The sequence below is a fragment of the Petromyzon marinus genome, chromosome 19 (assembly GCF_048934315.1).
Source record: "Petromyzon marinus isolate PM22_M1 ecotype Great Lakes invasive population chromosome 19, UKy_Petmar_22M1.pri1.0, whole genome shotgun sequence".
NCBI lineage: Eukaryota > Metazoa > Chordata > Hyperoartia > Petromyzontiformes > Petromyzontidae > Petromyzon > Petromyzon marinus.
The window spans coordinates 5,915,235-6,190,676 of record NC_133685.1 but is presented as its reverse complement, the minus strand read 5'-3'; the positions used below and the strand labels follow the sequence as shown (position 1 = coordinate 6,190,676).

The window sequence follows — 275,442 nt, the reverse complement described above, 5'->3', positions numbered from 1 at the left end:
TGGAAGAAGTTGGGGGTAGCCACACTTTATCCCACCACGCGCGACGAGCCGATTCGCCCGAACGCGACGTGCGAATGCATCCTGCTGCAAGCGAGGGCTTTACCATTCTGGCGAATTGCCCGATGATGCTGGATGTAATTACCAGCGAAACGTCGTATTCAAACTGTAAATGTTGTGGATTGACTCTTCAACACACCGGTGGGCTAAAGTAGTGAACTAATTGTCTTTTGTCAACGTGACACTTCATTTTGCTGATTGGCCGTGTCGGGTGGTGGAGGGTTACGACGCATTTATAAATAACGCGATCTAACCCAAAAACCTTTATTATGAATGCATCCTGCTGGTCGGGCGGACGCGGAGGGACGGGGATGCGGCGATATCAGAGGCTTGCCCATTGTCTCGACTGCCGCGACGGGAGATCGGACGAGCGACCGCTCTGTATCGCAAGTCCAACGCGCTAACCGCTACACCCCTGTCGGTGCAGCATTCTCGATATGCTCCCCCAGTGAATACGCAAGACCTCACAGAGTGCCCGACACTCATATCTATAGTGCAGCGGTGGCTAGGAGATGTTAACTACCTCGCCTGGTATGCAGGAGGTCGTGGGTTCGATTCCGACCCTGACGATGCCTGCTGCTGCATATTTGGAATTTGCGTTTCTCTCGCTCTCCGTGATCGCGTGGATTTTGCTCCGGGTCCTCCGGTTTTTCACTCCACATTTAGAAACACGCGTTCAGAGCATCTGGCTGCTATACAGTTCCACGCGATAAGCCACTTTCGTTGAGGTGTCATTTGAGGCCAGGTCGCATTTGAAAAAAAAGACCCATATAGCTCAGTGGGCCTTACCTGTTAAAATACAATAGTTTAGTTTAACAAACCAAAAAGTTTAGTTTATTGCTTCTACCATGCACGGCGTCTTGCAAGTGCTGTCGACTGGCCAGTTGTTTGCGACGTTCGAGTATTGTGTCGCTAACGACGATTCGTGGCGTTCGTTGTTCGTTCGTGTGTCAGGGACGTTGCCGTCAGTGGAGTACATAGTTCTCGTCGAGGTTGGCTGAGTTGAGCCAAGTGGACGCGATCAGGGGTACCCCCGTGACTTGTCTTCGAGACGCTGCCAGTGAATGATAGAAAGGGGGCAGTGGCGTTACCGTGTGGTCCATGTGGTTTCAGATATATATACAGGCTCGTATTGTGATTCATAGATATAGTTACCTTGTGGTCCATATGGTTTCAGATATATATACAGACTCGTATTGTGATTCATAGATATAGTTACCTTGTGGTCCATGTGGTTTCAGATATATATATAGACTCATATTGAGCTTCATAGACATAATAGAGACTCGTAGACTTACAAATTCTGTTCTTGAGTGTGGCAATTTGTTGCAATTTGTTCAGGAGCTCGATGCCAATGTCAAGGTCTGCTGGTCACGAGAGGCCTTCTGGAGAGCGTTGGTGTAGCTTTGCTATTCCTATGTCGAAGGAGCACAGGCTGCAATGGTTTACTGGTCCACAGACATTATACATAGAGACCCATAGACTTGAATTGACCAGGCTGCGCGACGAGCTTGGTGAATATCTGCTGTGTGTATGATAGAAGTGGGCTTTGCTGTTACTGTGTGGTCCACGCTGTGATGTGTGTACTCGCATTGAGCCCCGTAGACTCACATAGACGCCCAAAGACTCGCATAGAGACTCATGGACTCACGTACAGTCGTGTATATTATGTGGTCCACGGTTTGAGATCGATGCCCGCAGTTGCATTGTGGCATGTTCTTAATTCGCGGGTCACGTGTGTATGTGTATAGGTTTTACGCGTTGTCAAAACAAGAAGACCCGGGCAAGGATGTCTTGAGTCTCAAGACTCATTTAAAGGAGGCTCCTGCAGCACTTGGGGATGTTCCATTGATAGTGTCGGAGAAATCCAAAAGAGCCTGATGGGGAAAACAACAACAATAACAACAACAATAACCGACAACTCCGTAAAGATGGCTTCAATAATCAATTGTTGCGCTGCAGCAACAGCCTCACTGAGTCTCAAGACTATGTTTAAGGAGGCTCCTGCTACACTTGGGGATGTTATGGTAGCGTTTAAGAACCCGTGACTGGATTCGAGGGGTGACGCTCAGCGCTGCCATCTCCTTGTCCACCTCGCAGCACTGAGCCGACATTCAGTACCCGGTTCACCTCGCGTGCATTCTCACGCCCGGTGGGGAATGCAAAGGCAAAGGCGCAGCCCTGCAATTGCTTGCTCACTCCATAGTTGGCGGAAGAACCATTCTGCGCGCTGGTCGAGGGTGTTTTAGAGAGCGCATCTCGAGGGCATTTGGCCTACTCTTCCACACTGACCAAACACCTCGGGGGAGGTGTGAGTTACACAAGATAAAGGTACCCCCCCCCTGTGTAGCCTTGCGAGACTGTTGGGGCAAGTGCTGTTCGCGAGTGGCATTTATGAAGGCCGGCACGGTACAGGAAGAGGTGGGTTTTCCAGCACCACGCTCGGCCGCCGATGTTTGCGCACCGCACCATGTACCTCATTTTGAGGTTGAGTCGACCTAGGGGAGACTCCGGACCGGTTCAGTTATTCGTCACCGGTGTTGGGACGTGAGCGGGGAATCGAACTCGGCTGGCTGGGTTCGTAGCGCAGCGCGATAATCGCTGCACCACCGCTCTCACCTCACTTTTGCCACACGCAACCTGCCCATCGTAGGAGACGGGGGATTCCGAAGGGAATAAAACCCGGCCGTTGTTTCAACTGCGGCGCCGGGAGAATTGAATAAAACCGCCAATCTTTCTCTCTCTCTCTCTGCCTCTACACTTGCGCCAGCCACCACTTCCCGGCAGCAGCAGCAGCATCAGCAGCAGGATAATTGCGTAGCAATACTAAGTTTGAAACAAATTATTTTATCTTATTGACATTCACGATGTTGTTGATGACGGGGGGGTGGGGGATAGTGTGTATAAGCGGTACGTAGTTCCAGAAGGAGGAGAGTGGAGGGGAGACACCATGCTGACCGACTCGAAGGGATATCGTTCCGTGTGGGGGGGGGGGGGGTTTGTTGTTGTATTTTTGGCGGTCATTTATCAGGCGGTAACGTTGGATCTGTAGAAGGTAAGCGAAACCAGGTGAGCGCTGCAGTTGACGTGCCCTGCTGAGTGAAGTGAGGGCTGCACGCGGTATGCGGCGTGACCTTATTTGGCCAAGGTTCTCGTTGCGTGGAGACTTACGCAGACCGAGCGGGAAGGCGGCTCGATATACCCTTGCGTTGTTAACGTGTCACAGTAAACAACTCGGATGAGCGGACGTATAAATTTTCCCCTCCGCTGTGATTACAATAAAAAAAAGTATTTTCTGTTTAAACATCGCTTCCACCACAAGGCCTTCCGCGAGTGCGTCATTCCAGCAACATTGGTGCGATACAATGAGCGTATGTTGCACTTTTTTTCGCACAGTACGTAGCCAACCGTGCTAATCGGAGGTGCGGGGGGAGCACAACAGACTAAGCACAAAGAGCAGTTCTAAAGAAATGAGTTTTCAATCTCGGCGATGCTTTTAAAAGTGCACAGCTCCCAGTGGTTTCCTAATATCGGAAGGAAAAGCGTTCCAGACGGCCGCGGAAGCAGGGCATCTGGAAAGCGCGCGATGCAGTAACCGTCTTTGTTCAATGGCCAGCAGCCAAAAGCCGCTGTCGCTGCTGCTGCGAGGATGACCCCAGTTCGCGTGATGATGGTTTAAGTTTCTCGAAGAGATCAGCAAATTGTTTTAGTAATACAAGAAATAACTCTGGACCGGTTTTGACGTACAGGGCCTCATCATCAGAAACAGGCATAATTGCCTGTTTCTGATGCTCATGAACTGCTGATGAACAGCCAGATGTCTAGAGGTAAGGATATGTCTTAGTTCGACGCGAAATTATATTACACATAACACCAAACAGAAATTCTCGTCGTTGTCGAGAATATACGGAGCAAAACAAATTCGCAAACAAATACATCCCCATCTTGATCATCATCTTGTACTATTACCGCATTATCTCATCAGCCGGTCTATCCGCTACCGGATGATAGCCGACCCACACCGTCGCCATCCCTGGCAATGCAGCGCTGTGTCCCGACCATTCATCGCTCTCCTGTTGCACATCAGCTCATCCCGTCACGGCAGTGGCCGTGTTCGTGGTGGACGCGTTCCCCATCTCCGTCAGCTGCCATTCCGTCACCAGTCTCGTCCGTAGGCAATCATCAAGCCTATGAGAATTGGTTAATACCCTTGCTGGCAATAAAACAGTTGTGTTAAGATGTTAAAACACCAAACGGATACCTTTTGCAAAGGAATCATGTCTGCATTGATCACATATACTTGAGTTGAACATGCAAAAAAATACACATGCTATGGTCGCATGTGACGCATTGTCTTTGAAACGGATTGGTCCACACCAGAGACAGCTTTCTTTAGAGCCTGGTCTCAAACAGTGTTAGACCAGAGGACAACGCCAAAAGACGAACAGCACAAAGACAATGCCACTATCAGGACATTGAGAGCTCGGGGTGAGCCTGAATGTTCTTTATTAACACGACGCCTGTTTGCTACACAGGACCGTCATATAGCAGCCTGCACTCATTGCTAAACATGGACTTACGCCAGGCACTACGTTACGTTAGCATTGTTAATGTAATGTTAACATTGTTAATCATTTCCACGGCTTTTATATGTAATCCACTCCTAGGTGGAGGCCTCCCTACGCCGTGTTTATCTTGGGCGGGGGGGGGGGGGTGACCATACTTCACCACGCTGGTCAGTGAAGTAGTGGGGGGGGGTGACCATACTTCACCACCCTGGTCAGTAAAGTGGTGGGGGGGGTGACCATACTTCACCACTATGGTCAGTGAAGTGATAGTGGGGGGGGGGGGGGGGTGTACGATTGAGGCCCCAGGACCGGTTCATGAATATGGAATATCGCTCGCCTCTGATGTTGGCTGTGACTTGGAATCGAACTCAGGCAGTGAAGACAATCGGCTACGCCACCGCCCCTTGCCGTGAATATAACCCGACGGAGTTGGGTTACACTTCAGATCGCTGTTGGTGTGTGAGTTTGTTGAACTTCTTTCGCACCGTACGTAGCCAGCCGAGCCAATCGGAGGTGTGTGTGCTGGTTGAAAAAATACAACGGTGGAAACGAGAACACGGATTATTCAATTCCCGTGTTTATGTCCGCACAAAGATAAATATCACCCGTATAGCCTCAAGAGGATGTTGGGGAAAGTGCTAATGGCGAGCACACATGAAGGCCGGAACAGCACGCGAGGGGGTGGGTGGCCAGCACCACGCCTGGCCGCCTTTGTCTCCCTAGTGGCCATGTCAAACACCACACCAGCTACCCATCTGAGTGTAGACGAATGAACAGAGACACACAAACTGATATGCACAGCACGCAGATACACATACACACGTACACACAGATTAACACCTCTCTTAACACCTCTCGCACGGAGACAGAAATTCCCCCGTCTATCCTAAGTAGGCTGTAAGGGGCAAGTGCTGTTAGCAAGAACCTATGAAGGTCGGGACGGCGTACGAGGAGATGGTGTGTCCAGAACCAGGGCCTGGCCGCCTTTGTCACCCCAACGTTGATGCTTACGCACACCGTACCAGCCACTTAATTCAAGGCTGAGTCGACCGAGAGAGGTGATGGGGTGGGAGGCACAGCCCGTTCCGATATTCGCCACTGATGTTGGCTGTGAGCGGGAATCGAACGAACTCGGGTCGCCGGGTTCGAAGCGCAGTGTCCTAACCACCACGCTGCCACTCCCCGCTAACCACTGCACTTCGTGCAGATGCACGCACGCACAGACAGAAAGAGAGAGACACACACAAACACAGACACACCTACGCTATACAAAGCACCGTGCACACACATTCACAAATAGTTGTAAACATGCAAATCCGCAATTCTGAAAACACGTGCTCTATACAGTGTTGGGTTAGTGCCGGATTAAGTTAGTGCGGGGCCTGTAGCATTTGTTATAAAGGGACCCTAAATTAAAAAATAAAACACAAATATTAAAAGACAATTTTTTTACTTGCATAGTAAAGTAAATGTATTTTTTTCATTTTCTATACAGCCAGATAATACGACAAATCGCTAACCTTAAACACCCAGTCGTTCATAAAAGTTGAAGGCAGTATAGTACTATAGTGAATGAGCAAGTGCAGAATCACTGAACCGAAATTGATAGCTTGAAAGCGTTTAGCACGGGGCCCTTGAAAGTGCTGGGTCCGTAGCTACTACATTTGTAGCTACTTTTGCTCCTAGGATATTCCGGCACTGTGTTTGGTATAGCTTCTCGGAAAAAGGACACTTGTGTTTCCATGGTGTGTAAGTTTATTTTAGAACTTAACCGACATTATTTAAAGTCAAATAACGATTTGTAAAAGAAAAGTAACTCTACGATGAGTTATTGTGCACGGGTGAGATGATTTGTGAGTCGTGACAATCCAGGACGAGGGTTAGCGACAGCGGTTGGAGGGGGGAGGTGGGTCATCCAACTTTGGATAGACCATGGCTGATGATAATTTATCTAATTATAACACTTTGTACCTGTGACACCCCACGGGATGGGGAAGAAGAATCACAGTTATAATGAATGGGGGGAATAGGAAAGGAAAGAGAGAAGAGAAAGAATGGGGATTTTTTTTTAATTCAGTTTAACACGTAGCACGCTTTCGCGACCAATATTATTCGTAATAAAGGATTTTGGGTTAGATCGCGTAAGCATAAATGTGTCGTAACCCTTCACCACCCAGTAAGGGATTTGTCACGTAAACAAAACGCCAATTAGTTACTTCTTCAGCCCACCGGTGTGTTTGAGAGTAAATCCACAACATTTACAATTTGAGTAGTACGACTTTTCGCTGCTAATTACACCCAGCTGGATTTTGAGTACGACGTTTCGCAAATGTTGTGGATTTACTCTCCAACACACCGGTGGGCTGAAGTAGTAAACTAATTGCCGCGTTGTGTAAGTGACACACCTTACTGGCTCTGTCGAGTGGTGGAGGGTTACGACACATTTATACTTACGCGATCTAACCCACGATCGAACCCAAAACCCTTTATTATGGAATGAAAGAAAAATTATGGGCAAGGAACGGAGAAACGAGAGCCAAGGGTCAGGAGAGATGAGGATGAGGGAGGAAGAGGCTAAACGTGACGGCTTCGACCCTGCTGCTACTGCTGCATGGAGGAGCGACGTCTGTTTTCACGGGGGCGCGGAGAGATGGGGAGGATTCAGAGTGGGAGTGGCCGCACGGAAGTCACGTGATTTACGGGAGGCTTGAGCTCATTTAGTTGGTTCAGAGGAGTCGATGTAAATGATGCCCCTTCTTTCGCCACCGAAGCCTCAAGAGTCATTATTGTGAAGGTTCGGCTCCATTGAGATGCTTGGCCAATTTCATAAATGAGTGTTTGACTTCGTGGAGGACAAAAACAAACATCAGCGAACCCGGAGAAAACCACCACCGGCAGATACGAGGGGGATAACGTGTGAAAGCGCTGCACAGTTAAGATTCAACGACCCATTGCTCTATTGCCATCTTCTGGCCACTTGCGCACAAATCCAGGCGACCCCCTCTCGCGGCCGAAGTTGGCTGTTGCAATGTCTCGCCAAATATTGGCTACGATGATCTGTCGGTAATGGCTTATCATATTTCAAGCGGTCGTGTGTGTGTGTGTGTACAAGCATTGTGTCGTATGGGTGTGCTTGTGAATTATACGTTTGTGGTCACGTGCGCCATTGTTTCTGGTCGTACATAATTCCGTTTTGTAGCCGTGTGAATTGTCTAAAGGGTACAATTTATTTCATTCATTAATTTTGCACGTGTTCATACATTCCGTGTGAAAAGTCTTAAACACGCATACATATATGATTAGTTTGTGTGTGTGTGTGAAGGTACTGCTGGTTGCCTACCCCGAGGTCATGCGGGTCAAAGCGGTTGTTTGACCATACTTCACCACGCTGGTCAGTGCTGCATGATGAAGTGGAAATGTTTAAAAACCGAAGCAGTTGGAGACGGAAGCAGTTGGAAACCGGAGAAGTTGAAGATAACCAGTTGAAGAAGGAAGACCTGCTAGAGTAGGACTCTGAACCCCTAGCTTCGCCGTCCTTTTAAGGGCCGAAGCTCTGTGAGGTCAGTGTTGGACCTGTACCTTGGCTGGGTCAGGTCAGGTAGTCTCACAGAATATTATAGCCGGAGGACCTGGAGCGTAGTCGGGTTAGGCACGCTACACAGGAGGCGTATAATATACCAAGTGGAAGAGGTCTTCAAGATCAACTGTATAAAGAACTGATGTATAGTGGTTAGGGTACGTGTGGATAATAAAGACGTGCCCCCCCCCTACGAAGTGTCTCCGGAGCGGTTTGGATGACACCGCCGATGTAAACCATCACGCTGCATCGAACTCAGCTCGATAGATTCACAGCCCCAGTGGGGCTACGAGGTGTGGCCAGTGTCACCCCCCCCCGCCCCCCTTCTTATGATGGAGTGTTTTTTTCCGGGTCCTCCACTTTCATCCCAGATACTTATTAATCACATTGGCCAAACAAAACATCCCGACGTAGCATGACCCTCCTTAAATTAGTCTTGAGACTCAGGGAGGCTTCCCTGGGTATTAAATTGGCATTGCACTGTGAGTTGCCTTCGACTCATTCACCCGAAATGCACCCGAAATCATCCGATCTCGGTAAGCTAACCGGGTGTTGAGCCTGGAGAGTGCTTGGATTTGGTGACCGGCACATTCAAAAGACAAGCGCTGAATGTGTTTTGTTGGCTGTTGAGCGCAGTGGAGACAAACAAAATCCATCCGTTCCTGTTCTGCACTCCAGAATGGTGAAGTATGGGGAGGTCTCCCTCCACCCCAATCCAGCAGTGGAATGACACAAACCTGCTGCTGTAGATGTGCACTTGCTCCTTGAAGCGGCCATGTGATGGTAATAACACGAGCCGTATACGCCGCGCAGAGCAGCAATAGTGCCTTTGCGTATCGCGATGTTAACAAGGAGAGACCAGGCCACGCGGTGACCCTACTAATAACATGTGCTATACAAGCAGAGGCTTGGGAAGCAAACGACAAAACCTATAATATCATTGCGTATGCAACGGGGATTCGAGTTGGACTCCTCGGGAGGAACCGGGAGCGTGGAAACGTCTGGACGCGGCATCTCCGTTTAGTCACGGCTGCCCAATAATTTCCCTCCGGTGGCGAAGGCGAGCGAGGCAATGCAGCCTCTTCCAACACCTCCCCCCACCCGCCTCCCCCAATAATTACATCTGCATCATCGGCACAATTATACAGTGGCCAGGGCTGCGTGTCACAGGGCGACTGTGGCCAATTTCAATTCCCTTGATGTTGCTGCTCAGCGGGAGAGCGAGCAGTTCGCAATCGGAAGGATGTGAATTAAAATCGCGGCTGGGAGGGGTGGGGGCAGGTGGGAATTGGGTTGACTCAGCTCATCACCCTCTCCCGGGAGAAGGGATCGCTAAATATGAGTATCGCTTTGTAAGTTTAAAAAAAAACCACAGTGGTTGCCCAATGGAAACGCTCGTCTCTGTCGTATGAATGTGGAATTCCACCACTGGCAGAGTGCTGTAAATAAGTGATCAGTACCGCCTCCTATGCTCGATCGAGCAAAGGGCTTTCACTGTTGATGATTAAATGGGCATTAAGGGATTCTGGGGCAGTGGTTAACGCACCGGCGTCACGAACCGGTGACGTGCGTTCGATGTACGGCGACGGCGCAACATCTCGGATGCGGGTGATGCCTGCATTGCCGCACTTGCACGACGAACCACGGACTCCCTTGAGTTTGATTCCCGGCTATAGTTAACATCATGAAACATCACGAGTGAGTGATACCCTGCTCCACCCCTCTAGGCAACCGTGCAATCGAGGTGCGGTAAAGTATGGCCTAACAACTCTCACCAGGACGACAAGACGTGGTTTTCATCCAGCATTGGTTTAACAAGAGGGATACAATGTGTTATTTGATTTTTCTTAAAATAGTGGCCAAGTCTTGAGGGTCGTACACATCAAGGATACGGACCCAACTGTTTCGTCCCGGGCACACAAAGTGCACGCGAATGGCAGCTTAAGTCATGCCCAGTCTCGTTCTGACAATTGTATTCACTACTGAGCAAGGGGAAACCTATCAGAAAACGAGGAGGATGTCAGTGTTAATCTCGCTGGACAGAACAAGTGATGCCTTAACAAGGCCATTGTAGTAGTATTGCTCATAATTAGGTAACAAAAAAAAACAAAGGTTTAGCCCTGCAAGTGCACGCTCACGCCGCGAGAGCTCCTTCCGCTAGAGGGAGCTCTTGAGAGCCCCTCTTCTACGAGGGATTCATTTCTGTCCGGTTCAATCCTGCTCGGCGACCGGGGAAATTATTTTACTTACCAATCACACCGCATCCAGGACACATTTCCCGGTGGCTTTTATAGTCACGTGCCATCGACTCCGGTCTACCAGCACGACGCGGGCAAATGCTCAGTGAGAATAGAAGCCCCGATTAGGAACTGTGACTGTTCAACAATACGTTACAGTATTGCCACGATGAAAAAAAACCCACCAGCTCCCGAAGAACTGCATTGTGGTCCACTTGTCTTAAGTTAACAGCAATACTTTGAGCAACTTGCGCCTAACCAACTGGGCAGCCTTGAGACAGACAACTTGCAGGCCCGTTTCATCTTCATTAGGACTCATCAGTACGATCACCAATGCTCACTGCTGCCAAGTCTGCCTCGTGGCAAGAATAATAATGAATCACAGTCAAAAAGTTATTTCCTAGGGTATTTGTTTGGATGCTTACTGCCACCTAGCGGTCGAGGGGTTGGTGACAGCTTAAAAGACTCCGTAATTTTGACTTTCAACTTTCGTGACTGCAGGAATTCATATTCTATGGCATCGAATAAGTGATCCGCAGGCCTAAATAGTTTACGAAGCACTGAACTATGAAGGTTATGGATCGAATGAGGTGGCGGGGTTGGGGTAGCATTAGGAAGAAAATAAAAAGAAAAACTCTCCGTTAGCGTGCGACTGTGGTAATCCAGAACAGACCGTTCAACGTGTAACGACGCAATGCCCTCTGATCCACAAATACAAAGGGGACGTCACAGCGATACCACTCCGCTCGCTTCACCTAACGCAGTTAGCTGCTGGCTTGACCACCTGAATGTGAAATTGTAGTTGTTGCTCTGCTATCTACATCATCGGCCATATGATAGAAAAAGAAGTGGAGGGGGGGGGGGTTAAACAAAGAGCCCCCGACTGCCACAGCACCAGGAGGAAAACAATGACCGGATCAGAGTTCGTGATTTTCCTATCAGCTGAGAAACCACTAGGCCAACACTACATTGCAGACAAATCTTGGCATATTGTAACCTCCCCCCCCCCCCCCATATGGGCAATTATGTGTAATACTCTTTGGTTCTATTCGGTAAAGTCACGTAGGTAAAAAAATAAAACAAAAAAAATCACGACGTTTCGGCCACAACACAAGCGGCCTTCATCAGGTGAAGGGACCGTGCTGTCTCGAGGACAGCGCTGGAGTGGAACACAGCCACGCTCAGACCGCGACCTTTAAGCTGTGAGCGAGGAAACAAGGTGCCTTGACAAAGGAATTAGCATTAAAAATAGCATTTGATTGGCCGACTTAGCATGATGAACGGTGTAGCGGTAACTTGTAAAAACGCCGTAGTTCCTACAACAATGGTAGTATCAAGCAAAGTTACTCATTAACTTGCAAGTTGGTAGGAGCAGGGGACCCGAGCGCCGAAGCGTGGTCACCACATCTACGCCTCCATGTAAGGAACGAAACGGGTGGACTTCTCCACAAATCTGGCTGTCGCCTGATGAAGCTGGTTGTAATTACTGGCGAAACGTCGTACTCAGATTGTAAATGTTGAGGCTTGGCTCTCCAACACACCGGTGTGCTGTACTGGCGACGAATTGGCCACGTTATGTTTACGTGACAACCCTTACTAATAACTATAGGGGTTTTCCCACTTTTTTTCTGGCAACAAAACTGAAACCTTTTTACAAGGATTCATGTATGCATTAACCACAATACCTGCAGTCAAAATGCAAACAAAAAACATACTATGATAATATATGCATTATCCTTGAAACTGATTGGTCCACACCAAGGGACGGCTTTCTTTTGACCCTCGACCCAATTGGTGCTCGACCAGATGACGCCAGAAGGCGTCACACAGCTCAAAGACAATGCACTATCAAAGTAATGAGGGCTCGGGGTGAGTATCTACATCATTAGACCTCCTTTTCCAGTACCAAAATGTAAAAATAGGGTTTTTCTTTTTTCTGGCAACAAAACTGAAACCTTTTTACAAGGATTCATGTCTGCATTAACCACAATACCTGCAGTCAACATGCAAGCAAAAACCATACTATGATCATATATGCATTGTCCTTGAAACTGATTGGTCCACACCAAGGGACGGATTTCTTTTGAGCCTCGACCCAATTGGTGCTCGACCAGATGACGACACAAGGCGTCATCAACCCAATTGGTGCTCGACCAGATGACGACACAAGGCGTCACACAGCTCGGTCTGACTGTAGATCTCGTTCAGTGCACGACCCCCTTAGGGCTAGAACTCTCCGTGAATTTTCACGTGTTTTTTTATTTTAATGTATGTATGCATTTTAGTACTAAGTAGTGTCTACATTATTGTATACGACCCCATGAATGTATAATGTGCCATATAAAATATAATTTCTTATACTCTGGAACGGATTATTTCCTTTCCCTTGATTTCTTATGGGAAAAATTCGTTTGTTATATTCGTCATTTTCGGTATAAGTCCTCCTACCTTCTGGAACGATTTAACGATGTATACCGAGGTACCGCTGTATCTCCGAATCTACGAATTCCTAACGAGCTGACATTTTCAAAACAGACTCGTGTGAAAATTAAAGATTTAATCAAAACATTTTTTTAACAATGTTTTTACTAATTAATAATCGTACATTCCACACTTACCCACCCCCATTTTTTTTTGAAACCACAAATGTTCTCGCCCATCCCACGAATGCAAACGTTCTGTGTCCAATCACAGCGCCTGTTGCTTGGCCAGCCTCTGACCAATGGGAGGCGGCGCTTCTATCCCCGCTCGACATGGCGCCGGCTGCCTCTTTGCTTCCTTTAGCGCGAGACCAACAGTACAGCAAATAACTATTACTAGGTGATACAACAAAACACCCACAAGTTTACATCAACGCGCACGCCTTTTATTTGCACTCAACAATCTAGCTCTGAAGTTTTGGTGACTGCAATGATCCATACTCTTTGGTTCTTTCGGTAAAGTCCACGTGGGGTATAAACTAAAAAAAAATTAAAACAAAAATCACGACGTTTTGGGCACAACGCAAGCGTCCGTCATCAGGTGGGGACAACCACAGCAAGGGACACTTGCTGAAGTAGGCAAAAGAGTTGCTAGTAACAAGGGGATTGTATAGAAGTGGGAGGAGCCAGGGATAGAGAGGGTGGGGGTCAGAGGGGGGGGGTCACAACAACGAGCGGAGCGCCGGGTGGCTAAAGCACAGCAGGTTGGCACAGTAGGGGGCACAGGTGGTGCATCAGCCAGCCATCTCAGTCGGTCGACCCGTGGCACCTGCTGGGTCTGCCCCGTGACCTCCTGCCGGCGGGCGTTCGACACTTCACGTGGTGGCCTCAAGGTGCACCTAGCCTGGCACGAGCGTTGTGGTGATGTCACCGCCACTTAGTGGCGAATGGCGATTGTTGTTGTACTGCTAAGGTGCGGTAAATTTAGGAATTGGATCAATTGTTGATGCGTTTAATAAAAGTGAGTGGCCTTCCCCTTGATATGTTTTAATTATCTTTTGTGCAAGCCACCCACTTTTATCCATGATAAGAGGTTTTTGTGTTTTTTTGGTGGGGAGGGTGGGTGGGTTAGATCACATAAATAAAAATGCGTCGTTAAACCCGACACCACCCGATGCAGCCAATTAAGTAAGGTTTCTCACGTAAAACGTGGCCAATTCGTTACTCGTAGAGCACAGCGGTGTGTTGGGGAGTAAACCCCGCAACATTTACGGCGGGTTTAACGACACGTTCATATTTCCGAGATATAACCCCCCCCCCCCCCCCCCAAAAAAAGCTGAATATTGGTCGCGAAAGCTTGTTTAAACCCACTTTCATTGAGCACATCAAATTAGATTAATTGTGGTGTCAAAATAATGTATTTTCTACTTTTGAGTGCAAATAAAAGTGTTTGCATTGAAAAGCTTTGTTTTTACCTCTTTTTAGTTTTACTCTCGTGTGGTCCGTAGTTTGGCTTGCACGACCACAATCGCACTAACGTGGCTCTTCTTTAATGGACAGAGTGATCCTGATGTCCCGTGACTACCCCCCCCCCCCCCGACCGCCACCATTTAGTTATCTTAAAACGTCATTTTTTTAAATACAATACCAATGGATGTGAAAACAAATAAGTATAGGAAAACAAAAATTTAGGGGTCAATTAATTGAGGGCGTCACAAGACATCTCGTCCAGACTGTCTATGTGTCTAATGGATCTATCGATGTGTCTCTATGTATCTATGTGAGTATGTATCTATATGGGTCTCTTATGTATTTATCTGGGTATCTTTTTATCTCATGTCCTCAATGGGATTACTGTATGGTCCATAATTTGTGTTTAATGGCCACAATCGCACTACTGTGGCTTTGTGTCTTTTAAGTTCCCAATTATGAAGGATTTGTGTGGCATGTGGCCTGTTGTTGGTGATGTTCTGTACAGGCATGGTGGCCACGTGGTTAAGCAGGATGCAAACCACCGATCAGAAACACACGGCAGTGTTTATAATTCACGTTTTTTCGATGGGAATGTTATTCATGTGAGTGTTGTTTGGGCAATTGCTTGTAGCCTTTATAGGGATGGATGAACAACAGTGCGTTTAAGTCCTTCCATATAATCTCGTCAAGTTAACGACCAGTGTGAAAAAATAGATAACATCTATAATCATAAATTCACAGGCTGAATCAGAATTCTATTTCTGATTTTAATTTTGTTTAATTGTTTGATTTCTCACAAACATTTCCTGTATTTCATTATCATGGTAATGTCTAGTATTTTGTGTGCTGTGAAGAAGGGCTGTTGCCCAAAACGTCACCTGTTATATATTTGTGTCTTTTTAAGACCACAGAATTATTGACGAAGGTGTTTAGAGTATTTGGCTGCTATAAATATTAATATGATAAGCCACTGCGTCGAGCTATCATTTGTTGCCAGGTCGCTTCTGAAAAAGAGCTATATAGCTCAGTTGGCCTTACCTGATAAAATAAGGACGTTATTAACCAGTTTAGGTCATATTTGGCAGTGATGTTCCCTTCCTACCTGCCTATGTTAGCAGTTTTTAACATCTATTTTGACCACGTAGTTCGTGAAGCCTTCAATAGCTGTACCGGGGGAATCTCCATTCGGTACAGATATAATGGGAGGCTGATTGATGCCCGGGTGCGGTCAAGGGATGGCTCCCCATTGCTCAACCACGTCATGTATGCCAATGATTTGGTAATAGCTGCTCATTCAGAGGAGGAGTTGGAGACGCTGCTGCTGAGACTGGAGCGTGCCACTAAGAGATGGGGCCTTACCATCAGCCCCACCAAAACTAAGCACCTGCCTGGGTATTTTGTACCATCGGAACTCCACCCCCACAACTCCCAATCGGTGATGGGGCAGTTGTGGAGAGAGTGGAGAGTTTCCCATACCTGGGCAGTGTGCTTATGACCGGCTCCAGTTTAACAGCAGAGGTCTCACTCAGAATCAGTCGAGCGGCAATATCTTTTCATCGGTTGCGTAACGTTGTGTGGAAGCTACCTGGCCTGTCGCTCCGCACTAAGCTTTAGGTCTTCTCGGCCACGGTCATTCCCTCCATTCTCTACGCTTGCGAAACGTGGACCCTCCTAATGGAACATCTTCGCCGGTTAGAAACATTTAGGCTAGCCTGCCCACGATCCATCCTGGGTTTAGCCAGGCTGGATTGTGTGAGGAGCTCACAAATCTTTGAAAAATCTGGGAAAGGTCCCATCGGTGAGCTCCTCCGGCAGGCAAGGCTGCGTTGGCTGGGTCATGTAGCTCGCATGCCCAGCCACCGCATGCCGAAACAGCTTTTGTTCAGCCGGATCGAGGGGGCTAAACGGGCGCGGCACGGGCTAGAGAAGAGATGGAGTGATGTGGTACAGGAGGACGTGGAGCTGAGTGGACTTGCCGATGACTGGTACCAGCGGTGTCAAGATCGGCCCCTGTGGAGGAGGCTCGTGAAGGACGCTAATGGGCAGTTGGAGGCAGTCGACCTCCAACAACAACGGAGGGGGAAGGAGCGACGCTCACAACAATGAGCGGAGCGCCGGGTGGCTAAACCACAGCAGGTTGGCACAGTAGGGGGCACAGGTGGTGCATCAGCCAGTCATCTCGGTCAGTCTGCCCCAGGACCTCCTGCCAGCGGGCGTTCGACACTTCACGTGGCCTCAAGGTGCACATGGCCTGGCACAAGCGTCGTGGTGACGTCACCGCCACTTAGTGGCGAATGGCGGTTGTTGTTAGCAGTTATTTGCGACTTAACACAGCCACTGTCGTGCTCCGATGTGGCTGTGGTGCTTTTCGAGCTTTTTCCCATCTTTTACATGCAGTCCTCGATGTGACGGCGTGCTGCGAGCTTACATTGACATGCCAATCACATTTACACAGTACATTTACATGCACATTTCTCACTTTAACATCACTAGCCCCCCCCCCCCCCACTTCGTTTATGACTCTGGGGCTACGGCCATCTCTAACTTTTAAAAGCAGCCTGCATCAGCAGCTTCCCTCATCTTCCGCCTGATGAAGATTGCGTTGCGATCGAAACGTCGTGATCTATTATGTTTTCTACCTACGTGACTTTACCGAAAGAACCAAAGAGTATAAAATAAATGTAGTTTAGTATAGTTTTTAAAAAAATTCTAACGCAATTCGCTCTGAACTGATGTCTGATTCGTGAGGAGCCCGAGTATTGCAACGGAGACCTGCAAACAACAAACAGCTACTTACTAAGGGGTCTGGCAAAAAGGGAAGTAGCGGTGGCTAAGTGCAGCGAGTTGCATCGATGGCGTTCGATTTGCCCCCTCAGCTTCTGTCTGAAAAATAACTTTGAAAAAGTAAAACCGCTCTTCGATCTCCCGAGAAATATTGACCCCCTCTTCCCTTCCGCCTCCCCACCCACGTGTCAGTGTATAAATACTGTTTTTTTGGGTTAGATCGCGTACAGATATAAATGTGTCGTTCAACCCGGCACCACCCGACAGCCAATTAGTAAGGTTTGTCATGTGAACAGAACATGCCAATTCGTTATAAGTACAGCACACCGGTGTGTTGGAGAACAAAGCCACAACATTTACAATGTGTCACTGTCCTGATGCGAAACTCCCTTCCCGTGGGCGTCGAGGAGGTGCCATACCCTGGCTCGCCAGGAGAATGTGGTACAGCGAGTGGACTCATCACCATCTGTATGGGGATAGAGCGTTGCTCCCCATCGCTCTCCTGGCTTTTCTCTGGGTGTGCCGGTTTCCTCCGACTTATATAATAAACACTCGTTGTTTATTGGCTAAAAACATCTTTAAAATAAAAAACCCCAAAGTATCAGGACACTTCCTGAACGAGAGTCATTGAACTCGGTATGGCTCTCCTGGATAAATAAGAAACTATTAAACATTATTACCGAAAATACTACTACTAATGGGACTGCGTTCTGGCACTGTTAATATAATATCATTAACTACCAATACATGATTATGAACTTTTTTTTATATATATAATGTATAGTAATGTAATAAATACAGTCACATTTCGGCATTTTGTAACTACCGAATTGTATTGTACTGTGGGCAGTGTTCACCCATTCCACGTGGGACTGTGCATTCTGGCACTATTAACACGTCCTGTTCTACGTGGCTGTGTTTAACTCGCCACCGAACACGCTCGTTACCGTTATATGAACCACAATGCCTTTGGTTGATCTCGTCAAGGACCATAAACCATCATGCAAACTCCGGTCATCTTCGCAGCAGATTTTGGCTAACCATTCAACAAAGATAGTCACTGCATCGCGTGCTTGCAGATGCGCTTCTGCGGCCATCTGTCAACGCTCATCCGATATGAGGAAGCCACTGCAGCTATGCGGCTTACTTTTTGGTGCGTCTTACTTTCTGGTGCGTCTTACTTTCTGGTGCGTCTTACTTTCTGGTGCGTCTTACTTTCTGGTGCGTCTTACTTTCTGGAGCGTCTTACTTTCTGGAGCGTCTTACTTTCTGGTGCGTCTTACTTTCTGGTGCGTCTTACTTTCTAGTGCGTCTTACTTTCTGGAGCGTCTTACTTTCTGGTGCGTCTTACTTTCTGGTGCGTCTTACTTTCTGGTGCGTCTTACTTTCTGTTGCGTCTTACTTTCTGGTGCGTCTTACTTTCAGGTGCATTTTATTTTCTGGAGCGTCTTGCTTTCTGGTGCGTCTTACTTTCTGGTGCGTCTTTCTTTCTGGTGCGTCTTACTTTCTGGAGCGTCTTACTTTCTGGAGCGTCTTTTATTAAGATTCCTACCGCTGAACCAAAATTCAAATATCTCCTGTACGAACGCGATGCTTCACTCAGAGAGGGACGAATTAAGATTCTGAAGATGTGGATATATATAATCAATGTAATAAATGCAGCCTTTAAATCTCATTGAACTGAAACAATTATTTTCTCTGGGGGGGAGGAGGGGGGGAGGTTGGTGGCTGCGTAACACCAGAGCTCATGTCGGGTTTTTACAAAGCAGTGCAACCACGATTGCAGCAGCCTCTGACCTTGGTGGGCAATTACTGATGGGTCAGGCCAGGAATGATCGTCAGGACGAGAGATGATGCATTCTTGCAAAGGTCAAGGTCCACCTGCGAGGCTGCTGAGCGGTAGAAACTGGCGGCTTGCAATGCTAAGATTTGCGAGCTAAAATCCTGCTTGGGTGGTTGACTCAGCCCATCATTCCACCAGGGCCGCTAAAATAGATACCCGCTTTGGGAGAAAGTGAACAGTGGTTGTCCTAGAAGAGAGCACCAATTTACTTGCCCTGCCATAGTAATGTGGAATTTACAACACTGACTCAGGGGGGGCTGTTAACGGTAGGTGAGAGAACTTCCTCGTCGATGCGCGTTTGAGCAGGAATTCACTCTGGCAAGGTCGACGCACACTTCCTGCCTTTGCCACTAGGTGTCTGTACAACACTTCAGCTGGCACGCTTGATGGACGAGTAATTTTTTTTCTTAACCTGATCCTCTCTCATTCAGAATCTTTATCTAGGCTGGTTGGAATCCGATGAGCTATACAGCTCTTTTTTTAATGATATCCAGTAGGGCTGGGTCAGCAAGTTACAACAACAAACAATACAATAAGAGTGAAAAATAGAGAAAAGGTAAGGAAGTACTATAAATACATACAATTTACAATCGTGCATGTTGAAATTATTTCTCACCGTGCGTAGCCAACCGTGCTAATCGGAGGTGGCCAAGGCAGCAACAACAACAACAGCAGCAACAAATAAACAGTCTCAGATCACACAAAGAAGACGACACGCATTCCCTCAATTAAATCGCAATTTCTTATTTTTAATCGAACTATCGACACGACATGATTTCCCACCATCAAGGTGCAGGAGCTCGCCTCCTCTCAAACGCACACGGGGTGGGGGGGGGTTCCCGTCGCTTGAGCCGGGCACTGCGCTCGATTACAATCGCAGCACCCCAAGCAGGGCCCCCTGCCTGGGCAGTGGCTTGTTGCACTGTCACGCACCCCTCTGAGGCCCCCCAGTCCAGTCCCGGGGGGGGGGGGGGGGCGGGCGGCCGGGATGGGCAACGAATCAAGAGTCCTGCTCTGGCTGCTGGGTAATGGGATTTGTAAATTTGTTTCGCGGAATTGGTCGCGAAAGTGTTCGTCACTCATGTGTTTTGTCGTTTTATAGTCGACTATGACGGTGAGAATAATTACGACGGAGTGGCAGCCGAGGGAGGGAACTCGCCGGGGAGTCCTTCCTGCAAGGAGCTGGAGCGATGAGAGCACTCCCACGTGCAGGTGCCGAGGTGAATTGTTACTTTGCAGGATCGTGAGGCAGTGGCTTGGGGAGGAACTTCATCCAGCAGTGGATCGGCCATGGCTTACGATGACTTTGAGGATGATGATGGCTTTGTGCAAGGCGATGACTGACTACGCACCAGAGACTTGGGGCATGACTGACCATGACTGGACAAAACTAACGAGGCTGGATGAAGACTCCGACTGAGATAATTTCGTTATTGTAGGCTGCGAGTGCACTCAGGAAGACTCGACAAGGTAATTGACTTTTCTTGGATGTGACAAGATTTAACTCGCCAATTGGCTGACCTGACAAGAGTCACGGAGTAGAAACCACAGACCCATCACCCGCCCCCCCCAATATTGCATAACTAAATATAGTTGACTGAATTTTGATTTAAAGCTTTCGTGACTGCAGGGATTCATATTCTTGGTTATTTCGGTAAAGTCACATAGAAGGGAAACAATAAAATAATAAAAATATAAAACAATAAAATTCTCACAACGTTTCGACTGCAACACAAGCAATCATCATCAGGTGTGAAAACCACTTTTTTTAATTTTCTTGCCAAGAATATATAATAGTTGACTGCTTTAAGTCAACGAAACCAACAGAATGAGCGGATGAAATCCAGAGACGGGGACTTGGCTGATATTCCGCAGGTTGTCATCGACCATTCACCGACTGGTTATTCACAACGCCAGCTAAATTGCCACCAGCTGAGTGAGCGGGTGCTGATGGACTTTGCCAGCTCGGCTCTAGGTTCAGCCCTGGGCTGATCTGAGCTGTGATTTGGATTCCCACCTGTCCTGGTCTTTTTTTGTTCAGGCATCGTTCTCTTGTTGAGGAGATGGCTGCTGTCCTGGGTAATCTGTGAGTCTTCCCAGGGCATTAACGGTGCCGTTTTTGTTGTTGTCAGTTGCCTAATGATTGCACCTCTTCCGGTGTTCCGGAGATATTCATCTTCTCATGGTTACGTATCGGTTTATTTGTACATCGTACCTGGCAACAATTGCTTTGTGGCAGAGAAGCCCTGATGCTGTGCAGCTGCGGTGGACTCCCGAGAGGTCTTGGCTGTATGACATGTCACATTTGGGCCAGAGCAATCGGAAATATGGACCTGCCAACACGATAACTGCACGCAGCCTTCACAGGATCTGGAAGAGAGGGGGGTTGAGAGGAGAGAGAGAGACAAATGCCTCAGACTTCAGAAGTTGGTACACAAACAAGACTCATTAAATCTGGCTCTGCACTTAATTTGGCTCAATTCCATCTCTGTGAATTATAATCGTTGATTTGACCGTCACGCTATGGGCACTTACTGCCAGGAGCAGGGTCTGGTTGGAAAAAAGTGCTGCCCCCCCTCTCCCCCCCCCCCACTATTGTGTGGACCAGAGGTCACTTGAAGGGATCTCGGATGTAGCTCCGTGATATCCGCTTATGTGGGGCCGAGAGCCACGCTGGTCTGCTCTGCGAGAGTTTTGAATTGATTAGTCTCCTGATGTTAACGTCGATAGCGCAATCGCGATAAACATTGCGGGGGGGGAGGTAACATACAATATAAGACTGGCCTGCGCGTGCAATTTTGCGCGATGAATCACAGCTGTACAATTTGGTGCACATTGACCGCTATCTTTTGTTGTAAGCAAACTCCCAAATCCCCCCCCTCCGCCGTCCCCCGTCCACAACCTCGCAATGACTTTCACGTTACCCTCGCATTGCACAGCCGCAGAACAGAATTGAAGAATACATTTCTCGGTAATTCATTTTATTGTTCGCATGGTTTTTAGATTGTGCAGGAACGGTGTCTATAAAATGTAGCCGATTTAGGTTGTGTGGGTAAAGGCACTTGCCAAGGAATGTGTGGCGATGAATAGGCTCGAATTCCAGCACGCCACGCTGCCTGTCGCATCACCCATGATTGTCGTGGACTAGAGAATGGAAAGTGGTGAGAGATGACAAGAGGTCAGTTAATGCCACCTGTCCGTACGTGTAATTGTTTTTTGTGTTCCGTATTTTAACGCACAGGTTTTAGTGACGATGCCGTGGTGTGATAGTTCACCGGGACTGGCAATCCAGAGTTTATTGGCTCGATGCGATCTCCTGCCTCTGTTCCCCTCGCGGTATTGATGGGTTGGCCGCAGTTGTTCGAATGATCACGATGATGATGATGATATAGGTCACGGTGCGATCGGACAATGAAATAATCCTGTGTATAGGTGGATTGTGAGAAACAGCTTTTGTTTGGCCGGATTGAGGGGGCTAAGCGGGCGCGGCACGGGCTAGAGAAGAGATGGAGTGATGTGGTACAGGAGGACGTGGAGCTGAGTGGACTTGCCGATGACTGGTACCAGCGGTGTCAAGATCGGCCTCTGTGGAGGAGGCTCGTGAAGGATGCTACTGGGCAGTTGGAGGCAGTCGCCCTCCAACAACAACGGAGGGCGGAGGAGCGACGCTCACAACAGCGAGCGGAGCGCCGGGTGGCTAAAGCACAGCAGGTTGGCACAGTAGGGGGCACAGGTGGTGCATCAGCCAGTCATCTCAGTCAGTCGACCCGTGGCACCTGGGTCTGCCCCGTGACCTCCTGCCAGCGGGCGTTCGACACTTCACGTGGCCTCAGGGTGCACATAGCCTGGCACAAGCGTCGTGGTGACGTCACCGCCACTTAGTGGCGAATGGCGGTTGTTGTTGTTGTTGTTGTGAGAGGTGGAAGTGGCTTGGGGAGGCCTTCATCCAGCAGTGGATTGATAATGATAATAACGAATTCTCCGGGCCCTCCGGTTTTTCCCTCTACATTTAGAGTATTTGGCTACGATACATTTCCACTTGATAGCTCCAACAGAGTTGGAGCTATCAAATTGCGATCTGGTTGCATCTGAAAAAAAGCTCTCCAGGGCTCAGTGGGCCTTACCTGGTAAAATAGAAATAGTTTATCGTTCAGTTTAGAGTTCAAAGTCGAGATCGTGCTCTGGGAGAGGCCTGTGGATCCTGCTACTGCCGCTGAGTGGTACTGGGCTGGGAAGGGGGATATCGTGTCGGATTCCAGGCACTTGATTGTGAACGCCAGCGGTGCAAACAGAGCCATTACCACGGCGGCCGGAGCGCCGTCATCATGATTTTCCTGTCTGCGCTGTGTTTTACGGCCACCCGGCGTCTGTCCATTTGCGTGGGATGCTGGAAATTGAAACTGATCAAATTGGGCAAATTGAAAATCTGCGTCGCGTTTCCCCCCCCCCCCCTTGCATAACGCGCATTGCGCACAGAGCCAGAACCACACGGGCTCTGTTCACGCGTCGTAACGGAGCGCGTTGATGGTTTGTGTTTTCAAAACTGAAATTGTATTTGTGACTCAACAGGACTTTGTAAAAAAAAAAAAATCGCACTTTCATCCAGTTTACCTTCCGTGCATTTGCGTCGCGCGCCACCATTCCCACTGTTTATCGGAATTCACAGCGGATTTCGTTGCCCTAGAAGAGCTGGGGCTCCGTGGCGGTCGCGTTCCGACGACGGCGGTGATGACGCTTCCGGCTCTTTGATGTCGTTGCGCCCGTGCCTCCTGTGGAAAAAAATAAAGCAGATGGAAGAGCGTTGGGCATTTAGCCGAACAACAGGAGAGCGCACATACATATCGACTTTGAAATTGGTTGTTTTAAAAACAAACAAAAACACATCGCCATGTGTTTTTTGTGTGTACGTCTTGCTCAACAGATGTGTAACAAATAAAAATGTCAACAATATTTCGGTCAGGAAAACATAATCTCAACAACAGCTCTCTTAGGAAAACAAGCAAAGTCACCAATTAGACTTGGAAACCCGTCGGCAGCATTCCCGAGTCGTTGCGTTCATCCTCAGCGTTGCAGTTTACAGATGCTGCTCGTTGGCTGCAGGAGTGCCCTGGTGTTTGTGCAGGCCTCGCCCTGTGGGAATGAAAACGAGAACAAACAGGGCTCTCCTGATTGCACGGGAACGTTGTCAGTGCTTCCTAGGGACGCTCAGTCGGGCTGATTCGTCTCTCAGTGGACGAGAGGCTGGGATGGTGTCCGAAACGTTTTGAGCATTTTTATATCCAAACTAAAGTCTTTATTTTACCAGTTAAGGCCCACTGAGCTGTATAGCTCTTTTTGAAAAAAATGACTTTGTCACAACGATAGCTCAACAAAGAGGCTTATCATATGGGGATTTATAGCAGCCAATTACTCGAAACGTGTGTTTCTAAATACGGAGGGGAAAAAAACCAGAGGACCCGGGGAAAAATCCACGCGACCATTTGGAGAACACGCAGACTCCAAATATGCAGCTTTAGGGTTGGAATCGAACCTACACCCTCCTGTATACCAGGCGAGGAAGTTAGCATCTCGCCACCATGGTGCTAAATTGTCAGTTGTCCGCGTGCATCACTGCCAGCCAGCGTGGTATCACACACTCTGTCTTTTGTTTCTTCTCCAAGGGAGACCGAGGATTGAGAGAGCGATATTTCTCCTAAATAAATGTTTTGAAAGCCTCGTCCATTCAGAAAAAAAATCCCATTTGTATGCGTGCACTCATACGTCTTTAGGGTATAATACAGGCAGTATTTAAAAGCCTTCTGGCCTTTGATATCCTGCAAAGTATATCTTCCTGTTAATGGCTGTCTCTTGCTATTTCTGGGCCCCATCGATTCACGCTGCAATTCACTCAGTGAGGCATTAGAATTTTCATTACGTTAGCGGTGCTGTGATGTGACTTGCGAAGTGCACGGGGGCAACGCGACTCGGTGTGCATCCTTCTCACCCTCTCGCTTTCTCTCGTCATGGCGAGCATCTCCCACCGGCCGACACACTCGCACCTACCTACCTCTCCCCTCTCGTCTCACTCCAGTCCCCTCCACACACTCTCCTGCCTCTTCCCTCCACACAATCTCATTATTCCACTCCTCTACACACTCCTGCCTCTCCCCTTTCATCTCACTCCACTCCCACTACACACACTCCTGCCTCTCCCCTTTCATCTCACTCCACTCCCACTACACACACTCCTGCCTCTCCCCTTTCATCTCACTCCACTCCCACTACACACACTCCTGCCTCTCCCCTTTCATCTCACTCCACTCCCACTACACACACACTCCTGCCTCTCCCCTTTCATCTCACTCCACTCCTCTCCACACTCCTGCCTCTCCCCTTTCATCTCACTCCACTCCTCTCCACACTCCTGCCTCTCCCCTTTCATCTCACTCCACTCCTCTCCACACTCCTGCCTCTCCCCTTTCATCTCACTCCACTCCTCTCCACACTCCTGCCTCTCCCCTTTCATTTCACTCCACTCCCACTACACACTCCTGCCTCTCCCCTTTCATTTCACTCCACTCCCACTATACACTCTCCTGCCTCTCTCCTCTAATCTCACTCCACTCCTCTCCACACTCCTGCCTCTCCCCTCTCATCTCACTCCACTCCCCTCCACACACTTTCCTGCCTCTCCCCTTTCATCTCACTCCACTCCCCATACACACTAACACTCTCTACTGCCTCTTCCCTCCCTTCTAGCTGTTGGGTCTGCTCTCCCTGTCAAGAGGCTGGCTCTTCGAATTTGTCCCCTTCTTTGTCGAGTGAGTGAGCGGGCGTGACTGGGGCAGTGGGTCGTGTTAAGTGGCTCATGATACCACTGAGAAGGAATTTTGCTTTTTGATGGAGCAGCCCTCCTCTTTATGCAGTGGTGTCTAGGCGATAAGCGGCTCGCATCTCGTCTAATCTAAACACATTCCAAAGGGTACCCACCAGTGGCAGCTGTCGCTGTGGGGCACAAGGTGACTCAGTATGTATATTTTAAACTTATTTCGCACCGAACGTAACCAACCGTGCTAATCGGAGGTATGGGGCGGGGGAAAGACGACAAACGAAACACAGCAAAAAGTAAACGGACATTCGTCTCAATTCTTGATTTGAAGCTCTCGTGACTGCAGGAATCCATACTCTTTGGTTCTTTCGGTAACGTCACGTAGGTAGGAAATTAATAGATCACGACGTTTCGATCGCAACACAAGCTGTGTCAGCAGTTCTCCTGCTGTGTTCGTCTCACCTGGTGACGGTTGCCTGTGTTGCGATCGAAACGTCATGCTCTATTAATTTTCTATCTACGTGACTTTACCGAAAGAACCAAAGAGTATGGACATTCGTCTGCCAGTTGGGGGGGGGGGGGGCGATGATTTCTGCTCGTGTGTACAGTGGTCCCTCGTTTATCGCGGGGGATACGTTCTAAAAATAACCCGCAATAGGCGAAATCCGCGAAGTAATCAGCTTTATTTTTTTACAATTATTATACATGTATTAAGGCCGTAAAACCCCTAACCACACACTTTTATACACTTTTCTCAGACAGGCATTAACATTTTCTCACATTTCTCTCTTATTTAAACACTCTCAAAGTTCAAACTTTCGCAGATTTAAAAAAATAAGTACAATATTAGTAAATGAAACCAAAAATCGAAGCCTGTTTTCAAGCCCAAGCATTTTTGTAAATCTGGCTAGCCGAACGCATTCTGTACTCCCTTAGCTAATCAGGACGCAGAAAACATGTGCGGTTCTCCCTTAGCCAATCAGGACGCCGAACACAATGCGCGTTCATACTGTACGCAGGAAAAAAAAGCATGCACAATTACACTAACAAAAAATCCGCGAAACAGCGAGGCCGCGAAAGGTGAACCGCGTTATAGTGAGGGACAACTGTAATGCCAATTGAGTAATTCGCAGATGATTATGCACATTCGGACTATGACGGTGGCAACACATTGGCCGACCTATTGGGAATGACGTGGGGGGAACTTGCCACGTCCAGCTGTGTGAGGCAGACGGCGCGCTAAGTGTTTTTACGGTTTACCTCGCCCCGCCGTATTAACCAGGGCGTGCGCCAGGGTTCGAACCACAGCAACAAAAAAAAAACCTCGCTTTCCGTTGGGCCACGAGTTCAGCTGCGCTCGGCTCGATCAGCTGGGTCGCCGCTGCTCTCTGTCCGGCTGTGCCACCCTCAAACTCCACGCTGCTCGCATCTCCACGCAGGCGGTGCCATCGCCGTTATTCCGCGTACGGACGGCAGCCACTGCGTGGTCCCCCGTAGGCTGGACCGCCGTGGGGCGCCGAAATAGTCGAGACGAGATGGGGGGAGGCAAGGCAAATCCTCATCCTTGTGAGAACAGACCCAGACAGAAGCCACCGAAGAAGAGCGTCTCCTTTTTCGCATGCAGGATAATTTAATTCACTCCCTAACGATGTCGTTAATTGCAGCTCTGCGGTGTTCTTCCTCACCTGCGGTTTGCAAGCGCGTGTCCCCTCGGAGGACGACAAGACGGATGCAAGGGTGGCGAAGGTAACATTCTTAATTATTCCACTGCCCCAGCGTACAACGATCCCTATCAATGCGTCGATTTATCAGTGACTCTGAATCGTCATCGTAATCAATCACGGTCAATCCTTTGTTGGATGAAGGCTTCCCCAAGCCATAGCCATCGTCCATAATCCCACAATGCGGCCCAGCACTTGCGCACGAGTCGCGTCCCATTCCATGGCTGCCATTCTGTCACTATCCTTCACCTGGCCATCAACCCTTCTAAGTGACGTGTATACGCAGGGGCTTCATTTGAGACAGGTTTCTCCAGGTCCGGCGATCTAGAAAATATTCCCCGCATCTGACACGCAGTAACCAGTATACGTCTCACTATTGCTTTGTCTACAGCCAGTCACGTGACACCGACTCCAGCCTACCAGCGACCCGCAAAATATTCAATGAGGAATTTGGGCCCCAATTGCACGGAATGTATTTGCGGTTGATACGGAGAGATCGGGTGATTGCAGATGAAGCTATATTGGAGAAAAATAACGGTAATATCAGTTGCAATCCACGTGGCCTTTAGTTAGTAGTTAAGCGATGCATTCGTTTTTTTCCATGCAAATCGCCCCACAGTGTATACCACGTGCATAAAAGCGCTAATGTGCGACGTTAGGACCGTTATTGGGAGTCTTCATTTAGAGATTTTGGCCATCCGCCGTTGATTGTGGTGAGGTGAGTGTGGTGAGGTGAGGGCGATGAGTCATTGAGCGACCGGGGGAGGGGGAGACCTGGGGCGCCTTCTGACTCCAGTCAGAAGCCAAATTCAGAGCAAATTTTTTATTAACATGATGTATGTATGTTGTATGTATGGTGAACTTCGAAATTATTCAAACTAAACTATTATTTGACCAGGTAAGGCCCCACTAAACTATATAGCTCTTACAAATGATAGCTCAACAAAGTGACTTATATTTTGATTTAAAGCTTTCGTGACTGCATGGATTCATATTCTTGGTTCTTTCGGTAAAGTCACGTAGAAGGGAAACAAAATAATTGAACAATACAATTCTCACGACGTTTTGACTGCAACATAAGCAGTCATCATCAGGTGTGAAAACCACAGCAAGAAAATTTGAAAAAGTGGCGGTTATATTTAACGTTAGCACCACGGAGAGCGATTTGACAGTTATGTTAATAGTTATAGCAGCCAAACAGTGTACACGCGTGATGTTGATTCTAAATGTTGAGATATAAACCGGAGGTCCCCGAGAAAAATCCACACGACCACAGGGAGAGAGACATGCAAACTCCAAATATACTGGCGTCAGAGTTGGGATTGAACTCACGACCTGTATACCAGGCGAGGTAGTTAACATCTCACCACCGTGGCGATTACGGTTTGAAAGAACCGTACGTAGCCAACCATCCTGTAGTTTTGTGTGTAGTTAATAGTGACTGGGGGCTGGGATCACCGACTCGCTGTGCTTTAATCACAGGCGGCTGAAACACAAATATTAATTCTGGATCTCAGCCGTTCTGGCTCCAGCGCCCGAGCGTTTAAACCGCTTGGCCACCGATCTGAGTCGTGTATTAAATTCTACCCAAAAGCCGGCAAAAACGAGGGAACACATTGAGTGAACCTCGAGCACGCGTTCCTTCCTGTGTTTCAGTGAGTCACAGAGATCCAGATTGTCTTGCCCAAGCCATACGGTCTCGGACAAATTTTTTTTTATTGCTCACTCCACTTTTCTCATTTGATTAAGGAGTGCACCTCCTTAACAACACGTGTTATTCGGCGGGCGGATGTGGTACTTTTTGCGCCACCACTCTAATTAAATTGACGCGACCAGGCCTGACCTTGGTCCAATTGTGTCCTCTCGTATATAAATATATATTTTCCAATCATTGTCATTTATTCCAGTTGTGCTGTCATGTAGGAATGATTTTGAGATTTCAAAAAAGATTCTGATATTTGTATTGTAAAGGCAACTTTGGGATATTTTTTTCAGATTGTTTGCGTTATGAAAGAATATAACGTATCTTGGTGACGCCAAAAAAAATAACGCAACACGATGCTTCAGAATGCCACGTGTGACAGGCAGCGTTGACTCATACTCTCATCTGAAGCTATATAATGTTTTTTTCTGCTTAATCCGGGTTCTTCATACCTATGCCCGATTCTCAGATTTTTCGGATAGATCCGAAAATAGTAAGCACATTCATTCCTCCTTTCATCTGCACACAATGCAATGAAGAAATATGTCCATTCACAACTCTCGCAGGACAATGGCCCGCTGACTGAGATGTTGCAGAACCACTTCTGAGATCCCTTCAAGTGATAGATTTTCCACATGCAAAAAGGGGGTGATGATGGCTTATGTAGGTTGGGCTTCATTCATCCAGCAGTGGATAACTCATGGCTGGTAAGGATAATAAGAATTTGGGGATAAAGTACCAATCAGTACATATGCCAAACTAATTAGCATACAGTCTCCGTGTAAAATTATTTATTCACATTATTTCACTTGGCCACGTTGGACGAGTGGCAAAATAATAAAAACAGATGAATATAAATAATGAATCCTGAATTGAAAACGGAGAAGGGAAATACTTTGACTGTCAGAGCGAGCAGGCCAGTCATCAATCCTGCTAAAGGCCTGTCGGCCAAATACGCGGCTAAGGTGTCCGTTCTGGATTTTTATATTCCGCCTTTTTATTTTGGGTACGTTTGGTTGTGGCTATGTCGGCACTAACTGAACTATATAGAGACGTCCTTTTGGTACTGAATGACAATGTAACTCAACCTTCCACTTATATATGTTTAACCGCAGACTTGCATTCTTGTGGATTAGTCGCAAGACCTTTTTCTTTAAAGAGGGTCATGCATTGGGATGTTTGGCCAGTTCCTTTTATGAGTGTACGTTTTCCGCTCTTTTGCCGTCATCCATCCGCACCTGACCGGCGTGGTGAAGTATGGTCAAATAACCCCCATGAATGACCCACACGATGGCCTGAAGGACACCCTGATCCAGCAGCGGATTAACAAAAGGCTCTCATCATCATCACTTATTATTTACACCGCGCCTCCCATGCAGTACACCTTGGGGCGCCCTGCGGCGGTCTAGCCTAGGGGGACACTAAGTGGCAGCTGTCCCTACGCAGGCGTAATGGTGAATCCAGTGCACAGGCTCGCATGTCCGGCGATGTCGCTACAGCGCGGGTGAACTGGCGGTCCTTGTGATGACGAAATATGAAAGCCGACGCGGTTGGAAACTCATCGGGCGGCCGATCCGCGTGGAGATGCGAGCAGCGTGGAGTGGGGGTGGCACAATCGCACAGAAATCAGCGCGCCCCCCCGGCGAGTGGTGACCCTGCTGACCGAGCCGAACTCTACCTCGTCGAGTAATCTTCCGGCGTAAAATTGGCGAATGATTTGTTCAAATTTTTGTCGACTTCGAACTGTGACATTGGCGCACGTGGCCCGATGTTTTTGTCGAATGACGTCACGGGATCTTTTAAAATCCGCGGCGGAGCAGACGCCACGTTATGTGCAGTTAATGCACCCACAGTATTAACCAGGGTGGCTACTGGTCTCGAACTGTCGCCACCCTAGGTGTACAAGGCTTTGGAGTGGCTGGTCATTGAGCTATCGCCTCAAAAAATGTATTTTATTGGTACCGCCCATGAAGCGTTTAATGTCTATTTCACAAATTTAAATGAATGCTAGCGAGGTCGTTGTGGTAGGTTCATATATATCGTTAAATGCCGTTAAAATAATTGTACCGGTAGTGTGTTAGATAGAGAATATCGTTTGGGAAAAAGAAGCTATGTGCTATAAAACATCCAATAATATGAGAAAATACATAGGAAGCTGCCCCATGTCCGTGGTGGACCTATGTATGTTATGTTGAACTTCTTTTGCACCGTACGTAGCCGACCGTGCCAATTGGAGGGGCCCATGGTGGGCATTGCCGAATGGTGGACACACGCAGCATTTGCCACCCCCACGTGGTTCCGAGCCTCGGTTTGTGGGGCTAAGGGCTGTCAGTCTGACAACTGCTGCCCGAGCTGCGATAGCTTTGCTTTCACCTGCCAGTGGCACTCCTCTCTCGAGAGAGACTGCAGCTCGTTGGATTTAATTGAATACGCTTGGAACATTCTGGCAACGCTTGGACCAGCGGTGGTTAGCTGGAGGGTAGATGTGGCGGGGGGGGGGGGGGGCTTTCACTTCTAATCGCACGTGCGTCGCCGTTACGTTGCATTACGTCGCTCCGGGGGGAAAGCCGAGCGGACCTCGTGAGCACCCTCTGTCTCTCTTTCTCTCTCTCTCTCGTAAGTTGCTGACCACAATTTACGTTCCCATCTGAGAAGCCGTGAAGGTGATGGATGGGCGTTCCCTGGCAGACAGGCTCTCACCTCGTGCCCTCTCTTCCCGGATGAGATTAAACCAACGGCGTGTTCATTCATCGCATTCACGGGAAACGTTTCGTCTGCTCGAAACGCGCACCAGTTGATGACAATTCCTCGCGCTTTTGCTTTCGCGCGTATTTCAACTCTCTCCACGATTCATTGCTCACCGTTTTATTTATATTGCCTTGATGTCACGTGACGCACACACGCTCGCTCGCTACCTCGCTGCATGTTTTGGGGCAGTAATGTACATATGTATGTTGAACTTCTTCCCTTTGCTTTAAATCACACGGTAGTTTCAGCTTGGCCGATAAACTCCCCCGCTCAGTGCAGTGTGGTGGGCGAGTATGAATGTACAGTACGTTGAACTTCCTTCGCATAGTACGTAGCCAGCCGTCCTAATCAGAGGTGTGTGGGGGGGGGTCGACAAGAAACTAAACAAAAAGCAGAAACGTCGTGAGAACTTTATTGTTTCATATTTTTATTGTTTTATTGTTTCCCTTCTACGTCCCTTTACCGAAAGAACCAAGAATATAAAAAGCAGTTCTAAAGAAATTAGTTTTCTATCAAGACGATTTAAAAGTGCATAGCTCCAGTGGCTTGTTAATATCGTAAGGAAGACCGCTCCAGACGGCCACTTAAAGCGCATCTGAAAGCGCGCGATGCAGTGACTCTCTTTGTTCGATGATTTGCCAATAATCACTGCTGTGAGGATGACCGGAGTTTGCGTGATAGTTTATGCTCCTTGGCAATAGCCAGTGCCGAGGTTTCACCCGGAACAATCAGCTGGAACCCTATTCCGGGAATTATTTTTGTATCTTTTCATATAATTTTAGTAATATAGGGTACAATTAAATATGGATATTATGAATAAAAGGTACGTTTTGCTCGAGTGGCAGTACCTTACGCCGATAATTCCCCCTCCAAGCCAAGCCGAGTAGCGTTTCGGAAAATACCGAGTGAGAAACTAAGCCCTGGCGCTCCCCAATTGGGGGGCCCTGAGCAGATATTGTTCTGTGGGGTGGCCCTACCTCTTGGGTCTATAAAACCCCTTGTGAGATGACGGACGACATGTAGGCAAGATATACATATTCTTGGTTCTTTCGGTAAGGTCATGTAGAAGGGAAATAATAAAATAATAAACATTTATTATTTTTTATTGTTTCCCTTCTACGTGACTTTACCGAAAGAACCAAGAAAATGAATCCCTGCAGTCACAAAAGCTTTAAATCGAAATTCAAGATATACATGTCGCGAGATGAGAAGAATTTAAACCAAAATAGGGAAGTGAGATGACAGAAGAGAGATGCTGACACCGCGCGCCTCCGATTAGCACGGTCGGCGACATACGGTGCCAAATAGCGATGGGAGAGATTTTTTTAAAGTTAATTCTCTTGTCATGTTTATGAGGATTTGGGCTTCAGCCGTTAGTCCATGGACCCTTGTCATAAGTCTAGAGCCCTCTTTGAGATGTGAGTGTGGGCCCATATATTAGAGCACCCCCCTTTAGCTGTTTGGGGCCTCAGCTTTTGCTTGTTTTGCCCATGCCCAGCTACCACCATGGGTTTCGGGACAGCCATGTGCCGCTGCAATATTGTGCTCTCAATAACTATGATGGTTATTTTCTCCAAAGGCCAGGGCATTCGATGTCTGTGTACACAGACGTGTGCAAGCCGTTGGCATAGGTGCTTCATTTGCACATATAAAGGCCTGTCTCATCACACCAGTGACGGATTACATTCTTTTTAACAATAGGTTTTACCCTTCATGGCAATCAAACAGGAGTTGTGTTAAGATGTTCAAACACCACATAGACACCTTTTGCAAGGCATCAAGTCTGCATTAACCAACGCATATGATAGTATATGCATTGTCTTTGAAACTGATTGGCCTACACCCGCGACCGCCTTCTTTATTGCCTTGCCTCACCAGTATTAGACCAGACAATGCCAAGAGGCGAACAGCTCAAAGCTGATGCAAGTATCGGTTAACGCAGACTTGGTGCCTTGCAAACGGTGTCTATGTGGTGTTTTTGAACATCTTAACACCTGTTTTATTTCCAGAAATGGTCAAACCTATTCTTATTTTTCAGAATGTTTGTTACTCGCAAAAAAGGTCCCATAGATATAAATTATCTTTGTACAGGAACTCCTCTACTTGCAACACCAAGCAGCCGGCTGAAGGTTTTGGCATGATTGAGACGGCACTGGCTTGGTTTTGGTTCTAGGGACACAAACACTGAAAGGTTTACTCAGGTGATGGCAGCTGTTCACGATGCTATTGACTGCTACAAGTTGATTTATGAAGAGAAGAAGAGAGCAACTGTGCAGACATTTCTTGTTAAGTTTTTCAAGAGAGTTGAGAGGAAACATGAACACCAGAGGGTTAGCATCTACATCTGCAGAACATGAAGAACCAGTGACATCTACATCTGCAGAACATGAAGAATCAGTGGCATCTACATCTACAGGAGATTAAACAACTTTTAAAGCCATTCCCCGTGTTTAGTGTACATGCCGTACAACATGTTTGGAGTCGACAGGAGTAAAGTTGGACTTACGAACAAATCGACTTACAAACAGACCTCTGGAACCTAACTCGTTAGTATGTGGAGGAGTCCCCGTATTGGGAGAGGGATGCTGCCACAGCGGTGTAACGGGCAGCACACCGGGCCTGCAGTCCGGAGGTCGCCGGTTCAATTCCATCTCCCCGGCGTGGCAAGTTGACACGATAACGCAAGTTTATTCTTCAATCCGACCTCCTCAGTCTCTGCCCAGCGAGCGGTGTAAACGGGTGCTCAGTCCATGGTTGGTCTACGACCGGCAGGTCTGCGTGTGGAGGGGTAATGCGTGGGATGCTTCTGCTTTTTGCCCAGGACGGCTGGCCAGCGTGGAGAAGAATAGGCCAGAACAGACCCTTTGATTGGGGCCCAGAAAAGACCCGATGAGCACGGTTGGCCTCATATGGTGCGAAAGAAGTTCAACATACGTGTACGTACATAGTGGAGGCCTTTCCGACAGTTTGCAGCGCTGCACTTTTACCGACATTAGAAAATCAAGTCAGCATGGCTCTCAATCTTTTTATTTTTTCCTCCAAGTGACCTGTGGGTGGTGGGGGGGGGGTTGGTGGGGGTTAATGTAAACCGCACGGCAGATGATCGATCTTTCAATTCTGCGTATCAGAGCCACACCACCACGGGTGAGCGGTGGCCTAAGACCGCCCACTGCAGCTCGTTTTGCCAATCAAAGCTCTGTTTAATTGTCGCTGCGGGGTGCCAGCGACTCGAGGTGCTGCCACATGACCAGCCCCCTCCCCCCGCCAAGCCCCCCACGGCCAGTGACTCGTGGTGGTGACACCGACCCCCTCCACCCCCCCCCCCGCCGAGCCCCCCCACGGTCGCGAAATTCCCACAGAGGGCTTCCGCGAGGGTCAAATTGTGCCTCTGTATTTCAAGATATATATAGGAGACTTCTCTACTTATGAACATTCGACTTACGAACTTTCAGAGATACGAACAAATATGTCCAGTTACCTGTTCGGATCGAGAGTCATAAGTTCAACCACCGCGCAATAGATGGCGGGGGTGGCATCTACATCTGCAGAACGTGAATTACCAGTGGCGTCTGCATCTACGGGCGATATTACAACTTTTAAAGCCATTTCCCGTGTTCAGTGTACATGCCCGACAACTTGGTTGGAATCGACAGGAGTGAAGTTTGACTTTCGGACAAATCGAATTACAAGCAGACCTCTGGAACGTAACTCATTCGTAAGTAGAGGAGTCCCTGCACTACATTAACCCCTCCTCTGGTCTTCACACCTGATAGGCTCACGGTGACGACATCGCATTTACCCCCTCTATTTAAGAGCGAAACAGGAGGAATGCTCCACAATTCTGGCTGTCGCCTGATGAAGCTGGTTGTAATTACCGGCGACATGTCGCACTCGAATTGTAAATTTGGTGGGTTTACTCTCCAACACACCGGAGTGCTGAACTAGTAACAAATTGACATTTTGTTACTAATTGGCATTCGTGTTACTAACCCTCGCTGCTGCCTCCACGGCACTGGATTACAGGCAGCCACGTGCGTAGCCACCACCACCACCACCACCGCGTCCGGGCAATATAGCATCATTGTCAGCCACGGTCAATCCACTGCTGGATCAAGACCTCTCCAAGTCGTTGCCACCGCTCGCTGTCCCATGGTGTGAGGATTCACCGAGCACCTGCACACACGTGGATTTTCACCGCTCCGTCTCTCTGGAGGACGCCTTCAACATGGCTGTGCACACGGCAATACAAGTTAACCGATGAGGCCACCCAATGAGTGTGGCGTTGAATGGATGCGGAATGCCTCTTTTAAGGCAAAAGTAAGTCGCGTCTGGCCGGTTTTTAGTTTGACGGCATTGACGGCGGGCACAAGTTCGGGAGTGCGCCCATACTCTTCCGGAGCATCTTGTGTCCCGGAGGATACAGCACACGTGCAGACCTTTTGTCAATCCGCTGCTGGATGCAATCCCTCGCCCGTGCTGTGCAGGTCGTGGTGCAGGAGTTAGTTAACGACACTTCAGCGCGGTGGTCAGCATGGGTCGAAGAAGGCGGTGGTGGTGGGGAGCGGGGTGGGGGGAAGTAGATGCCGGAGCATAGAATCGGAAGAATCAGAATCTGAATCTTTATTTAGACTGGAGGAGGAATCCGATGAGCTATGAAGCTGTTTGTTCACAGTTGTCCAGTATAGGCAGGTCAGCAATAGAAGTACAGCAGCAGCAGCAGCCTAACAACGCCTGTCATACATGGCGATCACCCATCCAAGCATCGATGCAAACTCAGCACACTGCTTTGGGCTTGCCAAGCTGTATTGGCGGGATTTGGGTGCCTTCTTGACGAGATGGTCACAAGCGTAATGCTCTGCAGAAGCCCTGAACGCTCCGATGCAATCATCAAGTGTCCCCCGCCCCCTCGCGCGCTCCCCTGATCGCCCGAGTACAAAATGAACGGGTGGTTAAGGGTCATAAGAGGCATAATAGCTGCGACGGACCTTTATTGAACGTGCATATTTTACCTGGAGGCAGGTTGCACAAGGGCACCTCGGCTAGTTTAGTTTTATAAACGAATTCATGACGCGGAGTGTTTTTTTTTTAGTCCCGCGTGCCGTGATTGCGTTTGGGATTAGCGGCGGTTCGTGGGGGGGTGGCAAGAGAAAGAACACAAAGGCAGGGGGGGAAGGGCCTTGCGCTGTTATTTATGCCCTTAGCTGCTGTGTGGAAACGATGGAAGCGGTGGGGGGGGGGCCATGGGGCTTGCGCTGCTTAGGGATGAACGCCACGCAGAAACCTCGACACGGAATCTATCCTAGTCTTGGTTCTTTCGGTAAAGTCATGGAGATAGAAAATATAAAAAATAATAAAAGCAAAAAAAACACGTTTCGATGAAGACCACTTGTTTTGATGAAGACGGCTTGTTTTGATGAAGACGGCTTGTTTTGATGAAGACGGCTTGTTTTGCGATAGAAACGTCGTCGGGTTTTTGCTTTTATTTAAAATTATTACAATTTTTATTTTATTCTTTTTTTTTCTATCTACGTGACTTTACCGAAAGAACCAAGAATATGAATTCCTGCAGTCACTAAAGTTTTAACTCGGAATCTATCCTGGCTCTCTGGGAAGATGGAATCTTTGGTTGTGGGCAGATTTGTACTCCGATTTGCTGTGTTTGACTGGACGCACGAAAGAAGTTCAACACACGTACACACAGACGGTGCTTCAGGTGTATTTTGTTCAACCAGGTGAGCACTGACGAGACCAGCGGAGAGTCTGATTTGCCAAGATGGACGTGGGCCACCAACTGGCAAAGCAATCAAATTCTTTTTTCAAATTTTCTTGCTGTGGTTTTCACACCTGATGATGATTGCTTGTGTTGCAGTCGAAACGTCGTGATAATTTTATTGTTTTATAATTTTATTATTTTATTGTTTCCCTTCTACGTGACTTTACCGAAAGAACCAATAATATGAATCCCTGCAGTCACGGAAGCTTTAAATCAAAATTCAATCAAATTCTATTAACGTATGGCAATATGTGCAGGAGCTAAATGCCAATGTCGAGGTCTGCTAGTCGCGACGAGAGGGCTCCAGCAGAGAGAGAGAGTTCACGTCATTTTTCTGTTCCTCCACGTCCTCCTCTTCCGTAGAAGGAGCGCAGAACACAGTGGGTTTACTTATAGGGTCCATAGTTTGGGTCGCATGGCCACAATCGCACGACTGTGGATTTTCTTTAATATTTCATTCATGAAGGAGATGCGCGCATCGGCCTGTTGAAGTTGTTCTGATGCATATGAAGGTTACACCTGTGTCTGCGAGGAGGAGGAGGAAAGTCACAGCCGGGAGGTGCGATGTTTGGATCTCGAATGAGGTGTTTATTCTGCGTCACAATAGAATGACATCACAGTACGACGATGAAGCAAATTGAAATCAGGGCATAAACGGCCGATGCAAATCTTATAAATAGCAACTGATTAGAAATCGGAGCGGAGACAACCAAATAGAATCGGAGCAAGCAAAAACAACAAACGCCTTCATAAGGGAAATTGAAAATTCTGCAGAAATATAACTCAATATTAAGTTTAAAGAAATTCCCCGCAATCAAATTCGCTTCGGACAAATTACTTTCAAACCTTGATTTAAAGCTTTCGTGACTGCAGTAATTCATATTCTTAGCTCTTTCGGTAAAGTCACGTTGAAGGGAAACAATAAAATAATAAAATATATAAAACAATAAAAATTCTCACGACGTTTCGACCATTACACAAACGGTCATCATCAGGTGTGAAAAACCAACGGCAAGAAACATTTGCTTTATATATTTTATTATTTTATTGTTTCCCTTCAACGTGACTTTACCGAAAGAGCTAAGAATATGAATATACTTTAAAACCGTTCAGAGTACAATTTAAACTTCGAGATGCAGACCGTGGGTGATGATTGTACTGTGTGAATGGACATGGATATCTGTCGAATACAATAGCGGCCTTCAAATTCGGTGGTACGCATACCCTGGGGGGGGGGGGGGGGTTGGGGGGGTATGAGGGGTGGGTGTGGGGGGGTGTGGGGGGGTACAAACGACGAACATAGTGGTGGTGTTGGTCACTTCGTCGGGTATGCGTATCATTGAGATTCCACCTTGGCAGACCCGCGGTTAAATTCTAAATAGCAATTGCAATTACGTTAAGTGAAATTCAGTCCTCGGTGTTAATGATGTGTGAATAGAGGTTTTATTCTCATAACTATTATTATACGGTCGTCTTGCCGAGTCAGGCAACGGAAACTTCATCAGCAGCGTGGGGGAGGGAGGAAAGGCCCCGAGTCCACCTGAGTTCACATGAGTCCTGAGTCCTCCTGAGTCCACTTGAGCCTACACGCTGACAATAACTGACCCGGTAGTGAGTCTGGTCTATCACCTGTCATCCCTTCTAGGCCATGATGTGCCCTGCCTAAGCCACTTACATTTCTAAACAGTCAACATGACAACTTCTGATTTGCATGTTTTCTGATACATGCATCTCTCTTTTACTCTCCCCCGTGTAGTTTTAAGGGTCATCACTTCATGCGCTCTTCAGTTTGTATTCAGTTTTGTTTGTCCACGTTTGTCCACGTTTGCGATTCGTGTGTCACAGCTGTCATTTGTGGCCAGATCGCTTCTGGAAGAAAAAAAAAACGATAATAGCTGAGTGGGCTTTACCTGGAAATATAAATGTTTTAAGTTTTATTTGTATATTTTAAAGTGATTTGCTTATCTTTCCTATACTTTTCACTCCTATCGTGTTTTTTTGTATTGTTGTCACGTTATGAACTGCCCCTATTGGACATTCATGAAAAAGAGCTTCATAGCTCATCGGATTCCTCTCGTCTAAATATTCTGATTCTGAATAGGCACTTGTGTAAAATATTACAATGCGGCCACAATGGTATGCTACTTTTCCATGATCAAATTAAAATCCATATTTTTCACAGCATACGTACAATTCTTGTGTACATATTCACACTCTCAGCAGCAGCCTTGATCAAGCCGCTGCTGGATGAAGGCCTCCCCAAGTCACCGCGATCTCTCGCAGTTCTTTAATTTAATATCAAGTGGGCACATGGAGCTGTCTAATCCCAGAGAATGAGATACTATTAAGGGCGCGTTGACCTAAATATCACATTTATTTTCAATATGAACTGATATGTATTATTCATATCCTGGAAATAAGTGAATTCATGATATGAGTAATGTATTTGAAAAACTGTAAGACTATAATAATGAGTTTTAATATCTTGTTTCTTAACCATTTTGACTGCCACTTTTGTGTATGTAGTAAATTGCCCTTCAATCGCAGCACTTCCTGATTAAAATGCCCCTTGAATTAAACTGCTGATTGCCTTGCTGGTTACACTGCGCCTAATCATGAATTTAAAGGGCTGAAGTGGTGGCGCAGCGGTTAGCATACTACCCGGTGACCCGAGTGCAATCCCCGGCCACGACTAACATCAGTGGCGAGCGTTAATATCTTTCCTGGTTATGGGTCCCCTCTCCCTCACCTCCCCCCCTTCACTAACCCACGTGGCATGGAGAGGCCTCTGTTTAGCAGCGACCGACAAAGGGCTTGACATCTTCAGAAAGCTAAAGGCGTAGCACTGCAATTGCTGCCCGCGCCACTGCTGACTAAAGGGCCTCCACGAGAAGCAGCTCTGGAGAGCTCGAGAGAGCTGCTTCTGACGATAGTTGACAAACTCTTCCACGCTGACCCAGATGTCTTGGAAGAGGTGGGAGCACCCTCAGTTTACCCCAACCAACGCGTGACCTGCCGAGTATTTACATGCGCTATAAATATGTTCCCCTTCAAAAGGCTCGCGTCCTCTGTTACGCCAGGTGGTGCCGTGCTCTACTCTCCGCTCACCAGGGGATTCACAGCAGCACAGCTTCAAAGCGTCCCTACCGCTGGCCATTACGAGTCAAGAGACAGAGCGAGACCTGAGCGAGACCTAAGCGACCTATGTCAAACGGGGATAACCGACTGCCCTTGGGCAGACCATCGCCTATTTGCCCTGCTTGGAGATTCAGGGGATAGGACGTGGGATTATTTCTCATTCATGTCCTATCTCTCAACCTCCGCCACCACTATTCGATGAATTGTCAAGATTCAGGATTGCTGCTCGATGCAACCCAACACCACACGTGACCTGCTGATCACAGACGAACTCTGATTGTTCCATACCCATTTACGCTGCTTGATGCACTGCTGGGTGCAAGGAGGTGGTGGTGATGGGGGGGGTGGTTAAGAAACTTCCACCGTTTCAACCGTCACGCTGGTAGATGGAATCAATCCGATGACCTCTGGATTCTGGATTGCGAGCACACTGGGCTCGCCGTCACACCACAGTGGCAGCATCCCATGTACATTATTAATACGTTCAGCTGCACGAGGAGTGATACGAACGTGGCACGTTACAGGGTTGAAGGTTAACCTTGCCTGGTTGCGCTTCTCCGTATCCCCCGCTAGACTTTTGCACGAACGCGTGCGCTTTATTTTTAGCTGCGCGTTGGCTCGACGTTTTCCCTCCCTCGCTCCTGTTCTCTCCCACCCCCTTCACCTCTGTACCCCGCGCCCCTCCTCTCCACCCCCATCATCTCGTTCACCTCTCTTCGTCGCACACTCAATAAATTGTTTTTGGTTCATTCTCTCCCGCTCTCTTTCGCTGTCCTTTGCTCTCTCACGCTCTCTCTCTCGCTCTCTCTGCCGACTTATTGCTCCGGTACTGCCCTGCTTTTCACCCTCCTGTAAATTCTATCATCACCGCCATCAGCTACGACCAATCCACTGCTGCACGAAGGCCCTCCCCAAGCTGCCACCATCCCTCGTGGTTCTGCGATGCGACAGTCCATCGGAGCACTTGAGCACGAGCCGAGTTGTATTATTTTATTCAAGGGTCCCCTGTCCCACGCAGCTTCACGGGAGCGACCTCATGGGGTCTCGAACCGCGGTCAACCGTGGGATGCAAAACTAACGCCGCGTACAGAACGTAGTTGAATTTTTTTAACAACTCCGAAATTGCCTCTAACATGGCAACCTTTAGAAAATGCCACTCTTCAGATGGTTATTTGCGGATGCAGATGTTCAAATAACCGTCTGAAAACATGCCTCTTCCTGCCGTTGCTACGATACGGGGACGATTTGTGAAATGCACCTCGCAAGGCTCACGAGCCCGTCTACCACGAGGTGTTTGCACTTTTGACATAATTTCATCCGCGCACGAGCGAGAAATTTTAAATCGGAGTGAGAGGGAGCGTCGGTGGCGGGCTTTGGGTTGCGGGCAAAGGAACAAACGAGACAGTTGCTCTCCCCGCAAGACGACTTGCCTACATACGTTGCGAAAGACGTTCAACACCCATACACACGACCATATACAGGGTGCTTCAATACAAATGTTAACACTTACATGGGACTATCATGTAACATGATAACAAATGTAATGTTAATAGCTTCAGAAAGTCAAAGAGTCTCCCACTTGTTCGCCATCGTTGTCAACACGTGGCCTGGAATCTTCTCCAGGTGGTCTCCTGAGCCCGGGGGCAGCAGAACATGTCACGTGGCGTTGTTGCAAATTCTCGGAAGTGTTAACATTTTTTTGAAGCACCCTGTATATATTTTGTCACATTGTCAAAGTAATCGCCCGGCACGGAGCCGGGGACGCGCACGGCGTCCGTGTGCCTGGCAGAAACGTGCGAAAGGGAAGAGCGGGGGGAAGCGACTGGGTTCCGATCAGAAACGAGTCGACGACAAGCGGAGCGGTTCCTGCGACACAGTACGACGAGGGGGGGGGGGGGGGGCAGCCGCCGCAAGCGTCCGGTTGAGAAAGTGAGCGGAGCGGGTCGTTCACGTGCCTCCCCTACCTGTGCCTCGACTCGGGATGGGGTGGGGGGGCACCGAAGACAATTCTCGGCAGGGCATCGTGTGAGGCGGTGGGGGTGGGTGGCGGCGAATGTCCGATAGACACGCGTGGATAGAGGGGGAGCTCGTCGCTCGACCCCCTATGCAATCGTTGGTGATCATCGACGTATTGATTTTTCACGTTGCGTTCATTTTGTGTATCGGGAGTAGGATTCCGTGGGGTATGTTCGCGTTATCAGATTGGCAACGTCCCCACCCCCCGCATCGCCGGAGATGAGAGGAAAGCACCGGCCTGGCGCTGTTGATGTACCCTGTGCCGTCAAGCTCTTCGTAAATGAACACGCTGCTGCAGATTAAAAACAAATTATTTCATGATGATGCTGATGTCAGCGTTCGGCACTCGCGGGTGGGATTGACGAACCCTCAGCGCGCGGTTTGGCGGGCGCCTTAAGTGTCCGGAACGTTTTGTAATCCGGAGAACGCTGTAATTCCAGGACGCTGCACATTTTCCCTTGCCAGCCCCACGGCCATGAGGCACCGATGTTGCCCCCCCCCGCAGAGTTGCCCAGAGGGGGTGGCCGTGTCCGTGGGCCCAATTTGCCGGGGAGCATCGCACGGAAGAAGGCTGCACAACCAAGGGACCTTTCCCTCCCCGCCTCCCTCCCCCCCAATGTAAGTAACTAGGCCAAAAGAAGAATACTCCACTCATATTCTTTGGGTCTTTTGGTAAAGCCACGTAGATAGAACAAAAATAATAAAAATAGTAACAATATCACCACGTTTCGATCGCAACACAAGCAAGCTTTAATACTCCACTCATGCATTTCAGGAACAAAACCTATAGAAGCATATTTAAAACAAAATATAAACTAAGTGGCCTTTTGCCTAAAACGAACCTGGGATGTAGGTGTGAGTATAGCGGACGATGAAACCCCTCGTGACTTTCTGCCCCGGGCCTCCGGGCAACCTGCGGTGCCCCTCCGAGTCACTGGCCGCCGTCACGGACCCACAGCCGCCCTGACGGCCGCCCCGCGGTGCGGCCCGGGTGGACTTTTTTTTTTTGCGGAATGAGCCCCGAGGCCCTGAGCCTCTCCGCAGCCGCCTGGACCCGGCGGCTATGGCAACCGTCTCCGTGGCGACGTGACACGCTCCACGAAGCCCACGCCGGCTGCTCGGCACGAGAAGAGGAGGAGGAGACGAAGGGGCAATTATTTTTACGGGTTGAAGAGGCGCGGCGTGCCGGGAACGCCGCTGGCCGACTTGAACCGCGGTGGAGTCGACGGTGGCAGGGCCGCGTTTTGAGGACGCGTTTTGAGTGCCGTTGTCACCCCTCTGCTGTCGCTAATCGCGATGTTTTGAGATCCCCGCACCTCCGATTGCGGTGGCGAGATACGGTGAGATGTTATAACTACCTCGCCGGGTGTACAGGATGTCGTGGGTTCGATCCGGACCCTGATGCCTGTTGTATATTTGGAGTTTGCATGTTCATTTTTGGCCACGTCACTTCTGAAAAACAGCTATATCGCTCAATGGGCCTTACCTGGTCAAATAAAAATAGTTTAGTTATATATTTTTATTAGCACAGTTGGCTATGTACGGTGCGAAAGAAGTTCAACGTACATACGTTTGCGTGGAATTTTTTTTTTTTTTAGCGTGGCGCCGCTTGCGCAATGCCGGACAGGTGTGTTTATTCCGGGTTTGGTCGTGATTTGAAGAAGCCTGTTGGCCAATTGGCTCAGCTGTCGAGCAAGCGGCTCACAAACGGAAGCTCCAGAATTCATTCACTGCCCCTCCAGCGGCGATGAAATGAACACCGCTTTGCAAAGAAGTCCAGTGGCTGTTCAATGGAGACACTCGACTCTGCCATAGGAACGCTGCATTTCCACCACTGGCCGTGCACGGCTGTGAAACAAGAGATTAGCAACGCCTCACATGCTTATTTGAGCAGAAGATCGCTTTGACTTTGTTTTGTCAAGATTATGTGCGTCTCTCAGCTGGTCACACTCGAGAATTAAGGAGTTTTGTTTCCCCGAGCAAAGCCTCATTGACCTATGCGGCTCTCTGTCTCAAGGGCCACTTGGCCAGCAGACAACGACGGCATTGCAAGTTGTTATACACGCTTTAACAAATATTAATTACAACGCTCACTTAATCAGAAACATTTCCACAATCGTCTAGTTCACGCTTGACACTTACGTGTGCGGAAGTGGCACGTTCAGGACTTGGCCGTGCAATGAAAGGTACAGACGAAATGGGCAATTATCTGACGTTGCCAGCTCAGGGTTTATTGAGCAAGGATTTTTTTTTAATCGCATTTCAGTTTCAGTTGCTCCCTCGGCTACGTTCTCGACAAATGAGCGCTGTTTGAATTTAAATCGCCAAGCTGCGCCACCATACTTGCCAAGATGCTCTTCCTGAGTGCTTTAAATTGAAGATATTAACTCCGTAAATTGGATGCAATTAATGGGAAGAACTGAAAGAAAACTTTATTTGTCATCATCATCATCATTGCCAATCAAGCATGCGACGATTTAAAATAATCTATGGCCTCGAGTGTCCTGGCTGGGTTTATATCCACCCCAACGATAGCTCTGCCGCTGTCGGTGCCTGCTGCGGGGCCGTTGCAACTGAAGCTAGCTGGGTAACTGGCTACATTTTTATCTTTCTCGCTGTAACATATAAACATTGCGTAAAATTGAAACGATGGAAGACGTTCGAAAGACGGGGAATGGACAGTGACACTGAAGCGGTGGCCATAATGAATTCACAGAGTTCGCTTGAAATTGATGTAAATGTTCAACTTGTTCTATTTATGTTTTTTTGTTTTCCGCCAGAATAGTTCTTGAATCCTGGAGAATAGAAAAAGAAGGTCGTCACATTGCGTATTATCTTGGAGTTTTATGACGTAAAAAATCTGATTACTTTTAGTTTTTTGAGTAGACGATTGTGAAGATCATGAAAATGATAGCTTTCTCTTATTTACCACTGAAGAGCAATGGGATCTCAACTCATCATAATTATTATTACCATCATCAATCCATCGATCTCATAACCATCATCCATTTCCTTCTCCATAAATATGTCAATTTTGTCGTGCCAGACCATCAGCATCATCCATTGTCTTTATCGTCATCATTCCATCATCCCTATTCTTCGTCGTAATATTTTCTTGATCAAATTAGCATCACCATCGTCATGTATTGTCGTTATCGTCATCATCATCATCAATATCTCCATCATTGATCAATCATCATCCAAGGTGGCCTTGCAAGGGAATATTGCAAGAGCTTTAACACTGCAGCTTGTGGACATCACGTTGTGTAATCGATGACGAGAGACGCGAGCCGTACACAGCTGGCGATATCCCCACTCGCAAGTTGATGGTTAAGTGGGATGGGGGGGGGGGCACGGTGGTGAGATTTTAACTCCCCCCTCACCTGGTATATAAGAGGACGTGGGTTCGATCCCGACCATGACGCCTGTATATTTGGAGTTTGCGTGTCTCTCTCCCCGTGGCTGTTTGGATTTTTCTCGGGGTCCTCCGGTTTTTCTCTCCACATTTAGAATCAACATGTGTTTTAGAATATCTGGCTGCTATAAATGTCCACGTGATAAGCCACTTCGTTGAGCCATCATTTGTAGCCCCGTCGCTTCTGAAAAATAACTGCATATAGCTCAGTGGGCCTTCTCTGGACTTATGATAAGCAACTTCACATTTCAGAAAGTTATACTGACACATTCTGCTTATCATGTGTATACAATGTTACTATCAGTATAACACTATGTTGCAATTGTGATCATTCCTATCAGTTGTCATTTTTCGATTTAAAGCTTTCGTGACTGCAGGGATTCATCTTCTTGGTTCTTTCGGTAAAGTCACGTAGAATGGAAATAAAATAATAAAAATAAAACATAATAAAATAAAATTCTCACGACGTTTCGGCCACAACACAAGTAACCTTCTTCAGGTGAAGGAACAGAACTGTCGGGATGACAGCGCTTCAATGAACACTGCTAAGCTTAGAACACTGCTAAGCTTAGCAGTGTTCATTGAAGCGCTGTCGTCCCGACAGTTGTGTTCCTTCACCTGAAGAAGGCTACTTGTGTTGTGGCCGAAACGTGAGAATTTCATTTTATTGTTTTATTTTTATAATTTTATTTCCATTCTACGTGACTTTACCGAAAGAACCAAGAAGAAGTTGTCATTTTGTTTTATTACATTGAGTCTCGAGACTCATTTTCATGAGGTTGCTTCTCGGAGCGTATTGATGATAGTTGTATTATGGACATGGGAGAGCCCCTTTCTCAATCTACCGCTGGATGAAATCCACCCCCACACACCACCTCAGTCTTATTTTATCCATACTTCACCACGCTGGTCAGTGCGAGTTGGTGATGGGATGGAGGTAGCGTTTAGAACGATATTGGATTCTTGCAGCAACAGCAGAAATCATTCCGCGGGGTGGGGTGGGAAACTGAACGATGTCATTCAGTCGCCGAGGAAGCTCCCGGCATGCGGAGCGAAACGTCGGACATCATTGCCGAACAGCGACGTGTGGCGCAACCCCAACGAATGCAGCGGCCAGCAATTGCGAACGGAGCAAGCAGAGTTGGGCCCCCTGCTTCTCGATGGCAATGCAAGAAAGCACAATGACAATGTGCAGATGGACGTTACGTGAACACAAAGGTGGGTAGGGTGGGGTTGGAACCATCACTCATCACGAAGCGTAAAAGCGGGGCCGCGGTCTGCAGAAGCCGGCCGAGAGGATATTTTAAAGCGTGGCCCAATTTCACGGTGGTGGAATTAATCGATACGTGCATTAAAATCGCAAGCACGCACTCCATCCTCCAATAAGCCCTCTCTGGTAGACAGACGCAGCCCCTTCTTCCTATATTGGCCACCGATGGCAGTGTAGCCTTTAACCGGCTGTTGGGACGAGTGCCGTGAGCGAGCACCGATGAAGGCCGACACGGGCCACGGGCAGTGCTGACGTTGACACTCCGCAGCAGGTAAACAATCACCTGAAGCCAAGCTAACCTGTGGGAGGGTCCGAAAACCGGTTCAGATATTGGTCGCTGATGTTGGTCGTGGAGGGGAATCGAACTCACCGTTTGTAGCGCCACTACCCTACCACTCGCCCACCGAAGGCGCGTAACAAAGTTGTGATAAACAGCAAAAACAAATGTTTTTTCCCTTTCTGAGAAACATGCAAAGTGCGCATTACTTTTCGTTGACCGGAGCCTTGTCCGATGAACCACATTCGGCCGAGATCGCGCGGGTTCTCCCACCACCCACCCATCCAACCACCCACGTACGTCTCTGGCTGTCCCTTTGAAAGAAAAAGCAGACAAATTATTTACTTGGCTGCTTGGCTCGCTCGCTCGCCGCTTTGAGCCGGCGGGGTTAACGGAGGGACACAGACGGCGGCGGTGGCTAACGCCCGCGCTCTCTCCGGACGTCCCACGCGCCCATCGGCGGTGATGGACAACAATTCGTGCTTAACCCTTTGCGTGCGCGCAGCTCTTCTTCGCCACCCCACCGCCCGCCGTTCATCCTCCCGCACGCACGTGGAGACGCGTCGCGAACGCGCCTCTGGTGTTCGCCGTGGCATCCCCCCTGTTTTGCGTGGGGGGGGGGGGCGGCTGGTGAGGGTTAGAGCCAGCTGAGGCCCCCCCCCTCCAATTGATGGAATACTGAAAGCTCAGTGCCCCCCCCCTCCCTCCCCCAAACATAAAACTCCTCTTATCCGTGGTGATGCGGTGCGGACTAATGTCGCGGATATTATTCGAGAATTGCTCACATATCCGCGATGGGGGTGGAGGGGGGGGGTATTGGGGTGGAGGGGGAGGGGCAACAGCAGAAAATTGGATCAATCTGATGGACGATTCCTCCTTTCGGTGAAAAATTTTGGGCATGAAAGAAATCACCTCCGTGATGGAAAGAGAGAGAGTGCCGATGATGGAAGGGGAGGCCCGCTTAACAGGACGTTTCTGCGACGGCATCCACGGACAACGGGAGTTTCCACGGGTAATAGTGGGTCACGGATAACACGAGTTTTCTTGCAGTCCATGAAGCGACGGGGGTCCCCAGGCCTCTTCTTCTACGCAGAGGGCGTGAGAGACAATAGCGGGATGGCACCGTTACTCATTCTGTTCTCGCGTTTAACATTTGTTTAAAGTCTGTTGTAACATTTACTGTCGTGCGCCCCATCCACCCCTTTGCATGCCCCTCCCCCACCCACTTTGAAAGACCTCACATTGCAGGATCTTTTCTCTGTCTTCCTGCCGCTGCTCATGTGTTTCTTGTGATTTGGGCTCACGTATATACACCCACCCACCCACATAAAGTGTGATGTTTGAGAAACGTGGCCTAGTTTTATATATATTTAAATGGACAAGGGAGCAAGGTTAACCCATGAGCTCCATAGTTGCCAAAATTTTTACCACATCGTTTATACTCTGCCGACTTTTAAACCCTTTTTTGCCACATGGCTATTTTCAAAGATAACTATCGTATCGCTTGTTAATAATTAAAAATTTGGATGGAATTTTTCGTTTCAATAATTTGCACCCAAAACGTTGAAATGAGTAGGTTTGGAAAATATTTAACTCATAACACCTGAGTTTGTCCCTTGACCTCCGGTCAGCGAGCCTTCAGTGACACCCCCACGTGACTGCCTCGAAGTGCAAGCAGCCCCGGCACCAAACGCTGTAAGTGACGTCGCTGTCACCTCGTGGTGAAGAAAAGAAAACAAAGTAACACATTTCACTGTCTGTTGGTCTTTGTTGCTGTGAAATCGTAAAACTGTCAAATAATGTATTCAATTAAAAACCGGTGGTGCAGTGGTTAGCGCACTGCACTGTGCTTCTAGCGTTTGTGGCCATGGCGAATATCAGTGGCGACTGAATTCGGTACCACTTCTGTCCAAACCTCCCCCAGCCTTCACCAACCCGCATTGACCATTGTGGTGAAGTATGACCTTAGCGTGCAGACGCCTTCATCCTGTAGTTTTTTTGTAACTTTCTTACAAAAACATACGTCATATAATTGTTACTCGAGCATTGCCTTGCGTGACATTGTAAATTATTCTACCTTTGGGTTAAAATGTAAACCTGTAAAGAATATCAAATACTCCAAAAGCGTATTCAAGCGGGACCATGTTATTCGATTTCAGGCCTTGTCAGTGATATTTCACTTTCTGAACGAGTGAGAGCTATATTGGAGAATATTAAACTTGGGCTAGCTTAACCGTTAATATAATTCAAAAGCTGCCCGAGTTGTAGTGTCTTGCACGGCTTGTGTGTGGCGGGTGCTCGTGAAGGCTCAGAGACGGGATCACAAATGTAATGAAATGCAACCGCGTGCCATATTAAATGGATATTTCATTTGCATAAGTCACCAGCATTGCATCCACGTTCGTGTTGCCCGCCGCCCGCACGCTTTACAAGCGGCCGCCTCCCTCCCGGTCTTTGTGCCACGGCCTCTCTTAAAAAAGTGGTTGGCCGATCACGGCCTTCCGTCGAGCTCTGTCCGTGAGATTACTCGAGCATTCTGCTTTCCATACTCCTCCCAGTTGCAGCCCACTTGTTCAAATTACCAATGCACTTAATTCGCTGTCTTCACCCCGGCTTCACGTACCTATAATTGTCCCAGTCAAAAACACATTCATATTCAGTCTCTTAATTTCTCATTAACATGTGCAAGAAATCAAACTAGCCTTTCTCGAATTAAAACTCATACATTTTCTTGTCGACTACCTGCTATCCGTATACAATTTTTAACATCCTTCTTGAATACAATCATTTATGTCGCTTCCAATTGTCCAGCTTTCACATTCATACAGAACACCATTTGCAATTCAAATTTGGCTCATGCATAGAGCAAGCAATTAAATTCATTGTCTGGCTATTTAATTTAAATACTTGCTCGATATAACTTTGCATTCCTCCACACAACAATAATAATACTACACAGCAGGACAATATTATTCATTTAGAGTCCCCTTATAAACCCCACTGCTGGATGAACCCCTTCCAATGGCAAGTCGGTCATGGGCTTTGTTTGACCATATTTCACCCAACTGGTCAAGGTGGGATTAGGGACCCGGAATTGTTTCAGGCGTCATGTTAGTGTCCGTAGCCGAGTTCATATTGCGGTGCGCTGACCGCTATGCCGGGCGGTCGTAGCTATCCACGTTTCCTGTAATCCAGCACCGTGGAGGGGGTTTGGTGGACTGCACAAATGTTGCACAACTCCCGTCCCGTGGGCGTCGATGGGGGTGCCATACCCTGGCTCGCCAGGAGAAGGCGGTACAGCGAGTGGACTAATCGCCATCTGTATGGGGATAGAGCGTTGCTCCCCCCCCCGCTCCCCATCGTGTGCTTGGCTTTTCTGGTCCGGTTTCCTCCACGAAAGCTTCAAATCAAGAGTCCTCCCACTTGTATGAACACATCGTAAAATAAAAACCCAATAGAGTGGGATCCTCCTGCAAAAGTCATTTAACTCCTGGATAAATACATTATATATACACGTAAAAATACATTATTGTTAATAATTATTATATTGTGCACCACTCTACTCAATAAAAAATTGCACAAATACAATTCAGGTTGATATCGCATCTAAATACAACTGCATCTCAATACTGTAAATGTATTACAGTCTTAACAGCCAATGAAGTATGTTGTCTTATTATATCCAATATAATCTTCATGAATGCTCATGAGCCCAGGATTTGGTGTGTGTGTATATATATGTAGCAACAACAAAAAATCCCTTCGAAGATGCGAGCAGGTGAGGTTTGAGATTAAAATCATCGGCGTAATCCTTTGCGGCTGACTGACTGACGGTCGTCCTGCGCTGTCGCTTTTTTGTGCAAAATTGCGATGGGAATTCTGGGTCAGGTGGCGTGGCGCAGCACGCAAACATTTTTAGGCAGCTGTCTCCAAAACAATATATTATAAGTGCTGTGCTCTTCTTATTCGGTTCCGCCGCTAACAAAATGCTGCTGCTGTTGACTTCGGTGGGAGCCGCCGTTGTGGAATTTTTACAAAACCGACTGGAAATACTGCGGAACATCACTGTGGCTTTTATCTGCATTGCATTTTGGGTTTCGCCCCCACGTTAAATCGGAAGTGCCTAGACGTGTTTTAGTTACAGCTTCGGTTGTCTTGTGTTGTTGCCCTGTGTGAAAACATCATCGCCGTGCCGTGCGTGGGCAGGAGACCTTGGTTTCATCTGTTCAGGTGCTCACTGGCGTGCGCCCAAAACCCGCAAGACAATTTTTGCATGAAGTTTTTTTTTTTAAATGTTTACGGACATCTAAGCCCCTCAACGTAATGGTATGCTATTTAAATATTTTATGAAAAAGACATTTCACTCAAAATGTACGCATGTTGAACTTATTTCGCAACCGTGCTTAGCAAACCGCGGTAATCAAGCTGTGATGCTGTGACCCCTGGTGTAACGGCGAGGTCGCTGAGACTTGAGACAATCCAGAGGCCGCCGCTTTGATCTACTTGCGCGGCGGTTGGCACAGCAGTGGAGGTTTTTAAAAATCCCACTTCCTGTCCATCCAGCGGTGTGAATGGTACACCACAGCTAGTTGATTGGCAGGTCATTTGTGGAATTGTAGTGCCAAATAAGTAATATTTAAAAATACTTTTTTTTTTAAACACGCTAATTGAAATGTACAGTACAAGTAATGGCAGAACTCCACGACTCCAGGAAGTGGCCCCGAAGCTTGCTATAACGTAAGGGGAACCGTGGTGATTTACAGCCAACGTTAGTTGAGCGTGGACAATTAGACCCAAGCCGAAACATAACATATAAAAAAAATTGTTTAAAAATATATATTTTTAATGATAGAAGATAGTATTGTCATCAGTATGACATACGTATACCGAGTTTGCAGTCGATACGACATTGGGAAGTGGGTTAAAATTGAGTTACAAGATTTGAGGATACAACAGACAGAGTTGAGGATACAACAGAGTGAGTTAAATAAAAGCGTGTAATAAAAAAGCGTGTAATTAAAAAAGCGTGTAAATACTCTCTCGAGATGCTCTCCAGAGCTCGCGGGAGTGAAGGCGCGTCTGGCAACAGCGGCATGTGTAAGCAATTGCAGGGCAGCGCCTTTTACCGATTTTAACACCAGTTTATCAACACGTTCGCAATTATGCGATGCTCTCAAACGTTTCCTTTTTGCAGATAATGAACGGCAAGCGAAAAGGTATCGTGGGGTTTCGTCGGACAGAGCCACAAGCCCAGCACCAGCATCAGAAGGTACATCGTTAATGCTCGCTCACAACCAACCGCAACTCACGCCATGCACAGAAAATTAATAGAGCCTAAAAATAGCAACCCTTTTAACGAGTTTCCTCTTCCCGGAAATAATTTAGAAGCCGTGCCCGCAGAGTAGAACTATTGTCGGCAGGCATTAGCAAAGAATGGATTACGACGCTGACCCTTCGCTTGTCTGGGCTGTGAATCTTAAGAGGGCATTCCAAGTTTTGACTGTTTCAGAATTCATTCAGTGACATAGTGGCAAAATGGTCCATACATGCTGTGCTGTCAATAGGGTTTGTATAGTTTTGTTTAACACCTTTTCAAGATTGCTCCTGGCTCTTGCAGTATCAACAAATTGCCTGACATTTTCTTCGTGAGTACCCACAAATGTATAATATATTTTTGTTTTTTTCGCAAATGTTGTCTTTGGGGTTTTTGTTGTTGCTACAATTATATTGTGAGCAGTTTGATGTTCTAATTTAAAGAAAATAGCAATGAGTTGCGAAGATCAAATTTTCCATGACGAAATGATTAATTAAAAACTTGGTAAAACATTAATTCGTTATTGAGGCTAATTGACACTGTAGGTATACAGACAATGTTTAAGATGAAAATTATATTTCAAATTGATAAAAACGAAATGAGGAATTATGTTTTGCCAACACAACACAAGCCGTTTTTCATTCTGAGCTTTCAAAATATAATATTTTCCATATTTTATGTTGTGTTCCAGAGATGTAGCATAATTTTGTTTTATCAACAATAAAGCAGAAAAAAGGCAGAAAAAAGTATGACCAATTTTGGCCAAAAATGCAATCTTTATATTTTCATTTTATTTCTTTCATATTGAAGATGCATTCATTATAAAAGTTTATACCTAAACAAATGCATATATTTTTGTGACCAAAACAAGCGGAGTCTCGTTTCTCATTTAAACTAAATATAAATTTATATTTACGTACCAACTGCTCAACGTTAAAAAGTACTACAGTACTTAATATATCAAAATTTGCACCTGCAAGTTGTCATTCTCCTTTATTTTAATTGTATTAAAACATGTAAACACGTGACTTGCTACCAAAGTAACATTCCTTATATCTTTAATTTATACTGTACTAGCTTTACTACCCGGCTTCGCCCGAGACTTGGAGTCTTGTCTTAGATTAATGCACGGCCTACGCGGAGGGTGGGGGGGAGGCGCTACGTCAGCAGGCACACTGCGTGACGTTGCCGCATGCGGGTGACGTCACAGATGTGACGTCACCGCGCTCACTTGCCATGCAAAATATATCCAAAATAAAAAAGTATATTTTTATACTTTTTGCATTGTGTACAGTCTTGAAGCTACCCACATGCCAAACTTCAAGTTTGTTGCATGTTGGGAAGTATGCGAACCATTTCGAACAAACACATTCACAAATTTCCCTTTTATATATAGATTCATCATATAGCCATCATCCAACAGTAAACTGAGAAACGGCTCTACATTGTTATTATTATCAATACAATGTTCCCTACCCATTTTTTTAAGTCACTTGCAAGATGGAAATATATCACAGGATTGCAATAGATGGTGGCAGCTTTAGGGTGCCTTCATCCAAGGATTGCAGAATACACTCTTTAAAGTTGTACTTAATTTTGGTTTTCCCGCGCCTCCGATTAGCACGCTGTCGTAACTGTTAAACAAGGCTCTCGTGTCAAACTTGCGACGAATTTCAATACTGCAACAAAAACTCCCAACGCTTTTGTCAATAACACTGTGGCCTTAAATAGAAAATATATACGCGACCTTCTGGGCAATGGCCATTCTTCACAGCACACCTCTCTGGCCTGTGCTGTGAAGGGCCAATGCCTGAAACGTCACATTCTACATTTTAAATTGTTTAAGGCCACAGCGTTATTGACGAATGTGATTTTTGTTGTGCTTTTGCACCACTGCCAGTGCAGTGTCACCAAATAATGTTCAATATTGGAATCATTGCCTAGATTGCAATTCCACTCAGGGCTGTAAACATTCTACACCGCGCACTGCATTGTCGGTATGCATACCTCCCAAATGTTTGTCTCATCCGACCTTACCATACCAAGACTGTGTGTGTGCAAAGACTACGTCTCAACAAATATATTTCACGTATGTTTTGACAGCGTATAATTTTTAACTTCCTTTCGTATTGGATGGGTTACAATTGCTGAACTATTTGGTTATGCTGCTGCGGACCGAAAGGCATATGAAAAAATACACGGATTGCATGAAAACTGTTTGGTGCTATTTATCGCTCGCCGTTTCCTTACAGCCATCGTTCAATATAAGGACGCGAGTCCACTCTCTGTAATTTAACATGGCAGATTAATGATTACCCTTACACTGGGAGGGAGTACGTGTACATTTCAAGGCAGAAGAACTATTGATCTATAAGAGGCACTGCACTGTAAATCTAAATCAACAAAGGCACACAGAGAGAGGGAAAAAAATCAGGCAGCAAGGTCACGCCGTACAATTACACAAAGTCAGGTGCTCTGCAAACAGATAGGATTTATAATGCTGTAAAATGCATGGGCTTTTGTTCGTATTATTTAGCATTATGGGATGGCGGTCTAGGTGGGGGGGGGGGTCTGTGGAGACCTTTAGCCGTCCCTATAGAGGTGACCCTTTGTGACCCCAGGGTCCATGGAGATGTATGCTGCTGCTGCTTTCCCCAGCTACCCCCGGCACTTCATCCATAACCTTCAAGCAAAATAAATTATTTCGCATATATTGACATTTTGTTGTCTGGTAAAGAGCTCTGTAACAAACGGCAGAAACAGGGCCAGTATTGAACTCTGGGGGTGCAATTGTTCTTTTGCACAAACACAGGGGCGCTCAGGAATGAATTAATAATGCTGATACGAGTGGCAGTGAAGTCTTTGCTTGAGTACAACCGAGTTGTGCGTGTTTCCAATATCGTCCCAGTCCGCCGTACTTTACTATGCCTAATCTTTCGATTTAAAGCTTTCGTGACTGCAAGGATTCATCTTCTTTGGTTCTTTCGGTAAAGTCACGTAGAATGAGAATAAAATAATAAATTGATAAAATACAATAACAATACAATTCTCACGACGTTTCGGCCACAACACAAGCGGCCTTCATCAGGTGAAGGGACACAGCCAAGTTTGATAAATTTATTATTTTATTCTCATCCTACGTGACTTTACTGAAAAAACCAAAGAAGGTGTGCCTAATCTTTTTAAATTTGTGAACCATCCGCTCGTGTTTGAGAATTATTCTTTAGCATTTAATACCAGAGAGTGCTGTGAATGTAGCTGGCAATGAAAGTGAGAATGTAAGCGGAGTGACTGTCAAAGTGGTGCTCAACGCGACCGATGCTCTGTGCTGTTATTTCTGTCCAGTCGCGCTTGAGCTGGACCCTTCTCTTGATGCCTCCTCGCACCGAGTTCCGCTGATGTCCTGGAAGATGACCATCATGGAATGGGGGGAGGGGGGGGGCATGATGAGCTTCTTCCCTTGAAATGGCGACGTGGAGAACACAAGCTTTCTTGGATGCCCGGCTTTGTTTTGCGTGGTCGTGAATGCACGTTAGGAAATCAGGCCAACTTTAAAATAAAATACGCATCTAGTGAAGTTCAAATGGCCTAAGTCAATTTTGGAAGTATATGACATTTCCCGTGCCATAATTCTAAAATGTTTTCTTATGCCTGCGATTTTAGTTGACCCTTACAGTTTGTATTGTATTCGAATAATCCTAACGATACTGCTGAATACAAGCCAATACTTGTTTTGATGTTTAATTTTAAAGGTACATGTTAGCTACATATTTTAAAAGTAATCACTGTTCAATATTGTTATCTTTTAACATGAATTCAATAAAAACTGAATTTGAAATATATATTTGTTGACCAGTGTTGGATTTGAACCCTGGACCTCTTGCACTTGTGAGATTAAAAAACATGGCTGGCTCCCAGATTTACCCCTGCACTACATAGGTAGGGATGCACCAGCCTGTTCCGTGAACTTGTATTTAAAGATATGTGAACAAGTGACATCTGAAAATAAAAAAACAAAAAAAACAGGGCTGCGCCCCACCAACAAAATCCCCGCGGCCGTGGCAACCATTTTACCTCCCAACTCTGCAGTTGTTTGGTAAAATGGCCACCAAGCCACGAAGTTCTGCCACTGCCAACCTCGGCAAACAGATGTGTGCTATTATAAACTATACTCATGGCTTGCTTTGGGTAGCAGACCCATGTGCTGTCTTTGGCCATAATTCTCCACAACCTGCAAAGGACAGAAAGGTAGTAATAGCAATTATTAATTATTACATAAGCAGAATTCTGTTATGACTCCATACAGATATACAAATATGTTTTAGTCCTTCAGCCTAATTTACTTTTCAGGCTAATATCATCAAGCAGCATTTGTTTAAGCATCCTTGCCAGAGTTAGATGTTATTGGCAAGATCACTCGATTGAAATTTAGAGGGCCCTGTTCAACACAAAGCTATATCAATTTGAGTCGTGCAATCATTAGGTCTTCTCAACAGTGCAGCACAATGAAAGCAGCAAGAGAAAAAAACACAACACTGCTATACATCATAGGACCTTCTTTGCCAGTACCAAAATATGAGAATAGGTTTTCTCCTTTTTTCTGGCAACAAAACAGGTGTTAAGATGTTAAAACACCAAACTGAAACCTTTTACAAGGAATCATGTCTGCATTAACCACAATACTTGTGGTCAGAATGCAAACAAAAAACATACATTATGAGACCTCCTTTGCCAGTAACAAGATATAGTAATAGGTTTTACCCTTTTAACTGGCACAAAAACTGACACCTTTATTCAAGGCATCATGTTTGCAATAACCACAACACAAGCAGTCAAAATGCAAACAAAAGAGACAACTCTGATAATAATATGCACTGTCCTTGAATTTGATTGGTCCACACTCGAGACAGCTTTTCTTAGAGCCTAGTCTCCACTGGTGTTGGACCAGAAGACGCCAAAAGGCGTACAACTCAAAAACAGCGCACTATCAGAGTATTGAGGGCTCGGGGTGAGCATTTACATTATGAGACCTCCTTTGCCAGTAACAAGATATAGTAATAGGTTTTACCCTTTTAACTGGCACAAAACTGATACCTTTATACAAGGGATCATGTTTGCAATAACCACAACACAAGTAGTCAAAATGCAAACAAAAAAGACAACTCTGATAATATGCACTGTCCTTGAATTTGATTGGTCCACACCCGAGACGGCTTTTCTTAGAGCCTAGTCTCCACTGGTGTTGGACCAGAAGACGCCAAAAGGCGTACAACGCCTTTTGGTACAACGCCTTTTGGCGTCTTCTGGTCCAACACCAGTGGAGACTCAGTGGAGACTGGGCTCTAAGAAAAGCCGTCTCGGGTGTGGACCAATCAAATTCAAGGACAGTGCATATTATCAGAGTTGTCTTTTTTGTTTGCATTTTGACTACTTGTGGTTATTATAACGTCAACAATCTTCTACTAAATTAAGTCTTGAAATAATTTTTTTTTAAATGACATGAAAAAAATTGCAGAGTAAAATTAAGTAAACAATACTGTAGCTTACAATAATGCAAAAAACAGTTGTTATTTGTATGTATGTTGAACTTCTTTCGCACCATGTGTAGCCAGCCATGCTAATCCGAGAAGCTTACTTGGTTCATGAAGGTTCAACGTCTTCCAGCTGGCGAAAGCGCTTCTGCAGGGCAGCCCAACCAAGTAGCGTATAGCATTTTCTCCCTAAGAAACCACATGAAAACAAGTTAGGAATAATCATGCGTTACTCGCGAATTATGTAACATTATTTGGTTAAAATTCTTTGGCAGTGTTGCACAAGCACAAATAATAAACTCAACACATTTGTCAATAACACTGCTTTAAAAAGAAGAGTTTCTTTTTGAGTTTTCGTGAAATATCCAGTGCATTCCAATGCACTGATCAATTTGGCCTGGTTTAAATGGGGTACGTCCTTCATGGCAACACAACTTTATATAACAGTTGAGATCATTGTGAACAGTGTTATTACCCCACCCCTTCCCCCGTTACGGATGAACAGGGCTAAGCATAAATTACGTTTTCTTTGCTTGTAAAACGTGAACAAAACATCCATATGCACACAAAGGGCACATCACAACTTCAAAACAGTCACAAGTGATGGCAAATCTGATCGGAAGTATGCTCAGTTGTCTTCTATTGCAGCTTTCTATGTGACCGTAACTGCCACCACTGTCGACAGTCTTGGACTGTGGCTGTGCTTGTAAAAGAGCTGCTTAGCTCAATGGGACATACAGTGAGGGAAAAAAGTATTTGATCCCCTGCTGATTTTGTACGTTTGCCCACTGACAAAGACATGTTCAGTCGATAATTATATTGGTAGGTTGATTTGAACAGTGAGAGAGAATAACAACAAAAATCCAGAAAAACGCATGTCAAAAATATTATAAATTGATTTGCATTTTAATGAGGGAAATAAGTATTTGACCCCCTCTCAATCAGAAAGATTTCTGGCTTCCAGGTTTCTTTTATACAGGTAACGAGCTGAGATTAGGAGCACACTCTTAAAGGGAGTGCTCCTAATCTCAGCTTGTTACCTGTGTTGAGGAGTAGAGGGGTGACGGAATGTCACACTCGCCTCGGGAGGAGTGACGTCATGTCCCCTCGGGGTATTTGAGGGAGGACCCGTGACGTGTTGGGGGTCTTCGCAAGGAGCCGGGGTCGTGAGCGGTAGGGAAGTGGGAACCGAGGGTAGGGGGGCTACTTGACCCGGCTGGCCGAGTTGGTCAGCGCTGTGGGGAGAGCCCGTTAGCCTGGGGGGGTGTAGGGGTTCCCAGTACCTATCCCCTGGGGAGATTTAACTTAACCACAAAGTCCTGTGTTAGCCTTTCCCCAAAAGCTAGGCGACAGCCCTTAATAAACTGTTGGCATCAGCCCCGACAACGTCTGCCCTCCGTGTCGTCATTTACACCATAACAACTGGTGTCAGAAGTGGCTTCCATGCTCGCAACCATGTCCAAATCTGGCGCGAGACGGAAGACCGCGCCTGGTGTACCGGCACACGAAGAGGAAGACGGTGACGCGGCCCTGGCGAAAATCCCGGAGGTCGGGGCCCCGGATACGTGCCCCGTGGAGGTGGCCCGGCTGGAGCCGGGGGAGGCGGCAGCTGGGGGAGCTGCGGCGCCGCCAGCCGACGTGTGGCGCGGCGTAGCTGCCCAGCTGGAGCTGCTCCAGCAGTCGGTGGCACAGCTCACCACCGCGCTGCTCGAGGTGGGGGTGCGCACACACGCGGGGGGCGATGGGGGGCACGGCCGTCACGACGTTGCCGAGGCCGCGCTTCCCGCCGAACTCCCGGTTGGCGCCAATTCACCAACCGCCGCACCGGGACAGGGCGCCGCCATTTTTTCTGCGACGCCGCCGGCGGGCGCCATTTTGCCTGCGACGCCGCCGGCGGCCGCCATTGATTACGCGACGCCACAGGTGTCATGGCGGCGCCCATACACGCTGCCGCTCCGCACGTCACCGCCGATGGCGCTGCGGACTCGCTGCGAGCCGGGGCGGCGGGGGAAGCGGCGGGGGAGGCGGCAGTGGCGGGGCGGGGGGCGATATGCCTGCAGCCTGCCGAGGCCCCGGGTCCGGGCGAGGCAGCTGCGGCCGACGCGACACCAGCGATCGCTGCTGTGGGTGAGTATGGGCCGGGGGATGGGTCGGCTCACCTTCGGCTGAGACGGCTGCCCCCTGTGGCGCCGTTCGTGTCCACGAAGGGGGGACTGGCTGGATTTCCAGGCCAGGTTTGATGCGGCCTGTCGGTCCGTGCGCTGGCCGGAAGAGGAGGCACTGCTCGCACTGCCCACATGCTTGGACGCTAGGGCACTGCACACCTTTTTGAACATCCCACCGGCAGCGAAGGCGACGCTACAGTCGGCCTACCAGCAGATGGCTGAGGTGTTCGAGCCACCAGACGAAGCACGCCTCAAGTTCACCGCGCACCGCAGGGAGGAGGGGGAATCGCCTCTTGCGTTCCGCTGCTCCCTCCTTGCATTGGCTCGGGCTGCATATCCCGACGTGGGAGGGACTGCGCTGGACTCCCTGGTCCTGGAGAGGCTGCTGGTCCTCGCAGGGGAGCTGGGGATTGTGATGTCCATCGGGGCAGGGGCCAAGGCCACTTCACTGACCGTCGCGCAAAATATTCAAGCCCATCTTGCACTGCGTCGGCCTCCAGCGATGGTGGCGTGCGTGGGTGCCCCAGCGCCGCCAGCGGTGGCGCCGCCCAGCGGGGAGGACGCCCTAGTGGCCGCGGCGGCCTATGACCACCGCGGGGATGGTAGGTATGCTCGCCGGCCAAGGGGGCCGGGGCGGGCAGGACCTCACCGTTCGCAGGCCCGGGGGCGGGCCACCTGCTTTCGTTGTGGCCAGGTGGGCCACTTTGAGAGGGGGTGCAACAACGAGCCCGGGGCCTTCTCCAAGGCCTCTCCTCCTGCGGGCGTCCCTCCAGCAGCGGAGCCTCCCGGGCAACAGGGAAGTCGCGACGCATCCATCGCACGGCCGCTCTCTCCACCTCAGGCATCTCGTAGGGTTATGGTCCATCTTCATGGGCCCATCTCTGGGGGGTCCGGTTCGGGGCACACGGGGGTGCGCTCGACGATCGGGTGGCCCAGAGGGACTCGCCAGTGGCGGGCCCTCACGCGTCGCGAGGTGGCCGCCGCTGTCGGGTCCTCGGCCGTGGTGGGGCGTGTGCAGGGGGTAGACGTGAGGATCCTGGTGGATACGGGGGCGTCCGCCACCATTGTGTCCGAGGCCGTTTTCCGGTCGCTGCCGCACAGTGTGGGGCCGTTGCGGCCGGTTCGCGGGGCGTGCGTGGCTGCCAACGGGAGTAGCCTCGGTATTTTGGGTCATGTCGTCGCGTCTGTGGCGATCGGGGAGATCGTGTTGCGGGGACCTGTGTTGGTCTCTAGGACTCTGGCCGTACCGTGCCTATTAGGCATCGATTTTTTGGCCAGAATGCCCGTTCGGATCCTGGTCGACCAGGGGTGTGTGGAGATGCCGTTGGGAGACCGGCTACATTTCCTGCAGTCCCCCTCAGTCGTAGCTCCCCTGGCCGCCAGTGTACGGGCTATGACCACAAAATCCGTGACGGTTCCCCCTGGGTCGCAGATCCTGCTTCCCCTCAGGCTGCGCAGGCCGTTGACGTTGCAGTCCCCGGAGGCAGGCATCCTCCTGTCGCCTTCCAATTATTTTGCGAGATTCAACGGGCTGGTGGGCGCTTTCACAGCCGTGGCTGCGGGCCAGGAACTTTTTTTGCAGGTCCTAAATTCGGGGCCCGCGCCGATCGCCGTCCCTGTTGGTGCTGTGTTGGCGCATGTCACCCCAGGCCCTCCTCCTGGCATCCTTGAGCCGCCGGGAGGGGTGGTGGCGGGAGTACTGCCCGTGGGGGGGGGGGCCGACGCATCATGGATTGATGCGTTGTGCATTGAGAACGCCTCGTTGTCCTCCCAGGAGCGCCAGCGGCTCCGCAATCTCATCGTCAGATTCGCCAATGTGTTCAGCCAGAGCAAATTCGATTTGGGCCGTATCACTCTCCTGGAACATCATATCGACACGGGCGACTCGGCTCCTATTAGACTGAATTCACACCGTTTTAGCCCAGCAGAAAAGGATAATGTCCACTCCGCAGTTAATGACATGTTGGCGGCAGACATTATCTCCCTTCCACTAGCCCTTGGGGAGCCCCCATCGTGCTAGTCAAGAAACGGGACGGGAGTCTCCGCTTCTGCGTCGACTTCCGTAAATTAAACAAGATTTCAGTGGCCGATGCATATCCCTTGCCTCGCATGGACGATTCCTCGGCGCCCTCTCGGGTGCGCGGTTCTTCTCGACCCTCGATTTGCTTTCGGGCTTTTGGCAGTTACCATTGGATGAGGCCTCCAGGCCAAAGACCGCGTTCCGCACACCCCAGGGGCTGTTCCAATTCAATCGGCTCCCTATGGGTCTTCATTCGGCCCCGGCCACCTTTCAGCGCCTCATGGAATTGGTCTTGGCGGGGCTGCAGTGGGAGTCGTGTTTGATTTACTTGGACGACGTTATCGTTTTTGGACGTACGTTTGACGAACACTTGCAGCGGTTGGAGGCGGTGTTCGCCAAAGTGCGCACTGCGGGCTTAAAATTCAAACCTCAGAAGTGCCACCTGCTGCAACCATCGGTGAAGTATTTGGGCCACATTGTTAGCGCGTCAGGTGTGGCCACGGATCCGGAAAAGACTGCTTGTGTCCGGACGTGGCCGACTCCTACATCTGTCGCTGAGGTGCATAGCTTTGTGGGCTTCGCATCGTACTATCGCCGGTTCGTCCACGATTTTGCGACTATTGTGAAGCCACTACATGCACTCTCCGTCAAGGGACAGAAATTTCACTGGGGGAAGGAGGAGGAGGCCGCTTTTGCGGCGCTTCGCACGGCCTTAGCAGATGCGCCGCCCTTGGGGTACCCGGATTTCTCCCGGCCGTTCCTCCTCAACACCGACGCCAGTGACACGGGCATTGGGGCCGTCCTGGCTCAGGTTGTCGATGGGGTAGAGCGGGTGGTGGCCTACGGTAGCCGTGTTTTGTCCCCCACTGAGCAGCGGTACTGTGTGACCAGGAGGGAGCTGCTGGCCATTGTTTTCTTCGTCCAATTGTACAGGCCATATCTGTATGGTCGCTGGTTTACCATCCGGACCGATCATGCAGCCCTGCAATATTCCCTCCGAATTGACCAGCCCTCGGGTCAGCTGTCATGCTGGCTCGAGGTTCTCCAGGAGTACCCCTTCGATGTCATCCACAGTAAGGGGACTCTGCATGGGAATGCGGACGGCCTTTCCAGGCGGCCCCCGGTGGGCGAGTGCGCCTGCGCCCTGGGTTCCAGCCGCTGTAAGGCCCCAGTGGATATCGCGCCCCCGTTGGTTGCATCGGCCGACGCGGCGCCCTCTCCGGGTGGGGCGTTGCCTGGAGATTTTGGTCTGGGACTCCCCCGGGAGGTATAGTCCCAGATGCAGATGGAGGATTCCTCTCTGCTGCGGCTGCGACGCTGGGTTGGGTCTAAGGCCCGGAGCTCGGCTCCGTCGGCCGGCCCGGTGGTCGCCATGCATGACGGACTCCTCGTGCGTTGGGATGCTCAATTGGAACGATATTGTGTGGTGGTGCCCATTGGCTTACGAGGTAAACTGACCCAAGCCATTCATGAGAAGCTTATGCACCTCGGCTACCACAAGACCCTCTTGAGCCTTAAACGGGACTACTATTGGCTGGGCGTGGAAGATGATGTGGCGCTGATTTTGAAGGGTTGCCATGACTGTGCACGGAGGAAGGCCCCAGTGGTCAGGATCGGGCCCCGCTGCAGTCCATCCGGGTTTCTCGTGTAAATGAGCTCATGGCACTTGATATTTTGGGACCATTCCCTACATCCCAACGGGGACACAAATATCTCTTGGTGGGGGTGGAATACCTCACACGTTGGCCCATGGCGTGGCCCCTGGTGGACCAATCGGCCTCGTCCATCACGGAGGCATTCGTTAAGGGGTATGTTCTCGATAAGGGGGCACCAGAACAGCTCTTAACTGATCAGGGCCGGAATTTTTCTTCCCGTTTCGTCCCAAGGAGGTCTGTGACCTCCTTGGGACGAAGAAAGTCCGCACCTCGCCCTATCATCCCCAGTCCGACGGGATGGTAGAACGATTGAACCGCACGCTCACGTCCATGTTGTGTCATCACGTGAGCTCGTCCCAATCGGACTGGGACCTGTTCATCCCGGGGGTGCTGGCCACGTACAGGCTGGCTCCTCATGCCTCGACGGGGTTCTCCCCCTTTTTCCTTATGTACGGAAGGGAGCCCGAGCCCCTGGTGCTCGTTCAATTGGACCTTGGCACAGTCAAGAAGGGGTCATCCGTTCCCCTTCCGATGAAAATCGTGCTGCATCGGCTGTGCGAAGCACGGCAGACAGCTTTAGAAAATTCGGCCAGTCGGCAGGCGGCCACGGAGCGCTTGCCTAAACATCAGGCCTTTGGGCTGCCATGGAAAAAGGGCCAGTTGGCGTGGCTGCACTGCCCTCAGGTGCCAGTAGGCACGTCCCCTAAACTACATCGGCCATGGCAGGGCCCTGTCGAGGTAGTGGGGGTCCGACGGCCTCAGTGTGTCCGCATCCGGTTGGGCCGGCGTCACTGGACCGTGCACCCATCGCGGCTCAAGCGAGTGGTGCCGCCCGCCTTCCCTGATTCATCCCCAATTCTGGGACGGCCGGGTCCTGGGGGCGGGGGGGATGTTACTGTCGCCTTGCCCTCCTGTGTGTCCACAGAGCTACCGCCGTTGATCCCGCCGGTTGCGGAAACGGCCGCTGCGGGGGGCAGTGGCCCGACGGTGGAGGCGCTGGCTGCACCGCCCCGGCGGTGTCACCTACGGCGCCTTGTCCTGGCCAGGGTCCATCTGGGCCGCAGCGGGACGGTGCAACGCCGGCTCCGGCGGCTGACACCGCGCGAGGGAGTAGACCGGCAGCGGGCATTCGCTCGCGGGGCAGGCGCATACGCTGAAGGACGGCGATGCCGTCCTCTTCCATCCCGCCCTTATCGCCACTTGCCGTTCCGGGTGGCGTCTATGCCCGGACTTTGGCTTGTACCGGCATGCCCTAATGTTATGTTTCTAGCAGCCGGTCAAGCTTGTACGTTCGGGGGGTTGCATTTGTTGCGTAACGTTTGTTGTGTATCGTCAGTTCCCGAAAAGGGGGGGGGCACCGCTCACGGAGTAGTTGCAGCCGGGTCGGCTGAGTTTTTTTTACGGGGGGGGGTGATGTTGAGGAGTAGAGGGGTGACGGAATGTCACACTCGCCTCGGAAGGAGTGACGTCATGTCCCCTCGGGGTATTTGAGGGAGGACCCGTGACGTGTTCGGGGTCTTCGCGAGGAGCCGGGGTCGTGAGCGGTAGGGAAGTGGGGACCGAGGGTAGGGGGGCTACTTGACCCGGCTGGCCGAGTTGGTCAGCGCTGTGGGGAGAGCCCGTTAGCCTGGGGGGGCGTAGGGGTTCCCAGTACCTTTCCCCTGGGGAGATTTAGCTTAACCACCAAGTCCTGTGTTAGCTCTTCCCAAAAAGCTAGGCGACAGCCCTTAATAAACTGTTGGCGTCAGCCCCGACAATGTCTGCCCTCCGTGTCCTCATTTACACCATAACACCTGTATAAAAGACACCTGTCCACAGAAGCAATCAATCAAACAATCAGATTCCAAACTCTCCACCATGGCCAAGACCAAAGAGCTCTCCAAGGATGTCAGGGACATGATTGTAGACCTACACTATGCTGGAATGGGCTACAAGACCATTGCCAAGAAGCTTGGTGAGAAGGTGACAACAGTTGGTGCGATTATTCGCAAATGGAAGAAACACAAAAGAACTGTCAATCCTCTTTGGTTCTATTCGGTAAAGTCACGTAGGTAAAAAAATAAAACAAGAAAAATCACGACGTTTCGGCCACAACACAAGTGGCCTTCATCAGGTGAAGTGGACCGTACTGTCACGAGAACAGCGTTGGAGTGAAGACAGTCCAGCCCAAGTCGCGTCCTTTTAAGCTGTGTGGGAGGAAACAAAACGCTTTGACAAAGGAATTAGCATAAAATGACCGAAAAGCACAAGAGAACCGGCACGGAGGGGGGGGGGAGGGGGTGTGAAGTGGAACGTAGAGGACCGGCACGGGGGGGAGTTTACAAATGTAGGTGTGAAGTGAAATAAGCTTCTATGAAAGTTTGGTATATCACTATTTGGATAAATACTATTGAAAATTAGTTTAATGTTTGGTATGATTTAGAACATCTTTACAATGGTTGCTTAATTTGAAACCATCTTCTCGGTTGAAATTGTGTCTGTGTTTGTAAATCTGAATTGCCTCGTGGATAAATCTCTGTCAATCTCCCTTGGCCTGGGGCTCCATACAAAATCTCACCTCGTGGAGTTGCAATGATCATGAGAACGGTGAGGAATCAGCCCAGAACTACACGGGATGATCTTGTCAATGATCTCAAGGCAGCTGGGACCATAGTCACCAAGAAAACAATTGGTAACACACTACGCCGTGAAGGACTGAAATCCTGCAGCGCCCGCAAGGTCCCCCTGCTCAAGAAAGCACATATACATGCCAGTTTGAAGTTTGCCAATGAACATCTGAATGATTCAGAGGACAACTGGGTGAAAGTGTTGTGGTCAGATGAGACCAAAATGGAGCTCTTTGGCATCAACTCAACTCGCCATGTTTGGAGGAGGAGGAGGAATGCTGCCTATGACCCCAAGAACACCATCCCCACCGTCAAACATGGAAGTGGAAACATTATGCTTTGGGGGTGTTTTTCTGCTAAGGGGACAGGACAACTTCACCGCATCACAGGGACGATGGACGGGGCCATGTACCATCAAATCATGGGTGAGAACCTCCTTCCCTCAACCAGGGCATTGAAAATGGGTCGTGGATGGGTATTCCAGCATGACAATGACCCAAAACACATGGCCAAGGCAACAAAGGAGTGGCTCAAGAAGAAGCACATTAAGGTCCTGGAGTGGCATAGCCAGTCTCCAGACCTTAATCCCGTAGAAAATCTGTGGAGAAGATCTGCAAAGAGGAGTGGGACAAAATCCCTCCTGAGATGTGTGCAAACCTGGTGGCCAACTACAAGAAACGTCTGACCTCTGTGATTGCCAACAAGGGTTTTGCCACCAAGTACTAAGTCATGTTTTGCAGAGGGGTTAAATACTTATTTCCCTCATTAAAATGCAAATCAATTTATAACATTTTTGACATGCGTTTTTCTGAATTTTGTTGTTGTTATTCTGTCTCACACTGTTCAAATAAACCTACCATGAAAATTATAGACTGATCATTTATTTGTCAGTGGGCAAATGTACAAAATCAGCAGGGGATCAAATACTTTTTTCCCTCACTGTAGCAGTTGAAATAAAGTCTGAGTCTGGAGTTTCCTGGAAGCCAATGCACTTTTCAGAAAACAATCACAGTTGGCTACGCTGGCCTTTGGCTTTGTCCGTGAGGTCCTATTCGGCCCACTTGTTCTTCGTTGTGACTTGAACAGCCACCCCCATTGCAGATGCACCCAAATCATTATAAACGTGATTATTGCACGCAGCACGGATTTGAAGTGTTCAAGGTGGCACGGCACCAGACAGCGGGGCTGCTACGGAAGCTTGTTTAGTGTCAACTCGTAATGGTTAGCAGATGGCGGAGCATTCTTGTTCGTGATTAGTTAGCCAGAATCAGGCGAAGAAATGTAATGTATTAAAATTACGATTATTAAATAATTTATTAGTAACCGTTTTTGAGGTTGTTTATTAGTTGGCATGGTCTATCCACTGTGGGATGATGACCTCTCTGTGCCATCATTATCCCTCAGTCTTACGATGCCACAACCCATTGCAATCCTGTAAATGAGCTCAGAATTCGCTCACTCTTTAAGTGTGAGAACGACTCAGCGGCACGAGGAACCACAGACACAACCCATTGCAATCCTGTAAATGAGCTCAGAATTCGCTCACTCTTTAAGTGTGAGAACGACTCAGCGGCACGAGGAACCACAGACAAGCATTAAGGCAGCCAGGCGGTGAGCCGGCATCAAATTCATCCACAAGCTCTGCGGTAAAATTTTCGATTTAAAGCTTTCGTAACTGCAGGGATTCATCTTCTTGGTTCTTTCGGTAAAGTCGCGTAGAATGGAAATGAAAGAATAAAAATAAAATAATAACATTCTCACGACGTTTTGGCCACAACACAAGTGGCCTTCTTCAGGTGAAGAAACAGGTCTTTCCAGAAGACAGAGCTTGAATGAATGCTGTCAAGCAAGGACCGCGTCTTTTAAGCTTTTAAGCTTCTGGACAGACCTGTTTCTTCACCTGAAGAAGGCCACTTGTGTTGTGGCCGAAACTTCGTGAGAATTTTATTTTATTTTTATTATTTTATTTCCATTCTACGTGACTTTACCGAAAGAACCAAGAAGAAGCTCTGCGGTCTCTATATATTAAGGTGTTATTGGTCAAGTAGCGTGTTTACATGTGGGAGGAAACCGAAGCACCTGGAGAAAACCCACTTTTGCGAGGGGGCAACACCAACCTATACAGCTGGATACAGGTGGAATAATCCACATTTAACGTACCGCATTATCCTGGCAAGCCAGGGTTATGGCACCTCGACACCCACAGAAAAAGAGTTTCACAATTTGTTCCATCCACCAACCCTCGCCTCTACAGCGCTGGATCACCAGCGTGTGCCTGCACCGCCCGGTTACCACTTTAAAACGACCCACAAATGTAGGTATCCATTGCTGTAAGAATGTTAGCTGCACTATTTTCCACGTGGCAACACTGTGTTTATAATTTTAGTGTGATCACTCACTTCTATCACTACGACAAAAGTGTGCCCTCATATTTTTCCGTCATTGAATAACGCTAACGTTGGTGTTAATGCGTGGCACAGCCAAAGGTTTTTGAGAATCCTATTCGGCCTTCAGTAAGGAAATGGTTCGCCACCCTGCTCCAAAGGGAATCATGTGAGAGGTCAAGAGGCCACGACTATTGAACGTCACAAATCCAAGCAAAAGCAGGGGGCCAACTCGGGACTGTCGTGAAATTAAAAATGACAGGATGGAAATGAAGGAAGCGTTTGAGGATTTAGTGTCAACAAGTACAGAAAACAAACACTTTCTAAAATAGGCTTAGCATCACAGTGTGCTTGGTTCTTGAAACGTTCTAATCCCTCATTAACTAGCAAACAAAAAATAGCAAGCAAATACAAAATAAAAAAAGGAATAATAAGTCGTGCAATTTGCAACGCGCACAATATTTCATGGGCATAAATGACCATGACTTCCCAAAAGAGGCAAGAATTTTCCCACGGCTATTTTAATGTCATGAAGTTTTTTTCCTCTTCCAGCATTTCTCAAAAACGAATGCTGACGTACTGCCAACCAGTGCAGCTTTCTCGCCGACCATAAAAAAAGCCAATGCATGTCACCTACATAACATCAGAGAAGAGATGAGTACTGCACGATGTACTTAATCAACAAGCACAATGCTGGACGGCAGTGGAAACAATTAGTAAATACTTTGCCTGGTCCCGTTACCGTTCAACACACATGATACAACTGCGTAGGTTTTGACGGTTGTGCTGTATACCTCTCCGATGTGCATACCTGTCAACAAACCCTTAGCAATGCCTACCTTATTACAGATGAATTCAGACCTTATTGGTCACCCTGTGCCCTTATAAATCTCAATGTTCATCCTACGAAGTCCCATCACAATGGAGAAACACAAATAGACAAATATGATGTTTTGTTGTTGCCCATATTAAAACGTCTGTATGCCATATGACCCTTAAAACTAAATTTCCCTCGACAAGAATACAGGGTAAACCGTATGGGTTGACAGGTATGTATGTGCTTTTGAGTCGCGCAACTTTTTCGTGCGGCGAGATGTGTGAACGTTTCACTTCGCGGGCTGTGAGCGCTTTTTAATTCGGTACCTGTAGAAGCTCCCCCCCGCCCCCCCAGCACGTGGAAGAAAACGTCAGACAGTGCGGAACAATCTGTGGCACAAACCTGAAAGCACATCGGATAGCACCGTTTCACTTTGTGACTGGCCAGTAACGTTTTTTCAGCATTGGAGTCGAGACACAGCAGTGAGTGTGGCTGAGCAACCCACCTAGTCACTCACTTGTCACACTCGCTGGCTGCTTTGTTGCTACTTTATTGCCCGCAAGCTAATGTCCACGCTGACCACTGACTGCAAGCCTGCGATCGGAATTCCAAGGAAGAATGGCAAATCAAAATAAATGTCAAAATCGCGAACGAGCAACTCGGCCTACATTTGAAAGTTGCGAACGGAGTCAGCACTTTAAAAACCACACACACACACACAAAAAATACATTCAGGTGTCGAGCCCATTCGATTCCTTGAGCAACTTTATAAGTGACTGAACTTGAGAGGCCAGTTCTCTCTATTTAAAACATCAAGAGGCGATGCAGGGCCGGTCATGGCATTGTCACGCAAAACCACGGCAATCGTCGAGTGTGGTACGATTAGAACTCGGATCAATGGATTGCTTGTCCAGATTTCTTTTGCAAAGAATACCATTGTTTTATTGGAAGCTCGCCCATGCTAAAATGTTTTCATCATGATGCTCATGTGGGGCTTTAAATGTTGTTTATCAAAAAAAGTATGCGACTTTGTTAAGTTGAGGTGTTTATAATATACATGCCAATGATTATGCATGCACAGGATGAGGACCTCCTGTAGCCATGCAGGAAACGAGGGTTATTTGGCCATACTTCACCACGCCGGTCAGTTGTAGCTGGAGAAGCATAGACATTGGGCATAGTACTGAAATAGTAAAATGTACTTCCCTGCAATCTCCGCTGGTAAAGTATCCTGCAACAGCCTTAGAACACCTGATATGCATGACAGTCGCCCAAGTACTCTAGATGTTACCTTATATTCCGAGATCTGGTGCATTGCGGGTGATGTGGTCATATGCACGAATATAATATTGCCATTGATACACACACACAGTAATACCTCGATATACAGTGAGGGAAAAAAGTATTTGATCCCCTGCTGATTGTGTACGTTTGCCCACTGACAAAGAAATGATCAGTCTATCATTTTAATGGTAGGTTTATTTGAACAGTGAGAGAGAGAATAACACCAAAAAAATCCAGAAAAACGCATGTCAAAAATGTTATGAATTGATTTGCATTTTAATGAGGGAAATAAGTATTTGACCCCTCTGCAAAACATGACTTAGTACTTGGTGGCAAAACCCTTGTTGGCAATCACAGAGGTCAGACGTTTCTTGTAGTTGGCCACCAGGTTTGCACACATCTCAGGAGGGATTTTGTCCCACTCTTCTTTGCAGATCTTCTCCAAGTCATTAAAGTTTCGAGGCTGACGTTTGGCAACTCGAACCTTCAGCTCCCTCCACATATTTTCTATGGGATTAAGGTCTGGAGACTGGATAGGCCACTCCAGGACCTTAATGTGCTTCTTCTTGAGCCACTCCTTTGTTGCCTTGGCCGTGTGTTTTGGGTCATTGTCATGCTGGAATACCCATCCATGAACCATTTTCAACGCCCTGGCCGAGGGAAGGAGGTTCTCACCCAAGATTTGACGGTACATGGCCCCGTTCATCGTCCCTTTGATGCGGTGAAGTTGTCCTGTCCCCTTAGCAGAAAAACACCCCCAAAGCATGTTTCCACCTCCATGTTTGACGGTGGGGATGGTGTTCTTGGGGTCATAGGCAGCATTCCTCCTCCTCCTCCTCCAAACACGGCGAGTTGAGTCTATGTCAAAGAGCTCCATTTTGGTCTCATCTGACTACAACACTTTCACCCAGTTGTCCTCTGAATCATTCAGATGTTCATTGGCAAACTTCAGACGGGCATGTATATGTGCTTTCTTGAGCAGGGGGACCTTGCAGGCGCTGCAGAATTTCAGTTCTTCACAGCGTAGTTTGTTACCAATTGTTTTCTTGGTGACTATGGTCCCAGCTGCCTTGAGATCATTGACAAGATCCTCCCGTGTAGTTCTAGGCTGGTTCCTCACCGTTCTCATGATCATTGCAACTCCACGAGGTGAGATCTTGCATGGAGCCCCTGGCCGAGGGAGATTGACATTTCTTTTGTGTTTCTTCCATTTGCGAATAATCACACCAACTGTTGTCACCTTCTCACCAAGCTGCCTGGCAATGGTCTTGTAGCCCATTCCAGCCTTGTGTAGGTCTACAATCTTGTCCCTGACATCCTTGGAGAGCTCTTTGGTCTTGGCCATGGTGGAGAGTTTGGAATCTGATTGATTGCTTCTGTGGACAGGTGTCTTTTATACAGGTAACAAGCTGAGATTAGGAGCACTCCCTTTAAGAGTGTGCCCCTAATCTCAGCTCGTTACCTGTATAAAAGATACCTGGGAACCAGAAATCTTTCTGATTGAGAGGGGGTCAAATACTTATTTCGCTTATTAAAATGCAAATCAATTTATAACATTTTTGACATGCGTTTTTCTGGATTTTTGTTGTTGTTATTCTGTCTCTCACTGTTCAAATAAACCTACCATTAAAATTATAGACTGATCATTTCTTTGTCAGTGGGCAAACGTACAAAATCAGCAGGGGATCAAATACTTTTTTCCCTCACTGTACCAAGTACTGTAGAAGCAGCCTTGAAGCTTCGTTTACTGAAACTTCGTGTCCTGAAACACTTATAACAGCACTATGAGGAACGCGTTCCCAGCCTCTTTAACTTACCATTTCCTACTATAGACACTTCATAACATCCCACTCATATTGTAAACGAAGACAATTTATATTGAAAATAGTCTCATTCTATACTGTACAGCATTAAAAACTGACTAATTGAATAGTGTATTGTTCTATAAATATATAATACTGTAGATGGATACATTGTATTATTGATTCATTTCAGTGCATTTATATATTTTTTGTTATTAATAAGATGGTAATAAATCCACACAGTTCGCTATACTGAAACATCCAATATTTGCGTATGGAGGTGTTCCCTGTACTGCATGGTGAAACTTTTTTGCTAACCCAGCACCAATATTGACATAAACAACTGTTGGCACCGTCCGCCTGATGAAGCTCCGTGGCGAAACGTCGTACTCGGAATTGTAAAACGTCGTCGTCCTTGGTGTACGGTGCTATTTCAGGAATATTTTGATGTTTTTTTCCCCCCCCCGGATTTTGTGTTAGTCACTTTAAGATTCAAGAGCCCGAATGGCTCACAGGGGCTACACCAAAATAAATGGAATCTATGAAACTACGTGACAGACCTCACTTACTTTGACGACGCGTTTACATTTACGCGATCTCAGCTCAAGAAAACACACACACTTCTTATTAAGGACACTCGTCTAAACTATCCGTTGTTTAAGCTTAATTCGTGTGGATAAAGAGCACCAACGCGGGCAATATGATCACCGTCATCCTCCAGTTTCACTTGTAATCGATAATTCATTAGACGTAACACGTCGGCTGATGATTCTTGATTGATTTTTTCTTTCTTTCTTTAGGCCAGATAAGACAATTGTGCTTAGGCGATCTGATATACACAAAAAACCCCCAAAAATCAATTGCGAATTACAATTCGGTATTGCACCATTACGAGGGAGACGGTAATCGATGGCAGCTCGTGGGAAGGAGGACAAAGTTTTGTCTACGAGAGTGAATATTGTGAAGTTACTGATGGAATTAAGTTAGCAGTGGCGCAAGCGGTTAAAGTATCACATTGATGAGCCGTGCACTGTGAAACTTTTAAGTTCGACTCCAGGCTACGGGGAACGCGTCGGTGGCGAGTGATAACTGAAGCAGTTCTTTTATCAAACACGCATTGACCAGCGTGGTGAAGTATGGTCAAATAAAACAACCCCCCACGACTTAACACAGCTGCTTGGGAAGGCCTTAATCCAACAATTATTGATTGACAATTAAAATCGGTTATAGTTGTGGCACCGCAACACCTACCCCGCGGAGCTGGCGAACTCTGCCGGCAGACGTGACTCAATGCCCGCAGGGAGATCAGGCAAGGGCGGTGCGGCCTCCGGGGGGGGGGCATAGGCCTCGCTCCGAGTTTTCCCGTAGAACAATGTTGCACGCATGATGTACACATACTTTAACACGTAATCATTATAATATAACATGCAGTACTAGACTGCAAAAGTGCAATTTTAAGAGCCGCAAGTGAGCACTGTCGCATTAAACGAGCGGACTCGATCATACAGAGAGGCAACCCAAAACGGTCACGTCTGAGCTTGGGAGAATTGAACAGAAATTAAGTGTCTGAACGAGTTTGTGGGACTCAATTAAAGTTTAACTTAAGAGAATAAAGAAGAACGAATGTGGGAAGGATTATTACGTCGTGAGAGATGACGGCGGAGGTTTGGGGCTGTCGGGCTTCATCCAGCAGTGAATAGACCACGGCTGATGCTGAACTTCGTGACATTTTTCTTTTTTTACATTCAGGCGATGCAACTCTTGTATGAACATTTCCAACCGATTCATCAATATCATCAGCATCATCATCCTCATCATCCAATGACCGCGACACTGCCATTTCATTTGCGCGCGTAAAACAACGCTTTGGTAATATTATCTCCGCGATCAAATCGGCTCGGACTTTTTTTTTGTTTAAAATATATTTTGGCTCCATTAAAATGTTCACGCCCGCGGTATCTGAAACCCGAGATGCCCTGCAATGTAGCAGCGGAACGAGCGTGTCGGAGAGCGACCCGTGGTAGATTGTTATACCGATTTGGGTCAGCAGCGCGTATAGGCGGTCCCATGGTGTAATGGTTAGCACTCTGGACTTTGAATCCAGCGATCCGAGTTCAAATCTCGGTGGGACCTCAATTTTTTTTACTTTTTATATATATTTTTTTAAAATATATATAAAAAAAGACAAAGAGAAAATAAGAACGCTCCCCATCATGGAGCGACGAATAATTCGCCCGTGTCTCATTTAAAGCTACCGGGGTAGATTTTACCCATTTACATCGCGGGCCTTTTTGTGTGTGTGTGTGCAGAGATTTGGCGTCCGATGGGCTTGCCGCTGCTTCGGAGGGCCCCAGGAGGCCCTTTTCCCTCTCGCAAAACCGAACTGACGATGACGAAGTGCATCTTGCATCTTCACTTTGCCTAAGTTGTACCATCCTCGCTCGGCTTTAGAATATGTTGTCGGTGTCTTCGACGCAAGTCTCTTGGCTCCGCCACGCGTTGTAAATAAACCGCACAAAGAGGCTTGGAGCGAGTTGCCCGTTCGGCTGGTGCGGCTTTGTCGTTTGTTATTTCCCTACTTGATGTTTTGTTTGAATAATGACTTGTGGGTTTAAACTCCCCGACAGAGTTGTTGCCAGTCACATCGGCAGGGGGCGACCTCTCGTACTTACGGCTGCCTTTGCATACAGAGTTTCACCGCCAGACTCCCACGGCGTACAATAGAAGGCAAATGACAATAATTACTTTGGGTCACCGATGTATGCTGGGCTAAACCCTTACCCATTTAAGTCACTTTGCAACCGCGTTAATGCAAGCATGCGACCTTCTCGTGAATAATGCCGCTTTGTAAAACGTTGCTTTGAAAATCAAGGTGGCAAGCGGTAAGGTTGGCAAGTCTACTGACGGCAAAAATATAAATATGCAGTTTTTTCTTCACAATAAAGGTTTTTGGGTTATATCGCGTAAGTATAAATGTGTCGTAACCCGCCACCACCCGACACAGCCAATTAGTAATGGATTTGTCACGTAAACAAAACGCCAATTAGTTACTACTTCAGCCCATCGGTGTGTTGGAGAGTAAATCCACAACACTACGTGTTATATAGTGCATTTCTTATGTACATTTTCCCAAATTTTATCCCAATTGTGCTTTCAGCGTCATGTCATAAGAATAAGCGTCAATTAGAATTTCTCGGAGAGGAGTGCAACTCTTCGTGTCAAAGGTACCACGGAATCGGATTACACAGAGCTACTTCTGACTTCTGGTCCGGCTGGTAGAGGGCAGACTTTCCGATCTGATCCCCATAATGAGTGTAAAACGTTCGTTGCATGATTGTCAAGCCAATAATTACTTCTCAAGAGGTGGAATTTTTTAAAAAATATATATATAAAGTCAGCACTTTGACCACTGAGCAACCCGGCCACCTCTGGATGGAATATTTTTAAGTGTTTAATACGGGACTTTAATCAACTTCTAATTTTGGACTGACCCTGCCCCATGAGTGAAACCAATAAACCTCCAGGCATTGTTTGGCAGCCCCAATTGGAAAATCATGTGGTTAGGATTTTTCTAGTTATAACCACATTCTCCACTTGTTTTTGCCAAATTTCACCTTTCCAGATCTTATAGGATAGCATAAAATCGAATCTGCACGGCAGATCAGCCCCACTACACCTATGCAAGTGACCATTAAAAGGAAGCCCGGTATGCAATTTCAGAAATACCGACCACATTCATGTGAACTCTAAAACATTCTACAAGGGCATCCAAAGCAATCCACCGCACATCAACTGAAGACATTTCCTCGCTCAATAATCTTACAAGTTACTATCCATGCAGCCACAAGCAAGAGTATTGAAATTTACAACAGATCACCTTTAAGTATAAGATGAACAGAGTGAACAACAATCGTAATCAACAATACCAGTCTGGCAGGAGTAGACGTGATGTAGGAGGAATGAGTTTCGGATTTATACATTTAGGATTTTTAAGAATGTAAAAGTTTTTTTTTCCAGATCGTTTACATTCTGTAATAATAACTTAATGTGTCTCTGCGATGATACAAATGACATCACCCGATGCAACTCGTCGCCACTTTTAGCGAGGAGCGTACAGATGTGACGTCATGCTTTGTGACATGTTTTGTGACATCACATTTTCGGATCATCCGAAATTTTGTATCTGGTTCCGATTTTCAAATAGTTGAACGTATATCCCCTTGATTTAGTGTATATATTTACAAATATTTGAGGCCAAATTTCCAACTTCCAGCCTCAACAATCCATCAGACAAAATTGTCGTACATTCAGCATCTTTAATGGGCACACATTATAATTTACACTTCTTGGATACAGGGACATATACTGTATTGAAAATACAAAAATATATACTGTACTTTACACACACAATGCCTACCCTCCCAGCTGGCATAGAATATACCACATACCAAATGCAATGCAATCTCTGTACAATTTTTCTAGCCCGTTTCTGATTATATATATTTTTACATGGCTGTTTGCATTTAAAGAAGTGAAAATGTTTCGCACACACACAACCACTATATATTATATACCGTACTGTATTAGTAGTAGTACAGAACTATACGTATATAGTACAGCTGGTTATAGCCTATCCTTTGTGAGCATACCTACGTACAGTACTCATATTACATTAAAGATAAACTGTGCTTGTCAAATGCAGCGTCCTTGAAAGTGATCCATCATTGACGTGAATCAACAGACACGCACGCCAGAGAATGGAACACACGTGTTATGAAGTACCATTTAAACGCGAATGCATTGGTACAGGAGCGTAAATTAGCACGGTGTCGTCACGACATCTAAGTCTATAGTAAGATCGACTTATGGCTTCTGCTGTTTACAATGGTATACGTTGTGCTGTACACGTCTGACGATTAGCAATGCTTGCGTCCTTCAAAGTGCCTAAAATACAGTAACTGGTGCCCATGGTCACCAAAACTTGACCTCAACGAAAATCATTTAAGTCATTGCCAAGATATAAAAAGTCAAAGCCAATTCCATCAACAATTAAAGCCGTCCAAATATTGTTGTGTTGTTGCTATACCACTGAACCACATCCTCTAATATTACGCTATTTTTGAGTTCTTAAACGTTTGCCAAAAACAACATTTTCAATTCCCCTGAATTATTCATCTAGAAATAATTTAAAGTACTTATGTGCTGAATTGTGGAATGAAACAATATCAATTTACATCGGGCCAAGATATTTTTAATACCTTCGTGATTAGCAGGGCCCCCGTATTTGTTTTTGTGACCTGTCATAATATATCTTTCTTGGTTGAAGCAAAAAAATAATACACCAGTGAAAATCACTGAAAAGCCAGGGCACTCATAAATCTAATGATTATACATTGACAAGCCCCAAATTACCGAGGATATGGATAGGGCGTAAAGGTGAGTAGAATTAACCAGCCTACCTATCCCCTTTGAGTAAGGTGATATTTTGTTGTATTAAGTGGCGGGACTTCATGGCGTTCTCTCACCCCATTCACATTCACTTCGCAGATGATGTTGATAGTAACTTTAGAACTGGCACCAACCCACCAAGTGTTGCAACCCGCTCTCATTCTCGTACAAACGCATTGTCCAAGAACAATTTATTTTACCACGTTTCCGCTACAGTATTTGTACACACGTCCTCATATACGAGACAATCAGTCAGCCAGCTCAGAGAGAATTCTGTTTCGCACGCACAGGGGCCCTCTTGCAAAAACATACGTCCAAAGCTTGGCTTTGTTGTACAAAGAACATTATTATTTAAGCTGGGGGAAAATGAGGACAACCTTTTCAACAGGTCTAATTTTAGTTGTGAGAGGGGGGAGGCAGAGGATGGGGCACAAATTTCACAATGTTGTGCACTGTACCCAAAATTCCCAGTGGGGGAATTGAGTCGAGAGTTGAGTGGGGGTGGAGGGGGGGCAGCCAAGGGGACATTTTTTCCAGGGCAGTCAGCTGCCTGTGTTGCCCTCCCTGTACACGTGCCCCTGTTGGTCAATGCGGAGAGAGTGGAGATTTTGCAGGGGATCTCTTTAAGGGTTTCGCGTGCGTCTCGATGGCCCGAGGGACCGGGGGAGCCAAGCTTGATCTATGAGAAACGTAAGGCGTGCTGCTGCTGCGGCGGCGGGGAGAGAGAGAGAGAGGACGCGGGTGAGACTACCCATGCAGGAAACATCTCACTTTCAGGAAACAGAAGATATTGCCAAGGTGGTCGAGCGGTGGGAAAACGACGAGCTCTCAGCGCCAAGACCAAAGGCAACTGAGCGTTATCCTTTTGGCCGAATGAAGGCGAGCGAAGGAGCTTTGTTCTCGTTCAGCGATCGCACACACACGGGCAGGGGACCGATGTTGGTCTGCGTCGCATGCGAGCGTGTCGTTTCCGTGAAAGGGCCCCCCCCCCTCCGCACCGTTCCACGAGAGGACATGGTGTCACGGTTCAACGGAAGGACATCAACGCAGCACAAGGCAGCTTGACAGGGCCCAGGACGTTTCGAGAGCTGTCAAGAGCCGTCGTTTGATAATTACCAATGTAAACATTTGAGAATATTTAAAGAAAATGCAGGCAGCCATGTTACTTTAGGATTTTTTTCTCTCCCCAAGCGTGTGTTAAAATTGTTTCAATGCAGAACCGTGAGAGATGACCACGATTTGGAGAGGCCTCCATCCACTGGCTTCATCCAGAAACGGGTTGATCGTGGCTGATATTGATGATGATGATGTATATTATATGTAATCATTAAAAACAAAGTTTTCCTCGTTTAATATTTCTACATTGAGTTGTGTTCAAATGAATGTTTCTACATTGTCTTGTTTACTACGTTGAGTTAATTGAACAGTTTTATGTACGTATTTTAATCCAAGTCTCCTTTTCCAAAGAGGCTACAAGTCTCAGGGGCCCTTCCTTCATTCTGAAGGTCCTTTCTATCCAAGAGCAGCTACTGTGGCACATGGAGCCTTTATCTCTTAACATTACAATGTAAATCGTATTTACATAGGACAAAGGTGCATCCCTGCAGTTGCTTGCTCACACGACTGTGCTGGTGGAAGAGCCTCCATTAGAAGGGTCTCTACAGAATCCCCTCCAAAGGGATATTTGGCCTACTCTTCCACGCTGACCCAGATGTCTTGGAAGAGGTGGGAGCACCCTCAATATACCCCAACCAACGCGTGACCTGCCGAGTATTTACATGCGCTATAAATATGTTCCCCTTCAAAAGGCTCGCGTCCTCTGTTACGCCAGGTGGTGCCGTGCTCTACTCTCCGCTCACCAGGGGATTCACAGCAGCACAGCTTCAAAGCGTCCCTACCGCTGGCCATTATGAGTCAAGAGACAGAGCGAGACCTGAGCGAGACCTAAGCGACCTATGTCAAACGGGGATAACCGACTGCCCTTGGGCAGACCATCGCCTATTTGCCCTGCTTGGAGATTCAGGGGATAGGACATGGAATTATTTCTTATTCATGTCCTATCTCTCAACCTCCGCCACCACTATTCGATTAATTGTCAAGATTCAGGATCGCTCCTCGATGTAACAATCAATTAAAATGTTTCCCATTTTTGACTTGTTTCATTGTTTTTTTTGTATCTCAGTACAGTTTTGTTCAGTCGTTTAGCAAAATGTAACATGAACACATCGCTTACATATCATTTGCATAAATCGTAAATAATAAATGTCTCACACGCGCGCTTCGATGCGTGTTATCGTGAGTATAAGGATCGATTTCAATAGATTGTTGTAAATTGATTTGTGACGACAGGTAAATAAAACTATCGTACTATTTTTTTTTATTTTACCAGGTAAGACCCACTGAGCTATATTAGCTCTTTTTCAGAAGTGACCTGGCCACAAATGATAGCTCAACGAAGTGGCTTTTCATCACGTGGAAATTTATAGCAGCCAAATACTCTAAACGCATTTCGATTTAAAATGTGGAGGCAAAAAACGGAGGACCCGGAGAAAAATCCACACGACCTCGAGGAGAGAGACACGCAAACTCCATTTGTACAGGCGTCAGGGCTGGGATCAAACCCACGACCTCCTGTATACCAGGCGAGGTAGTTCACATCTCGCCACCACGACGTGTCTGTAACGTCGGGCACGTGGACGGAATTGAATATGCGATCCAGATTTATGGCCAAGGACGACCTGGATCCAGACTATGGCATCGGTGACGCACAGCAAACTGTTTCAGAGAACGATTGCCGTGCCGAACGTGTCACGTTAGCAATTTGTCAACAGATGTTTGCTTTAATTGACCCATTAAAAGACGTGGAGCACATCTCAGACGTATGGAACACGACCGCAGTAGATTGCTGTGCATCTCAGGGATGAGAAAGCGAATGGCTACACAATCAGCCTCTGTTTGACAGTCACATTACTTACATCACGGCTACTTAACTCTGGAATTAACCCTACGCACAGCCCGACATTCAGTGTCAAGCATCGTCCATCCTATTTGCTTTTATATTAATGATCATCATCATCATGTTGTCACTGTGTTAACAAACAACTTACACAAACAGTTAAATTACGGGCAATGACGAAACTATATTTAAAAATTACACGATTTTGTGACTATAAATACATGTTTGTACTGCAGTTACACACAACGCGTACACATAAACTGTCTTAAATAAGTATTTTTTTTAACTCCATTTAGGAAATAAATACAAGGATCTTAATATTTTCCGTGAAAAAAAACAACCACCTTCGACACAGAACGTAATCCTGTTTTTTTTCCCTCCCACCTCACCAATCACTGTTCACATCCATCACGGACGGCATCTATGCTGTACCCTGTTCTCATGGCGAAACATTTCGCTGTTCCATTGTAATTAACCCAATTTGCATTTTCGACACAAGCAGCTTTCAACACCACTGAACAAGCCGTGCATTTGCTCGGGAATCCTCCGTGTAAGATTTTAACATTTTTCGCTGAGAGTTCCAATTTCTTCCGCCTTAGCTTCTTTGCAACATTTTTCGCTTCTCCCCGTGACCACCACTTGCCGTCGACAAAACTGCTTCGAAAGATTGTTTCGCAAGAATAAAAAAACAACGTGAACGAACACCGTCACGGCACATGCTGCCCTCCGCCACTTCGTCCATTCGATCAATCTTGCCGCTGCGGGATCACGGATTCCATATATTTTGAAATGTCAATGATAGATGACTTATCGCTAAATGATTTCAGAGGGGGTACGTCACAGAAAAATTAAAACGTTACATTTAACCGTGAGTGAATTAAGCCATTTATGTAACGCGACTTTAGCACAAGGCTGGCTTGTTGTCATCATCTGACGGAGCGCACTGTGTTCTTGCGGCGGTGTTGATTTGCAAACGAGCCAAACCATAACTGGACACCAACCCTTTCACTCTAATTATTTAGATGTGCTTGGAATATTCCCCACCCCACACCCCCCCCCTCCACAAACACGGCATCTCAGTGCGAGCAACACTCTTTCCATTGACGTCGCAGTCAAATAGTCACACGTTCTGACCGCTGTGCTCAATGCGAGACAAAAAACAAATAGCGGAGTTCCAAACCTGAATGACTTAGGCACAGGCTGTTGGTAGTGATAGTTAGGCTCACCCTTGCAGCAGCCAAAACCATCGCAGAGCTGGCGCCCGGGGGCCTGCTGTCCAAGTGGAACTGAATGTTAAAAGGCCCTTGTGTCCCAAGCGGGCAGAAACATCATGGGTGCAAACGTGGGGCGGTCGGGAGGGGTTGGTTTTTTTTTAACGAACGAAAAGGAGTCCTGCCTTCGATTTGAAATGTCTACATGTTTATTTATTTCAAAAGCTTGCGTATGCAGGTCTTCTCACCGTCCTTCTTAAGCAGAAACCGAAGTTCGCCAGCTCTTTATTACCCAAGACGGGGTCGGCTGGGTGACGGGGGGGGGGGGCCTCGCGAGGGGTTAATTAATTTACTGCATTACAACCGCTGCCCTTGTTGGTGGCAGTCCTAAGCAGCGAGTTAGTAGCACTGACTGTATATATATAGAAAACCAAATGACACTGGTGCAATTCGTTGCACTTAAATACCAAAAGAACGCAGGTGTGCACGATGCGCGATCGTCTTGCGACGCTCGGTTCAGGACAGGGCGGTGCGACGCAAACGCCACGACATCGCCACAAGGCTACGCTTTGGTCTCGTTGAGCTTGAGCGTAAGCCGTTCGCTGTTGCCGGTTCTCTTGCCGCCACCACTAACGCCGCCGCCGCCGCCGCCGCCGCCACCTCCTCCTCCGCCAACCCCACCGACGCCACCGCTGCCGCCGGCACCGCTGGCACCACCGGCGCCAGCCACCGCTCCATTGCAGCTGCGCGCCTGGCCGTTGCCGGCCTTGACGAAGGCATAGGAGGCGGGGAGGGGGGCGTCCCCCACGGAGCCCGTGGTGCTGTACGAGGTGGAGCGCACGGAGCAGTGCTCCACGCGCCGACGGTGCCCAAAGCGCAGGCGGTACTGCATCCAGTGGCGCCGCAGCACCGTCTGCACCTGTGCAGGGAAGGGGGGGGGCACACGGCGGGAACACGGCCCCCCGCAGGTTAGCGTAGTGGAACCACGACGGTCGAAGCCAGGAGGTGTCGGCGGTTTGGTCGCGCCGAACGGCTCTCCGGGGGGGGGGGCGGGGTGGGGTTTGTGCCACCCGCGAAAAGCCGCTCGGTGCGATGTCCGACGGTTCGCTCCGCGTGCCGGGGAGCTCCGTCGCGAAGTCAATGCGGCTCGTCGCGCGGTTACGCGTGGGAACATTTCCGAGGCGACAGGAGGCAGAATGAAGAAGCGGTCGACGACCCTCGGCGGGGGTTGCTACTGGTCGCGAGAGACCTCCGAAGGGTTTGGGGGGCGCATTGAGGAGACCGAGGGGCGCGTCGTTTGGCACGGCAGCCGACGTGCTGCGTGGAGCTGAACAGTTTCCCGGAGAAGAGAAGGCCCTGGCCTCGTTGGAGCCAACCGTGAGGCGTCGTGCCGGACAACGCGCGGCGACCGAAGTGATTTTATTTTTGTCATCCGAGACTGTTGATTTTCACGGCAAATATTAAGCGCATTAGTTTTGTAACCACCACAACTTCATTCGACGCCGGCTTGCACAAGGGCGTAATAATTACCGCTCGTCACTGCACAGCCCAGCGCTTTGTGTCAAAATATTGCCAAATTAGAACGACGTTAGCACATTACATTGAGCAAGTCTAAGTGCATCGTTTAAGCTAACTGCTTCGATAGAGAACAGCTTTGAATGCACGTTTGCAGTTAATCAAAAGCACTTAACGGTGAGTTACAAAATCAATTTGACAAAAAAGAAAATAATAGCTCTATTTTTTTTTTTACAAACCCACAGAATTGTGCCACGCGCTGTAAGGGACAAATCGAATAAGCGTAATTACGTTTCATTACTGGACGTAAACAAAGTGCAGAGACACTAATGCTGCTTTTAATCTGGCAGGAAATTATTTCCGATCTTAAATTATTATCGAAACTGCAGCAAAGTAGAGAACCCAGGTGATTAAAATATAGTCCGAATTTTTTTCCCGTTCCCTCGAAAACTATTAACCGAAATAACTGTGAATCGAATGAACTTGAAGGTTAAAAATAAGTTGAAAAATAAGTCTGCAAGAGAGCCGTTTCCACTGCCAAACAGAAATTATAATATAAACAAAGCCATATTTTTTGGTTCTTATGGTAAAGTCATGTAGATAGAAAAATAATAAAATGAATACAAATGAAAATAATAAAATAACATTTTTACATTTTAATAAAAACCACGACGTTTTGATCGCAACACAAGCGGTCGTCATCAGGAAAAAAAAACCGTCGTGGTTTTTATTTTTTAGAACTAAAGAATATGAATTCCTGTAGTCACGAAAGATTTAAGTCAAAAAATAAACCAAGCCAGCCGAGGTCGGAACGCTCATAAATCTACGTCGCTGATTGGCTGAGGTCATGGCTCAGCCCCACTTATACGAGCGCTCGGATTGGCCGAAATTTGCACTCGCGTGCATCACGCAAACGTACCGTTAATCAAAATTTCGACGTTGGTCAAAGCCATGGGGTTCCTATGGGTAGGCGAAACGTTAACCGAAAAACCGTTAACCGATGCCACTGTTAACCGAGGGACGACTTCGCTTAATGCTCTCTTTCTAACTCCGCCTCGGGGAATCCACAACCCAGTGTACACCTGAAGCAGTCCCATGCCTGGATAGAAAGGAGGGTCGGGGGAAAGGGTGGCGCCGATACTTTCGGCCGTGGATGAAAAAAAGCCGAAAGGAATCCAATTCACGTGACGACCACAGAAGGCGAATACCAGCTCGGACGTTGCCCGGGTCAACAAAGACCGAGTCTCCTCTTTTTTTTAATTCTAGTTCCAATCGACAGAGGTACAGCAGCCCACAGGGGTAGGACAAAGTCTTAGAGGGCACCTTACACGTGTATACCGCCCCCCCACTGCAAGTGTGTCTAAATGCCATGATACACTAGGCCCAGTGGTTCCAAATCTTTCACTCATTGTGAACCCCCCCCCCCCCCATGAGACCAAACAATCGAATGTCCGCATTCTCGAACGAGCATTAACAGCAAATTATTAAATCATTTATATTTGTACGTTGTGATAGAGAGAGCACCAACAGGGCACGTAGAAGACCAACGTGTTCAGTGCACGCGTTCACCAAATTCCACACAACAGATAAACGCACGCAGATTTAGAATCGCTCGTGTCCACAAGCAAAGCAGTACACGGATCAATACCAATGCGCGCTCGCCATCCACCACCAGGTGATGGTGATGTCGCCATGGCGCTTGTGCCAGGCCAAGTGTACTTTTAAGGCCACGTGAAGTGTCGAAGGCTCACTGACAGGTCACGGGACAGACCCCAGGTGCCATGGGTTTACTGAGATGACTGGCAGATGCACCAGCTGTGCCCCCCTACTGTGCCAACTTGCTGCACATGACCATACCCTATGTGATCCCCCCACCATGATGTGAACTGTCACATATACTCCCCCCCCCCCCCACACACTGGACAGCAACTCGGGCAATTTCAGGGGAAATTGTTGCCATCAGTCGTCACGAGCAATGGTGTTTATTTTGAGCAACGATGGAAACTTGTTAAGGAAATGTCAAATGAGTGATGGGAGTTGTGTCCAGCCCAGGGGTTGGCAACCAAAATAACAAGAAGAGCCATTTATTTTGTCTTAGAATTCCGTAATAAAACTCAATATTTCAGGAGGCACAATGAACGTGGTGAATGCGACATGGTGCCCCTTAATAAATAACGTCACAAATCAGTCTTTAAAGAGCTGCGGGTTTTGCCGACGACCCCCGATGGTCTAGCCGATGAAGTGAGACTAGAAAAATCCCTGCGGATGTGCTGCAACGGCTCTCCAACGCGTTTTCGGGTGGCAATGCGTGCTGTCGGGCACGATGTCCAACGTTTCGCTCCATGGGTTTGGGAGCTTCTTCAGCAACACGTGGTGCAATAAAAATATATATAAACGTTCGAGAGGAATGAAAACTGATTGTTTAAAACTGCATTCGATGAACAGTGATTGGTCTACAGAGCACACAACCTCGGGTAATCAGCCGTGTGACCTTCGTCTCTGATGTGACTAGAAGTGGCCATCCCCGGTTATCCACTCTGGGTAGAATTGCAAATTAAATTTGTCCAGATATGGGCAACAACAATTTTTAAACAAAAACTATCGCTCGTGACCATTGCTGGTAACAATCGCGATACACCCCCCCCCCCCATCCCAAATGCATCAATGGCATTAAGGTAGATGACCCAATTGCTTAATTGGGATTTCACGTAGCAATAATTTCTCCCCGACTGACAAGGCTAATGCCTAAATCGCAGGCCGGTGCTGAAATCGCTTTGTGCTGCACAGAGACAAGCTCCCTAGAAAGGTGTCCCCCCACCCCCCGCCAGGCCAACAAATAAACTGCGCTCCGAGACGTTTCGCCATGGTATGGGCCAAATATAAATTCAAGTATTATGATATTGTTGTAGACAGCCGAGTAGGAGGCTACCATGGTGTAATATTTAGCACATTTGTGGCAATACTGTACAGAGGTTGCCAGTCACGGCAGTTGAAATAAACGTTGCCAGCTTCTCAAATGCCCTCCGCCTCTGTCCACCCAGCAGAATAAATAGGTAACACCGCAAACTAGTCGTTCGGAAGGTCGCGTTATGCGGCGGGATAAAACGAGGGCTACTCCCTCGGGTCAGCGCGGAAGAGCAGGCCAAATACCCTCCAGAGCTGCCCCTGGAGTATATGCGTGTGGAACGTCTTTCGCACCGTAAGTAGCCAACCATGCTCATCGGAGTGGAGTCCCTTCCACCAGCAGCGGCGTTCGCGACCCATCACATTGTGAGGAGGGGGCGGGTGGGGGGTGGGGTTCGCACCTTTCCGTGCTTTTAGGATGACAGAATGAACGACGATTCACCTCGGCTGCACTTGCCGTTGAGGAATGTGAAACACAAAAAAAGGGGGTGACGTTCGCGGGCAAGTGGCCCGGGGGGCGTGGGAGAGAGACGAGAGCTGTCCACACGGGTCCCGTGAAAGTGGTGCAACGCTCGGGTTTCACAAATGTACCGTACGTTCAGCCACCCACACAAAGGCAAACATCCCTGCCCCCCCCCCCCATCCTCCTATTTATAAACTATTGAGGCAAGTGTGGTCGGCGAGCACCTATTAAGGCCAGCGCCGCACGCCAGAAAGGTGGCTTGGTCAGCACCCACACTTTGGCCACCTTTGTCCGATTCTGATTCTTTCTCTGATTCTTCGTTTGATTCTGATTTTGTCTCCCCCCCCCGCCCCCCAGTCGTACCAGCTGCCCCATTGGTCGGGCGAGTAAAGAATCCGTTGCCGTGTGAGGGCCTCCCCACGCCCCCCGCGCGTGCACCGCGGTGGTTAATTCATCAAACTTCACCATGTGGGTCGGCGCAGGTGAGGAGCATAGGTTTGGGAGTATAGTACGGTACAATTTAATTCTGCACTGCCCTTTGCTGCCCACAACTGTCTTTTTTTACGCAGAGAAGGTCACCTAATCAAGCACTGTCCAGGTTAAAGGCTGCTTTAATTCCTATATCTAACGAGATCGGGCGAAAATCCAGGTGATTTTGATCATAGGCATTTTCAGGTGGCAATCTAAATTCCTCAACGATAATGTCAGTGTTCAGCAATCAACAAGGCGGGTCTCTGGGAACGTAGCACATTGCGCAGGTCACTGCACAACCCTCACACGCGGACACATAGATGCACACATCCGTGGTAAAAGTTAGGATATCACTGGAGAATAAAAATGAAATATTGGCGAGCGAATAATTGTATGTAATAAGGGTGAGGGGGGGATAAGAAGCTAGTTTGATGGTTCAGTGATTCTAATACCCCATCATTTTTATAGCGTAATTTTTTTTGCAACTTGACCTCATTATGAGAAGAGCCAGGCCACGTAAATGGATGTCGTTGAGGATAACAGGCAGCAGCAGCATCCCACATTCACCCTGGCGTGCTGCAGGAAGGGCTGGCTGTATTGTTCATGCGATGGGGCACTTGGCTCTACAGCGAAGCATCACTGATTAAAGAAAAATAATATCTCCACTCTCAACTGATTTGTTAATTTAAACATATCATCGTGACTGCATAGGTTTTTCGCGATTGTGCCGTACAGCCCCTGCGACGTGTTTTCGCGGTTGCACCACAACGTGTTGGTCCGGCGAGGTTGACCGACGTTTTTGTCGCGAGCCCTATTCAGGAACTGAATGATGCAGCTCCTAAAACGTGTGGTGAAACGTCGGGTGTGCAGCCGAACAACACGCGGTACAACCAGAAAGCACGTTGGAGACAAACAATGTTTGGGAGGGGGCAACAACCAGAAAAACAATATAACACAGGGCGTGTTTCAAAAAAATGTTAACACTTCGGAGAATTCGCAACAATACCACGATAATTGTGCCTCCGGGCTCTGGAGACCACCTGGAGAAGATTCCAGGCACGTGTTGACAATGATGGCGAACAAGTGGGAGACTCTTTGAGTTGTTGAAGCTATTAACATTACATTTGTTATCATGTTACAGTGTATTATCCGTTTTTTTCCCATAAAAACGATAGTCTCATATAAGTGTTAACATTTTTTTTAAACACCCGATATTAGTATTGAAGGCAGATCTAAATAAATAATTTTAGGACAAATGTCTCATAAGAAGAAGAAGACAAGCTTTCAATCAGTGCATATTGCCAGCCATGACATAGGGATCAGAAACATGGGGTTACCAGCAAGGACAATGGAAGAAAAGTCTCCAAAGAATTGTGAAGAGATGCAATTACAATGAGAGGCACAAAGAGGAACCCATGGGTCAGGAAGTAAACACATCAGAGACAATGCATTGAGTGGGCTTGCATCTCCTGAAAGGATGACGGCTGATTGACTAGTCTGGTGAGAGAATGGCTGTAAAAGGAAAAAAATGAGAACATTTCCAAGCAGACATTTAAAATCTCGATTTACAAGTGGACAGCTCCAGTGGCTTACTAATATCGGAAGCAAGAACGTTCCAGACGGCCGCAGAAGCGCATCTGAAAGTGCGTGATGCAGTGACCGTCTTTGTTCAATGGCGAGCCAAAAATCACTGCAAAGATGACCGCAGATCACGTGATCGTTCATGCTCCTTGACGAGATCAGTGAGATATCGTGGTTAATTCGTGGCAAGCACTTCGTGTGTAATGAGTGCGACCTTACAATGTATCCATTCGGCAACCGGAAGCCAAGGCAAATCGGCGAGCACTGCATGGACATGGTTGGATCTCGCAGCACCCCGTGACGAGACGTGCAAGAGAATGTTGCACACGCTGGAATGAGCTACGTTCATGCGTAGGAGTGAGATAAACTGCGGCAATGCTGGGCCGAGGGATGGCGGCAGAAAGGGGAGGGCTTCACCGACAGGGGATAGACCATAACTCCATGATGACGATGATTACCGTGATATCATAAATTTTACCTAACAATTTGGTCCTTTTTTTTATTTGGGCAAAGTTAGCAGCTGTCCGTCTAAGTAATGCTGCAGTTTTGTTTTGCCTCAATGGGTTTCAACCTCTCGCCTGTGCAGAGCGGTGGCACAGTAGTTTAGCGGCCTGTTTTACGAACCCAGCAACCTGGGATAGTCATTGTTTTTTTCGATAAAGTCACGTATGTAGGAATACCATAAAATTATGTTAAAACAAATCAATCACGACGTTTTAATATAATTTTATGGTATTCCTACATACGTGACTTTACCGAAAAAAACAATGAGTAATTTATGCAGTCACGAAAGCTTTAATTCTTTATTAACCTGGGATAGATTTCGGCCTCGGCTAACATCAGTGGCGAGTAGTGTCAGAACCGGTCCTGGGCCTAGCCGAGGTCAGTGTTGGCCACACCGCATCCTCGTGCGGTATGTCGGCCTTAATAGGCGTTCACAAACGGCACTTACGACCCCAACAGTCTGGCAGAGGCCACACAGGGGAATCTTTCATCTGCCGGTTAAATAAACCAACCTTTTGCTAAATTGTACAACGCTGGACTTAAACGCATGCCAAATCAGCCTGAAACATTAAATCTTCTCGAAAAAATAAAATAGGCGATCTTCAGTAAAAAAAAATATTTGATTCTGAAGACAGATGTATAGAGACGTATGGAAATAACAAACCCACTCAGGCGTATGCACACGAATAGAGAAATAATGAGCAGCTTTGAAATATTTTATAAAGCTACAGACGAACACATTTTAAACAAAATTCCGACGAGGTGAAACCTAGCCCATTATCGTACGCAAGGGGCAGCTCTGATATCCACACTTTCTCCCCCAGGATCACCGTAAGAGTAGGTGCTACACTGTTATAATTCAAGCTGTGAATGTAATCCCAAAAGCGTGTGTGTTCTCCATTCTCAACAAATCTGTTAACATAAAAGGGCACCTCAAGGCCATTTGCGAAACACGTTGTGCACGAGGATATTGGAAATTATTAGTTTTATCTCACAGTAGATCAAATGCACTCAAAAGGACACTTCAAAAAGAGAAAGCATTACCTCTCCGTTGAAGAAGCAAAATATAGTAGCCACCAGAAGACCCTAGAAGGGGGAAGGGGGTGGGAGGGTAAATGTTTTAACAGCGCTCCAAGTCATTGATCCAACACCATGCCAACTTTTTTCATCACGTGGACATGTTCGCAACTTAACTTGGAAGATAAGGACACACTGTGATGATCCTTCCCATACCAAATCCCTCTTAGCCGCTCATCTCCTCTGGATCTGTGCTCTAAACAATATTGTGCAAAAACATCATTGGCTTTTAAAACAGGTTGTGTTCATGCAATGATATATTACATAGTCACTCACAGCCCTGTTTGTCGATCAATTGCCGAATTAAAATCTCCCCAGGCCATGTAATTCCTGGGGGTTTGTTTAACTATACTTCACCACGCTGGTCAATGGAGATCTGTGAAGGCAGAGAGTTGCCCAGAAATCACTCACCCCTGGTGTTATAGCCGTGGCCAAGAATTCATGCTCAGGTTGCCTAGCTCATAGTATAGCGTTCTGACCACTGCGGCACCGCTACCCACCGCAGAGTGTTTGTTATTTGAAATGAAATAAATTATAGATTATAAAGTGGACATTTAAAGGGCACTCTCGAAGCAATTTCTTGTAACTCTGAATAATGTAGGAATGGCAAGTGCATCCTAATATTAAGCAGTGAAAAGGACGCTAATAGTGAGGCATACATTATTTAGCACACGGAGAGAGTGCTGACATTTTCCCTCGTGCAACTCTATTTCTTTTCTTCAAAACCAGATGAAGCAAAACCCTAATAGATGGGGAGAGTGGGGCACAGCGGTTTGGAGCACTGCACTACGAAGCCGGGTAACCTGCATTCAGTTCACAGACATTGGCTGACATCAGTGGCGAGTGATATCTGAATCAGTTTAACGCGTAGGCTTTCGCAACGAATATCATCCATAATACTTGTTTTTTTTGGGTTAGATCACGTAAATAGAAAACGTGTTGTTAAACCGGCCACCACCCGACACAGCCAATTAGTAAGGTTTGTCACGTAAACAGAACATGCCAATTCGTCACTCATACAGCACACCGGTGTGTTGGAGAGCCAAGCCACAACTTTTACAATCTGAGTACGACGTTTTGCCAGTAATTACAACTAGCTTCATCAGGCGACAGCCAGATTTGTGGTGAAAACTTACTGTTTCGTTCCTTATATCTGAATCAGTGCTGGGTCCCCTCTTCATGAGCTCTATAAAACTATAAACTAAGCAATTTTTTTTAACCAGGCAAGGCCGATTGAGCTATATAGCTCTTTTTTAGATGCGACCTGGCCACAAATGATAGCTCAAGGAAGGGGCTTATCGCGTGGAAATTTATCGCAGCCAGATACTCGGACCGAATGTTGATTCTAAATGTGGAGGGAAAAACCGAAGGACACGGGGAAAAATCCACGTGACCACGGGGAGAGAGAACACGCAAACACCAAATATACAAGCATCAGGGTCAGGATCGAACTCACGAACCTTTCTGCATACTAGGCGAGGGAGTTAACATCTCGCCCACTGCGGCGCCCTGGTACAACGTCACTGCACTGCGCTAAACGCGATCCACGATGCTCACGATGGGCCATCGCCTATAACGGCGGGGCAGGCAGGCAGACTTGTGGTACACATGCGAGAAGAGTTTCGTGGGGTTACGCACACAGGCGTAATCGTCCCTTCGGCTCGTGACGTATCAACCCGACCGAGCACAAAAGGCTCAACGGTGCTGTCTTATTTGGCCAGAGAGGAAAAAAAACAATGACAAACGAGAGCACACCCACGAGGTGATAAGGCAGAGCAATAAGGCGCCGCCACCACCACCATCATCCTCGCCGGCTCCACCTGTTGCACAGTTCACAAACGCGTTCGCTCTATCTCTTTGAAAATGCCAATTAAAATTCTTATCGGGAGCAACTATAAATGTGACCTACAATGGTTTTGTTGGAGAATACTGCATAGCTTCTTTATAACTCAGTGGGGTGGAGAGGGGTTGTCAAGAGTGGTTTGCGCACTGCACTGTGAACCCGGCGACCTGGTGCCTGGAACCGGTCCCAGGCACCACCTGCCTGCCAACCCTTCACCCGCACTGACCAGTGTGGTGAAGGATAGTTAAGCAACAGGCATGACCGATGCAGTATATGGGAAGCCTTCGTCCAGCATTGTATTGACAAGGGGATGTAAATTACAATTATTGGAAGATGATATTTAAAAGTGTGATCATCTCTTTGCTAAAGTGAGTACGTGGCACTGTTCATTTCCATTGATTGCGCTGAGACGGTGGTGGGAATTCCTAATTCTCATGGCAGAGCTAATTTTCTGAAAAGTACCACTAAAAATATTGATCCCACCTCTGGGGCTTTAAACTTACAAGCTACCACAATGCAAATATAACACACTGCACTGCACACAGTGTGCCTGGACGAGATCAATAAGTCGTTAAAACTATCCTCACGCCGAGGAAATGCACTACAATTCGTTGAGACTTATCGGCCCGTCATTAACACCTATGAGCGATGTCTTTAACACCTCGTACAAAGAGCGTTCGCCACACGTCACCAGCAGCCGATACCATCACCAGACAACCCGACAGCACCCACCACACTCTGCTGATTGGTGCCGCATTGGCAGCATCAAGCCAACCACGCTCATCCTTTTACAGTGTTATATCATCAGCCATGGTCAATCCACTGCTGGATGAAGGCACTTCCCCCCCCCCGCCCCAAGCTGCCACCATCTTTAATTTATTTTATAAATTGAAAAGCTATTTCTCCAGAACTGCTTTTTGTGTTTTAGTTCGTTGTCCTTCCCCTCGCACCTCCACTTAGCACGGTTTGCTACGCACCGTGCGAAAGAAGTCCAACAAAGACAAAGATCCCCCGTATAGCCTGAACAGACTGTAGGGGCAAGTGCTGTTAGCGAGTACCTATGAAGGCCGGAACGGTACACGAGGGGGTGGGTGGCCAGCACCACGCCCGACCGCCTTTGTCTCCCTAGTGGCAACATGCACACACACACACACACATCCTGCGATGCAAGGGTCCAGCCAGCGCACAGCGCACGAGCTGATTTTCGTCGCTCCACCTCCTCGATGGACGTGACCCGAGGAGGCGTTTCAATGCCTGGATGCCACTCCGTCATGATTATTGACTATCGGCCATCGTCACGTCCCAGGGATGTGTTTTTTTTTCCCTTCTCGCTTGTCCCCAGGGGACAAACAAATATCTACATCTGAAACTGTCGGGGCTCTCGATGATGGATGCGGGGTACTGCTAGTGTCCCCACCTCTAAGGCACAAAACCGGGATACATCATGGGTAAGAAGAAATACCTGACAGTACCGGAAGGCAGGGGAGAACTACACGTGAATTAATGATCTCGAGTGGCGTATTGTTGTTATTATTACGCAAATAACAAAACCATCACTTATCGTGTCCCGAGAAGGCTATAGGTTTCCCTCTGTGCATCAGGTTACCTGGTAGTGCACGACGAGGTGCATCAGGTTACCTGGTAGTGCACGACGAGGTGCATCAGGTTACCTGGTAGTGCACGACGAGGTGCATCAGGTTACCTGGTAGTGCATGACGAGGTGCATCAGGTTACCTGGTAGTGCATGACGAGGTGCATCAGGTTACCTGGTAGTGCACGACGAGGTGCATCAGGTTACCTGGTAGTGCATGACGAGGTGCATCAGGTTACCTGGTAGTGCATGACGAGGTGCATCAGGTAGTCGTAGACCTCTCCGGCGAGGCGGCCCTCGGGCCTCCAGGGTACGAGCACGAACTGGATGCCGAGCAGCGGCACGAGGATGAGGGTGGCGCGCACCGCCTTCATGTACATGTTCGACTCGGCGCGGTGCGTGTCCTTCAGCTTGGTCACCAGCACGCGCACGATGTTCAGCAGGAAGAACAAGTTCACCTGCGAGCGGCCGGGGAGGAGGAGGGGGGGGGCAGGTGCGTTGGAGAGGCGAGCGTTGTTGAAATGGCGGGGGGGGGGGGTGAAGGGAATTTCAAACCCTGTGGCGTGACCTTGTTTAAAAGGGCAGGATAGGATATGTTGAACGCGTTGGCACAACGCGGTTCATGTTGAACAAACGGTAAACAAACGTTGAACTGAACGGGTAATGATGACGACGGGGCGATCTGTGCTTTAGTCCGCCGTGCCCTCTGCGTCTGCTCCCCCACCCCGTAATTGAGGAACGGCTGCTGCGACTCCCATCGCTTAATTGTGCTGCAGTTTAACGCGACCAATATCATCCATGATACAGGTTTTTTTTTAATTAGATCGCGCAAATATATGAATCTGCGTTTCTGCGGCCGTCTGGAACACTCTTCCTTCTGATAATTAAAAAGCCACTGGAGCTGTGCACTTTTAAGTCATCCAGATTGAAAACGCAGTTCTCTAGAACTGCTTATTGTGTTTTGTTTGTTGTCCTTCCCCCACACCTCCGATTAGCTTGGTTGGCTACGTACGATGTGAAAGAAGTTTAACATACACACATACATACAGAAGTTCAGTGAATCGGTACACACTTAAGGCTCGTCCATAATACAGGTTTTTGGGTTAGATCGCGTAAATATATCCCTGTAAATGTGTCGTTAAACCCGCCACTACCCGACACAACCAATTAGTAAGGGTTGTCACGCAAACAGAACATGCCAATTCGTTACTAGTACAGCACACCGGAGTGTTGGAGAGCCAAGATTGTAAATGTTGTGACTTGGGAGGGCTCTAACCCCTGAAGCCCCCACCATCCCCTGATACTACGGGCCTTTTGGACCATCATGGGTGTCCGTAGATTTCGTATCACCATCCGATCATCCTCATTGTCATAGTTATCATCATCATCATCATCAAATCTTTAAGCCAATTACTTAGTGATGCTGCTGCATTGGCAGTGGCGCACGAGCACAAAAAACACCAGCAACACAATTTCAGTACATTTGTCAATGACCCCGCCTTAAAAAGACAAATATCGTGTATAATGAGTGACGTTTTGGGCAACGGCCCTCCTTTGTAGCACGTACCTAAGCCAGGTGACAGACCGCCGAGATGACGGTCCCCCCTTTGTCCAAGGGAGACTCGCGGGGGAAATTAAATTATCGATAAAAAATAAAATGTAACAGCTAACGAGTCAACGTTCGACTTGTCGATGTGAAACGCAGCGTTGTCTACAAACGCCGGTGTGACGGAAGCGGGTGTTTCAAGTGTGTGTGAACATTGATGGTCTGCATTGTACCATTTTGGTAATTAATTCGACAGATAATTCACTGGATATGCGCAGAGCAATCCGCTGGACGGACCAAAGTCTTGTGGGTTATGTAAAATTACCCTTGACGGATACTAAGTTGAAGTTCTAAATGTGTTTTGTTTCCCTAGGAGAGAACTTGAGAGAGCATGATGCGTCCCATTTCAACTCCTTTCGCACCGTACATAGTCAACCGTGCTAATTGGAGGTGCAGGGGAAGGACAACAAACTAAACACAAAACACATTTCTTAAGAAATGAGTTTCAATCTAGATTTTAAAGTCCATAGCCCCAGTGGCTTCCTAATGCCCTGTTCTTTGCAGTGGAGTTTAGTAATAATAATAACACTAATAAAAATGGCTGTCTTTTACTGATGGGCCTGCTGTGTTTTGCAAAATGTACGTGTGGATGGTAACACGCATGTATACCTGGGGAACGCTGGTGGCGCAGGTTAGCACAGTAGGACAGGACGTTTGGCCACTTCCATTATCGCGTGCTCTGCATCGTAGGCTAGACACTCTTTATTGTGTCATCCAAAGCGGACATGAAGGCTTAACTTTGTGTCCGACTGCTGATAGCACTTTTGTGATATAACCGGTGAAAAAAAACGCACATGTATATTTAAAAAATACAATACGAATACAAGGATTGACAGGTAATATCCTCTCCGGCAAACACTTCTCGCCAGTCAATTATCCACAACCGTGCGACGCATCGTGGCATTTGGAAACGCGTGCCCACCACGCACATCCATGTCATATTCTCGTACATGTGGCGCAGGCTAATGCGGTTTACGTCCCGCGGTCCTGAAATACATTTCGAGGAGCACCCCCACCACCCACTGCCCTTGCGAATTCAACAGAGACGGCGCGTCTACGGTATGACGCCCCCCCCCCCCCCCATGGCGCCTGGTCATATGTGTCGTCCATGTCTCTGCCGTAACCCGACACTGCAGCCCATGAGGCAAGGTGGATCTGCCGGATCGGTACCACCTGGGGTGGCACGTAAATGCTGCACGAGGGGGTCCACCATGGGCAGTGTCCACTATGGGCCATGTCCACCAAAGGCAGAATACACCATTTGTTTTATGGCCACAATAAATATTGAATTTTTAGATTCCATGAAAGTTTCATATCACGTGAAATGATATTCATGTAGACACAAGAATACCTTTTTGTTGTTGACTTTTTCTCTCGTAAAAAGCTACCGTATTGACCATGCTGTCATACTTATTTGTTATCTGGAGATTATGTTGCTACCCTAAGTGTTCACAATAAGCCAATTTTGGCCCAACAGCTCAAAGGGCTTGCTTGGGTTCACATAATTTGACGTCTCTGCTGCCGACGGTACCAAATTTCAGGATGCGACAATTGCCGTGATATCAGGTTTTCCACACCTCTGTAATTGTATTCACGATGTTTATTGCATCGTTGGTTGTGCTTCTCAGTACTTCATTGCACGAATAAAAATCACTTGAAAGTTGCCCCAACTGCAGTTCCCTTCTAATGATGACAAAACGCATAACGCTCGTATCGCACGCGCTCGGCAGTTGCATTGAAATAATTAAATAATGGTGGCACCCACGATAAACGGCGGCGTCAATTTACTCTGTTGTATATAGGCCCTTTTCCATTTTTTTAATATTAATAATGACTTTGCCGATATTTTTTTTAATCACTCGCGGGGTCGCTGGGACCACAAACAAACGAACCCGCCCCCCCTTTTCGAGCAGCTGTCTTGTCACTCTCGCAAGGATAATGACACCCTCCCACCAACGGAAAGGGCCAGTCATAAAGTAAAAAAAAGACACACACATGCCTCCCCCCGCGAAGGAAGGGGCCAGGCCTTGAGGAGACATCTCATCACCACAAACAATAGAACAAACACACATCAGACGAAAACCGGGCAGACAAGTTTTAATTAGCAGAAGGACAAAAAAAACCACACTACAATCCACATAGCGGGTCACGCATAATATTAATGCTAACGTTATTCACCTTAAATTATATTACATCTTGCCGTTACATGACCTTACAAAAACCAAGGAATATGAATTCCAACAGTCAAGAAACTTACCTTTAAAACTCAAGACAAAAAAAAATTAAAGTAAATAATAACTCAAGCATAACAGCACCGATCCCCGGATACAGACGGGGGGACGAAAATTAATAAACCCTAGGAAATGTGTCGTGATGACAATGAATCGCAGGTCTTAGGAAACATAGACCAAATGATATTTATGCAGTATTGAACCGAGGGTTGTCCAGAGGAAATGAGGCGAAATAGGTCAAGCTTACACAGCCACGATATACTGTGTTCCATAGGAAAGGAGCCTCCCGGCCGTCTTTGTCTTCCCGCAGCACGGGAATGCAAAGAATGTAACACTCAGAGCGAAGGGAATGACTATGTCATTGCCGTGAAAGCATGTGTCCCACGACGGTGATCAGGCCAGGGAAAGACACAGATGGCTTGAGGAAGGCGACAGGGAACCATGCCTTGATGAAACTCATATTACCTCAATAAATAACACACGGACACACAACAATCCATCCCCCACAACACAGAGCGAGATCAAAGAAAGATCCCGTCCTTTGTGAAGAGGCGAGCCAGAGGGAGAAATTTTGGCATAAAAAGAGAGACACGACAGCATTTAAGCAGCATCCAGCGGCAGAAGACGGCGACCATCATCTCGACAAGGGACAGCTCGGCGAGCGACAGAAGAGGGCGGAAAGCGGCAGGCTCCGAGGATGGCGAGGCCTGCAGAGTAGCGATGTGTCACCGAGTGTGAGTTCAGAGCTGAAAGACGAAGTATCGCCTAAATAGTTTTATTCTACATCGAGTGCCAGCTCCCAGCAGCAGCTGCAGCCCGAGAGAAAGAGTGACGAGCGACGAAAGCAATCGTCCACTGCGGGAGAGCACGCAGCAGGAGAGAGCGTGCAACCAGCGCAACCAGCGCAACCAGCGCAACCAGCGCAACCAGCGCAACCAGCGCAACCAGCGCAACCAGCGCAAACAAGCAAGGGTGCCAGCTGCCAGCGGACAGGCGTGGTGCCGACTCGGCTCATCCAGCAGGGGAAAGAGCCTGACCAGCCGCCCATGAACAAGAGTGTCAGCGGACCAGCGGCGAGCGCGATCGAGCATCTTCAAGGACAAGCAACGTGCCGATGCAGCTACTCCAGCGGTGGAAGGAGCCTGCTGCTGTCAGCGGACCAGCGGCGAGCGTGATCGAGCATCTTCAAGGACAAGCAACGTGCCGATGCAGCTACTCCAGCGGTGGAAGGAGCCTGCATCTGCCAGCGGAAGGGCAGCTAAGCCGACGCCCCGAGCAAGAAAAAGCAACGAAGCCGTTTGTATGACCATCCCCCACACCCTCACAACGCATCGCCCGACGTCTGCTTTACGCAAAGAATTGAACAAGTGGCAAAGAAGACACACAGCATGCATATCGGGACAAATAAGATTGTTCCAAAAAGTATCTTTGTGTTTCAAGAAGGGTTGCCATTCCAAGGTGGTGCATTAAATATCAACTGATCGTGAAGAACATTGCTGCCCGTCGAGTTACGTGGATACGGTCATTTAGAAGCATTTTAGTTCGTTTTTTTTCTTTCTTTTTAATTGCATAATCTTACAAACGAATTAATTGATAACTATTCTTGCCTTCGGGACATGTTTCTTTATTGCCCTTCGTATGACTATGGTTGCATGAATTTTTAATGACTTTTCCTCTCGCCGTGTATGCTCACGTAATCTGAGGGATAATCGATTGTTCTGTTACCCAGTTAACAAACGACCATTGAGGGTTAAACGTATGGATCAATGAGGAGAACATCTCCTGGAGTACTGTGTTGACAATTTCAAGCACGGGAATCGCATATAAGAGTGTTAAGGTTTTGTTTATAAATTAAAATTGCTTAACAAAGAAGTGTTTGAGTGTTTCTTTCCTGAGTTCATGCATAATCATCTTATTTATAAGAACTGTATCCTGCGTTGAGATTTGAATTTGGAAAACCTGACATAAACACACTAATACATAATGAGTAAATGTTAAAGCGAGAATAATTGTATTATACCAATCGATAATACGAACCTAGGCAACGAAGCCGAGTTTAACCTGGCGTACTTACAGCACACCTGCATAACTTCATACGACTAATTGTCTTATCCGATTGATGATAGGACCCTCGTCAGCGAGGCAGGGCCTAATTATCATAACGGCTGCATTAGCATAATCGCATACACCCGCATAAATTAATACGATTATCTCTTGAATTAGCATAATTTGTGCACATAATTACATAATTACCATCATTTCGTATAATTACGCATTTTTCCAAATTTCATTTAAATTTTATTATTGTCATCAAATTTTCAAACCCCGGCATATACAACAACTCCTAGAACAACAATTTGCAAAAGCACAAATTCAATGCACAAAAGCTCGACCTGTTTACAATTCTGACCACAGCGAGGCATTTGTCATTTGATAAAAAAAAAATGGGGACATATACCGAGCTTTGATTTAAACGGCGGGGAGTTCTCAACTTACGAACAAAATTGGTTGCAGAGGTGCGTCAGTGAGTCTGACCGTCCTCGACCTACGAACAAAATTTGTGACAGAGGCCCCTCCGTAAGTCGGACCGTCCTCGACTTACGAACACGATTCTTTCCTGGAGCCCGTTCGTAAGTCCAACGGTTCGGAAGTCGGTACACAGCCATCGAATGTATATTTAAATGTCCACACAAATACTCACTCCCAGCACGAGGCTGAATCATTCAATCTCGCGGAGGATCGCTCAGCTCAACAAAATAGTGGCGCGTTCAATTTGTAAGTGTGAGTCAATGTTCTAAAATCCAGGTAGTCCCCGACTTACGATGGAGATGCGTTACGATGACCCCATCGTAAGCCGAAAATATCGTAAGTCGAAAATGGCCTAGCCTTCCCAGGAGTCTTAAAGAATGGTGATAATTTAGCAAAACAGAGCAATTTACAGTACCGTACTGTATAAACTGTATACTGTATGTATTTAATAATTACAATACTGTACTGTACAGTAAAATTTAAAGTAAAAAACAAGGTAAATTCTTAGCCTACCTATATGAACTGCAATTTCATAGAAAGTTTTATCAGGAAGCAATCCTATCTGCTATGAAAACTTTTAACATGCATTGAACGTATGTATCGTATCGTGGTAACCCTAAAATAAAATGGCTAAAGCTATGTATCATACATGCATTGAACGTATCGTAACGTATCATATTCTATTGTACTCACCAAGATTCTGTCCATCGTCTGCATACTTGAACGATGTTAGGTTGTTGATGGCCACATTAACTTAGTTGTTGGAAGAGGAGGATGGCGATGATAAAGTTACAGTATCGTACCTCGTACGCTGCTGCGTTTGCCTGCCGCGCAAAATTAAAAAATATTTAACAATTTTTTCATATCGCTATCGCCATCGTAAAGTCGGACCATCGTAAGTCGGGGACTACCTGTATATATTTCATGGAAGCTGGTTGGTAAGTGTGGGTGTTCCTAAGTCGGGTGTAAGCAGTCGAGGACTATCAGTATTGATTTTTTTTTACCACTGAGCTATGTAGCTCTTTTGCAGAAATCACCTGGCCAAAAATGATAGCTCAATAAAGTGGCTTATCATTTGGAAATTTATAGCAGCCAAATACTCTGAAGTCATGTTTCTGTGTGTATGTATGTTTAACTGCGATTCGCACCGCATGTAGGCAACCGCGCGGATCGTAGGTGTGGAATTTCCTCCGGGTCCTCCCGTTCTTTCCCTCCACATTTAAAATTTGGCCACTATAAATTTCCACACGATAAGCCACTTTGTTGAGCTATCATTTGTGCTAGCCAGGTCGCTGGAGAAAAAGAGCTATATAGCCCAGTGGGGGCCTGACCTGCTGAAAAAAATAAAATAGTTTTTAGTTTTAACATAAATGTGAGCACGATTTTTTCGGCTCTCCCGATACGTCGAAGTATCGCCATATCGTCGCAACACTACCCCCGACAACTTTGCCTCTGCTCTGAGGAGGCCCACCCTCTGCACCGCTTTTACTTGGCAGCTGCACCCCCCCGACCACCTCCCACAACCACCACCAAACCACCATGTGTGTGTGAGTGTGCCTGCCTACCTGAGTGCGTCTATGCGGGAAGGGTAGCGTTAGTGGGTAGCACGCTGCGCTGTGAACCCGGCGACGCGCGAGTTTGATTCCCTCTCTCGATCAATATCAGCGACGAATATCTGAACCGGTTCTGGGCTTTCTATAGGTCCACTCAGCCGTAAATGAGTACCGAGCGCGGTGTGCAAACATCAGCGGTGACGAGACAAAGCAGCCCGGTATGGTGCTGGCCATCTGCCGTCTCCCCCTGTGTACCATGCCGGCCTTAATAGGCGCTCGCTGACAGCACTTGCCCCGACGGTCTCTCAAAAGCTATATGGGGGATATTTGTCTTTGTGTGTCACTGACAACTCTCCCCGCGGCTTCTCCTTCCACAGTGGAGCACCGCCAGCCTCTCGGCCTGGCCACTAACGGGGTCAGACGGGAGGAGGAGAGCAGGTTCAACATAGCCCCCAGAGTCTCAGTCGGCAGCCGACAAGAGACGCGGTGCTTTGTCATAACAGCAGCCGTGGCCAATTTTGACAAAGTGCCGTGGCGTCAAGGCTTCCGCGATTTAGAAAAATTGCCACGGAAAATGCTCCTTCTTGTCCTATGCGAGCAGCCAGTATTCGACTCTCTTTTTTTCTCTTTCCCTCTCTCCCCATCTCCGGACTCTGATTTGTATTCAGCAAATGTTTTGGCTAGGTACAGAATGGAAAACTTGAAGTTAAATTATCTATGCCCATGACGGGCCGAAGGCCGAGGCCTGGGGAGTTGGGGGGGAAGGCTGCCATGGGGATACACGGCAAGAGCAATGCCAGCGTCTCAAATGTCTCACTGCGTCCAGTTCTAGGGTATTCTAGAGCTTGATTCCACGTTGGCTGGGAGATGTTAACTATCTCGCCTGGTATACAGGAGGTCCTGGGTTCGATCCCGACTTTGGCAAGGCCTGTATATTTGCATGTCTCTCTCCCCGTGGTTATGCGGATTTTTATCCGGGTTTTCCCTCCACATTTAGAAACATGCGATTAGATTATTTGGCTGTTAGAAATTTCGACATGATAAGCCACTTCATTGGGCGATCAATTGTGCCCAGGTTGCTTCTGAAAAAAGATATATAGTTCAGTGGGCCTTACCTTGTAAAATAAAAATAGTTTATTAGTTTAAAATAGTTTAGTTTAATCATAGAGACAGTCGGTAGCGCCAATGCAGTTTTTCAAGTGCTGCTATCGTGAGGTCATCGACATTATCAGCCATGAGTAATCCACCGCTGGATGAAGAATTCCCCAAGTCGTCCCCATGTATGAATGTTGAACTTCTTTCGCACCGTACGTAGCCAACCGTGTGCTCATCGGAGGTGCGGGGGAAGGACAACAAACTAAACACAAAAAAGCAGCTCTGAGGAAAGATTTAGAAGCACGTGGCTTCCTCACAATTAATTTTCTCTCGCGGTTCTGCGATGCAACAAGCCCAATATGATGGGAGCAGAAAACAATTTAATTGCTCCATCCCTTTCGGTAGAACGCCCCTCTCGGACGCGTTCCATTTCTTGGCTGCCGCTCCATCATTAATCTTGTCCGCCACCCACTATCCCTACGGGCGACGCGTCCTGCCCCAAAGCTCACTTTGAATAATGCCTTTAGTCCACGTGTCCCTCTTTCTGCCTGTCAATGTAATGCCATTGTGTGCATCGTGGGGTATTGATTTTTTCATATTTATTTATTTTTGTTAGGATTTTATGACACAACAACACAGGCCCGTGACATCGCTTTTAGGTGACGTTAAAAACCGCACGGGGACAAACTCGGGGGTCTCAGACCCGTGTTGCACCAGTCTGTATAAGACTGGTCAGAAGGGGGGGGGTGGGGGGTATCATCGTGGGGTATTTAAAATCACCCAGAGCGGATCGCTCAGCTCGGCAACGCCTGAGATCCGAGTGAGCCACCGCCATCGCCGCCGAACAGCTGCCGGGAATTTTTTATTTTATTCCGGGGCGAAATATTCGGCGGCAGGGAACGGGAGCCGGGCACAGTAAATGGAGTGAAGGCTGTCGGAGAGAGCGGCGATGAGCGGTGCATTACTCACCAGCAGCGCGATGATGTAGGGCGCGTGTATAATGTACAGCAAGTAGGTTTCGGAGCTGATCCAACATCTGTAAAACATAGCGACACACGCGTACATGAAAGTTAAAGTTACGTGCAGGCAAAGGTCACACCCTCACCCCGTGCAGCCTACACAGGTTGATGGGACTGCTATAACCAAGCACCTATGAAGGGCGGCGCGGTGCACGATGGGGTGGGGTTGCCAGCACGACACCCGACAACCTTTGTCGCCCGAGTGCTTTTGTTTACACACTGCACCAAGAAACTCATTTAAGGCTGAGGTGACCAAGAGGAGACCCAGGGCCGGTTCAGACAATCGCCACCAATTTTAGCTCCCCGCCTAGCATCGAACTCACTGTCACTCGGTTCGAAGCGTAGTGCGCTAACCACTGTGCCACCTCTCTTCTCAATTGTTTGGTTTTAGTTTATTACGATTTTGGATAAAAAAAAAAGTAATGAGGTAGTAATTAGGAGTAAATTACCACTTCGCTCACGACTACACATGCACGAACACACACACAACAACAACAACAACAGCCACTGTTCGCCACTAAGTGATGATGATGTCACCACAGTACTTGTTCAGGACTAGGTGTTATGGGTTAAATGACTGAGATGACTGGGGATGTTTACACACCGCACCAAGTACTCATGTGAGGCTGAGTCGACATAGAGAGGAGGCCCAGGACATGTTCAGATAATCTTCACTGGCGTTGGCCGTGAGTGGGAATCAAACTCGGGACACCGGGTTTCGTAGTGCAGCGCGACTAACTGCTACACTACTGCTCCCGGTAACAATCAGACACAAATGACAACAGCCGCAATCTTTCAAAATAACCGCAGCACAATTGTCAAAATTGCATCACACATAGTACTATACATTAGGCGCAATTGGGTGGCTTGTAGCTCGGCGAATCTGGGAGGGTTTGGGGGTTCCCCAACGTCACGAGGAATAAGGTGGCACCTGGCGGGTGGCGGGCAGCGGAGTGCCGTGGGGAGCCAGCACTCGTACTTGCTGTTATAACAGACGGATCTCTTGTCGTTATAACAGATGGATCTCTTGTCGTTATAACAGACGGATCTCTTGTCGTTATAACAGACGGATCTGATGTCGTTATAACAGACGGATCTCATGTCGTTATAACAGACGGATCTGATGCCGTTATAACGGACGGATCTGATGTCGTTATAACAGACGGATCTGATGTCGTTATAACAGACGGATCTCTTGTCGTTATGACAGACGAATTTGATGTCGTTATAACAGACGGATGTGATGTCGTTATAACAGACGGGCCTGATGTCGTTATAACAGACGGATCTGATGTCGTTATAACAGACGGATCTGATGTCGTTATAACAGACGGATCTGATGACGTTATAACAGACGGATCTCATGTCGTTATAACAGACGGATCTGATGTCGTTATAACAGACGGACCTGATGCCATTATAACAGATGGACCTCATGTCGTTATAACAGACGGACCTCATGTCGTCATAACAGATGGATCTCTTGTCGTTATAACAGACAGATATCTTAATTGTCGTTGCGAAGGACATATCTCTTTCTTATCCTTATAACTGACGGATCTCTTACTTGTCATTGTAACAGACGGATCTCTTACTTGTCATTATAACAGACATATCTCTTACTTGTCATTGTAACAGACGGATCTCTTACTTGTCATTATAACAGACGCATCTCTTACTTGTCATTGTAACAGACGGATCTCTTACTTGTCGTTATAACAGACCCATCTCTTACTTGTCATTATAACAGACATATCTCTTTCTTATCTTTATAACTGACGGATCTCTTACTTGTCATTGTAACAGACGGATCTCTTACTTGTCATTATAACAGACATATCTCTTTCTTATCCTTATAACTGACGGATCTCTTACTTGTCATTGTAACAGACGGATCTCTTACTTGTCATTATAACAGACGCATCTCTTACTTGTCATTGTAACAGACGGATCTCTTACTTGTCATTATAACAGACGGATCTCTTACTTGTCATTATAACAGACGGATCTCTTACCTGTCGTTATAACAGACGGATCTCTTACTTGTCATTATAACAGACGGATCTCTTACCTGTCGTTATAACAGACGGATCTCTTACTTGTCATTGTAACAGACGGATCTCTTACTTGTCATTATAACAGACGGATCTCTTACTTGTCGTTATATCAGACGGATCTCTTACTTGTCATTGTAACAGACGGATCTCTTACATGTCGTTATAACAGACGCATCTCTTACTTGTCATTATAACAGACGGATCTCTTACATGTCGTTATAACAGACGGATCTCTTACTTGTCATTGTAACAGACGGATCTCTTACTTGTCATTATAACAGACGCATCTCTTACTTGTCATTGTAACAGACGGATCTCTTACTTGTCATTATAACAGACGGATCTCTTACTTGTCATTATAACAGACGGATCTCTTACCTGTCGTTATAACAGACGCATCTCTTACTTGTCATTATAACAGACGGATCTCTTACCTGTCGTTATAACAGACGGATCTCTTACTTGTCATTATAACAGACGGATCTCTTACCTGTCGTTATAACAGACGGATCTCTTACTTGTCATTGTAACAGACGGATCTCTTACTTGTCGTTATATCAGACGGATCTCTTACATGTCGTTATAACAGACGGATCTCTTACTTGTCGTTATAACAGACGGATCTCTTACTTGTCGTTATAACAGACATATCTCTTACTTGTCGTTATAACAGACGCATCTCTTACTTGTCATTGTAACAGACGGATCTCTTACTTGTCATTGTAACAGACGGATCTCTTACTTGTCGTTGTAATAGACGGATCTCTTATTGTCGTTATAACAGACGGATCTCTTACCTGTCGTTATAACAGACGGATCTCTTACTTGTCATAATAACAGACATATCTCTTACTTGTCATTATAACAGACGGATCTCTTACTTGTCGTTGTAACAGACGGATCTCTTACTTGTCGTTATAACAGACGCATCTCTTACTTGTCATTATAACAGACGGATCTCTTATTGTCGTTATAACAGACGGATCTCTTACTTGTCATTATAACAGACGCATCTCTTACTTGTCATTGTAACAGACGGATCTCTTACTTGTCATTATAACAGACGGATCTCTTACTTGTCATTATAACAGACGGATCTCTTACCTGTCGTTATAACAGACGCATCTCTTACTTGTCATTATAACAGACGGATCTCTTACCTGTCGTTATAACAGACGGATCTCTTACTTGTCATTATAACAGACGGATCTCTTACCTGTCGTTATAACAGACGGATCTCTTACTTGTCATTGTAACAGACGGATCTCTTACTTGTCGTTATATCAGACGGATCTCTTACATGTCGTTATAACAGACGGATCTCTTACTTGTCGTTATAACAGACGGATCTCTTACTTGTCGTTATAACAGACATATCTCTTACTTGTCGTTATAACAGATGCATCTCTTACTTGTCATTGTAACAGACGGATCTCTTACTTGTCATTGTAACAGACGGATCTCTTACTTGTCGTTGTAATAGACGGATCTCTTATTGTCGTTATAACAGACGGATCTCTTACCTGTCGTTATAACAGACGGATCTCTTACTTGTCATAATAACAGACATATCTCTTACTTGTCATTATAACAGACGGATCTCTTACTTGTCGTTGTAACAGACGGATCTCTTACTTGTCGTTATAACAGACGCATCTCTTACTTGTCATTATAACAGACGGATCTCTTATTGTCGTTATAACAGACGGATCTCTTACTTGTCATTGTAACAGACTGATCTCTTACTTGTCATTATAACAGACGGATCTCTTACTTGTCATTATAACAGACGGATCTCTTGCTTGTCATTGTAACAGACGGATCTCTTACTTGTCATTATAACAGACGGATCTCTTACTTGTCGTTATAACAGACAGATATCTTACATGTCGTTATAACAGACAGATCTCTTACTTGTCATTATAACAGACGGATCTCTTACCTGTCGTTATAACAGACGCATCTCTTACTTGTCATTATAACAGACGCATCTCTTACTTGTCATTATAACAGACGGATCTCTTACTTGTCATTGTAACAGACGGATCTCTTACTTGTCATTGTAACAGACGGATCTCTTACTTGTCGTTATAACAGACGGACCTCTTACTTGTCGTTATAACAGACGGATCTCTTACTTGTCATTATAACAGACGGATCTCTTATTGTCGTTATAACAGACGGACCTCTTACTTGTCGTTATAACAGACGTATCTCTTACTTGTCGTTATAACAGACGGATCTCTTACTTGTCATTATAACAGACGGATCTCTTACTTGTCATTGTAACAGACGGATCTCTTACTTGTCGTTATAACAGACGGACCTCTTACTTGTCGTTATAACAGACGGATCTCTTACTTGTCATTATAACAGACGGATCTCTTATTGTCGTTATAACAGACGGACCTCTTACTTGTCGTTATAACAGACGTATCTCTTACTTGTCGTTATAACAGACGGATCTCTTACTTGTCATTATAACAGACGGATCTCTTACTTGTTATTATAACAGACGGATCTCTTACTTGTCATTATAACAGACGCATCTCTTACTTGTCATTATAACAGACGGATCTCTTACTTGTCGTTATAACAGACGGATCTCTTACTTGTCGTTATAACAGACGGATCTCTTACTTGTCGTTATAACAGACGGATCTCTTACTTGTTATAACAGACGGATCTCTTACTTGTCATTATAACAGACGGATCTCTTACTTGTCATTATAACAGACGGCTCTCTTACTTGTCGTTATAACAGACGCATCTCTTATTGTCGTTATAACAGACGGATCTCTTTCTTGTCATTATAACAGACGGATCTCTTACTTGTCATTATAACAGACGGATCTCTTACTTGTCATTATAACAGACGCATCTCTTACTTGTCGTTATAACAGACGGATCTCTTACTTGTCATTATAACAGACGGATCTCTTATTGTCGTTATAACAGACGGATCTCTTATTGTCATTATAACAGACGGATCTCTTACTTGTCGTTATAACTGACGGATCTCTTATTGTCGTTATAACAGACGGATCTCTTATTGTCGTTATAACAGACGGATCTCGTATTGTCATTATAACAGACGGATCTCTTACTTGTCATTATAACAGACGGATCTCTTACTTGTCGTTATAACAGACGCATCTCTTACTTGTCGTTGTAATAGACGGATCTCGCCACGGCGTGTATGACGGCAGGGACCAATGGGAAAACTGCAGACACAGTGGGCAAGAGAAACAGACAATCACCCTGCAACGGATCGTGCGGTTATGAACGCAAGTCGGCCGTATGTATCTAAAGTAAGGTCTCAGAGTATGCGGGGGGGTTAGGTTCCGTATACCCCCGCGCAAGCATGAATTAGCTTAAATTGGGGGTTCGCCGAAACGAGTGTAGCGTACAAAATGTAAGAGTGTATATTTAATGTATATAAATGTACATAAATGTTTAATAAAGTACAGCACTGTACAGTAAATTATTCACTAATCATCGCTAGCATCCAGGTCAGATAGATCACTGGATTATTATCATTAACACTCTATTATTAACACTAGATTACCAGACTAGATAATTTTTTTTGGGACTCGTTTACTTGCGCGGGCGATACGGTTACACGGCATCAAGATACACGTTCACGTCACGGCGGCGGGCGATTTGAATCCTCGCTTCCCGCCCGTGCGTGTAGCGAAAGTACGAGTTTACAAATCGGGGTCGTTCGCAGATGAGCGGGGACCGCGTGCTCCGAACCGGCGTACTCCTGGAGACCTTCCTGTACGCTGAACTCCTTTCGCACCACACGCAGCCAACCGTGCTAATCGGGGGTGCCGGGGAAGGACAAATAACTGAACACAAAAAGCATACATACACGCATACAGTACACAGCGGTCAAAAATAAAGGAGGGGAAAATCACCCTGCAATACGTCGCGCGGATATATTAACACGATTTGATGAAATAAGAATAGGTTTTACCCAATCTGGAAATAAAACAGGAGTTCTTAAGATGTTCAAACACCAAAGAGAAACCTTTTGCGAGGAATCAAGTCTGCATTAAGCGCGTGTACTTGTGGTGAATATGCAAACATGCCCTTATAATATATGCATTGTCTTTGAAACTGCTTGGTCTACACCAGAGACAGCCGTCTTGAGGGCCTTGTCTCACCAGTGTCAGACTAGAGAACCCCAAAAGATGAATATTACAAAGACAATGCATTAATAGCACGGAGTGAGCAGCTACAAAACTGGATCTATTTATATTTTTTCATACTTTTGATGCTGGCAAAAAGTCCCATGTTGACACAAGTCAGCTCACGCATTTGAACGGCTCGGGACCCGGGACCCCCCCCGTCCCACACCTTTAGATGTATGGATACTGCCACCCCCCCGTCCCACACCTTTAGATGTATGGATGCTGCCACCCCCCCCCGTCCCACACCACACCTTTAGATGTATGGATGCTGCCACCTCCCCCCGTCCCACACCACACCTTTAGATGTATGGATACTGCCACCCCCCCGTCCCACACCTTTAGATGTATGGATACTGCCACCCCCCCTGTCCCACACCTTTAGATGTATGGATGCTGCCACCCCTGTCCCACACCTTTAGATGTATGGATACTGCCACCCCCCCCGTCCCACACCTTTAGATGTATGGATACTGCCACCCCTATCCCACACCTTTAGATGTATGGATACTGCCACCCCTGTCCCACACCACACCTTTAGATGTATGGATACTGCCACCCCTGTCCCACACCTTTAGATGTATGGATACTGCCACCCCTGTCCCACACCTTTAGATGTATGGATACTGCCACCCCTGTCCCACACCACACCTTTAGATGTATGGATACAGCCACCCCTGTCCCACACCACACCTTTAGATGTATGGATACTGCCACCCCTGTCCCACACCACACCTTTAGATGTATGGATACTGCCACCCCTGTCCCACACCACACCTTTAGATGTATGGATACTGCCACCCCTGTCCCACACCTTTAGATGTATGGATACTGCCACCCCTGTTCCACACCACACCTTTAGATGTATGGATACTGCCACCCCTGTCCCACACCACACCTTTAGATGTATGGATACTGCCACCCCTGTCCCACACCACACCTTTAGATGTATGGATCCTGCCACCCCTGTCCCACACCTTTAGATGTATGGATACTGCCACCCCTGTCCCACACCACACCTTTAGATGTATGGATACTGCCACCCCTGTCACACACCACACCTTTAGATGTATGGATACTGCCACCCCTGTCCCACACCACACCTTTAGATGTATGGATACTGCCACCCCTGTCCCACACCTTTAGATGTATGGATACTGCCACCCCTGTCCCACACCACACCTTTAGATGTATGGATACTGCCACCCCTGTCCCACACCACACCTTTAGATGTATGGATACTGCCACCCCTGTCCCACACCACACCTTTAGATGTATGGATACTGCCACCCCTGTCCCACACCACACCTTTAGATGTATGGATACTGCCACCCCTGTCCCACACCACACCTTTAGATGTATGGATACTGCCACCCCTGTCCCACACCACACCTTTAGATGTATGGATACTGCCACCCCTGTCCCACACCACACCTTTAGATGTATGGATACTGCCACCCCCCCGTCCCACACCTTTAGATGTATGGATACTGCCACCCCCCCGTCCCACACCTTTAGATGTATGGATACTGCCACCCCTGTCCCACACCACACCTTTAGATGTATGGATACTGCCACCCCTGTCCCACACCTTTAGATGTATGGATACTGCCACCCCCCCCGTCCCACACCTTTAGATGTATGGATACTGCCACCCCTGTCCCACACCACACCTTTAGATGTATGGATACTGCCACCCCTGTCCCACACCACACCTTTAGATGTATGGATACTGCCACCCCTGTCCCACACCACACCTTTAGATGTATGGATACTGCCACCCCTGTCCCACACCACACCTTTAGATGTATGGATACTGCCACCCCCCCGTCCCACACCTTTAGATGTATGGATACTGCCACCCCCCCGTCCCACACCTTTAGATGTATGGATACTGCCACCCCTGTCCCACACCACACCTTTAGATGTATGGATACTGCCACCCCTGTCCCACACCTTTAGATGTATGGATACTGCCACCCCCCCCGTCCCACACCTTTAGATGTATGGATACTGCCACCCCTGTCCCACACCTTTAGATGTATGGATACTGCCACCCCTGTCCCACACCACACCTTTAGATGTATGGATACTGCCACTCCCCCTGTCCCACACCTTTAGATGTATGGATACTGCCACCCCTGTCCCACACCTTTAGATGTATGGATACTGCCACTCCCCCTGTCCCACACCTTTAGATGTATGGATACTGCCACCCCTGTCCCACACCTTTAGATGTATGGATACTGCCACCCCCCCGTCCCACACCTTTAGATGTATGGATACTGCCACCCCTGTCCCACACCACACCTTTAGATGTATGGATACTGCCACCCCTGTCCCACACCTTTAGATGTATGGATACTGCCACTCCCCCTGTCCCACACCTTTAGATGTATGGATACTGACGACAGCGACTGCTCCGCGTGCCCGCTACCGGCGTGCGTGGCCCGCAATTGCCGTCAAGTGACGCGATGGCCAGAAATGAATATTTCACGTGCAATGAAACTGTTGCCGCACATTAAACGTGACGCACGCGTGTGTGTGTGTGTGTAATAAAATAAAGAAGAGAGTTGTCCACCATTTGTTCAGAAACATATACACGGTGTGCAGTGCCGGATTATCCTAGTAGCAAAAGTAGCTACATATGTTGCTACAGGCCCCGCACTTTCAAGGGCCCCGCGCTAAATGCTTTGAAGCTATCAATTCCGGTTCAGTGATTCTGCACTTGCTCTATTACTGTAGTACTATACTGCCTTCAACTTTTATTAACGACTGGGTGTTTAATGTTAGTGATTTGTCATATTATCTGGCTGTATAACAAATGAAAAAATACAATTAAATCTTGACTTAAAGCTTTCGCGATTGGAGGAATTAATATTCTTTGGATCTTTCGGTAAAGTCAAGTAAAACAAAAAAAAAATCGTCGACGATTGCTTGCGTTGCGATCGAAACGTCGTAGTTTTCGGTAAATTTTTTTTGTGACTTTACCGAAAGACCCAAAGAATAAAAAAAAACAATCACTCTACTTTCAAATTCAAAATTTTTGTTATAATATTCATGTTTGTTTTAATTTAGGGCCCCTTTACAACATATGCTACAGGACCCGCACGAGCTTAATCCAGCACTGACGGTGTGTATTACACGCGGAGCTCCTCGGGATGCATTTGAATTTAACACGATATGAACAGACATGTACTGTAGGTGTTTATAGCTATACATACACAGTGTAGACATACATACACAGTGTAGATATGCATACACAGTGTAGACATACAATGCAATTGCTTTGTATCGGATAAATAAGTGCAATAAGCGCCAACAATAACAATAATCATGAACACAAAGAGTATTTTGGAAGTAAGTTGAAAAGATTGGTGAGAGAATAAATAAATAAATAAACATATTAAGTTGAACTGGGCAGGAAAGGTGGATTTCCCACAGGAGTTTTTTTACCTGTACCTGTGTTCGTGGCATTACACAAGAGGCGCACATCATGGGGACAGCTGACGAGAGGTGAGAGACAAAAAAAACAACGATGGAGCGGAGACCCAGAGAGAGAGAGAGAAAAGGGCAGGGAAGCGGAGGGGAGACAGCGGAGGTGATAGCAAAGCGGCAGCAGAGAGACGGAATGGCAGTGTTCGGAGGCCGCTGCTGGACAAGAGCAGCTGGGAAAAGGAAGAAATGGGGAGACTGGGGGAGGCCTCTGCCCTGAACTTGGAAGTTACCGACTGACAAAAATAACATATATATAGAAAAAAGATAAAGACCCTCTCCCGTGTAGCCTTAACAGACTGTAGGGGCAAGTGCTGTTAGCGAGCACCTATGAAGGCCGCCACGGTACACGAGGGAGTGGGTGGCCAACACCACGCCAGGCCGCCTTTGTCTCCCCCAGTGGCGATGTTAACACACCGCACCAGGTTCTCATTCGAAGCTGAGACAACCTAGGAGAGGCCCAGGACCGGTTCAGATAATCATCACTGGCGTCGGCCGTGAGCGGGAATCGAACCCGGGTTGCTGGGATCGCAGCGTAACGCGTTAACCACTGTGCCACCACTCCCCACTATATACACACACACACATACACGCAAACACACATAGCGCAGAAATAACATGTGTTTGTGTATATAAATCGTTTTTTCACCAGCTTTGGTCTACTATGGTTTTTATAAAATGGTTGAAATAAATCAAATAAGTCAGCCTTGACAATGGCTGATAAATCAGCCGGCGGCAAAAAGGCCAGTCAATAAAAAAAAACTATTTACAAAAAAATCATTTCAGAGACCGTTAAAAATATGAATGTGCATGCATGTATGCGGTTACTGTACCCGAAATACGTGTGTGCGTGTGCTAGTGTGTGTGCCAGAATGCAAAGTTTCCCTAAGATGTCAAACACGATGCGTAAGTATAGTAAGGTGTAACAGAATATGACGGTGGTGTAAAATTAGACCGAACGCATTCCTGTGAGGTGAGTTATCTTCGGTAGTCTGACAAACCACAACACGTCTAACATTAGCCCAATAAGGCTCGAAATACGACAGAATTTCACATGTGTACGCTTTCCCTTCGTATCAGAATCAGAATCTTTATTTAGACTGGAGGAATCCGATGAGCCATGAAGCTCTTTTTCACAGATATCCAGTATCCCAGCTCTGGTGCTCCCGCGACACCGTCCCGTCAACACGAGCGAAGCCCGTTAATTAAACGCGGTATTAAAATTTATACTTCCATCTTCTACAATTTTTACATTTAATGCTGCACGTGTTGTCCGCTTCATTACGTGACCCATTAAGTTTTAATTGCGAGTGAAAAAGCTTGGCATTTCCATTGCCGTGCCTTTGAAGTTTAATTAATCATAGTTTATGCTGTGATAACAGCGACATTGCCCCTTCCATCTGGACCCCTCCGGTTTGCGGAGGATGCCAATGCCACACAGGGCACGTCGGTCAGAGCTGCTTCACCAAGAGACCTTCGCCGATCCAATGTAACCATTTCATTGGACAACACAATGGCAGTTTAAAAGGCCGGCCTGCAATTGCTAGCAGAAGGGTCTCCCGCGAGAGCAAGCTATAAAGAGGTGCATTGGTCTACTCTTCCACACTGGCCCGTACGTCTTTTGCTGAGGTAGGAGTACTCACACTTGACCCTACCGCACGTGACCTGACGCTCGACTAATTGCGGTGTACTGTTGGGTGGACGAGAGGCCGTGTGTGGGGTGGGAGGAAGAGGGTGATTCAACTTGCACCACTGTTTCAGTTGCCGCGTCTGGAAATGGAATCAAACCGGCAACCTCTGTTTTGCAGGCCCACTGTGTGCGAAACGTATCGCCGCAGCAGCCTCCACAACAGAAGTTGGGGGGGGGGTACATATTTGCATTCACAAACGCCGATGGTTTGAATTATAATATTGATAATTAGGAAACATGCATCGTAATTATGAAGTGTTTCATCTCCGTGTTCTCTTTGGGTGATAATTACAGAACATATATATAAAAACAAGTGCATACAGAACTATTAAGCTATACACAAATTCAGTGGCGAAAAAAGGTTAATGAGAAATAGTAATTACGTCTAATTTTGCGGGTCATCGCAAATATGGGGATTTCCTGACCCTAAAGACAAGGAGAGGCTTCAACACTTGATATTTTCCGGAACACTACTAGGCTGGCTTAGGATTATTATCCGTAATAACAGTAATAACCCCACGTTATTGTGCCCTATATTATTATCATCCTACGAATAGGTTTATGAGCAAATTTTTTAAAACTTTTTTTTTAAATATAAAATAATTCCTCAGACGGCATTCCGGACTGTTCCGAGTTAAAATCTGCGCGTCAGCCGAAACGATGGCGAAAGTTTCTAGAGTTCGTCGATCGGCAGTCGCGTGCGATGGGGTAAAAGTGTGGCTACACACATCTCTTCCAACACCGTCTCATCAACGTGGAAGAGCAGCCCGAAATACCCTCTGGGGTTTTCTCTCTCGCCAGTCAGTGGCTCGCGCGAGCAATTTCGGGCCTGCGCCTATACCTTTTCTAACAGCCCAAGCCCTCACATTATCTTTGCACTAATCCAACATCTATCTTTGTGTCTCCCTCACTCACCCCCGACGTCTCCCCCACCCTTCCTTCCCCCCTCCCCCATCCCCCCAAACCCCAGCTCCTCCTCTGTGATGGCAAGTGCTGCCCGTGTGTGGTATTAGTATTTGCGACAAGGTGCCAGGGGCTAAGTAAATACCACCGCAGGGGCAACAGCAGGGACCAAAGCCACGTGTCTATTCTGGGGGGGGGGGGGGACAGCATGTAGGTACCGGCGGTGGGGGGCAGGGGGGGGGGGAGAAGAGAGGAGATGAGGGGAGGTAGGGATGGTGGGTGGGTGGCTGGTGGGTGCAGGCATGTCACTCAAAACCACAGCGAGCCGAAAGCGAACACGAAAAAAAAATGGAACGCGCCCTCGCGCGCGTTGCTATTGTGAGCGTCGGGCCGACGAACACCCGACGCCCGTAGCTGGCGGCGGCGTCCCAAAAATAAACGAGAGAGAGACGTCCTCACCCCAGCCGAGGAGGTAGTACCAGACGAGGTGCTGCTTCTCCGAGAACACGGCGACCACGATGAGCGTGTGTAGGTAAATCCCCTCGCACAGCATCCAGAAGTAATTGCAGCCGTTCAGGTACTGCTGGAGAAACTGGAGGACTTTGCACTCGATCTAGAAAGAGAGAATTTCACAGACTCAGAACAATTTCGCCACGCTTTTGTTTCCACCACCACCATCCCACCCACCCACCTATCTCCCTTTCTCTCCACAATATCCTCTCGCCGCGTCTAATTCGTTCGCAACGCCCAAAGATGACGTCAAACAACAACTTCGGTTTGGAAGGACTTCTCCGTCTCGTCATTTTACCTCGTAAAAGTTGCCTCGCAGCAAAAGAGGTGATACGTTCTGAGCCTTGACCGCTCTGCATGCACGGGCAGGTTTTTATGCAAGGCAATGTTTGGCGAACGTGTGATGCTACCGTGTAAAGCGGCAATAACACTTACAATGATGTATATTTAGCTCAATGGACATGACATTAATTGGAGGTATGAAGATTCACCCCCTTTTCCGCCCCTTCCCCCCCCTGTTGGGCCAACGTTGCCATATGGTTGGAACCGTTGGCCAAATGTTCCATAGTTACACCGGGCCACCACCGGTGATTCAATTAAATGCTACGATTAAGCAGGGTCGTGATTTGACTCAAGAATCAATTATTATTTGTTTTTCGCACTCCGGTGAATGGTGGCGCCTCCAGAGGCTGCAGACTGAAGACACTTTCCCATAGTTTCCACCGTAGCGTCGGCAAATCGAAACGAGCAACCTCTGGGTATCACCCCCGGTGCGCTAACCATCAAACTGCGGCAGCATCCCTATTACTGTGCACATATTGTGTCACGTAATAATCAACGGCGGTGTTCGGGTGAAGCGCTGCATACTGGAAAATGCCAAAGCAAATTTGAATCTACATTAACTTTCAATATCCCCATTCTCAAGCCGTCCTTTTCGCCCCCCCCCCCATCCACCCACCGCCCCCCTCTCATGAATACGTATGTATTATTTATAAATAGTGCGTGCGGGCGAAGCCACACGCGTGTACGTTGCACGGCGCACGGTCCCAAGCCACATAAATCACATTTTGTCCCACAGCAGCCAATCCCGGGAATAATGCACGACAGAGCACGCTCCGTCGTGCCATACACACGCGCGGAGATTATATTTAACCCTTCGCCGACAACCATGGCTTCGCTTTTTTGGCCTCCGGTTCAACAACGCGAACTTGATCCGGGCTGCAGAATTCAGCGCGTAAAAAAGTGGCAGAAAATACTGGGGGGGGGGGGGGGCTTCACTGGACATGAACAGGATCGCTTTGAGGCTGTAATTATTTTGTGGTCTTCCCTCGAGCCAAAATACACTCCCCGTATGCAAACATCGCTGTGACGCTCCACTGTATTGCGGTTGGGTTCCTACCCGCCAAGGCCCAGCATTTTACGCATTTGTGTTCAATTACATGCGGCAACGTTGTTGTTGTTGTTGTTGTTTGAGGATCCCGCTGTGTTATTTGGCGCTGCCAGCGATGCGTTCCGCTTACAGCCGTATGAGAAGTCAGAATAGAGGGATTTCTCACTCAAAATGAGCACCACCAAGGCGTTGGTGGTGCTCATCGCTAATGTTGCAGCCCTGTGTGTGCGGTGGAAATCCAACATCGCCTGTGGCAGGTTGAGTCTTTCCACGGGACAATTGCTGTTTACTGGGTCCGCACAATGTGCTACGCATTTTATCGAACCCAGAGGGACGACGGGCCAAGTCCAGCCCCCAACCAGGCTTTGAACTGTCAACCGTGCCGATTGTTATACCCACTGAGCCACAAGGCTCACGACGTCTTCGCATGTGGTAGTTATGCTTTGAATTAGAGTGGACTGGGTGTCTTTTCGGTTCAACCGAACAGGAACGAAACCCAACATTTCTATCATTTACAGTGCGCCGAATTTACCGACCGTCGCATATCCCAAAACCGCCCGTCCAGCATTAGAACTCGCGACCTTTCCGAGTTCTCTTGCTCCACCGCTGGGAGAGACTCACTGCACGTCCCCCCGTTTCAGCGCCCCGCGTGCAATTGAGCACGATGCGTATCGCGCACAGCTGTACAGTGGCTGACAATACGGGTGCATTTAAATTCTCCGTGAATGCAAACCGTGTTGTGGCGAAATGTTATGCAGATGACGGGAATTGGTGTTATGCATTCTCCCCCCCCCCCCCCCCGTCGCAGGCGGTCCGCATGAATGCACGCGCGTGGATAATACCGCCTTGTTTGATTAATGCAAGGCCACACGCGCGTGGCTATTAATTTAGTTAATGAGGTTGATCATTATGCTATTTTGCTCTTGCGCCTATATGCCAATGTTTAGCCTTTGGTCAGACATTAAAACAACCAAAGTGTGTAGCTCGTGGATGTGCAAGCTATTAACGTTGCCCCTGCTTGTTGCCAGCCGCTCCTCCTGGGCGGCAAAGCGGCCTAGCGGCGATGAGTCCGCCTCTTGTTGCACACGCTCGCGGTTCGAGTCCAGCGGCCGCCCTGGTTAATTTAGAGTTATTTGGCTGCTATAAATTTCCACGTGGTAAGCCACTTCGTTTGTGCTTCATTTGTGGCCAGGTCGCTTCTGAAAAAGAGCTACATAGCTCAGCGGGGGCCTTGCCTGGTAAAATAAAACAGCGCACCCCCTTAACGTAATGCGCAACAGTAAATCCACTTTTGTGCCGACGTCAAGAGCTCCGATTCGAAAATTACCCCGTAAATTACTCAATTGGGGATAATGCAAGAGAAATATTCACGCCCTACAGGCAGATTAATGCCGCAGGTTACTTTCTGCGAATGAGACTCATCCTGGTCTCTTGAGTTCTCAGCTGGTTAAACAAGATAAACGTAACACCTCCGTTTAAGTAAAGGTGGAGCCCTGAAATCGCTTGCTAACACCACTGCTCTGTGGAAAGTCGTCCACGAGAGAGTCCTCTAGAGGAAATATTTGGGCCGAGGTCAAAGTACCCACACTTTACCCCACCACACGTGACCTGCCGATCGATCGACTGCGGAGTACCCACTTGACTGTTTCGCATCATCCACGCTGACACCCGCCCATGCTGCACGTCTGTGAAAAAGAGCTTCAAAGCTCATCAGATTCCTCCAGTCTCAATCAAGATTCTGAATCTGCGGTCACAACGCTTCTCTTTCTGCTTCTTCCCTCGCACTGCTCCACTGATCTCTTCCCCCCCCCCCCCCGCCCGCCCAAGTGCAGCTCTTAAAACCTTGCTCACCTCAAGAATTTTTTTAAAAAGTATTTTCTGCTACAACCGTTATAGTGCCGTTTGTTACTGGCCATTTGACGTCTTGGGACCTTTGGGACTCAGCAACTTAAAAAAAACCACATTTCTATATATACCAGAGACCGATGAAGGCTATTTTTCAGCTATCTATAGAGATCATAGATCCATGAAGTGCCCTTGAAATAGCAGGCTAAAGACAAGTCAGCGTTACTCTCTGCGTGGTGTGCAGTTTTGGGAGCGCACGTTTTTATTATTTATTTCAATGTTATGGCAGCCAAATTCTTTCCACCATGCGTTCGTCTACGAATTCATTTAATTTGCAGTACAGAAGCTCAAGGGATAGCACTCAGGGCAGGATGGTTTTTCTTTGCTCTGATTAGTGTCTCCAAGTTCTGGGAAATCCCTTGGATCGATATGGCCACTTTTTAATGGGGTAAGTCTGTAATGGCGACCCAACTTTATACCACAGGTTCGTTCAAATTGGATCATCTTTAAGAGAATTGTCATGCTCCCCCGTTACCGACAGAGATAAAACAGCATTAGTGTCCTCAACCTTTGTTGTAAAGCATACAAAAAAACAATGCCTCTTTTCCATTGGCACACCCGAGCCGAGCGAGCGCGGGGCCGCCATGGTACAGGCAGCTTTTCCACTGGCTACTTGCTGTGCCAAGCCTGAACAAAACCGTGCTACACTGGCCTCACAGGACATCTAAATCAGGCTGGGGAGCCAAGCAGGGCCAGGGGCGGAGCTAACAACTCGCTAAATTGTCAGTGAGATCAATTGTCTGCGCACGTCTCCAACAAAATGTGCATGGCTTTGACAGTGGAAAAACAACTCGGCACCTGCTTAGCCGTGGCCGGGTCTGACACGGCACGGCCCAGTTGTACAGTGGAAAAGAGATTGTGGTCTATACCAATGTTCTTCATAGTAAGGCCCGCGGGCCATTGGCGGCCCCTGCTGACCTTTAGTGGGGCCCCTGACAATACACAAATGGTGAAAACACCCCCCCACCCCCCCCCCCCCATCATCATCGTGCTGCTGCCAAACCCCCAATGGTTTCAAATGGTGTGGCGGCCCCCACACGGACGATGTCTTATCGGCGGAAGTTGCCCCCCTCTAAACATTAGTGAAGAACCCTGGTCTATTCTAGATTTGAAGTTTTCGTGACGGCAAGGATCCATATTCTTTGGTTCTTTCGGTAAAGTCACGTAGGTGGGAAAAAATAATAATAATAATAAGAATGTTATTTAAAAAAATATATTATATCCACTTACGTGACTTTACCGAAAGAACCAAAGAATATGAACCCTGGTCTATACCCATAGGCTTAAGACCCTGTGCACAAGGAAAGGACCCAAAGGCATCTTACAGGGTTGCTGGCTACGAGCTGCCTGTTGTTAGCCACCACGGTGAGCGAGATGATGGTGATGACGGAGTTGAGGATGTAGGAGCTGAAGAGGTTTTTGTGGAGCGTTATCCTTTGGCAGCTCAGGCTCCTGGAGACACACACACATCCACACCCACACGTGCACACAACACAAGCACGTGTGTAAGCACTCGGCATGTAATGATTCACCCACCAACGATCCAATGAATTCTGGGTAGCAATTCTGTCTCAACTGTGTAGCTTCTTCTTGGTTCTTTCGGTAAAGTCACGTAGAATGAGAATAGAATAAAATAAAACAATAAAATTGTCACGACGTTTCGGCCACAACACAAGTGGCCTTCCGACAGAGCTACATTCATTGTAGCTCTGTCGTCCCGACAGGTTTGTTCCTTTCACCTGAAGAAGGCCACTTGTGTTGTGGCCGAAACGTCGTGAGAATGTTATTTTTTATTTTATTATTTTATTCTCATTCTACATGACTTTACCGAAAGAACCAAAGAAGATGAATCCTTGCAGTCACGAAAGCTTGAAATCGAGATCTGTGCAGTTTTATTCACTCACCCAGCCCGCCCCTCCCCCATCACGTCAAGCACAAATGTCGCGTAATTTATTGCATAATTTGCATTAATAATCGGACCTTAAGAGGCACAAATTGATACAAGTATCACAAGGGTACGAATGGATTCAACGCGTCATTACTTGCCGAGAGAGCTCATTGTGCGATGCGGAATTGAATCGTTAGCTTCTCCGGGGGGGGGGGGACCGCGTTCTGACGAGAGGCGCGACGCCTAACGCTGAATCCCATGATAAACGCAATGCATGCCGCGTATAAATCAAAAGCAATTGAGAGCACGTGCGTTGAAACTTCTTTCGCACCGTGCGTAGCCAATCATGCTAATCGGGGCTGTGGGTGAAGGACAACAAGCTAAACAGAGTGCCGGAAACGATGAAGTGGTTTATTCGAACAAACATTGCAATCGATTATTTGTGTGTGGATATTTACACGGACGGCTTTAAACGTGGCAGCCACCTTGAAATCCCGCCTCCTGAAGGCGGGAAACCCCCTTCCCACCCCCCCTCAACATACAAGCCACACCCAGCATGACGAGGCCCACGATGACACCAATGATGTCACCAAGCTCCGCCCATCACCTCTGGTCCAGCGGCACATGTGGAGACGTTGGGCGAGGCATTTTCTTTTTTGTGCAAACTTTTTTTACGTGTTAGGCGTTAAGGTTTCCGACCCCTGTGCTAGACTACTGGGAGGGTCCGAAGCTTCAATTATATTGCCGATCCCCCCCACCGCGCAACCTCTGCTTTCAATTTATAAACTCCGAGTGAGATGACAGAAGGGATATAAGCAAGGGATAAGAGATGTAGTGAGACGAGCAAACTGAGATATCGATGAGACAGAGATGCAGTGAAAGGAGAGTACATAGACATGGGGGGGGGGGGGGGACGCAGATAGATTTAGATCAGAGCATACACACAGATAATTCAAACAGTACACGCGAGAGATGAATTGGCTTTAATTCACTTGCTATGCTCACCGGTGTTTGAATTTGAGCGGATATATTTGATGCACACCTAGAGGGGTTGTTTTTTGTTCATCCCTTTTAAGCTTCTTGGGCCTCTTAAGCCTTTTTGTTGGCTCGCTTGTGCCCAGTGGTGCCGCACGAGAGTGGACGGCGTTACGGACCCGCGTGGGCCGCTGTCGATTGCCGACGAGCGGCGCGCATCCCAGCGACCGTATCAATCACGAGCAGCCATGCCGGAGCGAATGTCCTGCGTCAATAAAGGGCTTTCGTTGCCTTCCTTTATACCACGAAGGCACATCTGACTTGCATTAGACTGCTCGAGTGCATTCTCTTTATTGTTATTTACGAGCAAGATGACGCTGCTGGCTTCCGAGTTCAAAAGGGTCAAAGGAAAACACAGCACTGATCACTGTATGCATGGTGGCGCTGATGTGTAATATTTGATGCGCAGGCAGGTTTTAACGCGAATTGGCCTTTGTCGGTCAATTTCTATTCACTGCTGGATGCATCATACTCGAGCACATGACCGCCTAATAACACTGTTGTTGTTGCCGTGTTCGATATTAAGAAAGCACGTGTGTGCGCATATACACGGGTTTACGAGTACCTGGTACGGTGTGTAAACATCAGGACAGGGGAGATAGATGTGGCCGAGCGTGGTGCTGTCCACCAACCCATCTCGTATGCTGTGTTGGACCTTCATATGTGCTACTCACTAACAGCAGTTTTCCGAAGAGCCTGTTAAGGCTATCGGGGGGATCTTTGTCTGTGTGCATGCACATGATCGCACACAAATTAACTAGGGTTTCCACATGTCCAGGTTTTACCCAGACATGACACGGACAGTCCGGCAATTGGAAACTGTTCGGGTTTGCAGGGATTGATTTGTACCGATACCTGGTGGCAATGTGTTGAACTTTATTACAATATAACACAAGTTTTGATAGACCTCGGGCTGACTGAGATGTATGTTCGGGTTTGGGTCTGTGGAAGAGATGACGCTGGTGTGTAAGTCTTCTTGAAAAATAAACTGTTAACAACTGCGAACATCGCGTGAGGATGGTTGCTGGCTGGATGTAGGCAAGTTATAAATAGATATCTCAGCCGCTGTTACATGTGCAGTAATCATCAGCATTATCATCACCATCATCGTCATACTTTTTTTTAAATGTATCCAAATGTAAATCGAGCGGTGGCGCAGAGAGAAGTGATTGCACCGGGCTATGGACCCCATGGCCTGAGTTTTATTCTTGGCCACGGCTAACGTCAGGGGCGAGTGAAATTTGAAACAATCCCGGCCACCGAAGTTCACCGGGTGGTGAGGTGATGGTCAAACGGCCTCGATGGCCGACATGGCGTGGCCACCCTTTCACCCAGCAGTGGACGGACACGCGGTAGAAATATTTACTTATTAAAACGTTCATTCGTTGAACGATGTTTCGCTCGTTATTCCGCTTATAACACGGGAAACAAACGTAGTACAGCCGTTCTCTCTCAATCGCGCGTTATAACAACGGCAACATCTGCCCAAAAAACTATTTCCGCTTTCCGAAACGCGCCGTTGTTTTCGTGACGCACGAGTTCCAAGCCTTTTTTATGTTGCCAATTCAAGATAATCCGGATCGCGCGTCAATCTGCGTCCTGTGCACACGGTCGCAACTTCCTGTGTACGCAGGTGCGGGCGGTGGCGACATTGGGGTGCCCTCATCTCGTGCATCGTCGCGTCCTCGGCGCTCGACCGCTATTATTTCTCGACACGTTTTTGGCCGCGGTGACGCAGAGCGTTGGAACAAAAACTTTGTTTTGCCGCGCGCAATCCACCACCTCTCTCGCGCGGAGGGCGGTCGTCGATTCAGGCGCTGGAGGACAATGGGGCGACTGCTAGGGTGGAATAATTTGGCAAGGCAGGGCTCTGAGGCAAAGCATTCGCGGTGGCTGGTGGGATGAAGCCCAGTGGACCGCTTGTAATGAACGTCGTTAGAATTTCTGTGACTATATTATGTGAAATAAACCCAAACATATTTGAGGAGGGGGCGTGGGGGATTCATTTGGCTAAAATCGTTCAAAGAAAAACAAATGTTGTTTAGATTTTTAAGAATTCGTGCATGAGACGGACAATAATAACAATGCCAGTGTGTGGATTTCAAGTAGTGTGCGCGGTTGGGGAACCTGATGCTCCACTACCATCCACGTCGAAATGTGTGTGTTTTTTTTAATTAAGAACAACAACAACGGCGACAACGACACCAACGAGAAGCCACTCACCTAAAATAAAAGAAAATGAAGAGCGACGTCGACAACGAAACAATGGAGAGCGTGTGTCCGATCACGGCGAGGTAATAGAGATTCATGGCCATCTGCAAAACAAAACAGACAACGCCAGGAAGCGCGCACCGCCCCACCGCCGTGTCAATTATCGCCGGCCCGGCACTTAGCGAGCGGTCGTGGCAGCACGGCCGGGCTTACTGCGTTAGGGCGCGCCGGAACATCGACGCACGCACGCACGCGGACATCAAAACACGAGCGAGTTGCCTTTGATATCTTTGAGACACCGCGACCTCTGACGCCGCTCACCTTCGGCCATCGCAGCCTCAGATGTTTGCACACACATACACGCGCGCGCAGCCTCAGCTGAGCCATCAACGCACACGCAAATAACGATTGTGTTTGCGGGGTTGGGGGGGGGAGCTCTTTTTCTTCACACCCCCCCCAACCCACCCCTGTTATTCTCAATCGCCTGCTGAAAACGAATAATGAGTGGAATTAGCAACCGGACAATGAGCTGCCGCTGCACAAGCATCTTCTCTCAGCACTCCTCATCACTCCGAGCCTCCTCCATAGCAACACGCTCGGCAGCGAGCAGTGATTTAGGAAATGACTTACTCTCTGAGCAGGCTGGCCTGCAGTAACAACGCTATGAGGATGACTCAGAGGGTGCATTATTAAGCACTCGTGTGCGAGCGAGCGTGCATGCGTGCGATAGGGCAGTGGTTAGCGCGCTGCGCTACGAACCCAATAACCTTCACTCGATTCTGGCCCATGGCTAACATCAGCGGCGAGCGACATCTGAACCTGTCCTGGGCCTTCTCCCATAGGTCCACAGCCTTAAACGAGTGCGCCGCGGGGCCCCGCGGTGGTCAGATGTTAACTGCCTCGCCTGGTATACAGGAGGTCGTGGGTACGATCCCAACCCTGACGCCTGCATATTTGGAGTTTGCATGGTCTCCCCGTGGTCGCGTAGATTTTTCTCCGGGTCCTCCAGTTTTCCCATACGCATTTACAATCAATGTGCGTTTCGAGTATTTTTGGCTGAAGCTACTTCGTGGCGCTATTGATTGTGGTAGCCAGATCGTTTCTGAAAAAAGAGAAAATAGTTCAGCGGTCGTCACCTGGTAAAATGGAGCTAGCTATGCCACTCCCTCGTGCGACATGCTGGCCTTCGAAGGTGCAAGGAAATTGCCGTCATTAGGCTAAACAAGGGAACCTTTGTCTTTCGTGTGTACGTAGTGGGGGAGTGGTTGTGCAGTGGCCTTGCACACTGCACTACAAAGACCTGCGCTACAAACTTGGTTATGCGACTTTCATCAAGCACAGCGAACGCATTTTAGGCAATTGCCGTCCGCACTTATCCTGGGCTTTACCTAGGTCAACTTCTGATTTAAAGCTTTCTTGACTGCAGCGATTCATATTCTTGGTTCTTTGTTTCCCTTCTACGTGACTTTACCGAAAGAACCAAGTATATCGGTCAACTTCAGCTTAAATGAGTACAGTACCTGATGTATATTTAAATATCAGATTTGGGAAGACAAAGGCGGTCAAGTATGGTGCTGGCTTTGCTGGTGGCTGCACAGATTTCAGAACCCAGGATCTCAGCGTTTGCAACTCAATGCTCTGTGTGTCTGCTGGAAATTAAGAATGAGTTAAATTAGCAACCGTGGGGTGGATTTTTGTCGTTGTGTGTGGACAAACGCAGTTTGTATTTTTCACATTAGATGGATCTGGAGCATGAGTCATATTTGATTGAATTTTGGTGAATGTCGAAAGTGTTGACAACGGATCTGTCAGATATTAAACAAAAAACGATCAATTTAGTTTTCAAACACAATATTTTAAGAATTTCATCCTAGCCGTGTGGTCGGAGAGGAGGCAATTGAAGTGGTTATCTTACATCACGTGCTTAGACACAGCGGCAGGATGCCACATGACAATTGTTCAGTTATATAAATTGTTCCCATAAATTATAAATCGCTCAGTTCATCAGGAACTGCGTGAAGCGGGCGGAGCAATGGTTCTTCGTGTGCGTGTTCCCCTCCTTTACGAGCAATTTGTTAAAAAGGAAAATTAAGCTTTAATTACAGTTAATCAGCGGGAAATTGCCCCCATTAATTTCCCCGGAGTCGATGCAACCAGACGGCCCACTTCGTTTTCGCACTTGCAGCCCGCAAAAGGCTTCGTCCGAGGCTGAAAACGAGCAAAGAGCGGAAGCTCCTCTAATCGCTCTCCGCGAAAAAGGGACAAAGAAACCTCGTGCGCTGTCGCAGTCCGAAATGTAAAGGCGACAATTGATACTTTTTGCTATTGTCAAATAAAGTTTATAAGCGGCAGGGGAAAGAAGTCGCCTGCATCTGAGCAACGGTGTCTGATGGATTGCTAAGAATGTTGTTGCGAGAAGGGTACACACGATGTAGAAGTCCAGAGGACACTACGGAAGGTCAAACACAAAGGTTGCACCGGCTGGGACACGTGTGTACGTATATTTAACTTCTTTTGCACCGTACGTAGCCGACCGTGGCTGGTCGGAAGTGCGGAACATGTGCAGCATGGAGGAGAACCGAGACAGACTTTGGAATTGGTCTCCACGAGTCTGACGACCCAAGACCTAAGACCAGATGGTGGGATACAGGGAGGGCAGAGCTTGGAGGTCAAGTGTTCACTGTGCAGCAGCTGCGGGATCTGGAAAGGTCGGGTGGCATTGGCCACGATGACGTCTTGACCTTTGAGAAGGTGGTCTCGAACCAAGACTGTGTGTGCTATACGTGCAGTATGGTGTGATTGTGACATGACTTGCAAGGCATGACAGGAAGAGTGATCTCAGGGTCACAAATGGGCCTCTTGTTGTCCAGTATTCACCTTGTGCGTGCATGTTTACTCTTAAAGTGGACCTCAAATCTGGGCCATTTGTGTTCGTGTGTGTTTGTCCAGTTCCCAAATGTTGTAATGTAACTGAATCAGAAAAAAAATATACAGTGGGGGAGATGGTGATTGGGTGGCTCAGAGGTTAAAGCACTGATATTTTGGGTTTGATTTAATTAGGGATGGGGAGCCACCCGTGATTAAACTGTGTCCTCAAGAGGTCTTGAGAGTTGATAATCTCAGTCCGATCACCAATCACTGCACAACTAAACCACGCGCCGCATTAAATTCAGACTTTCATTTTAATTTGCCCGATTCTATAGCTCTGAGACTCCCAGATTAACGTCCGTTTTTTGTGTAAAAAAAGCAATCGTTGCAGGGCATTTAAAAAAAATCGTATGACACCAGCGTGGGTTTAGAGGTCTATCGAGGCGATTTATGAAGGGTAGTTCTCTGATGTCATCTTCCAGGGGCTGTTCCCTGACACACGGGTAATGGATGCACTGGCTGGCTGCAGAGTTCCAGATGGGAAAAATTGTGCACACCTTTGTTAGATGATGCCGACAGCAAAAATTGGAATAAAATATGGGGAGAGGAAAAAAAATATGCCTAAAATGTAATGTGCACCCTGCTAGCCCGGTCACTACGCAACGTGGAGCAAAATGACCGCGCACTTTGAGACGAGGTCAACAAGGAATGCGCAACACAACTGTTATCGGCGACGATGACACGACGCTGACAAGCACAACTGGATTTAAATTTGGAGGAACAAAATTTTTTCATTCGAATAGATGTACTGCCGGCCGGACACCAGGGCCGGAATAAGTTTGACGGGGGGCTCGAAGCTGTTATGGTTTGTGAGTCCCCCCCCCCCTCTTTGTATAATGCAATGCCTTCCCTTGATTGTTTTACCATCATCCATACCCCATGACAAACTTTCCACTGTTGCTCACCTTGGTGATTTCAGCTCCAGTGTTTTTAGAAAAGAAAAATGCGATGTGAGACTTGCAAGGCTACATTAAAGTAAAAATGAACAAATCTATTTTAATGTTGGCACATAAACTGGGAGTGATACACCTAGTGATGCTATGGCTTTTAACGACCAAATTACTTTGCGAGATTTAACCATCGTGTGCTGCAGCATTGCGAATCAACCACTAAAAATCTACGGCCTACGGGATCCAGCCCCTAAACAATGATCTATTTATCCACGAGGACTTTTATTTTAAAATGTTTTTCCGTAAACTTGTGATGAGTGTCTGTAGAAGTGGTGGGGGACTGGAGCATACGGAAAAAATCCACATGCATTAAGAGGGTGAGTGAGGGGGGGGGGGCAACGCTCTATCCCCATACAGATGGAAAAAGAAACGGAGATGAGTCCGCATTTTGCTCTACCACCTTCTGGCAAACCAGCAGACGGGGCTTCACCTCGACGCCCATGGCAACGAGAGTTTCACAAAAAAATTGCGCGGTGACCCAACGACCCCCCTCGCCACCGTCAGCGTGTTGTGTGCGTACCTTCAGTGTGTCACGTGTGTGCGTACCTTCAGTGTGTCACGTGTGTACCTTCAGCGTGTCATGTGTGTGCGCGTTGCACAGCGTGTCACGTGCGTACCTTCAGCGTGTCATGTGTGCGCATTGCACAGTGTGTCAGGTGCGTGCCTTCAGCATGTCATGTGTGTGCGCGTTACACAGTGTGTCACGTGCGTACCTTCAGCATGTCATGTGTGCGCATTACACAGTGTGTCACGTGCGTACCTTTAGCATGTCGTGTGTGTGCGCGTTGCACAGCGTGTCACGTGCGTACCTTCAGCATGTCGTGTGTGTGTGCGTTGCACAGCGTGTAGTTGGACCACGTGCGTACCTTCAGCATGTCGTGTGTGTGCGCATTACACAGCGTGTAGTTGGACCACGTGCGTACCTTCAGCATGTCGTGTGTGTGCGCGTTGCACAGCGTGTAGTTGGACCACGTGCGGTTGCTCTCCGGGTGGCGGAACCAGTTTCCGTCCCTGTTGCAAATCTTGGTGACTTTTTCTGGACGGGAAGTAAGGGAGAATAAAAAAAAAATCATAATAATTTGCGACTTTTCGTGCACGCACGAACCGAAAAAAAAACAAATCACCACGTTTTGTTTGAGAAGTGCATCGCATTTGTGCGAGATATATATTTTTTTGTTCTACACAAAAGTAGCAAAACGAAAAATGTGTGTTTTACTTTCAACACTAACAACAGGAAACCTTTTTTTTTCTCAGGAACTGGAAATTGCTTATTTTAACACAGTGTCCTGGAGACGTTGAATTTGAGAAGCTTGATTATATTATTGTTGTATATAATTATTCTCTGAGTATTGTTGAGTATAATAATCACACCGCGTTGGCCAACGTCCTTTAACTCCTGTTTTCTAACGTTCACTGGCTGCTGTTGTGTATTTCTCCCTTTCTCGGCACCGTCACTAATTAAGGAGCTCAGGGCGATTACACTGAGCAAGGGCTCATGATGATAAATAAGTTACGGTAAAGGAGTCGTCACTAACGACTTTAAGGGCGAACAACAAACACTGCCTGTCGGTAACCATAGTTTCCTTCCCATCGCTCCTTCCTCTTGATTTCCTTGTTAAACCAAAACACAGAGCTTACTTGCACCTGTAACCTAACTTTGTTTCTGGTGCCTATTATTCTCATTATATATTTACACAGACACGGTAGCGTGGCAGAACCACCTGACTGTGAAATGTCAGCAGGTTGCTCTGCATCCACATCAAATACCTCGTTTGTTAGTTGTACAATATCCCCTTAAGGACCCTGCGGGTACTCGTCTGCAATATCGATGTTTCCTTGGCTCTCGTTGTTGTTGCTGCCGCTCTCACCCACAACAGATCTATCTCCCTTCGTTTAAAGAGCCGGGCGAATGGTTAGACGGAGACCGTCGCCCGTGCAACAGATCAAATAAACTCAACAACCGTATATCTCTCTCTCTCTCACGTTGTATATTGCCAAGGTGCCAATTGCCTAAAAGCGTGTGCCCGCTAATCTCTGACCCCTGGTGATGTCACGTGCTCGTGCAAGTTTTCCCACCACATGGCTTAATGTGACCTCTCATTACACCTGCTTGGCCTTTTTTCCCCACTCCAAGAAACACAACTCCTTAAGAAAGTACATTTAGCAATAACGACAATGATGATATAATAATAATAGTCGACATTCTGACCAATGTCATCATCATCGCTGATCTTTTCCTATATATTTTTTTAAAAAAGCTTCTTGCACAGAAAGCGTCGATGTTTGCTCAACGTCGAATAAGCAATTGTCACCAATTGCAATTGTCACCAATTGCTTATTCGGAAAATGAACCGGGGGAAAAAAATATACCCACTTGTGAGTTTCCGAACGTTTGAAATAAAGGGGCACGGAAAATGTACGATCGAGCTTCGTGCTAAGAACTGACGAAGCAAGAAGACCATTTACAGGAAGACGCTTAAAGAAAAAGAGCAAAAGCCGTCTATTTTCAATCGTTTGCTTCGTGTAACCCAGGTGGCGACCCGCAAAGACTTGTTCCACTTCAAAAAGGAGATCTGGCAGCGCAATAAAGGGCCAATGCAAGCCGTGCAGAGTGAGAGAGAGAAAAATAGCGAAAATAAACAAGGAAAAATAAATAAGAGACCATGGAAACAAGCCAAGCTTTGTGTCAGGAAACACAAGGAATGAAAATAAATGACGATGGCTTAGAGGGCGAAAGTCCCACGACGTTAAAGATTGAAAATGTAGGAAGAAAGTGCCTGCAACTATTTCAATATCTAATCCGTGACTGATAAAAGTGTACGGTTATTGGGCTCGCTCGCGTTAGATGCTCCGTGTTCTCGGAGTCTGAGTGGAAGAGGGAAAAAGTTCAACTGCGGCCTCGCTCCAGTCGCGTCGTATGACCGTGAAAGGTGACGGCGGCGCCTTTTGGGGGAAGTCCCTCATCCAGCGGTGGACTGACCATGGTTGATCATGATGATGATGGCGGTGGTGGTGATGTTAAAGCGTCGTTCAATCGTAGCGTGGGATAGTGAAGGCAAAGGTCTCTTGCCTTGTGGAACGTGGCGGGGAAGGGGGGGGGGGGTTTGAGATACGCATCGTAGTGTTTCATCTCACGTGAACCCTCTCCGCAACCTGCCGACCAACCTCGGCAGACTTGTTAGCACGAGGTAAACCGTGGGGCGGGTTACCCAGAAGCTTGGCGTCGGCGGCGAGGCACGCCGCCGACGTCACAAGCAGTGTGGCTAACCTTTAGGCTCGGTCGTGAAAAACCGGAGCCCGCGGTCGGTTTCCTGTAAATGTGCAAATCCCCCACCGGCCGTGAAACAACAGAACCCCAGCGCGCCCGCTGACAGCCTCGCGCTATCGTACGCATATTTCTTTAAGCGCGCTGCAGGCACAGCGCGTTAACACGCCGCCGGTCGTTTTATCCCCCCCCCTCCTCCTCCTTCTCCTTCCCCCTACAACTGGTGCCAGGCTTTGATAGCGGGCACGGTGGGTCCCCGGGATGCATTCTGGGATTCCATCGATCGAGTTCAAAGGTGCCCGCGGGGGGGGGGGTGGTGGGGGGGGGGGGCCGCGCCCGGCTCAGATTACCATCGCTGAGCGTTTAACCCCCCCGGACGAGCAATTCCCCCACCCCAAAAAAAATACAGCGGACGAAACGTAAAGAAATACGACAAGCTCCGTTTTGCGCTTTTGTAGCCCCGGTTTTCCCCTGCTGTGCTGCTGTGGCCCACGGCGGAACTCGCGGTTTGTCGCACGCGGGGGAAGTGCGGTGAACGGGATTTGGGGGTTGCGAATGTATCTGATTGGGGGGGGGGGGGTGGGGGGTTTGATTCAGGACACAGATCGAACAGGTATTAACGCGAGCGCATTGGGGGTTTTTTTTTGTAATGGGATAAACACGACTGAGAAGCTGCAAAATTCGACACTTCACCCCTTCATTAATCAATGACGGTTGCTGAGATTCACGGTTCATGCCCAGCGGTCGCTGCTGGTTAATACTGCGGGTGTAATCACCATAAATACTACACGCTGTCTGCTTCAAAGCTAGCGTTTCAGACCCACACATTTGCTTAATTAGGTAAAACCGCATAGCAGCTCCCACTACTTGCAAACTATGCGCGTCCGTGTAAGTGAATTATGAGAAAAACTGAATGCGCTAAATTATTATTACGGCTACTAATTATTCAACATCATCATTATCCATGGTTAATCCACTGCTGGATGAAGGTGATGCCATTTCTCACAATCCTGCGATGTAATGACACAACCATTTGGGAAACTGCGAGAGCCTCATTATGCAGAGCGCGACGGGCATTTATTCGCAGGAGCAGGTAGACCGAACAGTTTGTTGTTTCTCATGTTACGATCATTGCGTCCTTTGTATCGAACCACCATTCGAGTGCTCTCTCGCTCTCTTTCAGAAGACAAAGACCCCCCTCCCCCCCCATGTAGCCATAACAGATTGTCGGGGCAAGTGAACGGCACACGAGGGGGTGGGTAAGCCAGCACCACGCCCCGGCCGCCTTTGTCTCCCCGGTGGCGATGTTTGCACACGGCACCAAGTACTTATTTGAGGCTGAGTCAACCTAGAGGTGACCGAGGACTGTTTCGAATAATTGTCACTAGTGTTGGCCGTGCACTCCTGCTCCTCTTTCTCGTGCACACACAAACACGAGCAACCCCCGCCGCTTAACTTCCCCAATCTCGAAATAAACACGAACCGAAGCAGATCGCAAATTCACGGCGCAAAACCCCCGGACGCTTTGGCCATCGTCATTTGTCCACGAATTTCGTAGAAAACGCCGGCCCGGGGCGAAAAATGTCAGCTCTGCAAAAAGGGTACACACGCTCGCAGGGGCGAGCCGCCTCCTCCCGCTGGAATGGCTCCCACTCAGCAGGCAGAGCATGCATGCACACGGTGGGGGGGGAGGGAGGGGGAAAGCATGGCTCGAGAGAAGGTGATTTCATTTACACCTCGGCTTCCTTTTCGTGCGGGCGCTCAAAAGCCACGCACGTCACGCGCTACGCTGCGATTTGCTGCGCAAAATTGCAAACAAAGCCCTCCTGCAAAAAGGAGGCTCTTGGGAATATCTGCAAAGGAACGGAGGCGGATTGAAGAAGTTTAGAGGCCTCAAGCTGGGGTTGCTGATATTCTCGAGTCGGTGGCGGAGGCGACACGGGTTTGGACACGTGTTGAGAAGAGACAAAGAAGATGCATTGAGAGGGGGTTATTGAGAATAGACCCGTAGACTCGCAGAGATCCAAAACCTCACATAGAGACCCACAGACTCACATAGAGACCCATAGGCTCAAACAAAAACCCAAAGACTCACATAGAGACCCACAGGCTCACACAGAGACCCGCAGACTCACACAAAAACCCAAAGACTCGCACAGAGACCCAAACCCTCACATAGAGACGCACAGACTCACAGAGACCCAGACTCACATAGATACCCACATACTCACATAGAGACCTATAGGCTCAAACAAAGACTCACATAGAGACCCACAGGCTCACATAGAGACCAAAAACCTCAAATAGAGACCCACAGACTCACACAGAGACCCACAGACTCACACAAAAACCCAAAGACTCGCACAGAGACCCAAAGCCTCACATCGAGACACACAGACTCACAGAGACCCAGACTCGCATAGATACCCACAGACTCACACAGAGGCCTACAGACTCAAAGAAAGACCCACAGACTCACAGAGAGACCCACAGACTCACATAGAGACCCACAGACTCACACGGAAACCCACAGATGAGCAGAGCTATGGGAGATGCCACCGGTGCAGGGCAGAATGACGAGAAGGGGGAGGGGGAAGCCAAGGGGGAGAACAGGAGGATGCGGGAGGATGCAGTGGAATTTGACGGGCAGGGCCTCATTTGAGCCGGGTCTGCCTGAGTGAGCAACCCAGTGAATGGCCACGCACCGAGCGCACCACGTTCCACATACCTCTCGCTGTGGCTGCGTCTACTCGTCGTGCACCCACTCCAGCCTACCAGTGGTGCAGTGAGCAATTACATCCAGGAGATGAGGAGGACCAGTGGACGTGGCTTGAGAAGAGGTACAGTGCAGAGGAGGTGTACGGGGAGAAAGGATATCCCTGCCGCCGACCACATGCAACAATGGGATGTTTGGTTTTGAACGGTGTGTTGTATTTATGTTGAACTTCTTTCGCACCGTACGTAGCCAACCGTGCTAATCGGAGGTATGGAGGAAGGACAACAAACTAAACACAATTTTTTTGGCGTATGTGTCTCGTGGATCACTCTATGGGTCTACCTATCGATTTGCATCTATAGGTATCGAAATTAATCTTTGTAGGCATATGGACATCTATGCTAAGTCTACGGCCTGCGAGTCCATGGATCTCAAAGTAAGGAACGGTGGACATGACAAAAGTAGAAAGAGCAGTGATGACAAGCTGAGTTGACCCCCGTCCGAAATTTGAACTCACGACCTTTCCGACTGTGAGTCAAGTGCTCTAAACAGAGAAGCACCTGTCCAGATGGCATGTCACACACATACACATATTCCCCGTATAGCCTTTAACAGATTGTTAGGGCAAGTGCTGTTAGCGAGCACCTATGAAGGTCGGCACCGCACACGAGGGGGTGGGTGGCCAGCATCACGCCCGGCCGCCTTTGTCTCCCTAGTGGCGATGTTTTCACACACCGCACCAGGTACTCATTTGAGGCAGAGTCGACCTAGAGGAGGCCCAGGACCGGTTCAAATAATCGTCACTGGTGTTGGGCATGAGCGGGAGTCAAACTCTGGTCGCCGGGTTCGTAATGCAGCGCGCTAACCGTTACACTACCACTCACACACACACACAAAGACATAAATAAATGAATGAGTGGGTCTGTGCGTCTTACCAGACGGGTCAAAGTCTTCGAAATAGTCGGGACATTTCTGGGAGACCTCGTTGCCTGCTAGCGTGTCGTCCCAGCAGCGCCAGCCATCCCACGTGCGGTTACAGTAAGGTCCTAAGTATGCACACACAGATACACACATATACAAGCCATCAGCGTCAGAATCAGAAAACTTTATTTAGACTGCAAGAGGAATCCGATTAGCTATGAAGCTCTATTTCACAGACGTCCAGTATGGGAGGGTCAGCAAGTTTACAACATCAAACTTATACAAAAAACCCGATAGGAGTGCAAAGCAGAGAAAATGGTAATCAAGTCGCTAAATAGAAATAAACACCAAACAAATACCTTTTTCAAGGAATCACGTCTTGCATAAAGCACACGTACTTGTGGTTAACATGCAAATAAAACGTGTTCTGAAACTGATTGGCCTGCACGAGACAGCCTTCTTCAGTTTAAAAGACAATGCATACATTAAATTTCGATTTAAAGCTTTCGTGACTGCAGGGATTCATACTCTTGGTTCTTTCGGTAAAGTTACGCAGAAGGGAAACAATAAAATAAAAAAAATATACAACAATACAATTATCACGACGTTTCGACAGCAACACAAGCAATCATCATCACCTGATAATAAAATAATAAAAATATAAAACAATTAAAATCTCATCAGGTGATGATTGCTTGTGTTGCAGTCGAAACGTCGTGAGAATTTTATTTTTTATATTTGTATAATTTTATTGTTTCTCTTCTACGTGACTTTACCGAAAGAACCAAGAATATGAAAGCATGCATTATTAGAGCATGCTTTGTTTGCATGTTCACCACAATAACGTGTGGTTGGTGCAGACTTGATTCCTTGTCCTAAAGGTTTCTGTGTGGTGTTTGGACATCTTAACACCTATATTCTTAGCTCTTTCGGTAAAGTCACGTTGAAGGAAAACAATAAAATAATGAAATATATGTAAAAATATTGTTTATATACATTTTATTATTTTATTGTTTCCCTTCAACGTGACTTTCCCGAAAGAGCTAAGAATATGAATTACTGCAGTCACGAAAGCTTTAAATCAAAATCTTAACACCTGTTTTATTGCCAGAAAGGGGTAAAACCCCATTCTTATTTTTCATACTTTGATACTGGCAAAAAAAAGGTCCCATAGATATAAATAGAAATAAATAATAAATACGTACATTCATTATATAAGTCCAATTTATCAAGATCGGGCAAGGCAGCAACAACAGACCGCACCAAGACAATAACACAAAGTGGTTCCACATTTAATGGAACGCGAGCATTGAATTCCATGATACATGGGGGGGGGGGGGGGCGGGGGTTTGGGTTAGATCGCGCGTACATAATTTTACGCGAACCTGTATCATGGACACTATTGGTCGCAGAAGCCCTACGTGTTAAACTGAGCCATTGAACTTTCGATGCACACACAGGTATAAGGATCAAAGTTACAAATCACATTCGCATCTGCGACCGCTGCATCCAGCACGAAAATCTCCCGCGTCACGGCATTAACACGAGCCGGCGGGCAGCCGTCCGTCTCCTCGCGAACACCAGCGGGTGAGAGAGGCAGAGCAGAACGCACAGAGATGACGCGAAAAGCTGGAGACCCGCGGTGTCGTTCAGCTCGTTCTGTCCAGCGTTTAACGTCGCTTTCAAGCAGGGGTGGGGAGAGTCCGGAACCGCGGGCCATATGAGGCCCGCGAAATAATTTAGTCTCTGGCCCTGCCAAGGCAACCGCAGGCCCGACTCGAAATTCAATAAATCTAGGAGCAAACCTGGAAGGGCAGTTGCGAGTAGCAACATCGTCAATACCAGCTAACATCACCACGCGCCTCACCAAAGAGAAGCAGTTCCAGCCACCGCATTAGGGGCGAGTTAATTAAATGTTTGACCAAATATAACAGGGTAATTTTTAAGTTGATAATTTTGTACGGCCCGCGAATGATGTTATAAATATCCAAATGGCCCTTGGCAGAACAAAGGTTCCCCGTCCCTGCTTTAGAGTGTAACGGTCGCCCGTTGCCCGTGGCCCCATCAGCTGCAGTTCGTTTAACGCCCCTCGCCATCTCAGGTACGAAGTCACATGACTTACCCCCCCCCTTCACACCCTTCCACACCCCCCCCCTCCCGGACAGGTGAGGCGTCTAACAGTGCGTTGATCACCCCACCACTGCACATCCCCCCACCCCCCCATATCAAAATGCCACCACCTCACTACCCGTTTTAACAGCCTCACCTGTCGGGGCAGGGGACCCATAACTCCCTTCGACCCGTCCCTTTAATCCTCAACCCGCCCCCCCCCCATCCTTTCCGGTAGACGGCTCAAGTTGAGTCGCCGCGGCCGCGACGGGAGAACCTCCAGCATGGAACAGCGCGACTGGCTCGTGTGTCTCGGTGGCCCGCGTCTCAGTTGTTGCATTAAAACTTCAGTTAGAAAAAAACAAGCTTAAAAAGAAAGCGGTGTGCGCTGGGATTCCCTCTCACTAACGGATCCGTTCTCGCGCTCATTAAACAGACACTGGAACGCGCTTGTGAAGAAAAAGTCGATTTCGTGACCAGTTCAGTGAATTTTTTTTTTACGTGAATTATATCGCTGATGTAGCGTTTGGGCTAATGGAGTGAACAGAAATGTGAGAGACAACAACGGCACGAAACAGTCCAAGTGAGAAAGTAAAAACGTGTCTGATGGGAATTTAACACATTGTGGCCTTGAATGGAGACAATTCAGACTACTGGTAGGATGAGTAGATACTCAATTCCTGCTGGTCATAACGAATACGATGAACTAATCCTGTAAACTCGGAGGCTGGATGGCGATCGACTCAGGAGCAGTGTTGTTGTTGTTGGTGCCTGTAAAGAAAAAGGGAGCGCAGCAAGTATGTTTTGTAGTAACGCTACCTTTACATTGGGGGGGGGGGGGCGGTGAGTGTCATCCCAGCACGCGCGTGGGTTTTCGTTCGACCCTGTTGCTTCCTGCCCATGTGGAAAAATACTCAACAACAAGAAACTATATAGACACCGGCCAAACGTCCCGGAATCAGATGCCGCCACGAAAAACAGTCAATTCGATTCACGCCCCCCCACCCCCCCCCCCGGGGCCACGGCTAACATCAGCGGTGAGCGAGGTCAGGGCCCAACGTTGTTGGGCAGCTCTCCATTCACCAACCCCGCACGCTACGCGGCGGCGGTGAAGTACGGTCCAACAACGCCGCGCGGGGGGAGGTCTTCGTCCAGCAGCGGGCTCACAAATGGACCGTCAATGCTCTCTCTTGCGACGATTTAAACAAAGCCTCGCCCCAGGTGGTAGCAGTCATCCCTTCTGTGCGCTGATAGGGGGTTCGTGGAAACAATTTTGAGGCTTCCAAGGAAATGGAAAGAAAGTAATAGCGCCTCAACCCCAATCCCCCCTCCAATGGCCTCAAAGTGCACACATGCTCAATGACGTAACTGAAACGTTGCGGCATTAATCGGTGCGGGCGACTCTCGCCAAAGCCCTCGCGATTCCACGATCTGCCTCTGATGCAGTCACTGACGATTGGGTTTGATTTCAACAACAAGAACAGCAACAATTGTAATGGCTTGGAGGGTTAAGCATGCGAACCCATTAGTACGGTCGCGATTCCGGCACGGAGGTCGCGGATGGCCCGAGTTTGAACGACGCTCGTGAAGTCACGTCAAGATCGAGGCACTTTATTTTTTTCTTATTTTCAATTAATGCCGCGCCTGATTTTATTGATTTCCCCCTACCAGGCCGCTACCCCCTCACTCTCAGCTGTGAATTGCACTAAAAGTTACTGACATATGCCGTCGCCATGCCTATTATTACCCACACATACGAATCAACATACAACGATTCTTACACGGGAGGTTTCCGATGCGTTTATCGTTAGCTTAAGGATCAATATTGACCAACGAAATCAATGCATCGTTCAACCGCTAATATTTATCAAGGGTGACAAGTCGAACAATAGAGGTCAAGAGGTCATCAGAGTCAACGCCACTGATACCATGGCACCTCGTCCTCTCTGTCGTCTGTATGTATATACTGTATATATGTTAAACTTATTTAGCATTGTACGTAGCCAACCGTGCTAATCAGAGATACGGGGGAAGGACGACACACTAAAAACAAAAAGCAGTTCTCAAGAAATGAGTTTTCAATCTCGATGATATAAAAGTACGCAGCTCCCAGTGGCCTCCTAATATCGGAAGGAAGAGCGTTCCAGACGGCCGCAGAAGCGCATCTGAAAGCGCGCGATGCAGTGACCGTCTTTGTTCGATGGCTGAGCCCCAAAAAAAATCAATGTCTTTAGATCTTCTCCTTTTTGTTGGTAACTGATCCCTGGGTGCCAGTCCAATGACCGTCTCTGTAAGCTACCCCTCTCTTTCCTCTATCCTACACAAGCATAACAACCCATCCCAACTTCCCATATATTATTTTATCCACGATGCAGTGCATAAAATATCTTGTACTTTGCATTCCTATCGCTGCTTTTTTTTGTATCGGTTATTGTCTGTCATAATTGTCTCATCCCCGTGCCTCCTACTGGACATCTGTGGGGAAAAAAAGAGCGTCATAGCTCACAAGATTTCTCCAGGATCGAGATTCTGATTCTGAATTGTATCATTGAAGGGGAATTTAGAATGACGCTGTGAGGTAGCTCTGCTTCCGAATTAACGTTTCAAAGTGTATTTTGCATATAAATACGTTACTGCAGGAAAGCAAGCAAATAACTAAGTAATGCTTCCCCGAATACGTCTAAATCGATTGCAGATGCATTGTTTTCTGATGTTGTGGAATCCACCTCACTGAGCCCAAGGTGGCGTGACTAAAAAATGTCCTCCCGAAAGTAAGTTTCGCGATGATGTGTTAGCACGTGACAGGCTGTTAACGCGGATGTACAAAAAAAAAACATACTCTAAATGTACCTCCGGCTCTGAATAAATAATAAGAGAATATGCAGTTCCTTTACAAGTGTTCTCGTGACAGGCATAACGTTCTTCTCAACCGCAGGGTGATGAACAACGAACGTTGCTGGACGTATGAAAAGTATTTTTTTATGACTGTTACAAATGGGTGAGTTTTGATTTAAAGCTTTCGTGACTGCAGTAATTCATATTCTTAGTTTTTTCGGTAAAGTCACGTTGAAGAGAAACAACAAAATAACAAAATATATATAAAACAATAAAAAATTCTCACGACGTTTCGACCATAACTCAAACGGTCATCATCAGGTGTGTCGGTTTGCATAAATGTATTTTGAAAACGGCATATTTATTTATTTATATATAAAAATAACGTTTGCGTCACGCGCAACGATTGGCTGTTTGCCAGGACTAGTCCATCTATTTTTTGAAAAGAGGAGGGGGGAGACGAAATTTGTTTTTATGTATGCTGTCATTTCAGTTCTTGATTGATTGTTCACGCTTACAGTGGCTTTCAGACAGCATACATAAAAACAAATTTCGTCTCCCCCCTCCTCTTTTAAAAAAATAGATGGACTAGTCCTGGCAAACAGCCAATCGTTGCGCGTGACGCAAACGTTATTTTTATATATAAATAAATAAATATGCCGTTTTCAAAATAAATTTATGCAAACCGACACACCTGATGATGACCGTTTGAGTTATGGTCGAAACGTCGTGAGAATTTTTTATTGTTTTATATATATTTTGTTATTTTGTTGTTTCTCTTCAAATGGGTGAGTGTTTGCTTTCCTTGCTGTTCGTGTGGGGGGTTTGGCCTAGGGCTGCCACCTCAGAGATACTGAAAACAGGGACATATCACAGCAGAATGATCTCACAGATCCGGAATAGGAAAGAGCTACATGTTAATGCATCGTCTTGGTGTATTAATGTTATTATTATTATGATTATTACGTGTATTACGCAAGTGACAATTATCCGGAATTTTAATGTCTCGGAAAGATATATGGATTTCCCGGGACAGCAGCTTCCTCAACAAGAGGACAATTCCGTGAAAGTCCAAGATGGTTGGCAACCCTAGCTTCACCATGTAAACTAAACTAAATATAAACTATATTAATGTTACCAGGTAAGGCCCACTAAGCTATATAGCTCTTTGTCAGAAGCGACCTGGCCACAAATGATAAGCTCATCGACATGCTAATTTCTATGCCCCCCTCTCTCTATATATAATGCCTCGTCACAGAGTCGTTGTTTCTCTGTGTCTCTGTCTCTCTCTGTGTGTCTCTCTGTGTGTCTCTCTCTGCTTGTGTGTTTCTGTGTGTGCCTCTCTCTGCTTGTGTGTCTCTCTATGTGTCTCTCCACCATGTGTGTCTCTCTCTCTCTGTGTCTCTTTCTCTCTGTGTGTTTGTCTCTCTCTGTGTGTGTCTCTCTCTCTCTCTCGTGTCTGTGTTTGTCTCTCTCTCACACTTAACTTCAAATTTAGCAATCTTTGAAATCAACGTTCCTTTTGTTTCACCGACCTCCCGTAATGCAAATCCAACGAGTCTCCGCTATCCCATTACAACCGAGGCAGCATTCATCAAGATAACAGCGTTTCCCTTCGTTATTCGCGAGGGACACGTTCTGGAGATGCTCGTGAATATCAAATTTCGCGGAGAATGATATTGGCCTACGAAAACCTATCTGAATGAATTACCTTAAAAATAATATGTAAATACGCTTTCTCGCTCATCACTTTGTCTCTCTCTCTCGATGCAGTCGTGTAGAGTTCCAGATGCGATTCGCGGATGGCTAAAAATCCCCCATATAGCCTTAACAGACTGTTGGGGCAAGCGCTCTTTGCGAGCACCTATGAAGGCCGGCAAGGCACGCGAGGGGGTGGGTGGCCAGCATCACGCCCGGCCGCCTTTGTCTCCCCAGTGGCGATGTTTTTATGCACAGCACCAGGCGCTCATTTGAGGCTGAGTCGACCTAGGGGAGGCCCAGGGCCGGTTCAGAAAATCCGTCAACCGATGTTGGCCGTGAGCGGGAGTCGAACTCGGCTCGCCAGGTTCTTAGCGCAGCAGCGTAGCGCTGACCGCTGCATCACCACCACGCACACACACGCACCTCCAAAAAAAGTTCGACGAGAAACCCCCCTCCCCCGCCACCGTCGCTCACCGCTGCCGTTATAGGGAGGATCACGCAGGATCTTCATGTAGCACTCGTACTGCGCCTTCACGATGTACTGCTCCTCGCCCACGGGCACCATCGCCATCGCCGCCTCCGTCTCCTCCTCCGGCACGGCCGCCACCGCCGCCCGCGGTGTTGCCAGCCGGCTCCCGTTCAGGGCCTCCGAGCCCGGTGGCCACTGGGTCGGTTCGCGAGAAATCCGGGCAGGTAGCGCAGCAACAAAGCACGGGTGAGGATGGGGCGGGGTAGATGTGGTGGTGGTGGTGATGGTGGTGGGGGGAGCGGTAGCGTAGCGGTTAGCGCGCTGTGTAAGTATGTTGGTTCAGGACCGATTCAGATGTATGTACGTTGAACTTCTTTAGCACGGTACGTAGCCAACCGTGCTAATCGGAGGTGTGGGGGAAGAACAACAAACGTGTTTGCATTCTGACCGCAGGTATTGTGGTTAATGTAAACATGATTCCTTGTAAAAAGGTTTCAGTTTTGATGCCAAAAAAAAGTGGAAAAATCATTTTATTAAATATCCGAGTTTGATTCCCACTCACAGCCAAAACCAGCGGTTGACTGGTGCTGCGTGTAAAAACATCGCCACTTGGGAGACAAAGACGGCCGGCCGTGGTGCTGGCCACCCACCCCGCTCGTGTGCCGTGCCGGCCTTCTTCGGTGCAACTCGCTAGCAGCGCTTGCCCCAACAGTTTATTAAGGCTACACGAGGGGATTTCTTTTGTCTTTGGTGATGGTGGCAGCAGTGGTGGCGGTACGTACAGGGTCGGAAAAGGCCCAGAGGGGAGACAGTCGGAGGCACGTGGAGTCATGTCAAGGGGCATCACCGGGACCAAACGGGAGAACATTTTGGTGCCAAATTTTTTGCCGAGGTGAGATGACATCCCGCGCCGACGCTGGGTATAAGAATGGAAGATTGCTGAACAACACAGCTCCTTTGGGTGTACGTGAGAATTTATGAACTTGCCGCCGTATAGTGGAGTTACGCGCGCATTAGAGCTGGCGGATTAATGCACAGGTGTGGGCATGCAAATTGCATTCACAGACATCCTAAGTGTGGGCTTGTGCAGCCGAATAGAGGGCATCTGTCACGCTCGTAAGCACAGCTGATATGAGGATCTGCGGTGTCGCAAGCACTGTGTTTAATGCTAGGTAGTGTCTTGAATTCATTACACCACGGTTGCCGAGCACAGGCCCAGAGGCCCAGAGCACCGAGTGGCCAGCGATAGACAGAACTCTTAAAGGTGTGATAGATAAGAGACAGCGGTGGGAGGCAATTCCAAAGTCGAGTCGTGCGAGGGAAGACGCGGAAAGGGAAGTGATTCACCCGCCGTGGATGAGTGAGTCGGTCGATAAGTGAGTGGGTGGATGAATGAGTCGATTGGTAAGTGAGTGAATTGATGAGTGAGTCGGTCAGCGAGTGAGTGAGTTGGTGGATGAGTGAGTCGGTCGGTGAGTGAGTTGGTAGATGAGTGAGTCGGTCGGTAAGTGAGTGGGTGGATGAATGAGTCGGTTTGTGAGTGAGTGAATTGATGAGTGAGTCGGTCAGCGAGTGAGTGAGTTGGTGGATGAGTGAGTGAGTGGAACGTGGAATTTCCACCAATGGCTCAGGGCCGCCCCGAATGGGAGAGAATCACAATGCCGTGCTCATCGTGAAACCACTTTCACCCCTCCCCCCGCCGTCCCCTGACCCTCCCCTTCCCCCAGCTGTGACACCTGTAAGAGGGCAGCACCGATTGACATAAAGATTCGAATCTGTAAGTGAACAAAAACAAAACCTCCCACGCACACACACGAGTGAACAAAGCTATCACGGCATTTAGACTGTCTCTGTTCACGTCGCCGCCACATTGACGTCTATAAATAATCATTCAAATGTTTCACGCGGCATTCCATCCTAGGATCCCAATGCGTAATGCATGAAAAGCAGGAAACAAAAAAAAACAGAACCACGGGCAACCGGCCAAACTAAAGAGGGAAGGCCACTTTAAAGAGACGGGTTTTCAAAGCAGACTTAAATATATCTACTGACTCCGATTGCCCTGATTTCAAGTGGCAAGGCGTTCCACAGCTTGGGTGCCACGCTAACAAAAGCCCCGAACACCAAAAGACCTGGGAGTGCTGAGCAGTTGGAGATCGGAAGATCTTAAGGACCTTGATGGAATATATAACTTTAATGGAGAGACGGCCCCCCGAAACGATGATTCCCTCTTCGGTTAATTTGGTGTCACGGTGACGAAGAGTGGTACGATTGTGTGTGTGTCTGTTGTAAGATTGTGTCTGTGGTAAGATTGTGTGTGTCTGTGGTAAGATTGTGTGTGTCTGTGGTACGATTGTGTGTGTCTGTGGTAAGAGTGTGTGTGTCTGTGGTAAGATTGTGTGTCTGTTGTAAGATTGTGTGTCTGTGGTAAGATTGTGTGTTTCTGTGGTAAGATTGTGTGTCTGTTGTAAGATTGTGTGTGTCTGTGGTAAGATTGTGTGTGTCTGTGGTAAGATTGTGTGTGTCTGTGATAAGATTGTGTGTGTCTGTGGTAAGAGTGTGTGTGTGGTAAGATTGTGTGTGTCTGTGGTAAGATTGTGTGTGTCTGTGGTAAGATTGTTAGTGTCTGTGATAAGATTGTGTGTCTGTTGTAAGATTGTGTGTGTCTGTGGTAAGTTTGTGTGTGTCTGTGGTAAGATTGTGTGTGTCTGTGATAATATTGTGTGTGTCTGTGGTAAGATTGTGTGTCTGTGGTTAGATTGTGTGTCTGTGGCAAGATTGTGTGTCTGTGGTAAGATTGTGTGTGTCTGTGGTAAGATTGTGTGTGTCTATGGTAAGATTGTGTGTCTGTGGTAAGATTGTGTGTGTCTGTGGTGAGATTGTGTGTGTCTGTGGTAAGATTGTGTGTCTGTGGTAAGATTGTGTGTGTCTGTGGTAAGATTGTGTGTCTGTGGTAAGATTGTGTGTGTCTGTGGTAAGATTGTGTGTCTGTTGTAAGATTGTGTGTGTCTGTGGTAAGATTGTGTGTGTCTGTTGTAAGATTGTGTGTCTGTGGTAAGATTGTGTGTCTGTGATAAGATTGTGTGTCTCTGTGTTAAGATTGTGTGCGGTAAGATTGTGTGTGTCTGTGGTAAGATTGTGTGTGTCTGTGGTAAGATTGTGTGTGTCTGTGGTAAGAGTGTGTGTGGTAAGATTGTGTGTGTCTGTGATAAGATTGTGTGTCTGTTGTAAGATTGTGTGTGTCTGTGGTAAGATTGTGTGTGTCTGTGGTAAGATTGTGTGTGTCTGTGATAAGATTGTGTGTGTCTGTGGTAAGATTGTGTGTCTGTGGTTAGATTGTGTGTCTGTGGCAAGATTGTGTGTGTCTGTGGTAAGATTGTGTGTCTGTGGTAAGATTGTGTGTGTCTGTGGTAAGATTGTGTGTCTGTGGTAAGATTGTGTGTGTCTGTGGTAAGATTGTGTGTGTCTGTGATAAGATTGTGTGTGTCTGTGATAAGATTGTGTGTGTCTGTAGTAAGATTGTGTGTCCGTGGTAAGATTGTGTGTGTCTGTTGTAAGATTGTGTGTCTGTGGTAACATTGTGTGTGCCTGTGGTAAGATTGTGTGTGTCTGTGGTAAGAGTGTGTCTGTGGTAAGATTGTGTGTGTCTGTGGTAAGATTGTGTGTCTGTTGTAAGATTGTGTGTGTCTGTGGTAAGATTGTGTGTCTGTGGTAAGATTGTGTGTGTCCGTGGTAAGATTGTGTGTGTCTGTAGTAAGATTGTGTGTCTGTGGTAAGATTGTGTGTCTGTGGTAAGATTGTGTGTGTCTGTGGTAAGATTGTGTGTGTCTGTGGTAAGATTGTGTGTCTGTGGTAAGATTGTGTGTGTCCGTGGTAAGATTGTGTGTGTCTGTAGTAAGATTGTGTGTGTCTGTGGTAAGATTGTGTGTGGTAAAATTATGTGTCTATGGTAAGATTGTGTGTCTCTGTGGTAAGATTGTGTGTCCGTGGTAAGATTACGTGTCTGGAGTAAGATTATTTGTATCCGTGGTAAGACTACATGTATCCGTGGTAAGATTACGTATGTCTGCTTGGTAAGGCGGCATGCGTACACGTATGGGGCTAGTGGCAAAACTCCAATGCAAAATTATCTTACGGGGGGCAGCATGGGTGGGTGGAGGCGGCTTTAAGTAATTTAAACTTGCGATATGCTTATAAGGTGGACAGAAGTTTTATTAAAGACACATGCAAGCAGAACTCTTGTTTATCCAGACCCACATTGTCCAGCAGCATTTGTGAAGGCGATAACAACTCTGGGCTGGTTTTGACCTTCTGGGTCTCATCAGCAGCAGTCAGGATTTGTTCAACAAATGCTGTTGTTGGCGAGAATATTCCACTTTAAAATACAACGCAAGAAGCAATATTGTGTACATCTAAATATATATTTTAAATTACTTCAACACATTGGTCATTAAAACCGCCTGAAAAGAAAAAAAGTGCACAAATATAAAATCGAAATTGTATATAAACTCATCATTAGACCTCCTTTGCCAGGACCAAAATGTAGTAATAGGCCTGCTCTAGGCCAATTCTTCGACCATATCGATTCTATACACCCAGCCATCACATATACCATGGAAGTCGAAAAAGATGGCAAGCTACCTTTTTTGGATGTCCTAATAAAAAAGAGACCTGATGGTTCAATGAGCCACTATGTCTACAGGAAAGCTATCCATACGGATGCTTATCTGAAACCGGATTCCCACCACCATCCATCACAGAAGAATTCTCTCATCAAGACTCTGTATCATAGAGCCCAATGCATATCCGACCAGGAACACATAGGCAGTGAACTCAAGCACGTACACCAAGCTCTTAAGGCTAATGGTTACTCCGACTATACAACCCGCAAAGCTATCACTCAAACCATGATGAAGGACCCTCTTGAGGAGCCTTTCAAAACCATCACTTTACCCTACAATGCGGGGATCACAAAAAAGATCTCCAAAATCTTGAATAAACACAAGATCCAGGTCCGTTTCAACACATTACATAAAATCCGTGATCTGGTTCCGTCTGTAAAAGATGTGATTCCGGACATACAGTACCTTGGCGTCTACAAACTAAGTTGCCTCTGTGGTAGTAGTTACATTGGAGAAACCAAACGACATGTCTCGGACCGCATTCGTGAACACAAAGCAGACCTTAAACACGGTAGGACCAACACCTCGGCCGTGGCAGATCACTGTTATAATTCAGTAGGCTCACATGACATTGACTTCTCCAAGACAGAGATTCTTTGCAAGCCATCTGGCTACCATGAGAGATTCGTTCATGAGGCTATCCACATATACAAACACAGAAACAATTTCAACCGAGAAGATGGATTCTGGCTTAGCAATCATTGGAAGGATTTGATAAACCATATCGGGTCTTAATTGATTGTTCACGCTTACGGTGGCTTTCAGACAGTATACATACATTTTTCGTCTCCCCCCTCCTCTTTTCCGAACATAGATGGACTCGTCCATCTAAACAAACTGTCAAATCCCTATCCGTGGCGCTAACGTTTAAAAATAAATAAATACAAATCGCCACTTCTTTCAAATATTTCTTGCCATTGGTTTTCACACCTGATGATGACTGCTTGTGTTGCAGTCGAAACGTCGTGAGAATTTAATTGTTTTATATATATTGTATTATTTTATTGTTTCCCTTCAACGTGACTTTACCGAAAGAACCAAGAATAGGGTTTTTCCCCTTTTTCTGGCAACAAAACTGGAACCTTTTTACAAGGATTCGTGTCTGTATTAACCACAATACCTGCAGTTAAAATGCAAACAAAACACATACTATGATAATATATGCATTGTGTGGACCAATCAGTTTCAAGGACAATGCATATATTATCATAGTATGTATTTTGTTTGCATTTTGACTGCAGGTATTGTGGTTAATGCAGACATGAATCCTTGTAAGAAGGTTTCAGCTTTGTTGCCAGAAAAAAGGGGAAAAACCCTATTATTATTTTATTGTATATAAACTCATCACACGTTACTGCGGAGCATCATGGCTAAACGCATATCTTAGCAGAACTCGGTTCTGGGTTTCCTATATTCATGGTCAAACTTTTATTTTGATCGTTTACAATTCCACTTAGAATTACGTTTGTCGGCTGCGCTACCCCTTGCCCCTTGTAGACTCAGGAACACAGGGCATCGCTCGTCAAATGATCAACAAACCGTAACAACAAAAACAACAGCAACAACGACAACAATGGCAACAGCAAGGACAACAAGCACAGAGTTGACAACAATGACAACAACAACAACGACAAAGTCGACAAAATAATAACGGCCACACGTCGGAGCGCGGCGATGCCGAGTGGCGTTGGGGGTTCCTAACAAAAGCCAAACGTGCAACTTGCGCCCAACTTAGCACCTTCCCCTGTATTAATGAGATTCATTTTCAATAATTTAAAAGACCCTTAACACGCGCGCACACACACACATGTATCCCTGCGTTCATTAAAAAAAAACGACGCATGACGATACAGACGTGAGAAACTGTCGCACCTCCACTCCCCAAAGGAGTACCCGTTAGTCGCTCTTATTTGTGGGTTTTAATAAACGCGGTTGGACAGCGGTGTGGGATTCATCGCAACCGAGGAATCACAAGCTGGAAATTAACGATCCATGGTCCAAAGTTGAAGCCGACGGCATGGACGCCGTTTTCTTTTTTTTCCGTTACTGTTTTTGCTTTTGTAAATATTCCCGACCGGTATGTGTGTGTGTGTTTGCAAATATCCAGAAGTAATCCATAATATAGGGGTTTTTTGGGGGGTTAGTTCGCGTAATTATATGAATGTGTCGTTAAACCCGCGACCATCCGACACAGCCAATTAGTAAGGTTTGTCACGTAAACAGAACGTTACTAGTACAGCACACCGGTGTGTTGGAGAGCCAAGCCACAACATTTACAATCTGAGTATATTATGGATGATATTGGTCACGAAAGCCTACGTGTTAAACTGATATACGAGTAAATATGACCCTGCTTTGATTTCTTTTTATTTCACTTTAGCGTCATACTCTACGTGAGAAAAAATATATACTGCTTAGTTGATATTGACATATACATCGAAGTGATCAACACGATAATTAAAGCAATATATAACTTTAGACAGAACCCTTCCCTGTTCGTGAAACCAAATCACCTCTGGTGTGGATTCATATTTGAGGGAACCAATTCCTAAAAATGTGGCTTTTAGGATTGTTCTATTCATGATTGTGCCTCGTTTCAACTTTCTTCGCCATTCCGAAACACGATTAGAATTCATATCAGTAGCAGTGTGGCCGGGTCGCTCAGAGTTCTAATAACACCCGAGCCAGTGTCGCTGATATACTGAGTTTGAAGCCAGATTGTTGCAGCCATCTGTGAATAATCTGGGCTCTCCGTTTGCAGTAAGGCGATGGTCTCAGTCCACTAACCAATGTTTAAACGTACAAACAAAAAAGTACGTACATTTGCATCCAACATAATAGTTGGCTCTGATAATTAAAATAATGTGTTTAACACGTAGGCTTTCACGACCAATATTATTCATAATAAAGGTGTTTGGGTTAGATCGCGCAAGTATAGATGTAAGTAAGGTTTGTCACGTAAACAAAACGTGCCAATCTGTTACTTCTTCAGTCCATTGGTGTGTTGGAGAGTAAATCGACACGTACAATTTGAGTACGACGTTTCGCTTTGACTACGATGCAACATTTCTCATATCAGATGAGTTGAACCGAATGCCTCCCATGTGCATGACAACAAGGCCACTTGGCACCTGAGGTGTAGCAAATCTCTGAGGCTTTCCGAATGGATTCTTCTTCTGGCTGTTGAAATGGTGTGTATTTTATCCCAACTCAACGGTTGCCCGGTACACAGCACCGATTACAGAACACGAAGGGGGGGGGGGGGGGGGGGGCGGGAAACATTCCGCAAGCAAAAGCCCTGAGAGATCGACACGGCAAGGCTTGGGCTGTTTTAAGTTTTAAGGTGCCTGCTGCTGCTGCGGTGGATTTTCCTTTTCAAATTGTCCGCCGTGATATTTTCTGGTTTTCAATGTTGCATTCTCCCGAACTTTCCCTTGTATCCCTGTCCACCGCTGCCCCATCCGGGGGAGGCGTCTCCCCTTGAATAAAACAACCCTTTGGCCCAATGGGCACTATACCAGGGGTGAGAAAAAAATAAACTAAACTCGATTCTCATGACACGATGCCGAGAGCGCAGTTGGAAATAAAAAAATATATTTGTTTACTCCAAAAAACTACTTGTGAAAAATGTACGTAGGTCACTCTGGTAAACCACTCAGTCACGCTCGTAAGAAATGCAATGCGGACAATACCTTGCTGATGAGTATGATGAAATTGAGGAAGGCGAGTCTGTGTTCCATGATGCACTCAAACCGCTTTGTCAGGATTTTGCTGGATGCTTACGGGTCTAGATCAGCCTGCACAGACCAGAGGCATAACATTCTTCGTCAGAAAAAAAAAACAATAAAATCAGCCAAATGCAATGCTGACAACGCAAAAATGAACAAACACAAAAGTCAAGTCAACGTGTTATTTCCGAATCACAACATTTTTTAGAAGGAGGGGGGCGGAGGTCAGTGGTTCGTGCCCTGCGCTGTGAACACGTATAGGAGACCTCAGTTCGATTCCCGGCCACGGCTGACATCGTTGGCGAGTGATATCTGAACCGGTACTGATCTCCGCCACCTTCGCCAAACCAACGCTGCCCAGTATGAAGTATGGGTTGACAAACCCCTACAACGGATACAGCGTGGGTAGCCCCTCATTCAGCAACGGATCGATGCAGGGGTGTAAATAATTGATTGCGCGTTCTCCGGATTATAAGAAGTTCCAGAAGGTGATACGCATCCCAAATGTGTGCCAGGTATCACAAAAGTTATAAACATCCGGTCACTTACACAGACGCCTAACAAATGATGCTAGACGCACCTTTGACGCTTTGGCATGAAAAACAGGGAAATTAAACTGCATCTTATAACCTGGAGAATACGGCAATTCCAACGAATTTGTTGTAAAACGCGATGTAGCCTTTTGTTGGCCGCTTTCATAAAACCGAAAATTTACATCTCAAATCGTCACAACCGGACCTGAGTGCCAACAAACACAAAACTCACCCATGACGGCACACACATTCATGTTTCAAAACGTGCAAGTATCATGATCGATAGACACTGTCAGCGGCGTTACATAAGCCTCCCTTTTATTGGTCAGTGGAACGTAAAATTGGACAGAGTTCCATCTGGGGAATAATAGGCGCACCATCATTATAAATAGCAGATGTGATGAAGCAAGGATCTCATGTATGTTGAACTTATTTCGCACCATACATAGCCAACCGTGTTAATCTGAGGTGCAGGAGAAGGACAACAAACTAAAGAAATACGTTGTTAATAGATGATTTAGAGTGCAAAGCTCCAGTGTCTTCCTAATATCGGAAGAAAGAGCGTTCCAGACGGCCACAGAAGCGCATCTGAAAGCACGCGACGCATTGACCGTCTTTGTTCGATGGCTATCTCATGATGGGATCACGTGTCCATTCTGCCAGTGGCTCGGGGGTCATGCCACAGTGGGTCAGAGGTCACGCCACAGTGGGTCAGGGGTCGTCCGGCATGCCAGCCGTGTCACACGACACAAGAAGATTATAAAACGTAGTTTTCTTCCGCCGTCGTGTTGGAAACAACAACATTAACGAGAGTTGGCTGGAGTTTGGAGGGCCGCTCAAGGGCAATCGTCCAACGCGGGATTGAACGTTCCGCCATCCCGCCGGCAGCAAGCAAATGCGAGGGACGACGAGACGTTCCGTCGCACGAGGTTCCAAGTTCCCCCCGCACGGCGTGAGTCGTCTTTAGGCCATGGAGTTTGCGTGTCTCTCTCTCTCTCTCTCGAGGCGGTCGCGTTGATTTTTCTGCCGAGTCCTCCGGTTCCCCCTCCCCCCCACCACCGCATTTGGAATCAACGTGCGTTCAGAGTACTGTATTTGGCCGTTTCAAATTTCCACGCGATAAGCCGCTTTGTTGAGCTATCATTTGTGGCCAGGTCGATTCTGAAAAAAGCCATATACAGTAGTTCAGTGGGCCTTACCTGGTAAAATTTAAAAAAAGCACAGTTTATAGTTTTACTCGTGCATCAGGTGTGATCCACACGGCCTGATGGGCAGGAACAACTCCTGCACCTTAAAATGTTTTGTTTCGTGGTACTGCTTTTGCCAGCGGTGCAGCAGGGGCACTTTTAGCAACTGCTCAACGCATTCATCAGTAACACTATACGCTACAATATACATACATTTAAACGCGGTGATGTTTCGGGAAATGGCCCTTGAAAGGATGTCACGACTGTAATTTTGTTTCGCTCGGTAATTGTTGTTTTTATTTCGAGTGAACTTTTGGTGGGATATTTCATCATGAAATAACAATGTTCATTGACAGACATTTGAAAGCTTCCTCGTGGCATACTTGATCCATTCTGATCAGTGCAGGTTGGTGAAGGGGGGAAAGCCAGAGCCGGTTCGGATGTCGCTCGCCAACTGATGTGAGGCGCGGTCAGTAATTGAATTCGGGTCGCCAGGGTCACAGTTGAATGCCATTAAACCTCACGCCACCGCTATTTTTTTTTACCCAGAGGAAATTCTTCATTAAAATGTGAATTTCAAATGAAAAAAAAACTAACTGGGAGTCAGGGCTGTTTGAAAAAAAAACGATTAATTTACACGAAGAACAAAACCTCTCTTAATATTTATAAATTCTAAATAGAACAGCACTGGCTTGAATTAATACTCATGACTCAGCATTGGTGAGACACCTTCCCCATCTGTTCCTTTGCTGAGACATAATGGGGCAGAAAAAAAGGCACAGTTTTTTATTGGAACAAAATGGCTGCTGATTACCTACTTGCTGTGTAAATATGCAGACAAGGAGTTTACACGTACATTAATTCCGGAAGAAGTTGGTGTGACCCAAATATTTTTTGTACAACGTCTTTAACACGCGATTACATTTACGCGCTCTGCAAATTCAAATTGCTACCGCAAGCCTCGAATCCGCTGATGAAACCCAGAGGGTTGGAACCGGTCCAGAGGTTTCTTGAGCAATGCTGCTCGATAATATTGGTCCGGAATTCCCAACAGACTGATGAGCTACAAAAATAATTTAATTTACATTGGGAGACACAGAACGGAATTCTGCTTGTATTTGCTTCGTTTTGCGATAGCGTTGCGACTCGCATTAATTATCATCCAAATGCAGTTCAACGTTGCGAATCCCGCCCGTGATATCCACCCCAACCAATTAACTGCCCACGCCCAGTGCGGTATTTTAACACGGAGTAAACTGCCGAAGTATATAGATCGTTCACAATTACGGCGTTTTCACACACACAGAGGGAGAGGCATTTTAATTCCACTTTTAACAGCTCACGACGAAATCACAGTCGAGCATCTCCACCGTGATTTAAAAGCAGATTGCCCTTATTCTTGCCAGTAACCTCTTTGTGTACAGTGGTGTAATTGTGATTTTACTCTAAGCTGTTCACATATTTGTCCTTTTCACACGTAAGCCTATACCTTCTGTCCCCACGGCGAGTTGAAAATGCGACGTTGTACAGTACCAAACTGCACATTTAGAATCAACACGCGTTTGGAGTATTCGGCTGCTATACATTTCCACATGATGAGCCACTTCGTTGAGCTATCATCTGAGTCCAGGTCGCATCTGAACAAAAAAAGTGCTCTATAGCTCCGTGGGCCTTAGCTGTTGAAATAAAAAAAAGTAGTTCAGTTCGTAGTTAATTTCATTTTTTTTTGTAACGATCCGTATACGGGGTTAGCAAATATGCAAGCTGTTTGGTTTTGTCCACTCGCGCATCTACAGATTTCCACGAACTCAGCCAGGGGCAAGAGAAACGCGTTTCGTTTTTGGTGTCAGCGTCCAGGGAAACACCACGGTATCAACAACAAGGCGCAAGTGGATGAATGCGCATAACAGCATTCACGATGTTCCTGACGCTTTTTTTTCTTTATCAGTGCGGCCAAGTTGCACCGTCAATGTCAAGGTTCTTCACGAGAAACCCCCCACCACCCCCCCCCAACTCGCACACGATCGCTCGTAAACATCTGTTACTCTCTCCGCTCGCTGAGAACGTCCAAAAAGTGTTAGCAAAAAATGTTTTTTGGTTTTAAATAAAAAAAAAATGCTCTTGCGTAATAAGGTAATGATGTTTCAGATCGGGCCGCCGTTTCCCAATGATTTGGCGAAATAATTTCCGCGGCGCTCGGGCGAGTCGTCCTTCCCCCCCCCCCATTCCCCCCCTTGCTGTTTTGAAAACGAAATTATGGGAACGAAACGAAGTACGGAGTTGGAGGTCGAGAGAAGTCGAGAGAAGCAGAGGGAGACGGCGGAACGAGGAGACGGCGGTAGCTGAAGAGTTCGGAGGACCACCGCTTGACAGGGAGCAGCGTCGGGAATGGAAGACACGATGGGAGATATAATAATAATAATTCTGGCAACAAAACTGGAACCCTTTTTTACAAGGATTCATGTCGCTGCATTAACCACAATACCTGCAGTCAAAATGCAAACAAAAAACCATACTATGATAATATAAGCATTGTCCTTGAAACTGGTTGGTCCACACCAAGGGACGGCTTTCTTTTGAGCCTCGACCCAATTGGTGCTCGACCAGATGACGCCAAAAGGCCAAAAGGCGTCATGACGCCAAAAGGCCAAAAGGCGTCATCTGGTCGAGCACCAATTGGGTCGAGGCTCAAAAGAAAGCCGTCCCTTGGTGTGGACCAATCAGTTTCAAGGACAATGCCACATATATTATCATAGTATGTTTTTTTGTTTGCTTTTTGACTGCAGGTATTGTGGTTAATGCAGACATGAATCCTCGTAAAAAAAGGTTTCAGTTTTGTTGCCAGAAAAAAGGCGAAAAACCCTATTATTACATATTGGTACTGGCAAAGGAGGTCTAATGATGATAGTTGGAGCCAAGGCTGACGACAGAAGCTTGTCTAAAATATTTGTTGGCAAATTCAAACATGCTTCATGTAAAAGAGGTTGAACAATAGTACAAAGGGAAAACAATAAGTATACTTTATATATAAAAAAACATTGTTCAGAAATACGTGCTCTCAACAAACAACGTTATGATGGAGGCAGACAAGGGCCAACGTCATGAGTTTAAAAAGAGCGCTTACATTTATGCATTTATTAAAGAGTATTAATAGGTATTTGTGCTGATTAGCAGTGGAATTTTTTTTTTATTGCACATATTTTACGGGCATGCAAACAAAATAATCAGCGATGGCCGAATTGCTAATTGCCGCTCCAAATTACGGACATAAAACACACGTGAATTAGCACATCTAATGCGCATAGTTGCCTTAGTCCTTTGAAGATAAGTGGAATGTATAACACAAACAAACTCGTCAAAGACAAAAATGGTCTAAAATTACCTCAATCCATCTCCCAGTGGGGTTTTTTTCTTCTTTCTTTTCCAAAGTGACCAAAACGAAATGCAGTCCACCTGGTTCAGTATGCTGTGAGCTGCGGTCCGTGTTGGTCAATTCCACAACGACACTGATTGAGAACGGGGCCCACCCTCCTCCTCTCTCTCCCTCAACAATTTAAACCACATTTTAATTGAGACCAATCCAGCGATACTGTGACGGCTTGCTCCACGTTTTTACGAAACTTGCATTCGTCACTCGCGAGGGAATGCGCTCACACCGCAGACCCCTTTGTCTTCCCGTTAAATAAACTACATTGCCAGCTTCACGTACCCGACACGTTTCACCACCAACGCGCAGCTTTGCAGTATTTTGCGCATGGTGAAACTGACATTTTTCAGTAGGTGTTTCACACACACACACATCACACCGACCATTTCACGCTGCAGCAATGCGCTCTTAATCTCGCGTACCATTCGCCCCACTTCTCGAGATCGGTGAAGCATGTTGCCCAGAACGTGCACAGCGGTTTGTGCTTGGTTTTTTTTTTTGGCCAGTATTGTGATTTGATATATTTGCTTATGCGACCTCTTCACATATCCGCCTACAACTCTGTACCCGAAGAGTCTGATGTGTACTGTATCTAATGATAGTACTGTAAAGGGATGTCAGGGGAAGAATTCCCACCAAACGGAGGGGTACACTGGAAGGGGGAGGAGCAGGCGAGGAGATAGAAGAGGGAGAACTGGCGGGAAAATGGGGAGAACTGGTGGGAAAAGGGGGAGAATTGGCAGGAAAAGGGGGAGAATTGGCAGGAAAAGTGGGAGAATTGGCGGGAAAAGGGGGAGAATTGGTGGGAAAAGGGGGAGAATTGGCAGGAAAAGTGGGAGAATTGGCGGGAAAAGGGGGAGAACTGGCGGGAAAAGGGGGAGAATTGGCAGGAAAAGTGGGAGAATTGGCGGGAAAAGGGGGATAACTGGCGGGAAAAGGGGGAGAATTGGTGGGAAAAGGGGGAGAACTGGCGGGAAAAGGGGGAGAACTGGTGAGAAAAGGGGGAGAATTGGCGGGAAAAGGGGGAGAATTGGCGGGAAAAGGGGGAGAATTGGCGGGAAAAAAGGGCAGAATTGGTGGGAAAAGGGGGACAACTGGCGGGAAAAGAGGTAGAACTGGCGGGGAAACAGACAGAAAAGGCTGGGGGCGAGTGTGGACTGGGGGAAGCAATGGAAGATGAACCCCCTGCAACCTTGTGTCAGCTCTCCTTTACAACACTTTCATTTTATATAGCGCGATTTCTTCCAACAGCATCCCACAACGCTGTACGTTAATTTGGAGGACACCACGGTGGCGAGATATTAACTACCTCGCCTGGTATACAGGAGGTCGTAGGTTTGATCCTGACCCCGACGCCTGCTGCTGTATATTTGGAGTCGCCACGTCTCTCTCCCCGTGGTCGCGTGGATTTTTCTCCGCGTCCTCCGGTTTTTCCCTCCACATTTAGAAACATGCGGAACGAGTATTTGGCTGCTATACATTTCAACAGGATAAGCCACTGATCCTGTTGGGAATGGAACTCGGCTCGCCGGGTTAGTCGCGCGGCTCGCTCCGACCGCTCCACCGGATCACCTTCATCTTGACATGTGGGACTTGTTTATTGGTTCTGGGGCCCTTGACTTGTTGAGCAAGCCCATTTTTTTTATCGAGACTTTATTTGTAAACCAGCAGGAAAAAACGCCCACTGAGATGCAATATTTATTTTGCTAAAGTGGACCTAAACAATGTGACATTAAAATTTTAAAATTCTTGCGTCCGCCGCGGCGCCAAAAGGTGCGCCGCCAACAGAATTCGCTCGGCGGAAATCGATTTTTGTTTTCCGGTTCGTTGTCCTCGCCACCCCGGGCACCTCCGACGAGCACGGCTGGCTACTTACGACGGCGCGGTAAGAAGTTCAACGCAAGAAATCCCAGCTCGTCATGCGATACAAGAACACGCTTCTTTCTTTATGTTAAAACGTTGCGGTGAAATCAAGGTGGCCTTTTGGTGGCTGCAGGGCGCAGGTGTACGTGAACCGGCTTACAACGGTCATCAGCCGGTGGACGTCCTCCCCGGATGCGTCCCATCCCTTGGCTGCCAGTAGTCTCGACTACCGGCTGTCATGCTTTCGAGCGATTCGTGCCGCTGGCCAAGTCCCACTGGCTTTTCTCAAAGGTTTGAATTGCGTCTTTAGCTTGCGTGGGTCCTCTTACTTACCCACTTTTAAAGTCGGCGTTGCAGTTTTTTTTAAACTGTATACGAGCTGAAGCTAACATTGTGTTATAAGGACAGTTTGGTGCACGTATCGTGAGTGTACTACTCGGACTTTACTCGATGAACTGGTGCACGTGTCAAACGCTCGCGAGTGGGATTGGACAAACATCCCGATGGTGCAGGACCCAGCTGCATAAGACTGCCTTGAGACTCGGCGAGTCTCTCCTGGGTAAATAACAAAAAGAGTATGACTGTACCATCATTATTACCCCCGTTCAGTGTATCGAGTTCACAGCACGAATCGAGACCAACGTCACTCGACCGAGGTGCATACACGCAGAGCCGGATTAAGGCACTGGGCTTTAGGGGCTACAGCCCAGGGGCCTCCGCTAGCTGGAGGGCCTCCAGAGATGAAGTGAAAAGTTATTTCGTTTGTGAATGCTGCATTTTATTTGTTGTTAGCCTTGTAAAAATAAATTATATTTTTTCTTTAACTCTGTTTTCCTTTTGAAAATATTACTGGGGGCCTCACAGTCAGTACCTGTAAGCCCAGGAGCCTACAAAATCTGAATCCGGCCCTGCATGCACGGCGCGTTCCTTCTGCCAACTTTGCATTCACCGAGTCGAGAGTCCCCGCGAATGGCAAAGGCATCCAAACGCCCGTGCTCGGGTTTGTGCACGCCGCGCGCAGCTCGGCACGACGTCCGAGAGGGGGAAAGTTTTTGTTGCGCGACATCACGCCAGGGATCGACGCGCTCCGCACAGCACGACTGTGAAGACCTCCACAGTGGCAAGAGTCCCCGTTTACAATCGCGAACGTCAACGTCCGCTGGGAGTTTGCACGGAGAGTGCGCGTGGACACATGCAGTCGCAAATGTTTATAAGCGCTGAGCCTTGCGAGCACACTGACTTTAAAGCAAAGGTAAAACCCTCGCGATCATTCGCTTATGCCACTGCTGGATGAAGGAGGGCCTCCCTACTAGAGGGAGCTCGAGATTGCCCCTCCAGAAGGTATTTGACCTGCTACGTCACGCTGACCAGACGTCCCGCACGTACGTTGAACTTCTTTCGCGCCGTACGTAGCCAACAAGCGACGCGTTGGAAGAGGCGCCACTCTCTTAGCCCACCACAAGCGATCTTGCCGACCGATCGTTGCGTCACCCATTCGCACTGCTGGGCGGACAGAGGCGGGCGACTTAAGAAATATCTGTAGATTGTTTCAACCGCTGTGCCGGGAGATTGAAGCTTCGGATTTGCAAGTCCAGCGTGATAACCATTACACCACGGCAGCAATCCGTTCAGTCGCAATCAGAAGCAAATGTTTATAGCGCGGTCTTGTCCCGACAGCCTCGCAGCGCGAGATCACTTATCGAATCCATTATGCTCGCAAGCAGAGTAATTACATGCCATTTATGTATGTCCGAGCTCTGTAGATGCAGAGATATTAGCATACCGTGGGCTGCAAAATGCAATAATGCTATTTATTTTTTTTAATGTCCAAAATAATTTCAAACCAAAAAAATCCCCCCCCCCCCTTTGCAATGATTTTCTGTCCCATCCGATCCCACGGGTTAATTTTGTTACTTATTTGGAGGTCGGCGGGTTCGCAGGCTCCGAGCCCATGAATTAGAAGGCCACTCCGTGCCTCTCCTGACATGACTATACTTGCCGGTCCATCCATGTCGGCTCTATTAAAAACAGAAAAGCCACTTGGGGGGTGGGGGGGGGGGGATTTCTAGGGTTGTAGTAACATGCCGATACGACGATGCATCACACGATACGAGGTGGATGACAATCGTAACGTCTGTTTTACTGAATATCGTTCCATTTAAATTGGAAATGTGAGATTAATTCATTAATCACGCAGAGTCAGCGAAGGACCGTTACGCCAAACGTGTAACCTCTTTCAGAATTCGCATCAACTGCTTTTGGTTGCCATACACTGGCGTCTCGAGTGATTTGTTTGATCCATGGGTCACGTCGGGGTGGGGTGGGGGGGGCGACCACGGGGGACCCGCACCATTCCTTTGAGGGTCGCAGTTCACTTCGAACGGCGATCAGCAAACTAAAGTGCTCAATATGAAATTAATTCACAGCCATTTTGCCAATCCGCTGCCGGATGAAGGCCTCCGCAAAGCCACCGACCGTCACGGTTGCTGTCTTGACCGTAAGTCACCGTCCTGGTCAGGGTGGGTAGATGAAGAGGGTGAACGGGCCGGAGAGGGCGTTGGAACCGGTTGCAGATATATCACTCGTGACTTGTGTTACCAATGACCGGGAATCGGACTCAGGTGACCAGGAGCGTGGGAAAAGTGTGCTAAACACTACCGCCACCGACTCCACCCCGAAGTTGTGGTTATCATTGCTCATTTAACTTATTGTGAATGAACAAAAAATTGTGAACATTTCTGAACAAATATTCCTGAAGTTATACAATTAACATTCATAATAAGAATAATAATCAAGTATCTATCTAAAAACACACAGTTAACCATTAAGAATAAGCTTGTCGAGATTTTGTTTTCCATATGAGCATAATGGTTCATGTCATCATGACAACATAATTCTCTGACAGCCTGTGAGTTATAAGCATTATTTCGTAAAATTATGATTACATTTTCTTTGGTTCTTTCGGTAAAGTCACGTCGATTTAAAATAAAAATTCGGAAGGAGTAGGGGACAAGAGCCGTGGAGCTGAATGAATGGACGAGTTATTGTCCCCCACTCCTTCTGACACTTGGGCTACGCACATTTTAAACCTTTATAAACAGTTGCATTTAGAGGCTTACCCCCCTTTTCTCTCCGCCTGATGACAACCGCTTGTGTTGCGATCGAAACGTCGTAAGTTTTTGGGGTTTTTTTAATCTATGTGACTTTACCGAAACAACCAAAGAATATGAATTCCTGCAGTCACGAAAGTTTTAAGTCAAAATCTATCATTAGATTATTGGATGGCAGGCTTCGGGAGAATTAACTGCTGTTGCATTACTTTGAAGAAAACTTCAAGTACGTAGAAGCACAAAAGGGAACACGATAACACGTGAAATACAATGAATGAATGAACGGAAACTAATGTCACAATATGTGTCATCATTTTATATCCTATCGTGAAAAAAAATATATTTGGCAGAAACCCAAAAGGTATTACGGCACTCTCGCTTTGGCAGAACTTCATCCGCCAGCCAGCTCGATCACGGCCACCAAGATGTCAGGTTAAGGCAAAGGTGCAGCCCTGCAATGAATTACTCACGATGCTGTTGGCGAAAGAGCCTCCTCCACTCGAGACAGCTCTAGAGGGCGCCTCTATAGGGTAATCAGCCTGTATTCAATAGTGTATGTCTGTATTTATATAAGGTAATTCATTTCGTGAGTGATGTCATCACTCACGGAATGTGATACCACCACTAACGAAATGTGCTATTCACGAGCACCTCTGGAACATGTATATATATTCCCTCGCGGATAACAAAGGAACACTGTGCACCACTGGGTGGACAGAGGCGGACAGGCGGATGGTGGATTTAAGAAACTCGCCCTGTCGTGTCATCGGGAGAGGATGCCACCACGTTGCATCGCGGTGGCGAGATGTTAACTACCTCGCCTGGTATGCAGGATGTCGTGGGTTCGATCCTAGCACTGACGCCTATATTTTGAGTTTACATGTCTCTCTCCCCATGGTTGCGTGGATTTTTCTCCGGGTCCTCCGGTGTTTCTCCCTACCACATTTAGAAACATGCACTCAGGAGTATTTGGTTGCTGTAAATGTGCACACGATAAGCCACTTCATTGGGCTATCATTCGTGGCCAGGTCGCTTCGGAAAAAAAGAGCTATATAGCTCCGTGGGCCTTACCTGGTAAAAGAAAAAATAGTTTAATTAAATGGTTCGCAAATCCAAGAGGTCCTCCTGTTTAGACGTGAGAGAGATGCCCAGAAATGAGCGTGACGCCGACTCAGGCCCGCCTATGCCCTGCGTGTCACAGGGAGAGAGCGATGGGAAATTATCAGCTTACTATTTCGCTTTGATTTTATCTCGACTAGCTTGATTTGTTTTACGTTCTAGCGGATTTGAGATACTTCAATACAGGAAGATGTTTCTTTTTAAAATTACAGGTTGTGATTATTATAGTATTGTTAAATGTGTGCCATCCCATGTTTGACAATCTCTCCATTGACCCCAATCACCCGTTGGGAGTAGCATCTGGGGCTCATCACTATATATCGATTTACCCGAAGTAGGAGCTGTAGTTTTTCTATTTTTTTGTCTATGTTGGTGTGTTAATGAAGGCAACGAAAAGTTTACTTCATTTGTCCTTTTTTTCCCGTGACCCCGCAATTGCACACGTTTTGACAGATATCCTCCTGCTCGGAGACGCGACAGCGGGCGGTAACGGATAGCACACCGGACTTGCATTCCAAAGGTCGCCGGGAGATCGAATCGAATGGACCGGCAAGGCAGAAGAAACAATGACCCAAGTTTATTGAATTCGCCCACACCCCCCTCCCCCCACCTCCTCCTCCAACACCCCAGGCCACCCAAAAAATGGATACAACTACAGTTATTAAATTGGCAGGTCACGTGCAGTGGGGTCAAGTGTAGGAAACTCCATGATGAGGTTGCCACATGTGCACTATCATTGAACAAATGCAGCCAATGTCGTTGCTTGAACATCTCTCATTCAGGTTCAAAGCCGAGCGTAGTAATCGTGGCTTTAGAGCGGTGTTAATTTAGAAACATGCAACCGGATTATTTGGCTGCTGTACATTTCCACACGATAAGTCACTTTGTTGAGCTATCATTTGTGGTCAGGTCGCTTCTGAAAAATAAGTGAATAGCTCAGTGGGCTGTACCTGGTGAGATAAACCGTTGTTTCGTTTTATTTGTACATTTTTTTAAAGTGGTTTGTCTACCTTTCCTATAATTTCCACTCCTGTCGTGTTTTGTACTATTTGTTGTTGTAACGTTCTGACCCGCCCCTACTGAACATCTGTGTAAAAGAGCTTCATAGCTCATCGAATTCCTCTAATATAAATACATATTCTGAATCGTGTGAATGAAATCGGTGAGGGAAATTTTCGTCCACAAAGTGTGTGTGTGTGTGTTTTATCTTAGCTCACGGTAGGGCATGAGCGGATGAGAATCATCAAAGGCGACAGTGACCACAACTACAGAACCGACTGTGACGAGACAACATTTACCAATCAAGTCGCGGACGAAGATAATTTTATAACGTCGTTAGGACTCAGTGAAACAAAGAATTGGAATGAACCAAACACGGACGAGAATTGAACTTCCAAAAGACATCTCAATTCCTATCTTGTCGATATCTCTCTTGTAACGCCACATATGTTATCTACATCTCTCTCTCATCTCAAGTGCAGATCTCTCTCATCTGTCTGTCTCTTCTCTCATCTCGCTCCATTTAAATCACGTCTGTAACTCGTCTGTCATCTCACTTGGGAGTTTATAAATCTATAGGGGGCCCTCCCTCAAAAAAGTGAATTCTGCTCATGCCTTGTGGCAGCACCTGCCCCTATGTTAAATGCCAAGTCGCCACACCACTGGCTTACTTTGCGTTGCAGGAATGCCTCTTGTCCGTTAAACTCTGCTCGTGTTTGCCTGGATCAATGGACCCTTGCCACAGTCAGTGTGCGTGACCTTGATGGCAAGATATCCTTCTGAAGGTGGAGACGGTTGTTAATATTAACTAGGCACGTCTGGAATTCGGAGCAAGGAGGAGGATGCGGGCTATCTGAAATCATCATCATCATCATCACCACCATCAGTCATCATTTCCCCCGCACCTCCGATTAGCACGGTTGGCTACATACGGTGCGAAAGAAGTTCAACATACTGTACACATACATCAGCCAAGAGCAATCCACTGGCTCTGTGGTGTCCCGAAATCGTCGCTACTCGACATCAAACATTAACAGAGCACGTTTACATTGTCATCAGCAGCAGTAGCAGCAGCAACGATTGAACCACTCTGTGTGTTAAATGTTGAGGCGCCGAGTGGCTACAGCCTACCTACAGAGGTTGTTAATGTGAACCAATTATATTAAACTTATTAACAACGGCCATGATCGATCCACTGCTTAATGAAAACCTCAGCCTCCAAAAGTGCGAGCGCAGCATTGCACAAGACAACAAAGCACCGCACGCTGATGCATTTATATTGAACGTGTAATAAGTTAAGAACAAACAAAAAAAACGTAATGCAATTTACGGTTTGACAACACTATTTATTTTATTTTTTATTACTGAAAGAACCAGAATAAGTCTACATTATAGACTGCCAGTGCGCTCACTCAGGTTCAGTTTAATAACCATTGCTACAGTCTACATTATAGACTGCCAATACACTCACTCAGGTTTAGTTTAATAACCATTGCTACAGTCTACATTATAGACTGCCAATACGCTCACTCAGGTTCAGTTTAATTACCATTGCTACAGTCTACATTATAGACTGCCAATACGCTCACTCAGGTTCAGTTTAATTACCATTGCTACAGTCGACATTATAGACTGCCAGTACGCTCACTCAGGTTCAGTTTAATAACCATTGCTACAGTCTACATTATAGACTGCCAGTGCGCTCACTCAGGTTCAGTTTAATAACCATTGCTACAGTCTACATTATAGACTGCCAGTGCGCTCACTCAGGTTCAGTTTAATAACCATTGCTACAGTCTACATTATAGACTGCCAGTGCGCTCACTCAGGTTCAGTGTAATAACCATTGCTACAGTCTACATTATAGACTGTCAATACGCTCACTTTTATTATTTTATTTGTTATATCTACGTGACTTTACCGAAAGAACCAAAGACTATTTGACAACACTACTTAAAAACAAACAAACTAAAACATCACTCCACGTTTCGCACAGTTTTATGGGTCACCATCACCTTGATGCAAGAGGTGGAAAAGATCCCGGGAGGGCTTTTAAAGCAGATAACGTGGGGATGAGTGGGGGGCATTCAAAATCATGGATTCGATTCCATACAACGGACGCGTGCTCGCTGTAACTTCAGCTTTAGAATTAGTAGTACACACTCGCACATCAATCGTACACACGCGGCAGTGCACACTCAAGATTGCAATGGAAAATGAGTATTGTATCACAACTTCCTGGTCTTAATGAAACAAAAATAGCTGCGTTGGCCCTACAATTACTAGTAAATACAAAACTCAACGCGTTCATACATAACGCTGTGGTCTTAAAAGGCGAAAAAGACCGGTCGCCGTTGCAAGAAATCACCCTTTTCGTGTACGTACTCCAAAGAAGGGCCATTGCCCGAAACGTCACCCGATTATGTATTTCTTCTGCTGAGAGGCAGCGTTCGTTGACGAATGTTTCTAGTGTTGATACGCGCGAGTGGAATGCACGTTACACCGTATCTTACGGCACACAACAGCTTTAATGGCACACTGAACACGTGGGTTTTTTTTCGACTCGAGAGTTTCTTTGTGTATTTTAGTATATGAACCAAAAGCCCCCGGCTCTCGCAATAAACATACCATAATGTAAACAAAAACTTTCCTTTTCGATTTAAGGCTTTCGTGACTGCAAGGATTCATCTTCTTTGGTTCTTTAGGTAAAGTCACGTAGCATGAGAATAAAATAATAAAATAAAATTCTCACGACGTTTCGGCCACAACACAAGTGGCCTTCTTCAGGTGAAAGGAACAAACCTGTCGGGACGACAGAGCTACTGACAGAGCTACTGACAGAGCTACTGTCGTCCCGACAGGTTTGTTCCTGTCACCGGAAGAAGGCCACTTGTGTTGTGGCCGAAACGTCGTGAGAATTGTATTGTTTTATTTTATTATTTTATTCTCATTCTACGTGACTTTACCGAAAGAACAAAAGAAGAAAAAAACTTAGCTCTTTTTGACCAAAGGGTTTGAAGGATGGTGGTGGCAAGTGTTGGCTTGTTAAACTATGCCTTTAAAACTCGATACTATTTTTCTGCAGTACCTCTATTTAAATACACTATCGAAAACATTTTTTACACCCCTCTGTAAATCATCGTGTTTCTCAGTGTGGATTTGTGAACACACTTTGTAAACAGCACGTTAAATAGTACGTGTTTTCAATGCGCTGTTCATATTGCAACAAGCGTTTATACCAATGTTACTCTACAGAGTAGTGGGTCGCCGCTCCTCTTATCCGCATTGATACGAGCGGTATGTCGAGACTATGGCTTAACCGCAAAAAAAACCCAATCTGCACAGATGCATACGGACAAGAGAAGTATTATAATCAAACAGGAGGAATTAACGCTGCAACGGCATCTCATCGGTTAAGTATATGCAGGTCATAGAATTGTCATCGATTGATCCTGGCTGCAGACATTGGTAGGATCACAAATAATAATGAAGATAAGAGAGCAGTTTCAATGTATTACGCGTACCGTTATGACGAATAAAGGACTTCAGTCGTGTAGGCATTTTGAGCAGCTTTGGATAAGACTTGTTATGATCCTGCCCATACCCGAGCGTGGAGCGCATTCGCTTGTTCAGCTCTTGTGCGCTTTCGTCCTCGCTGCTGCTGCTGCTGTGCTTGGACATGACGTGACCACAGAACGATCCGTGTCGGTTGGGTTGATGCGTTGATGTGCGCGGTGGGACGGAGTCACCAAAAATAAGTGAATTCATCACGATTTTGAATAAACGGAAGTCAAAATCGTGATCCCGGGGTCCCGCCATAAGGTTCATATATTTATGAATTTACAATTTTTCTAGCTTTTCTGGCTTACCACAAATTCTGGTTTTCCCATGTCCGGCTCTGTGGTTTTACTGTACGATGCAAAATCATTAATCAGCGGGCAATACCGTACTGTATACGAGAGATTCAACAAACTGTGTTTGGAACACATTAAAACACGTTTCAAAACAGTTGCTTTACCATCCTGCCATACGAAAGAATAGCACGTGGTTGGATGAAGATTGTACTTATTATGCAACCTTTAGAGTAAATAAAAAATAACGTCTTAACTGCTGGATGACTCAGTAGTCGGAGCTATGAGCCGGCACGGTTTGAGGTCCTGGCTTCAAATCTGCATTTCAGTTGCTCGTGATTAGAAACTGGGTTCTCAAGTGTATTGAGTTTATAATCTCAGTCTGGTCACCAATTGATGTATACAAAGACACACACACACCTCATGAAACTTGGGGATTTTTCTCCCTCGTTAATTTGTCAAAATTCCAGCTTTGAGAATGAAAGAAATATCCAGTTACTTCAACAGAAGTTCTCAGACAAAGTTCTGTGATATCTCTTTCCACGGGCTGTTCTCTAACACGGGGTGATACACTGCTCTTCGAGGTCTCCAGAGAGGCGTTTCACCCCATGGCGTGACGCGAAGGGCACATTTGGAATATAATTGGGACATATACAATAGATGATGACTATTTAATTTTACATCGGGTCATTAAAGACAATCGCTTCCCACAACGCAGCACATTAATTAAATACGACTATTAAGCAGCCTAACTACGTAACGCCGCTGCACCGTTAAGTGAAACGAACATTTAGAGATTAGGACTTCCGAGACTCTACAAATCTTCATATCTCGACAAAAAACGTCTCTGTTTAAAATGGTTTTCTCTCATTAGCCACTTCCAAATGTTTTTTTTTCACTTCTCCTTTCCTCTGTGGTTGATGTTAAACTATTTCCACCTTTCCATGCATAGCGCCCTGACAACAATTGTTTAAGGGCGCTTTGTAAATTGTAATTATATTGTTATTATAGCTAAATACTTAACGAGCACAATTGATAAAAAAAACATTGCTATTGAATTCATGAAATAATTTACATCGTGATCAAAGTCACTTTTTCCATGCACACAGTTCGTTCCATTGTCAATTTAACACGTAGGCTTTCGCGACCAATATCTATAATATAAATGTGTCGCTAAACCCGCCACCACCCGACACAGCCAATTAGTAAGGTTTGTCACGTAAACAGAACATGCCAATTAGTTACGAGTACAGCACGCCGGTGTGTTGGAAAGCAAATCCACAACATTTACAATCCGAGTACGACGTTTCGTCAGTAATCTTGCCATTGTATTTCAAGTCAGTGGCGTGGTGTGCTTAAATGTCACCATGGGGCCTCGTGCATGGAATTAAAATTGGGTCCCCTCTTATCTACAGTGAGGGAAAACAGTATTTGATCCCCTGCTGATTTTGTACGTTTGCCTACTGACAAAGAAATGATCAGGAGCACTCCCTTTAAGAGTGTGCTCCTAATCTCAGCTCGTTACCTGTATAAAAGACATCTGGGAGCCAGAAATCTTTCTGATTGAGAGGGGGTCAAATACTTATCTCCCTCATTAAAATGCAAATCAATTTATAACATTTTTGACATGCGTTTTTCTGGATTTTCTTCTTGTTATTCTGTCTCTCACTGTTCAAATAAACCTACCATTAAAATCATGGACTGATCATTTCTTTGTCAGTGGGCAAACGTACAAAATCAGCAGGGGATCAAATACTTTTTTTCCCTCATTGTAATTCCCCGCCATCTTCATAGCCTGGCGCCTGGGCCCCCCTTCAGCCAGCGCCAATCCGTTACTTTCGTCGAACTGCTTTGTTTCTTGCCTTCAGTTTGTTGTCCTTAGCCCTGCACCTCCGGTTAGCGCGGTGCGAGAGAAGTTCAACGTGCATATGCGACACCGCATGCACACTTGTTGCGCTTGTGAGACAAAGAGAGCGGTGCTCGCCACAATACGCTCCGTAGCTATGCCACCGCTTTGGGTCGATGTACCAGCAGCTCGCAAGGATTCAGGCGGGACTGCAGTGGAGCGCTGAATAATAAGCAGCCTCGCCCCGCCAGCAGCAGTGAACCTGACCGCGGCTCGGATTGTGCCTCGTCGAGGCGCTTCCGAGAGGTGGCCACGGTGGCTCAGAGGTCGTGGCGCAACTGCTCCGAACCCCGGGTCCTCAATCCAGGCGGCTTGCTTGTGATTAAATTTGGGGTTCTCAAGCGGGGTGAGGTGATGGTCTTGGCCCTCACCATGAACACCCCTCCACCCCCAACGACATTACATTGGCTCTGGCACTTAATTTGGCTAAATGCGAGCTATGCTAAATCGAAGCATCATCAGTCTGGCTGTAATGCGATGGAACATCACTGTCACGTGTAGAGCGGGTGGGAAGGTGCTTCGTTCTACTTTGTGAACCAGAGGTCAACTTTTAAGGAACCGCAGAAGCGGATATCACGGCTACAGTACATGCAATATCCGTTTGTGGGCAGTTCTATAAGTCAAAGGGCCATGCACTGCTCTGTGAGAGGATTCTTCACCTTGTCACATGCTGCTGATAGCACAACTGGCATAATATTGGAATAAAAGGGACATTTTTTTCAAGATCTAGAAAAAACATCTGGATATAATGAAAAAAAATATCTTCAGTATTCCTCAATCATCTCCTATGATCAGGTGGCACAGGGGCTACGGTGCAATGATTGCACACACAAGAACACCACCTCATGAAATGTAGTTTTACACTTAATTTGGTCGAATGACAGCTCCGATAAAATAATGGCCTTGACAATCTCAGAGGGTTGGGGAAATCAAACCGCTCCCGTGCACGTGGGTGCAGCGTTCTTTAAGATTTGTCTGACGGCCTTTGTTCCATCTCGATGCACGATGCCAATAGGACAAGCAGAGCAGCAATCGGGGTGAATTGTTATTATTCATAACCAGTTATTTCGAAGGAAAAACAAAATGATTGGCTTCCACCCTTCTTCGTCGCCTCACTTACTGTAAGCTGGGCGAGTTGGATTGTGAAACGTGTCTTATGGAATGTAAAGATTGCCGCTGTGTTTTTGAATGATTGGATCTGATCTCCCACCCATCGTGGCAGTTGAATCAATGGTGCAAAGTTTCTCAAATCCGCTCCCTGCCTCTGTCCACTCAGCAGTAAAACAAAGGGGGGGGGAGGGGGGGTAAAGTGTGGGTACTCCCATCTCGTCCAACACCAGCGTTGAAGAGTAGGTCGTTAGCTTTTAGAGGGGCTCTAAAGAGTTTCCTCTAGTGAACGTCCTTCCACTAAACTAACACACATTTTTATTTTACCACGTAAGGACCACTGAGCTGCATTGCCCTTTTTCAGAAGTCACCTGGCCACAAATGATAGCTCAACGAAGCGGCTTATCACGTGGAAATGTATAGCAGCCAAATACTCTAAACGAGTGTTATTGATTCGAAACGTGGAGAGAAAACACCAGAGGACCCGGAGAAAAATCCACGTGACCAGGGTGGGGGAGAGAGAGACACGCAAACTCCAAGCATACAGCAGGCGTCATCGTCGGGATCGAATCGACGACCTCCTGCGTACCAAGCGAGGGAGTTAACATCTCGGCGCCGCGGCGTGAGCAATTTCAGCGCCTGCGCCTTTACCTTTACGCCACTTGAACAATTGCTAAGGCCTTGTGACCTTCCACGGTCGGTGTCTGCAGTGCGGAGCATTTCAAAGTGGCCCTTTTAATGCGCACACACCTGTCTCACGCGAGAGCGTGGATTTGTTGAAGATAAAACTGTTGCCCTTTGCCAAGCTTGCTCTTTGCGAACGTGATTATTTCTTTGAAACCACGATGAAAATGAACCACGATGCATCATGAAACTGAATGAATAACGAATGTTTGAACAAAAACATAATGTAAACCCGAATTTGTTTATAACCTGACAATTGATAGTGAAATAGCGCAATGCCGATGCAAAAATTAGAAACTTAGTGTGCGATAATAATAACAAATCATTTTGAAACCACAATAACTGCAGCCCTTTGTCAACCAATTGCAGGTTGTAGGCCATCACACGCCAAGTCAGTCACGTGGGTTGTCTGGTTTTATACATCACCGTGCAGGTCAGCGCAGATTTGTTAAGGGGCGGTCAAAGACCGGTTTAGAAATCACTCACCACTGATGTTAGCCGTGGTCCACGAATCTAACTCGGGTTGATAGGTTCCTACCGCAGTAGGTCCAGGACTGGTTGAGATATCACTCGCCACTGGTGTTATCCTTATCCATGTCGGTTCAGGTGTACGTGTATTGACCTTCTTTCGCACCGTACGTAGCCAACCGTGCTAATCGGAATTTCGGGTGGAAGGACAACAAACTAAACACAAAAATCAGATATCACCCCCCCATAGCATAAAATAAACCATGTATGTTGAACTTCTTTCGCACCGTACGTAGCCAACCGTGCTAATCGGAGGTTCGGGTGGAAGGACAATAAAATAAAACACAAAAAGCTCACTCCCCATGGCAGGAAATCAACCTCAGTATACCGCTCCACCGAGGTCCTACCACAGTGCACAGTGGCTTGCGAGCCAGCGTTGTGGCATTACAAGGAAAAACAAATCCGACGCAGGCATTCCGCGCGCGTGATAATGGATGCTCCACATGGAGCGGTGTGTCTACGTTGCCATGCCCGCGGGATCCCTTAACCGCTTTCAGATGTTGTTGACGGGGTTTTCTCGCGAGTCTTTACAGGTGCGCGGCATTACCTTTGCCACGTCGCGGAGAGAGAGGTGGGGGGGATAGCGGCTATAGCTGTCAACCCATACGGTTTACCCCGTATTCTTGTACAGGGTGTTGTATATGAGCCCCACATATACAACAAGGGGAAATTTCGTTTGCAAGTCCATACGGCGTACAGCCGTTTCAATGCGGGCAAAAAATGTATTTTGTCTATTTGTTTATGTTTCTCCCTTGTTGATGGGACTTTGTAGGATGAACGCTGAAATTTATAAGGGCACGGGGTGACCAATAGGGTCTGTAATAGGGTAGGCACTGATAAGGGGTTTACCGGTACGGGGCAGGGGGAGACGACTCGGCGGTGGACATCTGTGAAAAAAAAGAGCTTTGTAGCTCATCGGATTCCTCTCATATGAATACACATTCTGATTCTCAATCGTGTTCACGAAATCGGTGAGAGAAACCTTCGTCCACAAAGTGTGTTTTTTTCTTTCATATTTTATTTTAGCTCACGATGACCACGAGTGGATGAGAATAATCGAGGACAACAGTGACCACAGCTACAGAACCTACGACAGGCCAAAGCGTTGCCGACTGCGACGAGACAAAATTAACCAACCCAGACGCAGACTAAGCTAATTTAATAACGGTCGCTAGGATTCGGTGGGACAAAGAATTGGAATGAAGCAAACACCGGCTAGAATTGAACTGCCAATAAACATCTAAACTCCTCTCCTCTCTCTCTTCTAACTCCACAAATGTTATCTACATCTCTCTCACATCTCGAGTGTGGAACTCTCTCTCATCTGTCTATCTCTTCTCTCATCTCGTCTGTCTCTCGTCTGTCTATGCCCCCCCCCCAAAAAAGTTAATTCTGCTCAGCCTTCCCCCCCCCTGCAATTGGCCAGCACCCACCCCTATGGTTAACGGGGTGGGTGCTGGGGGTGGGGTAGAAGGCAACGTTAGGGATCCATGACGACGCCTGACCACGTGGTCAGAGCGCCACTTACTCCGAACGCTGAAATTTGCGACTACAAAACGGGCAGCAGTTCCCCCGCTGACACAACACTCGCGGCGGGGAGAGTGGCGTTAATTGCCTGTTTACAAGCCTGTGGGCTATTTGGTGGAAATTCTGCATTCCCACGGCAGGGGTGAACGCGCGGCGCGCGTGACAGCTTCTCGAATGGTTAATTTCCAACCTGCGCAAACAACCGAGTCCGCGTTGAACCGCATCGCAGCAGCGGCGGCATCATCGCACGGCAGACGCTGCTCTGCAATCCTACACCGACGGACGATTATGAAACAGCCCACGGGGGGGGTGACCGCAGTGGCCAATGTGAAACCGTGCAGGACCACTTAAGTACAAATAACAACCACTGCCCCGCTTCAATCGTTTGTCTGTGGGTTTCCAGAGATACTCTATCGGAGTCTCTTGTGTTCAGATGGACAGCGTCGTGAGAGATGGTGGCGGCTAGGTTGAGGGCTTTCGTCCAGCACCAGATAGACCGTGTCTAAAAAAAATAATTACGATGGCAATGCGTGTTTGGCATGGGCTCAATGTATAATGTACGTGTAAAGAGAGAGAGAGGTGAAGGCGCAGGAGCGCTGCCACTGTTGGCAGAAGAGCCTCGACTCGCGAGACGACTTGGAAGAGTACGAACACTTTACGCCACCACTACGCGATCGGCAGGTCGTGCATCACCGGATGGGCAGACGCGGCGTGGGGGATTCAAGAAACTTGCGCCACTGCGTCGACTGTTGCGCCGAGAGATTGAACCTTCGACCGTAATCTACGATTAATATTTCAATGCGGTATGATGATGATGATGTATGACGCACAGCCTCATTGTGAATGTGCCTTGGAGTGGTTCAACACAGACGTGATTTATCGTTGCCATTAAAGCCCCTGACTGGGATTTGAACTCGCAAACCTTTCGATTGCGAACCGCTCGCTCTAACCGCGAGGTGACCCTGGCCTGATTGGAACTAGAATGATACAAAACAAAGCTGAGGATTTGCAGTGCGGTGGAGACGCTAGCCGGTAGGCCTCCAATTATCCGCCACGATGCTCTCGCAGGAATGGCGCGCGTGTGTGAGAGTAACTCGTGTTTTTAGTCGTGTGTACTACGCATGCATGCGGAGCCCAATGACCAAATCACCCCCGGAAAGCGCCCGATCTCATCAGATGCTTAAGCAGGCGTCGAGCCCTTAACAGCGCTTGGATGGGTGACATCCACGGTTTAAGTGCATGTCCCTGTGTTTGACATCACGTTCCTGAAGTCTCAACAAACACAACATCTCATTGACAACAATCATAGTCAACGTTGTCACGTGACGAGCATTACTCTCAAATGCGGAGCGGACGGGAAAGTGCTGCGCCTCTACCGTGTGGACAAGGAGGTCACTCGACAGGATCTCGGAGGTGGCGCTTCGATGTCCGCTTCCGCGGACCGTTTCTCCAACGCGAAGGATCGTACTGCTCCTGCGGGAGATCCGAGTGGATTGTTCATCTCGTGTCGCTCGCGGCACGCCGTCGGGATACAATTGGAGGATGAGACCGCAGCAGGAGGATTTCTCCACAACTCTGGCTGTCGCCTGATGAGGCTGGTTGTAATTTCTGGCGAAACGTCGTACTCAAATGTACATGTTTTGTTTCCGTGACAAACCTTACTAATTGGCTGTGGTGGGTGGTGGCGGGTTTAAAGACACATTTATATTTACGCGATCTAATCCCAAAAAAACTCGATATTATGAATAGGAAGATGCAATTAGGACAGAGAGATGTGTTAGTCAGCAAGGCGATACGGAGTTTTGCAGATAATTTTCGCAAGGCGTCTGGCAGAGATTTGGTCACAATGTCTCGCCCAAAAAACACCACATGGTCAACAGCTGTGGGGTGGTAGCATTAGCAGAGAGGTGGGGGGGGGGGGGTTAGGGGACATAGGGCGTCTCTTCTTGTAAACATTAGACTTTTCCCATCGATCAAATTGAAACTTTACTTGAAACCTGGTGTGGGTGCCCATCGAAACTAACGTCTTCAAGAAAGAATCTGTGTCGTCACCAAACATCACGGAGCAGGGCGCGATTTAAAAGAAAAAAGATCCAAAGAAAACGAGGCAGAAGGTTGAACTATTCGGCAAAGGCGCAGCCCTGCAATTGCTCGATTCCCGCTACTGCTGGCGGAAGGGGGCCTTCACTAAGAGGAGAGCTCTGGAGGGCCAACCTAAGAGGGGATTTTTTGCCAAACTCTCTCACGCTCGTAAGATGTCTTGGAAGAGGTGGGAGCAGAAGCGTAACGAGCTTGGGGGCAGGGGGTGCCTTGCCCTCTCCCCCCATGTAGTGACCAAAGCTACGAGTTGGGGCCCCTTTGAGAACCACCTTGAGATATGTATTCAACAACAGTGTAAAAGAAAAAAAAAGTCATTTGAAACTCAGTTAAACATTTTTTTATGAAAATTACCAATATATTTGGGGCTCGGCACCTGACTGATTTCCGAACCCCCTAGCTGATGTCGTTACTACGCTATTGGGTAGGAGCTACCCACACTTTACCCCATCACGCGCGTATAGTACAAATCCATTCGTACCACTGTGTGGGGTGGACAGAGGCGGTGGTTGGGATTTCAAGATACTCGTGCCGTTGTTTCGTCTGTCTTGCTCCGGTCGATTCAATCTCCTGGCGACCTTTAGATTGCGGTGTGCTCACCACGGCAGCGTCCCTCTAATATTAACCAAGACAGAAGTAAGAAAAATAAATACGGCCAACTTATATTTAACCAATGTATACGCGGTTAACGACAGCTGCCTTTGGAGCTGAGGTTCGGAGCAGTTGTTTTTAGAAGTGTATATATTTCGATTACATCGATATAAGTCTATTGATCTTGAGATTCACAAATCGCACGTAGAATTGTGTGTGTGTGAGAATCGGTATTTTTTAAAATCTATCATTTGTTTCACTTAGGGAATGTGCACAGGTTAAAGGCGGAATTCAAACTGTTGGGAAAAGTTCAGCGGGCTTGGGCAGGACACGTTTTCCAGATGGAATGATGAACGATGATCAATAATAATAATGGAGTATGCATGTGTATGTTGAACTTCGTTCGCACCGTACGTAGCCAACTGTGCGAATCGGACATGCGGGAAGCTCTTGACTTGAATTATCAACCCGGTTAAACAAATCTTGAAACTTATCTGAACCGGTCCTGCACACCCCCCGCTCGCCCCCCACCAGGTCAACTCAGCCTCAAATGAGCACCCGGTCCATTGCGTAACCATCAGCACTGGGGAGACAAAAGCGGCCAGGCGGGCGGTATCCAAGGATCGGAACACTTTCGAGAGGATGTCCACTGAGAAGATGGAGCCATGAAATAATTTCGTTGTGTATGCGGACTGAGTGGACTGACTGTTGCGTCGCAGGAGGTGGCGGCGGCTACTTAGGCAGGCCATCATGCAGCAGTTGATTGAACATGACCGACGATGATGGTTTGTGTACATTGTACGTAACACGGTTCACGTGACCTCTCCAGCCATAAGAGACCGCTACACTCACCATATTACTTTAAAAAAAAAAACACGTGAAAAAATATTTCATTCTCGAATCCCGTCCCCCAAAATTGATGCAATTCATCATATCAAGAAAAGTTGGGGGAGGGGTCGGAGGGAATGTGAATTGGCACGCTCCTATTTTGTTACCACCCCCTCCCCGCCATCATCTGCTCTCACAGCTCGCTTCGCTCGGCTTGCATTGAACCAACAACCACCTCTGTTCTTTTTGCATCAAATCAAAGGCTACCGTTGCACCCACCCACCCCCCCTTCCTACCACCAACTACCCCCCATCCCAACTCCCTCCCTCCCCCCACCTCCAGAGTGCCCCCTCTGCACCTCTCGCAGGAATGCGATGTGCGAGAGCCAGGGAGCGTTACGCGAAATCTCGCTGGCCGCAGTGAAGTAAACGGGGGTCTTCCCAGACCACTCCTAACCCCCCCCCTTCACCCACCACAAATCCACGGAGACCCTGGTATGTACAGCCGCGCGTTTGCTGCTTGTCGCAGGGGTGCTTCGTAGAAGGGGTATCGTGGTTCGATGCCAGGAGCCGCCCTGGGTAATAATAAGAATAATACTGCCGTGGTGGCGAGATGTTAACTACCTCGCCTGGTGTGTAGGAGGTTGTGGTGTTCGATCCCGGCCCCTGACTCCTGCTGTATATTTGGGTGTCTCTCTCACCGTGGTCGCGTGGAATTTTGCTCCTCCACATTTAGAAACAACCGTGCGTTTATAGCATTTTCGGCTGCTATCAATTCCCACGTGATAAGCCACTTCGTTGAGGTATCGTTTTTGGCCACGTCGCTTCTGAAAAGGAGCTATTTAGCTAAGTGGGCATTAGCTGGTAAAATAAATAAATAAATAAATAGTTTAGTTTCAGTATTAACAGTAAATAAGTAACTCCTTCTGCTTCACAACGGACGTTAAAGATCCCGTGACGTTATTTCAAAAAATATATATAGTAGTCAATGTGTACCGGGGTCCCGGTTCAAATGAATCTAATTTGAAAAACCACCCGCAAATTACTTCGGAGGGCCTCCTTATAAGGGCACGAGCGACGCAAATGTTTAAAATCTGGTAAAAAAAACACAATGCGTAGATTTGGTATCTACGTTGCTCTTATCGCACAAGTTCATCACGAAGGGTGCTTCTTTTTTTACAGACGGGTAATAGGTCTGCCAGGAGCGGATGATCTTTTGTGCTTTTGTCCAATTAGGTAATTTGCAGGCAATTGTTTTCTTTATGAGACCTCCTTTGCCAGTAACAAGATATAGGAATAGGTTTTACCCTTTTAACTGGCACAAACACTGACACCTTTATTCAAGGCATCATGTTTGCAATAACCACAACACAAGCAGTCAAAATGCAAACAAAAATACAACTCTGATAATAATATTGGCACTTTCCTTGAATTTGATTGGTCCACACCCGAGACGGCTTTCTTTAGAGCCTAGTCTCCATTGGTGTTGGCAAAGGAGGTCTCATAATGTAAATGCTCACCCCGGGCCCTCAATATCCTGATAGTGTGCTGTTTTTGAGTTGTACGCCTTTTGGCGTCTTCTGGTCCAACACCAATGGAGACTAGGCTCTAAGAAAAGCCGTCTCGGGTGTGGACCAATCAAATTCAAGGAAAGTGCCAATATTATTATCAGAGTTGTCTTTTTGTTTGCATTTTGACTACTTGTATTGCAGTTATTGCAGACATGATGCCTTGAATAAAGGTGTCAGTTTTTTGTGCCAGTTAAAAGGGTAAAACCTATTCCTATAATTGTTTTCTTCTTCAAATTTTCCCCAACCCGGATTGTAACGCCGTTTGCACACGCGTAGCTTGCTGTTTCGAACACCGTCACGGGGTCTCTGCCATTCGCTGCGAATCAGACAGCGGCGTATCGTTTTGTGAATGCAGTACACGCCGCTGAATTAACCAGGGCGACCGCTGGATTTAGAACCGCGAACCCTCTGCCAACACAAGAGGCAACGGAGATAGCTTGCGGTCGTGTGTTCTAAAACAGCTTAATCGATCTTGAGAAAGAGGGGGGGGGGGGGGGAAACGTTTTAATCGCACCTGGGAAATTGGTATAAAACACAAACAAATAAGCTTCGTAATCAACACTTCTTGTCGGTTAATTTTTATTTAATACGGGGAGGGGGGTGAAGTTCGCTCTGTGTAAAAGTCTGCCCTACACATCAGTAAACAGGCAACGGTGACTCATCTATGCTAGAAGTGCCTTTTTAAACAGCCTCATTGAAGAGCTGTCTTAGGAGGTTGACCTGAAATGTTTTGTTGTTTGTTCGAGATCATCACAAAACATTAGCAAAATAATTAAGCAGACGCCTCCGTCACATATCCATCAGTCCGCATGAAAACAAATTATTGGATTTATTACACAACCCCGCCAGCCGCACGGGCCTTCTGAGAAGCGCGTAATTTCAGCAGCGCCGATTCGAGACACGCATTTGCTGAATTAGCTAAACTTTGAATAAACGGCAGTGCGTAGATAATATTTAAGATGAGCTTTAAAATGACCGCAGACTCAGAGATGCCTTGACATATCGTGGGAGACAGCTCCAGAGTCTCGGGTTAAAGGGGAAAATATATCCATGTGGGATATAATGTATCTGTGTACATGATTTATAGCTAACGGTGCGGGGATACTCATTCTATTCAGAAAAAAATGGTGTCCAAGGGATTTCGAGACATCAAAATACTGTTTGAGAGTCGAGAGGTGTGAAATGAATTAAAAACACTTTTTTTTTTTAGCTGATACATCTTTTGAAACAAAACATGGGACAAAAAAGAGACGGTATTACATTCTACACATTTCACGCAATTATCGTACCGTTGAAATTCAACTTAAGCTCATTTGACGCTGACATAAATGCCATTTAACAAGACGAATTTCCCAAAGAATTGTGTTAACATAAAAACGTCACTTTCTGCTACGAACAGTAGACAGTGTTTATAGTGAGAGAATACAATTACATAATGTGTGGATGCCTATTTATTTATTTATTTCAGTTGGACCGATTAAGTTGGGGTTTGTTTTCGTTCGGGAAATGTCTGGGCCACAGTGTCAATTTACAAACTCAATTCCTATCGTTGTGCATACGCATCATAGACTTACTCCAGCTGTACTACTTGAACGCTTGATTTTTCGCAGACTCGTGAAACGGATACTTATCATATTCCCCCGCGTGAAAAGACGCACGCTTTAGTCTGTATTTAAAACAAAAGTTGGTGTTACGTCTTATAATACGCTTACAAAACAGCTTTATTAATGAGCGCTCGGTACAACATCATCCCTATGTGTACCTCACGTTTTTATTTCTGAGGAATGCAGAACAGTTTCACATTCCTTTTGTTCAAGTGGTAATCAGGGCCAGGAATGCGCCGCTAAAGTGGACTGTGCCTTGTGCTCCCAAGAACAAATCTTTCCACAATGCAATGTGCCAGCTACATTCTATAATTCATAATACGGGGGGGGGGGGGGGGGTGAGGGTGGGGTTGGGGGTTAGATCACGTCAATAATAGTAACGAATTGGCAGGTTCTGTTTACGTGACAAACCTTAATAGTTGGCTCTGTCGGGTGGTGGCGGGTTTAACGACACATTTATATTTATGCTATCTAACCCCCCCCCCCAAAAAAAAACCTGTATTGTAGATGTTTTGGTCGCAAAAGCCTGCGAGTTAAACTACATTTGATACATTTACTTTCAATATAAATTAAGCGTGTTTAGGAGTGATACACTTTGATCAATGAAGGGTCTATCTGTCCATCGACTAGTGTAAATATTCAAATGACATTTTATAACTGGTAATCACGTTATTTTTTAATGCAATTCTCATTAGACCCCATGGTGTTAAGTGCCGTCTCCAACTCTTATTATCCACTTTACCTCTCTGGCTTATGTGCAATGACGACGGGTCATTGCCCAAATCGTTACCTATCACTGTATAGACTTGTTTTTTTATATTAAGGCAGGGGCATCTTACTTTGCAGCGCGTCTTATAAACTGGAGAATACGGTAACGTTCTGTCATTCTTCGGTCATAGATCGTTGCTTAAATACCTGCTATGAGCTCGCATGCGCCGCTCCTCACGTTTGTGTCCCATCATTTCCCACCTCGCCCCACCTCCCCCATTGGGATAACAATGGATGGTGTGAACAAGTCTTTTTCTTTTTTCACATATATAACGGATCACCTTACAATTGGGTAGCAAGAGAGCTGCAGTACAGAAATAAAATCTCTCAAAAGCCACAGGACAAATAGAAGACACGTAGAGTCTCCTAATCGCAGTCCAGCGAGGCTCGGGTGGCAATTTTGACCTTTTAGGTTTACGCATCACGAGGCCACGGGTAGAAATAGATTCAATTAAAGCATGCCACCATCGCTCAATCGGGGCAGCAGATGAAACGTTTTACTTTCACCTGCTTACAAAAAATGTTAACTACGTTATATTTTTTTTGAGGGGGGGGGGGGGGTACTGTGTATTGGCAGCAGTGCAAAAGGACAAATAACAAACTCAACTCCTGAGAAATGGAATACAACGGCTGTATATAAGCGTGCCAGAGACGGCCCCTTTCTTCTCTGCTATGAATAAGGGGCGGCATTACCAAAAAAACCCATCACCTCGTTTCTACATCTTATCAGGACCATTGTCTGAAATGTCACCGATTTTATTGACTGTATTGTTGTTTTGCTTCTCTGCTACGAAGAAGAGTCGTTGCTGCAAAACAATGGCTTTTATATGCATATACTTCATATAAAATGTTTTAGGGCAGCGTCATTGCTTGATGTGTGGAGTTTTTGTCCATTTTAACAACTGTGTTTTATAATAAAATTTGCTTTCTGGCACACGCAAAAAAATCACAACGCAGCGCTCCAATAATGTCTCATTTCAAAATATTGTCAATTCCAAACGAAACTACGTCGGCTGCGATTCCATTGAACGCAGCGTTGTTAGGTTTCCTGGAACACGACGTTAGAGAGAGACTTTCTCTCCCACCAAGAAGCCGGATCCATTCCGCTTACCAGAAGATAAACCTACCCCACGTGACTAGTCATAAGATAACCTGCCCACGTGACTAGTAGTCACAAAATAATCTGCCCCACGTGACTAGTCACAAGATAACCTGCCCCACGTGCCTAGTAGTCACAATATAACCTGCCCCACGTGACTAGTCACAAGATAACCTGCCCCACGTGTCTAGTAGTCACAAGATAACCTGCCCCACGTGACTAGTAGTCACACGATAACCTGCCCCACGTGACTAGTAGTCACAAGATAACCTGCCCCACGTGACTAGTAGTCACAAGATAACCTGCCCCACGTGACTAGTAGTCACAACATAACCTGCCCCACGTGCCTAGTAGTCACACGATAACCTGCCCACGTGACTAGTAGTCACAACATAACCTGCCCCACGTGACTAGTAGTCACACGATAACCTGCCCCCTTGCTTGGTAGTCACACACCTGCCCACGTGACTAGTAGTCACACGATAACCTGCCCACGTAACTAGTAGTCATACGATAACCTGCCCACGTGCCTATTAGTCACAAGATAACCTGCCCCACGTGTCTAGTAGTCATCAAGCCACCCGCGTTTCAAACCCACTCCCCGCCCCGTGCTATTTACGTAAATTTCAGAGGCTACATCCACGTTATTTATCTGGAGGTCAGCGCCAATCGGCGTCGTCGTGGCAGCGATAAACGCTTCCTCGTTTTCTCAGTCGTTTCGCTAATTCGCCGTGCGTCTGAGAGGCGCTTGAGACTCAAAACTGTTGCAACCCTTTGGCATCAGCACCAGCGGATTCTGCGAAACCGCGCTCCGCAAGCAAAAATAAGAGAGAATAAATCCTGGGAGTTCTCTTCTTTTTTTATAAATCCTGGGAGTTCTCTTCTTTTTTTATAAATCCTGGGAGTTCTCTTCTTTTTTTAAACATATTTTCAATGCGAATACACACAAGAAATAATGTATATATATTTTTAAAGCTTTTTTTAAAAAAAACACGCTTTTATGAAATGTAAAAAAAGTAAAAAAGATTTTCTTCCTGTTCAAGTACTTTACCTTATATATGTTTAATATACTGTTGTTGTAACTGACTAAACATAAAAGCGCGGGGCATAACGTAAGGGACCGTGGGCAATTACAGCCAACGTTATTTGACCGTGGACAATTAGACCCAAGCCGAAACATGACATAAAAAATGTTGAAAATATATATTTTTTAATGATAGAATATAGTATTGTCATCAGTATGACATAAGTTTACCAAATTTGCAGTCGATACCACATTGGGAAGTGAGTTAAAATTGAGTTACAAGATTTGAGGATACAACAACGACAACAACAGACAGAGTGAGTTAAAAGAAAGCTTGCAATAATAAACACGAACACATCGCGCGAAAAATGTGGGCCCCACGTTGTTTTTCGGATTGTACGCGAAAGTATGACGTCACTGGGGATCGCGTCTACTTGCGTGACGTCACCTCACTGCATCTCTCCGCGGTTACATTTCTCTCACGTCACTCTACATCTAATATCCCTCGTCCATATCTTTTATAACATCTCACTCGACTTGAATTCATTCGAAAGGCGGGCGTGGGGGCCAAAAATCGTCCAAAATCGCTTGACGTCATTTATGGACGGCCCCTTTATCTATGGGTCGCTTGCCAATGGTATCGACGCAGTGGGGGTCAAAAATCGTCCAAAATCGCGTGACGTCATTTATGGACTGCCCCTTTATCTATGGGTCGCTTGCCAATGGTATCGACGCAGTGGTTAACTTACCCCGCCCGCCCGGATTGGCCGGGGACCCACCACTGTGCACTTATTGAAGTGAGAGCGAGAGAGAGAGATGTTTGGGCACTGATTTAACTACTGTTTTTGGGGGGGGGGGAGAGGGATTGGTACAGGAAAGATATAAGAAGGAAACACTGCAGTCGAGGTGAAAACGAAGACACCTCGAAGAGAGAGAAAGGAAAACGAGAGAGAGAGAGAGAGAGATCGACATTGGCAGAAGAAAGAGGAAACTAATCTTGAATCGAACGGGGGGGGGGGGGGGGGGGGGGACCCCGGAGTGTGGACGAGCCAGCGGGAGACGGAATTGCAGACCCCTTGGGGAGCTGCAGCAAAGCAAGAGAGAGAGAGAGAGAGCTGGGGCTTCTGGCTCGACATCGAACAACAAAGGTGGTCACCGCTTCGCAAGGAGCTTTCAGAATCGCTTCTGCGGCCCCATCTGCAACGCGCTTCCTTCCGATGTTAAGAAGCCATTGGGAGCTGTGCACTTTCAAGTCAACTCGGTGGAAAACGAATTTCTTTAGGACTGCTTTTTTCTGTTTAGTGTTGTACTTCCCACGCACATCCGATTGGCACGGTTGGCTACGTACGGTGTGAAGGAAATTCAACACACACACAAATTACACACAATACATACAGTCAGAGTCAGCCTCCCCGCTGAGCGGGGAGGCTGACTCTGGGATTCTCTAAAGGAAGACATCGATTTCTGGAGCAGAAATCACCTGAAGGAGAGTGCTGTTGTGCACTCTAAGAAGGCCTTTCGGTTGACGGAATGCTTGTATATTGTTTTTGATACGTGGAGTGACAGATACTGCATATGAAGGAGACATCCTCAGCTTATCCATTTGGTTGTTTTTATTCTCCGCAACGATGGCAAATTATAACTTTTAGCTCTCTGTGAAGGGGAGGAGATAGCGACGAGAGAGAGAGGGTAGGTGGTGGCGAGGTCGTGGAGGATCTGAGTATTGCGACTGTGTAGGTTTTCACGGAAGCACTGCGTGGCGTGATGTCCGAAGTTTTGCTCCACGTGCTGGGAGCTCCTTCGGGAACTGTTTCATCTTCCTGAAGAAGCTCCGAGCACGGGGGAACAAAACGTCGCCACGATCCAGAACTTGTTTGGTGGGGGGGGGGGGGCACTATCTGAGCATTGATGGTCACGTGTTTACACATCAGGGAAATGTCCACCTGTCTCCACTAGACACTAACAATTTACTTTCAAAGGAGCAATTAAGGGCAGAATGCTCAATTTCAAAACATTTTAAAATATATATTTTACCAGGTAAGGCCCACTGAGCTATAACGCGTTCTTTTTAGAAGCGACCTGGCCACAAATAATAGCCCAATGAAAGTGGCTTATCGCGTGGACATTTATAGCAGCCGAATGCTCTCTAAACGCACATTGATTTTAAACGTGGAGGGGAAAAACTGGAGGACCCGGAGAAAAATCCACGCGACCACGTGGAGAGCGAACATGCAAACTCCGAATAGGCGGCAGGCGACAAGGTCGAGATTGAACCCACGACCTCCTGTATACCATGCAAGGTAGTTACCATCTCACCACCGTGGCACGCAGTGTGGCTTACATGACGCCGTTGGGTCACCATCGCCAACCACCACAATCGCTCAAACCCAGCCTAATTAATTTGAGATAAGCTCTCTGGAATAGACAATGATGAGAGAGAGAAGAGCATTGACAGGGTGGGCGAAAGACTTTTTTCTAAATGAATCGCTTGCAGCAGCACTGACCGTTGTGATCTGTAATAGGGTAAAGGCGCAGCCCTGCAATTGCTTTCACACGCCACTGCCTGGTATGTAGGAGGTCGTGGGGTTCAATCCCAACCCTGAAGTCTGTCGTATATTTGGAGTTTGCATGTTCTCCCCGTGGCCGCGTGGATTTTTCTCCGGGTCCTTCGGTTTTTCCCTTTTCATAAAGAATCAACATGTGCTGAGAGAGTATTTGTCTGCTGTAAATATCCACGTGATGAGAACTCACTCCGTTGAGCAATACTTTGTGGCCAGGTCGCTTCTGAAAAATAGCTATACAGCTCAGTGGGCCTTACCTGGTCAAATAAAAAAAATGGTATTTTAATAGAGAACCTCCAAAAAAGGGGCATTTATCCTACTTTTCTATGCTGGCTAGCCATCTCGTAAGAGGTGCCAGCTACCCACACTTTAGCCCACCACGCGGGACTTGCCGACCGACTAACTGCAGTGCACCCATTATGCCGCTGATAGCCATACCAATAATTCTCGTCCCGTGAAGTGGCTGAGGTTGAAATTGGGAAAAATCCATTTGGAAATATGTGACCCGTGAATATAACGCGGCACAAAATTCCAACGCAAATTCGCTTCCGTGCGATGTCAAAATCCCCAAGGGTCTCCAGACGCTTGCACAAAAGAGGCTATCGCTGGGATTCCGACAATACATCCTTCCTTGTGAGTTTCACCAATGAAAATAGCCTTCCAAAAAAAATCAAACAATATCCTTCCACGTCCCTCCCACTGAACCGCCGACAGTCACGGGCTGTAATTACCCTTTTGTGAACGAGCTGCTTAGCTCAATGGGCGCTACCGGCTGAAATAATAAAGTCTGAGTCAATGTGTGAAAGGGGTCACTGGGGGGATGTGAGACCATAGTTCACAACAGGGTCGTGCCATTAGCAATTTGAGTGGGGCATTCTCCCCATCCTTGGCACGTGGCACCCACGTGATCGTCGCAGCGCCGCACAACGTTACGCCGAGAGGGTACGAGAGAAGTGTCCATCGGGTCGGTTCTTCTGAAGAGGTCACGGCCGAGCAGAACGCGAGGGCAAAGAGGTGAGGTCAAGGTCGCATTCATTGCACACAAAGTGTTTATTGGCACAAATGAACCACTATGGCCTTGCTGATATTCGTCACGTGAACTCCGGTCATCCTCGCCGGGGCTTTTGGCTAACCATCAAACAAAGACGGTCACTTGCATCGCGCGCTTTCAGATGCGCTTCTGGGGCCGTCTGGAACGCTCTTCCTTCCGATATTTGGAAGCCGCTGGGAGCTATGCACTTTTAAATCATCTCGATTGACAGACTCATTTCTTTAGGACTGCTTTTTTTCTGTTCAGTTTGTTGCCCTTCTCCCCGCACCTCCGATGAGCACGGTTGGCTAAGCACGGTGCTAACATAAGTTCAACCTACGTGCACATACCAAACATGCAGTGAAGACGAGCAAAAGGAAAACCCCCACGCATAAAGATTACACCAGCGGCTCTTGGTATCTTGATTTGTTACTACACCCACCAACATCTCGCCGAGTCGCCCACGCGCCAACCTCCTCTGGGTTACTCAGGGCAAGACATATGGAGAGATGATGTTCAATGCCTCTCATCGACGCGGTGTTGGTTAAGGCCTCTGTTTAACGCCGTACGTTTGTGTGTGTTTTTTTGTGTTCGTAAGGCATGCGTTTCAACGCTGTGTGTATCGGTGTGCTTTGCCGGTGTAACACGTAGGCTTTCGCGACCAATATTATTCATAATAAAGGTTTTTGGGGTTAGGTCGCGTAAGTATAAATGTTGTGTCGTAACCCTCCACCACCCGACACAGCCAGTCAGGTTTGTCACGGTAACAAAACGCGCCAATTAGTTACTACTTCAGCCCACCGGTGTGTTGGAGAGTAAATTCACGACGTTTACAATTTGAGTTGTACGACGTTTCGCTGGTAATTACATCCAGCATCATCGGGCGATTTGCCAGAATAGTAAAGGCAAATTCAAATTGTAAATGTTGTGGATTTACTCTCCAACACACTGGTGGGCTGAAGTAGTAACTTATGTGCGCGTTGTTTACGTGACAAACCTTCCTGGCTGTGTCGGGTGGTGGAGGGTTACCACACATTGATACTTTGGTGATCTAACCCAAAAACCATTATTATGAGCGTGCTTTGTGTCGGTAAGACGTGTGTGTGTGTGTGTGTTGACGTTGTGCATTAGGCTGTTTTGGTCACCACAACCTAGCGCAGACTTTTTTTTCCTGAGAACTTAAAAAATTGCTCCCTTCGAGCTATCTATGCCGTAGCCTGCCCATCTCCCCCACCCGCCCTCCCGAGCCCCTGAGACCCGCGGGTTGAGAAGTGGCAGCATTAGACCGAGTGACTACAATTGAGCCTTTCCCTAATTGATCCTCTTCTGGTCTTGGACAATTAATTATAATCTTGGAGTTTATTTCCGCAGCAACGTTACAAAAAATAATGATACGCGTGTATGAGGACAGATATTCTCCATGTAGCCTTAAAAGACATGTTGGGGCAAGTGCTGTTAGCGAGCACCTATGAAGCACGGCGTACGAGTGGGTGGGTGGCGAGCAACACGGCCGACCGTCTTTGTCTCCCTAGTGGCGATGTTTAAACACTGCACCAGGTACTCGTTTGAGGCAGAGTCGACCTAGGCAAGGCCCAGGACCGGTTCAAATAATCGTCACCGGTGTTGGCCGTGAGCGGGATTCGAACTCGGGTGGCAAGGTTCGTAGTGCTGCGTGCTAACCATTACACCGCCGCTCTCCATGTGTATCATGAACATTGCCACACTCATATTCTTAGCTCTTTCGGTAAAGTCACGTGGAAGGGAAACAATAAAATAATAAAATATATATAAAACAATAAAAATTCTCACGACGTTTCGGCCACAACACAAGTGGCCTTTTTCAGGTGAAAGGAACAAACCTGTCGGGACGACAGCGCTACAATGAACGCTGCTAAGATTCGCAGCGTCTTTTAAGCTGGTTGAGAGAAGTGAGGCACATTGACAAAGGAGGTTTACATATCAAACAGGATAATTTAGCATTGAAACAGTTGAGGGATTAGCTTGTGACTGGTCACAGAAATAGCTATATTCTTAGCTCTTTCGGTAAAGTCACGTTGAAGGGAAACAATAAAATAATAAAATATATATAAATGAAAATTCTCACGACGTTTCGACCATATCACAAACGGTCATCATCAGGTGTGAAAACCAACGGCAAGAAACATTTGAAAGAAGTGGCGGTTTTTAAAATGTTTCTTGCCGTTGGTTTTCACACCTGATGATGACAGATTGTGTTATGGTCGCAACGTCGTGAGAATTTTAATTGTTTTATATATTTTATTATTTTATTGTTTCCCTTCAACGTGACTTTACCGAAAGAGCTACAAATATGAATTACTGCAGTCACGAAAGCTTTAAATCAAAAATTGCCACACTCATGGCACTGTGATTGTGAAATGGACGTCAGACCAGCGCCAAATATAAAAGGGTCTGTCGTCCGTGTTGTGTTTTTGTTCCTTGATTCTTCCTGTAAGCCAGTGGTTCTTAACCTATACTGCAGCCTTGCACCCATTTGGTTCCCAATTTTTTTTCTCTAATGTTAATAAATACGTAGGTTTGATGAAACACAGAAAGTTGTACTTACGTGCCCGTGTTTAATTTGTGTTTCAATGATTTCATTTCTAAAAATATCTGGCATATCTCACACCCCCAGGGAAAGCGAGCACCCCAGGTTAAGAAACCACTGCTTTAAAAGACACACTTACCGACAAGCCTCAGTCCAGTTACTAATCGCTGATTTTAAAAAAAGACCTTGACATTAAATTTCGTTTTGCACCTATACTGGATGAAATCCATCTCTGACACAATAAACAACCCTTACTAGTTGGGTGTGTCGGGTGGTGGCGGGTTTTAATGACACAGTTATATATTTACGCGATCTAACCCCCCAAAAACCCCTCTATTATGGATGATATCGGTCGCGAAAGCCTACGTGTTAAATTGGAAATATCAGTCTGGCTTCTCATGCGATGAACTTTCCTCCCTTATGCACAGCGGGTGGGGAAAGCTCAGACTTGTATCGTGTGGATCGGAGGTCACCAGGATTTCAAAGGAAGCTCTGTGATATTCGCTTCCGCGGACCGTTCTCGAATACGAATGGTCGTGCACTGCTCTGCGCGACATCCGAAGGGATTATTCTGCTCGTGACGCGATGCCTGTGGCACAACCCGCACCTCCGATCAGCACGGTTGGCTACGTACGGTGCGAAAGAAGTTCAACATACGTACATCTGGAGCGGTCCTGAACCCACGATTCCATGGATGCCCGAAAAGTTGAATTCAACACATGGACAAGGATAACATCAGTGGCGAGTTATATTAAACCAGTGCTAGACCCACTGTCATAGGCACCTGGCAACCTGAGTTAGATTCGTGAGCCATGGCTAACAACAGTGGTGAGTGATTTCTAAACTTCACAAACCTGCACCGACCCGTGACGCGATGCCTGTGGCACAACCCGCACCTCCGATTAGCACGCCTGGGCGTGCGTACGGTCCGCAATAAGTTCAGCATACACACGGCGCACAAGAGTGATAACAAAAATTTACCCAGGGCGACAAAAACACCGTGAAGCTCAACCTCTCGCTTCGAGAATCTCAACAACAACAACAAAATGCGACTCGATCTAGCGCACCCGAGCAGCAGCAGCAGCAGCAGCCAATCGCGCCGGTGTCGCGGCGTGACTCAAGACTCTGGCTGGATGTTTGCCACTTTGTTGGGGGGTGGTGAGGGGGGGGGCACTGGCACCCCCCCCCCCCCCCCCCACCACCACACCGCAGGCCACCAGTGTTAAATAGCGGTAATTAGAGCGTAGCCATTGCGATCCCATCAAACCGCCGTGCGCGCTCGCCGACTGTCCACACGCGCACACACACACACACCTGCTGCGGGGAATTTGAATCCCAGCAGCAGGCTCGCCGCTGATTTACGCCGACTTGATAGTCGGCAACTTCGCAAATCACCCGCGGGTTCTCATTAGCGCTCCGCGGGCGTCCTTGCTGCTCGAGGGCCGATCATTAAAAAAAAACTTTTTAAAAAAATGGGGCACGGTGATTGCGACGTAATTAGAAATCGAGACGGATTAGCTGCGGTCGATGGAGTTAATGAACCTGATGTTAGCATCGCCAACCTTGCTTCCCACCCCCCCCCCCCCCCCCTTTGCGATAGGTGCCCAAGCTTCGCAGGCCAAGGGATAGGTGGGGGTGGAGCGTGATGCTGCGATGCTGTGCGCTCCCCGCCGTCACTACACAGGGTGCTGTCTCGTCAGCTCGTGAACCGGAACGAGTCTGCAAGTCTGTATAGTACTGACCAGCGAGGTGAAGTATGCTTGAGTAAATCTTGGCTTAAAGCTTTCGTGACTGCAGGAATTCATATTCTATGCTTAAGTAATCACCGTGACCCAACGTGGCGTGGGGAGGCCCTCATCCAGCGGTGGATTTAAATGCAAACTCAGGATAGGTTGAACATACACACAAAGTGCTTGCCATAAATTAACCAAAATCCCTTGCTGATCTCGTCAAGGAACTTAAACCATCATCACGCGAACTCGGGGAATCCTCGCAGCAGCAGCGGCTTTTGGCTGTTGGTCATTGAACAAAGACGGTCACCGCATCGCGCGCTTTCAGATGCGCTTCTGTGGCCGTCTGGAACGCTCTTCCTTCCGATATTAGGAAGCCACTGGAGCTATGCACTTTCAAATCTAGATTGAAAACTCATTTATTTTCAACTAATTTTTGTGTTTCGTGTTGTTGTCCTTCCCCCGCACCTCCGATTCGCGCGGTTGGCTACATATGGTGCGGAAGAAGTTCAACACACATGGCATGGAATAAAAAATCAGGTTTCTGGGTTTAGAGCGCAGTGCACGAACCACCCACTGTGTCCTTCTTAGGTTCTGTTTTTATGCCTCTGAAAATAAAACAAAAGATATATAGCTGCATATAGAACAGCATGTACACTGTCCTGTAAAGTTTTTTTTTATCGAATCAATGAAAAGAACATTTGGGTTTCACGTTATCCTTACAGCGGCGAGGCCATCACGAAGAGAAGGCGTTGGTGTTTCAAGACGAATACAGCCTGCAAGTAGTTTCACGGCATATAGGGGGGGGGGGGGGGCACTGTTGCTATGCGACCTTACCAATCTAGGCAATTTATGAGTGGTTTTCAAGTTTGCAAAAAAATAACGGGGCCACGATGCCGGGCCAGAAGGCGGGACCCTTTTTCGATCTTTTATCGGCCACCGTGCACCATGCCATGCAACATGGTTTTGTTGTGGTGAACACAACCGCGACATTAACCGATGGGATGCCTGCGGGGGGGGGGGGGGGGCTTATCTCCTAATCTTATCTTAAAGGAATGTATATAGCGCCTTATCGAAGGTGCTTACAACAGAATTAACGACGGTACGTTTGGAGGTAACGGTGGGGATGAGATCAATGAAGGTTGAGGTTGATGAGAGGAATGAGAGGGAGCGATGGGGGGCAAATCTGCGATGATGCGTGAATTTGGCGAAAGCGAAATTGATGGCAGTAAATGATGGTGAACGGCTCGAATGAATGGCGAATGAGCGAAAGCCGTACAATGAGAATATGAAGAGGGAAAAAAGTAACGTTGGTGGTTACGAGAGGGAGATTGGGGGTGAGCTCGCGACAATAAGCGAGTCTTGGGTGCGCAGCGGCGGAAACTTAGTGGGCGAGGGTGACTGCTTAACGTGGCTCGAAACCGCGAACCTCTGCAAAGGTGACCCCCCCCTCCCCTCTTGCCCTTCGTCACCGACCGTGAGTGCGTTGCGTGCCGGACCGCTCCGCCGTGTCCACGCCAACACCAGCGGCGCGCTCACGACTGCGCGGTTATCATCACGGCGGTGACCGCATGGCGGGCGGCGCCTCTCTCGTCGTCACGTTTTATATTTCACGGTTAAGAGACGACCCTGGGCTGACCCCGGGCTGACCCCGGGCTGACCTCGGGGCAGCCGATGATTGCGGTCGTAGCGGCGAGTTTTAGCACCGCTGAAATCCCCGGACTCGCATCCAGGCAGCCGCCTCGTCACTAAAGCCGGTTCCACCGCGGGAACTATGCCGTGGTGCGGATTGAACCCAGCCTGGTCAGCGACGATCTGCGTGAAAAAAAATAATGAAACGTCGAAATAATTTGGTGGTGGTCGAGCGGTCGTGCGGTGGTTTTAGCGCACTGCGCTGCCCTGTGCACCCGGCGACAATGAGTTCAGCTCCCGGCTACGGCTTACATAGGTGGCGAGCGATATCAGAACCAGTCCTGGGTTAAAGTCCCCCTAATCCGACAATCTGCACTGACCAGGGTGGTGAAGCATGGTAAGAAAACAACTGATATCACATGGAAGGCGGGGGGGCATTCATCCATTGGAGGCTTGAGTTTACATAAAAACGCAACAGATTTATCAATAACACTGCCCCTAAAAGGTTTTAAGTTAAGCGAAATTTCAGTCAATGACCGTCCCTCAGAGCAGAGACAGAATATATATGAACGTAAAATGCATTTATATTGAAGCAAGCCTATCCCAGTTATCTTGTTGGCAATCGAGGCCGATGGAAGTGACTCGTTTGTTAAACTCAATAGTACGACTGCTGCCTCCGCGCTCCCATTGCTCGTTACGATGTCCTCATTCATGTTCGTGCCGTTGTTGTTCTACGATATCATTTCCAATTATTTTCCCAATCGTTCTACGCCACAGCCGGACTGCCGACGAGCCTCAGAAAGGCAAAACCGGTCTCAGAGTTCGCAGTTGAAGCAAAATGCTTTGGCCGGCTCGACATGAATCTGGAAGGCCATTTTTTTGCCGCAAGGCTGAATGATCATTTGGATGTGTGGCGATAACCGAATGGATGGTGACTTATTTAATTCATTCCCTCTGTGCGGAAGTCTCTCTCGTGTTACGATCTCGTCGCGTAAACATTCGACGTGACCGTAGGCGTTTCAGTAAAAAGAACATCGCATTCACCCTAATGCATGAGTACGATAACAAATGAAAAATGAGACGCATTGTAATTGGTAATAAAAATCTCAAAAAAGTGAATTCTCTGAAGAAAAATTGGTGTCAGTCCCATAGGAATCCAAAGTTTAAAACGACCAACCTTGTAAACTTCCTTCAGTGTGTACACGAGGACGCTTAGGACCTGTAACGCCGTGCGGTAAGTCTACCGTTGGAAGCGTGTACCGTGCGACGGAAAATTTAGTAAAAAATGATAAAACACAAGAAAAAAAAAGACGAAAACGTCGGTTCCCTCCCCTTTTACGTTTGCACCTCCAAACCCCGCGGGTTCCCGTTTAAGGAATGCTCAAAACAGACGGACACAACGTGTACACGGCAACAACGGAAAACAGCGACGCGCAGAGCACAGCAGAGTAGACGCACCACGAGACTCGCGCGTAAATGGTACGTTATGGATTTAGTAAAAAATCTGTCTTGTGAGGAATTCACAGTGGTAGACGGCACCAGCGTGCCAATTACCTGCCCCGGCAACTCCCCGCTAAAATACCGGGTGAACGCTTCTAAATCAGCCGTGCGGTGTGTGTCTGCGCGCACAGCAGCAGCAGCAGCAAAAACAAAATAAAAGGTGCAACCCTGCAATTGCTCTGCTCATGACACTGCTGACGGAAGGGCCTCCCCTCCCTCTTGGCGGTATTTTTGGCGTGCGTTTCTGCATGCAGGCCAGATGTCTCGCAAGAGGCGGGAAAGTCACCCGCACACTTCACCCCGTCGCGATTGACTAACCGTGGTCTACCCGTTTTATACTGATGTGTAGGCACGGGGAGGGGGAAGATTCCAAGAAGCTGGCCCTTCGTGGCATTTTGCCGCGCCGGGAGATCGAGCCGGTGACCTCTGGATTGCCAGTGCAGTGCGCTGACTATTCCACTGTGCACGGCGGCGTCTTTTTCCGTGGTTTCAAACTGGCGTGCCGGGAGATCGAATCGAATTGGCGACCTCACCACCACGGGAGTGAAATCAACGCGTCGGTAAAATAAAGGCCAAAGTGATGTCCGGCTCACACGAGCAATGAGGCGGTGCTGATCTCTTTGATATTCAACATTCCTATGGCGGTGGGGTGGTGGTGGGAGGGGGTAACCACTCTTGACTTTCCCCACAAAGCAGTACCAATTTTATGAACCCCAGAGGGATGATAGACCGAGTCAAGCGACGCCCCCCACAACCGGTAGCATTTCGTTTGCTCGATCTACCGCCGGGCCACCGGCGCCGGTTCCCGACATCGACGCGAGTCACCGGGGACTCGCGGTTTGGCATCTCGAGGGGTGCCCGAGCCGTGGCTCCTCCTGGGGGTGTCGAGGTGGCGAAATGTCAACTGCCTCGCCTGGCATGCAGGATGTCGCGCGTTTGATCCCGACGCCGGCACCTGTATATTTGGGGTCTCCAAGTCTCCCTCTCTCAACTTGCATTTAGATTATTTGGCCGCTATCAATTTCCACGCGATAAGCCCGTTTCGTTGAGCCATCATTTGTGGGGCCAGGCTCCCTTCCGAAAAAAAGAGCTACAGGGATAGAGCTCAGTGGGCCTCACCTGGTTCAAAGAAATAGTTGAGCTCAGATTAGCACAGTTGGCTGCGTACGGTGCAAAATAAAGTTCAACATACACGCCTCCAGTGTGGACATAGACGTCGCATTTCCATCTCGGGACAGAATCGGATTACTGCCATTCAGCTGAAAGGGCCTTTTTGTCTGCATTAGGTGGAAAGGTGTACCATTACACTCGGAGCACGGCTTATCGACCAACACTAAAACAATAAAGGCCTTTCACCACCATGGTAATCATCAGGCCTATAATGAGGTAAACACAGCGTGCCGGGGGTTTGACGCATAGCGCGCGGGCGTGGACGTGCGCCTGGGGTTGTGACCGCGTGCTGTTCAGCACGACGTCCGACATTTTCGACGCTGCGCGTTCGTATACGCAGGGCTTCATTTATCACCACGATGGGTTTGGTTTCTCTTTTCTTTTCCGGAACGCCAACTGCAGGTCGGGACTATTCAAATGTTATTATTATAATTGGTAGATTATTCATTGTTCGATCATTAATACGTGATGCACATTTCTTGGCAAAATTGGAATCAGGCACTCCCATGAGAAAAGAAGATGTGCCTATCCGTAATAATCCTACATTGTTGTCCCACACTTTCCTACGTACCGTCCTTGAGGACATCTGGTTACCGCTGATGACCGATTGACGCACACTGTGCGCACACACCGCCGCACACACCACCACAGAATAATCATGAGGGGAAAATAAGCCGGGGTTTTGGCTCTGGGTGTTCCAAAATAATAATAATACTGGAATGATTTAAAGCTTTCGTGACTGCAGTAATTCATATTCTCAGCTCTTTCGGTAAAGTCACGCTGAAGGAAAACAATAAAATATATGTGTATTGTTTCCCTTCAACGTGACTTTACCGAAAGAGCTAAGAATATGAATACTGGAATGATAAAAACACAGATTATTTTTGCAGATGAAATTAAACAATGGTGTGTATACGCACGTCTGTTATGTGCTTGTGCATTTGTAAAACGGTAAAAACAAAACTTCCCTAAATTTGAAAAAAATCGAAACGCGTTTTCAAATTATATTGTAAAAGAATATATACGTTTTGAGAGAAGAAGCGGCAAGCGGTTCTAAAATTACAGCAGAAAAACAAAAAAAACATAAAAAACAAGCAACACGGACCGTAGCTTTCGTTCTACATGAGGCCTCTTGCCTCCACCCCCGCTTTCTTCTCCAACACGTGGGCCTTCTCGCGCGCACGGCTCCGTACGCAAGACCTCGGTAGGCGCCGGTAACTCGAGACGGGCCGCAGCCACGCAATCGCCGTGCCGCGCGTCGGAATCCTTCGACAATCTGAGCCCTGTTTTCGCACAAAACCCTGGAAAATAGGTTTTTGGAGCGCTGCGCAAGTGTTTACAGAGATAGGACAGAAATAAATAAAACAACAACCCAAAGCCGTTCCTTTGAAAAGGTCCTGTCGCGTGCACTGATGGCGTCCAGAGGGAGATAAAACATTGTCGTCCATTCGTCGCGACAATTCTTTTTATTTATTTTTTACCACGTAAGGTCCTTTTTCAGGAGCGACCTGGCCACAAATGATAGCTCAACGAAGTGCCTTATCACGTGGAAATGTATCACGGACAAATACTCTAGATGCACGTTTCTAAATGTGGAGGTGGGGGAGGGGGGGAACCGGAGGACCTGGAAAAATATCCAGGGGACCACGGAGAGAAAGACACGCAAACTCCAAATATACAGCGGGCGTCAGGGTCGGAATGGAACCCACGACCTCCTGCATATCAGGTGAGGTAGCTAACATCTCGCCACCGCGGCACCCAAACTAAAACACCTCGCCTTCCGTGAGGCTGTTGCCAACGCAGAAGACGCATGGCAGTGCTTGAGAGAGGAATGCGGTGGTTTTCTGACCTGAAGCTTGCGCGTCGTTGTGCGGGTGGTATCCCGTGAGATTTTACCATGACAATCATAATCGTATGCAGGCAGTACGTAACATTTTGTTTTTAGTTTTTTTTTACGCGTCAATTTTATAGCACAGCGGTTACCAAACCTGTGGTGTGCGTCCTCTTGGGGGTATTTGTAGGGATGGGGGTGGGGGGGTACGCGAGACAAATCGTGTAGCGGCGATGGTCACGCGGGGCTACTGAGCAGTGCCGCTTGACGTATGCACCACATGAACGCGAAGGCTGTAGAATTATTTTATTGGATTTGCCGAAACTCTGTGCTTGATCGTTTTTTGCCTTCCAAGCACTCTGTTAGTGCTCTCGGTCTCTCACCTCGCTCACTCTCGCTTTTTCACATTTATTTCACATTTAACGATCAATGTGTTTAATGATTCGCAGCATATGCTGGTCGGGGTCCGTGGACGATTGATAGGTCAGGTGGGCAGTGCACGAGACACAAAGGGCTGGGAAGCACCGCTTGTAGGCCGAGGCGATCGTGAATACGCTATGTTTCACAGACAGGTATAGTCGGGCCAGTGGGAGACGATGGTTATCAACCCAACCCGAGCATTAATTTACGGTGTCATTTTCAAAATTTGCCACATTTGCCTCGCGACATTAACACGCGTGTCTCCGGAGACATATCCGAAATAACCTCACGCGAGTTGTAACCGTGAAGCGGCCGCGATAAAAAAAAATTCGCTTAGTTGCACCGTTAACTGCTCCCGCGGCCATTATCCAGGGTGACCGCGGGGAGTACGAACCGCAAAACACCTCCGAGGCAACGTGCGTCAAAAAAATAAAAACGCGCCGCTACCGCCGCCGCCGCCGTTAGCACCGCGCGGCTGCTGATAGACGAGCGCCGGGCTCGCTAATAATCCAACTCGGGAGAGTCGCGTGCACGCTCCGCTGATGCGGCGATGCGGTCACCGGGCTCGGCGCCCGCAGCGCGACTTCTCGAGGAAGGATTCCCTGCCTGGGTGACGAAGCAGTCCCATCCCATCCCCTCCCGGGCCGGTGGGCCGCGCGAAACCGCGGCGCGCCAGCGGAGGTTCCACGCTCCCGCGCCGCCGTGCCGATGGAGAAACGCGACGGCGGTGACGCGCTTGGGGAAATTGCTCGAGGAGCGTCCGCCAAGTCCCCCTCGCCGCCGTGCACGGGACTGGGTGGCAACGAAGTTAATTCTAATGGGGGGGGGGGGCGGTCGTTGTCCTCAGATTTCGCCACTCGTTTCCAACTTTTTCACCCCGATTGAAATACTTTCCTTTGAACTACTCGCATGGCGATGCTACGCTGGCAGTGGTGCACCAGCACAATGGTGCTTTGAAGGAGGGACATTTTTTTTTAATGTTGCCCATTTTACAAATATATATTTACGCTTTATTTTGAGGCCACACAGCATTATTGATGAATGTTTTAAATGTAAATTACTATTCATACTCTTTGGTTCTTTCGGTAAAGTGACGTAGGTATAAAAATAAAATAGATTAAATCGCGACGTTTCGGGCGCAACACAAGCGTCCGTCATCAGGTGTGATAACCACAGCAAGAAACAATTGCTGAAGTGGGCAAAAGGGCTGCCGTGACAAGAGGCTATATAGGTGAGAGAGGGGGGAGGAGCAAGGGAGGAGAGACAGAGAGGGGGTGTGGGGTAGGGGGGGGCGCTGCTAGAGGGATTAGAAGACGAGGAAGGCTAAATGCCGGGGGGGGGGGGGGGAAGTGGGCGGAGCTGGGAGTGGGAGGCTGAAGAAACTGGAGATGCGGATTTGATGGCAACACCATAAAGCAATTTTGGTTTTACCTGGTTAATAACATCCTTCCAATATTTACTATTGCACTGTGTTCTAATGCTATGATGTCGGCGTTAGAGGCGAACGCATCAAACTCCGTTGTTGTGCTGTACTCCTTTCTTCCCACGTCTATGCTCCCAGCCTTCACCAACCCAAACTCACCAGCATGGCAAAGTGTGGTAAAATAACCAACATGATCCATTTGGCGCGAAGGCCATAATCCAGCCGTGGATTTACCAATGAGCTGCACATGTACCGTGTTTCTGTGATTATATGCAAGGCATGCACATCATTACAACGACTTATGAGAGGAGCGCCACGGTGGCGAGATGTTAACTACCTTGCCTGATATACAGGAGGACATGCGTTCAATTCCGACCTTGTCGCCTGTATTTTGGGAGTTTGCGGTGTCTCTCTCTCCCCGTAGCCACTTTGGATTTTTCCTCCGGGTCCTCCGGTTTTTCCCTCCACATTTATAATCGACGTCGCGCGTTAGGAATTTGGCTGCTGCTGTAAATTTACCGGCGTTCAGCCACTTCGTTGAGGTGTCCATTCGTGGCCCAGGCCGCTTCTGAAAAAGAGCTACATAGCTCAGTGGGCCTTACCTGGTAAAATAAAAAAAAATAGTTTCTTCGTTTTAGACAGAAGCAACTCCAGAGTGGAGACTGAGAAAGAAAAGGGGGGGGGAGCAAAGCAGATGAGAGGCAGCGGAAGAGATGGAGGCCACTCCTGGACAGGATCAGCTCGGGAAAGGAAGGCGTAGAAGAGAACAGGGAGAGAGACCTTTGACCAGCAGCGGGAAATTGCAGGCTGACGACAACAACAACAACAAATCGGAGAAACGCTGCTGCGATTTGAAATATTCGCGAGTGGAGAACGTCAATGTATTTATTTATTTTTCTCTAAAAGCTGTTTTGCGCCAACTGTCGCGGCTACTGCCGGGCGTCGATGGAAATCGAGAGACGTTTCCATCAAAGGGGAAGCGACGTCTGGCTGAGTATTGGGCCAGAACCAGCGCGGATAAAGTGGCTCACTTGTACGCGGCGGAGAGGGGTGGGGGGTGGAAGAAAAAAAGTCTATAAAAAAAGATATAAAATAAAGTACGTCTTCACTCAGGGAAGCGGTGAGTATTGATCGGGTAAATCCAAAACGACAGCAGGGTCTGACCGCATTGTTCCTCGCTAATAAAAAAAACTTGAACTCTTTATCCACTGGCGTCCTTATATAAATTGTCCCTAATGCTTCTTTACCGCTCAGGCTCACAAAGAAAAAAAGATAAACCGTGTGGCCTTCACAGACTGTTGGCGCAAGTACTTTTAGCGAGCACCTTTTGAAGAACGGCACAGTACAGCAAAGGGGGTGGGGGGGCATCTTCATGCCCGGCTGCCTTTGTCTCCCTAGTGGTGATGTTTAATACACCACATCAGGTACTCATTTCAGGCTGAGTCGACCTCATTTGAGGCTGAGTCGACCTAGGGGAGGCGCAGTACCGGTTCAGATAATCATCACCGGTGTTGGCCGTGAGCGGGAATCGAACCCAGGTCGTCGGGTTCATAGCGCAGCGTGCTGACCGCTACACCACCGCTCCCCACTTCACACACACATACACACACATGTAAAAACACACATACACACACCTACACACATACACACATGTAAACACACATACATACATCTACACACACGTAAACACACACCTACACACACATACACACACCTACACACACCAAAAACACATGTAAACACACACGTAAACACACACCTAACACACACCTACACATTGTATGCACACATAAGCGCGCGAAAACGCGCGTAATTCAGCTGTAAAATCCGAGTCCTGGCAGCAACACGAAAAAATGCATAAACATGCAAAAGTTGTCAACATGATCACTTACTGTTTACAAAGGCTTTGAATTTGGCAAAAAAAATATGCAGTCCCTTAACCAAATGGAAAATATGTGAGTGATTTCCACGAGCCTTGACATTGAAAACGTGTGTGCAATGCAAAAGTCACGAGTTAACACTGCTTGCAATTATATCCTAAATCGCGATGCATCGCCTAATTTACGTGCACAAAGACGTTGTACACAGCTGCGGCCGTTAGCGAGCACCCACTGAGAGGGTCGACACGGAACCCGAGATGGTGAGGTCACACATCGGGCCAAGGTACTCATTTGAGACTGAGTTGACCAAGGGTGAAGCCCATGGTCGGCTCAGATATTCGTTGGCCCTGCGGGTGGGAATCGAACCCGGGTCGCCGGGTTCGGCAGCACGGTGCGCTGAGCCACGACACTACCACACCCCACGATGCTGCACGTGGACACACACACACACACACCCACGGGTACACGACAACGATCCACCGTACAGCCTGAACGAACTTTTGGAGCAAGTGCTGTTAGCGAGCACCTATGCAGGCGGGCATGGCACACGAATGGGATGAGTGATCAGGACCACGCCGCACCTGACACCCGTTTAAGGCCCACGCTAGCACCCACACACACACACGTGCGCAGCAAACACACAGCGTGCATGCGCGATCTCAGCACCCGAGCCGGCTCTCGTCGGGCGATGCTTGCCAGGCGCCTCTCCAGGCATTTCCAGCGAAGTGGCCGATGGGGATCATTTTTGAAAGAGGCATCGTTTCACTCATACCCCCACACCCCGCCTCCATCTGCTCCCCCTCCACCCCACACCTAAAAAAAAAACAATCTAAGAAAGTAAATTATGGAAGTAGAGGCATTCTATTAAAGCCTGGAACACAATAGGCGATAATTCGGAGTGGCGGCTCCGTGCAAGGCCCCCATTGGAAACGATGCTTGCGAATCGACGGTCCCTTTCACTTCTAGGCGTTTGTTTCCCCCACATCGCGCGGTTTTGCTTCGTACGTTTAGAGCAGCTCAATGCAAGGCCCGTTTTTTTGTATTACTCCGCTGCTGGATGAGGGCCTCTCTCACACCTGGCACGCATGGCCGCAAGAGATGATTTGACCGTACGGCACCACGCTGGTGAAGGTAGAACAGAACGACAAATTTTTGTTCTGCTGCACTGATCTCTTTTAGGGCCCCACAACGCCGATAACGGCACCTGCCCCCGGCGAATGGTGGCCATCCATCCAGGCACTAGCCAAGCTGAACCCTTGCTGAGCTTCTGAGATGCGATGGGATCGGGTGTATTTCAGGGTGATTTTGTCCCCAGGGCGTTGCTATTTTGCCCCTAATGGACAGTTCGATTCCGTCTCCCAGCGTGGCAGCTGGAACAGCTGACGAGTTTCTTAAAATCCCCTCCGCGCCTCTGCACGGCGCAGCCAGCAGTGTGAACGGGTCACTCCACGGCGAGTCGAACGGTAGGTCACGTGCGGCGGAGGGGGTAACGCGTCGGTGCCTCCCGCCCTCTTAGCACGACATCTACACTGGACAACTGTGAAAAAAAGAGCTTCATAAGCTCATCGGATTCCTCCACTCGAAATAAATACTCCGATGTTTACAAACGAAAACTCATCGCACGCACGCACGCGCATTGAGCAGACGTGCGCTGCCGTGCCGGAGAGATGGCAGACGCGCAATGCACATATCTCGTCTCCTCGGTGCAAGCCGGCGCTCTTTCTATCACCTGGGGCCAGGAGAGTGGCGTTATGTTTCGAAGCGAGAAGACGTAACGCCTCGTCTCAATGTCGCTCCTGGCGGGGGGGGGGGGTGTGTGGATGGTGGGGTGGGGGAGGAGGCAGCAGCTGTCCTCGGAAGACACAAAACATGAATGAGAACGCAATTACGGCGGCCGGCATCCTTCTATCCCTTACATTAATGAAAGAAAACGCCGGAATAAGAAAGAGATTGTTTTGAAACCCTGCAATGCTCAAGGGGAGGACTCGAGCTGTCCTCTCACCGTGCTGTCAGCTCTACGCCACGCGGCTTAATTGAATGATTTACATTTCCACGTTTTCCCACCCGCCCCCATCGCATCGTCCGTGAACTCGCAACAATGTTGCTCGCTCTCGGACGCAGTGGCTGCTGTATACCCTTAGAGAGAGAGAGAGAGGGGACTATGGACAGCAAGGGATTATGTGCAGGCAGATGCTGGCACGCTTTGTCAGTTAATGATGGATTTATCTCTGGGATAGCTTACACAAAAACGGGATAAGCTCAGCGTGGCGTCGATTAACAAATACAGATGAGAAAGTGAAAGGTAAAAAAGGTGTAGCCCCGAAATTTCTTGCTTAAGCGACTGCTGCCAGGAGGGCCTCGACTGGAGAGAGATCTGGAGAGTCACTCGAGAGGGTATTTGGCTTTTCATCTTGGAGGCTGGGAGTTACCCACACTTTTTTTCAACTACACGCAACACACATGGGTTAGGACCCACGGATTAATTTCAGCTTGGAGCTGTCCGGGGTCGAACACCAGAAAATATATCCCCCCCCTCCCCCTCCCCCTTGGAGGGTTGGAGGTGAAATAAAATATTACGTGAACAAAATCAAGGCTTGGGCGAACCCATTTGCAATATGGAAGAAGCGGGGAATCCATGAAACCGCCGCATTGAAAGATAGCACCGATAACTTCTGGGACTGCAAGTCCAATGGGTTAACGGTCACCCCACGGCAGCATCCCGACAAAAAAAGAATACATACACTTGGAAAATTGTTCAGTACCCATTGCAGTTGACACTCGTCCCAAATTGCCATCTCAGCAGAATGCACGGTCTCTGTTCTCCTATAAACCGGTAGTAGTTGCGTCCTCAAAGAACACCGCACTGCGGAAAAATTGCGTTATAATAAATAATGTAAAATGAAGGGGGCAAAGCACAGTCCGCGATAAATTGGGAGATGCGTACCCAGGGCTGAACGAAGGCTGAGGCGCGTGGGTAGCATCTAGAAGCATCCAGCAGCATCCCAACGCCTTGTGCGATGCTACGGCCGAGGCAGCCGTACAATCGCTCATAGCTACTCGCGCGACGGAGTTTCGTTCGCTCGATCGCGTCGAATCTCAATTCGCATCCGCGTTATAAAAAAATGCATTTCCTAATACATTCATCGCGTTCTATCCAATTCGCGTCACGAACACACACACAGCGTTACAGGAGGACAGATTGTGCCTGTGATTTGCTGCGATCGCTTACGTCGCACGGTTGGGCTGCGCGGCGTTAACCAAATTGTTACACCGCCGATTTCCATTTTAACATCTTTAAGCGCGTAGCCGGACGGTGACGTGAAGATACATCACGGAAACTTAGGTCTTAAAAATAAACGCCATTACACCCCCATCGCATCACGCTTGAGAACCTCTTTATGTAACCATGAGCCCAAAATCTATAAGTGCCCATAATTGTTCAGGGAGGTAATATATTCAGGCTAATGGCATCTGAAGTGCCATTAGTTTTGACAGAATCCCATTTTAAATAACAGAAGAAAAGCTCTCGATTTTGTAAAATAAAATAAAAAAAAACATGACGATGACTTAATCACTGTGAACGCACAACGATCTCGTGATCTCCCCGGATCTCAGGTCCCCAGAGGGCCTTGGTTGAGTACTTGACAATGGGAGACTACCTTAACATATAACCGGTGCTGGAGAATTAAGACTGAGAGGTGGCCAGCAGTTTAGCAGTACAGCGTTGCATTCCTGAATCCATCTTTGCAGTGCTCAGAGTGCTACTCCCTGATACGCGTAGATTTTGGTCTGTGTACTGCCTCCCGTGTGCCAAACTCTCACGAACAGATACGTCAGAACACCCAAATGCAGGACACCTCTTCAGAAAAAAAGAAGTCTTGTAATTCAATGAGGTTCGCTCGGGCAAACAAAAGGAGATTATGTATTACGATTACTCTATGTATAACATGAATTTGAGATTCACAGTGAAAATACTGCGAGCAAGTCATCTCCTCACAGATTATTAAACACGGATTGCTGTCGGAACACAGAAGGCCACGGCACGCGATGGCAAGGACGCGGTCAGCCTCGGCAGCTCTCTGGTGGCGTTTTTGGGTCATTCCCGCCACGTGTTGTTCGGCCCAACGACGTTCGTTCTGTTCCTCAAGAAGCTCCCAAGAACGTACAGCGGAACGTCGGGCATCGTGGCGGACACAACGCGTAGCGGTACAACCTGAATGGAAGAAACAAAAAAAAACCATCGGCGAATGTAGAAAGGACTTGTCACGAGTCCCAGAGGTCACGGCTTCAAGGGCTGGAAAAGAACGCCTGAAGTCAGACGTGCAGGGACACGTGTGATATTGTTTAAGGGTGGAAAATATCCATGCGGTTGGGGGGAGGGCTTGTCAGATAGCTGGAGGGGGGGGGGCGGGCATTAAAACAAATGAGAGGGCACAACCTACAACCTCTCCGCTAACCCCGTGTCTTCTCGTGCTTGGAGATACGTTTTGAGATGGAATGGTGGAAGACACAAAGACGATCTTTTTCCACGGGCACATCCGGCCCAAATCACTGTGGCTTGTTGGTCAGCTGAGCCGGAAACCAAACTGTGATATACGCTGGCGTCACAAGACGTCTCAACGTGGCTCGTGGGGGTGGTGGTGGGTGGGTGGGGTGGGTGGGGGGGTGCAGAGGTCAACGTGCGATTTCAGCCAGGAGATCGTGAGGACACGACCTCCACGGCGTCATCCACACGCGCCGCCTTCACCAGTTCATTGCGTGAGACGTCAGTGGCAGTACTCGACTTCTGCCGCTGAAAAACGACCGGGCACTGAACAACTGGGCACTGAAAGACGACCAGGCACCTCCTGAGCCGTGCCGGGCTGGTTCGGCAGTAGAAAAAAAAGAGGTTTAAGAGACACTGTTTAGTCGCTGCTGCCTGAGACCCCACAAAGCCACAACTGAGAGCAACAAACAAACGCAGCGCTGGCCCACCGATTTATCAAACGCGCTACTGCACAGACCTTCAAAACGCTCCACGTTTCCCTACAAAAATAGTGGAAAATGCATCCATTTATTTCCCAGCTCCCAGATTGTTTTCCTGCAAGTGACAGCGATTCGCCTTCGATGTACGGGCGCGGTGGCCGTCTGATGTGCCAAAAGAGCCGTGTAAACAAGGCGCCCGGAGTCGGGGCACACACACGCCGGAGCACGCTGCTTCAGCAAAAATAAACCGTGCCGACTTTTCACGCATTCCGTTCCATCGGCCACGCCGTCACCCTCCTCCTGCACTCCTGTCGGCAGCAGCCACAGACGGGCCCATTAACAGGAGACACGAGACTTCGTTCGGATATTGTGGGGGGGGGGGGGGGGGGAGGCAGTTTCGGATTATCCTCGTAGAAAAAGTAGCTACATATGTTGTTACGGGCCCCGCACTTTCAAGGGCCCCGCGCTAAATGCTTTCAAGATATCAATTGCGGTGCAGTGATTCTGCACTTGCTCTATTACTATAGTACTATACTGCCTTCAACTTTGATGAACGACTGGGTGTTTAACGTTAGCGATTTGTCGTATTATCTAGCTGTATAGCAATTGAAAAAATACAATAACTTTACTATGCAAGTTAAACATTTGTGTTTTAATATATTTTTTATGGCCCCGTTATAACATATGCTACAGGCCCCGCACTAGCTTCATCTGGCAATGGGGGAAGGCAGCATCTTCCGAATCAAGGCGAGTGCGGCGTGTGCCCGGAGAGGAGCACTCGTAACCCTGTGCGCACGAGGAAAGAGGTGAGACACTCCCGGTGGTGAGATGTTAACAACCTTGCCTGGTATACAGGAATCCGTGGGTTCAATCCCGACCCCTAACGCCTGCTGTATATTTGGAGTTTGCATGTCTCTCTCTATTTCCGTAGTCGTGGGGACTTTTCTCCGGGTCCTCCGGTCCTTCCTTCCACGTTTAGAATCAACATCACGCCTTTAGAGTATTTGGCTGCGATACATTTCCACGTGATGAGAAGCCACTTTCGTTGAGCTATCATTTGTGATAGCCAAGTCGATTCTGAAAAAGACCTATGTGGCTCAAGTGGGCCTTACCTGGTAAAATAAAATTAAAAAAAATAGTTTAGTTTAATGTCAGCATTTCTGTGTCATTTCCAAGGTTCATCCTCGACGAGGCAGCCGAGCAGTCAGAGAGGGGAGCCGGCGGTGTTTATGAACAGCTTGTGAGTAAACTGGATTCTTAAGTGCGGCGAGCTGATGGACTAGCGGCCTGGTCTACTAATGGCCGCACGTAATATAGAAACCCCCCATAACATTCAGTGTTTCTTGGGGTTCCACTTAATTTGGATAAATGTCAGCTCTGAGAATCAAAGCAAAATTTCCACCGAGCAATTGTGATGTACCAATTTATTATTAATTTATACTGATGGTTGGACCGAGGCGTCCTAACCGTTACACCAAAAGAATCTGAATAAAATTGGGATTTTTTTTGTTTTGTTTAAATCCTTACATGTGGCTAAAATGAGATGTCGCTCGTGGCGTAATATTACAACATCCAATGGAGCTGAAACTCAGCCAGTGGTGTCACTGCTAACATGCCCCCCTGTCGCGTGGTCCCTTAGCAAATGTCCCATATTAAGGCAGGTGCGGCGTTGGCCTTTAAGTGCCGTTTTAATTTCAAGAAGACAAGTGAGCTAATCCGGGTTTTTTTTCTTTCAACCGCGCTGCTGTTCTGAACAACGGCCTGGCTCTCGATGGCGTGATTAAATGTGCGATTGGCAGGCGGTGGAGTCGGACGAACGTCCACTCTTAGGCACGGCGAACTGGCTCCATCATGCGAACTCTGCTCATCCTCGCAGCAGCAGCAGCAGCAGCAGGTTTTGCTTGCTCGCCATCGAGCAAAGTTGGTGGTCACCGCATCACGCGGCGCTTTCAGATGCGCTTTTGCAGCCGTCTGGAACGCTCTTCCTTCCGATATTAGGAAGGCACTGGAAGCTATGCACTTTTAAATAATCTGGATTGAAAACTCATTTCTTTAGAACTGATCTTTGCGTTCAGTTGGTTGTCCTCCCCCCACGCACCTCCGATTCGCGCGGTAGGCGACGTACGGTGCGATAGAAGTTCAACGTAATACATACACACACACACACTCGCTCAACTCTTACAAGGAGCCCAACACTGAGAACGCTGCCTCAGTGGATGAATCGAGTAGACGGGATAGAAACGCGTGCCACGGCCAACCGTCCACTTCCCCTATACGGGATTATTTACACGAAAAGGTCACTCTTGCAAATGAGGCTTATCCTGGTGTATTGAATTCTCACCTGGTTAAAGAAAATAAATTTGAAACTTGAACTATTCATGGTGGTGATTGACGATTGAATAATGATGACGATTAATTATTTAGTTCGATCAATATGATGAGTATAATGAGAGGATGATGATAATCTTGATGATTGATTGATGATGTATTGATGAGAATCGTGATGATTGGTTGAATGATGATTTATAACGATGAATAAAAATTTGGGATGATAATTTATGATGATGATGACTTAATGAGTATGACGATGATTAATTGATGGTGACAATATTATTTACTGATAGTTATTAGCGATTGTATGCTTCGTGTTGAGTCATTCTATGAGTCCTAACAATGTTGCTTATTATTTATTAACGTTTATGATGCAGAATCCAGAAGTGAAAAAAAAAATGTCACCGTTGTTGGGAGCCATACGATGTGAAAAAAATTAGTAAACACGATTCCGTGAGCGATGTCACCATCCTGCTGCGCTAAACATACTCATAATCCCTCCTATTCATGCACATTTTTAAAAGGGACACCTTTTAATATGTGAATAGCAGGCTGATATATTTTACACGCACGCCGTATTTATGATGCATTTTAGCGATATGAGAAGCACGTTAGAAGGCAGGATGTAGTAGTAGTAGCAGTAAAAAAGCAATATGGTAAGTGATGTTCTCGATTCACAATGTTCATATCTATGGGACCCTTTCCCAGTGGCATAGCAATCGAGTGTGCAGCCATTCCAATGGCACCAAGCGCCCACCCGGCAGGAAGAGCCCTCGCATCTTGGCTACGAAGATGGAAGGGGGGGGGGGGGGAGTGCCCATTTAAAAATTACTTGCCCCAGTGCCCTTGCCAAACCACGTTATACACGCCGCTGGTTCAAGCACCGGTCCACGATAGAAAGAAAAAAATAATAAAGTGAATAAATATATCACGACGTTTCGTTCGCAACACAATCGAAATGTCGTGATATTTGTATTCACTGTACTTTTATTGTATTTTTTTCTATCTACGTAACATCACCGAAAGAACCAGAGAATAGAATATGAATTCCTGCAGTCACGAAAGTTTCAAGTCAAAATTTGGATGCTATTGATTAGTGCTGCTTGTTGCTGGCCGCTCGACACGTCGGGCGTTTGGGGGCTCGTGTTCAGCAGTGGCGTTAAATAAACATACAACCCAGTGGTGAAACACTGGTGGCCACTTATGAAGCAGTGGCCGCCCGTCTGGAAAACGTTAGGGCAGCTGAGGCGGTTGCCGCACACGGTTCCATTAACACAAAGCGTTTGTTTTCACGGAACCTAAATTAAAAAGCAATTCAAGCCCTTAACATCAATGCACCCAACTGCGCAATAATGTCAGCCCGAGGCTCTCTCTCTCTGTGGACTCTTTGCCCACTAGTGCACTTCACTGCCTTGCAGTTGAGCGGATGATGTACTCTTGACTCAGGTGCCACAGCACACACTCACACGCTGTTCTAATCCAAGCTCAATATGGGATGAGTTTCAGGGGTTCATTTTTTCTTCTTCCGATTTCAGATTTTCAAATAAAGACAAAGCTCTCCCGAGTAGTCTCCATGGGCTTGTTGGGGCAAGTGCCCTAAGCGAGCAGCAACTATGACAAGCTGACACGGCTCACCACTCACGCAGGTGGTGCGATTGTCACCGCACACGACCGCCTTTGTTTCTCCCAAGTGCCGACGTCTACACATCGCACCTGAAAATAATTAGTTTTTTTTTTAAGTCTGAGTCGACCTCGGACCGCTTCTGACGATAAATCGAACCGAGGCCGCCGGGTTTCTTAGTGCAGTGCGCTAACCGCTGCACCCACCGCTCGCAATCTTTCGCACGCACGCACGCACACACACTCACTCATAACAGACGCCACGAAATAATGATCACAACCATTCGCCGTGTTAAACGCCGACACGGACGTCGATAGCGATTAAAACAACAACAACAAAACATCAGCAGGAAAATTGCGGTCGCTGTTCGCTGTAGAGGTGCGATTTTCGTGTTCTGCCTCGAGCACAATGCGGCACGTGTGTGCTACTCCGCTCGTTGCTGACGGTCATACGAGTCGGTCAACCTCGGACGACTCGGCCTCAAATGAGGACCCGTTGCGGTGTTGTAAACGTCGACCACTCGGGAGACAAAGGTGGCCGGGCGTGGTGTTGGCCACCCACCCGCTTTGTGTGCCGTGCCGGCCTTCATTAAGTGCTACTTCATATTCTTAGCTCTTTCGGTAAAGTCACGTTGAAGGGAAACAATGAAATAATAAAATATATATCAAACAATACAAAAAATTCTCACGACGTTTCGACCACAACACAAACGGTCGTCATCAGGTGTGAAATATGGTAAGTTATGTTGGTTTTTTCACACCTGATGACGACCGTTTGTGTCATGGTCGAAACGTCGTGATAATTTTTGTTGTTGTTTCATATATATTTTATTATTTTATTGTTTCCCTTCAACGTGACTTTACCAAAAGAGCTAAGAATATTAATTACTGCAGTCACGAAAGCTTTAAATCAAAATTTAAGTGCTACTTGCTAACCGCACTTGTCCCGGCAGTCTGTTGAGGCTACACGGGGGATCTTTGCTGCCTTTGTTGTAGTGGTGTGCATCTGCAATTCATCTCGACCATCTGGGCACCTGGGTCTGTTCCCGTGGCCTGTTGTCAGCGAGCCATTCGACACATCACGTGGCCTCAAAGTGGACCTTGCCTTGCACAGGCGCCGTGGAGACGTCAACGCAACTTAGTGGCGAATGTCGGCTGTTGTTGTTGTTGCTGCTGCTGCTGTGGTGTCAACAGGGAGACTCATCCGACTGACTTCACACCCGTGCAGTGGCGTAGTGATGACATTATCAGCTCAGGAGGTGCAGACATCGGCCAGGTAGGGGCCGTAATAGTTGATTTGTCTCGAATTGTCGCACCTAGGCTATATATATAGTGGCTCCACTTGCCTGATCACATCATGCACATATTCTTTGGGTCTGTCGGTAAAGTCACGTAGATAGATTCAAAGAAAATAACAAGAAAATACCATTCCTGCAGTCGCGAAAGCTTTCAGCTCAAGAGTCATTCACATACCTTTTTTTTGCTCTTTGACTCCGTTGTTGAAAAGATATCTCACAGTGGTTGTCAATGCGGGGTTCCCAACTCGTATCTTTGGCCACCAGGGTGGTGGTGGGGGGGGGGGGGGCAAGGCACCCCCCTTGCTCCCCCACCCCCCCCACGCTCGTTACGCCACTGCGCCCGCGTCGGTCGTCAGCGCCTAGAGGCGGTTCAGTTCAGCATTGCAGGGGACCCGTGGCTGATGCTGCTGCTGCTGCTGTCGCCTCTTGCTCATTAGAAAAGGGGCAACAGCAGCTCTTCTCTGATACCGTATTTTCCGGATTATAAGACGCACCCCCCCCCCCCACCCCGGGCAAAACAACCTCCCTACCTCCTTGGTGGTGCCGGGCGGTAACGCTGTGGTGAGCAGCGCCACGAGGGGAAGACCAATTGTCGATTGGCCATTCCCCTCGTTGCATTTGTTTGCCACCACGGCGGCCAAAGGGGGCTCTGGACGGGTGCGAGGGGCTGGTAACCCCTCCACCTGTAACTCAAGTAACCCCCCCCCACCGCCCCACCACTTCGTCCTGCGTTTTAAAGTAACATTTGCAGGTGCGTCTTGTAATCCGGTTGGTTTGTGACTTTATTCACAGCGTGGTGCAAGGTGTAATTCGGATTGCGTCTTGCAGTACTTTCCTTGAGTATCTCATTATCCAGCCTACTTCTCTGGCCTCTCTATTTACGTGCTATGAAAAAGCGACATAGCCTGAAACTTCACCTTTTACATACATCGGGATAACGCAGGATGCGCTGATTTGTTTTTGTTAGTTTCTTTGAGCATCTAATACTCGGCAGAATGCGGTCATTAAATAGGCTCTCGGATGCATCTCTGTGATGCAGGACCTTTGCCTTTCACGAGACCGGCCCTCGAACACACGGCCAGTGCACAACTCTACGATGGTTAATTTGACATTTATCCTTCCCCATAATGGCAGGTCATCCGCATAAGTATAATTTGCGATACAATGTCGGAGAGGCGAGGTGAATATGTATACATTCAACCACTGTATTACCTCCATTTCGCAAAGGGAGATTGTATTTGCGCACACAGCTTACGAGCACTATTATGACATTTCTCCTTTCCCCATAATGACAGGTCACCCTTGAGTACAATTTGCAGTATAACGTGGGAGAGGCTAATTAAATCAACACATTCAACCATTGTATTGACTCCAATTCGCAAGGGGGGGGGGGGGTTGTATTTGCGCACACGGCTGACGAGCATTATGATACGGGATGTTTGTCATTGCTTTAAACGCAAAGGTAGAAGCGCAGCCCTGCGACTGTTCTCTCACACCACAATTGACGGAAGGGCCTCCGCTAGAGAGACCCTCCATATCAGTTCTCTTTATTGCAAGGCCCCGCGGGGGCCACTGGCTGCCCCTGGTGGCCTTTAGTGCGACTCCCTCAGGTGCGGACCCCCCCCCCCCCAACAATTCACACAGAGTGAAAACACCACCCATCATCATCATCACCATCGTGCCGCTGTCAAACCCCCAATGGTTTCAAATGTGTGGCGGCCCTCGCACCGATGATGTCTTATCGGCGAAAATGCCCCCTCCATCTGAAAGACTAGGGAAGAACGCTGCTCCGTTGGTTATTTTCGCCTATTCTCTTTCACGCCGTGGACAAGCGTTTTGTAAGAGGTCGGAATATCCATATTTTACCGCACCACACACGGAAGGGGAGAGGGGGGGGGGTTCACGAATCTTCTTTCAACTGCCAGAGCGAGAGATCGAACCGGCGAAACTCCGGATTTGCAGGTCTTGTCGACGAACCATCGCACCAACGGGAGCACAACACACCATCCATTATTGAAGAATTACAGACAGCAGTTTGAATGAACCAAGTATACGCGTAGGCTGATCCTGCTGTGCACACACACATACACACTCGCGCACACGCGCACACGCGCGTGCAAGCGTGGAAAGATGTCATCACGTGACTCCACGCGCGACACAGAGTGCCGGCCGGTAGCGCAACGAGCGTAGGGGGGCATGGAGTGCCTTGCCCCGCCAACCCTCCCCCCCCCATGGTGGTCAAAGCTACCAGTTGGGGCCCTCTTGACAACCGCCACGAGATGTGTTTGAAACAACAGCGTAAAACAACGAATTTTTTTTTTAACGCGGTTTCAAATTAGTTTATTTAATGAAAATACTTACATTGATGTTCTTTTAATTTTGATTAGAGCAATATTGGGAGCCCCACGTGACCGATTGGCGCACGCCCTGAGCTGACGGTGCAGTTACTGCGCCACTGATTGAGATGTAAGAGTCTCCAGGTGTATTTTGAGCGTGGTTGTCGATTCTGCTACGGGCTGTTGCAGATCACTCGATCTTTTCTGCGCTTTTTTTTTGGGGGGGGGGGGGACAAACACTTCATCTTTAGTGCCGACAGTCAATCACGCAGTTCAAAACACATGCACGGCATAATTACGGCTCTTTAATAAATGTACGATAGCCGACCATTAGGGAATCCTTTACATACCTAGACTCAATGGACTGTTTGGGGCAAGTGCTGTTTGCGAGCGCCTATGAAGGCCGGAACGGCACACGCGGGGCTGGTGTTGCTTGCGCTACGACCGGCCGTCTTTGTCTCTCCATTGCTGATGTTTACACGTCGCACCAGGTTCTCATTTTAACGCTGAGTCGACCTAGAAGATTTCCAGGACCGATTCAGATAATCGCCACTGGCGTTGGCCGTGAGCGGAAATGGAACATACATCTGCCATCCTCACCGATGATCAGCATGTTCATAGTGATGCTGAGGATAATGGTGAATGTGTAGGGTTTAGTCATTCGCGCTTTACAGATCGCTATTAATGAAGCGGTATGTTTTAAGCAAGAAAACTCTGGACTGGTTTCGACCTTCTGGGTCTCATCAGCAGAATCTGGCTTTTTCGAAATATTTTTTTTGCTGGATACCCTGATGTTGTTTGTGGCAAGAACACCAACCATTATAAAAGCGGAATCAGTTAAAACAAAGTGACCCATTTATAGACACCCTAATAAATAAGGATAAATTACAGTACTGTATATATAGAGAGAAAACACATCTTATTTCAAAGCCTCCTCTCTACACGAGTCCCACCATCTATTCAATCGCTTAACTCTCTCCTCTGTAAGATGTGATCCCATGGCTTTCACAAGCACAGTATCCAAATAGGTTGCCGAGAAAAGCATATCATGCGTCCACTAGAAATCGGTGGGGTATCTTCAAATGGATCGCACTCAGCACAACAACAACACACAAACGCATTTTGGTCTTTAGGTCGCCTGGCTATAAAATCTGAAACGGTCAAACAACGTTTTCAATAATAAACCCCCACCACCACCACACAATCTCTTCGGGTTATCTACAACCGTGCATTAGCACATGTAGTCGTCTATATAGACAGTATATAAACACCCAATGATAGTGATGCGAACCCGACAACCAGAGTCCGATTCAGTGGCGAGTGATGGCCTCAACCAACTCCCCTTCCCCCTCCCCTTCCGTTTATTGTTGTTAACGCGCGTGGTGAAGTATGGTCACAAACAAACAATAAAACAATCCACGTGACTGCCACAGGCATGCAAAAGGTGTGTTTACTACTCCTGCTGCTACTACGACAGCAGTGTGTTCGACTTGGTAGGCGTACATTTGGAACCCCGTGTCAAAAAAAAAACACGGTTCGTTTGTATTGTAAGGCTGCTGTGGACGGGGAAGCTCCACCAGACGCCACGCCGTTTGTTGAGTTCGCAAACCCCCGTCCCCCCCATCGCAATCGCGTTATTTATAATGAATCCTCCACCGAACAAGTATCTGAGACGGTAACGCATCCCACAGGCGCGCCCAGCTGTGCCCTGGAAGATGTAAAAAAAGAAACAAAATAGATCCTCGTGCCCGCGACATTGCTTACAAAAAGGACAGACTAAAGAAGAGGTCGACGACGATACAAAAAAAACATCTTGCGGGGAACTTCCGCGAATTTCTTATTGCTTATCAAAAAGCACGCACGGCCGCTTCTGTTGATTCACAGGAGCCGTTATCTCCATCCCAGGCCGCACGCGGACCGTGTAAATCCACCTCGCCCTCACCACCCGCCTGGCCAAGAGCGAGCGGGCCGGTAGTTCCTGCTTGAGTGTGAAATTAGAACGAGGGAAGGGGGGGGGGGGGGATGAAGGGAAAAAAAACAACGTTTGGAAACGCCGGCGATTAAAAGAACTGGACGCGAGGGAGACGGAGCGATGGATTTGGAATGAAAATAGTGGAGGGGCTTTGTTTTCTTTGCCGTGTGCCTTAGGTTGGTTGGATCACTAAAATGACATCGCAGGATCGTCCAGGGTATCGGCGGCTTTTTGAGAGGGCCTTCATCCAGCAGTGGATTGACCCCCTGGCTGATGATTACTACTCTATGTGGGGATATATATTTATTGGATCCATCTGTGCGGAGCTTCCAAAGTTATCCTCGAATGCGCGCTGGAATTTCTCCGGGCACTGCTCATTTTGTGGCGCTGTGGCCAACACGTGCCAATTGTAGCAGGACCCTCCTTAGAAAGCTCTTGAGACTCCAGTTTCGTGAATAAACGCAGGTCATCATTGGTATGCCGTATTGAAACCCCCCCCCCCCCCGTATAACATTGAATAGACTGTTGGGGCAAGTGCTTAGAGTGGGCATCTATCAAGGGCGGCACGAAGTGGCGTGGCTTGCAACACGCTCTCTCTCTCCCCGCAGCACTGATGTTTACACGCCGTTCAAGGCATACTCATTTAAGGCTGAGCTAACCCAGGGGCAAAGCTCAGTTAGTGAGCACCTATTAAGGCCATCGCGACGCAACGAGTAAGGTAGCGTGGCCAGCCACACGCACGGCCGCATTTGTGTCCCCAGCGTTGGCGTTGACACACCGCCCCAGGTAGAGTACTCACTTTGAGGCTGAGTTGACCTCGGGGAGGCCCCCCCCCCCCACCCCCCCACATAGACACACACGTGACGCGCAAATCCACTGTTACGCGCGGAGCTCTTGAGCAGATGGTTTGCATCGGCTCGTCGCTCTAAACGTATATAAACAAATGGCCAATGTGGTGTTAGTTAATTGATTCTAGTGCGACGACACCGAACCGCGTTGACCAGCGTGGTGAAGTATGGCGCAAGAAAACCCTCCACGACCCAGAACGGCATGGCGATCGAGGTCTTCATCCAGCAGTGGATTGACTGAAAGAGCTGCACGCATTCTCGGGGTATATCCGCTCCAATCGCTCCCGCTATTCTCACTCCGAGCTCCCGTTCAATCTTGGCTTTATATTCACGGAACATTCATCACGGCACGGGACTTAGGGCTACTAACGGGCAGCGAACTCTAAGGCATTCGATCGCATGCAATTAACATCACGAGATGCCTCGCACAGTCTACCGCAAGCGTTCTGGTAGACACGGCAATGACGCGGTCGCAGACAGAGGGGAGCACATTTGGATTGGAGGACATACATAGCAGGGGTAAATGACATCATTCAAAATGTAAAGAACAGCGAGTGTGGCTTGGGCACGACGTGCCGCTCTAAGGTATGATGATTGTGATGATGATGATGATAACGGATGGGCGAGAGTAATAATGGAATGGCAGCCAAGGGATGGAACGCGTCAACGAGAGGACGTCAACGAAGGAGATGGATATCGATGTACGGATGAATGGATATCGATGGGTGTCGCTTTAAATCACGTCTACGTGCAGGCGATCGGTGGATTATATCATTCACGCGGCAGGATCGCGAGAGGCGGCGGCGGCGTGCGACTCGGGGACCCGAATGTCACTCGGGGAACGAAACTCGCGCCGCCGGCTTCGCGGTCGAAGCGGCGGGCGCGCTAACCGCCGCGCCACCGCTCCATGCAGAGAAGTGCATAACATGACAATAATAGTATGAATAATTGAAACAAACACGTGATATATTATTCATGTCACCGCTCCCGAGGAAAGACGCACGGCGTCTCCAGACGGATACTATGACGTTCCCGTCTTCGTGTTCTCGGTGGTATCCTTGCCAATGAACGCGTGCACGCGTACTCTCGCTTTAAAGAAACTAAACTAAAACATGCCGCGCGCCCTGTGCTTTGCAAGGATAAAGAATGCCCGTCGGCCTCATTATTTCGACGACAGATTATGTTAAGCATCCAACGCTTCGTGCACAATCGCGCTGGATTCACGCGGACACGGGGGTGGGGGGGGGGGGGACAGAGGCACAACACAAGCTAGCGCAGAGAGTGACACAGCGAGTAACACAGCGAGTAACACAGCGAGTGACACAAAGACTCAGGTCCTACATTATATCCTTAGCAGACTGTTGGGGTCAAGTGCTGTTTGCGAGCACATTTGAAGGCCGGAACGGTACATGAGCGGGTGGGTGACCAAGCAACCACGCCCGACCGCCTTTGTCTCCTCAGTGGCGATGTTTACACACCGCACCAGGTACTCATTTGAGGCGAAGGTGTCTTGGGGGAGGCCCAAGACCGGTTTAGATAATCGTCACCGGTGTTGGCCGTGAGCGGGAATCGAACCAGGAAACCAGGTTCATAGCGCAACGCGCTTACCGCTACACCACCGCTCCACGCAACAGACAAAGACGAAGATCCCCCTATAGCCTTGACAGACCGTTGGGGCAAGTGCTGTTATCGAGTACCTATGAAGGCCGGCACGGTACACGAAGGGGTGGGTGGCCAGCACCACGCCCGGCCGCCTTTGTCTCCCCAGTAGCGATGTTTACACATCGCACCAGGTACTCATTTGAAGCTGAGTCGACCTAGGGGGAGGCCGCGGACCGGTTCAGATAATCGTCACTCGGGTCGCCGGGTTTGGAGCACAGCGTAGCGCGCTAAACGCTACACGTCCGCTCCCCAGAGCGACACGCACACGCGTACACACTTTAGCACAGAAAGACAGAGGGACACACACAAGCGAGCACAATGAGAGACAGACAGACAGACACGCGCATAGACAAACGCGTGCGCTTAGACACAGAGAGAGAGAGAGAGAGACGCGTGCGCTCAGAGAGAGACAGTGACACGCACCCAGCTACACGCGCACAGGCACACACAGAGAGAGACAGTGACATGCACCCAGCTACGCCCGCACGGGCACACAGAGAGAGACAGTGACATGCACCCAGCTACACGCGCACGGGCACACACAGAGAGACACTTATACGTAGAGAGATGCGAGCGCGCGCATGTAGAGAGCAAGAGAGAGAGAAGGGAGATCGCGAGATACATGTGTACAGAGATAGATCGAGAGGCACAGAGAGACACACAGAGGGACAGCGAGATCAACGCCCAGAGAGAGACACACACGTGCACAGACACACATGCACACATAATCACGAAGGGAGACACACACACACCCGCGCGCAAAGATAGAGACACCCATCCAAAAACGAGTACACAGAGAGACACAAGCACGCGCACAGAGAGACGCAGAGAGAGAGCGAGACGTGCGCACAGAGACAGACAGACACACACGCAGAGCGAGAGAGACAGATACACACACGCACAAAGAGACGAGACAGAGTGAGACAAGCAGATACATACGTGCACAGAGACACACGCACGCACAGAGAGACGCACACGCTACCCTCCTTACGCCGGCTGGCTGTATGAATGCGAGCGCTACCACGATTCAGCTTTACTCACCGCAGCGCGCGCAGATCCGATCCTTGGCCATCCATCCCCTTCCTCACGCGTAAATCCAGAGCCGGGACTCCAAATCGGCTTTACGCAGATACGGACGACGGCGCCGCGCAGCACGAACTATGACCCCCCCCCACCACCAACCCACCAACCGCACACGTACACACACACACACGTGTATGTACGTACGTGTGTGTGTGTGTGCGTGCCGGTAGAGAAATGTTCTCACGATATATTTAGTGTCCGATGCGCGGACACATCTGACAGTCAACCCGCAGGAGGATGTCCGTGCGCATTTTGACAGCGGCAGCGGCGGTGGTAGCAGCGGTGGCTCCGGGTGGGTCTCGTGTCGCCGCGATCTGCGGACGGGGCTGGAGGGGTTTGGCTTTAGGGGAGGGTGGAGGGGGGGGGGTGGTAGGGGGGGGGTTGGAGCTGGGATTGTGGCAATGGTCTCGGCTAAGGATGGCGTGGCCGGTAGGAGAGCCAGCGAGAGCCAGAGAGAGAGAGAGCGAGCGAGCGAGAGAGCGTGGGGGCACGTAGCTTACGCTCCGCGCACAATAGCGGACGGCGTTGGGCACATCCACTTAACACTCGTTCGCGAATTTATACGCGGCCTGGAAACGAGGGAATGTGTGCGCATTAAATGCATGGGACTGCGTGCGCGCGCGCGCGCGCGTCTATAGCGGTCAGCGCGCTGCGCTACGAACCCGGGGAGCCAAGTTCGATTCCCGCTCACGGCCACCACCAATGATGGCGAGTATCTGAACCGGTCCTGGGCCTCTCCTAGGTCGTCTCAGCTTCAAATGAGTACCTGGTGCGCTACGTAAACATCGCCACTGGGGAGACAAAGGCGGCCAGGCTTGCTTGCTGGCCACCCGCCTCCTCGTGTACCGTGCCGGCCTTTATAGGTGCTCGCTAACAGTCCTTGCCCCAACAGTCTATTACAGGCTATACGGGGGATCTTTGTCTGTGTCTCTGTGGCGTGTGCCCCACCTCTCAGTCTCTCCCTTTTCCCTCGCATCAATGCGCAACAAACAAGCCGTCGCTTCGCCCCCACGACCACCATCCCTTCACCTCTCGGCCCCTCTGATCAACACGCGCGCACGTTCGTTCGGCAAGTGGCTGTAGAGACGGCATCATGGGCTGACTGTCGCGGGACGAAGAAGACTGCTGTGGGTTAGCGGTAGGATTTTTGAAGAGGAAGCTATACAGAGGAGGATCACAGGGGTGATATTCAGTGAGCAATTTCATCCGGAGAAGTCCAGAACACTGTTCCAGGATTTATTTTGAACCCTGCCACATCCATATTGCGATATTCTGTCCCGTCTAATATTAATAAATCTGTTCGTCGGGATGACAGGAATGTTGAGCACAACATAACATAAAATTAGCACGGATAGGATTACCGTACCGTGGGTTCTCCAGTGGGAGTGCTTGCGCCGATGATCGCTGCTCTAAGCCAGCCGAGAAGCGTTCCGGAAAATATAAAGTGAGAAAATACTCCCTGGCTATACGCCGCTCGAAGGGATGGTGGCCGATGATGATGATATATATAATAACGGACTGCCAGCAGCCCTGGGTGTAACGTTTCCGAGAATGCGTGCACCGGGAGAAACGGAGCGATATGATGAAATCAGTTAGCGTGCAGGTGCCAAGGGGAATGGCTTCCTGGCATACTCTCTGTTGATCTGTGTGCCTGTGTGTGTTTCTCTCTCTGTGTGTCTCTGTGTTATCTCTCTCTCTCTTCTTATGTGTCTGTCTGTGTGTCTCCGTGTCTGTGTTTTGTCTCTCTCTCAAATTTCGCAATCTTTGGAAGAACGTCAATCAACCAGGTAGGGTGTTGACTGTTATGTTTGCCGACTCTCTGTGTTGTATTGCATTGTATTTCTAAGTTTACTAGGCTTGTTTTCTCTTTCATTTGTACCCGATGATGATTGCTTGTGTTGCAATCGAAAAGTTGTATGCTATTATTTAATTATTCTTTTCTTTCTACGTAACTTTACCGAACGAACCAAAGAGTCATTCCAGCAGTCACGAAAGCTCCAAATCAAGTTTTTACCTAGCATACGTTGTGAAAAATGGAGGCGGTTTTGAGAAGGCCCTCACCTAGCAGTGCATTGGCCATGGCTGATCTCGATGTGTTTGGCGGCAGAGTTTGAAGTTTATGCATGTAGAACTTCCTTCGCACCGTACGGAGCTGTAGCTGTCGAGATGGCACACGGGTGATTAGCCGTGCCACATCGCGCTGCGCGAGTGCTGGAGAAGAGCGAGGAGAGAGCCAGAGGCTCGAGCCACTGGGACGAAGCGATAGCGGTCGTGTTGGCAGTGGCTCCATCAAAGCGACAGTCATCGGGGAAGTAGGCGCGGTGTGTGTCTGTGTGTGTCTCCATCCCTAGACACACTGGGAGCGGTGGTGTAGCGGTTAGTGCACTACGAACCTGGCGACCCGGTGTTCGATTCCCGCTCGCGGCCAACACCGGCGACGATTATCTGAACCGGTCCTGGACCACCCCTAGCTAGGTCGACTCAGCCTCAAATGTGTACCTGGTGCAGTGTATAAACATCGCCACTAGGCCTTCATCCAGGTGCTCGCTAACAGCACCTGCCCCAACAGTCTAATGTTACAGGCTACACGGGTGATCTTCATCCCTGGCCGCAACGCGTGCAACGCACGGGGCTGTCCCATCGCTGCGTACCCCCCCCTCCCGCCGTTCTCTCTCTCTCTTTTTTACGATCAGAGGAGACAAGAAGATGCTCGGTGTAGGCGGCACTTTGCTCCGTTCATCATTTCGGGTTTTTTTGTTTTTTTATGCTTTGCTTTATGTAACCCCCCCCCCCCTTTTAAATGAAAGACCCAACACATTTTTTTTGCTCTCCTTACCCCTTCCCTCTCTCTCTACCCCCCTCTCTGCCCCCTCTCTCTCTGCCCCCTCTCTTCCTACTCCATTTGGCTCTCTCTCGCTCTCTCACGTCGTCTCTCTCTCACGTCGTCTCTCGCTCTCTCTCACGTCTCCCTCTCTCACGTCTCTCTCTCACGTCGTCTCTCTCTCTCTCTCTCACGTCGTCTCTCGCTCTCTTTCTCACGTCGTCTCTCTCTCTCTCACGTCGTCTCTCGCTCTCTCACGTCGTCTCTCTCTCACGTCGTCTCTCGCTCTCTCTCACGTCTCTCTCACGTCGTCTCTCTCTCACGTCGTCTCTCGCTCTCTCTCACGTCTCTCTCTCTCACGTCGTCTCTCTCACGTCGTCTCTCGCTCTCTCTCACGTCGTCTCTCTCTCACGTCGTCTCTCGCTCTCTCTCACGTCTCTCTCTCTCACGTCGTCTCTCTCTCTCACGTCGTCTCTCGCTCTCTCTCACGTCTCTCTCTCTCTCACGTCTCTCTCTCACGTCTCTCTCTTTTTTTAGACAAATATTTATTGGCAACCTTTAAAAAAATTCTACAGATACACAGTAATGGGTAAAGGAATAGGAGATGCAACACAAGCTTGATGGGGAGGAAAAGAAACTGAAAGATGTAATCAAACCACGTACAAAGTTTCAATTTACCTGAAGTTGTTATAAAAATACACGGAGCCTGTGTACAAATGCTGCTGCGCTGGAAAAAAATGGTATAAGATCTTATCATGAATCCCCTTCAATCCAGGCAACTTTACCATGATGCACAAGGGGAGAAAAACTAATTTCCGAGACAAAACGCGACAAGAAGCAAGCAATTTGTGTACAACTTCAACTATTCTATGAAATACACGTGGCTAAAATCTAAAAATCTACTTTTTTTGTATCCATGGACCCAAGGTGTGCGTGCGGGTGCAATGCTGCCAAGGCTTAGGCGCGCTCGCCACGGATGCGTCGTGCCAGCTGGATGTCCTTGGGCACGATGGTGACACGCTTGGCGTGAATCGCACACACGTTGGTGTCCTCAAAGAGCCCCACCAGGTAGGCCTCGCTTGCCTCCTTGCAAGGCGCCAATGGCAGCACTCTGGAAGCGCAGATCGGTCTTAAAGTGCTGCGCGATCTCACGAACCAGGCGCTGGACTGGCAGCTTGCGGATCAACAGCTCCGTCGACGTCTGGTAACGACGGCTCTCACGCAGCGCCACCGTGCCAGGTCGGTAACGGTGAGGCTTCTTTACACCGCCGGTGGACGGCGCACTCTTGCGAGCCACCTTGGTGGCCAGCTGTTTGCGTGGGGCCTCTCTCACGTCGTCTCTCTCTCTCTCACGTCTCTCTCTCTCACGTCTCTCTCTCTCTCACGTCGTCTCTCTCTCTCTCGTCTCTCTCTCTCTCACGTCTCTCTCTCACGTCTCTCTCTCTCACGTCTCTCTCTCACGTCGTCTCTCTCTCTCTCACGTCTCTCTCTCTCTCTCACGTCTCTCTCTCTCTCATGTCTCTCTCTCTCTCACGTCGTCTCTCTCACGTCTCTCTCTCTCTCTCGTCTCTCTCTCTCTCACGTCTCTCTCTCACGTCTCTCTCTCTCACGTCTCTCTCTCTCACGTCTCTCTCTTTCACGTCGTCTCTCTTTCACGTCGTCTCTCTCTCTCACATCGTCTCTCTCTCACGTCGTCTCTCTCGACACAAACCTGTGAGATCTTTAGCGGTATAGTCCCACGGGCAGCTGTGCGTACGACGCCACGTGTCATTTCTTTGGGGCGGTGGGGGGGGTTTCGTTTGCGGTCGTGTCGCCTTCGCGGTTTTTAAGTGCGTGCCCACACAACACAAATATATAGCTCGCGTCTGCGCTGCGACGGACGCAAGAGCGGCAGAGTCGCCCTTTGTCTCTCGTGGCACGGGAACTGGACGGGACGCACGAACGCACGAACGCGCGCACACTTCGGCAGTCATCATTTACGCATAAGGTTGTAATGTCATCACCGTGGTCATCATCATCGTCGTCGTCGTCATCATCATCGTGGATTGATCTATGCGTCGCTGGGAATATATACGGGTGCAGCATTGTAGTAAAATACATCAACATCGATGCATTAAGGGCTCGTGTATAAATGTGTATTGTCACGTTGCAGTGAAAGACAAAGTCACCATAATCACTCAATAATCGATGGGTCGTTGGTTATAAGGGTGTAGTTTTGGAGTGAAATACATTATCATCAATCTATGCGTTGTTGGCTGAAGGGTGCAACTTTGGAGCGAGACACCATAACCATCATCACCTCCTTGCCGACTGTTGCATGCGGCGCTATAGCAGGTGCAACTTTGGAGCGAGACACCATAAACATCATCACCTCCTTGCCGACTGTTGCATGCGGCGCTATAGCAGGTACCACCCGTGCTTCTACTGTACGCGTAGCAACATGCGATTACTGCAAATCATCGTCAGCCATGGCCAATCCAATGCTGAATGAAGTCTTGCCCAAATCGTCTCCTTCTCTGACGATCCTGCGATGCCACACTCCCTCTCACTCCTGCTCGTTGAGCTCGGTCCCATCGCTCCATCTCCGCGGACGTGCAACCTCCCTTCGACTGCCATTCATTCCATCACCAGCGTCGTATATCGGACATCGTTCCTGTCTGGCGAGGGACATGCCCTACCCCCCCGAAGCACCGCTTACTTTTTATTCACAGACAGAATGACCGAATGACATAATTCTAACTCGCAAATGCACGAAGTGTTCACGAAGGATGGAGGGAGAGACGCACGCACGCTGAAAATGTCACACAGATCAGCACGAGGGTTGGGGCCAGTGGCGGTGTTCACGGCATTATTAGCAGCTCAGGGGTCGCGTCAAGCGGTTCGGTGGAGCTCCCAATATTGCTCTAATTAAATTAAAATAAAACTTGGAACATAAATTAAAGCAATTTCGTTAATAAAACAAAAACTAATTTTAACCCCGTTCAATCTTGATTTGAAGCTTGTGTTAAGACCGAAACGTCGTGTTCTTTTATTAGTTTGTCTATCTACCCGACTTTACCCAAAGAATCAGAGAGTATTTAACCTGATTTTAAATCAGTTTTTTGTTATTTTACACTGTTGTTGAAAACATATCTCATGATGGTTGTTAAGGGCATCCCCCCCCCCCAACTCGTAGCTTTGGCCACCGAGGGTAGGGCAAGGCATCCCGTGCCTGCCCCACGCTCGTTACGCTCCTGATCGAGGCGCACGCCGAGCAAATTAATGCGCATGATGTTGGACTGCCGAGAAGATGGAGTGGGTTTGGACAGCAGGGCACGTAATCGCGATTAGAAGTCATGGCGATTGTGATTACGCTGCGTGGACGAGACTGCTCAGGGAGCGGCAGCCAAACGGGCGAAAGAACACGCTAGCGATGACAAGTTTTAACAACTTCTAAATTACACTATAAACTGTAAACACTTTTTTTTTATTTTACCAGGTAGGGCACGTTGAGCTATATAGCTTTTTTTTCAGAAGTGACCTGGCCACAAAAATCAACGATGTGGCTTATCACGTGGTGCATTTAAAGCGGCCAGATACTCTAAAGGAATGTTTCTAAATGTGGAGGGGAAAACCGGAGGACCCGGAGAAAAATCCACGCGACCACGGGGCGAAATACACGCAAACTCCAAATATACAGCAGGTCAGGAACGAAGCCACGGCCTCCTGTATACCAGGCGAGGCAGTTAACCTCTCGCCACCGTGGCACCCACAATTATTATTATCTCTGCGATTAAAACCGCGGAGACGAAGCTGTTAAACGGGTCGCGTAATTTGCAGGACTCTTGAGAGATGGCGACGGCTCTCATTCAGCAGTGGAATAACCACGGCTCATTATAATAATCATGAGTCTATATAAGCCAACATGCAGCGCAGTAAAATAGAGTGTATACAATAATGCAATTGTGTTCAATATCTGTAACATTTATACACAGGCGAACATGTATACCGAATATTAAATTCACAATTGTATCATGGAGCATAGCGCAAACATCATGAGGCCATAAATGACAACTGCGTTGTATCACACAAGTGGCTGAAATAAAGGCTGCTCAATAACATTGGACTCAGACGGATTTACGTTTTCATGTGGAGAGACAGGATGGAGTTCTGATTAAAATATATGATTTGTTACCTCTTATGTAATAATAACCATTTTCTTACATTACGCTGCGGCTAAACGAATTGCTTTGTACACAAATCAAAAGATATAGGATCTCAAGTTTCGTTTTATAAACCGTTAGATTAGGCCAAAGGGGTCGGCATCCAAAATAAAACAATGAGAGCCATGTTTTTTGGAAATCGGTAAAAAAAAAGAAACCCCGACTCAATATTTAAAGAGCCGCAATGCAATGCGAATACAAGACGGTGGTGGTCCTTAATAAATAACCGTCAAGAAGCGGTCCTTTTAAAAAGAGCCGCATGCCCAAGCAGGTTGCCGACCCCTGGTGTAGGTAGGGCAAGGCCTTGTCAGCGAGCGACTATTATCGAAGCGGCTGTGGCTTCGATACACCGGCCTCGAGCCCAGCCACAATGCCGCATCCGGGCCGCCTGTGTTTTCCCAGTGTGGGTGTTTATACACTGCACCAGGCGCCCATTTATGAAACAAAAAAAGGCTGCCTTGACCTCAGGGAAGCCCCCAAAACAGGGTGTGATAACCACTCGCCGCTTGTATAGATGGTTGAACTTCTTTCGCCACCGTGAGTAGCCAACCGAGGCAAGGGCCACTGATGTTAGCCGTGGCCGGGAATCGAAGAGCAGGTCTCAAAGCACTGTGTCATCGCTCTCCACATTCAGACGCGCATACGACGAACACTACGAATCATATATCCTACATATCAGACGAATCATTCGTAAATAACAACTGTGGCGTACCGTGCAGATCTTCATAGGTGCTGCCCAGTGCCGGATTAAGCTAGTGCGGGGCCTGTAGCATATGTTATAAAGGGGCCCTAAATAAAAACATGAATATTAAAACACATTTTTTTGTTAATTGCATAGTAAAGTAATTGTATTGTTTTCATTTGCTATACAGCCAGATAATACGACAAACAGCTAACCTTAAACACCCAGTCGTTCATCAAAGTTTAAGGTGGTATAGTACTATAGTAATAGAGCAAGTGCAGAATCACTGAGCCGGAAGTGATAGCTTGAAAGCGTTTAGCGCGGGGCCCTTGAAAGTGCGGGGCCCGTAGCTACTACTACTAGCTACTACACGTGTAGCAGCTACTACGTAATTACGTAGTAGCTACTACGGATTTATGTAGTAGCTACTACGTAATTATGTAGTAGCTACTACATGTGGAGCTACTTTTGCTACAAAGGATAATCCGGCACTGGCGCTGCCACAAAACTATCGTCTGTTAAGTCGACACGGGGAGGAATCTTCAGCTTTCGTGTGTCCTACCTCACGTAACGGAGTTGGTGAGAGCTGGCGCCGGGGAGGAGGAGGAGGAGGGCGGGGGGGGAGGAGGTTTTAATCCAGCAGTGGATCGATCGTCGCCAATGCTTGATCCCCACGTGCCGCGCAGGCGGAGAAAGAATATCGTCGTTCGATCCACCGCTACCTCGGTCGCGTTGGGACGCGTGCAGCAATCGCCAACGCGTCTCGTGCTGCAGCGCTCGAAGCTGTAATCGAGCTGTAATCGAGCGAAGCTGTAATCGAGCGATGGCCCGCGACACCGCACCTGCAATCCGGAGATTCGCTTCGATCTCACGGCCTCGATCTCACGGCGCGGACGGTTGGGACAATCGGCAAGCTTTCTCGAATCCACCTTCGCCGCAGGCCACCAAAGAGAGCGGATTAAAAAAAACAACAACAACAACAATGGGTGCATCGCAGTCGGCCGGCAGTTCGGGTGTGGTGGGGTAAAGTGTTGGGTCTTAGCACAGCTCCAACGTGTTTGAGAGAAGAATTTAACAAAAAATAGCGCGTGGAGGAGCAGGTCAAAGGATCAATTCTCCGGCGCTCATTCTATCGAGTCCAACCTTCCGCCAACGCAGTTGAGGTGAGCGGGTAAGTGCAGGGCTGCGGATTTAACCCGTCTTCTCGTGCAACGTCGTTCACTCGCGAGATACCGTTCAGGTGGACCGAGGCGGCTGGGAGTGTCAACAGCTGCCAAGCCCAGCTGAAACAACGTTTGCCTGTTAAATGATTTCACGAGCTGGCCCTCCTACAGGTGCTGCACGTCAGTTTCAATGGATAAGACGCGCGGCGCATTATTTTGAGTCAATTATTGAGTGACGCAGCAGGGCGATCCATGCTTAGATATCCCACTTATAATGATAACATTGCCCAGCAGTGAAAATTACAAAGGGTTGTGAACGACACATGCAATAGGAACGCAATTATTTTTCTTTTATTTAAAATATATATTCCGAATAAAAAAAACTAAAGCTCTTTTCCGAAGTCTTTAACATATTTTCTTCCCAGCTACAATTGTCAGCGCACACCTCCTCACTTCTTCCCACGTCGACCCCTGAACAAGAGAGACTTACTGCACCGAATCAGATGACATCTGGTCACGAAGGCACATAGCTATCCCAGGTAGATGGCCAGCCGTCCATGCCAACCAATGAATCAATGTTGATGCAAATTGCCCTAATTCTAGTCGGCCCCGATTAGTAAAGTGAATGGGCGACTGTCATGACTTGCCAGGTGTTGTAGGCATGTAAATGTTGTGGGTTTACTCTCCAACACACCGGTGTGCTGAACTAGTCACGAATTGGCATGCTTTGTTTACGTGACAAACCTGATGAATTGGCTATTTCGGGTGGTGGTGGGTTTAACGGCACATTTATATTTACGAGATGTAACCCAAAATAATATCTTATGTAACTCCCTCGTACATATCCGTGGTGGGTTGTCCCCGGATTATCCGCATGATTTCTGCCACATCAAGCCAAACAGACTCATCTGTGGTATCGCTCACACATTTTCGGTTTAGTAGCACCCTCCTGAGACTCATATTTTAGTGGATAAACAAGGGGTATTATCATTACATACAAAAATTTGGTTAGAGCCTTTAACAGACTGTAGGGGTAAGGAGTCTGGCATTGCCATTATTATAATCGTCATTATTATATCGCTAACGTGGGATCACTGAGATGATGTGCGTGTGATAGGAGGAAAAGGATGGCTGGCAACTTCTGACAGATATCGAGAATGGTGGGCTGCGCTCATTGGCAAATTTTGTCCCTAACGGCTGGGGATCAGAAAAGTATAACAACACGAACGTTCCACGCGTGGGGTTCACCTCCACCACCACGATGATGATGATGGATCACCCTTAAGTCGTCGCCTCTCCAGCTTCCTCATTGCTGAAGATTGACACTGAGGGCGCTTGATTTGAATCGCACGCCCAGAAATAGGCGTTCTTAACATTCGTTGATCAGTCAATCATTCAATTACGCACACCTGGTGCAAGGAACAGGTTTCCACAATTTGATCTCCAGCCTGAGCGCTCTCTCTGTCTCTGCTTTGCCATCAGCCCCAGCAGCGGCAGCGTTATGAGCAACTGCTGGATGATTGCCTTGCACAGACGTATTATCTCTCTCTGTATGCCAGTCGGCAATAATGGCCTTTCATTAATCTCTGTCCATGATATTTACTCGAGAACTCTGCAATAGACACTACCAGTGGCATCGATGTGTTCAAATGTGTACTTCATTCGCTGCGTTGTTGTTGTTGTTGTTTATTACGCGACAACAAAATATAGCTGCGTTAGTCGCGGATCACATTGGACATCTGTGAATAAAAAGAGCTTCACAGCTCATCGGATTTCTCCAGGATAAATACAGATGCTGATTCTGAGCACATCGCTCGCTCGCTCACGCACGCACGCCGTAGGGAGCTCTCTCTCGAGAGAGAGAGCCCCTCTCGAGGGTTTTCGGACTCCTCTTCCTCACACGCACTCGTTGCACACAAAGCGCTCGCGACAAATAAAGGAACACAGTGCCTCGGTGATCTTGTCAAGGAGGAGTGTAAACCTTCATCGCGCGAACTCCGCGAGTCGTCGCAGCAGAAGCAGCTTTTGGCTCGCCGTTGAACAAATACAATTCTAGTACGACGCTTCGCCAGTAATTACAACTATCATCATCAGGCGACAGCCAGAGTTGTTACCGGCGAAACGTCACCTTACTCGAATTGTAAATGTTGTAATGGGTTTACTCTCCAACACACCGGTGTGCTGAACTAGTAACGAATTGCGCAAATTTTCTTTACGTGACAAACCTTACTCATTGGGCGTGTCGGGTGGTGGCGGGTTTAAAGACACTTTTATATTTAACGCGAGCTAACCCCAAAACAAACCCCTCGATTATACATGGATAATAAAATATTGGTCGCGAAAGCCTACTTCGTTGTTAAACGCACTTCTCCGTTTTCCCACAAGATGGCAACGTTGGGCGCTCTGCACGACGCGCTAATTGACATGCGTGGGGGATGCTCCCGTGTCGACCGAGTGAAAAGGTCAAACGCCTGTTTGACCTTTTCCCATGGGTGGATGGGATGCAGATCCGTGTTGATTAAAGCTGATGTGTTTGGGACAGCACAATCGCGTGCCACTTACAAAGTGAAGCCCGATGATTTAAACAAAACTAAAAAATGTCATCATCATCATCAGTCGCGGTTAAGGTAAGCGATGTTGTCACGGAGGTCACGGAGATCGTGGCTTTGAATGAAGACCCTGAACTTTTGGACATGGCTGTTGAAAAGCATTGGGTTAGACGCGTCCAGGGTTTTGACTCGGGTAAAACACCAGATAGAACGCGTAGATACACAGAGAGACACAGACATAAACACACACAACCACATCGGGAGATAGACAGAGACCCATGAAGATACGCAGAGAGATACGGAGATATACAGAGACACACGCACAGACATGCAGAGATATACAGAGACACAGAGATACACATAGACACGGAAATAGACAGAGAGACACAGAGACACACAGACACATGTGGAGATATCCAGAGAGACACAGAGATACACAGAGAGGCACGTAGGTACACACACAGACAGACATGGAGGGACACGGAGCTAAACAGGGACGTAGATACGCTCACATTTACGGACACCACCGAGAGATAGAGAGATACACAGGGACGTGGAGATATTGGACGAAGATTCTGAGATCGAGAGACGCCTATGCGAAACAAAAAAAATGTTGATTGAGAGTTTATTTTCATAACAATATTTCACGTGGGAAAAAAGAAAATCCCCTGAGATGGGACATCTCGTTTGCACGGGTATCGGTGGTGCCAAATGGCAGGTGTATAGCAAAACACGTAACGGCATCGAGATAGAATCAGAATTTGTATTTATACTGGGGGACTCCGATGAGCCATAAAGCTCCGTTTCGCAGATACCCAGTAGGGGCTGGTAAGAACGTTGTTGTGAGTGGAGCGCTGGGCGCCTAAAATTAAACGGGTTTGCACAATGGGGGGGGGGAGGGGTTGGCACAGTGGGGGGTACAGCTGATGGTGCATCTACCGGTCATCTCAGTCAGCCAACCCATGGCACCTGATGAGTCTGTCCCGTGACCTCCTGCCATCCGAGCCTTCGACACACCACGTGGCCCTCAAAGTGCACCTAGCCTGGCACAAACGCCGTCACTTGGTGGCGAATATTGGGGATTGGTATTGGTAAGTACGTTGCACAGAGACAGACAAGGAGATACACACGGAGTAACACAAATAACCTTGGCCATGAATTGCATTGCAACTCCACTGCTGGACAATTTGAAAAAGAATTTATTTAGAACTGTTTTAGTGGTTTTTTTTAGTGTTGTTGCCCTTCCCCCGCACTTCCGATGAGCACGGTTGGCTACGTACGGTGAGAAAGAAGTTCAGCATACATACAGGCAAGTGTAGTACATTTCTATTACATCACTTTGTCAATCCACCGCAGGATTGAGGAAGGCCTCCTCCTCGCCGTGTGGGTCATGGATGTTGTTTGACCATACTTCACCGCGCTGGTCAGTGCGGGTTGGTGCTTTTAAGGAGGGCTCTAAGGATGAGTGTCGATATCACTCGCCACTTCCGTGAGTTTGGTCGTCTGTGGGAATCAAAATCGGTTCAATCGGGTTATTTTGCACGCAGCACCGCTAACCATTGCGCCACCGCTCCACCCAGACACCTCCGTCACTACACACGATGCTGTGTTCAGATGTGAAATAGAATAAACAACGGTAAGGTGGGATGTTAACGACCTCGTCTGGTATACAGGAGGTTGTGGGTTCGATCCCGACCCTGACGCCTGCTGTATATTTGGAGTTTGTGTGTTTCTGTTTCCGTGGTCGCGTGGACTTTTTCTCCGGGTCCTCCGGTTTTTCCCTCCACATTTAGAATCAACATCACGCGTTTATAGTATCCGGCTGCTATAAATTTCCACTTGATAAGCCACTTTGTTGAGCTATCATTTGTGGCCAGGCCGCTTCTGAAACATAGCTATATAGCTCAGTGGGCATTACCTGGTAAAATAAAAACATATATATTTTTTTTATTTAGTTTGATAGTTTAACTTCTTTCTCAGGGATTTCCGCAGAAAAACGAACGTCAACATCTTAGCTCTCTCCCTCTCTCCCTGCGTGTGTATTCATCATTGGCGTCTTGGCTTTTCCCCGGACGCCATCGTGCCAAGCCAGCACCCGTGCGATCTTGGGACCAAGGTTTAAATTGGTACAAATCCCCGCTGGATAACGGTTGGGATGGCTTCAGATCCAATCACGACGATTACACAAACCTTTATTCACACTCCCCCCCACCCTCAACAACCCCCTCCCATAGCAAAATTGCTGTTTGCACTTGATTTGGGCAACTCGCAGCTCTGGTGGTACAAACACTGTGACGATGCCACGCTGGGGAAATCTACATTCGCTTTTTGCGCAACTTTGCGTGGATGTGTTGCGAAGATTTCTCTCTCTCTCTCAGTCTCAGTCTCTCGCTCTCTGGTCTTCTTCTTCGTCTCCGTCCACCAAAGGCGAATGTCCTTCCGGTGTCGAGCACAATTCAGTGCCGGCACTGACCGCACACCATGAGATCTCACGCAGTGGGGGGGGGGGGGGGGGGAGCCTCCCTCGAGCGAGAGCACCTCTCTCTTCCCGGTCCGCGTCTCGCGGCGGTAGTCTCAGTAGCAGCTGGCAAGCTCCCTGACGCGTACTCGAGCTGTACCTCATTCCGTTGGGTACCGACGACCTTTCTAGTTGCTGTAAGTTCCGTTGAGTTCCTCGAGAAGCGCAAGTTCCTTAAGAAGCTCCCCAACACGTGCAGTGAAACGTCGGACAGCGTGCCGAACGGCGCAGATTTTCGACACGAACTCACTGGGAATTTTTTTCGGGAAGTGAGCTTCTTTTTTGGTGAATTAAAGTTTACGAACTGAAGAAGCTCCCAGCATGTTCAGCGAATCGTCGGACATCGTGTCGAGTAACACGCGATTACAAGCCGAATACGCATCGGAGCTAATCGCTTGAACCTGCAGTTTTAAGTGCCCCCTCTGTGGCGACAGACGAAGAAGACCACTGACTGAGTGACTCGATGCAAGTCTGCCAGTTTACCAAGTCTTAAGAATGTTCCCAGCCAGACAGGAATGCACTTTATTGATAGAAGCAGCAGTTGCAGCGATGGACACAGCGATGCAATCTGACCCCGGTGCTGGTAGCACAATGACAAGCGTTTCTAAAATAAAAATGAAACGGTAAAGGTGCAGAGCCCTGGCAATTCTCGCTCAGAAGGGCCCTCCACTCACGGGAAACCCTAAGGGGAGCCCCTTTAGAAGGTACTTTTGTTCAAGCCAGACGTCTTGGAAGAGGTCGGAGTACCCACACTTTACCCCACCACACGTGATCCCTGCCGATTAACACATTTCGGTGAACCCATTTATACTGCTGGGTGGGTAGAAGCGGTGGGGGCGGGCGGGCGGGGGGAGGGGGTTAAGAAAAAGTGCCCCACTCTTTAAAATTTCCGCACCAGAAGATCAAACCCAACCGGCGACCTCTGTGCATTGCGACTCCGATGCGCCGCTTACCGTACACACCGCTGTGGCAAGTGTCGTCTTCAAAAGCACAAAATCCCATTCTTGCATTGGGATCAAATTTCTAAAATAAATTATTTAACAAAAATACTTGACAAAACCGACTGCCACCCGTATACATATAACGCAAGGTTTCCCAGAGTGTGAACTTATCACGGAAACACGAGTTTATGTTATTTAGATTATTTGGCTTCTGTACATTTCCACGTGATGATAAGCCACTTCGTTAAAGCTGTCATTTGTGATAGCCAGGTCGCTTCTGAAAAATAAGCGAATAGGTCGTTGGCCTTTTGTATTGTTTGTAGTTGTAACTTTCTGACCAGATACCTACTGGACACCCGTGGAAAAGGAGCTTCACAGCTCATCGGATTCCTCCAGTATAAATAAAGATTCTGATCCTCATTCAAAGCCACAGTAGCATACATTGTCTCAGCACCCTAATGTTTCATCACCGGCCACAGGAATGTAAGCAGGGCTTCCGTGCACCACGCTGTATTAATGGCAGTGCCAACATTCAACTGTCAAAACATCGTTTATTAAAACGGCACGTTGCTTAAACAGCAGCTAAAAGTGTCCCGACCAAATTTTGTTCCAAATGTTATGGCTGATGTACTCTTAGCACGCTGCACTCGGAAGCTAAGCGACGTGGGTTTAGCGAACAGCATCAGCGGCGAGCTGAATCGGTTTAAAAAATATATATATATATCTCCCCAACTTTTATGAAGTAGCGTGTTGAAGTAATGTTTAAACAGCGGCAGTAGGGCCAAATGCCCCCCCACCTGAGCGAGTCTCTCTGAATGTCCTTTCAGTCGAGGCCCTTTTGCCAGTCGTAGGGCTGGCTAAAAGGGCTGCGCCTTGAACATTTTAACCTGGGGGTTCACGCGAGGTTTGAACCGACACGCTCACCCCAAAGCGCCGCCGGTGTCACGGATCGTGTCTACGACCTTCGGGCCATTGACACTTTGCCGCACCGGGTAAACAAGACGCAACAATCATTGTGTGTGGGCTTTTTGGTTTTACCTCCCCCCCCTCCTCTCTCTCTCTCTATCCCCCGGCGCCCGCCCACTCTCTCCAATGTGTGCGGCGATATATAAAACAAAACAAAACGAAATATATAAAAAAAACTCGGCTTGAAAGCAAAACGTGGGCACGACTACAAGGGTAGCCAGCAAACAGCTCCCCCGGGGGGCGGGCGGGGGGGGGCGGGGTTTGAATTTAATGCGACGCAGATGACAACGAAAAAAAATCCCCCACAACAAACAAACGACTCCCCCCCCCCCTACCCCGCCATCGCTCAAAGAGAGGGCAGCTTCTCGAATGGACGCGGAGGCGCACAGACGTCAAACAAGGGCAAAAGAACATCTCGCGAATCCAGAAAAGGTATTCCCCAAGCCCTCCCATCCCATCGCTCCCCCCACGCATGAACCCACAGGGGGAAACGTTCCCATGAGAATATAGCAACGGCGTTCGCCTCCGGGGGGAGGACGGAAAAAACCCCCCGCAAACAAGAGCCTCTATCAGCCGGAGGCAGACACCCCCACCACCCCCACCCCCCCCCCCTTAGGGGTGTTTCCCCACTTGTCTATTTGAAGGGCATCTGGATGGAGCAGCTTTTGTAATGGTTGGAGAACTTAACGCGCTCTTTCACCTTATCAGAGAAGGGAACAAAACGGCCGACCGAGAAGGCGCCAGCCCAACAAAATACTACGCCACGCGATGCACGCCCGAGTAGTCATGCGCGCGCGTGTAGGTGCTCGATAACAGCACTTGCCCCTACAGTATGTTACGGCTATACGGGGGATCTTTGTCTGTTTTGTGTAGGTGCTCGATAACAGCACTTGCCCCAACAGTATGTTACGGCTATACGGGGGATCTTTGTCTGTTTTTGTGTAGGTGCTCGATAACAGCACTTGCCCCAACAGTATGTTAAGGCTATACGGGGGATCTTTGCCTGTTTTTTTGTGTAGGTGCTCGATAACAGCACTTGCCCCAACAGTCTGTTACGGCTATACGGGGGATCTTTGCCTGTTTTTTTTGTGTAGGTGCTCGATAACAGCACTTGCCCCAATAGTATGTTACGGCTATACGGGGGATCTTTGTCTGTTTTGTGTAGGTGCTCGATAACAGCACTTGCCCCAACAGTATGTTACGGCTATACGGGGGATCTTTGTCTGTTTTGTGTAGGTGCTGGATAACAGCACTTGCCCCAACAGTATGTTAAGGCTATACGGGGGATCTTTGTCTGTTTTTTTTGTGTAGGTGCTCGCTAACAGCACTTGCCCCAACAGTATTTTAAGGCTATACGGGGGATCTTTGTCTTTTTGTGTATGTGCTCGATAACAGCACTTGCCCCAACAGTCTGTTACGGCTATACGGGGGATCTTTGCCTGTTTTTGTGTAGGTGCTCGATAACAGCACTTGCCCCAACAGTATGTTACGGCTATACGGGGGATCTTTGTCTTTTTGTGTAGGTGCTCGCTAACAGCACTTGCCCCAACAGTATTTTAAGGCTATACGGGGGATCTTTGTCTTTTTGTGTGTAGGTGCTCGCTAACAGCACTTGCCCCGACAGTATGTTAAGGCTATACGGGGGATCTTTGCCTTTTTGTGTGTAGGTGCTCGCTAACAGCACTTGCCCCAACAGTATGTTAAGGCTATACGGGGGATTTTTGCCTTTTTGTGTGTAGGTGCTCGCTAACAGCACTTGCCCCAACAATATGTTAAGGCTATACGGGGGATCTTTGTCTGTTTTTGTGTAGGTGCTCGCTAACAGCACTTGCCCCAACAGTATGTTAAGGCTATACGGGGGATCTTTGTCTTTTTTGTGGAGGTGCTCGCTAACAGCACTTGCCCCAACATTATGTTAAGGCTATACGGGGGATCTTTGTCTGTTTTTGTGTAGGTGCTCGCTAACAGCACTTGCCCCAACAGTATGTTACGGATATACGGGGGATCTTTGTCTTTTTTGTGTAGGTGCTCGCTAACAGCACTTGCCCCAACAGTATGTTAAGGCTATACGGGGGATATGTCTTTTTTGTGTAGGTGCTCGCTAACAGCACTTGCCCCAACATTATGTTAAGGCTATACGGGGGATCTTTGTCTGTTTTTGTGTAGGTGCTCGCTAACAGCACTTGCCCCAACACTATGTTTAGTCTTTACGGGAGATCTTTGTCTTTGTGTGTGCGCGTGGGGAGCGGTGGTACAGCGGTTAGCGCGCTGCATTACCACCGATAACAGTGGCGAATATTTCAACCGGTCCTGGGCCTCCCCTAGATTGACTCAGCCTCAAATGGGTACCTGGTGCGGTGCGTAAACATCGCCACTCGAGAGACAAAGGCGGCCGGGTGTGGTGCTGGCAACCCCACCCCCTCGTGTGCCGTGCCACCATCATAGGTGCTGCTCGCTCACAGAACTTGCTATGCGGAGGATATTTGACCTCGTTTATATGTATGTGCGTGTGATTGATTGGTAAAATGCAGCTGTACTTTTCCACTAAGTTTCGATTTAAAGCTTTCGTGACTGCAGGGATTCATCTTCTTGGTTCTTTCGGTAAAGTCACGTAGAATGGAAATAAAATAATAAAAATAAAACATAATAAAATAAAATTCTCACGACGTTTCGGCCACAACACAAGTGGCCTTCTTCAGGTGAAGGAACATAACTGTCGGGACGACAGCGCTTCAATGAACACTGCTAAGCTTCCCAGCGTCTTTTAAGCTGGGTGGGAGGAGCAGAGCGCCTTAACAAAGGAGTTTACATATCAACCGAGGAATTTAGCATTGAAATAGCTGTGTTAAAGTGTTGGATTAGCAGGGTGTTAAAGTCATAAATTAGCATGTAACTGGGAGATTAGCATGATGTTAATGTGAGGGATTAGCATGTAACTGGTCACGGAAGTAGCTATGTTAAAGTCAGAGTTTACATATCAACAGAGGCATTTAGTATATCGACTCTAAAGAACTGCAACTACCCAACTATCATACAATACGCCGATGTGAAAGAACTAAGTATAAACTACGTCAATATAATAAATGTACTCAATATATTCTTCAATAAGTTGAGCCATTAACATAAAGAAACTAGGTATACACTACACTATATAATGAAAACCACATAGTAAACTGATAAAAAACTAAAATATAAACTACATCAATGTTATCAATAAACTCAATATACTCTCCAATCAGCTGAGCTACTAACAATAAGTCGTTATACATTACAATTCTATGTCGAAAAAAAGGTGGCGGTTTTTTTTTTCTTTTCAACGTTAGCACCACGGAAAGCGACTTTTCCACTGTTTACATAACGTTTTCGCATTCAATTTTGCTTCCACAGTGATGTGACGGTCAGCGCGCCGGACTACTTCCGATGCAGAGGGCACCAGTTCTATGCCATCTCCTAGGGTGGCAGCTGAAACTGGAAAGTTTCTTAAAATTCCCTCCGCGCCTCTGCATGGCGCAGCCAGCAGTGCGAACGGGTCACTCCACAGCGAGTCGAACGGTAATGTCACGTGCGGCGGAGGGGTAACGCGTCGGTGCTTCCCGCCCTCTTAACACGACATCTACACCGGACAACTGTGAAAAAAAAAGAGCTTCATAAGCTCATCGAATTCCTCCAGTCTAAATATAGATTCTGATCTAGCCAGCGTGGTAAAAATAAGCCAAATGTCTATAAAACTAGTCACTTTATTTTAACCAGGCAAGGCCCACTGAGCTATGTAGATGTTTTTTTCAGAAGCAACCCGGTCACAAATTATAATTGAACGAAGTGGCTCATCATGTGCAAATGTATAGCAGCCAAATACTCTTCACGCGTGATGTTGATTCTAAGTGTGGAGAGAAAACCCGGAGGACGCGGAGGAAAATCTACTAGACCAGGGGCAGAGAGACACGCAAACTCAACATATACAGGCGTCAGGGTCTGGATAGAACCCACGACCTCCTGCATACCAGGCGAGGTAGTTAACATCTCGCCACCGTGGCACCCCAACCACCGCCATCGCTGTTCCACTCCATCCAGCAGTGGACTGTAAGCCAAAACAACTATTTTAATAGTCGCGTCACGACGTGACTGCGGGAGTGATGATAGTCGCGTGGACACCTTGCAACAATCACGCGTTTCAAATCAAAACGTATTTATTTGCCCCAACCATGCTTTAGAAAAAGAGTGCTTACTTACGCTGGCGCTGGCGCCAACAAAAAACACCGCCGCAGCTAATGAGACAAAATTAGCATACACAAATTCACGTTCACGCTTTCAATCTCGCCGTATTGATTGCATGTTTTGGACACTGGGGATTAGCTATAAACAGACCGAGACTAAAAATCTAAAGTCTAAGTATTTTCCTTTTCAGATGAGCATGGAGGGCAGCTCCTCCTCTCCTGTTTACAGGCGTAAGCCGGCGGTGGAAATTCCGCGTTCATATGGCGGCGGCGGGGGGGCGAGTACATCCACAGGACGACTGTTGACGTCTCCACCACGTGGTTACTCATTTCGTCGACTCTAGAGAGCGGAATGATTGGCCGAGTCAACCCCCCCCCCAGACCCACCAAAATAGGATTCGACTGCCAAAGTTGCGATTGCGAACCGCATCATTCTGGGGCCCCTGGGTCACACCGCACGTGAGCGCGGCTATTGAGCAGGAGGAAAAAAAAAGACCCACGCGTACGAGAAGCGTGGCAACACCATTGCCGTTGACTACGACACAGACACCGCTGACCCCTACGTCCAACGCCACGTGTTGCTGCACGCCGTTTTGGTGAAGTGCCCTTTATTATTTACCATGGTGAAAATAACTCGGATTTTTTTTTTGTTTCTCCAAAGGAAGAAAAATGTAGTGCATCGATTACTGAAGTGTGAAAATAAAATGTATTTTTTTTGCAAGCGTACAACAACAAAACAACAAAATCACGTAACAACTTTTCTTTAGTGAGACGAACACGACAAACAAAATACGATGCAAGTAAATACTCGTCGTGTCGTTAAGCCATAGTGTTTGGTGACGATTAAAAAAAACACTAATTCTGCCACGGTTAAGATCACCACTGCCGTATATCCTATCTGGATTATAAGACGCACTACATATATTTTTTTAAATCGGTATTTTAGAAGCAAAACGCGTTACGTGCATCTTGTAATCGGCGTGCAGAGGTGTGAGCGTGTAATTGATCGGACGAGTACACACATTGACACAGGGCACACGTTTTGGTGCGGGTCTTGCATGCCGTAGCGTCTCATAATGCACGGGAGGAAGAGGGTCCTCACAAGATGAAGCGACCGCTCGACAACACAACACGACCTGACGAAGACATGTGTCCACCACAACTCCCCATTTGTTGGCCTTGCGGGCTGTCATCGGAAGGTGCTCCGCTCAGAGGAGTGGCTCCCGCAGACCCAAAATGAATGCACTTTTTGTCTTTTTCTTTCTACTTTCTCCAAATCCCAAAAACTCTTTTCGCACGACGCACACACCCAGCGCTTCAAATCGACGTCCATCTCAACCCTTGACTGTGACCCGAGAGGCGTTGGCGCCAGTGGTGTCACGCGCTGCGCTCCAAAACCCTGCAGCACACATCCGACCGTTCAACGCCTGCCACGTGCCTAAGGTCGGTGGCGGGGGGTGGCGCATGAAGCCAGCCCTGGGCCACTTCTGCTCCCCCTCACCAACCCGCACTGACCGGCCACTGCAACAACCCAATGGTCAAACAACTCCCATGATCGACGTGGCGTGGAGGAAGGTGGGGGGGTAAGGCTTCTTGCAGCGGATTGACACGAAGGGCGACTACACGGTATCAGTTTTATTTTGATAGTGAACGAGGATTGGGTCATGAATAATCATTTTACCAAGCCAGCTTATGCTACGGGTAGTTTCAGTTAATTTAATATTGTAATATATAAGGATATATGTGCAGTATGTTTTTTTTATTTTGCCTGTCACGTGGTTGTTCTGCCCCGATTTTTGTTGCTTTATTTCTCCTGACCGAATTTTGTTTTATTACCTTTGCACAATATTGGTGACCCGGATCACTTGCTAATGAGGCTCTCCTGGTATCTTGAGTTGTCACCCGGTTAAACAAATTAACCCCGAACCGAATTCAATTTAATAACGCCCCCATTTGCTCTACGCTGCTGTACATTTACATTCACAATCGTCTGGTTCCCTTCGCGGGGAAGTACCCCACAAGCACTGTCATTGGTACTTAGAAAAATTAGTGAGTGTACACGCAACTTCACAGCAAACACGGCAAACGAACACACATACACACACCCGCGGTGTCTACGAGTCTCCTTATTCAAATTTTTCCACCACACGCCCCCCCCCCCAAAAAAAAACATGGGCACCAGCGGCGCGGTTGTGAGAAGCGTGCAGGCGGTGCAACTGCACTGGCACCAACAGGCCAGAGTGGCTCGGGTGCTGGGCTGTGAATAGGGGGAGGGGGGGGGGGCAAATCTAACAGTGGACAGCGGGGGTGGAAGTGGGGGTGGGGGGGGGGGCATTCCCTCCCTTACACAAGGGCCCATACCAACCACGCTACGTCCACTGACAGGCACATTCATAGCACGAGGACATTGCTAAATCACAGCGTGTTGGGCGATCTGTGCGTGTTTGTGTTTATTGGAAAAACCCACAGCCGCATTTACGAATGCGCGAGTAGGCTTTTCGCGGTTGTGCGGCACAGCTCTCCAATGTGTTTTCGGGTTGTGCCGCGCGTAATGTTCGGCACGGTGAGTTCCTGAAGGAAGCTCGCAGCACGTGGGGCGAAAAGTTGGGAACATTGTGCGGCGCGTATGGCACAACTCCTAGAACGCACATCGGAGCGCCGCTCGCATTTTGCGCTGGTCAATTATAAATGTTTTTCCTGTTAACGCAGCCGGTGCTGATGATCTAATGGGAACGCACCCACCAGAAAAAAAAGAGCAGAGTCATGGCAATGGAAAAATATGAGGCGTTCAGCAGGTTTGCGTGTGGTGGGGTGAAGTGTGGGTACTCCCCTCTTTCGGGACATCTTAGTGGGGAGGAGTCGGTAAAATATCCTCCAGAGGGAGCTCTCTATAGCGCCCCCCTGGAGGGTATTTTATTTTAATCCTCTGGCATAATTGGTCACCCAGGTGAGTCTTGCAAATGAGACTGGAGTCGCAGAATCACTGCAAGTCTGGCGGGGCCCCTCGAGAGCTCTCTCTCTAGTGGAGGGCCCTTCTGCCAGCAGTAGTGGAGCGAGCAAAGACATTGCAGGGCTGCGCCTTTAACCTCGCCACATTTGATCATGGCGGCGAGAAGCTGACGTCCAATTGATGGATGGAGCAATGGTGGTGGCGGCAGCAGCGGCCACGACGGAATGCGATTCCTGCAAAAATTGAGCGCGGCGATGATTAAATCTCTCCGCAGCAGCGTAATCCCACAGCGGCAATCAAGGCTGCGGAATTGGATATTTAGATGACGATGACTCACGGCGTGGGAGCAATGCGATGCGAACCGTCGTTGCACGTGAACACGAGGTGAGGATTCCGCCGTCGCCCCGGCCCCCGTGACCCCACGCTCGCGTCGCCGCTGCCGCCGCTTAACGCAGAACGTCTAACGTTTTATTGGAGAGAGCTGCCGCGGGGAATGGCGCCCTCGCTCGGACGCGAGCCCAGCGGCCGCGACGCCGGGCGAACGGTGCGATGGGAGAACTTGCTCAGGATCCGAAAAGCTTTCCCTTTGGACCCGAGCTGTGGAAGCCCCTTTTGTTTCGGAGGTGTCCTAATGGGGCACCGACACCGGGATGGCTTTTTCCTGGCCAGTGTCGGTGGCGATGCGGACAACTTGCACGGAAGTCACTTTTGCGAGGTTCGATTCGTCAGAGTTGGAAAAATTCAACAGAAATTTGGTGGAAACGCATTCTGAAACGAATCACCCCGGTACGTGGCGCGACTTTCTTTTTGGGTTTCCGGCGGGTCCCCCAAGTAGAGGGAGACCCCTTGTCCACACAGCCCGCCCTTACCCCCCCCACCCACCCCCAGATGGGTTCAGAACCGCTGATTTAAAGACTTCTAACACCTATCGTACACCGCGTGGTAACGATTGCAAATATATTGCCTGTTGATGGCTTAATTAGGTCGCAGTGCATAACCGCACGCAACAAGAGCCTACATTCTCAGTCCGTCTGGAAATGCTTATTTAGCCAATAAAACTCAATTACACCCGATTAAAAACGATTTAACAAAAAAATGTCCATCTCCAAAGCCGAGCCTCCGCTCGTTTGCGTCATGTTTGTGTTCCGTTCCGTTTTTTTTTTTTGCGCAATGATGAACGGCGGACGGAACAGAGGTTAGACCCTTTTTAAAAAAACGATTTTGCCAGATCAATCGCGGAGCATTCCGTGGCTGGCTGCAAAAGAGCACGGGGGGTCCCTCGCTCAGGTCGCTGTACGAACCAATTACAGTTCACTGGCTGGCGGTGTTTAAACCAGCTATGCGTGCTATGAAAACACCAAACACACTCCCGTGATGTAGCGGTTAGCACACCGGACTGGCAATCCATGAGGTCACCGGTTCGATTTGACCTCTCGGTTTTGGCGGTCGAAACAATGGCGCAAGTGTGGGTACTCCCCGCTTCTTACAAGCCATCTGGTGAGCATGGAAGAGTAGGCCAAATTCTGTCCCCTCCGGAGCGCTCTCTAGGGGAGGCCCTAATGCCAGCAGTGGCATGAGCAAGGATTTGCAGGGCTGCACCTCTTAACTTAATTACAATTTTTCATGTTGCCAGTTGGTCAGAAGTCAGAGCACGAAGCAGGCAATGCTGAGACCCTGGGTTCAAATCCGGGTTTCACCCAGCCGTGATTAACCGGGCACTTATTCAGCTCTAGCAAGTTGAGAGTCTGAACCCAGTTACGAATGACCGCACAAATAACCCATCGTGTCAAATTAGGTTTTGCACTCAATTTGGCTAAATTCCCAGGCGCTGAGAATGAAACATACGGGGGTCTGACGGTCGCGTGATACTTGCGTGGCCGAGCGTGCAGGACAGTGTGTCCCCATGCTGCGCGTAGATAATTAAAAGGCGCCTTCAAAAATCTCTTCCGCAGCAGCCGTTCTCGGGGATGCTTCTCTGCTCCGCGAGATTTCCGAAATGGATTTTGTTTTGACTCGCGACACACGATAACCGACAGCACAACTTGTAATGAGATGGGGGGGGGGGGAGGGCGGGGGGGGGGAAAACAACAACTAAGTATGCGCATACTGCAAGTAAAAATTTCGCAGGAGACGGCAGATGCCGGTGCGAGGGATAAGCGCGTTGCGTTTAATAAGAACGGGCGCGTGACTTTTAAATTGAGTTAACTGGAGAGCCGCCGCCTGAACCATCAACATCGGTGACTCCACCTCGACGCAGTCACTTCCTTTCACACGCAGCCACATTCGTTTGCGTTGAGTTCGGACGGCGCAACCGAAAGTGGTGAAAGCGGGTTAAATAAGAAAAAAGAAGTACGTCAATGACACGGTCGGTGCCTCTTGCTATGAAACCCAACCGACCTCGCGACTACAGACGGCGCCTGCAATTGTGTGCTCTTGTCAGTTCTGCCCTCGATGCTCCGTGCGGTCTGCTCGTTCGCCGTTCTTCCGAAGTTGTTTTTGCTTTATCCTCCACTCCCTGGTCCTCATGCCCGCTCTTAGCCGGCTGCCGAATGGTTTGCCTCTGGGTTGGATCATCGAAGTTGAGGCTCTCATGTCTTCCGGGGGGGGGGGGGGGGGTGGGTAAAGGAAAGAAACAGAAAACATTGAGGTTAAATCAACAATCCACGCGCATGTGTGTACGTATGCGTTTGCGTGCGTGTGTGGGCAGTGGTGGTGTAGCGGTTAGCGCTACGCTGCGCTACGAACCTGGCGACCCTGGTTCGATTCCCTTTCACGGCCAACACCAGTGACGATTATACGAACCGGTCCTGGGCCTACCCTAGGTCGACTCAGCCTCAAATGAGTACCTGCTGCAGTGTGTAAACATGGCCACTGGGAAGACAAAGGAGGCCGGGCATGGTACTAGCCTCACACCCCCTCGTGTGCCGTGCCGGCCTTCATAGGTGCTCGCGAACGGCACTTGCCCAAAGAGTCTGTTAAAGCTACATGGAGGATCTTTGTTGTAGTGTAGTGTGCATCTGCAAGTCATCTCGACCAGTCAACCCACGGCACCTGGGTCTGTTCCGCAACCTCCTGCTTGCGAGCCTTTCAAGACTTCACGTGGCCTCAAGGTGCACCACGCACTGGCACAAAGCGACGTGAGAATGTCACCGCCACTTAGTGGCGAGCGGTGTTTTCTTTTATCACACGCTTTTATTTAACTCACTCGTGTCTGTTGATGTCGTTGTTGTATCCTCAAATCTCGTAACTAAATTTTAACCCACCTCCCAATGTGGTATCGACTGCAAACTTGGTATACTTATGTCATACTGATGACAATACTATATTCTATCATAAAAAATAAAAAAAGATGTATTTTAAAACATTCTTTTCTATATGTTATGTTTCGGCTTGGGTCTAATTGTCCACGCACAACTCACGTTGGCTGTAAATCACCACGGTCCCCTTACGTTATGGCAAGCTTCGGGGCCACTTCCTGGATTCGTGGAGTTCTTCCATTACTAGCACGGTACATTTCATTAGAGCGTGTTTTTTTAAAAAAAGTTTTAAAAAAATATTACGTATTGTGAATATAGTTAGACGGACCCCTTGCGCGAGGTCACTGGTTCGATGCGTTCAGTGGACACAACGGTGCAAGTATCTTGAATCCGCCCCCCCGACGCTGTCCACCCAGCAGGATAAACAGATAAACCAAAGTCGTTTAGCAGGTCGCACGCGGTGGGGTAAAGTGTGGGTACTCCCTCCTATTGCAAGACATCTGGCGGTCACAATACCCTCCAGAGTGGTTGTCTAGAGGTCCCTCCAGTAGCGGCTCTTCCGCCGGCAGTGATGTCAGTGAGCAATTGCAGGGCTGCTCCTTTATATGTATGATAGCGTGCAGTGACTCAGCACACTGATGAGAGCACCGCAAACCAGATGATCCACGTGTGCATTAATTTAATTTACATTGCGTTAATAGATTAATAAAAGTCCGTTTCAGTATTCTCGCCGCTCGCACGGTTACCGTCCCGTCTAACAATGGGCCTCAGAAGACGAGTTCACAGAACTATTGCTGAAGTCACTTCATAATGCACACTGGGATCGCACAGGTCGTTTATATTCTTTGTACAAAGTTTCGCATGTCAAATTGAAAACATCCAATATCAGGGCTGGAATAAGCCAGGCTAAGTAAAAAAAAACCTAATCTAATGTAATGTTTTTTTTTTGCGCAGTCAATGGGGACTGGGCTGAGACCATGCTTAAAGAAAAAGTTTTCATCTTATTTCGTGTTTAACCGTGTGACATTTTAAGAGGCCAGAATACGTTCCATTTGCAAGAGTGACCTGGGACATTCATTTGTTGTGTGTGTGTGTAGTTCCAACTGAGTAATTTGGCGATGCAATTTTCGACTTTGGCAAATGTATACCCTTACGCCAGCACACACAATGGCCTAACTCTTGTGAATGACGTAAAGGGATATTTGACGGCGCATAGTATTGTCACGGTTATTACACCCGCAGTTATAAATCAGGAACATTCAATCAGTGCAAGGGATCTGCTAATGAACTAACGGGTCAGCAACATGGACAATGATAAACAATGGGTGTATTCAAGAGGGGAGCGAAACCGAGAAACTAATCTAGGATCTCAGCGGTGTTGACTCAGCACTCCAATTCCTAAGAATACCTTTCCACGTGGCACGAAGCCTTCTTGGCTCAGGCTTCCAATCGGTCAACTCGACCTTAAATTGATCATATAAAATGTATTAATTTCAACTTGTCATGCACCGCACAGTATTGCACTCACTCGCGACGACAGACAACGACGACTCGGGAGGGCGCAGGAAGGCAGCCAAGTGGTGAGCTGGCGCCTACTAACAATCGTCCAAGCTCTGTGGGTCCTCTATATATCAAGGTGCATTCGGTCAATCCACTTCTGAAAAAGGAAGCCAATAGGTCAGTGGGCTTTACCTCGTAAAATAAAATAGTCTAGTTTTATTCGTATATACGCTTTGTGATTTGCTTACCTTTCCTATACTATGGACTGCGTTTGTCATTGTAACATTCTGACCCGGTACCCCTGCTGGACATCTGTGACAAAGAGCTTTATAGCTCATTGGATTCCTCCAGTACAAACAAACACATTATGATTCTGATACAGTAGGCTCTCGATTATCCGCGCTAATGACGAGGACGGCCGCGGATTAAAAAAGAAAAATTCCGCGGATCTCTATGCCAAACACCACGAATATTGGTATAAATCACCGATTGATGCCCGTGCTCAGTGATAACACTTTCCTGCTCGCCCGCAGAAGAGTCCGCCCACTAAGTGGATAGCAGAGCCACGCCAAGCAACCAACATCAATCAAACTCCTCCCACCCTTGTAAAGATCTGGCAACTACTGTACTGCAGGGGTGGTCACGTGGATTTTGGATCAACCGGAGCAATTATTTGTTCGGTTTAAGGACGTTACTTGGTCACGAACATTTTCAAGAATAACAATGCACAACTGTGTCTAGATCGTTCATTTGGTCTTTAAGGGAAAATCCGTAAGTTATTAATTTACGTCAAAATCCCAGGCGCGCGGTCAATCCTCAAAAATCGGATAAACCGCACGCGGATAATCGAGAGCCTCCTGTATTTCGGTCGCCAACCCCCTGTGCTCGCCCGGCGCTACGAGAAACCCCTGCGTCTCCCCCCGCCCCACCTACTGCCTTGTCGCTCACCTTTGGAGCAGACGTGCTTGCACGTTTCCTCGTTTGCGAAGTTGTTGTCATTGCCGTCGCAGCCGCTGTAGTGAAAGGTCTCGCACGCTTGCTTCTCCACGTTGTAGAAGTAGCGCGGCTTATTGTCCTCGCAGTTGCCCCGTGCGGCCGGCCACAGGCAGATTTTGGGGATCCCTGCCCGACGACATTGGCAAGAGAATCGGCTCGCGGTTCAGTCAACGGTGGGTGTACCACGGCTAGACCAGTGTTCTTCATTGCAAGGCCCACGGGCCGCTGGTAGACCCTGGTGGCCTTTAGTGCAGCCCCTGATGTGTGGGCCCCCCCCCACCCCCGACAACACACAAATGTGAAAAACTTGCAGGAGGTGTGTGTGGCGGCCCTCGCACTGATGTCTTCTCGGCAAAAGTGCCCCCCCCCCCTCGCAACCCTGAAAATTAGTGAAGAACACTGGGATAGACTCACCATCCCCCGCCATAAGAATGTGGATTTTCCAACCACTGTACACGGGAGATTTGAAATCACTTGGGACTTTTGACCTGAAACAGGTGAAAAATAGGAGGCGCAGCCCTGAAAGGTCTCGCGCCCCTGCGCGCCACACTGTTGGCGGAAGGGCCTCCCACGCTTCAGAGGGGAATCTTTGGCCAGCTCTTCCACCCTGTCGAAAAACTCCTCGAAGGTGTTGGGAGCGGCCGCACTTTGCAAATATAGGACAGCTGTCTGTGGCAGAGGGGGCATTAACCCCACAGGGCGCATTAATCCGAGACCATCTTGTCACACTGCATCTCTTTGCTCTGCGTAAAAAAACAGCCGTCGCACAGCAAGCGCTTGCGTCTCCCTTCACAATCTTTCTCTTGGCAGGAATATTATTATTTTTTTTTTGCAGGAGCCGTGTGGGAGAGGAATTTGTGTGGCGGCTTTCACCGAAGCAATCGATGAAGGAAAACACCCAACGCGCGCCTTTAAGGAGGTTCAGTTTCCATGCTAAGCAACAATACGCATGAAGTGTCACATGTGAGCGTCGCAATTTAATTCACCTGATGAAGGCCGCTTGTGTTGTGGCCGAAACGTCGTGAGAATTTCATCGTGTTATTTTATTTTATCAATTTATTATTTTATTCTCATTCTACGTGACTTTACCGAAAGAACCAAAGAAGCTGTGTTATTTTTCTGTTTGCCTGGTCTGCAACGTCTCGCGCGTACTGTCTTCGTCGTAGGTTAAGTTTCGTTTTGCTCCATCTCATTCACTTCCATGAGCCTCTAGATAACGTTTGCAAATCATCAGTATGTTCTTGATTTGAAGCTTTAGTATATCACATTAAAAAAGGTAAAGGTGCTGCTCCGCAATGTATTGCTCATGCCACTACTGGCAGAAGGCCCTCCGCTTAGAGGGAGCTCTAGAGAGTCCTCCTAGACCAGGGGTCGGCAATCAAAATTCGGTTAAAAAAAAGAACACATTCCTGCGGAGGGAGCCGGTAGGAACGTTGGGTTGCTCGGTCAATGGCCAGGGTCAACGGCACCACCACGTGGTGTATTCCGCACAATATGCCCGACTGTGAGGGCGGGCACAAGCCGGCGTGAGTAGGTTAAACGTTGAGTTTTATAAGGGCACCACGGGGTGACCAGCCCCTCCCCACCCAGCCCCACCCCTCCCACCCCCCACCCAGCCCCACCACTCCCCACCCAGCCCCCCCCAACCCTCCCCAACCCTCCCCACCCAGCCCCTCCCTCCCCTCCCCTCCCCACCCAGCCCCTCCCTCCCCTCCCCACCCAGCCCCTCCCTCCCATTTTTGGATTCACGACGGACGGACGGACGGACGGACACAATAATCCCCTAAAACTCACTATTTCAAGAGCCGCAAAGCGTCGTGAATACGAGACGGTAGGGTCCTTAATAAACAACGTCACGACGCAGCCCTATAAAGAATACAAGACGGTAGGTTTCTTAATAAACAACGTCACGATGCTGCCCCATAAAGAATACGAGACGGTAGGTTCCTCAATAAACAACGTCACGACGCTGCCCCTTAAAGAATACGAGACGGTAGGGTCCTTAATAAACAACGTCACGACGCAGCCCCTTAAAGAATACAAGACGGTAGGGTCCTTAATAAACAACGTCACGACGCAGCCCCTTAAAGAATACAAGACGGTAGGGTCCTTAATAAACAACGTCACGACGCAGCCCCTTAAAGAATACAAGACGGTAGGTTCCTCAATAAACAACGTCACGACGCTGCCCCTTAAAGAGCCACGTTCGTCTCCGGAGCCGCAGGGTGGGTGCCGAGCCCTGTCCTGGACGGTGCATGGGCCTACGCTTCCACGCTGGCCGGAAGGCCGTGGAAGATGCGGCAGTACTCGCAATTCTCCCCCACCCACACTTGACCTGCCGATTGATAAACTGTGGCATAGCCGTTTGTACCGCAGGGTAAACAGAGGCGGGGGTATTGAGTAAAACTTGCACCGTCGTTTCAACTGCTGCGCCGGGAGTTCAAATGGGAAAAAAAGGCGATCTCTGCATTGCACGTCCAGTGTGCGGACTATTACAACATCCATGTAATTTCTATCAATCACAAACGGTCGCACGGGATTTTAACCGGCGAAACAAATCATTACATTCCTACCAAATAGTGTCCCGACCCCAGATGGCGACAATTCATCGGCGTGAATGCAGCCACTAAGATTCTCTGGCAGACCCAGGGGCAGCAGTTCGACCACTTTTCTCTCAGGGTACGACATCGATTGCATCTGTAAAACCGTCCAAAACAGATCATTTGAACGCACGTTGATTCTAAATGCGGAGGGAAAAATTGGAGGACCAAGACAAAATCCACACGATCACGGGGAGAGAGACACGCATACTCCAAATATACAGCAGGCGTCAGGGTCGGGATCGAATCCATGACTCCCCTGCATACCAGGTGTGGGAATCAACATCTCGCCACCGCAGCACCATTCTTTGCACCGAGGATCTGATTCCTTGCACCAGAATGAACTTCCCAATGCCACATACGGGGCTTGATTTCTCCCGGAATATTTTCATATTTTGTGAGGACCCACAAAACTCCCCCCCCCCCCCCCGTCCCTTGTACCACCCCCACCACCCTGAGGAAGAGGTGGGGCCTCAGGGACCAAGGAAATGTTTTCTGTAACTCAGCCCAGGACGACTCTGGCCGGAATTAAGCCGCCCTGGGCACGTTTACATTAAAACACGTGCCCAAACAAACTCGATCAGCATGCGGTTAGTACGGAACGGTAAGATATTTTTCTGCCCGTTCAAAGAGTAACAGTGCCAACCAAACCAACCGACCGTGTGGCTTATGAGAAGAAAAAAGGGGGGGAGGGGGGGCAGAGGGCAAGGCGGAGGGAAAAAACCATCAGAATCAGAATATTTATTTAGACTGCAGAAATCCAATGAGCTATGAAGCTCTTTTTCACAGACGCCCAGTAAAAGGGCCGCTGCAGCGTTGTCCGAACGAGATATAACACTTCGCTCTGAGCAATGCATTGGTGTCTATCGATCCCACCGCTCCCCTTCAGCGGAAGAGTAGAGAGAATACCAAGTAGAATAATCGATTCCACACGGCCTCGTTGTCAACATCTAGAGGTCATCGTGGCCAAAGCCATCGATGCCACCACCACCACCGCACCTCATCGCCAGCACCTTCCACCCTCCGCCTGATCCCACAGCTGATGCACAGTCACGACACGTGACCTCCAATTTCTGGCCTGACAGTAGAAACTAAAAACTTTTAACTATTTTTTATTTTACCAGGTAAGACCCACCGAGCTATGAAGCTATTTATTTAAGAAGCGACCTGGCCGCTACAAATGATAGCTCGACGAATTGGCTTATCGCACGGAAATGTATAGCAACAAAATACTCTAAATGTGTGATGTCGATTCTAAACGTGATGGGAAAAATCGGAGCCGGAAAAATATCCGCACGACCAACAGGGAGAGAGACACGCAAACTCCAAATTTATACAGGCAGGCATCAGTCGGAATCAAACCCACGATCTCCTGCATACCAGGCGAGGGAGTTAACATCTCGCCACCACGGAGCCCCCCCCCCCACCCCCCTTCCCCGTGACATGTGCTCTTTGGTTTTCCCCTCGGTCGCCGCACTCATGTGGTGGAGACCACCCCAACGCGTGGCCCTCTCCCACCCTCCACGCACATCCCGCCGAGCGCGGTCGCTTTTGCTTCACGGCCTTGCAAAAGCATCGACGAGCACGCAAGCTCGAACCACACGGTCACCTCCCCACCTCCCGCCGTGCGACGGTGAAAAACCTCGCACGCCCGCGGTGTGCACAAATGCGATTGTTCGAACTTGGGGTCAACTCCTCCGATTTGTAGCCGCCGCCTCCTCCTTTTCCGTTGCCCTCAGTGCCGCGCACCTAACTAATCACGTGCGGTGCAGTTTCCCGTTGATCGAAATTGATTGCCGTGATCCTAACCGCCCCCCCCCCCCCCCCGACCTTATTGAGTCTCCACCGTGCACCAGCGCATGCTCAGTGAGCAGGGGCACAGTCCCACGGTGGGAATTGGGGGGCGGGGGGGGGGGGGTGCCCTACTACTCGTGAACGCTTCCCCATGGTTATCGGTTAGATTCCAGATAGGGTCGGCGAAGTCGGGCCCCCACCCTCGCTTCGTCACGGACGCGAGGAGTTCCACCGCAACTCCAACCGTATTAAACCTACGGCAACTCCTGGCCAGTGACTCAGCACTAACCCCCGCTGGTCGCGGGCTCCCCCGTGTACGGAAGGGTTCCATCGGCAGCGCAATGGGCATTTACGTCGCCTTGCTGTATCAAAAAAGAGTACCGCAATTTTTTTCTTTCTAAATTACCGCGGGGGCGTCTCTTGGGCCGTACGTATCTTAAAACGCGTCGAAGCCACCCGCTGGGGGGTGCCCCAGATGGGGCCGCACGCGTCACCTGTGGGGCCCAGCGGCGCACGAACCTCTGGTCTTGGGGCGCCTGCAGCTCTCCACGCACTCCTCGGTCGTGCGGAAGTTGTTGTCGTTGCCTCCGCAGCCGCCGTAGACGAAGTTCTCGCACTGGCCCGTGGTCATGTTGTAGAAGTGACGCGTGATGGCGGCCCGGCAGCGGCCAGTCTCCGGCTCCAAGCGGCACTTCTTGGCCACCTCTACGACGGGGGGGGGGGGAGGCACGGCAGGGGGTTTAAACACCGACGTGCAAGGGCAATGACGATGGCAGGCCGTGCAGATGAATGTCGCCGCGGGACTAAATTCTCTGGCGCGTGTCCCGATGGGTACTGCGTGATCGGACGTTCAGTGTTCGCCCGAGCTGCTTTGGTTTCTGGTGGCCGAACGAATACATGATGAGGTCGCACAAAGTGCTCGCCACAAATGAACCACAATACCTTGCTGATCTCAAGGAGCATGAACCATCATCACGCAAACTCCGATCATCCTCGCAGCGGATTTTGGCTAAACAAAGACCGTCACCGCATCACGCGCTTTCAGATGCAGCCGTCTGGAATGCTCTTCTGTCCCATATTAGTAAGCCAATGGACCTATGCACTTTAAAATCTAGTTTGAAAACTAATTTCTTTAGAACTGCTATTCTGTGTTTAGTTTGTTGTCCTTCCCCCGCACCTCTGATTAGCATGGTTGGCTACGTACAGTGCGAAACAAGTTCAACATACATACATAAATAACGCTGGTGGCAAGCGTTATCACCACAACCACGTGCTCAGGGGCTCATCCTTGCACTGCAGTCGGCTCGTGGTGGCGAGATGTTAAATCCCTCGCCTGGTGTGCAGGAGGTCGTGGGTTCGCTCTCGACCCTGACACCTGTATATTTGGAGTTTGCGTCTCTCTCTACCCGTGGTCGCCTTGATTATTCTCCAGGTCCTCCGGTTTTTCCCTCCACATTTAAAAAAAAACATGAATTTAGAGTATTTGGCTGCTATAAATGTCCACATGTTAAGCCACCTTGTTGAGCTATCACTTCTGAAAAGGAGCTGTGTAGCTCAGTGGGCCTTACCAATTAGGGCCATCTGTCTGCCTCCCCCCCCCCAACCCTCTTCATAGCCCAGTGTGAGGGAGTGTTTAGACCCATGTAGATTTCTGATCTTGGGAGTCAGGACACATTAAATCATTATTATTAGAACCGCACCCTCCCCGTGCTCCTTCAACCCACTCGCCACTGCTTTTCTCACAGCTGCAATTATTTTGGGGTGTACAGCTTATTTAGGAGATGCACATTAATGCGGATAAAAGCCAAACTGAACAAGCTTTGTGAGAAACCAAGAGCAGACAACCTAAACCAAAATAGTAAACTCAACCCGGGGGGGGGGTGGAAAGGAGGTGCAGGAGGTGAGGACGGGGGAGGGGGGGGTAAACGTATCCCATGTATCCCAGGGTTCATATACGATATAGTATTCTGACCCCGGGGGCCAAATTCTATGGGTTTAGAAACAACACAATATCTCGCCCTGGCACGTGGGGCCCTTCGGCGTGTGGGGCCCCTCCGGCACGCGAGGCCACCGGGGGGGGGTTACGTACGTTCTGTACGTGGAACTTCTTTCACGCCGCGCGCAAGCCAACCCTGCAAATCGGATTGCGCGCGGGAAGGACAACAAACTGCCTGCACGCTCGTTGACCTCGATAGCCGGCGGCGGTGATGGTGGCGTGGTGGGTGCGCGAGCCTACTCTGCACTGTCCTGCAGGCGACGCGGCACTCCTTGTACGTCTCGAAGTTGTTGGCGTTGCCGTTGCAGCCGCCAAAGTCGAACTCCTGGCAGCGCTGCGTGTAGCGGTTGTAGAAGAAGCGCGGGATGAGGGCCCGGCAGGGCCCAATCTCGCTGTCCATCGTGCAAATGGCGCGCATGGCCAGCTCCTCCTCGCTGTCGTCGCCTGCAGGGAGAACCGAGGAGGACCCCGAAAACAACAAACTATTTTGTACGTGCATGTTTACGTTGAACTTCTTTCGAACCATGCGTAGCCAACCGCGATAATCGGAGTTAAGGCCCACCGAGCTGAATAGCTCTTTTTCAGACGCGACCTGACCGTCGCAAATTATAGCGAAACGAAGGTGGCTTATCACGTGGAAGTTTATGGCAGCTGAATACTCTATAAATGCACGTCGATTCTAAACGTGGAGCGGAAAAACCGGAGGACCCGGGGAAAAATCATACACGACCACGGGGAGAGAGACTGCAAACTCCAAATAAACAGCAGGCGTCAGGGTCGGGATCGAACCCACGAGCTCCTGTATACCAGGCGAGCTAGCTAACATCTCGCCACCGCGGCACTACTCTAAACACTGTGGCACCCCGGGGCTTAACTCCCGTCATAAAAACGATGGTTTACGCACCATACATATTTTTCTCATCAATGTCGTGGTCAATCACAATGCCGCAGGCCGCAACAACACGCTCACCCGCCCAGCCACTCAGTCACTCATGCAGGTCAAGACGCTGCTTCTCTTTCTGCTTCTTCCCTCGCAGTGCTCGACTGTGGGAATTCCCTCCTTCCACCATCGTCTCTTTTGTCGAGATTTTTTTTGCCTTTGCTCAATTGAACAAACACGTCAAACAAGTATTTATTACAATTTTGACAATTGCTGTTGGTTGCTGGCCGTTTTGATGTTTTGGGCCAATGTTCAGCCTCTGTGTTAAAAAAGTGTGGTATAATGCCATTCGTAGAGCTATCGTCAAGGCTCATCCATAAATGACTTCATTGCTCAAGTTCATTGTGGAATGACGCACAAACATGTTTCAACAAAATCGGTAGCAGTGTAACAACATATTTTCTCTCCATGTGGGTCTGAGTTCAACGTACGATCATTTTACTTTTAAGATCATACCCCAGTGAGAGTCGCCGCATTCTCCAGATTATTGCGTGTGCGCGACACAATTAAAATAACATTATTCACACAGAGTACAAGTTTGGGGTGCATCTTACTCTCTGGAGCATATCATAGTAATTTGAAGGATGCAATATATACGTGCATTATCTTTTGGTCAGCCTTGACCAACATTTGGCCAATTGCAACCGCGCATTTTCAATCGAAACAAGAGGTAAAACTAATTCTGTATCAGCTTCTTATCTGACAAATGTAATTAATTGTTTTCTCTCCAGACTAAAGGCTTGTGCGCCACGCTTGGAGGGGTTATAACGTCTACCGCTGGATATATGTATGCACACCGACGTCTTAAATATTGCTGCATCCCATTTGAAAGCTTGAAATTTAATACTGCTGCTTCATTAATAAAAAAAACTCCCGATGGCTGTCATGTAATATCTTTACAACAACAAAAAAACACCATTACAATATAAATGATGTAAAACTGTTACATTCATTCATGAATTAGCTCTGCTATTTGTTTGCATGTAACTATCGCAATGTGCAACTGCATGTTGCCTAATTCATATTCTTGGTTCTTTCGGTAAAGTCACGTAGAAGGGAAACAATAAAATAATAAAAATATAAAACAATAAAATTCTCACGACGTTTCGACTGCAACACAAGCGATCATCATCAGGTGTGAAAACCACAGCAAGAAAATTTGAAAAAAGTTGTGGTTTTCACACCTGATGATGATGATTGCTTGTGTTGCAGTCGAAACGTCGTGAGAATTTTATTAAGATTTTTATTATTTTATTGTTTCCCTTCTACGTGACTTTACTGAAAGAACCAAGAACATGACATTATTATTGTTGTAATTTGATTTTTAGTCAAAAGGAACCCAGTTAACGACTTTATTTCGGTTGACGAGCATTAGAGAGCTGAGAGGCTTCAATGGCGAAATCCCCAAAGAGCGTCTCGACGGCTTGCGAACAAAGTTCATTCGCAACATTGCGCTCGTGTTCATCACGATGGACAGTGAGCTTCCCAGTTCAACACGTAGGAGGAATTCGCGACCAATATCATCCATCGCGTAAATAAATAAATGTGTCGTTAAAACCCGCCACCACCCGACACAACCAACTCGTAAGGGTTGTCACGTCAACGGAACGTGCCAATTCGTCACATTAAATCGGCATACATTTATCTATTTACGTGATCTAACCCCCCCCAAAAAAAAAATCACGAGTGAGCTTTCCCCCAACCAGCCGGTGCCAAATATCACCGCGACAGAGCGTGCCTGCCCGTAGTCATCCGGCCGTTCACCGCTCTTAAGGCTGCCCCCCACACCGATGTTCCATGGAGAGGAGGGCCGGAGGGGGGGGCTCCGACGCACGACTCGCCGTGGCCGAAACGCCAAGAGGCCCCAGCGGAGCGCCGCGTGGGACGTGGCGGGCGAGGGGTTCATTCCGAACACGAGCGGCCACTTTTAGCGTTTGCGTTTATGCGCGGCCTTGCCCGCGTTAATCTTTCCCTCGATCGCAGGTCTTAAAAATCGGGGAATTCGCAGGGTTAAACGAGTAATAATTTACGGCCCCTTAATCAATCCACTGCGGGACAAAGGTCTCTCCGCAGTTAGACGTTTGTCGATTCGTTTGACTATGCTGCACCACGTTGTGGTGAGAGCGGCGGGCTTGGTGAAGCTATGGAGGGGGGCCAGGAGCAGTTCACTTAATCACTCGCCTGTTTTTGCTGTGTGACGCAATCGAACTCAGGTCACTTGGTTCGTAGTGCAGTGCACCAGCCACTGCATTAACGCTCCCTCCACTGACTTTATACCCTTGACACTTCAACAATGTCGACATAACCTTCCACGTCTGCACGCTCGTATCTCATAAATAGTTGTCATTGCTTTATAATGCACTTGCACTGGCCCCGAGGAGTGGAGGCTTTTTTCTTCTTCGCAAATGTTTCAGCATTTTTCACGAACAAACGTGTGGCGTGGACAAACGAAAGCAATGTTTTGCCATCATCATAATACTAATGATCGAGCAACTCTTTCAACAAAACACACATTTGATAAGGAGGGTGTAATTTGTTATTCGCTAATGTTGAACATTTTTCACGTAAAAACGTGTTTTACCGTCATCATCATAATAACGATGAGAATAACTTTTCACCAAGAAAAACTAAAATTTGCTAAGGGGCGTGTCAAACTTGTTCCACAACACCGACTTGCCCTTGGAAGGGTCGCAGGGCGCAAGATAAACTCTTAAGCGCAGCGTGACATTTTAAATAACCTTCACTTGTACGTTTTTGTTGGGTTTTTTTCAATGCCGTTTTCCGCCTCTTAAATCTACACCGTCCGCGTTTCACAGGTCGCTTTAGCGCACTCTCCACCATGTACAGCCAACAAATTCAGTTGAATGGTTAACTCAAATGGTTTATAACTATGCCATTAAATATTCTTATTTTTAAACATTACATAACGTGTTGTCACGAACTCGGAGCTTATTTATAAGGTCGGGGAATCCGACCACCCTTCATGTTTTATAGGCGAAGCTAAAATGTCAAATAAATAAACTAGATGGAGTGTGAAACATGGCTAAGGGGGTGATTAAAGATGCACGTAAGATAACCACCATGTATCTTTTTGAGAGTTGTGCTGTCAGAGGGCTCACACGTTTTTCAGGTTGGACCCCGTGCTGTTCAGTGTGATGTCCGACGTTTTTGCTCCATTTGCTGGGAGCTTATTCAGGAACTGATTGGGCATAGTTTCATGTTCTCCCTCGATTATATAGAGGTGCATCACCCTGGCATGCATGGGAGAAAGAATGCCTCTTTCCCATATTTGTCTCTCCGCAAAAAAGTTTATTTTAAATTTTTCCTACATCCCATTGGCTGCACGGCCTTCTGGGATCGCATCTTATCAGCAGCACTGTTCGATACAAGCAAACAAGGCCGTAGCCATGGAGTCAACATTGGTGGGGACCAAATCTTCCAGGGGGTCTGGGGGTCCCCCCCCCAGAAAAAAATAAATTTGAACACTCTTTTCCTGCCATTTCTTGCCTTAAATATAAAAAAAATCACTAACACTTAGGATGGACTTTTTATTTCTTTTTTACAATAATTAATAGTGCATTGTATTCCATTTATCTGTTTGTTCTTTTTTACCTTTTCTTGTTTCATTGTATGTAATGGCAGAGATTAAGGATTAATAAGTACAACCATAACCACAATCATATAAACAGAAATCTATTTCATAGCGGACATTTTGAGCATATTTGAATATGGGCGGGGGTGTGTGTCCCCCCAATATATATTATAATTACAGCCTTGCAAGCAAACAATGGACCAGTTTTGTTATTCGGCGTCTCATCAGCAGAGTCATGCTTGCTCGAACCAATGCTGGTGAACAGCTGAAACTTGTATAGGCAAGGGACCCCTACACGAGAGCTCTCTCCGGTATCACAACATATGCACAAGCGACCAGCTCGTATGGCCACACGTGCGACGAAGCTAACGGTGAACATCGGCCGGTCAACACCAAACATCATCAGCAGCAGAACGGCGACTACGTAGCTGAGAGAGACCGCGCCCACGAGCTGCTCCGCCAGTTCTTGTAGATGAAGCTCGCGGGTCGCGGATTGAAACTTCGGCGCCCGAATAGCCACGCGGTGCAAGCCGGAGAGAAAAAAAGACACGGGAGAAATAGGCCTGTTTTTAAATCCACAACGCAGAACTTTAAAAAACATTGGAACCGTTCTCTTTCGTCTCTCCCTCCCTAGAAGCCCCGGTCGCGATGTATTTTAGAATTCAAGATGAATTACGCCCACGCACACAAAAAAAAAAAACACAATTCACCGGGTCCCCAATTGCACGTGAGGTTTATGAACAATAAATAATGAGACCGGCGGATATTGAAATTGCATTAGCAGTACTATAAACGTACCAGCACATGACCTCCTCATCCCGATAAGTTGCGTGTATTTTTAAATCATCACGAGCGCAACCGTAAAAAGCAGTGCGTAACTCACATGGGCCTCCTGCATCGCTCCGTTTCCTTTTTGTGCACATTTCAGCTTTTGTCAGTGCCCATGTATCAAATTGATATGTCGTCGTTGTCATCATCAGCCATGATCAATCCACTGCTGGATGAAGGCCTCCTCAACAGGCTGTCACCGTCTTTCATGGTCCTGCGATGCAATGATCCATCTAGCACCTGCCACCTGCTCACAAGCTAATTTCATCGCTCCATCTCCCCATTGAATGCCCGCGTGGACACGTTCCGTTCATTGGCTGCCGCTCAATCATCATTCAGGACCATCGGTCATCATCCATTTCTAGCGACGTGCCCTGCCCAACCCTGCCTGCCATTCTTCACAGTTATAATCGTCTTAAAACTGCATATACTGTATTCCCTAATCCACGTGTTCCTATTTCTCTCTCAATATTATTCCAAACGTGTATCTCCATACATCCATGCGTAGATTTAAGTTTTTGTAAATGTTTTGTTTGTTACTGATCATGTTACTGAACCACGTGTGTGATTCATGTCATCATAATATGATTACAAAGTATATGGACTTATTGGAAAGTGTTTTATTAATTAATATTGGTATATTGCATTCCACGACCTAATTGAGTTTTCCAAGGGACAGTACATTTTGTAGAGTATGTGGCCGCTATAAATTTCCACGTGATAAGCCACTTCATTGATATATCATCTGTGGCCAGGTAGCTTCTGAAAAATAGCTGGATAGCTCAGTGGGCCTTACCTGGAATTTTTTATATATATAGTTTTTAGTTTCTACTGTCAGGGCAGATATTGGAGGTCATGTGTCGACTGTGCATCAGCTGTGGGATCAGGCGGAGGGTGGAAGATTTAGTTTTAAATTTTATTTGAATAGGCGGCTTTGGAATTAGACTGAACGACAGATTTGAGGAAGCACAAATCGGACAAAAAACACAATAAGTTGGATTCATCACGCTGAGAGCGATAGCCAAGAAGGCGGCAGGGCTTGTGCAGAACTCATCATGGCTACAGCGGACGATGACGGCCAATCCGCTGCACTGACGACAGAATACCAGCCAAAGGAGGGAATACACCGGAGTGGACAATCACCATGGAGATGGGAGCGATGGATGAGCTTAGCTCACATGCAGGTGTTAGACGGATTACGGTGGCAGTGTAGGAAGACAGCACAGTGTGACAGCCAATGTTGCCACTGCCCTCTACGGCCAGCGGTATATTGCGTTGGCAAAAACAATGCAAAGCAAAACAATGGGATGCCAGCGGATGTATGTTACCCATCCGAACACTCTGTTAAAAGGGCAGGAGTATAGGTGATAAAGCACAAGCGATTTAACGTACATTCATCCAGAGAACACCCGTCGGCCCTCATGAAAACCCGTCCGAAATAAACAAAAACCCCATGGCAAGTGGGGAGTGGAATGATCAGAGATTAAGTTCAACTTTGGCAAAGCTGTTGCGTGGAAGGTGGTGTCAGCCATGCATACCAATCGAAGCACGTTGCATGGCCTCCTTCCGTGTATTTGTGTACCCCACGTGGTGCGTGGCAGTGCCAATTGCCAGAATGTGTTGGGCGACAGAAACTCTGCGTGTTTTTTTTTTACACGGTTATATAAGTGAACACGGAAGCTCATTTGCGGGAGAGACAACAAACGGCTTGGTGCAACTACAAAACCACGCGGGTGTGTGCGACTTTCATTGCATCTCGCTCCATATGTTCGGAGAGCTTCGTCAGATGTCACGAAGTTTTTGTTTGTACATTCACAACGCTCAACCGTAACCAAATAAAAACCCCAGCGACAAACTGAAGAAGAGCTCCCGGCACTTGACGCAGAGAGCCTATACATCATCACAACTGCAAAAAAATGTCTTATGCAGTGCAATAAATATTCTTGGTTCTTTTGGTAAAGTCACGTAGATGGGAAACAATAAAAATATAAAACAATAAAATTCTCACAACGATTCGACCGCAACACAAGCAATCATCATGAGGTGTGAAACCCACAGCAAGAAAATTTGAAAAAAGTGGGTTTTTTTTAACGTTAACACCACAGAGAGCGAACATAGATGGACTCGTCCATCTGAATAACTGCCAAATCGCTCTCCGTGGTGCTAACGTTAAAAAAAACGCTACTTTTTTCAAATTTTCTTGCTGTGGTTTTCACACCTGATGATGATCGCTTGTGTTGCAGTCGAAACGTCGTGAGAATTTTATTGTTTTATATTTTTATTATTTTATTGTTTCCCTTCTACGTGACTTTACCGAAAGAACCAAGAATATGAATCCCTGCAATCACGAAAGCTTTAAATCAAAATTTAGTGCAATAAATCTTTCAGTGTATGTCCCCTCTATATTTGTTGACCCATATGTCACCCATGAAAATCGGACTGAGGGTCAACTCAAGCGAACCTGAGGGAGTCAATGTTAATTATATTTATTGCAGTGTCGTTAGCTGGAACTACAATTACTCACAGCGATTGCAATGCATTACCAATCACACAATTACAATTGTAATTGACCCACAGCTCTGGTCTCAATGGGCTCTCACCTGCTGAAATAAAAAAGGCCATCTATCATTGTGGCAACGTAATGATCACAGAGTGTGCATAGAAGCACGCTCGGAGTAACATCGATAAGCAAGGGGAGAGTATATGGATCACGGGAACGTGCACATTATTCGAAACATATCAACTCCAGAAGCATGCGAGTGCATTTTTGAAGAGACATTTGGATCGCCGATTGAGGCTGGTGATGGAATGAGAGCCAAAGGAGAGAAGAGATGGAGAGAGGAGCACGTGGATTTGGGGGAACAAATGGAAATGAGAGGCGTCACACAGACAGTGAGAAAAAGTACGTGGGATACTTGGGCAGGGCATATGTCGAGAAGAATGCTTACGTACGGTGTGAAAGAAGTTCAACATACGTACAATGTCGATGGAATGGCAGCCAAAGGAGGGCCGAGAGAGGTGAACACGTGTAACACACGAATCCATCGGCGACCAAACGCAAATCGGACTCCCACGTTGACTAAGGATAACATAAAGTTGGCTTTAGGCAGATCACGTGACCAGAAGGGACGATTGCTGGCGGACAAGAATTGTGACAACGGCAGCCCAAGGGAGAGGAGAGATTGTGCCCGGAGAGATGGAATCATGAGATCAGCGATGAGAGATCGGTTCACGTGCAGGAGTGCGGCAGATCGTGACGTCTTCACGAAAAACCGCAAGGCAATGGCGACGGCGTGGGGGAGGCGTTCAGCCAGCAGTGGATAGAGACCGATTGATAGTGATTGATGATTATCATCAAAACAATTCCTCGATGGCAATGAGCAAAACTGTGGCACAGTTGCTTCCACTGCGTAGTGGCTGGGTCAAATTACATGGATTAATGGCAACTGAAGAACTCATTTATTTACAACTCGTTGCCTTTTGTGTTCAGTTCGCGGTCCTTTTCCGCGCACATCCGATGAGCACGGTTGGCTACGTACGGTGCGAAAGAAGTCCAACGTACACACGTGCAAGGGAGCGCATCCCACTGGGATTAATCCACCGCGTAATGCATCGCAGCACGGAAACAAACGCAGTGCACAGACCATGCAGACGTGCACAGCGCGAACACGTGAGCAATAAACTATCGAACGGCCTTCTCACAATCGAGAACACGTTCACTATGAATAAAGCCACGGTGCAGACTGCACACAAAGACCCCAATCTCTTCCCCCCGGGAATCACAAGAACACCCCCACCCCCCCAGCGGCTAACCACAGCGCCACCGCTCCCCTCTCACAACAAAGACACTGGGGGCATCGTGTGGAGCACGACTTCTCTCACGAAGATTCCCCCACCGTACAGTCTCTCCAGCGGACTGCGAGGGCAAGTGCTGTTAGCGAACACGAACTCAGGCAGGCAAAGACACACTAATATTGGGGGGGGGGGGGGGGGGTGGGGGTCACGCCCGACCGCCTTTGTCTCCCCAGTGCTGATTTTTTGTTTTCGTTTTACAGACCAGCACCAGGTAGTCGTTTAAGCCTCAGCCGACCTAAGGGGCGAAGGATCCAAGGGATCGGTTAAAATATTCGCCACTCTTATCGTTCGCGAGCGGGAATCGAACGCAGGTTGCCTGGTTCGTGGCGCAGTGCGTAAACCACTGCGCCACCGCTCCCGAGCACGCACAAAGACACACACCCACAAGACCAGCACGCACAAAGACACACACACACACACCAGCACGCACAAAGACACACACACACACACCAGCACGCACAAAGACACACACACACCAGCACGCACAAAGGCACACACACACACACCAGCACGCACAAAGGCACACACACACCAGCACACACAAAGACACACACACACAAGACCAGCACGCACAAAGACGCACACACACCAGCACACACAAAGACGCACACACAAAGACACACACCCACAAGACCAGCACGCACAAAGACACACACACACGACCAGCACGCACAAAGACACACACACACACCAGCACGCACAAAGACACACACGAGACCAGCACGCACAAAGACGCACACACACAAGCACGCACAAAGACACACACACACACCAGCACGCACAAAGACACACACGAGACCAGCACGCACAAAGACGCACACACACAAGCACGCACAAAGACACACACACACACCAGCACACACACATACACCAGCACACACAAAGGCACACACACATACACCAGCACACACAAAGGCACACACACATACACCAGCACACACACACACACCAGCACACACAAAGGCACACACACACACACCAGCACACACAAAGGCACACACACACACACCAGCACGCACAAAGACACACACACACACACCAGCACGCACAAAGACACACACACACACACCAGCACGCACAAAGGCACACACACACACCAGCACGCACAAAGGCACACACACACACCAGCACACACAAAGGCACACACACACACACACCAGCACACACAAAGGCACACACACACACCAGCACACACAAAGGCACACACACACACCAGCACACACAAAGGCACACACACACACCAGCACACACAAAGGCACACACACACACCAGCACACACAAAGGCACACACACACACCAGCACACACAAAGGCACACACACACACCAGCACACACAAAGGCACACACACACACCAGCACACACAAAGGCACACACACACACCAGCACACACAAAGGCACACACACACACCAGCACACACAAAGGCACACACACACACCAGCACACACAAAGGCACACACACACACCAGCACACACAAAGGCACACACACACACCAGCACACACAAAGGCACACACACACACCAGCACACACAAAGGCACACACACACACCAGCACACACAAAGGCACACACACACACCAGCACACACAAAGGCACACACACACACCAGCACACACAAAGGCACACACACACACACACCAGCACACACAAAGGCACACACACACACCAGCACACACAAAGGCACACACACACACACACCAGCACACACAAAGGCACACACACACACACACCAGCACACACAAAGGCACACACACACACCAGCACACACAAAGGCACACACACACACCAGCACACACAAAGGCACACACATACCAGCACACACAAAGGCACACACACCAGCACACACAAAGGCACACACACCAGCACACACACACACCAGCACACACACAGGCACACACACACACCAGCACACACACAGGCACACACACACACAGGCACACACACACACAGGCACACACACACACCAGCACACACACACCAGCACACACACACCCACACCAGCACGCTCAAAGCCACACACCCACATACCAGCACGCACGCAGACACCACATGAAGCATGTACATTACTCTCAATGAGTCTTCGTACGAATCAAAAACACATGCTCATGTTTTTTTTCTCTTCTGATAATTTCTCAAAGTCATCTCACCATAAACAAAGCACTGCACGCACACACACACCGACACACGCACGTAACCAGAACGCAACGGACGCATCGACAATCAATACATTGCCTCGCAAAGAGAATTGACAAACTGAAGAACACGTGTTTTTTTTTCCTCAATCCCTCTGCTCATTTCCATTTTCACAAGTCGTCAACCCCGCAGAAACAAAACAACTTCCAGACGACACACAAAGACAAAGATCTCCCCGTATAGCCTTAGACAGACTGTTGCGGCAAGTGTTGTTAGCGAGTAGCGCCTGTGAAGGCCGGCACCGCCACACGTGGGTGGGGGGGGGGGTTGGTGGTCCAGCACCACGCCCGGCCGCCTTTATCTCCCCAGCGTCGATGTTTTACGCCACGGCACCCGGGTTCTCATTTGAGTGCCGAGTCCACCTACGGGAGTCCCAGCACCAGTACAGATCGGTTGTCCGTGAGCGGGCATTCGAACTCGGTTCGCCGGGGGTCCGTAACGCAAACGCGGCCACCGCAACAAACAGAAACACCTCGACACACGCGCGCGCCGGGACGGACACACGCGTCCACAAAGAACACGGCAACAAATAGTTGGTTGAAACAACTCTCGAGCTGTGTGCCACGTGATTCTTCTTTGTTGTTGTTGTTGTTCGCCACGATTGTCCGACGTTTCGCCGCACGAGCTGGGAGTTTCTTCCCACGAACATCTCCCCTATACCGGCCACCTCGCCCCGACCGCTCTTCCCGAACCGTCTTCATTGATTCGAGCGCTGCAGCAGAAGCTCTCTCCTCCCCCCCCCGACCACCACCACCCCCCGACAAGGTGGAGCGAAACGTCGGGACATCGAACCGAACAGGCGGGTGTACACACACGCCCAAAACCACCACGGGGGGTTGACAAAACAGTCGCCAATAACCGCGCGACATAAACCCATCGTACACAAGCAAGCAGCAAGCAGCAGCAAAACGTTTAAAACTTCACACCTCCCCCCCTCTTTAAAAACCCTCACTCACCCGTGACTTCTTGCGAGTTGCACGTGATGGCCGTGTACGCCAAGAGGCAGTAGAAGAACGTGGCAGTCATCGTCAAAATCGTCGTCTCCTCGATGCAGTCGTCTCACGAGATGTGTCCGAGCTGTACGAGGATTTATGTCCGTCGGCTCTGGCTGGATAAGCCGGTCGGGTTTCCGCCTGTTCGCCTTTTTTTTTAATTCCTCTGCCGCCGCCGCTGCTGCTCTGTATAAACTTTCACCGCCCACACCCCCACAGAGCACACACGCGCAACGCAACTCACCGCAACACACACACACACAGAAGACCCCCAGGAAATGACGCTGAATGAGTAAAAACACACACATAGCTTGTGGGCGTATGCGTCCAACTTTAATGCGCTCAAAGAGTAAGCAAAGAGGATAATGAGCGAGCGTGTGTGTGTGTCATCGTGCTTTATGTATTGTTACGCACATTCTTTAAACATAATTAAACCACCCCACCCACACATCGGAACAACAGCTTCACGAAGTCTCAAAGCCTCCGGGATCTGAGCTCCTGTCAGCAACCTGATGATGCTGGATGTAACTTTGGTAAAAAAAAAACTTTGTTTGGTGAAGAACATTTCCGCTTTTGCTGCTCCACGTTTCTGGAAAGCCATTGCAGCTCATCCACAGCTTATCTCCCCCCTCTCTCTTCACTCTCCATCTATTTCCCCACTTAACCAAAAAACAGCGCTTGCTTGCACCTGCACCGAACGTTTTCATTTTTTTTCTGGCACCTCTTCCTCCCACATGTTTGCTCCGTATTTTTGTTTTTCGGTTGTGTGTGTGTGTGTTTGTGTCACTGCTAAGACTGAATATACAGGGTGTTTCAAAAAATGGACCCGATTTGAAATCTCTATATCTCTGCAACCACGAACCGCCCATGACTGAAACTCTTGCCACTTGAAAGGGCGGGGCACGGAGAGGGCGGGGCACGGAGAGGGCGGGGCATAGAAAGGGCGGGGCATAGAGTTTCAAATGATTACCGCGAGATGCCTCACCCTGCGCACAAACAGCCCCCTAGCCTCGCGTCATTCGCAAGACAACACCGCCTCAACGTTGGATAGGGTCGCCACGGAACCCCAAGCCTTGGCGCTACACTCTTGGCCCCCAAGATCACCCCCAGACATCACCACACCCTGCGACTTTTTCTTGTGGGGACACGTCAAAGACCCGTGGTGTTTTTGTGCCATACATTAGCGACTCATCTGGATGACCTCAAAAACAGAATCACGTCAGCGGTGACTTCAGTGGAAGAAGACACTTTGAGAGGCGTTTGGGACGAATTCAACTATCGTCTCGATGTTGTCCGTACAGCAGGTGGAGGGCACACATAGAGCATTTATCAAATTGTTAGTAAAACTTGATAACTCATTAAACCGATTGTAACTTTTTGTGTAATTGTAATATGTTGCCATCGTGAAATATACTGCTTTGAAGTTGGGTCCATCTTTCTAAAACACCTTGTATAGATCTTCTTTGGTTCTTTCGGTAAAGTCACGTGGAATGAGAATAAAATAATAAAATAAAACAAAATTCTCACGACGTTTCGGCAACAACACGAGTGGCCTTCTTCAGGTGAAAGGAACAAACCTGTCGGGACGACAGAGCTACAATGTAGAAGATGAATCCTTGCAGTCACGAAAGCTTTAAATCGAAACCTTGTATAGAGCTTGCTTGCAACTGTACCTTACGTTATATTTGCACAGTTATTATTCGCGCGATATCTCTGAAGGAGCCTGCTGTTCTCATTCTCTGCAATATCGGATGTATTTGCCTTTGTCATGCTGTCGCTGCTGTGCCCACGCACCACGGATTTCTCCTTTGTAAAATATCGGGGGCGACTGACTAAACGGGACCATTCTCTGTGTCGCAAGCAAAATAAACGTAACCTCCAGCGGAACGTCGTATTGTAGCCATATAATTGTCGCGAGATTACTCTCCAACGTCAGACCGGTGGCCCTGCTGAAGCAGTCAATGTATTTTGCACGTTTGATTCACGGGGACACTTTTATTAATTGGCTGTGTCGGGCGGAGGAGGGTTTATTGCATTTTTTTGTCACACGACCTAACCCAGAAGAAACCAATTATGTATCAAACAAGATTTGTTTGTTATTACGGTTATGAGCAAAAGCCAGCAACAACAGTGGCCAGCAACAACAGCTAAATTAAAGACACTAACGACACTCAGCGCTGCACCATCACGAGCTGACAGTTCCTGACCACAGAATGAGATTATATATTGGAGCAATCCGATGATCTATAAAGCTCGTTATGAAAGATGTTCAGTAGGGGCGGGTCAGAACGTTACAGCCGCAAACAACAGCAAAACACGATAGAAGCGCAAAGCATTGGAAATGTAGGCATGTCACAAAAAATATATATTTTACCATTTAGAGCCCACTGAGCTATTAGCTTCTTTTGCAGAAGCGACCTGGCCACAAATGATAGCTCAGCACCTGGCAATTTGCCCTGGTCATGAACACGTTCTTCCGAGATCTAACCAAAAACTCAGCCCTGCTTAGCTTCTATGAAAAGCGACGGGGATTCTGGCACGTCCGGAGTGTTTTGCTCTGAGGGCAAGGCAAGTATACCTGACGGGCAATCACACTGACGCATCGTAATTTAACTTAATTACAACAACAAAAATAACAGAATCACCTTGCCAACAGCTCGTCGGAGTCAGGTATCTTTGCCCCCCAGGACATCAGATTAGAATAGAGCTGTTGGGTTTCATCGCACAAGGCCCCGCGGGCCACTGGGAACCCCTGGTTGCCTTTAGTGCGGCCCCAGACATGCGGCACTCGGCGTTACACAAAGAGTGAAAACACCCCCCTCCCCCCAATCATCATCACCATCATCGTGTTGCTGTCAAACCCCCAATGGTTTCAAATGCGTTGCGGCCCTCACACTGATGATGCCTCATGGGCGAAAGTGCCTCGCCCCCCCCTCTGAAAATGAATGAGGAATAATGGAATAGTCAGAAAACCGCAACACTTAAAAATGGTAAAGTATTGTTTATATATTTTCATATTAAATCGATCATTTGAATAAACATAACCTACGTTGGCCGTTGTAATTATCATCAGCCTTGTTCCATCCACTGCTGGAGGAAGGCCTCCTTGCCAAGCCGCCGCCATCTCTCGCAATTCTGCGATGTGATAATCCACCACTAAGTACCTTTTTGTTTTTACCAGGTAAGGCCCCACTGAGCTGTGTAGCTCTTTTTCAGAAGCGACCTGGTCACCAATGATAGCTCAACGAAGTGGCTCGTCACGTGGAAATTTATAGCAGCCAAATACTCTACACGCGTGATGTTGATTCTCAATGTGGAGAGGAGGAGGAGGAGGGAGGGGATGAACCGGAGGACCCGGAGAAAATCCACACGACCACGGGGAGAAACTGCTACGTACCAGCACACAAACTGATTTCATTGCTCCGTACTCCTCGATTGACGTTTTGTCGTTCCGTACTTTAGCTGACCCACTCTGTCATTGTCCTCAAACATTCGCCATCATCGCATCTAGCCACGACGTGTGCTGCCCAAGCCCGCTTGCTTTTATTGCCAGTTTGAGGACACCAAAGAGACGGTTGTACCGCGTATTGTTCGGCGTGATGTTTGTACCATACGCTGAACTTCTTTCGCACCGTGCATAGCCCACCGTGCTAATCGGAGGTGTGGGATGTCCGACGTTATGCACTTGGAGCATATTCAGGAACTGAATGGTGCCATAATATGCGTGTATTCAAACTCACGTGTTCCTCTTTCTGAATTAAAAAAAAAACAGAATTCATGTATTTTTTCGTGGTCCCTTCTGGAGTTTTGGGCCCTGGACAAATGTCTCGATTGTACCACCACTTAAATGGGTCTCTGTCACAGGCGAACCTGCACTTACGTTCTTGGTTCTTTCGGTAAAGTCACGTAGAAGGGAAACAATAAAATAATAATTAAAAAATATTGCTGTGGTTTTCACACCTGATGATGATTGCTTGTGTTGCAGTCGAAACGTCGTGAGATTAAAAAAATATTTGTATTATTTTATTGTTTCCCTTCTACGTGACTTTACCGAAAGAACCAAGAATATGAATCCCTGCAGTCACGAAAGCTTTAAATAAAAATTTTACCTGCACTTATGTTAATACAAGCAGAACTCTATCCTGTTTCTCCACGTATGAATACAAATATGCTTCAGTCCACAGCCTATTGGCTTTCCAGACCAATATTCTGGGTCTCATCAGTACAAGCTCACTTGTTAAACAAATGTGCGGGAGGACAACAACCGAAACACAAAAATCGGTTCTGAAGATGCGGCTGGATTGCCAGCTGTTATTTTATTGGCAAGAGTGCACCACAAAACATGTGAGGGGGGGGGGGGGGCCCTGTCCAACAAATGTGTTCAACATTTGCTGCTTGCTCTCAAACTAATGAGACTATCTAAAGCCCGGATGTGAAGGCTTTGTCCAATTACTGGACGGGCGATATGGGGTCTCAAACCAATGACCCCGACTCAGCGATCGGGAATGCAACTCGATATTGCATCTGGACAGCAAGCAAATCGTACGGGGATTTGTCACGGTTCAGATAAGCGCGTCTGCCAGGGTTACGCATAGCAGCGGCAGCAGCACGGGGAGAAGGGGTCTGAACGAGTGTTAGAGCAACGTGTCTTGAAGCGTGGGAGCGGGTCACTCAAAGAATACAACACCGCACATATATCACTGCCTTTTTTATGTGCACGTTATATATAGGTTGCAAGTGCATCGTGATGCTGTATCTTGGCCATAATTTGTTTTATTATAGTTACATTCCTAGGCCATACCCCCGTGTTTCAGTAACTCGTACTGACAAGTGTGGTGAAGTATGGTCAGACAACTCTCATAACCGACACAGTATGGAGTGTGATTGTGGCCATGCATCACAAGCTGTGGACCATATAGTAAAACTACTGTGGCCTGCGCTCCTTCAACGGAAGAGGGGGATCAGCAAAACTACACGAACTCTAACTCGTGAAGCTCTCCCGTGGCGAGAAGATCTCGACATTGGCATTCATCTCCGGAACAGATCGCCATAAGCAAAAATAAAATAAGCTTGGGGCGGCCTTCATCCAGCCGTGGATTGACAAAGTTTCGTCAATTATTTCGATGATTATTATGATGGTACGCAGATGTTTAAACTTTTTTCCGTGAAGGATGTGGATTTTTTTTTTCAAAGCTGTTGGCAGTTTCAATCGCAAGAAATGTTTGCGCAGTTATTAAAGTTCAAAATGACGCGCGTCTTTTAAGGTGTGCGTTTAAACACTTAAATATATTTCTTAACGTTCTACCAATACCATCCACTACTGTGAAGGTTGTCGCCTTGTGTAATGGCAATGACTCGAGGTACTCTATAATGGTTATGAGTGTCTTACCTTGGGGGGGGGGGTGATGTCATGCAGAGCTGACTCAACATTGGGCTTGTTTCCTGCAGCCGAAGGTCAACTTGTATCACAACTGCCACAGCTGTCCTTCACTGGGTTTACAATGTACATGTGCATTGGAATTCATAAGTTATACTTTGTACTTTACAGCCAATTTCTTACGATATTAGGACGCCACTGTGAGCTGTGCACTTTAAAATCGAGATTGAAAACTCGTTTCTTTAGAACTGCTTCTTCTGCTCAGTTTGTTGTCCTTCCCACGCACCTCCGATTTGCACGGTTGGCTACGTACAATGTGAAAGAAGTTCAACATACATACATACATAAAGGGATTGGATTTTGTATTACTACCATTATTATTCAAATTTGAAAAGCATGTGTCAAACCCAGTACTGCAAATAATTAACATTCTAAGGCTATATAATGTCTGGGAGGCTCGGCTGGGACAGACGGTGAGCTGGCAGCCACATCCCCCCTTCCGCCCCGCCCACTACTCGCGTAGCCCCGGCCTCTTGCCACGATGATGAGTGTGGCACGGGGCCAGATTAACAAATTACTGGAGACAAAATCCTCCTAATTTTCACAACAGCTTCTGACTGCCACCAGGCCTGTACAGGCTAAACCGGGACGTTTGGTAACCGAATTGTTATTTCACACTCGTTGCATTTACATACGAGCTCCATTTCATCCCGCGGGCTCTATTGATGTAGTCAAATCAATTCATCAATTATTTAACTAATTAAAAAAGAAGTAGCGGGCCCACTGAGATGCACTATCTCATGCACAAGGCTATCGCTCAATTGAAGATTGGGTTTGTTTTCCTTCGTGGAAGACACATTGTGCTGCACACTGAATATCATGTCCTGGATTTAGCCGTGGGGGGGGGGGGGGGGTCGGAATATTTATCCACGGTCCAAGATCCAGATCGGCCCATGAAAAAAATAATGCGTCAGTTTTCTTTATTGGCAAATATGTGATTTTTTTCGACATTATTTTAATATGAAGCATACTTAAATAAAACGAGTAATTAATTTATTTCTGTTTTTTTTAGGTTTTAATTTCATCCTTCAATTTTCTCCGTGTGACATTGAGGGTTAGGAATTGTATAAGTGTCTGTATGTGTATTGGGCGGGTGTCTACCCTGGTGTCAGGGGCATAGATACCAAAAATGTGGCCGTGGTGAATGAGTTATAGGCCACGCATGGTGAGGGCATCTTGCACGCATAGAATGAACCACTTCAATGAACCCGGCACGCACGTACCACCATATACCACGCACTTACCACCATGCACATAACAACAAACATGTCTCCCGTCTCATCCTAAGCTGCACGAACAGGAGCAGATAGCACACTTGCGTTAGGCTGCCGATGTTTAAATCTTCATACCACATACCGACGTTGAAAGCTAATCGTACCAAAATACTAAACAAATATTAGACCAATTTTGCTTTCAAAATCAGCGTGCAGTTGAAATGGTTTGAAAATTAGCAGCCTACTCGCTTTAATCGGTACGGTTGGCAATTACGATATACATCTGGGTGCAAAGTGGGCGCCTGTGATCCAGAGCTTAGAACGAGGGTTGGTGGGTCACACAGAGACTTGTGAAGTTTCCAAAACCACTGGGCCTCGAAGTGGCCAGGAGACGAAAGTGGCTGAAGTGAAATTTAGTTTAAGCACCTCCGCACCTTTTTCTGCATTTTAGTTTCTTATTCTCCAACTTCGGTCACTCATGAAATGTACTAAAACTAGAAGCGACGACGTTTCACAGCACTTGACATTGCGAGATTCGTCACATGTAATAATGATCGGATCCACGCACGGAGCATGTGACCTCATGGCCACCCGAAGTAAAGAGGATTACTTTTTTTACGTATTTAAATTCGGTCAAGCAAGGGGGAAGTGAGTTCGGTAAGGGAGGCAAAAGAATGGAGGTGTCTGAGGCTGGGGAGCGAGGTGTGGGAGACTGGGGAGAGGTGTGGGAGATCGGTGAGTGAGGTGTGGGGAACAGGGGAGTGAGGTGTGGGAGACAGGGGAGCGAGGTGTGAGAGACAGGGGAGTGTGGTGTGGGAGACAGGGGAGCGAGGTGTGAGAGACAGGGGAGTGTGGTGTGGGAGACAGGGGAGCGAGGTGTGGGAGACAGGGGAGCGAGGTGTGAGAGACAGGGGAGTGTGGTGTGGGAGGCTCGGGCAGTCAGGGATCAGGGCTCTGAAATTACAGCCCTCAGATCCGCATGTGGCCCCTGGAATGTTTTGTGTGGCCACGAGGGAGGCTCGGTGTTACCTCAGCTCTCAGTGGAGATGGGGAGACACAGAAAGTTACCATGTAGCTTCAAATTCAACCGAACGACCTAAGTGGGAATTCAATATTCGCCCAAAGTGTGAGCACGCTGCCCACTCTGAACCCGGTGGTCTCCGTTCAATTCTCGGCCACGGCTAATAGTGGCGAGCGACAGCTGAACCAACTTCTTTACCAACCCATACTAACTAAGTGTGGTGAAGTATGGTCAAACATACCCCCATAACTGACGCTGCATGGTGAAGGCCTTGATCCAAATTTGAGAAAGGACTGAAAGTTATTCTTAATTACGACTTTGTTGGTGCAACCCTAGGTGTTACCTGTGGGGGGAATAAA

General features: G+C 47.8%; 2 protein-coding genes, 2 long non-coding RNA genes and 1 other non-coding gene across 9 annotated transcripts; 2 read left to right on the top strand and 3 right to left on the bottom strand.

Annotated features, from left to right (window-relative positions):
* Window positions 1-20,737: 20,737 nt before the first annotated feature.
* LOC116943888 (uncharacterized) lies at window positions 20,738-24,061 on the bottom strand. Its single transcript, XR_012942229.1, has 3 exons — window positions 23,969-24,061; window positions 23,571-23,728; window positions 20,738-21,329 (listed from the first exon to the last, which is right to left on the bottom strand). It is a non-coding gene; the product is annotated as an uncharacterized LOC116943888 (long non-coding RNA).
* A 51,405-nt stretch (window positions 24,062-75,466) lies between these two features.
* TRNAQ-UUG (transfer RNA glutamine (anticodon UUG)) lies at window positions 75,467-75,538 on the top strand. Its single transcript has one exon. It is a non-coding gene; the product is annotated as a tRNA-Gln (tRNA).
* A 2,163-nt stretch (window positions 75,539-77,701) lies between these two features.
* LOC116943889 (calcitonin gene-related peptide type 1 receptor-like) lies at window positions 77,702-236,033 on the bottom strand. Of its 4 annotated transcripts, none has more exons than XM_076068096.1 (13): window positions 228,131-236,033; window positions 152,548-152,652; window positions 144,179-144,368; window positions 137,074-137,184; window positions 131,081-131,193; window positions 126,292-126,383; window positions 122,471-122,597; window positions 117,800-117,953; window positions 110,223-110,283; window positions 104,953-105,019; window positions 95,209-95,427; window positions 91,503-91,544; window positions 77,702-83,939 (listed from the first exon to the last, which is right to left on the bottom strand). In XM_076068096.1, exons 2-13 carry the CDS (start codon window positions 152,593-152,595, stop codon window positions 83,583-83,585), a joined length of 1,581 nt encoding a protein of 526 aa, XP_075924211.1. In that variant the 5' UTR covers window positions 152,596-152,652; window positions 228,131-236,033; the 3' UTR covers window positions 77,702-83,582. The 4 variants fall into 4 exon arrangements, with proteins under 4 accessions (XP_075924211.1, XP_032813105.1, XP_032813104.1 ...); XM_032957214.2 differs by lacking the exon at window positions 228,131-236,033 and adding an exon at window positions 221,230-221,749; XM_032957213.2 differs by lacking the exon at window positions 228,131-236,033 and adding an exon at window positions 219,822-220,201.
* LOC142925144 (uncharacterized) lies at window positions 144,363-152,101 on the top strand. Its single transcript, XR_012942228.1, has 3 exons — window positions 144,363-145,065; window positions 145,901-145,950; window positions 150,353-152,101. It is a non-coding gene; the product is annotated as an uncharacterized LOC142925144 (long non-coding RNA).
* A 4,573-nt stretch (window positions 236,034-240,606) lies between the features above and the next one.
* TFPI2 (tissue factor pathway inhibitor 2) lies at window positions 240,607-268,236 on the bottom strand. Of its 2 annotated transcripts, XM_076068103.1 has the most exons (6): window positions 267,376-268,236; window positions 255,253-255,456; window positions 253,536-253,721; window positions 248,575-248,748; window positions 247,535-247,589; window positions 245,337-245,463 (listed from the first exon to the last, which is right to left on the bottom strand). In XM_076068103.1, exons 1-5 carry the CDS (start codon window positions 267,443-267,445, stop codon window positions 247,564-247,566), a joined length of 660 nt encoding a protein of 219 aa, XP_075924218.1. In that variant the 5' UTR covers window positions 267,446-268,236; the 3' UTR covers window positions 245,337-245,463; window positions 247,535-247,563. The 2 variants fall into 2 exon arrangements, with proteins under 2 accessions (XP_032813107.1, XP_075924218.1); XM_032957216.2 differs by lacking the exon at window positions 247,535-247,589 and having other exon boundaries at window positions 240,607-245,463; window positions 267,376-267,805.
* Window positions 268,237-275,442: the final 7,206 nt, after the last annotated feature.

Coding starts and splice junctions, on each gene's coding strand:
- LOC116943889 (XM_076068096.1), bottom strand. CDS start 152,595: ATGGAACACAGACTCGCCTTCCTCAATTTCATCATACTCATCAGCAAG. Junction 117,954..122,470: donor AGCTCGTAGCCAGCAACCCT/GTAAGATGCCTT, acceptor CTCTCTTTCTAG/ATCGAGTGCAAAGTCCTCCA. Junction 83,940..91,502: donor TTTGCTTCTTCAACGGAGAG/GTAATGCTTTCT, acceptor TTCCCTGCACAG/GTGCAGACGGTGCTGCGGCG.
- TFPI2 (XM_032957216.2), bottom strand. CDS start 267,445: ATGACTGCCACGTTCTTCTACTGCCTCTTGGCGTACACGGCCATCACG. Junction 248,749..253,535: donor CAGGCGCCCCAAGACCAGAG/GTTCGTGCGCCG, acceptor GTCGTCGGGCAG/GGATCCCCAAAATCTGCCTG. Junction 245,464..248,574: donor CAAGCACGTCTGCTCCAAAG/GTGAGCGACAAG, acceptor CCCCCCCGGAAG/ACATGAGAGCCTCAACTTCG.